Here is a 274,238-nt window from a genome sequence, read left to right as displayed (position 1 = left end):
TTATTTTTTATTATACCCTTTACTTTTGTAAGCATAGTTGTTTTAAGGATTACGACCAATAACTCCAGTATATAAAACCCATGTAAGACAGTTTCTATTGTTCATTAGTTCTGGTGGTTTTTGTGCATGTTGCCATGTTTCTTCCTGAGCGTGGTTTCTTTTGATTGTGTACCAGAAAATGTATTCTTTAAGTTTCTGGTGGAACCAATTTGAAGCTTAGGATGATTTCATTTTCCTCAAAGAAGATTTACTTTTGTTTGACAGCTGCCTAAAGGCACAAGCAAAATAAGATCACCATAATTCAGCTTCAGGGAATGAGATGCCTTGAAGCCGAACTGCAGTCCTTTAGGAGACTAGTCTATTTTCAGTCCTTAATCCTTTTGGTTCCCAATCCAAAATTTTGGTATAAAAGACTATGGACTCCAGCTATTCTTCACACAGCCCTTTAAGACTAAACCACTCAGCTCCTCAGCTTCCTCTTCTGAAAATGGAAAATACTACTAATTGGAAAATGGTACCCAATTGCCTAACTTACCTCTGGATTTTTGTCTTCTCCTGGTTCTCTTACTTCTGGATTTCTGTCTTCTCCTGGTTCTCCTGGTAATTATCTTGTTTGTTCTCTGATGCTGATGCCTTCAAGTAAATGCTGGTTATATTTTATTCAGCTTTTTCATGTTATTCTTCAAGAGAGAATTGAGTTTAATATTAACAGAAGTGGAAATCCAATTTATGCTTTTATCTTTTAATTTTTTTTCCCTATCTGGGTTCATTTTCTTGATATAGTTTAACTTTTCTTAAAAAATGACTGCTTAATGAAATTTTCTTATTTCCTAATAAATGGACTTAATGGTATACATTTTCACATGATACTATGTTGGCCATATCCAGCAAGATTCAGTACACAATTTTTCTCACTATCATTCATTTCCCAATAGTTTGTAATTTCCATTTTAACCTGAGTTGTGCACAAAGGTGTTTTTATTTTATTTTATTTTAATCCTCCATAGCCTTACTTATTTTTGTCTACTTGTTTGTTAATTTCTGGATTTTTAATAATATGGCTTTGTGGATTTGTCTATTTTTCTTGTTGTATTTTCAATAGCTTTTGTTTTATATGTTGAAGATCTGTTATTAGGTTCATAAAGGTTCATAACTATTATAGATTCTTGATGGGTATCACCTTTTATACATTTGAAATATTAAATTGCTTTGAATTTGGTTTGTTTGACTTTAATGTTGTTACTCCTGCTTTATTTTTTATGCATTTGTTTGATGTATCTTTTATTTATCCCTCTATTTTTCTATCATTCTAGATTATTTTGATTTAGAAGTATGTCTCATAAACACCATGTAGCTTGATTTTTTTTTCTTACCTAAAAAGAGAATCTTTAAATAGCAAAAATTATTTTTATAATTTGAATGAAAGTTTAAAAGCAAATAAAGAAATGAAATAAAAACTAAAACATCATTAATGGATAATTCATAGGAGAGGAACTATAAATGGCTCTTTAACACATGCAAAAATGTTCAACTTTACTTATAATAAGAAAGACAAATCAGAAGAAACCATTTTTCACCTTTAAGATTGACAAAGATCAAAAGCTTGGTATCATTATGTATTTGGAATGTAGGGAAACAAACTCTCAATCAAGATTCAAAGGAGTGCAAATTGCTACAGAATTTTCAAAATTAGAAGTGCACTTACTTTTTTACTGAAATATAGTTTATTTTTAATGTTTTGTTAGTTTCTGGTGTACAGCATAGTGATTCAGATATATATATATATATTTTTTTTTCATTATAGGTTGCTACAAGCTATTGAATATAGTTCCCTGTGCTATACAGTAGGACTTTGTTGTTTATCTATACATAGTAGTTTGTATCTGCTGACCCCAACTCCTAATTTTTCCCTCCCCACCGACTCCTCCTTTGGTAACCTTAAGTTTCTTTTCCTTGTCTGTGAGTCTCTGTTTTGTAAATAAGTTCATTTGTGTCATTTTTTAAGATTCCACATATAAGTGATGTCATATGATATTTGTCTTTCTCTCTCTTACCGCACTTAGTATCCTAATCTCTAGGTCTATCCACATTGTTGCAAATGGCAGTATTTCATTCTTTTTATGGCTGAGTAGTATTCCATTGTATATATATATATATATATATATATATATATATATATATATATATACCACATCTTTATCCAACCATCTGTCAATGGATATCTAGGTTGCTTCCATGTTTTTGCTATTGTAAATAATGCTTCTAGGAATATTGGGGTGTGTATATCTTTTCAAATTGGAGTTTTCTCCAAATATATGCCCAGGTGTGGAATTACTGGATCATATGGTAACTATATTTATAGTTTTTTAAGGAATCTCCATACTGTTTTCCATAGTGGCTGCACCAAATTACATTCCCAGCAGAAGTGTGGAAGGGTTCCCTCTTCTCTACACCCTTTCCAGCATTTATTATTTATGGACTTTTTAATGATGGCCATTCTGACTGGCGTGAGGTGATACCTTATTGTAGTTTTGATTTGCCTTTCTCTGATAATTAGCAATATTGAGCATCTTTTTGTCTGTCTATTGGCCATCTGTATGTCTTCACTGGAGAAATGTCTGTTTAGGTCTTCTGCTCATTTTTTGATTGGGTTGTTTGATTTTTTTGTTGTTACTGTTGAGTTGTATGAGCTGTTTGTATATTCTGGAAGTTAAGCCCCTGTCAGTTGCACAATTTGCAAATATTTTCTCCCATTCCACATGTTGTCTTTTTGTTTTGCTTATAGTTTCCTTTGCTGAAAGTGCACTTACTTTTGAACCAGTAGTCCTATTTGTAGGGATTTTTTCCTATGAATATACTTCCACATTTGCAACATCACAAATATACGAGGATATTTACTACAGCATTAAAAGAAAATATTGGAAACAACTTAAACCAATCAGTAGGGGACTAATGAGATAAATTATAGTAAATCCATGCACTGGAATCATTTGCAGCTTTAAAAAACAATGATACAGCTCTAGATGTACTGATATATAACAATTTCCAAGATATATTTTTTTAATTAAAAAAGCAAGATGCAAAACAGTGGTATGGTAGGCTACCATATAAATATGCCAGTGCTTACACATGCATAGAATAATTCTGGAAGGATACACAAGAAACACATAATAGTATTGGCCTCAGGGACAAAGGTGGCAGGGACACAACTTCACAGCATGCTCTTTTGGACTCTTGGAATTGTGTAATATCTTGTTTTTATCAACTGGCTTATTCAAAAGTCACATAGCAAGAACATTTTCTTTTGACATGTCAGAAAACTTGTTTCCCAAAGTGATGTCTTGCTATCTATTGACTTGATCACTTGGGTCCTCACCCAGGGCCAGAAACTTTATTGAAAGCAATAATAATGATTAAAATAATTAAATTCTTATATACATATAATACTTTATTTTTCCTTTCTTTCCTTCTTTTTTTCTTTTCTTTTCTATTTTCAGGAGAAAGAGGATATCTAGAAAGAAGTATGTTGGGGAAAATGTATAATTGAAGATATCCATGAATTAAGTAGAAGGACAAACAGTGTGAATAAAAATTGGTTTAAGGTGTGAGAACAGGTAAAAACTGATCTGATTCTTTTACTTAACTCATATATTTTTGTGGTTTGTTTGTTTGTTTGGGTTTATTTCTTTATGTATTTATTCATGTATTTACTTCTTTATTTAAATGGAAGTACTGGGGATTGAACCCGGGAGCTTGTGCATGCTAAGCATGCACTCTTATCACTGAGCTATGCACCCTCCCCCCTCATTTTTGTAATTTTGAAAATTAAAACAAATAAACAAAAACTTTCCAAACCTTCTGAAAATAAGAGAATTTATGCTTGCATGTCTTTTCAAGGAATTAAATTATACAGGATAACATCCTCAAAGTAAAAATCACCCATAATCCCACCACTTGAAAAATTACATAAAGTAACAAAATTAAAGACTATTGATTTGCTTCCCCAATTATACTCCTTCAAAATGAAGCACTGTTCATAATTTAGTGCATATTCTTTCAAATCTTGTTCTATATTTATATAAACCTTTTTTCACCTGTAGGTGAAAAAAATCATGTTGATACTTTAATGTGAATTCCTTTAAATATTATAAAGGCTCAGGGTTGGTTTTTTTTTTAATGTGTTTATTGACTTTTTATTTATTCTATGAAGTCTTTACTCATGTCCTTTGATCTTTTTTCTATTGGATTTTTTTGTCTTTTCTTATTGGTTTGCTGGTATTCTTTTTCTATCTAGAGAGAGTAATCTTTGTCTGTTATGTACACTTTAAGTATTTTCTCCTTGTCATCTGTTCCCTATATCTTGGCTGTATTTAGAGTATCTTTTGTTAATTTCTGTGTGGTCCAATCTGGAATTTTTCCCTTTTATGAATTCTGGGTTTCATATCTTGCTTGGGGCTACCCCAAGATTATTAGGGGGAAAAAATCCCTCCTATATTTTACCTTGTATTCAATAGTGTCATTTTTTACCTGCTACATTTTTTTTTCCACAGTTAGAAATTCAATCTACCTGGAATTAATTTTTGGTTTTGGTGTGACCTAGAGTCTTAACTTATCTAATTATTCTAGCACCATTTAATTAAATAATATCTAATTATTCCAAAATCATTTATTAAATAGCTCAGGAATTTGCTGGATGCCCCTGTCTCCTATCTGGGAGCAACAATCTTTAAATTACAGGATTCAGCAGAAGATTTGATCTTCCATTTCGCTCTAGAACATTCCTTTGGTGCCATGTAGCTTTCAGTAGCTGCCTCTAGGTCATCCTCTGATACTGCAATGACCACCTGGAGCTCAGAGTTACAGTCCACCCAAGGGTGACCCTTCATCTTCACTGGAGGCCAGGAGGAGATGGGAACAACAGACCCTTCTATCTCATGCCACTCAGCCTCCTTAGTGTTCACAGGACCAACATACCAAACAGCACATCTTCCTTTGGCAAAATGTAAAGATATTTCCAGAGGGGAATAACTATGTAGGAGAATCAAACATGTCAAGTCTCACTTCTTCTTCAGGTTGCATGAAGGGAGGCAGCTGGTGGCCTAGACCTTCCAGACTCTGTGCTTCAAGATGCTTCTAACCAGGTTCTCTGATACTTTGGTTTTATTGTCCCTCTTTCATCCTCTTCTTCAGATCTCAAACTAGAGAAACTCTACCTTCTCTTCCTCAGGAAAATCCTACTTCTTCTCCCAAGGAGCCTGAATCCTTTTCTTCTAGTAAGGTTCTGAGTCTTAGTTTGGTAGTCTCATCCAACCCTGAGTTTCATCCATAGTCCACAGGTGCAGAGTGGGTGGGCACCCTGCTTCTGGGAGATAGCGAAGGAAGAACCACCAGTTCCTGTTTTATTTACAATATTTCCACCCAGGAGCATGACAGCATGGTTGCTGATCTGGTTCCTCTACTGGTTGACCTGTAAAATTAAGATTCTCACTCTGGATAAATTACTTTTCTTCCCTTTAAAGACTGTGCAGTGTAGACCGATGTCAAAGCAAGACAATTTCCTCCTAAAATTAGCAGAACCAGTAAGTATCAATTATTTTGTTGAAAAACATACAAAGCATTTGGTTTCTCTCCTGCTTTTCTTGAGGTCTGGGGGAGACCTTCTGGCATCAGTGAAGGTGTATAGTTCTTAATGGCTGTGCTCTGTGATACCCAGAGAAAGGCACCTGCCTTAGTTAAACTCTTCAAGCATGGGAGACTGAAAATTTAAGGAGAAAAGCCTACCCAAAACAGAATGTTGCTTTCAGCAGCCTTGCAATATATGAAGAATTAAAATGTACATCAGTAATTAAGAGGTTCTGCTCACGCAATTCCAATAGTAGGGGGTGGGGCAGTGGGTGTTTCAACAAGCAATGTTCCCACACTAGCTGTGTGTCCTCCAACTCAATTCTATCTATCCACTTGGAGAGAATATCAGAGTCCACAGGTTAGGGGCTCAGTCCCACTCCAGATGCTAACCACAAGCCCAGGTTGTTATCTGTGCTTCTGACCAACCAGTTAGATTGGAGGTTCTCAATGACCCCCTCCTTGGACTTCAGATGCCAGTCACAAATCCAAGTTATTTGTACTTCTGACCAACTGGCTATAAATCAGAGGTTCCCATGACCCTCTTTTGAGGTTTAATTAATTTGTTAGTGATTCACAGACTCAGAAAACCCATTTGCTCATTAGATTACTGGTTTATTAGAAAGGATATTAAAGGATACAAATCAACAGATGAAGGGGCCAGCTGGAACAAAGTCTGGAACAAAGGAGTTTCTATATCCATGGACTTTGGCCCTGGCATGGTGGCACATGGAAGCATTCTGGTCCCCAACCTGGAAACTCTCTGAAAGCCCTCCTTTTGGGTTTTTATGGAGGCTTCATTACATAGGCATGGTTGACTAAATCATTGGCCATCAGTGATTGATTCAACATCCAGCCCCTCCTTGGAAATCAGGTGGTGGAACTGAAAGTTCCAACCTCTACGCATGATTTGTTCCCCTTTCAACCAGCCCTCATCCTTAGGTGCTTTCCAAAAGCCACCTAACTAACATAAATAGTTGTGGTGGAAAGGAGCTTGTTATGACTAGCAAGACAAGCATTTCACCTTTATGGCTCTAAAGCATTTTCAGGAACTGTGGACAAGAGACCAAATACTATAACAAAAGATTCTCCTATTGCTCTTATCACTCAGGACATTCCAAGAGGCTTGGGACCTGTGAGTCCAGAACCATGGATGAAGACCAAATGTATATGAGAAATTATTTTGGTCATCTGAATGACCAAATGTGTATTTCTTATAAATCACAATATCACAATAATAATGCAAAAGACAGGAAGGGGTAAATGGAGCTAAAGTGTTCTAACATTCTAGTACTATACAGTAAAACCAAAAATTTATGTTAGACTTTTGCTATTGCTGCATGACAAACTGCCCAAATATGTAGCAACTTAAAACAACAATCATTTTATTATGGGTATGGAGGCTGGGGATCAGGAATTTGGAGTGGGCACAGTGGGAATGACTTGTTTTTGTTCTATGTCTGAGACCTCAGCTTGGAAGACACAAAGGCCATGGGTTGGAAGAATCTGGAAGTGCCTGATGACTCAGAGACAAGGATTGTTGCCCAGAGTGTCCTCACATGGCCTTTCCTTGTGGCTTGGCTTCCTCATAGCATGGCAGCCGCAGGGTAGGATTTACCATGTGGCAGCTCAGGGCTGCAAGCATGAAGGTTCCAAAGAATAAGGCAGAAGCTGCATGATCTTTTATGACCCAGCTTCAAAAGTGATGCTACACTCTTTCAGTCAGAGCTGTCGTGTGCTCCCCCAGATTCAAGGCGAAGGAAATTAGACTCCACTTCCTGATGAAAGAGTGGCACGGTCAGTTGTAGAATTGCATGTGTGTTGCAGCTACCTTTGGGGAAAAATAATCTCCCAGATTTAGGCATCAGGGAACTACAAACACTAAATATACCATATACTTCAATGGCTATCATAATTATTCCAGAGAGCTGCAAACTCAGACTGATAACATCATTAACATAGCATTATCAGTAGCTGATCTGACCTAGGAACTCCACTCCTAGGTATATGCTTGCGATGGGTTGAATTGTGTGCCCCCAAATACTATGTTGAAGTACTGATCATACTGTGACCTTTTTAGGGAAGAGCGCAGAGATGTAATTAGTTAAGATGAGGTCATACTGGAGTAGGGTGGGCCCCTATTCCAGTATGACTGGAATTCTCACGAAAAGGGGAAATTTGGACACAGATATGGACATGGGAACATGCCGTGCGAATATGAGGGCAGAAATCAGGGTGATGAGTCTACAAGCCAAGAAATACCAAAGATTGCCAGCAAACCACCAGAAACTAGGAGAGAGGCATGGAACAGATTCGCCCTCATAGTCCTCAGAAGGAACAAACCCTGCTGACACCTTGATCTCAGGTTTCTAATCTCCAGAACTGAGACAATAAATTTCTATTGCTCTAAGCCATCCAATTGTGATGCTTTGTTACAACAGCCCTAGCAAATTAATAGAATATCCAAAAGAACTGAAAACAGGTACTCAAAAACATATATACAACATGAACACATACTCAAAATCATGTTCACAACAGCACTATTCACAATAGCCAAAACACAGAAATAGCCCAAATACTCATCAGTGGATCAATGGATAAACTGTGGTAAATACATACAACGTAATATTATTCAGCCATAAAAAGGAATAAAGTGCTGATAAATACTGCAAAGTGGATGAACCTTGAAAACATGCTAAGTGAAAGAAGTCAGACACCAAGAGATCACATACTGTATGATTCCACTGATATGAAATATCCACAATAGGTAAATCCATAGAAACAGAAAAACAAAAGCAGGGGCTGGGGGTAGGAAAGTAGGGCCCTGGTATCCTTTTAGGTTAATGAAAATGTTTTGAAACTAGATAGAGGTGGTGGTTGCACAACACTGTGAATATACTAAATACCACTCAGTTGTCACTTTAAAATGGCTAATTTTATGTTACCTCAATTTCACCTCTATTTTAAACAATTGCTATCTTTAATGCATAGGTATTAAGGGAACAATTTGATGAGTTTTAACTAGTGTATTATCTACAACATCCCAATCAAGAATAGAGCATTACCATAACTCAAGAAAGTTCCCTTGTGCCCCTTTTCTTACTATACCATTAACTCCCACAGGGAACCATTGTTCTGACTTTAATCCCCATAGGGTAGTGTCCTCTGTTCTTGAATTCCACATAAATAGAACTATACAATATATATTCTTTTGTGTCTGCCCTCTTACACTCAACACATTTTTGAGATTCATTCATGTCACATAAATCAGTGGGTCTGCTTCTTTTTATTGCCTAGCATTCCAAACCATAGTTCATCTGATTTTCTGTTCAGAACATTTGAGTTGTTTCCAATTTTTTGTTATTATTAAAAAGCTACAATACACAATTGGCGGGACATATGATTTGATCAAGCCCAGGAGAGAATATCTAGAAGTGGAATTGCTGAATCACAGGTAAATATGTGTTAACTTATAAGAAACTTCCACAGTGATTGTACCATTTTACACTCACAACAATTATATATGAAAGCCCCAATTGTTGTACATCCTCTCCAACATTTGGTCTTGGCTGCCTTTTAAATGTTAACTATTCTAGAGTTATTTCATTGTGGTTTTAACTTGCATATGCATCATGAAATGCTATCTTGTTGGCCTTTTTAAAGCCAGCTTTACTTCCAATAAAATTCATCCATCTCAAGTGTATAATTCAGAGTTTCAACAAATGTACAATCATATAACCACCATCACAATCAAGATATAGAATATTTCCAATGTGCCCCTCAACAGCCACTCCCCTCCATCATCTATAGTCCCTGGCCACCACTAACATGCTTTCTGTCACTAGTTTGCCTTTCCTAGAATGTTATATAAATGGAATCATAAAGTATGTAGTCTTTTGTTTCTGGCTTCTTTCACTTAGCATAATGCTTTTGAGATTCATCCATGTTGTTGCCTGTGTCAGTTCATTCTTTTTTTATATCTAAGTAGTATTGAACAGACGTATCACAATTGGTTTATTCATTCACCAGTTGCTGAATACTGGGGTTGTTTCCAAGTTTTTGCTATTACAAATAAAGCTGCTGTGAACATTTGCAAGCAGAAGTGAATTGCTGGGTCATATGCTGAGTGTGTTTCACTTTGTAAGAAACTACCAAGCTGTTTTCCAATGTACCACTTTGCATTCCCACCAGCAATGTATGTATGCCACATTCTCAGACACTTGATATTTTCAGTTATTTGAACTAGTCTACTGTGTAAGTGGTGTCTCCTCGTAGTTTTCCTTTTCCTTTTGTTTTTTGGGTTTGTTTTTTTTTTTAATTTAGCCTTTTAATTTTTTCCCAAACTCTTTATGTTGAGGGCTGACTTCTGATAGATCTGTGAGGGAGCTGTTCCATGACACAGCAAACTTGACCCAGAAGCAGATTGTCTACGAATGGTTTAGCACCAGGTTCCCCAGGAATGTGACATGCGAGGGAGCAGCCTCCTCCATCTGGACTAGAGGCTCTCTGCTCAGGCCTCATGGCGGAGGGAGGGCTGCCTGAATCTAGCAGGAACTGTGGGGTCAGCCAAAGGAGGCTTAGCCACACTTGCCCTTATGGTTCTGCCTTTGTGGGATTCTTATTTAGAGGTTCAGTCATAACCCCACAGATGGTAGCTTTACCCCATTGGCTCCTCAGCCTGCATAATTATAGTTTTAATTGCACTTCTCTGACAACTAATGTTAAGGGCTCCAATCTTTCTAATTATCTTGACTAAATTACCTAGTTTGCTGTTCCATGTTCAGAATCAAAGTGTATTTTATCACTGTTTTGTAACAGCAACATGCTATTGTAATAGTCTCATAATACCCCTGTAATAGTAACATGCTGTTACATAGCATGTTATTGTTACTTTATGAAAATGTTTTTGGTGATGTTACTGTTTTGGGTTTTTTCTGTTTTAGAATCTATGTAAAATCTGCACTATATATGTATCAGGCACTTTGCTAGGTGCTTTATGGACACCCCCCTCCCCCACCCCTCACTGAACCCTCGTAACCACCCTACGAAGTAGGCTTTGGTCTCCCCACTTTACTAGTTGAAACTTAGACATTATTTTTTCAAAACTGTGTTAGATTTCTCCATGACAGTCCTTAGCATTCCATGTGTCTTACTCAGTCCATTATAAAAATTAAGGCACAAATGGGTTTTGGTAAACGCTGACCCTGCTATTGATCCTTCATGTATATTCTACCTCTGAGAAATCTGCCAAGAACAACATGAGGCTGCTTCAGCTCTCAATGCTCCAAGGCTGATCAACAGTCAAGTCAAAGGAGCCTGACATTAACGAGGGTGCATACTGCCAAAGGGGGATTTAAAAGGCCAAGTTCGCTAGGGTGACAGGAGGGACAATCACCCTCAACTAAATAGCCTAAAGTCATAAGAACATACCTGTAACAAGTGTCCATTGGCACAGCTGTTTCGTTGGTGCCTCTTTGGCTCCAGTTCAAGGTCTCTCTTTTCTGTACCTGCTCCTCATCTCCAGCCCCCATGCACCTGGTACTCCCCTGCTCTCCCTTTCTTATCAAAACTTCTTGCAGAATAGGACTGAAGAACCCCAATTCGCATACTTTTACTTTGCTTTCTGTCTGTGAAATATTTAACCAAAGAAATAAATCCTCCACAAAGAGTGAAACAGTAGACTGAATAATGGTGATAGGGTTTCTGTGTGCACTGGGGTGAAGGTAGGGGTGAAGGCCCTGTTCTGGCCTTCTTCACTTCTGTAATGTTTCTACAGCTGCTTCATTCCCTCGTGGAAAGGGTTTTACACTTCTTGCCTGCCTTTCCCTACTCAAAGAACTGGACTTGGATAGAAAATGGAGAAAGGAAAAACCGTGTATTAAGTCCTCTCTACGTTCTAGGTGCTTTTACTATGTTTTGCTTAATTTTCACAACCTTGCAATGTAGGTATTAAGTTCTCATTATTTAAAAACTTAGATGACATGCCCAAGTCTACACAGCAGAATTGAGGTCTGTACCCAAGGTCAGACTCCAAGGTCTATGTTCTTTTCCTATCGCCATGCCACCTCTTGATTAAGTATTCATTCTAAGCTCCTTAGTTTCTGATCAACCTTGAGTGAATTTGAAGTGAATAAACAATGACCACTGTCCTTGCCCCAATATCCCAAATCCTTACTCCACTGTCTCAGAAATACCCTGTATACTTCATTCCTTGACTCAGGAGCACTCACTCCCCTTTCTCCAAACAGGGACTGGGTATATTACCAAGTTAGGTAAAAACTGACATGTTCTGGCAAACATTTACTCTACTATACCCTCAAATTTAAACTTTCCCCCAAATCTCATTGCTTCCCCCAAATTCCTTATTTAGCCAAATACCTTACATTGCAGGTATTCATTGCTAAGTGTATTATGCTGGATGCTGAATAAGCAAGATTTAACTTTCTTTCAAGGTTGAAAGGGAAGTATGATACACACACCTCATTCCTTTCTCCTACCCAGCAACACACTCACACCTATTAGATACTCAAAGGTGATGAAAATTTTAAATTATAAGTATGTGCAAACATGTTTTAATCTACTAAGAATATTCTATTTTCATCACTCATTTAATTTCAGAAGCCCTTCCTTGCTGCCCACTGCCCTGCTTCCCATCGTGCTACAATGCTGGTCCCTCTGCAGTTATGGGAATGGAAATGGATTGTTTGTACCATCTGGGGATTCTCAGAAGGCAAAGAATTGAAGCTGGTTGCCAGGGGGTAGCACAGCTCAGTCAGGCCTCCACACCTAACCCCTGGCACCAGAGGATCAGCCACAACAAAACTGCTTAAGCAGGTGGCTAGTTTTCTTAGGAAGGCTGCTTATTACCTTGTCACAAAGTTTGTTTTAATATTTGCACTAAAATATTGCACCCACATAGGGCAAGAGGGAGCTGGCTTCAACTCTATCAGAAGAGCTTTAACAGGACTGTCCAGGACCTCTCTTGCGGGCCTGACTTTGAAGTTCTTACCACTGAGCAGCAATGTCCCTGGACTTTGTGCCATCAAGCTTTCTTCACAACTGTCAACATGACCTTCATACATTAACTGTGCGGCCTTGAACCCAGTCAGGCCTCTCAGTGATTTTTCCAGAGCTCCATCCCAACTCACCACAGAAATCCTGGAGCCATGAAGCAACGTAATTTCCATCTCTGCAAAGCTCAAAAATGAAGGCAGAGAAACCCCAGGATGAGACCATGAGCAGAGCTTCCTGCCTGATACGCAAAAGAGAAAATTTGAGTGTCAGAATTAGGGGACCAGTTGGCTTGTGTTGGGCCCCACTGCTAGAAAAATGAAGTAAAGGGACTGTAGGTCTGGGGAGGGGGGCGAGGGACAACCAGGAAGTGTCCAGTTAAGAAGGATCATATCCCAAGAGAAAACAACCTTTCTGATCTAAACTCTCTCACCTTGGCTTCCCCCGGGGCTCCACTCTAGCCCACGAGAGAAGTAGAGGTTCTGGTTAAGCTGTGCGTGTCCTGTGAGATCTCCGTACGTACAGTTCACGCAGTGGGGGTCAGCATTAATTGAAAACTCACTGTTTACTGAATCTTGGGGACAGAGGCAGATCCAGTTCAGAGCACAAGAGTTTAGTCCAGAGCCTGACTGGAAGCCCATTCCACAGCAGTGACTACCCCTAAAACCCACCTGCCAGGCCACTAGTCTGCCCTAGCAACCTGGGAAATCGGGAAATCAGGGCAAACCACAGCTCCTTCTACCCTCCTCTTGGATTGCACCCTCTGAAATATGGACAAAGGCAACAGCAATTGGGATTATCTGGGCTCCTTTACTAAGGCCATGGGAAATTCACAAAGTTCACAGAAACTCTCATCTCACAGAAAGCCAAGAGCTGAAGAGGTAACATCCATGAGAGAGCAGTCCAGAAGGTTGAACAAGGAGTGATGTAAGGTCAGAGTAGGAAGATCTAGCGCTATTGGCTGGGTGAGTATATGAAGCACAAATGATCTGGAGGTGGTGATGCCCCCAAGACTAGGATGACAGGAGATCGGTTCAGCATGCCATGGCCGCTGCCTATCTACTGAGGAGGTCTGAAGGTTCCTGAAAGTGGCTCCTCAGGACAGGGGGTTGGGGAGGAGGGACGAGGAAACCTTAGGAAATAATGACTTTCAGAGTCATTACAGAGCAAGGGACTTCAGGCCCAAATATGTTCAATATGTTTTCTCCTCTTGAGCTGTAACTCAATCACTGCACCAAGGCCTAAAACAAACCACACATGGCTCTCTGAAGGTAGAAACCAAACCCTGCTTTATAAGGCTGAGTGGCCATCATTGGCTTCTCTGCTGAGATATGAGGTGTCAGCCAGTGAACCTTCCTCACCTTCTCCCCGTCCCCACCACCCCTCCAGCCCACCAGATACCCATTTCTACAATTCAACCACTTCAAAAGATACTCTGAGGAGGGGCAAGGTGGAGGGGGTGGGGGCTCAGGCTGGCCGGCTGGCCGGTTCCCATGAGGTAGCTAATGCTGGTGCGCCTGGGCAGGTTAGGGGAGAGAGGCCAGTCATGGGCTCACAGCAGCCAGGAGGGAGTCACCAGTTGACTGGGAGGTGGGGGAAGCAGAGAGTCTCGAAGTCTGCCCAGAGTACTTGATCACAGGTAACATCTGGGTGGAAAGGCCAGGCTCTTTGCCGGTGTCCTCACTGTTCTTTGAGGAATTGGGTTTCCTGGAGAAAAGGGAAACGCCAGCTTGGATCTTCTTGGGCTTGGGCATGGTCCCATCTTCAGAGAGTGGTATGTTTCCCTCGGAGGAGCCATGTTTTCTGAAGGGAACAGGTTGGGAGAGAAAGGACTGAGACTGCATAGCTGAGACTTTAACCCACAATCTGCTACCTTCAGAGTCTAGACCAGGCATTTACAACATTCATGTCAGTACAACTGAAAGTGCCTGCTTCTGTGGATGATTTTGTGCTCCAGCTCAGCTTCACTGGGCACCAGGAAGAGGATACCGTGGCTCCATAATCTGATATTCCCACCAACCCCTAACTGAAGAATGCTGATCTCATCATAGTCTGGGAAGAGAGGAAGGAAGAAAACTCCCTGAACTCACACCCAACACCCTTCCCTTTCCCGGGCAGCACTCACCCCAGCTTGCCAGTCTCTGATTTGGAGAAAGCACTGAGTGTCACATTGCCCTTTGGGACAGTCAGAATTGATGTTGGGAGAGACCACTAAAAGCAAAGGAAATAATGAGGCCAAAAGGGCTAGGCAGAGGTCAGGGGAGAGTGTTTGGGTCTTAAGACACTTTCCCAGCTCTACCCCTGCAGGAACAAAGGGCTCATCGCTTCCCTACCCTGCAGGCATGGGCCTATATGGGGAAAAATCTTGGTTCTCTCATGATCCAGACAAGAAGTTGAGGCTATAAAGTACTTCTTTTCTTTCTTTCTTTCTTTCTTTTCTTTTCTTTTCTTTCTCTCTTTCTCTCTTTCTCTCTTTCTTTCTTTCTTTCTTTCTTTCTTTCTTTCTTTCTTTCTTTCTTTCTTTTTTGTTTTTACTACCTCACACCGCTTCTATTTTTATTTAGAGTGCATGCCCTCAGTCTGGGTCAGCATGCATATGTAGTTTCTATAATTGATCATTATCAACTGTAGGGGTCTACGAAGTACTTTTGATCCTTGAAAGAAAGGCATCTAGGGAATCCTGGAGGCAATTATTCCTTGAAAGGGAAGGGTCATGAAACACACAGGCCTGCAGGACTTTGGGAAGAAGTGAGAGGGTCTGGACCTACACCCAACTTCCACTGCATTCTTAAGGTGGAAGAGGGAAAAGCCTGAGGTGGAGCTGTCCCCTTGCACCCCAATAGCATCACTCACCACTGGAGCAGATTCAGAGATGGCTCCTGTGTGGAACCCTTTGTAGCACCAACTCCGAAGCAGATCTACTCCTAGGACAAGATTAACAAGGGTGGGACTTAAGAGAGTGGAATCAACTGGTCTATTTTTCTTGCCAGAGAGGCCCATTTCTTGGTCTATTGGGATTTAATCTCTCATTAAACATGGCTTCATGTGGGCAGCGGGGACACATCACCTTTGAGCTTGTTGCCATGGTACTTCTGTTCCCATTGAGTGGTGAGAATGTTGAAATATCGTGGCTGCTCAAAAAAGCGGAGATAGCGAGAAGAGATTCGAGAAGGAAAAATTCGTTCAAATTGTCCACGGCGAGAAAACTCATCCTCCATCTCGACCAGAACCCGAACATCATCTGGTGTTAGGACATCCAGCACAGATGCATAGAAGTCCTATGGCCCAAGGAACAGGGAGGAAAAGGGTGGCAGAGAGTGTAAGCCAGAGGCAGAGAGTCAAGAAGCTGGGGGACCAGGAGTACAGCTCTGGGGTCCTAAGGCTCCATGACTCACTCTCAAAGGACCACCAAGGCAGCCTGATGGGCTAGCTCTGGGCCTCATCCATTCCCAAGCCTACTGAGCTTAGCTGGGAAATTAAGAGACTCTTGGTCAGGGTGAGAAGAGCCATGGGGGCACAGAGACTCAGTGATTTGTTGGATGAAGTCAAGATCAGAATCCAGCAACTCAGATTTGGCCATAGCCTTGTGTCTCCCCCTCTTCCATCTGGCTCCCTCATCTGCTCTGAGAAAATCAAGCCTTCCAAGGGCTCAGTGCCCCTCAGGGAAAGAAACCCAAAGGGTCTATGGCTCTGACAAGAAGGGTAAGCTGGTACAGCATTTAGGTAAGAGCAGTGGTTGCTGAACGCATAATAAAGGCCATCAACTTTCTCTTGGAGTGACATACATGCCAACAAATCCTTGCACATCGGGGGATCATAGGAAGCCCTGCCCCAGAGGGAAAAAAAGCTGCTTGCCTTCGGGTCGCCCAGGTTTGACCAGGGAATATTTCTGCTGCTACTGGGGTGAAGGCAGTCTCCTACCTGATCAGGAATTTTCTGGGTTAGGTAATAGGCTTTCTTCATCTTCTGTGCAGTGAAGTACTCGGGGGCCATTTGACATCTGTCCCTGAGGGAGCTGGGCAGGCTAAGGCAGGGGGTGGAAAGGGGGCAAAGGGCAAGGTCAGCAGCTTCACATCCTGAGGACATGTGGAGAAAGGGTCCAGCCCAGGAAGACAGCTTTCTCAAAAGAAGACAAAGAAGGATGGACAGATGATTGTTACTCGAGTAGATCTGAGTGCAATGCACTCCACTCAAGTAGTCTATCTGAGACTCAAGTACCGTGGAAGAACTAAGAGTACAAAGCACACTCTTTAAATTGCATTTAAATGGTGAAAAAAAAAAAAAAAAAGAGGACCATGGAATAATTGCTGTATACTTCAGTTCAGTTTAATTTAGTGAACACTTACTAAATATCCAGCTTGGCCCTACTGGCTACCCGATTCTGGACAAATTACCTAACCTCCCTGCACCTCAGTTTTGTCATCCACATTACTATAATTACTACTGAGAGAGAAAAAAAGATTGCCTCCCAGGAGCTCACAGAATGGCAAGTGTCAAATGACAGCTATAGCACAGAGCCAAATATAAGTCCATAAGGTATGGTGGGGAAAGCAAGTTTTGTTACCAACAAATTAGGATTTGAAGTCCAACTCTACAACTTTGTAGCTAAATGACCTTGGATAAATTACTTAATCCCACTGATTTTCCATTTCCTCATCTGTAAACCGAGGATGCTAATACCAACTTTATGGGGCTGCTATGGGGATAAGCTATAGGTTTTTCCTTAAACATAGCAAGTACTGACTAAATATTAGCTCCCTTTCCTCAAGAGCAGTTCTGAGTGCTATGCGGATGTAGAGGAGAGCGACCACATTGAGCTGGTTTCATGAAGATGCTGCCTTCAGGTAGTCTTGGAGGATGGGTGAAGTCACAACAGGGAGGCCTGGCTGAAGTGGAATTTCAGAAGGAAGAAACCTCATGAGCAGAGGAGGGGACACTATAGGGGAACAATAAGAGGCAGCGAACCTTCAGGGAGGAGACTGGATTAATGGATCCTTAAGGATCCTTCCAACCTTGAGATTCTATGAGTGATTCAATTTGTCAGAGCACAGGAGCTGGGAAGAGGAGTAAAGAAAGGAATGCCTGGGCCTCAAATGTCTGCTTGAGAAATCTAAAGCTGATTCCCCAGGCCCTAAGGGGACTCCTGAGTAGGGAAGTAATCAACCAAACATGCTTTAAAGAGCACTGAATTGGCAGTGGTCAGTGGGTATACTGCAGGGGCAGACTGAGCAGCAAGGGAGACCAAGCAGGAGGGAACTCCCAGACACCATCCCTTCCCAGAGTCACAACGGAGCCACTCATGCTGACAGCTGAGCCGCAGACAAGCAAGGAGGCTGACCTGGTGGTGGAGCTGCTGGAGCTGCTGGAGCTGAAAGTGACATCCTCTGCATTGGGCAGAACAAAGCCTGCCAGGTTCAGAAGGTCACGGATCATCTGGCCTTTGATGCTGATGTCCAGTGGGGAGTTGGAGTGGAGGCTTCAGGGAAAGGATGCAAAGAGTAATAAAAGCACCCTATTTCCAGTCACGTGTCCAACTCACTGCTAGCCCCATTTACATCCAAACTCATGAGCACCATCATGGGGGTCTTCTTGGCCCACAAATAGTGAATAACCTCACTCAGGGTGGATCCTGCCCATGACCTTGGTTTGAGAGGGGAAAAGTATGCAGTAGGAATCAAGTTCAAAAGAGCAACTTTTAACAGTCTCTCTCCATCCTCAGGGAACCTTGAGATAATGGCAAAGAATAAGGGAATGGGTAAACAAACAAGACCATGAAGAAAAAAAAATTCTAGTGAAGGAAAGGTCTTCCCCAAGTCAGCAAGACTGGAGCAGAAACAGGATCATAAGAATACAAAACAGGTTCTACTGAGAGTGCTCTGAGAATACCACCTACCTTGGGGAGATGTTCACTTCTAGGACCCAGGGCTTGAGGTTCTCATCCAGCATGATGTCAAAACCAAAGAGCTCGTGGCAGCTGTAGGGCCGCCGCACATACATCTTCAGCAGGCTGGTTACGTAGGGTTCTGACCTGGTCACAGGGAGGTGAAAGTATTCAGCTCAGCTCCTCTCAGAGGCCCTACCTAGAGCTGCCCTGCCAAAGGAGTAGCCCAGAGATGGACAGAAGCAACCCTGAAAAAGAAGCTCTCAAGAGATGTCTGTGACCTGGAGCCAGCTTCTGGGGATGAAGTTCAGTAGAAGGGCAGAATTTAAATCTATCCACTTCTTTCTATTCCCTGTCCTCAAAAATAGAAACACAGCATGGTCAAAAGTCTGCAGCACAGCAGTTTGGAGGCCCCAGAAAAAGAGGGTTCAGCGGCAGACCCCACACCCAGGGTGGCAGTGTGACTCACGAGATGATGGTTTTGACAACAACATCCTTTATCTTCTCCCAGATGGCATCACTATTGACTCCCTTCTGGCTCAGATAGCTCCATAAAGCTTTCAGCGCCCTGTAAAGCAGGGAGGGGAGGGAGTATCTGGGGTTATATTCTCTGACTGAGTGATGAAGAAAAGAAAGAAAGCCCTATTCATAGTAGCCAAGACATGGAAGCAACCTAAATGTCCACCAACAGATGAATGGATAAAGATGATGTGATATATACATAATGAAACAACACTCAGCCATAAAAAAGAATGAAATAATGCCATTTGCAACATGGATGGACCTAGAGATTATCATACTAAGTGAAGGAAGTCAGTCAGAGAAAGACAAACATCATATGACATCACTTATATGTGGAATCTAAAACATGATACAAATGAACTTACTTACAATACAGAAGCAGACTCACAGACACAGAAAACAAATTTATGGTTACCAAAGGGGAAAGGGGATGGGAGAGGAATAAATTAGGAGTTTGGGATTAACAAATACAAACTACTACATATAAAATAGATAAACAACAAGGTCCTACTGCATAGCACAGGGAAATACATTCAATATCCTGAAATAAACCACAATGGAAAAGAAAAAAAGAGAGAGAGAAAAGAAAAAGAAAAAGGAGTAAGTAGCCCAAAGGTATTTTCCTTATAAATTTTCTTTTGATGGTTTGAATTAAGTTAGAGATGAGTTTGGATGAAAAGAGACCAATTCTGAATTGCCAAGCGTTTATATAATCTTTGGGCCTTATATTAATCCTCCACTTACCACTCCCCCCACCCACCTCCCCAAACCCCAGAACTCTGTGATCCTCTAGGCCTCCACTTGACAGGGACACTGTCTGGGTACCATTTGTGGCCCTGGCAGGCCGTTTCATCTTCATTGGCCTGGTACTCAGAATTCTTTTTATTGACACTGTAGTTGGTCAGGTGCATGAACTTATTGCCGAGGCTCTTCATGGAAGGGGAATACCTGAAAGTGAGAAGAAAGGCAGAGGTAAGATGGTGAGATAGATGGATAACGGCCCAAACATTTTCCCAAGTCCTGAGGAGGTAAAAGACAAGTGGACCGATCTTCAGATGCACAAGGGCCTGAGAAGCATATCTGCTGAAAGGTTTCTAGAACACCATAGCTAAGCTCATCTCCTAACTGATCTCATCTCAGTCCTGCAGGAAGAGTCTTCCCATTCAGTGAAGTAGAGGACCTCCTTATTTCCCATTCCCCATGTAATACTGTGATTTACAATAAGAAATATATATATTGGTCCTTGTCTCCAGTTTCTGACACAGGAACTCCTGAAACCCTTATAATTTCCTGAGTGATAGGAGTGTCTTTTATTCTAATCAGGTGACTCTGGGTAGGCTTCTGGATGGCTCCTGGATGAGGGCCAGTCACTGGAAAAATCAAGCCATGATTAGAAGCTTGGAATTTTCAGCACCTACCAATCCCCATTCTCTTAAGGGAGAAGAGCTGAGAATGGAGTTCATGATCAATAATTTTTTACATGATTTTTTGCATTCTGTAAGCTGCTCCAGCAAATTAATTAAACTGATACCCCCAACCCTTGGCCCCAAGGAGGGAATCATGGGCACCTCTGATTTACAGCCAACTGGTCAGAAGCAGACTGGCACCTGAAGTGGTGGAGGGAGGGGCAGCCTTGTGAAACTGATCCCTTAACCTGTGGGATCTGACACTGTCTCCAGGTAGTGTCAGAATTGAGTTAAATTGTAGGATACCCATCTGGTGTTGTGTAGAATTGCTTCACGTGGGGGAAAAAACCCCACAGATTTGGTGACCAGAAGTGTCAGAAATGAAGTGCTTGATGTAAAAGCAAAGGAGACATACAGGAGAAAAGGAAGACTAGGTTCTTCCAAAGGCACTCCACATTCTTTGCTAACAAAAACTACCAAAACATTGGTTATTTTCTTGTTTGGTGTCCTCCAGCTTCCCTCCCTGGAGGGAAAGCAAATACCCAAAGCTGTCAAGGTGAGGCCTCACCACTACCACATACTTGCAACTGGCAAAGCGGACGAGTCCATCTGAAAAGAGGTAAATCCGAAGAGGATCGTAGGAGGTGACGTAAACATAGATTCGCAGATCAAACTTGCTGCCGCTGATGAGGTAGGGTTTGTGGAGATACCTATACGGGGAAATGCCAACTTCAAGGACAGGAAAGATAAGCTACAGCTCAGTGGGTAATTGAGCCATGGCAAAAGCCAGCTAACAGTCCCCTGGGGATAAAGACCTTAAAAGGGTTGGCTGAGGAAGGTCTTTGACTGGGAGGACAAAGGACAAAGCATCATGAGAAGGGAACTTCTACGCTGAGAAGATGGGAAGAAGGGGAGCAGGATCTCAGCTGGAGACAGGCTTACCTCTGTACTAGAAGGGGCCTTCGCTTGGGGAGCTGACTCCACTTGTGAATGACCTGGATGCCAATGCCTCGAGCGGATGCTGGCTAGAAGTCAAGTGGAGAGGAGAGAAGATTTGTACCCGGCCTGACACCCCATTGTTCCCACTCTCAGGCCCTGGCCTGAGATCCACTCACTGTGATCCACTCACTGGTTTAACAATCCACTTTTGGCGGCTGCTGCTCTCCCAGGCTTTGCGCAGGAGCTTGGCATCCTGGGGCAGGATGAAGGACTGGGGGAAGAAACTGAACTCCTTCTTGCCAAAGCGGCTCTGCATGCGGGACAGGTTCCGCCACAGTCGGTCCTTTCGCCCAATCTGGAATGAACCTGGGAAGTGGTTTAGCTACAGAAGGGACAAAGGGTGGGAGCAGGGAGAAAGAGGGCCCAGATGAGACCATAAGGAAGACAGTAAGACTATACCATTTGAACTTCCTTAGCAACAATCTAAGCTCTTGTTCCATCTTATTATCACCATCTAAAAGTCCTTAAGTATTCAGCTACTGAGCACTCACCAAAAGATGATTAAAACACAAACAAAACAAAATTTAGTGCTCTTTAGAAGCCAATAGTTCACAACATAAAACAGTAATTAAGACAGACATAATATTCACCTTAAGAGCATAGAAAAAGCTGTTAAGTCTTTTTCTATATCTATGGGACAAAGAGAGGAAAGCACCTGGGGGGATAAGGGACTATTCATTCCAAGAGGAGACCAGAGTTCTCTTTACACATACTAAGCTTGGAGGAACATAGGCAATATGCTGTGGTTATAGGAGAAACATAATAAACTGAAAACAGACACTCCATCTCAAGACACATTAGAGAAAAAAGGGTCTTTTAGAGGCTGTGACAGTCTAAGACACTGCAGCTTAATGACTAGACATGCATGATCTACTGGGGTCTCACACTGCACTCTCCTCCTGTACTTCCCCCACTCCTCTGTAAGCCTTCTTGACTTCTCCGCAGTTATCTTCCTTGTCCCCTACTTCCACTACCAACCTCCTCTTGCCCAGTCCAAAGTCCAGGGGAAGAGCGGCTCAGAAAGGGTCCCTACCTTCTGATGCTCCTGAATGGATCGGAAACTAGAAGACTTCATGTGGTGACCCCAGCAGCCCAGCCAGTCATCATTTCCTACAGAAGGTACATCAGGAAATCAGGCCTACTAGCAGCTCAGTCCCCAGGACAGAGAGAGGATCAGAGGCCCTAGGAATACCTCTGGGCCTGGGCATAGCTCCCATCCCCAGTTTTCTAAGAGTTGCCATGGAGCTGTCCTACAGGAGGCCCTGGGGTCAAGAGAAAAACAATGGCCCTCTGTCTTCCAATTCTGATGATTAGGCTCTGGCCTGGAGGGATTTCAGAACTATGTACTCCTATGAAGTTGGGAACTTCAGGACAGGGTCCCCATATAGCAGGAAGTATCTAGGGCTCTTATCCTGCCCAAAACCCATCCGTTGGGGCAGAAGACAGGCTCGCAATAAGGCAAGTGACTCACTCTTGCTGATCTTGAAGTGGGACCGTCCAATGGTCTGCTTGACAATGTTGGGGGTCACTGTGCTCATCTTCCACCGGAGCAGCTTCCTCTGCTCCCAGGGGAGTTTCTCAACTAGGGGAAAGCGGAGGCGGGGGGTTGCGAAGAGCAGGAGAGTCATGGTGAGAAGAGGAAAAAGACGGCACTGTTATTCAACCTTCCCTAGTTACGCAAGTCACTACATATTGTTCCATATCAGTTTCAAAGGAGCACACTTTGGGGAAGAAAGGGGCTACACAGAAATGAAGAACACTCAGAGGAGAGGAGGTTGAAAGGGGAAAGATACAAGTTTAGAAGGCAAGAATGAAGCATGAGATTATGGCGCTGAGAGGGTTGGCTACAGGATGGACAAGATAAAGATCCCCACATTGGACTGGTGAACCAGGCTGGGAACCAAGCACCAATACAGCCATTCTGAAAAGCTGCTTCCACCCTATTGCCACCTCCTCCCAACTTCACCAGCACCCTTCTCCTGGAGGCTCTTCTAGTCTGACACTTGGCCAGATTTACCTCTCTCATCCTGAGTGCCAAAATAGATGGTAGGGGGCACGTTGGGAAAAAGACTGTAGATGAGGGCTGGTCGGATAACTTTCTCACTGGAAAGGGGTTTGGTCAGAATCTCCATGCAGTTCCTAAGAAGAAAAACAGATACGTGGTAGAGAAAGGGAAAGCCACAGCCCTGGGGGCTATTACTATTACGTATCATTTCTTTCAGGGTGCTATCTTTAAAGTTGTGATTTTACAAAGCCAAGTTCTCAATAATTATTTTGCAAATACTAATCCATAAGGTGCTAGAGCTAACCTAGACACAGCCACACCATTAAATGTCACCTAAAGACAAAGTTTTCCAATACTTCATTCTGTGACACAGCTCCAAAATTTCCTGTGACAAGCCACAGGCTGGGGAGGCCCCTGAAAAGAGTGGCTCTGAGAGCAGGTAATGAGTTTAAGAGGATATTAGTAGAGGAATCTGCTATACCAAGACAAACAGAAATAAATGAGGAGGGGAAAAAAAAAGATATGGATAACTAAAAGGAGGAAAAGCAGAAAAGAGAGAAAAGACCTAAGAAGAGGTATAGAGATTTTTTAAAAGAAAAAGAGAGAAAAGCAACAGAAAGAAAAGGAACAGTGATACTTTTAACTCATTTTATATTTATCTGAAGATATATAGATGATTAATTGCTCTCCTCTCTTTCGGAAATGTTTCATGACATCAGATTTTTATCTAACAGTGCGGTAACGCAGTCTGGGAATCTGGGGCAGTGGGCCATGGGGTCCCTACTGTTATCCTAACAATGTCTCGGTCAAGTCTATCTCAAGGAATCTCAAAATAGTGTAAACTTCAACTATCTATGGGCTACAACCTGACAGACCCAGACCATCTCTTTAAATAGCACTGAGAACAGAGAGAACAGTTATTACTCTCTATAATGAGCTGATATAATTAAAAAATATTACTATTTAAGATTAATTTTTAACTTACAAAGAGCCACTCTAAGTTGTTATTTTGCAGCAAAACAAAAATAGGCACTGTATGTAAAACACTTCAGTGTTTTAAACCTTAGAGATTTTTAATGAATTTTATTGGGTCAAGTTAAATATTAATTCCCAATTAAATAATTCCAACTAATTCAATTCTATTCCTCATTTCCAAAATATTTTACTTCAAAGGCTTTTCATTCACTGAGTAATTAAAATTGTTGAAAATCAAGGAGAATGAGTTAAGATTTTAAAACAAAGATAGGAATGTAAAATGGTACAACCACTCTGGAAAACAGTTTTGGTGGGTTCTTAAAAAACTAAACATGCAATTAACATACAACCCAGCAATTGCACTCCCAGGCATTTATCTCAGAGAGATGAAGATTTATGTTCACACAAAAATATGTACACAATGGTTTAGAGCAGGTTTATTTGTAATGGCCAAAAACTGGTAACAACCAAAATATCCTTCAGCAGGTGACTGATTACACAAATTGTGGTCCATCTACACCATGGACCACTACTCAGCAATATAAAGGAGTGAACAATGGATACACAAAACAACCTGGATCAATCTACAGAGAATGCGCTGTGTGAAAAAAAAAGCCAATCCCAAAAGGTTACATATGGCTATCATTCCATTTGTGTAACATTCTTGGAACAACAAAATTATTGGTTGCCAGGAGTTAAGAAGGGGTAGGGAGTAGGAGGGAATTAGGTGTGGCTATCAGGGCAACAGGAGAGATTCTTGCAGTGATGGAAATATTTGTATCTTCACTAAGGTTAATGTCTTGGTTGTACTATATTGTACTACAGTTTTGCAAGATATTACCACAGGGGGAAACTGAGTAAAGAATTCAGAGGATCTCTGTATTATTTCTTAAAACAGCATGTGAATCTACGATTGTCTAAAAATCAAAAGTTTAACTAAAAACGAAAAGAAAAGAAAATTTGTTAGCTGCCTCTCAAGAGTACTGAACTTAACCTCAAGAGGCCTGGCTTCTGGTCTAGCAGTGCTGGAAACATTGACCTTGCACATAGTTACTTAATTTCTTTGAGCCTCAATTTTCATATCTGAAAAAAAGAGGCTGGACTTGATGATCGTCATCTCTAAATTTACACAATTCTTAGAAAAAGAATATGGAACAGGAAACCTAATAAACAACTGCTAGATAGAGAAATAAATACAGGTAGTGTTTTCAATAATCCTGTGATTACCAAATGTTCTATAATAAATATATAAATCTTTCATAATTGGGAAAAAGTAAGATTTTTAGCAATCCAAAAGTATTTCTCATCTTAGCCAAAATGCAAAGTGGTTTAGCATTCATCAACCTCCATTTGCTTGAAAACTCATGTTTTAAGCTTTGTGTAGATTGTACATTTTGTAGAAGTTAAATTAATTAATGAGAAAATTATTAACAAACACTTTTTGTGAATTTTATCTTATAAATCAGAAAGGTTAAATAAAGGGCTGTGCAGCTATCTTGAATTAGGCCTGAAGACAAACCCAGATCACCCTTAAGTGTGGAAAAGGGAACCCAAGTCAATTACATGTTAAATATATTTCTCTTATGGACAGGAGGCCCTTAGTCAACATCCAACATATGCAACCAGAAGCAGCTTTTCTTTTCTGAAAAGAAAGATGGGTTAGGCTTAAAGTAACAGAATTTATGCAACAGACTGAGGGTACCTATGACAGGATTTCTATCCACCTTCACAGAAAGTCCCAATTCTCTCTCCATCTCCCAAACAAATCTTTCCACCTTGCTGGTTTGGGACTCTAAAATTGGTATGGCTGCTGCCACCATCATATTCAGAGATGCAGCCTGCCTCATCCATACTAACCTTAGATAAAGCTAACTTTTCCTCTTAGCTTCATCTAAGGCATAGCTGACACAAAGAAAAGCAACCAGAGTCTGGCTGCTCCACATGTTAGGCAAGCCTTGACATATATCACCAGATTTTAATTAAATTAGAATAGGAATTTTGTTTTACATTTCAGTAGAAGTTATTTTTAAAGAGAAAAAGACTTTATGTATAGTACTTTGTGAGGATTCTTTTTAATATTGAATAACAATTGATGACAGAGCTTCATATAGAGACAAGGTTGGAAGTGATGAGGGGAACAAGGAAGATTATATTGAAGAATGTTTCTACCCAGAAAGGTAGTCTATATGATCCTTAAGCAAGTTCTAAAAATCTTTAGCACAATGACATGTCCTCATTTACAGGAATTTCCTCATAGTCCTGCATTCCTTCCTCTCCCCAGGCTCCTCAGTTATGCAGCATTCCACAATTATCTGCTTTACAGAAGAAGGGCTTACGTTAAGAGACTGACTTTTTGGTTTCCTAGTTAGAGTTTCTAGTTAGATTCCACTCAGATTTCATCAAGGGCAGTCAATAAAATAATCTAGATTAAAGCTAGAGAATTTTTTATTAAATTTCTTATTAGTAAGGTCAATTTCAGAATATAAAACTGAGAGTGAAAGAGCACTGCAGAAAGCCCCAATGAGTGATATAGCTACCTCAGAACTGTTTCGGGCAGTGGGATACATCTATAGTGAAGGTGGCATCTACATCCATGTGGGCAGCCTAACTAAGAATCTACCTCAAACGTTATGTCTCTTCCTTAATTAGTTATTAATTTTCCAAACACTTCTTTAGATTACTTGAATTTTACTTGAACAATTTCTTGGAGACTAAAGACCAAATTGCAGCCTAAGGAACATAGTACTATTTTTAAGCCCAACTGATGCAATATGCTTCTGGTCCCTTCCATTGCTCCCTGTTTGAAAACTAAAGTCCTAAATGTAAAAATCTGGTAAAAAGAAAAAATGAGTTAGGGTTAATAGGGCCATTGATTAATGACTTGGGTGATTAATCCCTTTATATAATCTTAAAGAGACAGAAAATAGGCATCTACCAACAATCCACACAGCCAACCAGCACTCACCGAGAGATCACTGCTACTGACTCGCTGCGGGAGACAGCACTGAATGAGGAGCACTCTGAGTCTGCTGGGGAAGAAGAGCAGAGAAGTTCCCGCTGGGAGAGGCTGCCATGAAAACTCACCAAGCCCAGGCAGCTCCTCCCCAGACACCTTGGCTCAGCCTTCTTGCAGAACCACAAATATCCACTGCTGCCTCGCACGGCCTTCCCTGAGCACAACAGCAGCACGGAGAAGGCAAGACTGGTGGATGGAGAAGTAGAGAACAAAGTCCCCCAAAAGCCACTACTGCCCAGAGACCCCCAAGCTGAATGATAAATGTAGGTGACAGAGTGAGTCAAGGATCTGGTACACAATTGTTAGCCCCCTTTCCCAGCAGTGGTGACCAATTCTGGGTTGGAGGTGAGAGGGTCCCCTACTCACCCTCCTCCTCTTCATTCTCATCATGGCTACAGCAGTCTTCCAACCCATCTATTAGCTCTTCTTCCAGATCTTCAGCTTCAACCTGGTCTAGCTGGAGGTCAGTAGCTGAACTATAAGAAAGAATCATGTCCCCAGCCCGGCCAACTCCATAAGAGAGGTCACAGTTAGATTCTCCTTCCTCATCATCTCCCACTGCTTGTCTCTTCCCCAGTCACCAATCTGCTGTCTTGTGCCGAGGCCTTACAACTCATTTCTCTTGCCCTCAGAATTTAGGTCTAGTCATGGTTCCTCAACCCTACATCCCCTATTCTGCAGAGAGGCACTATGCTTTCCATCTTTTTTGAAGTTCCTCATAGCATGTAAATACAAAATTGTGCATACAGAACACCATCAATAAATGTGTGAAAATAGACTTCAAAGGTCCCAAGACCTCTCTCTGGGAACTCAGAACAAGGCCCTAGTGGCCAAGGTTCCAGAGAAGTAACCAGGTGCAAGATAAGAGACCAAGGATGTATATGCCTTAACTCTGAAATGACTGTCAAACCACAAATGACTGAGAATCTGATTTGGTTTGGAATTAAGCAGAGAAACCACAGTCCCCAACACATGATATTTGGTATTCTTATTTTTCCCTGGTTATAACCTAAAACAGGAGTCAGAAAACACTTCCTCTAAAGAGCCAGATAATAAATATTTTCAGTGTTGAGGGCCATTCAGTCTATTGCAACTACTCAATCGTACCATTATAACAAGAAAGCAGCCATAGATAGTAGTAAATGAATGAGTATGGCTGCATTTCAATAAAACCTTATCTACAAAAGCAGGCAGAGGGTGGCATTTGGCCTGCAATGTGTAGTTTGCCAACCTCTGCCCTAAAGTGAAAACCAAAATTCTAGGGCAGTTAAAAAAACAAAACCAACCTTCAGGGACATAGGGTCAGTGTCACAAAATGTATATACATTCTACAGCTTTAAATGAACCAAAAACTTTCTCCAACTTACCCAATATCCCTAGCAGGTGAGTCCAGCTCCCTGGCTTCCTTAGGCCCTTCCCTCCCAAGTTTGCCCAGATGGATGGAAGAGAGACGGGTGGCCACCTCAGCTATACCAAGGGACTGAGGAGGAGAAGGCAGAACTGGGGTTTTATCTTCTCTAAGAGGTGGGGAGTCGACAGCAGATCCACAGGCAGGGCTGCAGCTGAGCCCATTGGTGTGTGAGGCAAGGAGGTGAATGCTGATGCGCTTGGTACAGAAGACTGTACTGTCCAACTCCAAGGTGTCCAAGGCTCCAGGGAGGACCCTACTGTCTGCCCCAGCGTCCTTCCGAAGGAGCTGCTGGCCTACCACAGGAGGCTTCCACCGTCTGTTCCTGTTGAGGAGATCCCACTGCAAACGGGGGCTCATGAAATAAGACTGTTCAAAATGATAGCTTTGCCTTGGCTTCTTCTCAAAGCCTCTTGCAGTCAACTTCCTCACAGCCTCAGTGAACTGAACCTCCTTAGTCAGAGCCTGGGGAACAGAATCACCATCCAGGCCATGTGGCTCTGCCCTCGTGGCTGCGTTACTCTGGCTGCAGTGGGAAGAGGCAACACTGGTGGTGGAAGTGTCTAAGGAGCTAGGGGTAGACAGGGTGCTCTGGGAAGAGGCCTCATCCAGGACAGCACCATGGCTCCTGGGTACCTTGTGCTCGACTGGCTGGAGGACACAATCTCCGGTGCCCCCCGAATGATGCCAGGAGACAAGCTGGATCTTGGGTGAGGATACTGGTTTCAGGCCCTCTGTGGCCTGTGATAAAGGCACTTTAGTGCTATTTGGCCGCATGAAGGAGTTGTTACTTAGCATGGGCTTGTAGGAAGAGGAAGAAGAGAAGAGAGGAGATGGGATCTTCCCTGAGATGGCAGAGGCCAGGCTCTTCCCTGGAGGATTTTCCCCAGCTGCTCCCAGTGAGAGGTATGGATCTGTGGATGAGGATGCCATGGGGGAGACCTTGGAAGAAGTGACCTTATTGGCAGTGAGTCTGACAGGGAGGCTCTTTTGAGGGAGAGAAAAAGGTCTTTTTTGTGACAGGCTTGAACGCAAGCACAAAGACTCCAGCTGCTGGTACGGTTGGTGCCCGTAGTTGGAGCGGCGATACAGCAGGGTATTGCTGAATAGGCCCGGGAGAGAGTGCAGGTGACAGGAGTTGCTGTGGCCTGCAATGACAGCTGTGGTCCCAGAGCTACATAAAGTGCTGGGGCAAAAGAAATAAGCTGGCTGTGGTGGGACACCCAAGAGCCCCAGGCCCAGCCCTGAGGAAAGTGTCCCCAAGTGCTTCTTCTCCAGCTTCCAGATTGGCTTCACCTGCTGATGAGCCTGAGCCCAGACTTTGCTCTCAGAGGGTTTCTCAGGTGGTGGGCTAGGCACTGTGCCTGAGGGACCACTCTGCTTAAAGCTGTTTCCCTGGTGGAGGCCAACACTGTAGTGCTCTGTTCCCGCTGAGGCCATGAGGGGTCCACATCACGGCCACATAGCCTCATGGCCCGGCTCAGGTAAGGTGCCATGCACCTCCAGCAGTAGCAGCTGCATCCTTGAAGTCCGTCGGCCTGAAGGGGAGAGAAACAATTGGGGATGTCTCAGTCCCAGGAGGACAGACACAAGGCTACAATGATTCCCCAGGCAAGCAAGAGTCCCACTTCAGCACTTCTTGGGCAACCAGTCCTGGTCATCATTTGGGGCCCTGGGAGAATAACACTAGAGTCATAGGGTGTTTTCAGTGGTCTTCCTGCTGCCCTCAAGCAATCAAAGCCAACTTCATCACGGACTGGGACACTGAGGTGCCACTATTGTGAATCTGCTCACATGTTCCCACCCTCTCACTCAGAGAGCTCTTCCCTCTCTCTCCAAAGAAAAATTTCCCTTTCTGTCTCATCCTCACGACTTTACATGAGTGGCTTCCTTCTCTCACCTGACACCAGTATGGCTAGGAATAAGGCAAGTCTGGGTGTGGCAGAGAAACCAGCCAATACCCTCCTCATCAATCAACACTTAATGGTCAAAGATTGTTTCAAAAGCAATCCCTGCTCCCTGACCAACTCTCAGCTGCCCCTGGTGTGGTCTGCTTTTCACAGTTAAGTGTGACAACTTCAGATAAGAGCAGAGATTTCTCCTGCTGACCTCTGGAGTTCAATCTGGAGCTAAGGCAGTAATTTTACCTCTTTAAGAGCCTTGCTATATAGGCTTAAATACCATCCAATGTGTTGGTGGGAAAGAGAACAAAATGGAACCAAACTCTAACATTATTTTTACTTAAACTGACTGTATTTCCGGCAGCCACAATGAGACAGGAGAGTTCAGGGAGTAGAATACAGAGTTGAGAAGGAGAGGAGAGAAACTTTCTTTATTCCAAATTCCAGTCTGATCTCAGGGAGGGAGAACCCATCTCTCACATTTCCTCATTCAATCTTTCCTCTAACGCAAAACCTCTGAACCAGCCTGTAGTTCTGGGTCCCAAATAGTTTATCATGGTCACTTACTTTCTAAATAAAATTCACAAAATATTCTGCAGTTATCACAATGGTAGGGAAAGGTGGGCCTACTTTCATGACAGTATCCAAGGGGGAAAAAACAAGACCCATCTATAAGAAGTCATTTATCTGGGATAATTCTGAATGGAATCCTAGCATCCTTATCAGGTGTTTTTAGAATGGCTAGAGAGAAGGAATTAGCAGTTTTTTTTTTTTTTTTTTTTTTGCTCAAGTTATATTTAAGACACAAACTTCAATGGGGAGAGGACTTTGTATTTTGATAGGTGAACAACAACCAAAGAAGATCCTCATTCCCGTCTACAGCTACAGGAACTGCTGGTGTCATCCACCACCAAAAAGCCTGCAGAAGGCACTGCCCCCTTTTCCTGCAAAGGTTGACCTACACTGTGCAGGGGACAGTTACACTCTGCACTTATGGAAGAGAAGCATACACAAAAGGAAGAGTCAAATCCTGCCAGTGATCTTAAAAGATCACACACATGAGTGTGTGTCATGTACACTCAACAAATTCAGTTTCAATTCACATTTCAGGAATCCACATATTTCCCCACCGATGCAACACAACAGACACACCAGAAACTTTGTGCAGAGTAGCTTCAAGAACATGAAGTAAACAGTATCACTCATAACAGTATCACATACAAATGCTCTAACCTGGTATCACTGTTTTTGGTTCAGAAGTAGTATCTGGTTTAACAAGGAAATCATGATTGCTAAAGTAACCTTCTTCCTCCTTACAGAGATTCCTGATGAAATCAAAACTCCATGTGATAGGGAAGCAGAGACCTAGCTAGAATATTCAGGCAGCCTGGGTCCCAGGCCCCCGACTGCTGCCACAGGTCTCACCTTTTCCTGCATGTTGCCCTCAATGGCATTGGCACTCACGTGCCAGAGAATGATCCCATCACCTTACGGGAATGCAGAGTGATAACCTTTAAAAAGCTCTCGAAGGGGAGAGAGTATAGCTCAAGTGATAGAGCACCTGCCTAGCATGCCTAAGGTCCTGGTTCAATCCCCTGTATTTTCTCTAAAAATAAACCTAATGACCTTCCCCTCCACCACCAAAATAAAATGAAATAATTAAAGTAATACAATAAATAGAATAGAATAGAATAGAAATAGAATAGGAATAGAATAGAATAGAATAGAATAGAATAGAATAGATAAAATAAAATATAAAATAAAATAAAATAAAATAAAATAAAATAAAATAAAATAAAAATGCTATTGATCTCTCTGAACTTATCTGAGCCACTCTTCACCCTCACCAGACATGTTCCCACCTGTGTTCCCAGGTCTTTATTGTTGCCTCTGAAATACTAAGTTCCCTCACTCAGAATTCAGCTAGTATCACCATCTCAAAGAGCCTGTCTACCCTAATACTGCACCACTCCTAATCATTCCATATCACATTACCTTGGACTAGTCTGTTTCATTCCTCCACTATCTAAAAGTATAGTATATTGACATTTCCTTTTATCTGACAAAAACAATGGAAGGATAAACAAGAACTGATTTTTTTTTAAAGGTTACCAATGGGGTATGAGATTTATCTGTGTATACCTTTTACTATCATTTTAATTTCTGAGATATATAAATTAATCACATGGTCAAAACCCATATTAATTATATTTTAAAATCAAAACTTCAACTATTTATGCATTCCTCTGCTGTCTAGCTTATCTTCCAGAATGAAAGCTCTTTAAAAACTAGGACCTTGTTCACACAGTGTATGCCCAGCCCTGGAAATGTAATCAGGGCTCATTAAATATTTGCTAAAAAACAAATACATCTACAGCAGGTACAACCAGCAAAGCCACAAGTTGAACCTTTTCAAATTAAACCTGTGCTCCCCTCGTATAAACATCTCCTTTTTTTGAAAATTCGAATATAGTTGGCATACAAGATCATGTTAGTTCCAGGTATATACTACATAGTGATTTGACATTTGCATACATCATGAAATTATCATGATAACTCTAGTAATCATCTGTCTCCATATAAAGTTATTACAATATTACTGACTACATTCCTTATGTTATATCTTACATTCCCATGACTTATTTATTTTATAACTGGAAGTTTGTACCTCTTAATCCCTTTCACTTATTTCACTCACCCTCACCTCCCCTCCCCTCTGGCAACCACCCATTTTTTTTCTCTGTAACTATGAGTCTGTTTTCATTTTGATTTTTGTTTTTTAGATTCCACATATAAGTGAGATCACAGGGCATTTGTTTTTCCCTGTCTGACTTATTTCACTTAGCATAATACCCTCTAGATCCACCCATGTTGTTGTAAATGGCAAGATTTCTTTTTTAATGGCTAAGTAATACTCCATTGTGTGTGGAGTGTGTATATACACACACACCCACCCACACACACACACACACCATATCTTCTTTATCCATTCATCTATCAATGGACACTTGGGTTGCTTCCATATCTTGGCTGCTATAAACAATGCTGCAGTGAACACTGGGGTGCTACCACCATCTCCTTGTTGCTACTTCTTTACTCAGTGCAGGAACTCTGCCACAGCCACACCCAACTGCTTCAACAGTGCATTTTCCTCCTGAGGTCCCCTCCAAAATCCTTCACAGCTCCTCTTATCCTCTCTCCCACATCAAACGAATCTGCTCTCACCATTTTAACTATTACATGCAGGAAGACAGTCACTTTTTAGACCTGCCTTCTCTCAAATTCCATGTCCTCATTGCCAACTATCTGCTCCACCTTTTCCACATGCATGTCCAACCACTTCAATCCAGCTTGCCAAATTAGCTCTGTACTCTCAACCTTCCAATTTCTTTCAGTAGGACGTTCTTTCTGTTACCTAATGAGAAAACTTAAGTCACTTCTGATTGCTTCCTCCAAAGCCAGACCAATCACAAACTTAAGAGATTCTTTCTTCATGGCAAGCTTCCTCCTTTCATTTCCATCATCTCAGGTCTGGGCCATTGCAAAAGCATCCAGAATGAAGTCTGTGTCTCCAGAGTCTACCCTTCCTAAGGTTCCTGTAGGAAACCTCCAGATTAAATTTGCTCAAATATTACTTGATCACGTTATTCCCTTTCCAAAAATTTTCCCTGAGTCCTCACTTAATATCACTGTTGCCATTTTTAGACAGCACTCAAAAGCTGTCCATCTCATTCTGCCTTCCACTCTTTGTGGGGTCATTTGCCTCAAGTTTCCTCCTTACGTGAGAGTGAATAACAAGCAGCCTATGCCAGGAAATCTATGGCTATTGTCTCAAACCATCAAGTCTCCAGGGGCCAGGTCCAGACCAACTTGGACAAGGTATCTATGTCTACAGAAAGTAATTATTCATTACACACAGACTGAATTACAGCAGTGTGTGTGGCTCTTGGGATCTGCATTTCCTCTTCCTCCTCTATCTAGGTGTTTCCCTAAGTCACCAGGGGAACTCAGGACATCAGAAACAGGTCAGAGTCTATGATTCACAAGACCTCTGATGAGATTACTTTAATTGCTCAATAGTTCTGTAAAAAGATAGAACTGATTTGTCTGGAATCAAAAAGAATGAGGAGGAGTGTAGGAATCAGACCCATTTTCTATTATGAGATAAATCCCAAACTACGTCTCCCTAAAGGAAGCTGGAGGAGCACAGAACTTCTTTAAAGCCCTATTGAAAAAAGTCATCATCCCAGCCCTAATGAGATGGAGGGTCAGTACCACAAGTTGAGAGAGGTAGCTCTTATAGAACACAGTGCAAAAGTAGTTAGCAAACCTGAGGAAAAATACAGCTGATAGCAGCTAGAGCTGAGAAGTAAATATGCAAATTACTGAAAAGTGAAAACAGCTGAAGCCTTCACATAATTAAGTGACTAGCTCTCACGAAGCCTTGACCTTCACCAGCTTCAGAAAGAAACCTCAGGTGAACTCTAAAGCAGTGGTCCTCAAAGTGTGGTCCACAGACCCTGAGGGAAACCTGAGGCCTTTTCAGGGGTTCCACTAGGTGAAACTATTTTCATAACAAAACTCAGATATGATTTGCCTTTTTTACTGGGCCAGCCTTTCCACTGATGGTACAAAAGCAATGGTGGGTCAAACTGCTGGTTCCTGAGCAGGAGTAGGGACAATGGCACCAAGTAAGACTCTTCACCACCACACACTTCTTCACTGCACAGGGAAAGACGAAATGCTAGCTTTATGAAAGAACATCCTTGTTGAGGCAGAAAAATTATATTCAATCTCAATCGTCAAGTACATCTTTTTAATATTCTCTGTGACAAAATGAGAAGTACATATAAAACAGAAAACAATGGTAGTCTTCCAAGTAAAGCACTCATGTGATTGTTTGAATTGCAAAATTTTTCTGTGGAACATCATGTTTACTTGAAAGAATGAGGAACATGCAGGTGATGGTTATTCAGACTTTGGTACTTGGCAGGCATTCTCTAGAAAATGAAACAGTAAGCCTGTCATTTCAAGGAAAACAACTGACAGTATTTGTTGCCAATGATAAAATTTGAGCTGCCAAGAGAAAATTAGAATTTTGGCAAAATTGTATCTGTCACCATGAGCTTGGCAGCTTCCCAATACTTAACTGTTTTTCTGATGACAGTGCGGTAATATTACTTTTTGACACTGCATAATAAAATGTGGCAACATTTGGAAATTCTATATAATTCAATGAACCAGTATTTTCCAAACACCTATCATACAATGTCACAGAATCATGCATGGGTAAAAGATCCAGTCAAAGTGAGAGAAAACCAATGGATTTTAATGTAACAAAGTATGAAATACTTTGTTACACTGTAGCACTGATAATATTTAGCACTGATAATATTTGTAGCACTGATAATATTTCAGATTCCACATTGCAGCCAACCTTCACAAAACCACCCCTTGTTAACTTCTGTGTAGCACCAAACAAGAATACCCACCATTATCTGAAAAGGCTATAGAAATACTCTTCCCTTTTCCAACTAATTATTTATGTGAGGCTGGATTTTCTTTATAATTCATCAAAAACAACATATTGAACCAACTGAATGCAGAAACAATATGCAATCCAGCTGTCTTCTATTACACCAGATATTAACAAGAGTTCATAAAGCCAACACCATTCTTCCCACTAATCTTTTTGAAACAGCATTTTTCATTTTAAAAAATGCTACTTACGTTTACTTATAATGAATTTATTATTTCTAAATGAATTAATGAACACTTCCATTCCCCACATTAAAAATATACTGACGGTATATACAGTGGACTATGACCCAGCCATAAAAAAGAATAAAATAATGCCACTTGCAGCAACATGGATGGACCTGGAGACCATCATTCTAAGTGAAGTAAGCCAGAAAGGGAAAGAAAAATACCATATGATATCACGTATATGTGGAATCTAAAAAAAAAAAAAAAAAAAAAAAAAGTATAAATGAACGTATTTAGAAAACAGAAACAGACTTCACAGACAGAAAACAAACCAGGGGGTAAAGGGGGTAGGAAGGGATAAACTGGGAGTTTGAGATTTGCAGATACTAACTACTACATATAAAATAGAATTTGTACTGTATAGCACAGGGAACTATATTCAGTATCTTGTAGTAATCTATAATGAAAAAGAATATGAAAAAGAATATGAAAAAGAATATATGCATGTACATATATGACTGAAACATTATGCTGTATACCAGAAATTGCTGTGCTCAGTCTTCTCACCTTGCCTGGCATATAGCAAGTGCTCAATAAATAGCAACTGCACTTATTAACATAAACTCTCCCAGAGCAACATCTTCTATCCCATGACCTCAATCATGTCCAACATTCTCAACTTTCTATCACCAGCTAGACCTACAGAACAAACCTCCAGGCCTTTCTACCTGGATGTGCTGCAGGAACCTCAACTCAGCATGCCCAAAGGGTGACTCCTTTATATTTCTCCTCAAAGCTGCCCTTCCTCCTAATATTTTTTCCTGCATCACCACCCACCTGATCACTAAAATCAGAAACCTAGGATCATTCCAGATGCTCCTTGTCCCACTCTCCCTACATCTACTTTGCCACCAAGTTTTGTCCACTTTGCAATTGTTAACATCTCTCTAAACCCTCTCTGTTCCCACTGCAGCTACACAAAGTCCTCATCATCTCTAGCCTGGTCTCTAGTTTTCTCATTGGCTCCCTGCCTCTAGTCAAACTTTTCTCATTGGCTCCCTGCCTCTAGTCAAACTTTTCTCATCAACCCACACACTGAAAATACAGTAATCTCAAACATATATTTCATGTTACTTTCCTACTAATTATCGTTCCATGGTTTTCCTGCAACATACTCTTCAAATGATTTTACTCATGTATGCCTCTAAGAATTTTTAAAACCATGTATTCCTTGCACATCTTAATGTTGAACTCTAAACTTCTTCACCACAAGTTTAAACAAGTTTATCCTTTTGTTAAGAAGAGGTTGAAAATACTAAACATTTTGTAGAAAGAACTAAGTTAAAGATTGGCTGTAATTGAAATAAACACTTCATGACTTGATTTGATAAAATAAATTTTAACTATCACATTGAATAACACACATCTAAACTAAAAGAAATCTCTTTTTAAAAGTTTTATGCAAGTTTTACCCAATATAGCTTGAAAAATCTGTGGTCCCAAAAACATTTTACTCATATTTAACTGTTGTGTTCTTCTGAATTCAGAATATCCCAACAAAGAACAAGCTTCACCCTAACAGTGTATGAGGCAGGGGAAGACCAGAAGCCTTCTGGATTTTCGAGGTTCCTTGGTCAATCACCAAAGGAGGCCTCCCTATAACTAGTATTTCCAAAATACTCCATTTCCCAACATGGTTTTTACATCTGGAACAATACAGTAGAGTAAAATTTGAGAGTGTGAGGAATATAACACTCCCCATCCTTTTTTTGTAAGATCAGTTTTAGAAGCGTTCATTCATTCGGAGGCTGAGGATCTGGGAATTGATTCTTCTAAAGCTGTATGTGCAGGTGTATCCCCTGGACGTGTCAGGCCCCTGAATACCCTGCTTGAAAACCACTGCTCTGGAAGATACAGTTCTAACTCTGTAGCAAAACATCCAAAGCCCTTTGTGATCTAACCCTTATTAATTTCTTTCTTCCTATTTGTCCCTGGATGGCTCCCTTCAAAGCAACTCAGATCTGTCAGACTGTTTTCAGTTCTTTTTTTCAGAACTTGATGTATCTTCACTAAAGCTACTTTGTACCTGGAATGTCCTCTCACCTCTTTATTCCCAGAAAACACTTGACAATTTCTCAAGGCTCCATTCCCAATCAATAAACACTGGTGACTTTATGGGCACCAAAAGGACGGTTTTTATGCAAATAGTGCCTCAGTATTTATCAGAAGAAACGAAGGATAAGATGAAACACTGTCCCTAAGGGCCTCAGCTACTTGTTGATTGGCTAAATCCACAGGGGATGAAGTTAAGATGTGATCTGAAGTCTATGAGAAAGCAGGGTTAACTCCACAAGGAAGGAAGGATTAAAAGATCTTCTAGATCCAGAATAGAAATCTGAAGACCACGGAATGGGAATAATATAGCTTTCCCAATAAATCTAGGTTAAATATCCTTCTAATCTTCTATCAGAACACACATCACACAATATGGCAAATGCTGTTTACTTGATTAAAATCTCCCTTAGGCTATAATGTCTGTGAAAACACACCTGCCTTGTTCACCACTGTATCCCCTTCAGTGCCTTCCATTGTGCCTTGGTTCATTTAATATTTGCCGATGTTTATTAAACACTGTTGAATGATTAAATGAACTAATAGATGAATGGATACATGAAGAGTTAAATTCCACTGCATCTCAGATTCTGTTTGAATCTCTACGGTTTAGGAAAGTATTTCTCTACATATACTGAAGATGGGGAAGTTAGAAAGTGGGTAGTCATGTTAAATTCAGCCATGAGGCCTGAGAGGAGCTTGGGCTCACGCCTAAGCCAGAATTTAAACTGCAGCGGGGCGGGAAAGAGGAGGCACGGAGGCCCAGGATGAGGGGATGCTGCAGGGTTCGGCCACCCAGAGGAGGGGCCGACTAAATTCACGGGGCGTGGCCGGGGGTGAGGGGTGAAAAGGATTCAGGAGAGGCGCGAAGTCCAGGCGAGGTAGGAGGCTGCGGCCCCCTCGCCTCCTAGGGGATGGAGAGGTGACTGGCGGAAGGCAGGGCCGGGGCAAGAGCGACCAGAGGGCTGGGGGCCGCTTGAAAGGACCCAGGCAGAGGGAGGGGTAGGAAAGTCAGGCCGGCAGAGGGTCGTTCCGCCGGCTCCGAGGCCACACTCACCCAGAAGACTCAGCTTAGCCCCGGCTGGGCGCCGGCTCCGCGTCGCTTCTTCCCTTGGCCTGCTGGGCGAGCCGGCGGCCTCAGGCGCCCCTAGCAACCACGCACCGCCACGCGACCCGCGCTCTCAGCCGCCGGCGCCGCTGCCGCCAGCCACGCACAGCGCGCGCCCCCAGCGGACGGACTGAGGGCCTGAAGGGGCGATAGCGGCGGGAGGGAGACCGGCGCGCGGAATCTCGGGGGTTGTCGAGCCTGGGAGGGCAGGCAGTCACCGGCCTCGCGCACGCGCAGTCGCTTCAATGACGGTGGAACCTACAGAGCGGGATTCTGGGAGATGTAGTCTCGCAATTAAAATCCTAAAAGGCTCCTCTCTGGCATTCCAGGACTGTCTATAGCCTGATTCCACGTAAGCCATATGGACTCTTTCTTTGGCCATACCTTAATTCGCTCCTCTAAAATTAAAGAGCTCAAGTTTTATTAAAGAATTTTCTTAAAGTTCTTTCCAGTAAAGTCCTTTGAGTTTGACTTCAGGAAAGGGGAGATTGCCAGATCCGCTATGTTTCCCTCAACCCACCTTCCTCTAACCCTAACACACCTGGCAGGCTACAATTACAACCACCTGATTTCTGGGCTTCAAGTGGGAATTTTTAGAAACAATGACTCAATTATTTCCCCAGACAAGATAGATAGTGCCCCCTCAGCCTCAGATGTCCCTACACCTAATGGATTTGGAGATCTAAAGAGAGCTGGAGGATGAAAAAAGCTTTTCTAAACAGTTGGCTACAGAAATGAAAGGGACAATAAAAGATGAAACTAACTTAAAGAAAACAATCTTGACCAGAGCAAGGATGCTTACTAAATAATTGATTTAGGCAACAGTCATTAATGGATGTTAAAATCATTAGAGGACTGATGAGAGAATTTTACACTGAAAGGATGTTTGCCATCACTTGTATATTTTACTCAATTTTAGATCATGAAATGTGGGATAGCTATAAATTGTCTCTTGATGTGATGCAACATGAACTACACAGTAATATTTACAAAGTAGTGTATTTTTGTCTAAAAATCTGTTGAATCTGAATCTAATCAAGTTTTGGCTCATGTTTCCAGTTTATAGGAAACAAAGAGAAACACCACCACAAGAAAGCAATCTGACAATTGCAGAATGTGGGCCAGTGTATAGATGAATCACCTTGTTTCTTCAACAATTTCAGAGTATAAAAATATAGTGAGGTGTTCTATATCATAAGAGATTTAAGAGACATAATCACATGCAATGAGTGGAACTTGTTTGGATCCAGAGTCAAACAAATGAACTGTAAAAAGAATTTTTGAGACAACAGACAAATCTGCATATGGACTGAAGACATTAAAAACATAGTTAATGTTAAGAAATAATTATTAATTTTGTTAGTTATTATAGTTTACTGAATGGGAATCCCCCCATATATCCTCAATCCAGGAATGTGTAAATATTCCCTTATATGGCAAAATATGTGATTAAGGATTTTGAGAGGATGATCTTGAAAGGATTAGGGAATTTTCCTGGCTTATTTGGATGGCCCCTAAATCCAATAACCAGTGTTCTTAGTGAGGCAGAGGGAAATGGGACAGACACAGAAAAGACACAGAAAAAAGAAAGAGGCAATATGACCAAGGAGACAGAGATCAGAGTGATATGGAGACAAGCCAAGATGCCTGAGGCTACCAGAAGGTGGAAGAGGCAAGAATGGATTCTCACCTAGAACTTTCTGAGGGAATGGGGTTCTTCAGACAGTCTGATTTTGGAATTCTGGCTTCCAGAACTGTGGGAGAATTTCCATTGTTTGAAGTCACGAAATTTGTGGTAATTTGTTGTGGCAGCCACAGGGTGTTTTGACATCTGAGTTATTTGAAAAGGTATCCTTATTTTTGTACAGACACTTTTAAGGATTAAATGACATAATGCCAGGTGTTTGCTTTTGCTTTAAAAAATTACAGCAAACACCCCAGTAGCATCAAGCACATTTATCACTCAGGTCTTAGTTTCTAATATCATTCTCCATTAGAAGGAACTAGGGCTCCTTGGAGAAATGGCTGATTCTAGGAGTGAGACAGGAAATGAGCAGTCAAAATAAGCCTGAAGCATCAGTAGTTCCTAAAACAAAACAAAAAAACTAGATTGGTGGTAGTATGTCACAGGAGCTAACTGAAAGAACTCCCAATGACCAAATGTGGAACAATTTGAGCAATAAAAGTAACAGTGGTTTCTAACCCAAAGTATAAAACAAATATCCATGAGTCCTTGGTATAAATAAATGGTTGGATATGTTCATAAATGCAATAGAGACAAATTTCCTAGACAGAAAAATTCCAAATAAAGTATGTAGCCCTAAAGGAGGGGGTGCATAACACCCCCACCCCATTCCTTAAGTGTGGACTGTGCAGAGTGACTTCTTTTCAAAAGAACTATGGAGAGGGAGGTGAAGTAAGGCAAAAGGAGTTAACAGTAGAAAAATCTGACAAACACCACTTCAGCCAGGTGATCAAGGTCAACATCAAGTCATAAATCATGTAGGTAATATATGCCCTTGATATGTGATAAAAAATGGCATTTTACTTTTGTGATCTTCCTCTCCAAAACTCGTAACTCCAATCTAGTCATGAGAAACATCAGGCAAATTCCTATAGACGTGCCTCCTACAAAATACCTGACCAGTAATTCTCAAAATTGTCAAAGGCATCAAAAACAAGAATTCTGAGAAACTGTTTCAGTCAGAGGAGCCCAAGGAGACAATTATATGTATGTGTAATGAGGTCTTGAAACAGGAAAAGGACATTAGGTAAGAATTAAGGAAATATTAATAAAATACAGGTTTCAGTTGATAATACAGCTTACACTTGAACAACAGGTTTGAACCACATGGATCCACTTACATGTGAATTTTTTTCAGAAATACCTACAGTAGTACTATACAATCTGCAGTTGGTTGAATCCTTGGATACGGAGGGTTGACTGTAAAGTTATGTTCAGATTTTCAACTGTGCAGCGGTCAGTGTCCTTGAACCCTGCATTTTTCAAGGGTTAACTGTACATCAATACTGGTTCGCTAGTTGTAAAAAATGTATCATAAAAATGTAAGATGTTAGTAATAGGGGAAATTGTGTTTAGGGGTTAGGTGTAATATATGAACTTTCTGTACTATCTGCTCAGTTTTTCTGTAAATCTAAAACTGTTTTAAAATATAAAATCTGTTAAAAAAAAAAAAAAGCAGCAACAGAAATTTGCCTAGTCCACTTTAACTAAGTGCTCAGATAACTTCACCACTAATGAGGAAAAGCAAAATCATCAGTCTCCAGATTTGATATTCTAAGAGGACACATCACCATTTACGCAGTGTTTCTGCCAAAAATGTATATTTGAATCAAATCACACAGAAAATTCCGATATACCCAAACATCAGCTATACTCAAATCACTAAGAAACATCAATTATACCCAAAGTATCAATCAATACTATAAAAGGAAGGAAGGATGAGGAATGGTTCTAGATTGGAGGCTAACAGGACATCGCAACCAAACACAAAGCATGATCTTGGGTTGGATCCTAGACTAGGAGAAAAACTAGTATAAAGAACATTACTAGAACAATTGGCAATATTTGAATATGGGCTGCAGATAAGTTAATAGTATTATATCAATGCTGAATTTCCTGATTTCATTAATCATACTATGGCTACATAATTAAATACCTTTTCTTTCTTAAGAAATTCACACTTCATTACTTAAAGGTAAAAGGGGGATGGTATTTATAATTTACTCTCAAATGGTTCAGAAAAATATTATAAAAGCAGTTGTGGCAAAGTGTTGAATGTGGGTTACAGATACGTGGGAGTTCTTTGTACTGTTCTTACAACTTTAAATTTTAAATTATTTCAAAAAATGCTTATATAGAACTGTATCAATGGCAAAATTTAAAAGGGAACAGGTAGGACCAGTGCAACAAAATGTTGATAACTACTGTACCTGCGGGATCAGGGTACAGGGGTTTAGTATGCCATTCTCTCTACTTTTATATATTTGAAAATTTTATAAGCTCCTTCTCGCCTCCCAAAAAGGTAAAACACATATATGCTCACATGCAAGCAAAACCAAACACAAGCACAAATCCTCAAACCTTCCAGACATTCTCTAAATTCCAGGCACTACTCAGACCGTTCACTTCAAATCCTCTCAACACTTTGTGCAATAATTGTTGTAAAACTGTTTACACATTTCTAATCCCTTAGATTGTATGCTCACAAGGATGGGAACACATTTTCATATAATGCTTCCTCATAAAATGATTAATTATTGTTTGATGCAATACTTGGCCTAAAAATTTGGATGTAAATTTAATTTCTCTAATCAAATTGTTTATGTACCAGATACACAAGATATTTCAAGCTAGTTTTTAACAAATTATTTGCAAGAAATGAATAATTATTTTATAAGGTAATCCCCTTAGTTTATCTTTTAGGAAAAAAATCCAGATTTAAAAATACAATACTGTACATATTTGTCTTAATCCAGACAGGTCTTAGTGAAGTACTGTGGTTTTGTTAAAAACAAAAGTTCTGATTTGTTAGAGATATATTCCAAGGTATTTATGGATAATATTATATGTTGCCCAGGATTTGTTTTAAAATACTTGAGAAGAAAAACAATAGATATGGTAGCTACTGAAGTGGTGATGGGGTTCACTAAACTAATCTATTTTTGTGTACATTTGAAATTTTCCAACTAATAGACTTAATATGTTCAAAACTAAACTCAAATTTTCCCACCCACTACCACTCCACTAATAGCCTTCCCCATTTCAGTCAATGGGAATTCCATCCTTCCAATTGCTCAAAAAACCATGGAGTAACTTGACTTGCTTTTCTTTGTTACACCCTCACATCCAGTCAGGAAAATTTATTTGTTCCATGTTCAAATATATTCAAAATCTGACTTACAAAAAAAAATCTATTTTTCACCACTCCATTGGAACCACCCCAGTCTAGGATATTATTATCTCTTGTGTGGATCATTACAGTAGCCTCCCAACTGCTCACCCTACTTCCCATCCTTCCCTACTCCTCACTGTCCATTCACAACACCACATTGAAGAGCAGTCTTTTAGAACATAAAGCAGATCACGGAACTCTTCTGATCAAAGCTCACCAACAGATCCCTACTCTGTGTAAAGCACAAGGTGTACAAGGCCTACATCTGGTCTCCGTCACCTTCCTGTCCTCATTTCCTACCATTCTCCCCCTTCTTCACTTCTCCCGCCCACATGGCCTCCTCATAGCTCCTCAAACACTCCAGGCATAGTTCCATCTCAGGGCCTTTGAAGATCATTCTACCTGTGTAGCCTTTTCCTTCAGAGAGCTGCACTGCTTTGTTTAAATATCACCTTCTCAGTGAGGCCTACCCTGGCTATCCAACTCAGCACTCCTTATCCCTTTTCTCTGCTTTTATTTCTCCAGAGCTTTTATCACCTAGATACATACTATATAATTCACTCATTTTAATAAGTTCACTGTCTCCCCAACCAGATTGTAAACTCTGTGACAAACAGGCAGCTCCAGTGCCTAGAACAGTATTTGGCATATAGAAAGGACTCAATAAATGTATGTTGAACTGAATTGAAATAATCTGGATAGGAGGTAATTGTTGCCTCTAGAAAAAGTTATTTTTGCCAAAATACAAACACAGACAGTGGGCAATGAAGACGAGGACTAAAAATATTTCCTATAAAAATAAGGACACTTTACTCACCTAAAACAATTGGAATATAAGGAAGGATAAAGTAGTCTCCCTAGTTTTGGATGGAGAAATTAGCTTGTCACAAGCCGTCCAGTGAATGAAGGTTTAAGCTTTCCAGTATGGATTAGGATTCTAACTAATGGGCCTGCCAAACACCCCTTCTGGTAAACTGCACAATCTCCATAAACAGCCGTCCTTCTAAAGCAGCTGGGCTTCCCTATACATTGAAACTCCACCAATTAAAACTAGTCACTAAGCTTGAGATCACAAAGCAATCCAATTTACCCTTCTGTTTAATCTTACTCTTTCCCATTTCAGCTCCACTGGCCTTGGCTTGGAAGTAGGAGACCACATGTAGCTCATCTGGGAGGTAGGATGCTGGAAGGCAGGAAAAGATAAAACCAGCTCTCAAACCAGGATCTTGTTTGAACAGGACACCAGTTCTTTCAGCACACAAAGCAGCTATAAGAGCTGAACCTCCCAACCCTTTACCTTGGCAGCTCCAAGTAGGGTAAGGCATACCTCTTATTACAAGAGTTTACAAACAGAACTACCAAAAAGAAAAGAAGGGAGAGAGGGAGAGAGCGAGACAGGAGAGAGAAATGGAGACAGAGACAGAGAAAGAAAAAGAAAAAAAGAAAGAAACAATGAAACAAAGAAACAAAGAAAAGGAGAGGGAGGGAGGGAAAGAAGGAAGGAAAGAAAGAAAGAAAAAGGTACACTCCCCACCCCACCCCCATGGCCCCATGGATGGGAATGTGGGCTACAGGCTGGGGAGTCCTCCACAACAGGGGCTGATAGCATCTATCTCCACAGCCTAGAGCTGAGGCAGGCTCTGTCTTCATCACTGTCTTGGGGTCAGTGCATCTAAAGCAAGAACCTGCTGGGAAGATTACAGGAGCTCTAGAAAGGAAGAGATCTCTCAGGTAGAAGGTGTCTCCCTAAGGTCTGGGAGCCATGTTCCTGGGGTTAAAGGCACATTGTTGGAAAAAAGACCCCTGGATGTAGAGAAGGAAGGAATCTCCTCTGGCACCAACAACAATGAAGTTTACTGGTTGAAATCATCCTGAATCTGGGGGAAAGAAGGAGCTTTATACATAAATCTCTTCTATGTTCTCCTTCTCAAATCAGTTGATTGGCATCTTATCTCTTTCAGTCTCTTTAGCTCTCGGTTGAGTTGGTGGCTTGTAGAGTAGAAAAAGGAAGAGTTGGCGACAGGAAGGCAATGAAGGTTGGAGGCTGGACCCCGGGAATCTGGGATCACGTGCTGTGGGTTGGCCTCAGGAGGTGAATGAGTTTCCTGCAGTGTTTGGCGGAGGCAGGCCTGGGACTGTTATGCGGCAGTAACTGATTCCCCAGAGAGAGCAAGGCTAATTTCTCACTGGCACCCAGGGACACCAGCAGCTGTGGGAAAGAGAGAGAGATGACAGAACATGACATGCAGAGGACTCTGATTTGGCTGAGCAGTGCCCACTTCAGAAAAGGATGAAAAAGAAAATGGGCTCTTAGGGACTCAAAATAGGTTGTGTGAGAGACTTTGGAGACAGGACTCATCAGGACCAGAGTCTACTTCCATTCTCTTTGGTTACAGACCATGAAACCAAGGCACCAAGGGACCCATGTACTTGTCCCCAGGAAGAGGCAATGAACATAGCAGTGATTGTAAGCCAAAATGTCAGATTCCCAGCCACAGATCCAGACTAGTGGGTCTTAAGCTCATTACCACCAAGAATCCCTTTTATTGTTTCCCACATAGATTGTCAGAAAACTCTGTAACATGTGTCACCATTCTGTCAAAATTTCTCTTCTGCATGAATCACCCAATGCTACCACACTGAACTATTATAATTTGGAGGTTTAACATTGGTAGATGTATGATTTCCATTGGGCAGTTTATATACTGAAAATTGACCAAAATAAGCAGTGGTTAAGAATATGGGCTCTGGACTCAGACTTGAGTTTAAAAGTCCAATCCTACATACTAGCTTTGTAACTTGGACAAGTTATTAAGTTCTTAGTGCCTCAGTTTCATAGTCTGCGAAATGAGGGGCATAACTTAAGCCACATAATAAGGCTAAAATGCTCAGCATGTGCTTTCCACATGATAGGTGCTATAAAAAAGATCATTAACACCTTCATGGACCTTAGAACGAAACCATTCTCTATCTCAACATCTCCTAGTCTTCCCTCACCGCCCTCCTGCATGGTCTCTAGAAAAGAGAAACCCTGGTCTTTGGGATCCCAGGCATTTTCTAGTCCAACAGAGCCCTCTTCTAGGTCCCTGCCCTTCCCCAGGTAGGAGTGGTAGATGGAAAACTCATGTCCAAGACACAGCCCCTGAGTTTCCTGCTCCCAGAGAGGGATACAACTTGGGTTTCTGGATGTCCCAATTTCTTAATGACTAACTCAGAAAAATGCTGTGAAAACCAACCCCACTGTGGTGATTCATAAGTCCCCTGCGGTGTACCTGATGGATGCAGGGCTCCTGTCGGAGGCTCCGGAGGGCAATGAGGGCGGCCTCCTTCACATTTGGCTGGGGGTCTCCACACGCCATCTCTAGGAGCCGCTGGGGTACTTGGCACTGTAACAGCTCCTCCCCCAATCCCTCAGGCCCCAAGTTGCCCAGAGCTGATGCAGCATTGCGCCGGATACCAGCCTGAGGATCTCCAAGCAGTTGGGTCATATGGGGTACCGTGGCTGCCAGGGCAGGTCCTAGGGGACCAGCTTGGTAGGCTGCATTACCCACAGCAAAGCTGGCACTGCGCCGCACAGCAGGGTCCTTGTCTCCAAGCCCCAGCAGCAGAAGGTTGAGCAGTCCAGCCTGACTCTGCAGGGCCCCACGCAGGGCTGCGCTGTGTTGGAGCAAGTGTCCCAGGAGTCCATAAGTACGGGCCCGCACGGAATTCTCTGGGTGGCCCAGGAGGCTGCGCAGGGGCCTATAGGATTCATCAGAGCCAGCCAGGAGTTCTTGGATAAAGGACAAGTGGCTGGGAGACAGTACCCGGGCGGTGTGGGCCAGGAGGGAGAGGAGGTCAGAGGTCAGCAGCGGCTGGTCCCCCAGGAGGGCAACTGAGAGGAATGAGATGGTGGTTCTAGGGGAGGCAGCCACTGTGTTCACAAACTGCTTGAGAGAGGTGGGATCCGTGAGGGCCAGGCGTGTGAGAAGACTGACGGGCAGTTCGACTTGTGTCAATGAAAGATGGTGGCAGCAGACCTGGGAGAAGTGAGGTGGGGTGCAGGCAAAATAGTTCAGGGAGAGGGAGAATACACTGCAGCTAGATAATGAGGAGCCCCAAATCTGGGAGAGAGGAAAGGCAAGCTCTGGTGAGAAATACCACAGAGTTGGAAGACCTGAGCTACAGCACTCCACGTGAGACATGATGTGGAGCCCAGAGGAACAGGTCCTTCCCAAGTTCATTCTTTGCTCTGCAAGGACTTAAGTCTCTGCCTTCACTGCTTAATGCCAACAATTGCCAGAGAAGTGACTCCTGGCTGAGGAGCTGAATTGCCAGTGCCTAGACTAGGATGTCCGCCCCACTGAGCTCCACCGGAATCCAGGTAAGGGACTGATGGAGAGAGAAGGCACCAGCCCAGCTCCAAGCACATGCCTCTGCTAGGGCCCGAATGTCTTCTCCACTCCAACTCTTAGACCTATCCAGATGCTGCCCTCTTACAGGGCCCTAGGAGAGCCCTGGAGCTGTCTGGAAGTAAATTCGAGTACACAAGGTTGGCCATCCTCTTCTCCCACCTTCCTGCCTGGGTAGGTTCCCAAGTACCTGCAGCAGGTGGGCTGTGACTTCTGAGTCTGTGAGGTCAGCCAAGATACCTTCGAGGAGGTCAGCATCCACATCCAGGGCGAAGGGGAAGCAGAGGAGTTGGCAGACAGAGAGCACCACCACGGGGAGAAACTCAGACCCTTGAGACCTAGGGAGGGGAGTATGAAAAGATGTACTCAGCCTGGCTCACCCACCCTTTAGCATTCTTTCTCCACTCCTGTCAAATTCCCTAGTCCAGCTCTCCTTGCCCAACATCAGCAATCCCATTTCTTGCCTCATAGCAGAAGCTGACAATTCTTTCTCTCCTGCCTCCCCCAGCTCCTGCCCCAACTGGCAGGCTAAATTTTCTGGTCTCCCTCCTCTAGCTCCAACTCACGCCTGGCCCAGCTGATGCAGGAAGCTGGGCGAGAGCAGATGCTTCAGGGTGGACATGAGGATACTTCCATGCTGAGACAGGTGGCTCAGGCATAACTGAGGCTCCTGGGTAAAGGTGGCCACGGCCAGGCTCAGCAGGGCTGCCGTGCCTGGAAACACCAAGAATGGGGACCCAGTGGAGCAGGCAAGAGGCCTAGTTGCCCCTGCTTCACCATGGCTCTTAGGGCCACCACCTGTTCAGTCCCTTCCCCATCCTTGAGCAGCTCCAGCGTAGACTCTGCCATCTTCTCCCCAGGCAGCAGCAGCAGCAGCAGCTATCTCTGTGGGCTAACCCAGTCCTAGGCTGTTTCCTCTTGAAGAGGGGTCAATACACTGGCCCCACAAAAGGGGCCATGCAGTTGGAAAGATACCTTGGGGTGAGATCAGTGTCCAGTCTGGCTCTAGGCTTTGTGGACTAGACAGTGACAGTTCCTCTTCCTGTGTAGATGCCTCTTCAGGGAGCCTCAGAGCCATGGAGAAGCGATGCCACAGAACAGTCCACATTTCTGAGCCAGCCACATCTCTTATTGGACTATCCTTCCCCTGCTAGAGACAAAATTGAAAGAAGGTGAATGGGGAGGTTGAAGTCAGGAATCAAAATGCCTTTTTTCATTCTTGTCCCTGACCCTGTGAGGAAGAGGAGTCCCAGAAATAATTCCTTCTGTTTCCCACTTAGGAGTTCCCTGTTGTCCTAGTTTCCTTTCTTATCACATCTTAACCCTCCGACTTCTCAACTCTTGCGTATGTCTACTGGAAACCAGTGAATTAGAGCTTTTAGTCCCACTGAATCCCAAGGGATGAAGCTGAATGGTTCCCTTTAAAGGGCCCATACTGAGGCCAGGTGGGCCCATTCTAAGGCCATCACAGGCAGGGTAGTTTGAGAGGACAGGGGGATTGTGCTGCTTTACTTCCCATCCATTCTAGGATGCAACTGTACCTGGGTGAGGAGCTGAAGCAGCAGGATGAGGAGGCCATCGTAGAATCCACAGCCCCCTGGTGGAGTCAGCCGGACCTGTCAGAGAGGGGCAGGAAGAGGGCAGATCCCTGAGAGGGATGAGATGGCTGCGCAGGCCTGCATACCCAACTCCAAGTCAGGCAGAGAGAGTTCTTCTTCAGCCTGGTGTAGTGGGGAGAGTTCTTTTGGACTTAGGAGTCTTGGTTCCTGCCTATTTTTTCAATGACTAACTCTGTCCTAAAGACACACAGGGTAGGCAGCCACAGAAACAATGATAGTGCAGGAAGAGACTTGCTAAACAAGAGCCTGTGAGGTAGGGGGGTGAGGAGAGGGAAGTAGACAAAGTTGAGTGTGCCTACCTCTGCCTCCTGGACGTAAGAGACTGATGGAATCAAAAGTTCGAAAGGCAGACAAGGAAGGGAGAATGTTCCAAGCTGAGGTCATAGCTTATATAAAGGCAGGTCATGAAAGATCACAGTGAATTTTGGAAATAGTAACTCGTTCGGTAGAGCAGGGTTAGAGAACCCAGAGGCAACAGATGAGCTTTGAATAGCCTGCTTAAAAAATGTGGACTATAGCCTGGAAACAGTGAGAAGCCACTGAGGACTTACACAAGCTGCACGTGGGCAAGACCGCTCGTCTCTTTTCTCACTGCTGTATTCTCAGAGCCTAGACTAGTGCCTGGTACTCAGTGTCTATTTATGTGCGAAGTAATTATTGGTTGAACAAGAGAGCAGGTTTTCTTTTAAGAAAGCTCACCCTGGCAGGAGTGAAGGAAACAGACTGGAGATGAGAGAAGCTGGAGGAGAGATCCTTCGGGAGGCAAGTGCCCGAGTCTGAGAGAGAAGTGAGGCCTCCTCCCTCTTCAGAGGTTCTGCGTGTTAACAACTAATCTACAGCCCAGCAGTCTGGGCTCAGAGGGATCTATTATCTGGAGGCAGAAGCCTAGAACAGGAAAGACTCCTTGATTCGCTCATTCTCACTCCTCAGTTCACTCTAGGCTTACTGGCATTTCAGTCTTTTCTCCATAAATGCAGACCTTATTTGACTCAGAGAAAACACGGCTCTGCATTCCCTGGTGGATCTCACCTCTGCAGGGGCAGACAGGGCATGTGTGGCCGCAGCAATCCACTCCACAGGCTGGAGGTCCAGAGTTACTCCTTGCTGACCAAGCTGTCCCAACAGACAGGCTGCCGCGCTCTGGGGAGAGTTAGACCAGGAGAAGGAATGTCTGAATCTAAATGGTACTCAGGATAGGCAGAGAGGATTTATGTCTCTGTCTTGGTCCAGAAGAATGCCTCACAAACAGCTGCAAATGGGAAGATGACTCTCCTGCTCCCAGAAGGTGGGATGATGGGATGAGAGGGCGAGGAAGATGAAGGTTGAAAACTCACCACAAGCGAGACGACGGGCGAATGGGTAAAGATGGTAGCAACCTCGCTGCCTAGCTTCTCCATTCTGGAATAAGGAGATACATCAAGGGATACAGCAATGTGACAGGAGGCTGCTGAGTGGCCTGCCCTCTCCTTTGGCTGGCACTCTCCACCTAGGCTGCATGTCCACCTCCAGGGCACAAAGTTGGTGGGAATCTAGGTCTGTTCTTTGTAGAGATACCTTCACTCTCTCTGTCCCAATCCTTCCTAAGGACATGCTGAAGGGCGTCACTCCCCATATCCCATGTCAGGTTGAGCTATGTGGGTGGAATATTTCAGAGGAGAGACCCTACTTTATGACTCACCCAGAAGGCAGATCTTGGAGCCGAAGGACAAGAAGGGAGAGGAGGTAGAGCGTCACTTCCGTAGACTCTTCCCAGTCCACTACCTTTGTCTACAAAGGAAACACAAGATACCAGAGCAACCTCTGACTGAGACGGAGAGGCCACCATGAGATGCCCACCTGTGTTGCTGGCCTACCTTGCCCTGCACCAACTTCAACAGTGACTCCAAGGCCAGGGGCTCTTGCCCTAGAAGACGGCACAGGCACTCACTGACGTGGCAGCAGGAGTACAGAACCTAAGGGGCATGGAAAAGAGTGTTGTCAGTGAGGCAGAGCTGCCCCTGGGCTCCTAGATTGGAAGTCTCAGCTGAAAGCAGGCTAGCCTTTCAACAGATTCAATAGTATCAACAACTGGGGCTGTTAGAGAAATTCAGGTCATTTCTGCCTCTTGCTAGAAGATTGTGAGATGTAGCTACTTCTCAGTTCTGGTGAGGACTGGCTAACCATCTCAGCTGAACAGATTTAAAAGCAGAAAGGGGTCCTCCAAGGGGGTCTCTCATCTCTCTCAGTGTTTCTCTCAGTGTCTCTTTCTCTCTCATTCCTGGGGGTTAAAAAGAAATCTGAAGAGCCAAGAGTTATGGGCAGGCAGTACCTTGAGAAGGGGTAGGCACAGGATGGGATGCTTCAGGCCAGAGACAAGGGATGACCTCAGCGGACTGCTGTCTTCGGTGAGTTGATTTGCCAAATGCCGAGAGATCTATAGAGACATTCCTGAAGACTCAATCGCTTGCCCATGATTCCAATCCTGTTCCTCATATACCTCCAACTAACCAGGACTCTCAGTCCCCTGCTAGCCACTCTTCCCCAGGTTCACCAGGAACCTCAGACCCCATTCTATTCCAAGTCTTCATGGCAAACAGAGAACCAGAAGTCAAGGCCTAGTTAAGTCCCACTGTTAAGTAGGTACAGAGGGGAGTGTTGCCAGCCAAAAGGGAGTAGGAAAACTGAATCCTGAGCCTCTGACAAAGCACCACTGGTGGCTTCAGATCAGCTATCCCACCACGTGGGCAGTTTGTCACTGAGCTCTCTAATCAGCTGGCCAAGGGCTCTGGGATTTTGGGTTACACCATGTTCTACAAGTGACCCAAACCCAGTAGGAGCATCTGTTTCTGGAAGTACTGAGTAAAGGGAGGCATAAAAGCTTGTCTTTCTGCCTTTCTGAGAAGCTGGGGCCTGCCACCCCAACAGGGATGACAACAGGCAACAGGGATGACAGGCAACAAAAAACTGTAGCTCAGACCTGCTCCTTGGCTTCCCAACAGCCAGGTAGCCCCACAGGAGCAGTGCATATGGCTGCCAGCGCTAAGGAAATGGCTCCAGGCAGATCCTCACTCTGCTCCCGCAGTGGCTGACTCACTTGGGGGGCTCCTGTGGAGAAAGGCAAAGAATGCAGGGAGAGGTCTGGTGGTTTCTCGCAGATACTCCATTCATTCTCTCAGTTCACAGTTATTTATTTAACACTCATGAAACATCAGGAACCATTCTAGGCAATGGCAGGAGAAAGAGCAGAGCCGGATCTAATCGCAAGTAAGTCAAGAGAACCTCACCTCCCAGCTCTGGTTACCTGGCGGGGTGTGGAACAGGAGCTGTGGAACTGTCAAGCCATGAAGGAGTCCGTCCAGCACAGCCCGCTGCGTCGTCAGGAGGCTGGAGTAGAAGGCTTTGGAGATGGCCTGGCTGTTCCCATCCATGGCTTCACACAGAACAGTAAAGCACTAAGGAAGACAAAGGCAAAGTGACAAAGGCAGGGTTAACATTAGTCAGAAAACTGACTGGGCTTAGGGTAAGGAGCAAGAGTTCCCAGAGAACATGAGAAAAGAGGGACCACCTGGTGAATTCTAACTATTCCATGCACAGAAAATGCATTATAACTGCCTTCATGCTTCAAGAACAGGAATTTTAGGTGTCAGTCCTTCTATTCTGATCAGCTGCTCCCCAGATGATGTTTCTCAAAGTGTGATCTGTGGACCCTGAGTTTAAGAATTCCTGGAGATTCGTGGGTTCTTCCCAACCCAGTCCTACTGATTCAGAATTTCAAGAGGTAGAATATTTATTCCAAACTCCCCATGCTACACTACACAATGACATAGGAGAAGTGCTGACCAATAATGTGAATCACTGCTGGCCAGAATTTAGGTTAGACATTAAAAGCTTCCTGACCAGAAAGAGTGAAGGATGTTAAAATGGGCTCTCAGACTAGAAGAGATTGAATGGACCGAGAGCTAGAGGCAGGACTGTAGCCCAGCTCTGTGTTCCCAATTGCCAGTTTAAATAATGACCAGACAGTTGTTTGCTTCCTTGCACATGTTCCAATCTGTCTCCTCTGAGATATGTCAGAGAACTCAGCTGTTTTCTCATTCAGTCCTCCCTTCCCATCCCTCACCTCCAGAGTCCAGGGGAGAGAACTCACATAGGTTACTTGCCTGTAGGACAAACAAGGTTGGGAAATACTAGCTGATCTCTAAGTCTCTTCAGGAAGAAATATTTCTATTTGTGGTTCCCTAAAATAGGCCACACAGCTTGATGCCTCTGGGACTTAATATATATTGCTCTTTTTGCCTGGAATGTACTCCCGACTTTCCTGCCTCAACCACCTGGCAAACTTCTGTGCATTCTTCAAATCCTAGCAGAGATGATTTCCTTCTCCCTGACTCCTCTACAACCCTCCAAGAAGCATTAGTCTTCTTCAGTGGTGCTTCTATATTTTATACAAAGTTCTAATGTAGTTTTAACACTGTTGTCCTTGATCACATTTCTCCTCTTAAACTAGCCCTGGTCCCTCGAAAATAGGGACTCTCTCTTACTCAAATGGCTTTTGGCACATAGTTGGCATTCAACAAACATTGACCTTGACCTAATCTTTTCCGATAGTCATCAGGAAGAGAATGAGAGAAATACAGGAAAGACAGAGAGAGAAATCTGGAAGGGGACACAGATTACCATAAGGCTGTCCCTCCGCAGAGTCTGCTCGGAGTCATCTGGCTGGGTTAGTAGTTTCCCCAACATGTCCAGAAAGAGGTTGGCGGCCTCCTGAAATACCTGTAGGCTGGGAAAGAAATGAGTCCGTGGTTTCTTCTCATCTCTCTATTAAAAGCCCACACGTGGTAAAAGGGTCAGTTCAGGGCAGGTAGGAGAATCTCTGCAAGGGAACAGATCAGAATGCTCTCTCCCTTTTCCCCTTCAAACGCACACACAGTCTCACATACACACCTCCAAGCCTCCTCTTTGTCATTTTCTCTAGCTTATTCACGCCTTAACCCTTCTATTTAGTGTATGGTGACTGCTAACCCTTAGAACCTGAAATTGTTTGGGTAAACTTGGAGGTGTCTTGGAGGACTAAGAGGACTAGCTGGACTTTGACAGGTCCCTCAGCTGATCCCTAAACCTTTCATAAATCATAGCTTCTCCTAACTTAGCCTCTTCCTGGTGTGAAGGGGAAGAAACAGGGATAAAATTTGAAGCCAAACGATCCAACGGAGCAAAACTGCCTCTCATCCCACCTGTCACCTGTCTGGCTCCTCTCCAGATTGAAGGTACAGGCAAAGTAGGCCTGAATCACAGCCATCAGGTCCCGTAAGAAGGTCCCATACCAATATTGCTGCCAGGGAAGAGGACAGAGAATAAGGGCAATGTAGGGGATGGAAACAAAGATTAAGTAAAAACAGTGTCAGATGTCCAATCAGCCTAACCAAACAGAAAGGAACAGAAGGAAGGGAGCATTTGGACAGAGAGAAAGGAGATCTAGAGGTAACAAAGTGGCAGCCAATGGGCTGTAAACAGCCTGAACATGTACCTTGTTTGTCCTGAACAGCATGTTGGAGTTTAGGAGGTTCTATTTTTCAGAATAGCTCAAATTCTTTTCTAAATTCCTTTAAAACATTCAAGATTAACACTCATCAGCAGAGTGCAGCTTCCAGCTGCCCGAGCCTAGACCCTGTTAAACCTTTCTGTATTCCGCCTCTCAGCTCAGCTGCGGCAGGACACAGCACGGGGATGCGCACACTGAGTCTCAACCCGAGCTCTTCTGCTTATCATCTCCGAGGCTGCTGGCAAGGTAGTGCCTGTGTGAGTCAGTTAACCTCTGGATTTCAATACCCTGCTCTAGAAAACCAGGTCAATAAAGCCTAGGATTTTACATTTCAAAACACAGTGCTGTAAATATTGGGAAACTGCACATAAAAATCTGGATTTGTAGCTCCTCTTAGAAAACTGGAGGATCTGCCAACACTGGGCCTGTATTCCCACTTAGCAACAGTGAGCTGGTGCTGAGGGAAGGATGCCCCGTTCCGACAGGGCACAAGAGCTCCAGTTTCTCACCTTCCCCACTACTCACATAGTCACGTATAGTCTACTTCACTGACTGACATTATCTGCCTGGCCTTGAAAGGGATGAGGATTTACAATTCATAATCTGCTAACTAGAGAGGAAGAAAACAAAATAAAAGCCACTTGGGCCAAGTACAGATGGCGTTTTGGAGACAAGAAATCCGAAGAGAAGAAATTCCAGTAAGTTTTTAGAGGCTCCTGGTGAAGTGCTTACCTGCTGGAGACTGTTGCTCTCCTGGCTGTGTCTGAGCAGGCTGAGCAGCAGCCCAGGGAGCCCTGCCTCACGGCAGAAGGAATACAAGGGAACAGAGTCACTGCAGCTGGACAGAAGACTGCTCAGGACCCGGAGCGCAGGAAGGATGCGGGAAGCACCCTCTAGTACGCCTTTCAGGATCTGGGTGACCCGAGAGAAAGAGACAGGAATCGATATTATGAGAGATAGAAGGAGAGTTACAGATTACCATGTATTGATGAAAGATGAAATATCCTCAGTTCTTACTTTGGGAATCTAAAACCCAGAGATGGAGAACAGAGATAGAGGGGGAATGTACCAGGGAAGGGGAACGTAGATGGCCAGTCACCTGACTTAGAGTCCTCCTCCCAAGGGGCAGGGGACCTCTCTTTAGGATCTCAGTCAGACCCAGTGACATTCCTAACTGCTCCCTCCCTTCTCTAGCCCTTCACCTTAAAAAAGAAAGAAAACACAAACCCACTGCTGAAAATTAAAAACAATGGACACAAAACAAAGTTGTTCAACTCCAGATAGACAAAACAATAGTATTCAACTTGAGATCTAGGGTTGACAAATCATGACCCGCAGGCCAAGTACAATATACCACTTATTTCTATACAGCCTGCAAGCTAAGGACAGCATTATATTTTTAAATGGTTATTATCTTTAAAAAGAAGAATAATATTTACATTGAGTGCTTTACAATATGCCATTCACTGTTCTAAATCTTTTCACTTATTTATTCACTTAATCTTTACAACAACCCTATGGAGTAAATACCATTACCCATTTTATAGATGAGGAGACTGAAGCTTCTAGATTGGGCAAGTAAGTAGTCAACAATCACACAGGGTAGCTCAGCTGGAATTCCAACTCAGGAAGTCTTATCCTGGAGGCAGAGTTGCTAACCTCCTTCCCCACTGAAAAGTTATCCAACACAAGGAGGACATGTAAGGGCCAAAAGAGAGGTATGGAGTGCCAAGGCAATTCAATGGGGAAAGGAGAGTCTTTTCAACAAATGGTGCTGAGGTGATGCTGTATCCACATGCAAAAAGATGAACTTAGATCCCTATCTCACTTAATATCCTTAAGGGATACATACAAAATACATCCCTTTTGTACATAAACAAAAGTTAGCTCAAAGTGGGTCAGAGACCTAAATGTCAGAGGTAAAAGTCTAGAAAACTTTTAGAAAAAAATAGGAGAAAATCTTCAAGGCTTTGGATTTAGAAAAGATTTCTTAGATACAACACCAAAAGCATAATCTACAAAGGAAAAAAATGGTAACTGGACTTCAAAATTCAAAACCTTTGTGTTTCAAAACACATTCTTATGAGAATAAAAAGACAGATTATATAGACTTGAGAAAATACTTGCAAATCACATATTGATAAAGATCTTCTATCCAGAATACTCAGATAACTCTTACAATCCAATTTTAAAATGAGTGAAAGAAATGGCCAATAAGCACATGAAAAAATGCTCAATATTAGTCATTAACAAAATGCAAAGTAAAATAGCAATGAGATACCACTTCACACTCACTAGGATGACTATACTTAAAACAATGGACAATAATACATGTCGGCAAGGACACGGAGAAATGAGGAGCTTCACACACTGCTGGTGAGAATGTAGAATGATGCAGCCACTCTGGAAAATGGTTCAGCGGTTTCTTAAAATCTTAAACATAGATTTATTATTTGACCCAGCAATTCCCTTCCTACCTATACACCCAAGAGAAATGAAAACATATGGCACTCAAAGGCTTTCATGTGGATGTTCAAAGCAGCATCAATCATAAAAGCCAAAAAGTAGAAACAACCCAAACATCCATCAACTAGCGAATGGATAAACAAAATGTGATATATCCACACAATGGAAGACTAGTCAGCGATAGGAATGAAGGAATGAAGTATTGAGACATGCTACAACATGAATGAACCTCAAAAACATGCTAAGAGAAAGGAGCCAGACATAAAGACTGTACATTGTATGATCCCATTTACATGAAATGTCCAGAAAAGGCAAATCTATGAGACAGAAAGTAGATTAGTGGTCGCCTGGTACTGGGGGTGGGAATGATAATTAACTATAAATAATTATAAGCAATCTTATTGGGGTGATTAAAATGTTCTAAAACTGAATATTGGTGATAGTTTCACAACTTGGTAAGTTTACTAGAAATCATTTTTTTAACTTAAAAGAAAAAAAGGGAAAGAGATGCAGGTGACATATTTCAATGAGCCCCCAAGAAGGAAAATCACTGTGTTTCAGAGAAGTAAGGAAAGGCTTTGTGGGAGAGAACACTAATCATAAATGGCAATTAAGCAAAATGTTATCCCCTAAAAAAGAATCTCATTCTCTCAATAGCATACCCGCATATAAAAATAATGAATACTTAAATTGTTACATCTGTATTTTTTATTTTATCAATAAAAACTTTGGGGAAATGTGTTTTCTCTCATTATAGAAATACTTACATAATATCCTCCATTTTTTGCCTCTTGGCCCTCCATGCCTAAAATATTTACCATAGGAACATTTGCTGATCCCTGCTCTAGAATGCTTTTCCCTTCAGAAAGAGAAACCCAAAGTCTGCAATTTGTGTTACTAAAGGTGGTTAGCAAATCTCATTCAATTAAATAGATGCAATGACAGAGAACTGGAAAGGTACAAACTTTCTCTTTCTCCTCTGTCAGTCAATGTTTTTTTAATACCTTGTCTGTGAAAATAGTCTCCAATCCTACCCACGGATCCTTCTGCCCATTACCTGCCCTCCAGCCTCATGCAGCTGACTCTGGATGCGCTGGCAGAAGTCAGGATTGCACAACAGGGTGAGAGGGGCCTTCAGCTGGATGGGTGCGGGCTCAGTGGCCTCCAGCAGGTGTTGCCACTCATCATCACTGTCTGGCTCCTGAGGCATCAAGGAGTGAAAGAGGTCAGGAGGAGTGTGTCAGGTCCAAGGGGAATAGCTCCCAACCTGGGGTATCCTGAAGTAACTGCAAGAAGCCAGTGACTCCTTTGGCATAGATGTATTTTTTTCAGCCACCAGTTTAAAAAGGTATAGCTCGCATTATGTGAGGGGTCTTGAAAAGTCTCTTGGAGAACACTGCTATGTGTGCATAAAGAGATACCTAGGAAGATGTCTGTTGCATGGTTAATACAATAATAAAAAAAAAATGGAATAACAAATAATAATAAAAAATTGGAAATATCATAAAGCCAGTCTGCAATGGAATAATAAATCTTGGCACATCCACATTAGGAAATACCATGAAGTCATTAAAAAGATCGCAGTACTGAGGATACATCACTTATGTAGTTTCTACCCAAAATGCATAACTTGAATCCAATTATGAGGAAATATCAGTCTGAGGAACATTCAACAAAATAACCAACCTGTGCATCTCAAAGCTGTCAGTCATGAAAGACAAAGAAAGAGTAGGAACTGTTCCAGATTAAAGGAGACTAATGAAGTGTAACAACTAAAGGCAATGTGTTATACTGGGCTGGATTGTGGACCAGGGATAAAAATGTTTTTTTATTATAAAGAACATTACTGGAGCAACTGGAAAAATCTGAATGTGGACTATAGACTAAGTAACAGAATTACATCAGTGTTACATTTCTGACTTGTATAACTGTAACATGGCAGTGCGAATGCATCAATCACCTTGCTCTTAGCAAATATACACTAAAGTATTTGGTGATAAAGAAGCAGGTCTGCAACTTATCCTAAAATGATTGAGAAAGATGGTGTGTCCATACATAGAGAAAGAAAATCATAAAGCAAATGTGGCAGAATTTTAACAAGTGGTAAATCTGGGTGAAAGGGTATATAGAAATTCTTCATGCTAGTCTCACAATTATTTTTTAAGTCTGAAATCTTCTCAAAATAAAAAGTTAAAACCCTAAACACAAAAGACTGTAGTAGAACTACTTGTTCAGATGTAGAAAGAGCCCTAAAACAGATCATATGGTAAGCATTAGGCAAAACAGTACATGTAGGGTGGCTCAGTAATGTAAAAATAGCCCAGCTATATATTCTGTGTGCACATACACATATGTGTAAAAGTATAGAACGTTCAGGAGACAGATACCTCTGGAGCCAAGATAAGGCTCAAGAGAGACTTTCCCTTCTTGCTTATATATTACGATTTCTGACAAATGAATGTTCAGGTACTATGCATTTAAAATCTATAAGTTATGGATATATGTATGTATATGCATGACTGGGACATTGTGCTATACACCAGAAATTGACACATTGTAATTGATTGTACTTCAATTAAAAATAAATAAAATAAGATAAAATCTGTAAGTTAATAATAAGAAAGCAATTTTTAAACACAAGGGGAGCTCATACTTGGAGGGTTGCAAATCGCTGTTATGGAAAACATCTATCAAGACCCAACATTCCATGGCAGGGACAAAGCCAAGAGGAGACCCCAGGGCTCACCTCATTTTCCAGGTCCACTGTGTCAAGGCTCCGCCGGCCCACCACCTCTGGCCTCAGCTCTGGGAGTGCTCGTTCATAGTCCTGGATAATCCAGTTTTTCCTGCCAGAGAACACGAGGAGCAGGTTGAGTTCTAGTCCTGGAGGCTTAGGGTTCATTACCTTGTCCCTCACTCTAGGCCCAAGATAGGAAAGAAAAATAAGCCATATTGGATTGATTAGAGGAGACTTCCTTCTGGGATATGGCCAGGACAGGGTATGTCCACTACACACACATCTCTGACTGCCCTCCCACTTTACCTTCCAAATCTACCTTAGTGGTTTTCACCTGTGACTCTCAGCTCAAATAATCTTCCCTTTTGCATGGAGATGATTCTTTCCCTTTCAGTTAATATACAACTGAGGCATAAAGAAAAGAAAGTTCCCACATTTCCTGATTAATCAGGAAAGTATCTGGAATTAGAACCTAGGACTCAGACTCCCAAGGCCCTGTCCATATTTAGGCAGTGGTGAGTGACATGGACCATGTTATATTTGCTTTGGCTAAAGTCAACAACCTGTAAGACGCCTCACCCTATAAATCTTTGGCTATACCCTCCTTACCGAGGTGCAGGGGGAGCCTCCCCAGCCCCCCACTCAGCCCAGCTGCTCTTCATTTCTGAGGTCAAGATCCCAGCCAAGAGGCCTGGTTCCTGAGGAGTGGTCTTTGGTCTGGGCAGAGGAGATGAGCCAGAAGCCACCTTGTTGATCCCATCCTCTTGCTCAAGGGGAGGTCCTGTGTTCTGCTGTTTCTGTAGGAAATGAGCAGGAGACACTGAGTCAGAACTCTTTGGTTGCCATAAGGCAGTATGACTCCTTTTTGTGGCCCTTCTTCAATCCTAGAAAGTCACCCTCCTTCTCCAACTCCCCCAGTCACTAGCCTGATTATGTCACACACTGTCCCCTGTCCCACACACCTTCTGCTTGGCCTCCTCTGCCATGCGTTTACAGGCTTGACGCAAGATGCGAGATCGATTGCCCTTGGGGGCCAGCCGATGTGCCTGTTGGTCCTTTAGGACTTGAAGTTCTGGGGGAAGGCGACTGGTGAACGGGGTACCCAAATCTGGGCCTCCTGGCTCAGTTAATACTGCAGGAAGAGAAGAGGGGGAAGACATGATCATACTGGAGCCATGCCACCATTGCCATTTGGCCAGAGACAACTTCAGTGTCTCCAGGCTTCTGTGGAAGCGGACCCTACTGACAAAGTGACAAAGAGGGAGGGGGGTTGCAAGGGAAATGGCAAGGGTCATGCAAAGGGCTAGGAAGAAAATTCAAGCTGGTGGCGTAAAGAATACATGTTGGATCCCAATACTGGTGTTAACTGGATAGCGTACTAGGGAAGCACAAGAGCCCAGGAACCCTAAGGACTCACTGGTGACACGACCAGCAATAAAGGGGTGATGTAAGAGGTCTGGCCAGGACAGACGCTGCTGGGGATCCTTGGTGAGCAGTCCCTGCAGGAAGTTCTGTGGAGAGAAAGGACACTCCATCAGCCTGCACTTCTCTACCGACTCCTCTAACTCATCAGAACCGGCAAACCAAGACCCGAGTCCATTCTTTCAGCAGACTAGCTGGTCTTGATCAAACCCTCTCTAATCCTATCTTAGGCCTCATTTCCCTGGCCGAAATCATGAACAGATCTCACTGCCTCACTTCCAGGGGAGCCCCAATTCCTGTCCATGGCCCAGGACATTTTAGAACCCCAGAAGTAAAACCAGAAATCTCAATGTCACCAGTATGTGAAGAAGTAAGAAAAAACTAAGAAAGAGGGATGTCACCTTCACAATCATTTTCAGAAAGCAAACATTCATGGGAGTCCCAAACTGCTCACTTTGCCCTCCCTTTGACTGTGGTTTGTTTGCGCCGGGTAGGAACAAATGCATTTATAATTAAAAGCACACTCATATGCACAAGTCATTGTGTAAAGACGGGTTTGGGAGCACTCAAAAACAAATCTTCCAGCAAGTCTTCAGATGGTGGAGGGGTAGGGAGACTGTATCTAAAAAGAGTACATCTGTTATGAGGTATCCTTGGGGACATTCTCAGTTGGGCCTGAAATAGGAATAGAAGGTACTAGTAGATTAATTAGGACCACTGTTCTAAAACAAGGTGATTAGCACATCATGGCTCTTGCTGGAGATACCTGCATATCTGCCCTAAGGAAGAAAGAATATCCTTTGTATAGCATCCACTTAAGTTTCTTCTGTTACACTCTTTTTGATAATTATTTGCGCCTCTCTCAACTAAACAGGTTAGGGAGAAACTTGTCCCTTTTCATCTTGGACAAAGGAAAACTATAATGAGATTTCACTGTGGGAGAAGGTTGCATTTAAATTTTATTGAAGGCCCAAATCTTGCCCTAGAAAAGAAATAAAAAGGGTCTTTTTCCTCCCTTACTCCCTCCTGCTGAGACTTAGCTGCAATGAGCAGGCACCACCTCAATCCTCTGTCCCCAATCACTGAGCTAGTTTGTATATCTGAAGATTCCTTCTTTCAGGAAGAGGACTGACAGCTGTGTTGGTAAATCTACAAATCATATGGATACTCCATCGGACAGGAAATGAGTGGACAGAGATACATATGTAAAGGGACCAGTATCTCTCTGGTGTCTTGAAATTACCTTTCCATTGTGATCAAGATAAGCCTGGCCCAAGGAGGGGCTGTTACTCCCAAGTTTGGCAGACCTTAGAACACCCTTCCAAAACATGCCCCTGGAGTGAAAAAGCAAGGCAGCTTGCCCCAGCTCCTGCATTAATTCAGAAACTACAAAGTACAGCCCTAGCTCTGGAAAAAAATTGTGAAAAAGGGAATGGGGCAGAGGGAGACAGGTTTCTGATGCAAAAGTAACCCTTCAATATTCTGTACCTTGAAGCAAGGACTAATGGTGGGGGGCCAGCGCACAGGGTCCTTGAGAATGAGGCTGATCAGCTGAAAGATGCTTGTGGTATAGAAGGGAGGGGTGCCTACTGCCAACTCATACAGTATGCAGCCCACAGACCAGAGGTCTGCGGTGTGGTCGTATGGTCGTTCTTCCACCAGCTCTGGAGACATGTAGAGTGGTGTGCCTTTAATGGATGTCAGCACCATCGTGTTGGTACTCATAGCCCGGGCAAATCTGCATGAGATGATGGAGTGGGAATGGAAAGAGAGAAATATTCAATAAAAACTAGACCTGGTTGCTGCTATCATTGTATGAAATACTCCCAACCCAAACAGAGAGAGCATCTTCCAAAAGACCCAGCATAAATTCCAGTCTCCAGCCTAGGTTCTAAAATGAGGCCCAAGGAAGTCAAGCATATGGTCTAAGACTTTCTACAGAACTGGAAGTAGAGGCGGAAGGTCAAGCTCCTCACCCAAAGTCACAGAGCTTGATGCCACCACCCTTGGCAAGGAGGATGTTCTGAGGCTTCATGTCTCGGTGGAGGATGCGGTGGGAGTGCAGATAATAGAGGGCAGACACCAACTGGGCAGCAATGGCCTGAACCTAGGGGTCAAACAGTCAGGTAGGAGGAGGAAAGGAGAGGTCAGAGGAAGGAGCCTGATAATGAGCCCCAAGACTCTGCTCTGCTACTATTGCTGATGTGACCTTCTCTTCCTTGTCTTTCTTCCACAGCTTCATATGATACCTTCTTTCATTCTTGCTCCCCTATTCACTCATCCTTTCACTTGTTCATTCATTCATTCATTCATTCAAGGAAAAGGTAATGAGTCTCACTAGCTGCATAACCACAGGCCAACAATCTTGTGCCTGTCAGATTCATCAACTGTCTGTAAGGTGACAATAATGATACCACTTATGGGATTATTGTGAGGATTAAATGAGTTAAAGCATGTAAAGTAATGTAATGCTCAGAATGGTGCCTGGCACTTAATAAGCATTCAATATACATTAGCTGTTATTTAATATGACAAAGTCCTTTTTGCAAGAGAAGTAGTCAGGCAAACAAACAAGACAAAACAAATAAGATTATGACCTACAAATAATGATGAGTGCTCAGAAGAAAACAGAATGCTGTTACAGGAAGTCCTGAGAAAAGCCTACTTGCTAGAGTACAGAGAAATCTCTAGAATGAGTATGCTGGAGAATGTGTTCAACCAAGTCCCAATGCTAACCACTGTGTCTTGGTGGTGAATGCTGCTTTAACCACAGCCCTTATTCCTTCCTGCCTCTCTGGTACCATCACATTGGCCCTTCTTCCCTAAAAGTGCCTAATGTTAACAACAACATTTATAATAGCTAACTATATTGAACACTGCATGTTAAGTATTCTTTTAAAAAACACTTTACATCAATTAACTCACTAATTCTTACAATAGCCTTATGAGGTAGAAATTATTATTACTTTCACTTTAAAATGAGGACACTGAGCAGAGAGAGGTTAAAGTAGCTTGCCCAAGAAGATTCAGCTAGAAAGTAGCAGATCCAGCTTTTGTACTCAAAGATTTGGGTTCCAACATCCACAGACTGTACTGTCATATCATTCTGGTTCTATACACATCTCGACTCATATTTCACTCAGGAGTTTTCAAAATGGACATTCTCAGTGCCCTCAGCTTACCTTACCAGTCATTAATCTGAGGAGAGGCCAGGTATAGGAGAAATTTGAGCCAGGAAACATACCTGGTCTTCAGGAAGTTTTCCATCATCTTCTAGGATCTGAAATAGCTCTCCCTCAGCATAGTCTGTCACCACCACCACCTGCAGGGAGAAGGCAATGGTACTGATTTATGCAGATTTATGCATTTTGAGGCTGGGAAATTCCAGAGACCCTTCTTCTTGGGGAGAGGTGACCCCAAACCGCAGTGTACCTCTTTGTCAGTCTCGAAGCTGTCAAGCATATGCACGATGTTGGGATGCCGCAGACCCCGCATGATTTCAATCTCTCGTTGCAGATTCCTCAGCTCCTTCTCTGAGCGTCCCAATTTTGGAATGAACTTCAGGGCCACCACCTGTCAGTGGTAAGATGAAGAGTCAAGGTCTAACCACACTACTGAAACATTAGCCTCAGAGCTCCAGAACTCAGACTTTAAACTGTTTGAGCAATTCTCATTATATCTGCTAGTCTCCCACTCCACTTATCCCCCTGGCACCCAGGCCTTATCCAGGCTTCCGATACCTCTTGCCCTAGGAGGAAACAGCCTCTGCCAGACAGATACCTTTGGTGGACTCTGGGAGAGGTGTTCTGATCTGGATAAAGAACTCAAGATTTGTGGGAGAGTATAGCTCAGTGGTAGAGTGCATGCTTAGCATGCATGAGGTTCTAGGTTCAATCCTCAGTACCTCCATCAAAATAAATAAATAAATAAATACATCGAATTACCTCCCTCCCATGCAAAAAATAAACAAACAAAAGCCCCCCCCCCCAAAAAAAACCTCAAGATTTAAGGGATTTAGGGGAAAGGGAAGGATGGAAAAATGAAGAGGGAAGAATAGAGTTCAAGTCGTTTATGCCTTCTTGCCTGGTATGATAGAGACCAATAATAAAAATAATAATAATTTGTTGTTTACTAGGTGCCAGGCATTGTACTAAGTGATTCAGTGTGACATTACACTTAATTATCAAACCCCATGAATCAGATACTGTTTTAATTTTCATTCTATAAATGAGGAACCTGAGACATAGAGAGGCTGAGTAATCTGTCCATAGTTCTAAGGTGAGAAAGTGGTGGAGCTGGGATATGAACCCAAGTAATCCAACTTCAGAGCGTACACTCCATAAAAAGTACGAGGAGTCAGTGTCTTAGAAATACAGGTCAGTATTCTGGTCCCATTCTCCACTGGAGTTGAGGGTGTGGAATCCCACCCAAGAAATATCCCTCTTTTTTCACCACCTGAGCACTGTATTTTCTTCGACCCTTGTACACCCTCCCAAAAGAGCCTTCTCCAATCATCTCCAACACGTGGTACTTTTCCATGACAGAGATTTCAGGATCCCTCAGAAGGAAGAAGGTAGAGGTGATGGTGAAGGGCTACAACTCCAGGGACAGTTCCACACATCTGGGAGGCCTGGTTCGGGCATGGAAGAAAGATTTAATGTTAGCCATCTTGCCTTTTCCTCTTTTTCATAACAATCCAGGACTCATAAACAAGGTAGGGTGGAGTGGATGGAGAGATGAGATCCCGGAGCAGAGCGCCTCATGTAGTTCTCCCTCCTTTTCTCCTCCTGCCCCCCAGCCCAACCTGGTTCCCACCCAACCCCGTGTTCCCCGTATCCCTCCACCCAGCCTCGCCCACAGGATCACTGCCCACTTCACTCAGCTTCTCCCCTCCACCCCGCCCTCTCCACCCAGCTTCGCCCACCCGACCCCGCCCTCTCCATCCAACCTCGCCTACCCGACCCCGCCCACCTCCAACCCAGCCTCGCTCACAGACCCCACCCCTTCCAGCCTCCCCAAAGTTCCTGACATTACCAACATCCTCAGCACCCCCGCCCACACGCTCTGCCCTCGCGCTTAGCAGACAGGAGCCCCTCTCTCACCCCTAGTCAAGGAGCTTCAAGCTCCTCAGGCCGCGGGGCGCCAACGCTGGCCTTCAGCCCCGCCTCTTCTAGCTGCCTGCGTACTTTGCCTGACTTACCATTCTTCTCCACCCCCAACTGCGTGCTCTTTAGACTCCCATTGTTACCCATTTTACTCTCTAGAACTGGTCGGAGGTCCGGAGGACAAAGGCATTCAGGCGTGTGGGAGAGACGGTGGATCGCCCATAGACACTTCCTAGGGCACATCCGAACCGTCCCTTGGCCATCAGGACCGTCTAAGGACCCGGAGTCTGCGGTTGCCTAGAAACGGCCGCTAGCCATCCTCCTGGGTTTAACCTACCGCCTCCGACTTCCCCGAGAGTATTTCCGGTTCCGGCTGTGGGCTGCAGAAGACATGGCGGCTTCTGCGTCTGCAACGGCAGGGGAAGAGGACTGGTAACTTTGGGGACCTGGGCTTTGGCTGACCGACTGGATCCGGTCCGGCTACTAGCGGCTGCAGGGAACTGTCCGTATGGCGGGCGTGTAGGGCGGGACGAGGGATGAGGGATGGCAGAGACGCTGACATTTCACCCTAAAAGAGTTCTGGACTGGGGAGCGGGTGGGTGGAGGGGCGCTGATCTGACCGAAAGGAGACCGCATCTGCGCCGGCCTGGCCAGTTCGGGCCACGCCTTATCTAGTTAGATCTCGTCTTCTCCGGCTTTATCGTGTCCCATTCTCTCCTTCTGAGGTAGATTTGCTCAGGGTCCCGGGGGATGCCTGCTTATCAGTTCTCTTCTCTCCCTTTTACTTCCCGGAATCGATGTCCTCCAGTTCCCGTCCCCCTTTCCCCTTGGATCAGTCTGTTTCCGTTGAGGCTTTTCTCAACCTTCCCCCTCCCCGACAGCATTAATGAGGACTGTTGTCTGAATAAAGCTTTACATTCTCACAAAAAGCTCTCCTAGTCCTTCTCTCAAGCATTCTTAACAAGAGATCACAACCTGGAAGGACTCTAGGATTTGGAAATAGATAAATGTGGGTTCACTTAATATTTTATTAGCTGTGATGCTGACCAGGCCACATAGCTTCTGTGTGTCAGTATCAGCTGTAAAAAAAAAAAAAAAAAGTGGGTGTGGCAATACCTCATAGAATAGTTGAGAGGATTACAGATGGATTTGTAACATACATAAGCCTCCTTTTCATTAATAACTCTGAGGTGTAGGTACCTGCAGAGACTAGGTAGGGCCTGAAGAGGTAAAATGATTTGCCAAAAGGTACATATGATTAGGAATCCAAGTTGTCTGACTCTAAATCTCATGTTCTTAGTATCAGGACATTCTACAATCCCACCCATCCCCCCACCTTTTTTTGTCACCACCTTATCACCATCCCATCTCATATCCAGGGCCGAAGTCACAGGTTGGGTGGGTGAAGTATTGAAGGGCCTCATGTGACAGCTTCACCTCAGTGTTCCTTTGGTTCAGGGAGCCTAACCAGTGCTGGCCTTTACTGAGACCATCCAGACTTGTGGTTTTCAACCTGTTCAAGGGGACTTTAAGATTCAGAGGAGACACTTTGTGCTATGGAGAGGGCGTGATTGCACAGCTAGCCCGTGGTGCTCCAGACTCTGACGCTTATGTCAACCAGAACTCCCCTGTTATCTTTGTGATCTATTTTATATTTTGAGGTGTCTGCCTAAGACTTAAAGTTTTGAGACCCACTATATATAATCTATATATACACACGTACACAGATATATGTACATATACATATGTATATGTAAGTACATATATATGTGTGTCATGCTAGGGCAGCCCTGCTCCTGGTGAAGAAGGAACAATATAACTATGAGAAAGCAAACCAAGCATGTTATCTTTCCGTGTATTTGGGTAGACCTGTGGACTCAAGACAGTCACTCATCTTCCATGTCATTACAGCTACTGCTTCTGTGATTAAACGTGTGTCCTCTGATTTATATCAGGACCACTGGATCCTAACTTGGACAGGCTGATCTAGATCAACCAGACAGCAAGGGTCAGAAATACATCAGATATTGACTACATCCTTCCTGCTTTTCTTTTAAGGGAGAAAGTTAAACAAATAGGAAAAAAGATATAAACTAGCTACTATGGCTAAAATACTATAACCAAATTAGATTTCATCACTATAACCCTGGAGAGTAGGTGGTATTATCTATATATGGTGGACAAGGTAATTCAGGCTTATAGATATAAGTAAGTACTCAGATCACATAGCTGGTAAGTGATTGGTACCTATTACTGAATCTGAGGCTAATGGTTCTACCACTACAACACAGCCTTTATACCACACATAGATCTGTTCTGTTCAGATTGGTATCTCCTTTGAGAAGGTTTACCGTGCCTGGTATTGGCAGTGTGTATACACACTGGAATCCACAAATGGTGGTATAGGGAAAGTCAGGAGTGATATTGGTAAACTTAATGCTAATCAATGAACATCATATTTCTGGATCAGAGAGATGGCCACTAAGGAACAGCTAACAGTGCAATGAAACTTATACAGGGTGTCAGGAAGCCTAGCTCTAGACCCGTTTCTGCCCCTGTTAATCCCTGAGATTTGGGCTAGTCATTTTCATCCTCTTGGGAATCCATTTTCTCATCTGATGGCAGAAATGATCTCTAAAATTCTTGACTCCCATGCTTCCTCCCTGGCTACTTGACTACTTAAGGAAACACGTGTCCCTCATTTTTATGGAGATTAGCAAGAGAACACACTCAGGCAGAATGCCATTTTTCTGCAAAGCCTTACTAGCTTTAATAGGGAGAGCTAAAATGGTGAGTCAATCTCCCCCTTCTCTCTAGGGTCCTTCCTTCGGAAGTTGAAGTGTTAGAGTCTATCTATCTGGATGAACTACAGGTGGTTAAAGGAAATGGCAGGTACGTATTCACCTAGAGGTGGGCGGGAGTCCCCTTAGTAATAAGAGAATTCCATGCAGTATCTGTGAGCCTTGATTTAGAGATAATATTTCTGTCTGTAGACAGAATTATTCCTTTAATTCCCCCAAAAGAAAGAGTCCAATACTTACTTCATCTGCTCGCTTGACTGTCTCACCCCCACCCTCCCCAGCCCTCAAGTCCCCGCCCAGTCACATCCCAGGTCTCCACTCCATCCACCTGCAGATCGTCACCATGGGAGATCTACATCACCCTAAACCCTGCCACTGCAGAAGACCAGGATTCACAGTATGTCTGCTTCACTCTGGTGCTTCAGGTCCCAACACAGGTGAGGCCTCTACTTCATGGCAGAGGAAGAGGAGAGGCCTTGGAGTACAGTGCTTCACAGTAACTTGATTATTTTCTCCCTCTAGTATCCGTATGAGGTGCCAGAGATCTCTATCCGTAACCCCCGAGGACTCTCAGATGAACAGATCCACAAGTAAGTGAGGCTGGTCAGAGCAGGGAGTACTTGGGATACAGCTCAGTGAGGTGAGGGAAGGGGGCAGGCCTGATGTATGCTTTGTGCTTTTCCTCCAGGATCTCACAGGCGCTGAGCCACGTGGCTAAGGCTGGGCTAGGTACTGCCATGCTGTATGAACTTATCGAGGTAAGAGGTGTGCTAGCCTGGGGAAATGTCTTCCCTTCCAGCTAGAGCAGTTTCTCCCAAGGGACGCTATGAGCCTAGAATCTTAAATACATCTGGAGACATTCATTTAGTTCTTGTTCGGGTAAGGCCTAAACTGATCCAGGAAGATGAGACTTTCTTATGTTTCAAAAATCTCCCCAAAAGACAATTCTGTAGCTTCCCCAAGTTGCCTGTTCCAGCATCTTGACAGAAAATTACTTGTCCTCCTTAACGTGGATTTGTCTTGCTTCAGTTTGAGTGCATTTCTTGTTCTCCCGGCTCTGGCAACTGAAAGTAGCAAGAGATACGGATCTTGCCTAGAGGGTCTAGCCATGAATGAACATTTAAAGACTAGTCTGCCATTGGAGCTGACTAGAAAAGGTCATGGTTCTTTTACTCAAAGAGTTTCTGCCTAGTGAAGGAAACAACCCACATGAAACAACACCTAGAGCTACAGGTTCATGTACATAGATGACTTTTTTGTTTTGAGATCACAAACACAAATAGTCTTGTTTTTCCATTGAGTTTTCAAGAAAAATGTTCAGAAAAGGTCAAAGGTGGATGGCCTGGAGTCTGAGTGGGCATAGACCACTGTAGCACTCCTGAGTCAGGCCTCCATGATGCAGCTTTGAACTTTGTGGAATTCCAGAGTATTAGCTATTCCAACAGCAGCACAAATGCATATTTCACAGCTCAACCTGATGCCTTTTGAATTCTCTGTCCATTTCGGGTGTCCATGCCTTCACTTCCTTTCTAAAAGGTGACTCCAGAACAGGCTCATTGGGGAGGTGATACTCAAAGAGGGATAACCAAGAAAAGTCCTCCCAAAACGTTTCAATTGAACTTTTTTTTCTCATTTAAGGTATATTTTCATCTCCAAGATGTATTAAAGGTGACTTACTGAGTCAAAAAACAATTAAATTGGATTTTGCAGCTGGACAGATTTGGGGGGAGGGGCAGAGATGTGGAGGAGGAAAGATTCCAAGCCAAGGAAGCATCACCAAGACAGAAATACATGAACACAAGACAAACTGGCTCAGTGGGAGACTGGCCAGCCAGTCACTCCTGGGAGTAATAGACTAGCTTTGCTCACAGTTCTGGCCCATGCATCCCTGTTTGATCAGTGTCCTCTCTCTGCTCAGAAAGGGAAGGAGATTCTCACAGATAACAATATCCCCCATGGCCAGTGCGTCATCTGCCTCTATGGTTTCCAGGTGAGTTTCCCTCCTGGGACCTGGGGTCTGCTTGGGACAGGCAGTGGAGGGCTCGGGAGAGAGATTTGACTTAGTGCCCTCCCTCTAGGAGAAGGAGGCCTTTACCAAAACACCCTGTTACCACTATTTCCACTGCCACTGCCTGGCTCGGTACATCCAGCACATGGAGCATGAGCTGCAGGCTCAAGGACGGGAGCAGGAACAGGAACGGCAGCACGCCGCAGCCAAACAGGTCAACCCGTGGTCCCTGCTCACTTGACACCACCAATTCTCAGCCTCTTCCTTCCCTCCAGTCCAGTGCCTTCTTAGCCTTTCCAGGCTCATATTACCTTTGAGACTAATGAAGGCTTACCTCTGTCCAGGGTAAAGGGCATCCTTATATACATGTAATCTTATTGCATGCGGTTTCAGAAGGTTCCAGATCTCTCACTAGGCAGCCCCTACTCTGTCCCACCTCACTGCTGAACTGGTGTGCCTGTGCCCTTCCGTCCCAGCCCTCTGCAGATGTGGCTGGCCGACTGCATTAGACAGCTGGCGAGCACTGGGCTGGGAAGCAGAGGTGTGATATCTCCTCTCTTTTCAGAAGGCTGTTGGTGTGCAGTGTCCAGTGTGCAGAGAACCCCTCGTGTATGATCTTGCCTCACTGAAAGCAGCCCCTGAACCCCAACAGCCCATGGTGAGGGAACTCTCTGCTAGTCTGAGCCAAGAATAATGTTATTTTCAAGGAGGGAGGAATGGCATCTTGTCTGCCTTGAATGGGATCTCTGGAATTGGGCTCAAGCTTCCTAGGCCATCTCTGCAGAGCTATGGCCCCCACTGGGAGCCCAAAGCTTTGCTCAGCAGTCCAAATCTAAAGGATAAAACCAAGAACCTTGTGCAGATCTCTTGAGGCAGTCCTGGAAGGGCAGGGGTTTCGAGTCTGCCTTCTCCTGTTTATTTACTCCCTGCCATTCTGCTCCCTTCTCTCCAGGAGCTGTACCAGCCTGATGCAGAGAGCTTGCGCCAGCAAGAAGAACGCAAAAGGCTCTACCAGAGACAGCAGGAGAGAGGGGGCATCATTGACCTTGAGGCTGAGCGTAACCGGTACTTCATCAGCCTCCAGCAGGTGAGGGAAGGGTTTCCTTCTTCTCCCCTAATGACCCCAACCTTCCTACCAACACTCCTCTGCCCTGGCCCTCAGGTGAGCTTTGTTCTACCGCGGGGAGGTGATAAGCTGATGGCGTTTGGCTCAGACAGTGGTGAGGGGCCTGCAGTTTCCTGCTTTGAGGAGCTGCATCTCCTTCACTGCATCTGCTCACTTCTTTCTAGCCTCCTGCCCCTTTGGAACCTGAGTCAGCTGTGGATGCCTCTAGAGGATCCCACCCACCCGGTGCCCTTGCCACAGAACCACCCACCTCATCAGCTGCTCAAACCACCCTATCGGCTCCTCTGCCTGTGGCCTCCCAGTACACATGTGAGAAGATTCCAGGGGCTGGGCCAAATCAGCAAAAGCTGGGCGAGACCCAGAAAGCTATGTTAGATCCCCCCCGGGCCAGTCGAGGCCCCTGGAGACAGCCCGAATGGAAGCACCTAAAGGGAGGGGAGTGCAGTGCCCTCAAAGGCACCAGTGACACCCAGGAACTGCCACCTCCTGAGGGGCCCCTCAAGGAGCCCATGGACCTAAAGACAGAGCCTCGTAATCAAGGGGTTGAGGGTCTTCCCCAAGAGAAGGGGCCTGGCAACTGGCAGGGTCCCCCACCCCGCAGGACTCGGGACTGTGCCCGCTGGGAGCGCTCCAAGGGTCGGACACCAGCTTCTTCCTACCCCCGCCTGCCTCGGGGTCGAGGAGCCTACCGGCCTGGTACTCGAAGGGAGCCCCTGAGCCTCGAATCTGAGGATGGTTCCTAGCAGTACTATGGGGGGACAGGGAAGTGGGGGTGGAGTGGGCAATAAAGAGATTTGGCCTTGTTTGGCTTTCCTTACTGAATAGTGCCTAACCTGTGAAGTATGGCTTTCTTTCTAAAGTCCTAGCAAAACTGGAGGATGGCAGAGCAGCCCCCACTTGCTCTCAAGTGTGTTCTCCCAAGAGATTTGGGTCTAGGTAAAGAGGGGTCTGACATCTCAGTCAGCATAATGGGTTTCAAGGAAAACTAGTGGGTGCCAACATTTAAGCAGACGCAGGACACCCTGCCACATAACCCGCTGTGCATATGCCCACAGCTGTGTGTCTAATTTGAATACATTCAGGTGGAGGATGGTACTTTCCTGTTTACTAGTGTCTCTTCTCCCTCCTTTCTCTTAGGTGGGCTATGCTCCCAGTATTTGCGTATGTGGACATCCGATTGCCTCTGTAGGCATCTGCATTACAGCCTCTGCTTTTCACTAAAGTACCAATACAGGGAGGCAGGAAGGGAGATCAGAGACCAGAGTAGAATGGCAGGTGTTTATTGGGGAAAGTTGAGCACAGCCTGGTTGTCACCTCTTCAGAGACTCAGCATTATGAATTGCCCCTGCAGGGTCATTTTTATATAGCATGAAGTAGCCCTGCACCTGGGCAGGACTGATCTGAGTTGTAGCTTGAAGGACACAGTCTGCAAAGGTCTTGGCCAGGGAAGGTGCTTCCCCTGGATAGAACCTCTGGAACATCTGGGTCAGCTGCCAGTGTGAGCAGTGGCCCACATACTCCTTCAGGTCTACTCGCCCAGGGCGTATCAGGGCAGGGTCGAGCCTAAGAGGAGAAGGCAGCAAAAGCAGAGTCACGAGCAGCAGTACTACTGGCACCCCAAAAATGATGGTCCCTCTGAACCTCCTGATCCTCCCAAGGTACTGGGGGGGTGGGGTCTTGCCTCACAGTCTGAGAGTACTTCACTCCTTACCTGTCAACGTGGTTGGTGGTCATGAACACGATGCGTGCCTCAGTGGAAGCCACACCATCCAAGGCGTTGAGCAGTCCACTGAAGGTGAGACGACCTAGACCTTGGTACTTCACAGGGTCTGGAGGAAGGCAGAGAGAAAGAAGCATGGGTGGCCATAGCTCTACTTAAAATCAGCATCCCTTTCTCCTCCCCACCCATGTCCCTCTACTTATCAGTGCCTTTTGTGGGCTCTTGTTGCTAACCCAGGCATCCTCCATCAGCTCTCTGGATTTCTACTTTTTTCCGCTGTTCCTCATTTGGAAACATTCCCCCTTCCCTCGACCCCTCCCACTTACTCTCCGCAGCCAGGTCTCGACTGAGAAAGGCAGCATCCACATCCTCCAGGAGCACCAAGCTCTGCTGTGGGGCCACGCTCAGCAGGTGGTTGAGCCGGTCATCAGAGAGGCTGGAGTCTGTGAGGCTCAGCAGGCAGATGCTGTGCTGCAGTTCCCCAGCCAGGGCTGTGCTATGGAGGAGGGATGACAGGTAATCAGCAACCTGGGAACCGGCCTTGTGCCCAACTGCTTGTTCACTGTACTAGTTGGGTCTCAGAGGCCTAACGCTTCCACCACCCACCCTAATGTTCCACATGTCTCCTGTTTATCCCAATCCCTATTCCCCACGTTTCTTTCCCTTTCCAACACCATTGGCCCAATTTTCTTCCAGTTTGAGGGTTTGAGAAGTTTGACTCTACTCACATGAAACTGCTCTTTCCGCAACCAGGGGGCCCATAAAGCAGGTAGCCACGTCTGTAGGGAATGCCTAGGAATACAGCCAGGATGATCATCAAGACCTAAAATGAATCATGCATTCTGTCCCAGATGTCCACATTGATTCCCAGTCCTGCTCCCTGGAGGCCTGATGACCTTGGCATTGGAAAAAGTCATTCCCGTAGGTAACTTTTCATTCCTCTTCATCTATGGGAATTAGGCTAGAGCTTTATATTCACCCCACCTGGCCACAGAGACCAGCCTGTTTCCTCCTGCTCTGATACCACATCAAAAACAGCCTGGCCAAGACCCCTGCTGTTTCTCACCTCTGTCAGTGTACCACTTGGGGTTGTTGATGAATTCCTGGATGTCTCTGACAATTCGGTCAGCCAGACCCTGTTCTAGAACCACAGAACTCAGTGGACGCCGGCGACGTGGATAGCCAAAGGGACGCCATTCAGAACCCACAGCTGTGTACATCACTGTCTTCCCTTCCTCCTGCTGCAAGGCTAGCTCTCGAGCTGGGAGTAGGGAGATGAAACAAAGCCAATGATTCTTTTTGACATGCAACATGGCAGAGCTGTGCCAAAACAGCTTCCCCCAGCTCCCTGCTCCTATGGGCTCAGATCCTCCTCCACCTCCTCTCCAAGATTCTCTTCTTTTGATGTCAGATACCCCATCCCTGCAACTCCCCTCCCCCATAAAGGCTGCCTGTGCCATCCCACACCTTCCTCCAGGATGTTGAAGAAAACCTTTCGGTCAGTGCCCAGAGCCGTGAAGGTGACAGACTCCCAAGGAGTTCCCGTCTGCAGGTCTATCATCTGCATCTCTCGGCTCCGAACCACTCGGATCCATTTCCCTTGATACCTGAATAAGAATGGTCAAAATGAGGTGAATGAACGGGTCAAACCCACCTCCCCTCATTCTCCTTTTCTACTCTCAGAGCCCTCCCTGGCTCCCATCCTTACCAAATAAAGTGGTTTCCAGGGCTGGGGACAAATTCAAACTTGGTGGAGATGCGGCCACTCTCATGCTGAAGGTATGAAGTCTCCACACTGAGATGCTGAGTACGGGTACTGTGGCGGGTGAGCCAGCTAAGCAACCAGGCATAGCTTCGGTCTCGAGCAGGGACTTCCAATGTGATCATGTAATGGCGCCGGAAGGCCACCAGGCCCAGTTGGAGGCCCTTCCGAGCCAGGGCCAGGGCTGTGCCCACACCCACCAGCCCAAATCCAGCCCCAAAGTAGGGATTGTCCTTCAGGGCCAGAACAAAGTCTGAGAGAGGCATCTTGAAAGGAAAACACTGAACATTACAGGCCTTGAGGCATTTTCAAAACCTGGGGATGGGAGCAGTGGAGATGGGATAAAGCACAAGATTACTTTAGAAACTGTACTCCGAAATTCCTCCCCAACCTGCCCCCTCCCTCCTACAGAAGCTGAGAGCAGGAAGGACAGGTCAGCAACAAAGTGTGCTTTACTATCCTCCCTTTATGGGGTAGGGCTGATGTTGGAATGCAGGGGATGGGACTCCGGACAACTCATCCCATTTCATCTTTCATTATCCTGTTCATACCTGTTTCTGCCAGACAACTATGTCTGGAGATTTCTTAAACCTGAGAGAACAATGTAACCGCCTTCACATCAGCATAGTGGGTGGGCAAAATTATTTTTTGTGGTCGCTGGGACCGGCTGAGATAGAAAGCTGCCCACTGTCCAGAGTTAGCAGGGGATGAAGAAGCTACTCTCTTCTGTCAGTAACCCCATGCCTTGTTAACATGAGTCATGTCCTTCACATATCCTCTACATGCACACTTCTTGATGTCCTGTTTAGCCCTTTATTACCTGCCACCTAAACTATGTCTTCAAAGTTAATTTTGGTTCTTGGAGTGGCATCTTAGTGGGTCTCTACCTCTTGCTTCACCAAAGTGCTCTACAGGGGTCCAGATCTTTCTTCATAAAGATCTGCTTCAATCCAATCACTTTCTCTACTCCAACAACTCCAGTGGCTGGCTCTCAACAGGGCCTTTAGTTAGGTTAAAAAAAAAATCCTCTGCTTCCACAACAGGGCACCCATCTACCTTTAATGGCTTAGCTCCTCATACTGTCTGTTGAACAAATATGCAAACACCTCCCTCTTCCTTGCTCAGGCATTTCTCTTGACTCTGATCAGAATGCTTATTCTAATTTATTCCCTCCATTCTCTCCAACCGAAGTCCTACCTATCTCCTACTTCCACCGTGGAGATTTTCCCAAATTCCACCCTCCAAAAAATGTACCAGGCCTGATTCCAGGCTGTAAGATCCCGAGGGGTAGGAGGTGAAATCGTTCGCAGCACAACTCCCTCGCCCTCTGCCACTTTGCTCTACGACTAGCACGCAGGGTGGTAAACTGACAGCAGTGACCTCCGCTGAGGCTAAATAGGATCCAGAATTTCAAATTTTTCTATCCATGGAAGGCCACAGACAAAGTTCTTCCCGCTCCCGGTCTTTGTTGGATGCCCAGAACCCCTCCCGAACCCCCTCCACAACCCAGCTCGCGCCTCCAGCATCGTGCTTCGGAGTAATCTGTCACTCCGCCCCCTTACCTCCATGACTCTCTGGCCCTCCCTCTCGATGGTTTCACCCTTCCGCTCTTGAGGGAAGCGCCACTCGGCCCTGCCCCGAGTCCTTTCATCTACTTCCCGCCACACCCACCAAGAAGTCCATGCCACTCTGCTCCACAACTCTCGATGGTACTCCTTGGGCTTCGCGGCAGGGGGTGTTGAGGGTTGAGAAGGGAGACGATAAAGAGAACCATAGAGTACACCTCCAGCCTGGTAGAGAAAGAGAGAGCGTCCTCCATGTGCCCACTGTCCTAGAGGCGGCTGGGCCGGAGGCGGTCGCACAAAGGGAGTCCCTGGAGGCCGCTCCAGCTGCTGGTCGACCATAGAGATGCGGCTCCCGCCCGCCGTGGGCCGGGAGGTAAGTGAGCGGCTGCAGTTTGGGAACTGGTAGGGAGTGCGGGTGGAGCAGGCCTGAGGCAAAAGTTTCTCGAGCCCCAGGATGAGGGTGCGCCTGGGCGGTAGGAACGCTTGGGACAAGTGCTGAAGGGAGCACGCCAACGAGCGGGGCCCCGGCGCATCACATCAGCCGCCCGGGTGCCTTAGTCGCGTCACTGCTCTGGACCCCGCCCGCTTATCCGCTGCCTCTCCTCAGGACCATAATCACGATGCTGCTCCATCCCAAGCCTGGCAGGTTACAAAACGGCTTTCCTATTCTTCCGCTCTTGTGATTCCCGCTCCCGCCCAACGATGTGGACGCTGTCATCGCCTCCACTTTACAGATGGGAAAGCTAAGGCCCAGAGAAGCGAGGTGACTTTTATCTGTCCAGGGCCACGCGGTGAGTCAGAGCCCACAGACAGGTTTAAACGCGGGTACCTTGGTCCCCAGGCCGGGTCTCCTTTCCCCAGGCCTTTTCTGCCTAAATGTGTCCTTTCTCTTCCTCAGTGCCCTTGCCCCTAGATAAGCTCATTTCTTCTCTTGGCCCCACTGTCTCCCACTTCACCCCGCCTTCCAGCCGCTGAAGGTTCTCAGTCTAGACATACCTCGCCTTCCTTGGTTCTCACCAAGGCAAATATACTGCCCGAGCTGGAAGATTCCTGAGAGCAGCTATAATATTTAGTAAGTGGAGGCTGCGGTTCCTGGAGAATCCTCTGAGGGCAGAAGGGCACTGCCCTGCCAGCTTCTGAATCCCCGTGTTCTGAGGTTTTGAGTTGCAGAATTCTCACCTGCAACCTAATTTCCTAGCCTGAGGCCCTTAATCGACCTCCGTGACTCAGTTTCAAGAACTGATTACTGTTGTTCTTATTAATTATCAATTTCTCAGCTTAAACTAATTTTAGCCATGTATAACAGAATATGCAATTTAGTTGACATTTGTTTCTCAGTTTTGTTCCAGTGTTCAATGTGAGGCCATAATAAATGAGTTTGAAATTTCTCCAGATGTGATACTTTATGTGTAAGAAACCACGGTTTGATATCTTACTAAAATCCTAGCTTTACTTTGATGCATCTCTGTGTCCATAGTTCTTCACTAGAATTCCCTTGTTTGTCTAACTGGTATAGACCATTGGTGGTTTGTGTTTAGTGAAGTGATAATGTCAACAAACTCAAAAAGCTCCAGGTCTAGGGAGGGAGACTGATAAGTAAACAACAGTGCAGTGTGAAACAGTTTCTGACAGAGCTGTGTACAAGGTGCCGTTAGGAACTCAGAGAGAGAGACTTAGATAAACAGTGTCAGGAAGCCATCATAGTGGAAGTGACATTTGTGCAGGTTCTTAAAGGATAGTTCTAAGTCGGTTAGCCAGACAAGAAAGATGGCAAAGGCAAAAAGGCCCAGCAAGCCGAGAGAGAGGAAGGTGAAAGGATGTGGAAGCCAAAGAGAACGTGGTGAATCTGGGGAGTGGCAAATAATTGGTATGACTGGTTCAGAGATCTGTTGCAGGGAGAAGTGGAAGATGAATCTGGAAGGTCAGCAGGGGCCAGATTATCATGAAGGAAGGGCTTTGAGCTCAGGAATAGAGAGATCATAAAATGTTAAGAGGGAAAGGGACCTCTGAGATCCCTTGACCCTAGCCAGTGTTATTGCAGATAAGAAAACTGAGATCTAGGTTGCTTAATGATTTGACCAAGGTCACTTAGCTTCGAGAAACATAACCTGCAGTCTTTAATATGTTGGCCATATTTCTTGTCTCTTTCCTGTATTGACCCCTAATGTCATTTTTATGCTTTTTGTTCTAAACTTTGCCATAAAAAGAACACTTCTAGGTTAACTAGGTGTGGCATGCTGCCATACAAGGAAATGCTTAACTGGGCAGGCACTGGGCTCTGTACCCACACCAACTAGGAAGAAAGTGAGAGATCTAATTATATTTTGTTTGGTTTTTCTTCTGGTTGGTTTATCAGCACTTCGGAGGCCATAGCACACAAGTTGGTGGTGATGACAGAGCCCGTGTTGGACTCACAGCCAGCCAACAGCACTGGAGAGATGGATGGACTGTGCCCTGAGCTATTGCTGATCCCCCCACCTCTCTCTAACCGTGGACTCCTGGAGCCTGTCCAGAGTCCCTGTCCTTCTGGAAACCCTCCACCTTTGCCTGCTGACCCAGGCTGCCTGCTGGTAGAGACCACAGCAACTGAAGAGGACACAGGGAATATGGAGATCATTGTGGAAGCAGTAGCTGGAAACCTGTCCCCCAGTGCTCCTGGAGAGACCCCAGGTACAAACACAGTTGCTAGCAGGCCAGTGGGACAAGCAGCCCTGAGTTTTTGTCTGTGCTATTTTTGATCCTTGTATATAAATATGATGAAGACACGAGGTAGCATCCTATTTTTATACTTAGAGATGTTGTAATTTGATTTGCAGTTGGTGAATGTTGATTGAAGGCTGACGAGGTGGTGCACAACCTTGTACCAAGCTCTTGGCAGTCTATCCCTGCGAGGGCTTCACGTCTGCTAGGCGGTAATCCAGAAAGGAAGACTTTTCTGACACCTCTGCCCAATTCTTACTCCTATAGTCCTCAGGGATTCTTTCCTCCATATTGACCTCCCACCCAGGAACTACAGCCAGGGATTAGGCAAAAGGCCCAGCCTCTCTCCACCACCCAGGGCTTGGCAGGACTTCCTAGAAGTAATCTTGGTATCCCCTGCTGTAGTTTCTTTTAAATAACGTACTTAACTCATTCAAGGCATGTCGTTGAGAGTAGGAGTTGGACCTTTATATTTATGTTAGAAGAAAGATTCTCCCCTTTCTACACCTTTTTATTTTTAGGTAATGTTCCTATTTTTCAACTGCCATCTTCCAGCTACAGTTGTACCAGCCTTCCTTGGAAGTATACAGAGAATACTGGGAAGATTAGCTAATTTGATCATATGATATTTCTAAGCTTTGATGTGGTGAAAGAAATAATAAATTAAGAAGAAACCTGGAAAAACATTTATAATATATAAGAAAGAGTATCTTTAAAATTCAGAGAACTCCACAATAAAAAAAAAAGTTTTTTTAAAAGAAGGAAAAAGAAATCTACATTCAATTCAATAAAGAAGTAAAAAGTCAACAACCGTAAGGAAGCTTAATCTCACTAATATGCAAATTCCAGTTAAAAGTAACTATGAGATGCCAGTTTTGTTTCTTGACTTTGGCAAAAATTAAGCATTATTTATAAAACTACTGTTGGTGAGGCTGTAGGGGAACAGATACTATCTTACAGTTTATGGAGAGTATAAATTAGTGTAATCTTTTGAAGGTCAGTTTATCTATGTAACAAATTTTAAAATATGTGTTCTCTGACTCAGTAATTCTGCTTCTAGGGATCTGTCATATAGAAAGACTCATACGCATGCACAAGATTACGGGGATAATGCAGCTTTATTTATAATGATTGGAAACAACGCAGTAGTCCATCAGTAAGAGCAAAATTTCATTTTGATTTATCCATACGCGTACCATGAACTGGACAAAAAAAAAAATATGAGGTAGATAAAAATATCTTTGCTGTATAGCAGATGGAAAAAAAGCTAAGTGCAGAAAAATGACCCCCCCAAAGCCTAAAAGGATCTAGACCAAACTATGTGTGTGAGGATTGGGGATGATTATTCTTTATATATGTCTGTATCATTTGAATTGTTGCACTGAATTTTTATTTAAACAAAAAGATAATAAAGAGAAAAAGGACCACCAGAATAAACATGGGGCAAACCTGGGCTCTACCGTTACTAAGCAGATTGGCCTTAACGTCGCAGAATCCTAGGTCCCTCTTCCCAAAGAACAGTTGGAGGACCAGGCTAGAGTGTTTCCTAAGCCTTTCTTTGTCAAGGTCCTCCCTATTGCTTAAGAAATGACAACAATTATTTTGAATGTGATTTGGCCTCCATTGTATGAATTACTATGCCTTTGAAAATCTCTTCACAGAATATAAAAGTAATACTTTGTCATTTATATTGCAAATATTACCCCCAGATTGTCATTTTCTTCTTTTGGAAGTTTCTAAGTTTTTATTTGGACAAAATATATTGTCTTAAAGCTTTCTGGATTTGGTTAATGCTTTTTACGTTTACTTAACAAATAATTATCAAGTACCTACTTGTGCCAAGTATTATGTAAGGTATTGGGAATCCAAACACATGTGCAAGATAGACTGTCCCTGACATTAAGGGGCTTACAGTCCAAGTGTAGAACCAGACTTAAGTCCATCTCCACTCCGTGAATATTAAAAGATTCACCTACATTTTCTACTGGTAACTAACTCCTATGAGTCTCGTTCCATCTGATTCTGTGCCTTTCTCTGTCGGTCCTCTGCCTGCAGGTGTCCTGGTAAAGGTGGTGGAGGTGTACTTCTGTGAGCGCTGTGAGCAGAGCTTCGCAGAGCCCGCTCTGCTGGCCCTGCACCAGTGCGCTGAGACCCTTATACAGCCTGTGCATGGCCTCTCTAGCCCCCCGTGCTCTGTAGAGCTGCCCCCCAGCAACCTCACTCTTCCTGGCCCTCTACAGGGCCAGAGCCCACCAAATAGCCCCCTTCCATGCCCTGTGTGTAGACAGGAGTTTGCCCAACCCCAGGCCCTGAAGAGCCACTTCAAGATTCACCGGGGCACTCCCGACACCTTCTCCTGCCCAGAGTCTGGCTGTGTGTTCTCCGCTCAAGATCGCAAGGGTCTACAGCACCACCTGAGGCAGACCCACAGAGCACTTCCTGTGCCCTGTTCTTTCCGGGGCTGCCCCCTGGTCTTCGGGAGCCAGCAGGGCATGGAGCTGCACCGGCAGGCCCATTACCCTTTCCACTGCAACCATTGCAGCTTCGTGGGCTCCAACATCAAACTCTTCCGGCAGCATCAGCGGAGCCATGGAGCCGGGACACAGGGAGGACTGTCTGCTGTTCAGGGTCTTCCGTCCCAGGAGCTGCTGCCAGGTATGAGGCCAAGGGCCCAGCAGCCTTGAGGAGAGGCAGTTGTTTCTAGTGCTGTGAATATGTGCATGAATACGAGAGAATCCAGAGTAATGGCTCAGAAGGACAGAATTACTGGCTGACACGGAAAGGCTTCTAGAAATCCTGGACTGGTCAGAATATATGAGACAAAGAGGAAGTCTTTTTGACAGTGAATGAAGTTTGGCTTAGACTGCACTGTGGCCTTGAAGTTACTTAACCAATATTTTCCTCTGATCATTTTGTAACTTTCTGAGGGCAGAAGCTAAAATGCCCATCAGTGGCTGTAGCCACTGGTAGAATGCCTATAAACTCCTGTTAGGGCAAGTGGGATTGGGCAGGAGAAGCTGGGGTTATTTTAAAAAGAAACCTTCAAGGAAGATAGTGCTTCAGTGATTCTTACTCTTCTTCATCTCTTAAAAAGGGCATGGGGTAAGCAGAGGAGCAGGGGGAAATAGAAAAAACAGGATTCTGATGAGAGAATTTGGCTTGCTGAGACTCATTTGTGCTCTGATGCAAAGAGAAGATTCCTCTTCTGCAAAAAAAGTCATACGTTTTTGCCTTACTGAAGCAGCTGCCTCTGTTGAGGGATAGAAGGGATGGATTTGAAGGTAGAAGGTGTGCCCCTGAATTGCTGAGTTGGGTTTTTCAGTAAAAGTTTAGAGGTCAGGGTTTGTTCACCTGTACTAAGCCACCAGTCATTGGCTCCGGTGATCTGAGCTAGGAAGTATAGTCTCATCTGTCTAGTCTCTACCTCTCTGCCCCCTCCCCCTCTCCAGTGACCTCAGGGCTCTTACCTTCAGGGGGTCTGAGGTTGGTGTTATCTGAAGTTTGATTTACTTTAGGTTGGAGCATTACTGACCGCTGAGCTCCTGGTCTTCCTGTCTTTGTCTTGAGTGGGAATAAATTTATATACTTTACAACCCAAGATGCCCTTATGCCACCTAGTTGGAAGTGATTCTTCTAGCCAGTAAGAGCAGAAGTACAAGCACTCAGCACTGCATTGGCTCCTCTAGTCATCAAGTTTTATGTGTCTGCAGCTCCCAGACTGTCCCCAGGAGAGGGAGAGCCTTCAGAGGAAGCAGGAACACCCATGCCTGGGCAGGATTCAGCTGAAGAGGAGGACGTAGAGGAAGAAGAGAGTGGCAGCCAGAAGAACTCTCAGAAAGCCCTGGGGAAAGGCCAGGGGGCTCAGCAATTGGAGGGTAATGATATGATGGATAGGGAGGAATGGACTGTGGGGGCCTGGCATCGAGGCACTAAGATTTGGTTTTCTGACCTTTGGTTCAGATCCTTCAGTTCTTAACATTCCACTTCAACATGTCTAGTGGGAAAATGATAAATGGGTACAGTCTCTGGTAACACAGGGTAGGAGTAAATAGAGTCTGCTTTCAGAGCTGGTGTTTCTCAGGCAGGAAGCTGTCTTGTCTGATACTGAGCCCTCTAAGATTGTTTTTCTGAATCTTTGCTTCCCAGTTTTCCATCTCAGTAGAATGACATTTGAATCCCATCCCACGGGGAGCATATTTACTGTCAGGTGACTAGGAAAGATCTGATTGTATTTATTACCAACTCTCTATAAACCCAAACTCAGTGAGACAGTGTTTGGAAGTAGGAGTACTTGACCTTCTCTTCCTTCTCCTCTGCTCACGCCCTGTGGGGTTCTTTTCCTTCCGACCAACCCTACTGATCCTTCTGCCCGTCCCTGTGGTCAAGGGCAGGAAGAACAGATTGCTCCATCTGGATTGCTCTTTTCAGCTTCTCTAGATAAAGCCTCAGGAATAATGGGTGTCTGGGGCAGTACTTCACTCAGACCACAGCAAGTTCTGAGAAGTCCTTGTGACTTTGTTTCTCTAAATACTTGAATGTCTTGTCTCTTCTTTAAGACTATAATGTTTGAGATGCTATTGTTTGGTTTCCTGAAGAGAAAGGAGCAAGGCCATGCAAGTTTTGTCTGGGCTAATCGTGGTTCTCCCATTATCTGGCCAACCCCTGACCTATCAAAGAATCTCACTCTTAGCCCTCTCTGCCTTTTCCTCCCGCAGGGGATGCAGCTTCTGGCACCGAGTCTCTCTTCAAGACCCACATGTGTCCAGAATGCAAGCGCTGCTTCAAGAAGCGGACCCATCTGGTGGAGCACCTACATCTTCACTTCCCAGACCCCAGTCTCCAGTGCCCCAACTGCCAAAAGTTCTTCACTAGTAAGAGCAAGCTCAAGACCCACCTGCTGCGGGAGCTGGGCCAGAAGGCCCACCGCTGCCCACTGTGCCATTACAGCGCAGTGGAGAGGAATGCACTCAACCGCCACATGGCCAGCATGCATGAGGACATTTCCAACTTCTACTCAGATACCTATGCCTGTCCTGTCTGCCGTGAGGAGTTCCGCCTCAGCCAGGCCCTTAAGGAGCACCTCAAGAGCCACACCGCAGCAGCAGCAGCAGAGCCGCTGTCCCTCCACTGCTTTCAGGAGGGCTGCAGCTATGCGGCACCTGACCGGAAGGCCTTCGTAAAGCACCTGAAGGAGACCCACGGGGTGCGGGCCGTGGAGTGCCGCCATCACTCGTGTCCCATGCTCTTCGCCACGGCGGAAGCCATGGAGTCCCACCACAAAAGCCACTATGCCTTCCACTGCCCCCACTGCGACTTCGCCTGCTCCAACAAGCACCTGTTCCGCAAACACAAGAAGCAGGGCCACCCTGGCAGTGAAGAGCTGCGCTGCACCTTCTGCCCCTTTGCCACCTTCAACCCGGTGGCCTACCAGGACCACGTGGGCAAGATGCATGCTCACGAGAAGATCCACCAGTGCCCTGAGTGCAACTTTGCCACTGCCCACAAGAGGGTGCTTATCCGCCACATGCTGCTGCATACCGGTGAGATGTCTTCCCTCCACCCCTGCAGTCATGTAATAATGGTGATGATGGTGATGATGATGGCAAATGGGAGCTTTTACTGTGTACCAGACACAGGGAGGGCTTTGCATACACTACATAGGTCTCATTTGGCCTGCTAGTCCTAGAAGTAAGTCTAGTATTTGCAGTTCACAGATGAACCTTGAGTGTCACTCAGCTCATAAAGGGATCAGGCTACAACTTGAATCCAGGCAGTCTGATCCAGAGCCTGTGCTCTAACCACTGTGCTGTTATGCCTCACCTCTAAGGCCCTGTCCAGTTCTGCCCACCCTTAGGCGGGCTTGGGAGGGTCAACATCCAGCCTATTAAAGCAAAGAAACCCAGACCAGGACAGATACCTTCCTTGGCATTTCAAGTTTTGGGATATGCTGTGAGAGATGGGGTGAGGGGACTGAGCCATCCACATACTTCATAGCCTTGGCAGCCATGACACTGAAACGATCACTTCTGGTGACCAGGAAGTTGCACGTGTTTCAACTCAGACTCTTAATTGGTTACCAGCATCACTGATGCTTCAAATAAAAACCAGACCAGGCTTCCTGCTATAGCGTCATCCCATTTGTGATCGTGATATCAGCATCGGTAGATTGACAAGACAAAAATCTAATCAAAGATTCTTCAGTTTGTGGAAACAGTTTTTAGGCAGCTTTTGACAAAGCCATTGTTGTTGCCGTTAAACAGTTCCTTTCTATACAGACTTTAGTCACAAAGTCTCATTTTTCTGAGGCCTTTCTTGAAACCTCACATCTATACAGACATACTTTCTTTTATTGCACTTCACTTTATTGTGCTTAGCAATTTTATAAATTGAAGGTTTGTGGCAACCGTGTGTTGTCAGATGACGGTTAGCACTTTTTAGCAATAAAGCATTTTTAAATTAAGGTATGTACATTGTTTTGTTAGACATAATGCTTTTTAAAAAAATTTTTGTTTTGGGGGGATAATTAGGTTTATTTATTTATTATTTTTCATTTTTTATTTAATGGATGTGCTGGGGATCAAACCCTTGACCTCGTGCATGCTAGGTGTGCGCTCTACCACTAAGCTATACCCTCCCCCCAGACACAATGCTATTGCACACTTAATAGACTACAGTATAGTGTTTGAACATAACTTTTATGGGTACTGGGAAACCAAAAAATTTGTGTGACTCTGTGTTGTGCTGTTTGCTTTATTGCAGTGGTCTGGAACTGCAGTCTCCAAGGTGTGCTTGTGTAGCACTTTATAATTTACAGTTCTTTCATATGTATTATCTCATTTAATCTATAATAACAATCTTATAAAGAAGGCAGGTAAAGGTGAGAAACCCTGAACATTTAAATGGCCTGTTTCACACAGCTAGTATCAGAACCAGAGCCAGAACACCATGTTGCTTGCCTTTGACGATAGGGAGAGGGGTTGGGAGGGAGGGCAGGGATAACAGGGAAGGGTCCTGAAGGAACATGGCCCCAGCCTCTCTTCTCAGTGCCAGGTCTTGACCAACTACAGGGACAGCTTGTCCTTGAGTCCTTGCTGGGCACCGCTGAGGACTCTGAGACATGTCATAAATGAGTGGGCCAGCACTTCATATCAACCATGTGAGGTCAGTATTTTTGTTTCCCCCTTTTTGGAAACCAGGAAACTGAGACTTAGAGGGGTTAAATGACCTACCCAAGGCCACACAGTAGTAAGCTGGGGTTTGAACCAATGCTTAATAGCTCTCTGGTTTCTCTGTGCCTCAGCTCCTTCCTCTGTAAAATGGGGTAATCATAACCCTTATCTCATAGGGCTGTTGTGAGGATTCAGTAAGAGGTGGCATTTTTATAAAGTGCTCAAGTGCCTGGCACTTAGTACTATATAAATGTTGGCTATTACTACCTTTATTACTGTGTTGGACTTCAGAGTCAGAGTTGTTAACCACTGTGTTGTATTGCCTAATTTTTTCTCCATCTCTTCCACAAAACTGGAAGGAATTGGGCTAAGTGGAGCAGTTAGCCATTAGTGCCAATAAGCTGTGTAACAAATCCAGAATGGACTTTAAAGCTAGTTTTGAAAAGCTAGATCTTCAGTTCCCCACTTCATTGGTGTTGGGGTGGAGGGGCAGACATCTGAGATGGCCATGAAGCAGCATTGACTGTTGTGATCAGCATCTCAGCTTTCACTCCTGCTGGGCACCAGGGTGAGCTTGCTGGGGAAAGTGGTCTGTCCACTCACTCGATCCATGTCTGACCTTTGTTCTCTCCCCTCTCCCCTCCACCCCCACATAAGGCGAGAAACCGCACAAGTGTGAGCTGTGCGACTTCACCTGCCGAGACGTGAGCTACCTATCCAAGCACATGCTGACCCACTCCAACACCAAGGATTACATGTGCACTGAATGTGGTTATGTCACCAAGTGGAAGCACTACCTCAGTGTGCACATGCGGAAACACGCAGGGGACCTCAGGTATGAGCACTCGCATGCCTCCGGCCCTATCCTAAGAACCCAGTGCTAAGCTCGCCTCCTCTCGAAGTCAACTTCTGGCCCCGTTGCTCTTCTAGCCCCGGAGAGACTCTTCGTAACGCCCCTCTCTGCTCCTGTCATCTTGGCTCCACTGCCTGTAGCTGACCTCTGTGCATGTGGCCCAGTCTGCATGGTGAGAGCTCTCTGGGCTCAAGGAAGGGAGTGTAGACCCAGAGTAGAGGCCCAGAGACTAAGGTATCACCTGAGCTCTCAGAGTCCAGTCCTGGTGAAGTAGATGGACTATACTTGTGGCCCGAATCCAGGCCACTGCCAAATCCAGGCAAGTTCCCCTCTGATCTGTGGGCATAGCTGGCTAGGGGGTTTCTTAGCTTTCATGCCTCCACGGGAGGTTGGAAACTAGGCACAGAAACCTGCCCCGTGGGGCTGTAGCCATGTCAGCTCCTCGAAAGTCCACAGAGGGTTGCTGATTCACGATATCTTCCCTTTAAAAAGCAATGTAGAATAGGGGATAGAACACAAGCTCAAGTCTCTGCTTGGCGTTATTAACTTTTGTGCTTTGGTCTCCTCACTTAAGAAATAGAGATACCTATTTCATAGGGTAGTGGAAAAGACAAATTAGATAATGCATGTGCAATATTGAGTGTAGAGCCTGGCCCATAGTATGTATTTATTTAGTGACTGGTAGTTGCTGTGACTGATATACAGTTGTGACCTTCCCTCCTAACCAGATACCAGTGCAACCAGTGCTCTTATCGCTGCCACCGGGCTGATCAGCTGAGTAGCCACAAGCTGCGGCACCAGGGCAAGTCCCTGATGTGTGAAGTGTGTGCCTTTGCTTGCAAGCGGAAGTATGAGCTGCAGAAGCACATGGCTTCCCAGCACCACCCCGGAACGCCAGCCCCGCTCTACCCCTGCCGCTACTGCAGCTACCAGAGCCGCCACAAGCAGGCGCTGCTGAGCCACGAGAACTGTAAGCATACCCGCCTCCGCGAGTTCCGCTGCGCCCTCTGTGACTACCGCACCTTCAGCAACACCACCCTCTTCTTCCACAAGCGCAAGGTCCATGGTTATGTGCCTGGGGACCAGGTCTGGCAGCTCCGCTGTGCCAGCCAGGAGCCAGAGGAGGCCACACAGTGCCCAACACCCTCACCAGACTCAGAGCGGTCAAGACAGCTGTCTGCCCAGCCTGAGGGGCCAGACCATGACCCTGGGACTGTGGTGGACCCCACCTTGGACCAGGCCCTGCCAGAGGTCAGCGAGGAAGACAGTGCCAGGAGACAGGACAGCAATGAGGTTTCCCAAGGGGATGACCTGGTTGGCAGCCCCAGTCCAGCGGCGGTGGATGAAGGCAGCTGCACACTACACTTAGAGGCCCTGGGAGTGGAGCTGGAACCTGTGGCCGACCCACCCCTTGAGGAGATCACTGAAACTGCCCCTGTGGAGTTCAGGCCCCTGGATCCCTCTGGGCCCCTGAGCCTAGAAGGGCCAGATGGAACTTTGACAGAGTTGTCTACCTTTGAAAGTGCTGGAACTTCTGGCATGAGTGTTGAAGAAGAGCCCATTCTGGAAAAGCCAGTCTCTGAGCCCCCTAGAAATCCTCCTTCCTCAGAGGAGCCCCCTAACAGCTGGGTGGGAACCTTGAAGGCAACTCCACCCACTGAGACAGCACCCCTGCCCCAGTTCCCTGAATCAGAGTCATTACTCAAGGCCCTAAGGAGGCAGGACAAAGAACAGGCAGAGGCGCTGGTGTTGGAGGGGCGGGTTCAGATGGTAGTGATACAGGGAGAGGGGCGGGCTTTCCGCTGCCCACACTGCCCTTTCATCACCCGCCGGGAGAAGGCCCTGAATCTGCACTCCAGGACTGGGTGCCAGGGCCGCCGAGAGCCCCTGCTGTGTCCTGAGTGTGGGGCCAACTTCAAGCAACAGCGTGGCCTCAGCACCCACCTGCTGAAGAAGTGCCCTGTTCTGCTCAGAAAGAACAAGGGCTTGCCCAGACCAGATTCACCCATCCCTCTGAATCCTCTGCCCTCAGACACCCAGGCCTCAGAGGATGCAGAAGGTGGGAAGCCTCCACCTGCACCATTAGAAGTAGAGGTTTTGCTCGCAAAAGATTCTCCTTCTGAGCTTCCTGGAGAGCCAGAAAAGACAGAAGAGCCTCGTGCCACTCTCTCTGGCTCCACAGCCCTTCCTGCAGTAAACTCCTCACCCACAGAGGCCCCTGAGAAGTTCCGCTTTGAGCAGGGCAAATTTCACTGCAACTCCTGCATGTTCCTTTGTTCTCGGCTCTCCTCCATTACCTCTCATGTGGCTGAAGGCTGCCGGGGTGGCCGTGGTTGGGGAGGAAAGCAAGGAGCCTCCCAGACCCAGCCTGTTGTGTCCCCGCTAAGCAGCAGGGACTCTGCTCCCCTAAGCAGTGGAGATACAGAGTGTGGCCCTGGTGATGGAGATACAGCTCTGGTTCCAAAGCAGAAGGGGGCTCGCTTCTCCTGCCCCACGTGCCCCTTTAGCTGCCAGCAGGAGCGGGCTCTGAGGACTCACCAGACCCGGGGCTGCCCCCTTGAGCCGTCTGGAGAGCTGCACTGTGGCCTCTGCCCGTTCAGTGCTCCTGCTGCTGCTGCCCTGAGGCTCCACCAGAAGCGGAGGCACCCCACTGCAGCCCCAGCCCGCAGCCCCCGGCCCCCTCTTCAATGTGGGGACTGTGGCTTCACCTGTAAACAGAGCCGGTGCCTACAGCAGCACCGGCGGCTCAAGCATGAGGGAGTGAAGCCACATCAGTGCCCTTTCTGTGACTTTTCCACCACCAGGCGGTACCGGTTGGAAGCTCACCAGTCCCGACACACAGGTGTTGGCCGCATCCCTTGTAGCTCCTGTCCCCAGACATTTGGTACCAACTCAAAACTGCGCTTGCACCGGCTGAGGGTACATGACAAAACACCCACCCACTTCTGTCCTCTCTGTGACTATAGTGGCTACCTTCGCCATGACATCACTCGCCATGTCAACAGCTGCCACCAGGGCACCCCAGCCTTTGCCTGCCCCCAGTGTGAGGCCCAGTTCAGCTCTGAGACGGCACTCAAGCAGCATGCTCTGCGCCGGCATCCCGAGCCGACACCGCAAGCCCCTGGCTCTCCCACAGAGGCCACCGAGGGCCCCCTGCACTGCTCCCGCTGTGGGTTGCTGTGCCCCAGCCCCGCCAGCCTGCGAGGCCACACCCGGAAACAGCACCCACGGCTTGAATGTGGGGCCTGTCAGGAGGCCTTCCCCAGCCGGCCAGCACTGGATGAGCACCGGAGGCAGCAGCATTTCAGCCACCGCTGCCAGCTCTGTGACTTTGCTGCCCGGGAGCGGGCAGGCCTGGTGAAGCACTACTTGGAACAGCATGAGGAGACTTCAGCAGCAGCAGCAGCCTCAGCTGAGGATGGAGATGCTGGCCAGCCCCCCTTGCACTGCCCCTTTTGTGACTTTGCGTGCCGCCATCAGCTGGTGCTGGACCACCACGTGAAAGGGCATGGGGGTACCCGGCTCTACAAGTGCACTGACTGTGCTTACAGCACCAAGAACCGGCAGAAGATCACCTGGCATAGCCGCATCCACACTGGGGAAAAGCCTTACCGTTGTCACCTCTGTCCCTATGCCTGTGCTGACCCTTCTCGCCTCAAGGTAAGGTCAGGGAGCAGGGCCAGAAATGGAAGAAATGCAGGTTGTGGAATTAAACTACCTGGGTTCTCTAATCCTGACTCTTCCAAATATTAGCTTTATGACCTTGGTCAAGTCCCTTAATATCTCCATGCCTCAGCTTCCTCATCTGTAAAAAGGGGATAATACTTCATAGGGTTGTTGCAAAGATAAAATTCCATAATATGTGCTTGGCATGTGATAAAAGTGTATAATAGGTTGGGGATAATCTAGATAACAGCTAGCACTTATTGAGCACTTATGCTGTATGCCAGACACTAATCCTTTCAAAAATACGATATAGTAACTTTTACAGTTTCCCATTTTACAGATTAATAAACTGAGAATTAGGGGTTAGGCACCCAACGACAGCTAATAAGGGCAGAGCTGAGAGAGGACAGACCTGCGGGTAGACCAAATGGGTTAGGGTGGTACCAGAGTAACTGGCCTAGGGGACATGATTGGCAATGGGGGAACATGGGTAGGATCAGAACAGGGAACAGAATTATCTGCCAGCAGTTTCTCTGCCTGCTTGCCCTGTTTCCACATCCAGTGTGTACCAAGGGGTGCGCATTTTTTGGGTATATTCTTTGCTCTTTCAAACTCCTCCAGTACCATATGCGGATTCACAAGGAGGAACGGAAGTATCTCTGCCCTGATTGTGGCTACAAGTGCAAGTGGGTCAACCAGCTCAAGTACCACATGACCAAGCACACAGGTGAGTCTGCGTGGTTTTGACAGGCCCAAGGGCTTCCCCTGTTCCCTGGCACACCCAGCCTCTATGAGGTGGTGTATATCTTTACTCAGATTCGGGCGCACAGCAGTGTTCACCTTAAGGATAGCAGGTAGGCTAAGAAGCCAGAATAGCTTCCCAATCCACTGAAAACCCATCTGAATCAACCTGAGAGTCTGGGCACATGTACTTTGCAAAAGCTTCTGGGGAGATTGTGGCACAAGGCCACCCACCTCTTGTTGAGAACCTCCCAACTCAAACATGAGTGACTGAGCAGGTCTACCTGCACAGGCGGGATGAAACTGTCATGAGTAAGGAGAAAGTAGAGGGGTTCACCTATTTTAACTTATCCTTTTTTTCCCTTCTGGGTACCAAGTCCATGGACCACAGGTTCTCAGAAATGGGTTCATGATGATATGCTGTGATTTTTGCATATGGTCCCGCATGTAAAGGAATTAACCAGATGTATTTCAAGGCCTTCTGTATCTATGAATACTACTTCTTTCACCTTTACCCGTTCCCTCTTAAGCATCTTTTTGTACTTCTTGAGTTGAACAAAGAGTTGTGTTTAAATAGATTCCCATTTCCATGAGTACTCCATGACCAAAAGGGGATCGGAATTCCCCTTGTAGAAACCTCATCATATTTGAGTATTTATCACCATCAGGTGGCTACTTAGGGGTCCAGTTAGTTACCAGCATCCATTGAGCACTCACTGTATACTAAAGGGGCTGTGTTGGGAGAAGGACACACCAGTGTCAGACAGGACTGGAACATTCCAAAGACATAGTCTTCATTCACTTTGCTGCTTATATTCTTCATGTCCCAGGATCACAGTGACTCTTCTGATCCACAGATCCTTGTTCCACCTCCTTCAGTGGTGATTTGTCCCCTGTCCTTGCCCTGTCCTACAGGACTGAAGCCATACCAGTGCCCTGAGTGTGAGTACTGTACCAATCGGGCTGACGCACTGCGAGTGCACCAGGAGACGCGCCACCGGGAAGCTCGGGCCTTCATGTGTGAGCAGTGCGGCAAGGCATTCAAGACGCGCTTCCTACTGCGCACCCACCTCCGCAAGCACAGCGAGGCCAAGCCCTATGTGTGCAACGTGTGCCACCGCGCTTTCCGCTGGGCCGCGGGCCTCCGCCATCACGCCCTCACCCACACCGACCGCCACCCCTTCTTCTGCCGCCTCTGCAGCTACAAGGCCAAGCAGAAATTCCAGGTGGTCAAGCACGTGCGCAGGCACCACCCTGACCAGGCTGACCCAAACCAAGGCGTGGGCAAAGACCCCACCACCCCCACGGTGCACCTGCATGATGTGCAGTTGGAGGACCCCAGCCCTCCTGCTCCTGCTGCTCCCCAAACTGGACCTGAGGGCTGAGAGTGGCTTCCCTGCCCACCCCCCCCCCCCACCATTCCCCAAACTTCCCAGACAAGAAGAGGGTGTGAGCCAAGATGTGCAGACTGGAACCAGAGCTAGCCTGAGGAGCTCAGAGCAGAAGGAAGGGCTGGCGTCAGGGTGTCAGAGAGGCTGGAACCCTCCTGGGACTCTGGATGTAGTACTTGGAAGTTGATATAAAAGACATGGACCACATGTTGATTTCTTGTTGAGGCGCACTGTGTTTTTAACCTCAGTTTAATTTCTCCACCGTCATTCCACCGAAGTCCCTAGCTGTAAGAGCTTGCTTTTACCCGTTTCTTCTCTTTCCTTCCTACTATGTCAAGTCCTGTTTTCTTTCAGCGTTCTCAAAACAGTTGTATCTAACTGCATGTGCTGTTGTGCCCACTGCTCTGTAAAGCATGGTAAAATGACAGTAGCTTGTACAGATTCGTCCAAGTCCCTGACTTAACATTGCCAAACTGTCATTTCAGTCTGCCCTGTGCTCTCTTAGACCTGTCTCTCCTTTGTCTCCTTCCATCTTCACTGAGGGACTGATTCTGAAACAGGCCCAGGTCTGCCTCCTCTCTCCTTGAGCCTCTCTCAGCCCTTGTCCTGCTCCCTATTGCCAAGCCCTTTTGTCTACCTGTAGAGGGAGGATTGCCACCCACTAAGCTTCCTCCTCCTGGAAGCAGCTTTGATTCAACATCCATCCTCCGACTGGCTCAGCAGCAGCACTATAGTTAAAGCACAAGGACAGGGTGAAATACAGACAGTTGGGGAGGTAAATCTCTAACCCAGAATTCTGTCAGGACTTCACAATGACTGTATAATTAATCATCCAAACTGGGACACACTCGGAAAATTGAAGAGGGTACTATTAATAATTATGCTGAGACACCAGACACAAACCAGGATTATTCCAGGCAAACTCTTCAGGAGGACTGGGATCTTATGACTCTCTCCTCCCTTTGCCCTGGCCCTTAGAAGCCATACTCCTTACTCTTCCTATGTAGTGCATGCAGGAGTGCCCCTGGAAACCCTGTCTTTCCACCTTTTCCCTACCCCACCTATCTACCCAAATGTCCCCCAACCCTCCTACCTCCCCTTCTTGCCCAACAATGAGAGACCATACTCAAGCCAGATTGGGAGAGAAGCTCTATTTATACCGGTGGGGCTAAGGAGAAGCAGTCCAGTGGGGACTCTGAGGGGTCTGCAGTGTTCTCTTGAGTCACAGTATAGTCCTGTGTTCAGGTCTCCTTCCCCAGCCTTTGCTTGGGGAGACTTGAGGCTTGATCTGTCCTTCCCTTGGCTCTGGACTTTGAGGAAGTTAGGGGTGGAGGAGATAGTGCCTCTTTGGGTTTCTCTGCCCCAAGCCCCTCTCTGGGTTTCTAGTTGCAATCTGCCTTTGAGCCAGAGTTGGTGGGAATGAGTAGTCCTAGATCTGGGTATGGTACTGAGCCTACAGCAAGAGGAAGGAAGGAACTCCAGTATAGGGTATGTAGAGGGAAAGACAGTAATGATACCAAAGGCTTGTGAAAACGAAGAAAGGGAAGAGAAAAAGGGTGAAAAATCAGGTCCTAGATTTGCATAGCGGGGAAGATGTAGTTTTGTGCCTAGGAATGCCCAAAGCTTGGTTTTCATCACCTCTGTTTGCTTTCTGGAGCATCCTTCCAGGTTTTTCTTACCATCTAAAGCCAACACACCCATCCGTCCTATGAAGGGCCCTCCTTAAGAGTCAGCCCCCTCTAGCTCTTCCTGGGTGCAGATGTGCACGAAGATGGAGGCTGGGTGGAGGCTGATGCCATCCTTGGAGAGCAGGTGTATGTGGCGGTAACCTGGAAGGAGGGGGGAGGGCAGCATTAGGGAGGCAGACAGAGTTGGGGTGTGGGCCAGGGGTGGAGGAACGGGCTCACCTTGTTGCATGCAGTTCCAGGGCAGGGTGTACTGACCAATGAAGTCATTTCGGGACTTCCAGTCATAGTCTTTTACCACAAAACGCAGCAGGGCCAGTTCAGGTACCAGGACCCGGAAGCATAGGGTCTGCCCCCAGTATGGATTAAAACCTGAGCGGAGTAGGGGGAATGAGGGAGGGAATGAAGGAGCAGACATTGTTGGCTATTATCTTTAGGCCCATGCCCAGTTGCTTTCCTTGTGTTCTCTCACTTAATTTTCATAGTATTTTACAGGTGAGGAAATTGAGACTCAGAGTGGGTAAGTAATTTGCCTAAGTCACTGGAGCTTGTAAGTGAGGGGCCAGGATTCAGACCCGAGATGTCCAAGTCCTTGTTCTTTCTGCTGTTTCACACTGCGTCCCATGGAGGTGGCAGGAGGTTGTGATGGACTGTACTTAATGGGGGGCTGGATGGTAGGAAAACAAGTTGTGCTTCTCCCTCCCCCCAGCACTGCCCAGTCTCACCATTGTTCTCCACGTAGCTGGTCTCTTGCCGGGCTGTGTCTGGGCGAACGCCAAAGATCTCCACTCTCACCAGTGGATCCACAATGGACCCTTCTTTGTTCTTGTCCACTTTGGGGAGTTGCTGACCACTGATAACCTGCAACCAGGGCTCTGGAACCTCACTAGTTTCTGCTCAGCCCAGCCCCCCTCCAGCTCTCACACCGAGGGGGAGGAGGAAGGCTGAGGGAAGAGGGAGACACAGGACCTTGCACTATAGCTTTTGGGTTTGCAAAGCTAATTCTCCATGAATAATTTATTTTCTTTGAGTACCTTATCTGCAATTTAAAATGCATCCAAGTAGGAATTTAACAAGGTTTGAAAGTAGGTATGTTAATAACAGCAACCCTTCTATAGCACTTGCACTGTTGTAAGCACTTTGTGTTGACGAACAGCCCTGTGAGGTAGGCAGTATTAATACCCGAGTCTTGCAGGTGAGGAGACTAAGGTTAAGGAGTTTGCCCAACTTTACACAACTAGTAAATGGGGTTAAACCCAGGCAACAGGGTCCAGAGTCCATGCTGCCTCTCCCGAGAAAGTTTTCACCTACTACACTCCTGTCAGGCATAGCCACCACCTCTCCCTCTCCCCTCACCCTCCCCAGCTCCTATCCATTATTTCGGTTTCTTCCCAACAGTTTCATTTCCATTATACCTTGATTAGGAGGACCTGGGCTTTGAAAGGGCTGATGGGCTTCTCAGGGTGGAAGGAGCTCTGGGCATCACGCAGGAAGTCTGGCTTCAGCACATAGCCACAGCCCGCATTCTGGCGGAAGAGCCCATCACAAAGGTCCATCTCAAGCCCCGCAGTCTGCATATTCATAGCCACTGAAGGCCCCAAGAGAAAAGGGAAAAGATTCACCTTGGGGCCATCCAACCCCTCTTTCAGGCAGTGAGACAGACATATTGGGTATAAAAGGGCTGCTGGGAACACCATAGAGAGCATCTTTGTCAGCCTAGCAGTCTTGGAGCACTCACTGGCCCTACTGCCACTCAGGGTCTTACTTCCCACCCGTTGTTCTTCCACTCCCTCTTCCCTGTTCCTACTGCCCTCTCACCCATCTGGCAGCCTGCATTCCAGAATTCCTGGGGGTTATAGTTGGATGAATCTGTCCTCAGGCCACTGGGATACACGCGGCTTAGCTGCCAGGTGTTGTGCTGCACAAACTCATTGCCTGTAAAGAGGATGTGGGTAGGGAGATGGAAGTGGGTGGAATAGATCCTCCCATCTCCCTGGTCCCAAGGACCCTTCCCACCCACTTCACTCTCTCTCTAGCATCTCCTAAGGCTGGCTCTAAGAAGCTTTGCTATGCCTCCCTCTCTGTTCTAGCCAGATCATCTCCCCCAGCTTTGTTTCCTCTAGAGCCTTGAGCCCACTATTTATACTCCTGTCTCCATGTCTGCTCTGAGGAGTTTCTTGGCTCCCCAATCTCTCCTTAGCTCCCTCGTTCTCTGTCTTGAGACTCATCTGCCTGCCCATCAGACCTGACCCTACCCATCCCATTTCCTTCCCTATCCCTCCCTTTTGGTCCTGACCAGCCTCCTTGATGAGACTCTTGGCCTTGGCTTCAGAGAAAGATGACATTTCGTAGAAGCGGTAGTGCTCCCTTGAATGAGCAAAGCTGTAGAATGAGACAGCCTTCAAGTAGACAACCAGGGCAGAGAGGGATGGACACAAGATGGGCTTGGATTTCTGGAAAAGGAGAAAGTAGAGAGGAGAATGGAATTGAACCCTCAGTAATCTGAGAGGGAAGAAGCCAATGGCCAAGATCTGAACTTCCCCACCCAACCTAAGCCTCTGCCCGCTGCCTCCCCACTGTAATCTCCCTCCTGCCTCACCTGCTTGGGAGAGAGAAGGAACCCAGGCTTGGAAATAGGAGCCTGAGCCACAATCTGACAACACATAGGCGAACACAACAGCGGGCACATCACAACCTGAGGATGGGAATGGGAGTAAAGGCAGTCTGCATATACTGATGGGATCGGTTTCAGCCTCTGGGCTTGAAGGGTCTGCTCTATGTTACTTTCTTGGAAGCAGGTTTTTAATAATAATAATAATTATTATTATTATTATTATTATTATTATTATTATTATTATTATTATTATTATTATTATTATTATTATTATTATTAAACAGAGATGTCATCCTCCCTAACTCTCATCTTTTAAAACAAATTAACAATACTTTTTTGTCAAAATGAACATGAGCCCAGACAGATATGTCAAGGTGTGCAAATGGCCATGGAAGTCACACCTAGAAGGATGTGAGAGTCCCAGAGTAGTATCTTAAGATTTTTCTCCTGAATTCCCATTTCCATCCCTGGGCATGGCAGCAGGTTAGGCAACACAGCTCCAGAAAGAACAGGATAAGCTGGGAGTCAGTCAGCTGAGCCAAGCAAGTGCACAAGAGAGAGAAATGCAGACTTCAAAGCAGGATCTTGGTGGTCCCACCAATGGCACCCCTGGCTCAACTCTTCCTGCTACTCCTCTTTGGCTGTTTCTGGCTCCTCCTCAGACTCACCTTTTCCAAGAAGCTTTCTCTATCTAAGCCCACTTTAGTTGAAGTCACAGCAGTCACTCTACTAAGCCCTACTTACCCAGTATAATAATGCCTTATAATAATAAGTGCACATACACACACACATACACATCAGTGGTTTTCAAACTGGCCTTTAAGGAGACTGGGAAGTAATACAAAGAAACCTCAGAAGTCACCTGGGGGATCCAGGAAAGAGCCAGATAGGTGCTTCAACTAGGATGGCTCTGCATTTATCAATTTTGTACACTGATCTTCCACAGAAGATTTCATTAAGGAAAGATTTCACAGCCCACAGAATTTGGAAAGCCACTGCAATATATCTAAATATGACTATGGATAGATAGATAGATAGATAGATAGATAGATAGATAGATAGATAGATAGGCAGACAGACAGACGCTATGTTATATATTTTTAAATGCCTCTTTCACTGGAGGCAAGGAGCATTTTGCTCCTTGGCCCTTCACCCTGCATGGCTCTAGTCTCTTCACACGTGAGCTCTCAGCTTGTGGTGCAGACTATTCAAATGCCAGAGCAGAAAGACCACTCTCCTGGCTTACCTTCTCATTTTTGTCCTTACTGCGAGGGCTCAACTCCTGGGGCTCAGACTCAAACTGGGCCTCCAGCTCCAGCTCAGCCTCCTGCTCCCCTTCCAGTTCAGATTCTGGCTCTTCTTCCTCTTCCTCAAAGTCCTCCTCAAGTGTTTTTAACTTCTTCCCCTTTACCAGAATCTTCCCCCGAAGCTCCTAGGGGACAAAAAGAAGGGACCTGTCTACCTGTTTGCTCCAGAACCCACCTGGGGATCAGGCAGTTCCCACTGCTCTCACAGGGCCACCTCAGAGGCAAAGGAAATGAGTGAGTGGTCAGAAATTCCCACAGGAAAGCTGCTTGATACATACAACAGGGATTTCCTATTGTTAAGCAAACTTGCAACATCTCTAACCATAAAGAGAAAAATAAATGGGAACCCCCTACACCTTACATTTGACAAAATTTAATAAATTTAATAAAGTTTTAACAAATATAATAGAATTTAATAAAAATTCCTCATAGATTAAAGATTTACATGTAAATATAAAGAACATAAGAGTATTAGAAGAAAGTAGAGAATCCTTTTGAATAATCTTAAAGTGGGAAAACCTTTAAAATCATGAGATGAAAACTTAAAAGACATAAAAATAGTTGGCAGATTTGACTACATAAAACTTAAAAACCTCTAAGAGGCAGAAGATGCTATAAAGACAAAAGAAAAATAGACAGCAAGAAATATTTCCCAAAGCATTAATATCTTTAAAATAAAAAATTGTTACATATCAACAAAAATTATAAACCCTAATAAAATTGGGTAAATGATATCAATTCAAAAGAAGAAAACATAGACCTTTTTTAAAAAAAAAACTTTACTTTTTTTCATGTTTGCCATTGAATCATCTCACTACTAGAGTTATTTGTAGTCGCTCTCTTGTTACTGTTGGTTGGAATGCAGTTTGGTATTTTTTCCAGAGGGCAACTTGACAATAACAGCCAAAAATATCAACATGCAAACTTTTCAACCCAGCAATTTTGCTTCTAGGAATCCATTTGAAAGAAAGAGTAAATGGGCAAAGCTGCATGTGTGAAAAATTATAAACAACCTAAATGGTTATCATTTACTCATTTTTACCATCTATAGGTTGAATAAATTATGATCAATAAAAAAATGGAATACCATAGAGTTGCTAAAAAGGAAAAAAATGATACTTGAAAAGACATTCATGATATATATGTGAGATATAAAAAGGATATAAAGGATGATCCCATTCATGTTTTTTAAAATGTGAATATATATACACATACACGTTTACATAAGCATTTAAAAAAGTCTATTGGCAGCTGTTGTGGGAGAGGTTGAGATTATGGTGGGGACATTTCCCTTTCTCTATACTGTTTGTATAGCCTACAACAATTATGAACTATCAGGAAAGTAATTAAGATTTTCCATTGAAAAAGAAATATAAAGTAAATAAATGATTTAAAATTTAGAGAACTATATAAAGAATTCTATGTTGAATTAGATTTTTTAAATTAAAGTTGTCTCCAAGGATATTAAAGAGCAAGATGGTCCACCTGAGGGTGAGAAGAAGGGAACAAGATGGGCATGGAGGAAGGAGCCAAAGTGGGGCAACAGGGAAGCCATAGTGGAGCCTGGGCTGTGGGAGCAGGGTCCCTACCTCAGGGGAGGGCAGCTGAGTGGGAAGCTGCCCATCCAAGGTGGTGCTCAGCAGCTGCTCCCCCAGGATCTCGGTCAGATGGTGTGCTATGACCTCCTGCTGTTCCCAGCTACAGTGGTTCTCCAGGGACAAGATGACTGGATAGTCTGATGTCTGATGGGGAGCAGAGGCATGCCAGGGTCAGAGTTCTGAAGCCTGTAACCTTCCTTCTCCAGGCCCCCCAAATACTCACTCAACTGTGCCTGATTGCCAAGATCTTCCAACCCCATGTCATGCCTCATGGGGGTCTTCCTGGGTCTGGGGCCTACCCCACATCTAGAAGTCACTATTGGGCTCCCAAGTCTCAGATCTGCGTCAGGTCTGGCCCAGGTCCTTCCAGGACCTTTTGAGTTTTCAGGCTCAGAATGGGAAAGTCAGGCTATTCCCCCAGTTATGTGTTCATGTTACACCCTCAGGCTTTCATTTCCAGATTCCTATTGTCTCCCAGCTCTACCCACCACTTTGTCTGTTTCCTCATCCACCCTCTCCCAGATGGGTGATAAGAGTTGTTAGAAGTAATAATTACTAATCTCTAGCAATTACCTCTATGACTAACAATTACTAGTAACACATCCAACGCTTATTCATAACAATCCCTTAATAATTTGCCTGATGCTTCACAGTTAAAATCTTTTACATAAATGCCTTTTCCATAACCTCCCCTGCTTCCCTCCACCCACCTCAGACCGAGACCCTCTTCCTTCACATCCTCTTGCCTCACCAGTATTTCCATCCTGAGGCTCCTACCTGGAAGGCATACTGTGCTATAGCAGTCACAACATCTTTGAATGGGATGCGAGAGGTCAGGGTGTGTCCGTGGTAAACAATAGGTTCCCCGCTAGGTCCATCCCATATATCCACCTCCACGCAGCGGCACCCCCGCTTCAGGGCCCTGCAAGAACCCAACCCCCCAGGGGTTAAGATCTGATCTTCCACCTAGGGAATCTCTCCCCACTTTGGAGAGAACAGTGCTCAGCGGCACTTATCGATTAAGACTCCTTCAAGCTACATCTCCATGGACCCTTCTCTTTCTACTGGGACATTGCTACAGCTCACACTGATCTTGGCTCCACCCCACCCCACCCAACTCACAATCTTTCCTTAGCAAGCCATCACTTACTGCCTTCTGGTGTTTTGGTTGTATGTCACTATATGACACATGAGTTACTCAAATTCTTGGTAAATTTACATTTTGTTTTCTGTACTGGACTTCCTAGGGAAGAAACTACATGTTCCACTCATCTTTGTATCAGCCACTGGCACTACACAGATATCTTGATCTAATCAATGATTAATCACAATAAAAGCAGATACCATTTATTTACTATTGATACATGGATTATCTCATTTAATCCTCACAATAACCTGGACAGAATAGGCATTATAAGCCTCCCTATTTCTCAGATGGGGAAACTGAGGCATATAGAGGTTAAATACTTAGGTCCAGAGTACAAAGTGAGGGAGCTAGTATTTGACCTCAAATAGTCTGACTCCAGAACCTATGTTTTTAACTCTTCGGCTATACTGCCTTCCATTTAACATTTAATTTATTTATTTATTCAAAATAAATCTGTCAGGACCTCTTAGTTCTAAGAGAATTGCATTGCCTGTGAAAGAGAGAGAAGCTGCATTTAGCCATAGGGTTTCAATATCACTCTCCTACTAGTCTTCAATATCTCCTCCAAGTCTCTCAGGTATCCAGGGACCCTCAGCCCCAAATTGCCCAGCAACTTTTCAATCTCTGTTATCTACTGACAGCACCCCTCAACTTCCCAAAGATGTGCCCTTCTCATGAGCTGGACCCCTTCACCCCTCCTCGCCACTGCACCGTATGTATCCCTCCACGCTGCTCTGGCCACAAAACTGGTCCCCCACTAGGTAGGTATTGTGGGATGAGTTGATGTAGTAGTGGTTCAGGGGTTGAGTCATATCCTGGTAGATAGGGAGGCAGATCGGATTGAAGATGTCTCCATCCTTTGAGCAGAGGTAGCTGAGGAAGCCATCCATGCTCAGCACATGCCGCAGTTTGCCTAGGGTATGGAGTAGGGGAATGTTAAAGTGAGAAACTCTCAGCAGAAGTATCCAGCACACCTACAGCCGGTTCTCCACCCCACCCTTCTCCAGGGTTTGGCCTTTCAGATGGTGTCCACTCCCAGCCTCCAGATCCCAAACTTGCCTCATCCAGTGTCTGTCATTTCCAGGGTCAATCACCCCCACCCTGAGGGAATGTTAAAGCTATAAGGGGAATCATTAAGATCATCGTAGTCCAATACTGTCCAATAGAACTTTCTACAATGATGGAGATATTCTATTCTGCATTGTCCAATATGATAGCCTCTAAGTACACAAAACTACCGAGGATTTGAAATATAGCTGTGTGACTGAGGAAGTGAACTTAAATTTTTGATTTTAGTTACAGTCATCTCTCAGTATTCACAGAGAATTGGTTCCAAGACCTCTCCCTTCCCCACAGCAGATACCAAAATCTGCACACTCAAGTGCCTTGCATAAGATGGCATGGTACAGTTGGCCCTCTGTATCCACAAATGTGGAAACTGTGGATACAGAGGGCTGACTGTAATTTAAATTTAAATAGTCATATGCAGCTCATGTTTACCATAATGGACAGAACAGTATTCAGTCCAAAGGGCTAATTTCATAGTTGGGGAAACTGAAGCTCGGAGAGGATCAAAGTCAAAGACTTGTTAGTGACAAGACCAAGGTACCTGTGTTTTACTCCCTGGACTGTGTAGCTGCTGCCAGCTATGGCCTGAAGGTTTCTTCCTATTGTCAATTCCCATATAGTGTTTTGAGGAGTGTTGTCCAACATTCCCTCGGACTACACTCTTCCTGAGGGCAGGGCCCTGTCACTCCTTCCACAGCCCTCGCCCACCTCAGCATGGGCTTCATGTAATAACAATGGTGATGACTAACAGTTCTTGAGCACTTGCTCTGGGCCAAGGATGTTGCATGCAGCAGCTCTCTTAATGCCCTCACCAACATGACAGGAAGGTGTAATATAACCTGCCCTGAGAGGTTAGGTAACTTATCCCAGGTCACGTAAATAATAAGTGAAGGAGCTGGGATTTGAACACAGGCAGTGAGGCATCAGAGCCACGCCCTGCACCACTGGATTGTGCAATCTCACTGAGGGTAACATTGCTGCAGAGGAGGCAGAACAACTTGACACTCATGCCCAGCTTCCTTGTTCTGGGTTTGACAAGGCCTAAGGATGGGTGAGAACAGCAAGAAGTTGGGCACAAAGGGGTTTTCTTGACTGTAATCACTAGGCTAAGTCCACAGTTGCTAGACCCATTTCATGTACATTATTTCTTTTGATCACCAATTTTTTTTACAAATGAAAAAATTGAGTCTCTGATAGGTTAAGCAACTTGCCCATGGTTACTCAGTAAGAAGCAGAGTGGGGACTTGAGCTCCTGTCTCCTGACTGATACCACACTCTGCAGCCAGAGTGAAGTATCCAATAGTCAAGTGCAAAGGGAGAACATCACAGTGACTTGCTCTTCTACTTAGTTTTCTGAAATGCTTGCCCTACAGCCCCTTTCTTTTCTGTGCACTCACATGAATCTGGAATCAGTAACACTTTCTGTTTGACTCCATGACCTCAAGTTCCTTGAGGGCAGTGTCCTTGTCTGACCTACTGCTACATCTCTGGTGCCTGGCTTGAGTCCTGCCACACTACACGTGCTCAGTGAGCATTAGCTGAAGTAGTGAGTGAATGAATGAATGAAACGGAGTGGGGGTCAAGACCCAGACAAACTTGATCACTTGTCCAGCTCTGATTCATCTCCTCTCTAATCCTCATTCTCAAGAGAGGCATCTGGTAAGAGTCAGATGACCTGGGTTTGAAATCCAATTCCTCCTCTCATTATCTGGGGACTTGAAGCAAGTCATTTAATTTTTCTAAACATCAGTTTTTCTCTTTTGCACAACTGACTTAATAATAAAACCCACTTCAACTGATTGTTGGGATGATTAGAAGACAAAAGTCATGTAGAGATATTAGCACATTATGGGATACTTAGCAAAGGCCCATAAAGGTTATTGCTTTTGATTGACAAGGCTATAGTGAGGACTAGATGAAGTAAGAGATGTGGAAATGCCTTGTGAGTCACTTCTTATTAATAATGTAAATTCCTCACATTCTGCAGGGAACTCAGGGGTAGGGGTGGGCAGAAAGGTATCTACCAAAGGGGCAAGGAGAAAGGTTTGAGGGCAGAGGAGGCAGATTTTAGCTGTGATTGTTAAAAGCTAAGTGATTGGTCACCTCATCATCCCCCTCAGCCCAGGGCTAATTTCTTGGTTCAGGGGTTTAGGACTCAAGAACCACTTGCAGAATTTGGAGAAAGCTCAGGAAAGGGCAGAGAGCCAGCACTTAAAGAAACAGTCAACAGAAACCATGAAGGAAACTAGAAGAAAAGGAATACATGCACTAGAGGAGAAAAGGCCAAAAGCAAGAGGACCAAGGATTTTCTGATTCCACTTAGGACAAAGGTTCGTATCAGGAAAGAGAAGGATGTGAAACATGAGCATGGTGGAGGAAAGGGGACTTATGGAATATTCTTCCTCCTGAGAGATCTAACACTACAGAGGAGACTCATGTATTATGTGGGCAGAAAATGACTCTCTCCTTCCAGAGGAGTGTTGAATAAGATGAAAATGATTGGGCAGGGGGCCGGAGTAGGGGTGGATTCAGCCTTCCTTTGGTCAGGCAGAAGGCTGCTTGTCTCTGGACCTTTCTAATCATTGTCCCGCCATCTAGCCCCCATGTCTAGTGCCTCTCCACCCCAGTCCTCTTACCACTATCTGAAGGCTCATGGCGGTCGATGAGTTCCAGAGCAAGGTCAGAAGCACGTTCTCCTTCTTTCTGCCACTCTTGGAGGAAATCCACAAATTCCAGCAGTGTCAGCTTCTGCCCATCAGATGAAAAGTTTTCAAACAGCTCCTGTACCTCAGCACGTTGAGTCAATGACTTATAGAAATTTACAAATTCTTCTCCCTCCAGAGTTCCAGACTGGGATGCGTCTGCTGTCTGCAAGAGAAGGTTTAGAGGAACGTGGACAGACCCTTTAACAGCAAATTTTAGGGCTTTGACTTGCCCTCTAAGGGCAATACTATTGATAGATCCAAACATACTTCTACAAAACCCCTACAGAACTCCTGAGATTTAGTGTTCATAGAGGAAGCCACTTCAATAAGTAAAACACAAACAAAATTTTAGCCATACTATTTGCTACTAGAGAAAATTTTCAACTAGATAGAATTAAATGCCCCAACAGGTTGCTAAAAGATCAGAAGATCTCTCCTCCTATTTACTCACATGCCAGTTGGAGTTTTCCACTGCACCAGGCACTTAGGAAATTCTGACCAAGGACGGAGAGGTCCCTGAGCTCTGATGTAATAACATGTTGTTATTTACCTTTCATAAGATTATGAGTCATCTTTCCAACAACACTGAAATGTAAGAATCATGTCCTACTCTTCCCATTGAGCCTGGCATAGTGCTAGGGCACATAGGAGAGAATGAACAAATGAGTGTTGATAGGGTCAGAGGACCTCTGGCCAAGTAAGAATGCGGCCTTGGCTGGCTTCTGCTAATCCTTCTCCAGAAGACTCACCTGGAAAAGCTGGAAGGCATGTTCTTGGTCCATTTCCACATTCATCAGGTGCAGTAACCGCTGGACCTCTCTGAAACTCATGCGACCATCCTGGTTTTTGTCTCCACGCTGGAACCAATCACTCAGCCATCCAGGTCTGAGTCAAGGCAAAAACACTGTGTGTGTGTGTGCATATTCATCCAACAATATCTGCTCCCCTGTCTTTGCCACCAGTCTCTTCCCCATGCCAGTTCATTTTCCCCATTATCTTCCAGAATAATCTCCCCAGAGCACCAATCTATCTTGTCCCTGCATGGCTCAGGTGCTTGCAGGAACCTCCCTGTTTCCTACAGAAAGAAGCCCAAATTCCTTGCCATAGATGTTAAGATCTCCTTCATTTCCATGCTCTGGTCCCAACCCAGCCTTCTCAACACATTTCTGTCCTCTCTGTACCTCAGCCAGACTCAGCAGCTCCCTGCTTCCTGATGTTCCTCTCTCTGCTCTTCAGGTTCCTATCTCTGAGCCTTTACTCATTCTGTTCCCTCAGGCAGGAGTGCCTTTCCCTCCTCCTCTCTTCATGTTCAGGGGCTGTTCATTTTCAAGGCTCAGCTCAAATGCTACTTCCTCCCTGAAACTTTCTCAGAACCCTCCCAGCTAAAATTAAATATTTCTCCTTCTTTTGAACACCCACAAATAACCTAAGTAACATAACACTTCTATGGTACTTTGCTTATTTACACAATTCCATTCTCTCTACTGACTGAAATAATATCTGAGTCTCATTAATCTTTGTACCTCTTAAGCCTGGCCTAGTGCCCCATACATTCTACTTAACAGATGGTGAATGAATGAATGAACTGGTGTAGAAGGTGAATACAATCTAGGAAACTTGAAGTGAGTTGACACCACTAAGACCTCTAAGGGGTTGCTTCTCATCCCTATGGTAGTTAATGCCACTGGGATCCTCTGTTCAGCTCTCAGGATCAACTCCTAATTTGGTCCTTTGCCTCTCACTGTCCCTTCCCCTAATCCTGTGGGCCCTGATTCCTGCCCAGACTCTGCCTGGCTTTGCCTTTGCAAGCTGTCAATCCTCCCTCAGTATCCTCAGCCTCACATTGGGCTGAGCTGTCCCTTCCCACCCCATCTGGATTCTTGGGCCTCCCTGGCCCTGTACCCCCTCCCACTTGTCCCCAGCCCTGCAGCATCTGGCTCCTTCTGTGATCCCTGGCCCCAGCTCTGACTCCATCCTGTCGATACTGGTCCAGTCGCTCTTGTTGGTCCATGCTAGTGACAAAGTCCACCAACAGTCGGAGCCCCTGCATCCAGACCTGGGCCTCCTCAACACTGTTGGCCACCAGGTCCAGGTTGGAGCGACGGCCGTGGAAGACGATGGTGAAGCCCTGCTCAAGGGGGAGCTCCTCTGCCAAGTTGCGCAGCAACTCAGACTCATGGCCCTCACGCACTGTGTCCACGTCAGAGATTGAGACTGGCAGAGAGGAAGCAAGTGGGGACACTTAGGAAGAGAGTCCACCAAATTACAGCAGCTAAAGGTTAAGGACCAGTATCCCCTTCTTCTCTGGGAAGCCAGAGGAGGAGAGACCCCAGCCTCCACAGGCTGAAACCTCCAAAGTCTTAGTACAGGGAGATGCAGACCCCTGGGATTCAGGATTCCCCATGAGCCATTGCTGTTTTCTTAGGCAGCATGGCAAGGTGTCTATGCTAGGAGTGGCAAGACCTGGCTTCCAGCCACCAGCTGGCAGTGTGACCCAGATCAAAATGACTTAAGTGCTCAGTGTCCTCATCTTAAATAAGGGATGGTCCCTTCCATGGCCAGTCCACATGGTGGTTTCACAGTCCTGAAAGGACTGACAAATAGTAACACACTTGTAGGGGGGAAGCAGTTACACCCAAGCATGAATTCCCAAACTCAATTCTCCCATTCCAGGCTGGAGTGCTTTCTTTTTCCAGATGTCTAGAAGGGAGCCAAAGAAATTCTTCCACCCCTTTTCTTTAGCTGGGGGTGGTGTGGATCATGAACTTTGAAAGTAGATTCTCTTAGATGTGTCCTGTGATCGAATTTTTAGAGGGATCATAAAGTGTTTGGCCAATGGGATGCACAGTTATGATACATTTATGATATTTAAAAATATTTATCATAATGACTAACATTTATTAAATGCATTCTGGTTTTAGGTCTCATGCTAGGTGCTTTATACATTAACTTACTGAGCCTCTGTAACCTACTAGGCAAGTCCTGTTTAATCCCGATTTTATGGATAAGGAAACTAAAACTTAGTTTAAGTAACTTGTCCCGAGCCGCTAAGCTAGAAATTGGCAGAGCCAGGGCTTTAATCCAGGCAGTCTGATGCCTGTGATCATGCTTTTAAAATAATATTAACAACAGGATATAACCTGTGATTTGTTAAGACTTATTATGTGCCAGGACTCGTCTAAGCCCTTTGCATGCAATAACCAATTTGATCCTCGTAACAGACTTAAGAGGCAAGTAGTGTTACAATTTCCATTTTACAGACTCAGACATAGACAAAATGGGACCAGACAGGAGCACAAATAGGACACAGGTCCTTCCCCAGCTCTCAGGCTGCTGGGCTCCTCAGGGTCGTATCCACCCATGTGCCCCCCCCCCCCCCGCCCCAGCTATCCACATCACTCACAGCTGGGCTTGGCCCTGCCTCCGGCCTGCCGGGCATGCCAGACTGTCATGCCATCGTCCTGAAGTCTGAAGTATCTTAGCTTCTTCCAGCTTTTGGACCTCACCTTGCGCATCATCGTGCCTTTCTGCATCAGCAGTAGGTCTTGATTGATGGGCAGCCCTGAGCCAGGAGAAGCAGGGACAGGGTAGCTGGAGGGGAGGGTAGAGGGCTCAGGAGCTCTCCAGCAGGGGTCTAGCCTCCTCCCCAACCCTAGGATGTCTCCCCAAGCCCTCTTCTCCTGCAGAAGTACTCACGGCCTTGCAGCAGGGACGCCATCACCCACTGCTTTACCAACTGATGCCAGAGTCACCTAAAAGAGCAAGGAGGAGCAAGAGGCTTTAGGTTAAACTTGATGGTCTTAAAATAACAGATCAAGGGAGGAAGAGGAGGAAACTAGTGTTTCTTGAAACTAGTGTTCCACTGTATGTCAGCTACTTCATCTACATAGCTTATAGCTCTTTTTACTTCTATTTGAATTTGGTGACTCTGAGCTAAGAGAGGCGGAGAAACCTGCCTCAGTCACATAGGGATTCAGAATTTAAACCCAAATATATCTGATTCCAGAGCCTCTGCTCCTGAAGGGCTAGGGCAGAGCACTTCTTTTGTCTCTTCTACAACACTTAGTGCTGTACTTAGCTAAATAAGCCACCTTTTCTACCTTCGCACAGTAAAGTTTATTATACACTCTTTTTCACAGCAGTTATTCTCACAGTTTTAATGGACCAGATACATTACATAATCTCAGAACTGCATTTTCAAGTCTTCTCTACCTACTAAAAAAGTACTATCTTTAAATATATGCTGTATAATTTAGGTCCTGGTTAAGTTCTCCTAGTAGCTAATAGCAAACTTGCCTTGAAAAGAACGAAGACTTAATTTGTGGCCACTTTGATTCTAGCTCTGCCCCTAGAAGAAATATACTCAATTCTTGACCAAATTATGCTGAAACTAACTAGCCAAGCTCATGAAACATAAAGCTATGTGTTTTTGTATGAGCAAAGGATCTACACTTGAATGGAAATGTGGGTTTTTTAAATCAATAAGTTTAAAATTTTAACAGTGGTAAACATCTGAAAAACAAAGAATCCTTAAAGTAACCAGTTAGTGCTCCATTAAAACATCAGGCAGTTCAACTCCCTACATTTTACAAATGAAAAAGCAGAAGTCCAGAAATGTGATGTGACTTTTTTGAGGTCACACAGCATTTTAGTGCCCTCTCATTATTAGGAAGAGCTTATAAAGTCACCCAGCATGTTAAGTTTTTAGGAATAATGTGGAAGTCATAGAAAATACAGCTTTCCTGACTGCAGGACCCAGAGAAGGTTTTCTAAAGGAGTAGACATGCACAAGTGCCCAGAGGGAGAGGAGAAGGTTAGGAATCAGTCTGAACGTAAGCGGAAGAGATAACTCAAGGCAGCGCTCAGGAGAGCAAGAACCCAGCAACAGTTCTAAGAAGAAAAGATTTTGCTGGTTGAAGCTCAATATGTAAGCCTGGATGAGATCAAAAGAAACCTCTGGATAGAATAAGAATGCCAGAGTGCTTCCTGAAAGACAGAAAAGCATCTCTGCTTTGCTGGGTGGGATGAACAGTTTGGAAACTGAGGTTTGCAAAAGCCGTGTGAAGACTGAAAAGAAACAGATCCCTCTTAGATGTCTTAGGTCCTCAGACTCTACAGTGGAATGTGATTAGCCTGGGACTGAAGTCTAATCCCCCTTGCCAACTTCCTGCCTTATCTCCCCTCTGAACTTCTGGGATGGGTGGGCCATGGCCCTGGAAGAAGACAGAATTACTTTCCCTTATGCTTATGTCCAGGAGCCTCACTACAGTGTCCTGAAACAGGCAAGCCTGAGAACAGAGCCCAAGTGCTGGGACACCAGCTCCCTCTTCTCAAATCAGCCTTAGAAAATTATTTTATCCTCTTTTGTCAAACTCTTCCAACTTCAGGGCTTGGCATGCCCTTCTGATCCTGCTCCCATTCCTGAATCCTTATTTTAAACTTGTATGCAGGTGACATGTAGCCATTAGATGGCCAATTTCAACTCAAGGATCCACCAGAATATTACAGCTGGACTTCATTTTATAGAGAAGGGGACAGAGAACTAGAAAGATTAGCTGAACTGCCAGTCAGATGAATTAAGTGGCAGAACTGGGACTAGAACTGAGGTTTCCATCTGACAAGCTCAGAGATCACACCAAGACTTTGCCCTTAGAAAGGGCTTTCTCTAGGAAGCAGATTAAAGGAGAGCTATCATTGAGGGGCATCAATGTTTTGTCTCTGCCTCCATCATTCCATGTTCCCACAATATCCCACTTAATAGCCTTTCTTTTCTTCCCATTTTCTTTCCTTTCCCCATCTTCTGCCTGACCCTTCCTTTTTCTTTCTTTCCAGCTTACTCTTTTCTCTCCTGATCTGCTCTCTGCCTCCTTATTTGCTCACTTAAGTCAGCCTCCCTTTGCTCTCCTTTTCTGATCCTTCTCCTCTTCTCTTCTCTCCATCACCTCTTCCTCTCTTGTTTCTCCTCTTATTCCCAATAGCTCTGTTTTTCATCCTCTGTGGGGAGTTTGAAACTGTAGTCCAGGAGGAGGAAAACTTGGGTTCAGATACTGAGTGGCACATTCTTCTGCTCAGCCTCATTTTCCCCTGTATCCTAGGAGACTGGCTAAACAAACTGCCCAGAGAATGCAGCTTAGAACCCTGGTGTTGTAGGTCTTAGTGTTGCCTCTGGTGCTTGAAGGTAGGATTGGAAGGATGGTCACAACTGATGCAGGTGCACTTAGGAGAGGAGGGAGAAAGGATCTGGGAGTGGGAGCAAGAGCAAGAGGCAAGGAGCAGAAGATAACGACTGAGAGTAAGAGATTGGATCTTAACTGTTCACTCCTAGACACGTATGTGGAGATCCTCAAAAGTACAGATTATTACCTCTGTAATACAGATGAGAAAATAAAGATACAAAATAAGGTGGGAAGGGGCCAGGGCTGCCGAGCAAGATTCGGTCCTCAACTGCCAGGTGTCTTCATGTCACCTAGAGATGGACTTTGGTAGAGTGGCCAATGGTCCCAGTGGCTTATAGTTGAATTCAAGATATCTAAGGTCTCTCTGAGGGCAGGATGGAAGAGAATCATTCTGTCTACTCTCTTGCTTTGGAGCAGGATTATCACAGACCTGGTTCATAAAAAGAGGACAGAATGGCTTTGATCATAGGTTACAGACCTCAGAATGTTAGAGCTTGAAGACTCTTTTATAACATCAAATCCAGTGGTTCCTGGCTATACCAATATCCCCTGAGAAGTGTCTTAAAATAGAGATTCCTTAGCCCCACTCCAAATCTACCAGATCAGATTTTCCAAGGATGGGACTCAGGAATATTTATTTTTAACAAGCACCTCTGATACACAAGGAAGTCTGGGAAACCTATTACAGATCATTAAGTTGTGGTTCAAAGTCATATAGCTAGTTGATGTCAGAGTCAGGACTAGAAGCAAGTGCTTTTCCCAGCACAGCACTCTGGTACCCCAACAAACTGCCCTGGACCATTGGGCAGGCTAAGAACAAGGTATAGAACTCAAACCCTGGCTCTTTCCAAGGAAGTCTTAGAATTCTCCCTATTACCAGGGGTTTCTATACTCCCCAAGGGTCTTGGCCAACCCTTATTTGATAATCCTCAACAATCTGTTAATGAATTTATGCTAAAGCATGGCTGCTCCAGTTCTCTGTCTTCCCTTATAAGGGTGGGGCTCACCTCTGAGTGGCAGCCCTGAGTTGCTAAGAGGTTCCCATATAAAGAGGTGATTAATTCAGCCAGCAGGAAAACTCTAAGTCAAACAAAATTAAGCTAGAGAGAGCCAAGAGGTCAGAACCCTGCAGGATTGTTCAGGCAAAGGAGTCCAGGGTGTGATTTAGTCAGGGTGGTTAAGCATGTGGAGGGCAGAGTTAGGGACTCAGGCAGGCCAGAGCTTGGAGCAGAGGCTGGTCAGAGCCTCCAGGCCCTTACCGTGGCAGAATAGCAGTCCTGTGTCTGAGCTCTGCGACTCTCTCCACTGTGGGACGAGGAAGCCCGGCCCGGCTCCTTTTCTCCTTTGCTCCTCTTGCACTCGCTGGCTTCCTCCCCTCTTCTACTGCAGTTTGCTGCTGTCACTGGCAGAGTTACAGCCAGATGGAAGGAGTAGGGTGGGGAGAGGTGTGAGCTCTCTCCTCTGTTCAGCCCATCCAACTCTTAAAGGCCCAGGACACTGGTCAGTGTGAGGGAGGAGTGGAGGTGGGGTGGGTAGAAAAGGATTAAGGGGAGGGATTGACCGGCACCACATCTCCAGGGAGGAGGAGCCTGTCTGCCCTTCATCTTGGTGCCAACCCTCACTGACCCCAATCCTGCAGTAGCTCTCAAATGAAACCCAAGGAGTGTCTGAGTTGCAGTGCTCCATGAATCACTGCTTTTCATTCTGGTTGATTTCCCTCTGTTGTACAGCTGTCTTTGCCCTTATTTCATCTGGCTCTTTTCCACGGTGTTTCCACTGCCCTGCTTCTGTGTCTTTGCATCCTGCCTTGCAGGGCACTGTCTAGCTCTGTGGTACTGGGAAAGGAAAGGGAGAAGATGAAAAGGAGGAGAGGAATGATATTAGAGTGTAGAGGGACAGGTTGGTGTCTATGTATGTATTAGGCACTCACTATTGAAGAAATGCAGACATAAATGTATGAAGCAATTTATTTATTCTTCATCTGTGTTCATTCATTCTACAAGCATATGCTCAGCATCTCCAATGTGCAAGGACATACATGTGTATTTATAAAGGTATGTATAGAAATAAAGCAGCCTCATGGTGTATGTGGATCAAAGGCAAAAAGAACAGCAAAAGGCTGGAAAGACACCCAACTGGGAAAGGAAGGTAATGAGCTTCCTACAAACTCATGTATAAATAGGCAGCAGAAACAGAAACCAAGACTGAGGAAAGGGGACCAAGTTAGGAGAGGATTAGGGGATTGTAAAGGGCTTTATTATGGCCCCACTGCTTCTTTCACAATGTGAAACTGAGGCTAGGGAAGTTTAGGCAATGTCCTGGACTCACATGTCAGCAGCAGAGACAGCCAGTCCATTACGCTCTTCTAGGCATTGTGAGCTAAGATCTACTTCTGCTCTGCCTTGGAAAGACTGTGGGGTATGGCTCTTTCTGGATCAGTGAATGACAGTATGAAGCTGAAGGCATAAGACATAGGGCATAGGGCACAGCCCTGTACTTGGACTTCTGTGGGATCAGAAGTGAGGTGTGTCTTAATCATAGGTACAGAGGGAACTAACTGTATGAAATGGTGTGATTTTGAGTGTGCTGAGATCTGGCTGCCTCTGGTGGCTCCCTCAAACATCCCTCAACTACATAATATTCTACCATTAATGATTATTTATAGACAAACCTTTAGTCCCATTAAAATAAAATCCTCCTAAGTGATTACCATAAATGTCAGGACAATGGTTACTTTGGGGAGAAAGGAGGAGTTGTAACGGGATGCAGCACCTAGCTGGCTTCTGAAATAGCTGGCGAAGTTCTGCTTCTGCTCCTGGGTGCTAACAAGGATCTTTATAATGACTAATTAAGCTATACATTTTCTTTATGTAGTTTTCTACATTTGTGTTATATTTTACAATAAAAGGGTTTCACATTTTAGTAACTGGTCATTGCTGAAGCCTTATGGGCTTTTATAATTTATACCTGAGTTGAGTTTACTGTACTCTACTGAGAGCAGGTTTTGATAAAGGAAAAGGAGAATGCAGAGAATAGAGGCAGAAGAGGGAGGGAGAACACTCATGGGGAACAGAAAGATTAGGAGGCACCAAGATTTAAACTGGGCTTATTTTGGATTTTACTTGATAGAGACCCATATCTCACATACTTACTCTCCCATTTCCACTTCTCCAAAATTGTCATGTCCTTATTTTTCCATGCTTCTCCTTCCCCTTCCCACTCCTCTTCTACACTCTAGGATTACGTATGGTTTGCCTCTCTGAGTCACTATTTGCCTCACCTAATTGTGGCCCAACCTCTTTCCCTTCTCAGTGTTGAGGGGTATTATCACCCATCCTGAATTTTCTGGTACAGTTCAGATCTCAAACATTCTGTTTCAGTGTTCTCATAAGCACACTAGTGCTCCCCAGATCATGTATTCTCATTTTGGGGACAGGTGCTTAGAGCCCTTCACAAGGTTAGTATGGCTCCAAAGAGTGGCTTAGAAGACATGCTCACTGTAGGATGCTTTTTAGATCTAGGAAGGGAACAGAGACAGGGCCCCGTGCACAGGAACTGTCCATCTGGCACATCTGGTTTAGTTGTTCCTATTTCCATAATGATCCTGGCCCTTCCCCCACTGTTGTCTATTATTAACAGAGCCAGAAACCTGATCAGGGCAGCAGCAACAGAGGGACTTTCTGGGAACCATGCCCAGGAAAGGCCCAGAAGCCCTAAATTGAAATGAAGGGGCAGCTGGCAAAGAGGGAGACCTAAGCCCTGTACTCTGCTGCCACGCTGGCAAGCCTGGACTCTCCCCCTGACACCCAGGGGAGAGGCTGTAAAATTCCCTGTTTTCAGAAGTCAGGTTGAGGCTTCAGAGACCTGTTCCACAGACTATCCAAGCAACTACTCAAACTTCTGAAATAAAGCCCCCCTTCTTGGTGGTGAAAAAAGCAACTCAAAATATTAAATCCCATCCGAAAAATCATCATTAGATCACCTGTTGAATTAAAAGCCAGGATATATAACTTCAAAAGATAGCCACTCTTTCCAGCAAATACAAAAACAAAAACAAAAACCAAGGGGAAGAAGAACATGGAGGTATAAAATAAGACAGAGAACAAGATGATAGAAGTTAGAATAAAAAATATGAAGGGTGTAATATTCCATAGTAAGAGACGATACTTTCAGAAAATGTTACCAAAAAAAAAAAAAAAAAAAGAAGTATATGCTACTTCTAAGAGTCATGTCTCCAAAATGTGGTACTAAAATGTTTAAAGTTACAGGAGGATATCTGGATGTGGAAGGACTCCAATTTCATTCTTATTCAAGATTGCCTTGCCTATTTTGGCACTGTCCATTTTCATGCAAATTTCAGAATCAGTTTGTCTATTTTCACAATAATAATCTTGCTGGAATTTTACTTAGAATTGAATTTCACCAGCAGATCAATTTGAGAGAATTAGCACCCTCATGGTATTATTTTCCAATTCATGGAGAGGATGTATATATCACCTATGTCGGTCTTTTTTTTTTTTAAACAATTAAGATATTACAGTTTTTTCTTTATTTTCAAAATGTACTCATTTATGTTACTGCCAGATCATAAAGTCATCCGTGAAATTTCATCAGGCTTAAAAATGTTTCTCAACTCATGTTATCTTATATAAAATTTAAAAGAAATAAAACTAAGTTATTGCAAAATTTTCAGTGTGATTTCCAAGTAGCTGAGAACATAAGCAATTTTTCACTTTGCTTCCAAGATAGAAGATAACTTACACCAAAGAAAAATATTAGGTGAATTGACTATTCATGATTTGATCACACACCTATGTTGGTGCTTAAATTTCAAGAATGTTTCATTTTCAACCTTAAGTTTCTGCATATCTTTTGATGTATCTATTTCGAGCTATTTGATTATGCTTTTTTAGACAACATATTTTTGAAATTTCACTATTTACTGTTGTATTTAGAAAAACATAATTGATTTTTTTTTGTAATTGACTGTATTCTGTGACCTTGCTAAATTCACTTAATTCTTAAGAGTTTGTACATCCTTTTGGAAAATCTGCATACACAACCCTGTTGTCAGCACACTTTTTTGTTCTTTTTTTCCTTTATAATCATATTTTCTTGGTTTATCACACTGGCTAGGATCAGTATGATGATAAATGGAGGGATAGTGGCCATCCTTCTCTCATTCCTAATCTCATGGAGAGTGATTTCAATATTTTATCATTGAGAGGTTTACCACAGGGTTTTTATTAGATTAAGGACATACCCTTCTATTCCTTGTTTTCAAAGTTTTCTCTTTATATCATGAACAGGTATTAAATTTTAGTATTCTTTCCCATATCTACCTAGATGATTGTGATTTTTCTTATACATTGGTGAATCACATTCGTTTTCAAATGCTGAATCAGTCTTGTATTTTTGCAGTAAACCCAAAATACATCTGGTTATTTTTATAATTGCTAGCTTTGACTTGTCTTAGAATTTTACATTTACATTTATGGGAGAGGTTAGCCCCTGGTTCTCCTTTTTTGATATCCTTAAAAGGTTTTGGTGGCTGAATTATACTGCTTCAAAAGTAAATTGAGATCTGTTCCTTTTTTTTAAGTCTCTAGAAGTTTATCAGATTGGTGACTATAAGACGAGTGACATCCCTTTTTTTCATTTCTAATGTTGATTTTTTTTTTTCCTGATCAGTCTGCTATGGGTATATCAATTTTACTGATGTTTTTGAGGGAATGACTTTTGCCTTCGTTGATTTTTATTGTACATTTGTTTTCTACTTCCCTGCCTTTTTTCCTGCATTCTTCCTTTTACTTTTTGAACTTGCTATTCTTTCCCAGTTTGACACAAAAACATAGATCACTCACTTCAGCCTTTCTTTTGTAATGTGAATTTAAGGTTATATAGTCTTTTTAAGCAGTGCTTTACCTGTATACCATGGGTTTTGATATGGCATGTCTTCATTACCACTCAATTAAATATTTTTTCTAATTTTCCTTTGTGATTTCTTCTGTGACCAGTGACTTTATAAACTGTACTGCCTGTTTTATAAACTTAAGGACTTTCCCGTTTCCTTTTTCCTAGCTTAATCCCATTGGGTTCAGAGAACATTTTATTATTATTATATTATTATTATTATAAATTTCTTGAGTCCAGCTATGATCAATTTTGGTAAAAGCTTTTGGTGCAACTAAAAATATGTATACTGTTGGTTTAGAGTTACAGTGTTGTATGTATATAAATTAAGCTAAGTTTGTCAATTGTGTTGTTCAATTTACCTGTTATATCTGCTTTTGAAATAAATGCATTAAATATTTTTTAAATTAAATTCTGTAACATTTAGGAAAGAAAAATCTCATTTCATTCTATGGTTTCCTATTTCAAATGTTTTCCTTGGGCTTCGGGTAGCAGTAACTTTGTATATCTCCCTCCCCCTATCCCCTACACTTTCCCAGCCTTTGAGCAATAGTGAGCAAGAGAATCATTTTATAGACAGTAAGGATGTCTCTCCTTGCCCTGTTCCACCACTGAAACAGTCAAAGGCTCCCTGAAGCCTTGGAAAAAAAGAAGCTGGAAGCACAGGTTGGCTCTGTCCCATTGAGAGCCAGGAAGAGGGATGGAAACAACTCTGGAGATGTGCTTTAAGTCTTGAACCCCAAAAGGAAATGAATATTAAAGTCTGTGGTAAGATGTTTCAAGCATTACATCTTCATTTATGTAAGTCTCTCCCACACCAGTACTAAATTCTTGCCACTAAAGCAAGGAGTAAGGTTCTGTCCCAACAAGAGATACTGTATCCAAAAAAAGGCACCATCCCAGCCTCCCAAACAGCTTTTACACATCAGTAAGACTCTCTCAAAGGACCTATCCACAAAGGGACCCATCACTGCCCTCTTGCTAGGGCAGTGTGTGAGTGTAGGTGGACAGAGGTAGAGAGCCAGGGTTGCCAAGGATCATCTGACCAAAGTGCCTAGGTATCTCTATACTTAAACAAAATAAAATCTCCAGTTTAAAGGAAAAATTATTGCTATAAAAACAGAAGCATGTTTTATTTTAATCCTGTCGAGGGAGAGGGATGGAAAACACAAAATGAGGGGAAGGGGTCTCTTTATACACACACAACATTAGGACCAACTACAAGGAACAATACCCATTTCCACTCCTCCCGCCAACTCCTATGTGGGGTCCAAGGCCAGCTGAGAATAGATGGAACAAGAATTAAGACACTATTGGCACAGGAACATGGCCAATACACCAAAAGATGGAGAAGAGAATTTCTCAGGGAGCAAAGCCCTGGGCCTCAGCTGCTTTCCCAGTGGAGGGGGAATGAGAAAACTTTGGCTCAGCAGGAAGGTGGTTGGCAAAAATCAGGGTTACCGTAGCTGGACTCTCCAGATCATAAACTATGGGTTGAAGAGAGTCAAGACGTTTATCCAGTCCATGCTGTTCTCTGCTTTCTCCAAGACCTCTTCTCTTCAGGCTTGAGATTACTGAGAGCTGGTCTGGTTTTCCTCTTCATTTTGGAAAGCAGGGGAGTAAGTGCTTATTCTACCTTTCCTACATCTAGGCTACTTAATTACTACTTTTTTGGCTCTAAAGAGACAGAAGCCAACCAACAAGGCCGGCTCCCTTTGTGAAAGTCGGCTTGAAAGAGCCCTTGGGTTGGCAAAACTGACTCTGCAAGTTTCTCTGAGACTGCCCCTTACAGACCCCAAACATGTTCAGAGACACTTTCAATTGTATACATGAGATATGGACAGAAATACTTGGTTCCTCTCTACTTGGGCTAATAATCCCATCTTTGGTTGGAGATGGGGTTTAGAGAGAGAGAACAGATGATGGCAGAGGGAAGAATTAGGGGAAAGCAAGGCAGTTTACACTGAGTTACAGATTGAAGCCTCTGAATTGTGATAGAGTCATCTAAAGCTCCAGAGAAGGAAGGGGGATTCTCTGACACAATATGAAAAAGTGGAAAATAGTTTAGTGGCAACCCTGTAATTCCCATAGACCAAAAGGGAATGCATCCAAAAAAAAAAAAAAAAAAAAAAAAAAAAAAAAAAAAAAGGGAAAAAGACTGAGTGAATGAGCAGAGTCCAGCCTTCTATCTTAAATCTGAATAAAATTAACCCATTCATCTAATACTGCTTCAAGTACAATCATGAAGACAGATGGAGCTGCAGAAATTTACACTAAAGCAAAGAATGGGATCAAGTAGCCTGTCATTTTAATCTCAGGCACCTCCCTTTTAAAAGTCACCCAGAAAATATCCTTGAGGACTTAAAGATGAGGTCCACTGTCATTTCTCCTCCAATACAATACCCTTCCAGGACAGCCTGATGAATTAAGACCTCTACTGTAAGTTTAATGGGCGGGAAGTGAAGAACAGAAAGGCACTGAGATTTGGAAAAGCTAGCAGCTAAAGCCAGAAACAAGGTTAAGGTCCTTGTGGCATCCAGAACTGGGGGTAGAATGGGAAAGGCAGGGAAATTGGTGGTGGCTTCCTGCTGTCCTTTGGCTTTATATCCTTCCCCTGCCTCCCATTCCTCCCAACAGCTCATGTAGTATTGGCCTGCCAGAGGGGATGTAATGCCCAGACCAACTTTTTATTGAGCTTATGCAGCTAACAGACTTGTAAACAGTGCCAGTTGACAAAGTTTTGCTGAATATTACAGCCTGTGTCCACTAAACACACCTCTCTCTGAGATTAACAACAAAAAGCCAAAGTAAACAAATACTGAGAGAGAGAATGAAGAGATACATCTTGAGTCTTCCAGGAAGGCAAAATAGGAAAACGCCACATGGCTTGGTCCCAGGCATTCACCATGCCTAGAGTGCTGCTGCTGTCACCAGTCTTCCCTCCTGCCAGCGGCTGGGGAGAGGTGAGGGGGAAGGGTCATCTTAGGCATGCTGCAAATACAGCATTTGCTGGTGTTGACATCCTCCTGGGCTGTGGTGGCAGACCGCTGTGTCAGGAGCCATTTCCTGGGAGTAGCAGAGGGAGCCCAGGTCCTCAAGGCAGCCTGAGATGGCAGCTTACACACCTCAGCTGGGGTACCTTGCCCCTTTTCTCCAGTGCAGTTCAGCATTGAGGTTGTCTATTCCCGGTTGGCGATAAAACCTGAGCTGTTTTCCTTGCAGGATCCCCCTCCCTTCCCCAGCTTGGGGGATTAGTGGGAGGGGACAGGGGAGGATCACTGAGGGGGCAGGGGGATACCCCGGGGATCGGTGACCTGGCCCTCTTGCAGGTTCTTCACCAGTTGTGCAAGCCAGCGTTTCGTGGTGGTGTCATCTTTTAGCACCTGGGCGAAGGTAGTGTCCTTCAGCTGGTCAGGGAGGCACTGCCTGAGTGCTTCACGTGCCCTACATCAGAAACAAACACACCAACCAGGGAGACCAACAAATAAACCCACATTTGGGGGGCAGGGAAGAGTCTCTTTCTTAGACATAAATATATAGACCCCTGGGAATCTATGGCCCTGCCAAGATACTTTAAGAAGCCATAAAAATTCCTTAAAGCTTGTATTAAGCACAGGTTCAGAGATCTCCAAGATCTGTTGTCTGCAAACATTTTCAGAATGATGCCCCAATGTAGAATTTCGTGACAAAGCAAATGGAATAAAATGGTGCAACAGTTTACTTCAGTTCAAACTGCTGATTTATAACAGTAAATATTGTCAAAATACTCATGTTAGAAATATATGGGTGATAATAAAGGAAATTTCCAAAATCAGTACATTAACAGGGGATATGACCTGACTCACAGTACAATAAATTAATGAACTTTAATTCTAAACTGATAAAATTTGTGTCTTTCCAAAAATGGCTTCAGTTTAATAGTTAAAATCCTTAATAAAAAAGGGGGGTGGAGGGGAGGGGATAGCTCAGTGGTAGAGTACCTGCCTAGCATGCACAAGGTCCTGGGTTCAATCCCCAGTACCTCTACTTAAAAAACAAGTCAATAAAAAAGGGGGGGGGTGGTGAGGAGGGTACAGCACAGTGGTAGAATGTGTGCTTGGTATACACAAGGTCCTGGGTTCAATCCCCAGAGCCTCTGTTAAGGAAAAAACCAAACCAAACCAAATCAAACCAAAACAAACAAATGAAAAACCCTTAATAAGAGATAAGCAGTAAAAACAAAACTATGGTAGCAATATTATCAGGTGAACTTTGAAATATTTTCTTTAAAAGAGAACCAGTAAAAGCCAAATCTGAAAACTTCAAAAAGGCCATTTATAAGGCGGTTTTTAAAAAAAGCTATGGCTTTTGTACTCAGACTAGTTTTTTTGTACTCAGACTAGCACAAGTTGAGTTTTAAACATAGTTTCAAACTTTGGTGAAACAGAAAACACCAAAGAACAGGACAAAATGGTCAAAGAAACAGTGAGCGCTTAAATAACGTCAGTGGCAGAAGGCGGAGTTCACATTAAACCAAGTTACCCTTATTCCTAGGAACACAGAAATCAACCCATTATGTGGTTTAGCAGAATGAGTAAGTGGCTTTCAGCATGAATTATGGATTTACAAAGCAAAAGGTCAAAAATTTCTAAACTGCGCCGTATCTACAATGTGTAATTTCTGGTAGGAAGATTATGAACACAGGGAGATAAAATAATTAGCTCAAGGACTTTACAGGAATCAAGAAGAGAACTGAAAAAATAATTTAAGAGTGCTCTGGGCCTGTTCCTTTTTAAAGAGATCTTTGAAGATATATTTTTTTTTCTGATCACCTGAAGTAGCAACAGAAAGCTCAAACCACAGGAGTAATGTATCATAAGATTCCCTGGGAACTGCCTGAACTCTCTGGAATTTTACAGTAGGGTACAGAGTCCCAGTGGAAAGATAAAACTCTGACAGAATTTTAAATTCAGCACTTCAGATTTTACAAGGAATTAATCAAGGTCTCAGACAAACTAAATATAGTTTTATCCCTTCCCTGTCCTAAAGATATAAGAGCTATGCCATGAGAGGGGGCAACCACTCACCAGAGTATTTCCCCAAAGTCCTATAAATTCTGTAAATGTTTACCTGGGATTATCTGAGAGTCGAAGGTAACATCTTACTACGTGCTTCAGCAGACGGGCGGAAGGCTCTTTGGATAGCTGCAGGACCATCTTACCCTGTTTCCCCCCAAAGAGGGTGGGGTGGGGAAAAAGACACCAAACACAAAATAATTCTAGTTGACATCAGAGATCAGATATTGCAAAAATCATTATACAAAGTTCCATGGTTGTTACTTCTAGTTGGAAGACTGAAGCCGCTCAGTGTCGACTGCAAAGGGGTTGTGTGATCAGAAGTAGTTACAAAGGGGGTAGATTAAAGAACTCACCAAGATCATGGCAACATGAGAGAAACGCTCATACGTCTGACATATATAAGCCAAACCAGTGTCATCTAAGAGGATCTTCTGAAGGATGAATGTGGCAACCTGGTGTAAAACAAAATTAAGGAGTCTAAAACATTGCTCAGATTTGCCTTCCAGCTGACTACTCATCTCCCAGAAACAACATGAAGCAGAAAACTAAGCAAAGATCCTGGCATTATATATACCTTACTCAATGAGATATGAATAGTACAAAAAAAATTAATAAATATTACCATATTGAACACTTACTATGTGCCAGAATTTTTCCTAAAGCCATAACACACATCTTATTTTCACAACAAACCTATGAGGTAGGTACCATTGTTATTCTCATTTTATATAAAAGGGTAGATAAAATTACCAGATTCTTAAAAACCAGAGACTTTCTCAGTTACTAAATACCTACTGTGTGCCAGGTACCACTGAAAATCAATAATTTGCCAGGTTAAGGTCCCAAGTGACAAAGCCACTAAATCGCAAAGCTACTAAGTCTAAATCTAGTTTGAATACAGAGCCTCTTTTCTTTCCCATGGTCCAAGATGATTTTAGAGATTCAGCTATGCCTCAACTTCTTCCAAATGAGGTTAAGTAAAGCTTTTCCTATTCTTAAAAGATTTTTAAGAAAATAAGATTTTTAAGTCCCCCTTCAAAAATTGTTCCAACAGTAATAAAGTAATAAACTCAATTTAAACTCATTAACTCTTACATAGAAGGGATTTAAAAAATACTAGTTTAACTCAAGTCAAATAATTATTATAATGATTCTCTTCCTTAGCTGCTCATCAGAGCCAACTGTGGGAATTACTTATTTTATTTTACTATTTTACTGGGGTAAAACGTAGTTAGCTAAATAATGGTCCCTAAAGATACCCAGGTCCTAATCACCAAACCCTGGGGATGCTACCTTATGCAGCAAAAGGGACTTTGCAGATGTGATTAAGTTAAGAATTTTGGGGGGTGGGGTAGGGGGCAATAATCATCCTAGATTATCCAGGTGGGCCCTAAATGTAATCATCGTAAGGATCCTTATAAGAAAGCAGTAGAAGGAGATTTGACCACAGAGAAGGTGATGTAGAAGCAGAGAGATTTGAACATGCTAGACTGCTGGCTTTGAAGATGGAGGATGGGGGAATGAACCCAGAAATGGAATTCTAGAAGCTGGAAAAGGCAAGGAAAGGGATTCTCCTCTAGAGCTTCCAGAGGGAACATAGCCTTACTGACACCCTGACTTCAGCTTGGTGAACTGATTAACAGTTTCTGGCTTCCAGAACTGTAAGAGAATAAATCTGTGGTGTTTTAAACCATCAATCTTGTAGCAATCTGCTACAGCAGCAAAAGGAAACTAATACAAACATATACACAGTAAAATGTGCAAAGTATACTAATCTTAAGTTTATCTTGATGAATTTTTACCTGTGTACCCATTTGTGAACCACAACCAAATTAAATATAGAACATTTCCAATACCCCATAAGATTCCCACGTGCATTTCCCCAGTCAATAAATATCCTTCCTACTGGGTCACAGCAGCCTACCCTATGACCCAGTAGTCCTTTTGAATCTTACTTTTGAATACTTTTCTACCCAGCCTGCCAGTCTAGGTTCACTTTTTATGTATAATGCTTAGTCTAACATTTTGCCATAGTAGGCTCCCAGTAAAGTAGTGGTTCTCAATCAGAGCTGTGTGACATGATCACCTGTGAAATGTTTAAAAAATCCTGATGTCCACGTTCTGTCTCTGACCTATTGAACCATTCTCCAGGGTAATGAAGTCTGGACATTTGTAATTTTTAAAATAACTTATTTTGGAAAGCTGTTTGGCAGTATTCACTATAAACATAAAGTGTACAAGATAAGGTGTCTGTTTGTATGGAACAAAAGAAGAAAGACATACCAGGAACTGACTACTAACCATAAAAGGCAGGATAGGAGAAGTATTCTAGTTGAAGTGTGAAGGTCAATGGGAACCTCTACACATCAAGGATGAATCAATTCTAGTAATGGGCAAGGAATGTAAACACAGGAGGGATCATTGGGATGGGGGTTCCTGGAAGATGAAATGTCATAAAAGAGAAAATGAGTCTTTTTCTGCCCCAGCCTTATGGCTTCTTATAAAGCCAAACTTGAAAAACCTATTCATAGCCAACTACTAATAAAAGACGACAGAATACAGTTTGCAACCATTCCAATTCTGTCCCAGAAATCCACTGAAATTAACAAAAAGAACTAAAATTAAGGAGGAAATGAACACAGATCACATGCCACTTATTCTTTTTGTGTTTAAGTAGAAAACTGAAGACCGAGGTATAAACCTTCCCTAGACTGGCAAGCTGGGTGGAAAAGTATTCAAAAGCAAAATACTTGACTTAAAAGCTGCCAACTTCAGTTCATGACATCTCTCCTTCCATCCATTATTTTTAAACAAACAGCGATCTTAGAATGATTCCCACAGGGAAAGTTTTGTAGAGACATACCCTAAGAAGGGGTTACAGTTATCTACATTTTCCAGGGAAATGAAGAATACATGGACTTTAAAAAAACATTTAAAAAAAATCCAAAGATAAAAAATTCAAAGAAGAGCTGAAAAAACATGAGAAGTGAGAGGGCAGAGACTAGAGGAAAAAAATTAATATAAAATTAAACTGCTACATCTATACATAGAATATTTCTACAAAGGTTCTGTAAGAAAGTGGTCATATTGGTCACTACTAGGGAGAAGAACTGAGAGGCTGAGGTAGGAGACTTACATTTATTTGTATACCCATTTATACTAGCATTTGAGTTTTTTATTTGTATTGGGCATTCAAAATAAAAATTTTTATATCATTACATGTGCTTACATCCAACTCAGCAATAAATACTTACTGAATTAAAAATGAAAGTGACTAGTCTAGTTAATGTAACTAGACATACTTTAGAAGCAGAGGTTAGATATTGCTAAAAATAGCAACATGGAAAAGTATCCTTGAGAAAAATCACATGATATGAAATTAAAGATAGAAAGTAATTAGAGACAGAAAAAAGATACATATATAAAAATAGACTATATAGCATTAACTGATGTTGCTGGAGAGGTCAGAACAAATTAAAGGGAAAACTAAAAATTAACAAAAAGGAGACACAAGGAGTAGGCTCTTTCAGAAAAAAACTCTGATACAAGGTTATCAAATGAGGAAGGCAGGGTAGAATGAGTGTCCAGCACGCACAATGTCCTGGGTTCAAACCCCATACCTCCATTAAAAATAAATAAAAATATAAAAACTGAATTACCCCCTCCCCCCAAGAAAAATAATAAAAAAAAATTATCAAATGAACTTAAAAATAATATAAGAAGCTTAAAATATCCATACAGAAAAGGCAAGTTCACCAAGAAAATAAAAAAATTAGGCTGACCCAAGATTTCACTACAACATTCAATACCAGGAGACAACAGGGCTATGGCAACTGAGTTCTGAGAGGAAAAAATGAGATGAGAATTTTATACTCAGCCATGTCATTCATGGTTAAAGCAAGCAAAGTAGGCAGAAGCTCAAGTATATATATACACTTAATTATGCATTAAAATTGTCTGGAATAATACACCTTTGACTGAGAAGTGGGTTCAGAGAAAAGGGAGAAATTTAGTGTTTATTTTGATATTCTTCCAAAGAGTGTGGGTTTTTAAAGCATCATTATATAACAATTTTTATTCAAAAGAGAAAAAAATATTCAACAAAGTTTCAAAAAACTTGAAGGGAAGCAGAAAATGATCCCACAACCATAAAGAAGTAGCCTAAGAGTCAACACAATATAGAATCTAATTAACATATAAAAGCACATACCGTTTTAGAAAGTTCACTGCCAGATTCCATAATGCGCAAACACAAAGGGATAATTTCTGTTGTCAATAAAAAGTTGATTACTTCCTGCTCATCTGTTTTCACCAGGGCCCCTAAAGAAAATATGGACAAACAAAATTATTTGAGTCAGGATTTCCAATTAAACTTGTTCATCCAGCTACGTGTGGAATTTAAATAACATACAACACCAATGGTGGTTTATATGTCAGAGAATCAGATTCATATCTTTCCTTAAAAAAAAAGGGAAGAAGAAAAAAGGCACAGGCTGTTATCTGTAACACTTAAAGATCAGGCACCAAGTTTGGTCCATCATACAGTTAGCATCAGTTAAACTTCTAGTGATGCTATCACTCTTGGTAGACAATTATACAGTAATATCACCATCTATTCTCCAAATATCTTAGGCAAGAGAGAAATCTACATCAGTAGCAGCAAAGAAATGACGTCAATTTGAATCCTACTTCACAATAGGCATAAACAAATATTACTTCCTGGTTATATAATTGCCCCTCTTTCCCCTCAAAGCATCAACATTGTAGGGTATACCTAAACAAGAAACACACACACACCAACACCTGGACTCTAATTCTGGTTCCACAACTAGTTTACCTAATTTGATAAAATTATCTTCCCTTTGCAGGCCTCTGCTTCTTTAAAAAAGATCTGGAACAAATGAATTCTAAAATTTATCCCAGTTCTATTATTCTGTTGGTTTCTGAACTGACACCAGTGACCAGGTGACACAGTCCAGTGATACTGTCTCAATTCTGTATACAGGGAGGCAGAGTCCCATTAAACAAATGACTGTTCCCTGAGCTGTCCAATGTATCACTAGCTTTTATATGAAAGGCCTTGGTTAACTGGACCTATAATAACTAAAGTCAATCATTTCAGGTGAGAGTAAGGAATATCATTTACTTTAACCAGAAATGACAATCTATAAATGCCTTATTGCTAAACCTCACAGCAAACAACACATGCTACACTAATATGGCTTAACAGATGTCAAATTATTACTTTACTTAGGTTTAATTCCCCCTCCCCTCACCACCCGTCTCTAGTAGCCACAAATCTGATCTCTTTGTCTATGCCTCACTTAGATTTTTCACATATATAACCCATTTTGAGTTAATATTTGCATAGAGTACAAGGTATGGATTGTGGTTCATTGTTTTATATATCGATACCCAATTATTCCAGTACCATTTATTGAAAAGACTATCCTTTCTTCATTAAATTCTCTTTGCACCTTTGTCAAAAATCCAACTGACTATATTTGTGTGGGTCTATCTCTGGACTCTCCATTCTGCCCTACTGATCTACAAGTCTGTCTTTCCCCCAGTATCACACTGTCTTGACTACTGTAGTTTTCCAGTAGGTCTAGAAATCAGGTAGTGTGTATCTTCCAACTTTATCCTTCTTTCCAAAAAATGGGTATTCTAGTTCATTTGCTTTTCCAGATAAATTCTAGGGACACCTTTTCAATTTCTATATATTTAAAAAAAAGTCCTGCTGGGGTTTTGTTAGAATTGCTCTAAGTCTACATATCAGTTTGGGGAGAATGACATCAACAATACTGAATCAGTGATATACCAACTGATGACCATGGTATATCTCTGCATTTATTTAGGTCTTCTTTGACTACTTTTATCATTGTTTTAGTTTCCAGCAACAGATTTTGCATGTATTTTATAAGATTTACACTCAAGTTTTTCATATGTTATGGTGAAATTTCAAATTTCTAACTGCTTATTGCTAGCACATAAAAATGATTGATTTTTGTATACTAACTTTATATCCTGCAACCTTGTTAAATTCACTAGTTCTAAGAGTTTTCTGTAGATTCTCCAAGATTTTTCAAGGTAGTTAATCATATTGTCTGTGAATAGACAGTCTTATTTTTTCCTAATTTGTATGCCCTTTATTTTTTTCTCTTGCTGTAATACACCAGCTAGGATATCCAGGATGAGACTGAGTAAGAATGGTGAGAATGAACATCCTTGCCTTGTTCTCAATCTTAGTGGACAATTTACAGTTTTTCATATTAACTATGATCTTAACCATAGGGTTGTTTTTGTTTTCTAATTTACCAGGTTGAGAAAGTTCTCCTCTATTCCTACTTTGCTAGAGTTTCTATCATGAATGGATATTGAATTCTCTCAAAGGCTTTTTTTAAACTACAGAAATAATCATATGATTTTTCTTCTTTAGTCTGTTGATATGGTCAATCACAATGACAGTTTTGAAAACTGAACCAGCGTGCATTCCTGGGATAAACTCCACTTGGTCATGATGATCTTTTTTATATTATTGTTAGGCTTGATTTGTTAGCATTTTGTTGAGAATTTCTGCATCTATGTTCATGAGGGATACTGGCCTACAGTTTTTTTTCCCCCCAATGTCTTTTTCTATTTTTATTACCATTACTCTGGAATGCTGGTCTCACCAAGAGTTAAGAAGTCTCCTCTCTATGGTCTGGAGAAGTTTTATAAAATTGGCATTATTTCTTCTTTAAATTTTTGGTAGTGTTAACCAGTTGAAAATATTTGGGCCTGGAATTTTCTAGGCCGGAAGGTTTTTCACTACACAACTATTCAGCTTATCAATTTTTTCTTGAGTGTACTTTGGCAGACTGTATTTTTGCAAAGAATTTGTCCATTTCACCTAAGTTTTCAAAGTTAAGGGCAAAGAGTTATTAGCAGTATTACTTTTTATTCTTTTAATGTCTGTAGAGTCTTTATGCACCCCCTTTCATTCATGATATTTTGTAATCCATGTCTTCTTTTTTTTCTCCACCTATCTGGCTAGAGGTTTATTAATTTAATCAAATTTTTTGAATAAAAAATTGAGGGTGGATAAAATGCGTGAAGGTGGTCAAAAGGTATAACCTTCTGGTTGTAAGATAAAAAAAAGTCCTGGGGATGCAATGTACATTATGGTGACTATAGTAATAATACGGTATTGTATGTTCGAAAGCGGCTAAGATAAATCTTAAAAGTTCTCATCACGGAAAAAAATGTTATAACCATGTGTGATGAGGGATGTTAACTAAACTTACTGTAGTGATAATTTTGCAATGTATATATACAGTCAAATCATTATGTTGTATACCAAAAACTAATACAATGTTATATGTCAATTATATCTCAATTAAACAAAATCAGCTTTTGGTTTCACTTATTTTATATACTGTTTTTCTGTTCCTACTTTCATTGATATCTATTCTTTACTATTTCCTTCCTTTTTTTTTTTTTTTTTTTTGCTTTGGCTTAATTTGCTCCTTTTCCTAGTTTCTTACATTGAAAGTATAGATCACTGAAGGCCTCTCTTTCTAGAATAAGCATTTAATACTATAAACTTCCCCTAAGCCCCGTTTTAGCTGCATCCTACAAATTTTGATACATTATATTTTTATTTTCATTCAGTTTAAAATATTTTTTGTTTTATGGTATGTATTATTTCATTTATATTCAAACTTGTTTGATAACCCTTGAACTGTAGGAAAAAGTCTAAAACCAAATATTCACCTTCTGCTTGTTCTCTCAAATGACTTGGGAAAAACTGAGTTTCAAAAAATATATGCAAGCGTAGGCAACTGACTTAGTACTGTCCAAGTATTTTTTCACCCCCTCCACTGTCAACTTTTATCCTAACATCACATAAGTGTATCATCCAAATGCAGTAGTCAAGAAACCAGCAGAAGTAGGATGATTTGAATCAGAACTATAAATATAAATGTTTTCTTTTGGCTGGAATCATGTTGATGTTTTAAATCCTACATGAGAATGTATCTTAAAAGTAGAAAAGAATACATTGGAGAAAAGTATCTAATAGAGTATCATTTAGGAGATATAAAAAGAAATAACATTCATTTAGAGAGTATGAGATAACAGTTACTCCTTAAAGGAGACTAAAATGCTTCTGAGAAATGTATCTTAGAAATACCAAACTTTTAAGTTATACTTCCCGATTCACGGTTTATAATCATAGGGATATGACAAAGGTTGAACATAAAAATAATAACCTAACAAAAACAGTTTGTATAATCAATGTTCTTTTGTTTGGTTAGTACTTTCAGCAAAAGCTATCAGAAAAAGACACTAAAAAAAGGAAGGGCAATTTAAGAAAGAAACCTTCTTGAATGTATTTACATTTCACAAATCCAAAGATAGTTCTTTCCCACCCAGGAGTCTGAGATCTGAAATAGCTGATATATTATTTTCTTGAGTAAAAAGTATTTTAGACACATTTCCCACTAGAAACATATATGGAAACATTAACTTGAGCATGCAGAGATTCAACAAGATAAAACAGAAGGCAAACCCTTGGAGTTATGGGAGAATAGCTTAGCAGTGAGAAAGACAAAAAACCAAACCAAAACAACAAATTCAAATTCTTATTCCTGTAATAGTCTTTATTTATTTACTAATGCTCTTGTTCTTTACTTTTCCTAAATTTAGTAAACATTTCTGCATATACACTGAATTTAATGGGCCTCATAGCTTTAGTAACAATACTCAGAATGGTACCTGATAAGAGCAATCATGTTCCTGATGTTCATTTATTAGTGAAAACAGACTCAACCTCAAAGATGAAAACAAACAATCAGTGAACAAAAACTATCAAAAGCCAGACAAAACACCTATGTTAAGAACACTATTTCGAATGATGATTTCAGATTTTCAAACACAATCCTAATAACTTACCAATAACTCCAAGACTTGTTAGCCGAAGATACTCAAAGGGACGCGTTTTACTGACAGTGTGCAAAAAAGGGTACAAAAAAAGTGGGATGTGTGCTGCAAGAAATGCTGACCTGGAAGAGAAAATAATCACATTCAGAGCCCAGAGTTAATTTCTAAGGATTCTGAACATTCAAATTTTCAGGTGGCTAATTCTGTTAGGCCTGTAACATTGCTTGACCAAGGAATCTCTAGGAATGACTGTTGCTGGTTATTAGTCTAGACCAGTGATCCGTAGGTGGGGTAACTGTGCCCCCCAGGGTACATGAGGCAATGTCTGGAGATATTTTTGGTTGTCATAACTGAGGGGATTGTCATCCAATAGGCAGAAGCCAAGGGTGCTCCTAAATATCCTACAATGCATAGTACAGCCCCTTCCTGTCCCCCTCCTACCACAAACAATATCCAGCCCCAAATGCCATTGGTGTCAAGGCTGAAAAGCCCTACCCTAGACCAATGGTTAAGAGAATACATGCTTTTCCCTGTAACCAGCACCAAGTACTTTAAAAACTGATAAAATATCCAACTGCAAGTTTTAAAAAATAGGCCATAAAATGTAATTAATTAAGTGCCTGAGAGATTCTCCTGGATATTCTCTCTCATCTAATTTATAACTGAATAATAATATTCATAAGTACAAGCTGACAAAATCTTATTAACCAAGATAATAAAACAAAGCAGCCAACACCAGGTTTATCTGCTATGTACAAATACACACTTTCTGTTGTTGTTGTTAGAGCTTTTAGATACACTAAACATTCTAAAAACATTTTAATCTGCAGATAATATGTTCAGGCAACTAACACGGAATCAGTCTATTACTTTATATAATTTATAGTGACACCTCAAAGGAGAGTCAAAACCCCCCAAATTTTAACACTCAGAGTACTCTTACATTTTTCTTAAGTGCTTACAAATAATTTTCTTATCAACTTCTTTAAAGCTCTGAAAGGTCAATGCCAACCCAGCACTCAGATTTTACAAGGAAAACTTGACAAAGTAAAGGCTTTAATAAGATGACTATTAAGTGTCTTAGGGCCATAAAAGTCACAAAGTAGGTTCCTGAACAGAATTTCCCTCTTTTCAATTTCTCAGATATAGCAGGAAGGCAAAAATGTCTCAACTTGCATGCCAATTCTCTCATTTATTACAGAGGTTGTCTAGAATCCTGTATTAACAAGAAAGATTCTGAAGCCAAAACTGGCTTACTATGTGAGGAAAAAGTGCTGGGTTCAAATACTTACTGAACTCCTACTAAATGAAATGCACTAATCCTCATAGCATAGTGATGCCTACCATGGATTTAGGAGGGAGAGAATGCCATGTGCCTGATCTTTCCTGAGAGGTGACAACCATTCCTTTAAAGTTCCTTGCTATCAATGGGTAAAAAGTAAATGAGATGGAACAGTACTCAGCCTTAACAAGGAAGCAAATTCTGACATTTGTTATAATATGGATGAACCTTGAAAACATTATGTTAAGTGAAATAAGCCAATCACAAAAAGACAAATACTGTATGATTCCATTCATATGAGGTACTCAGAGCAGTCAAAACCATAGACAGAAAGTAGAATGGTGGATGCCAGGGGCAGGGTGGCAGGCAGAGGGATGGGGAGTTGTTTAATGGGTATAGAGTTTCAGTTTTACAAGATGAATAGAATTATGGAGATGGATGTTAGTGATGGTTGCACATCATGAATGTATTTAATACCACTGAACCAGACAGTTTAAAATGATTCAAATGACACATTTTATGTTATTTATATTTTATCACTATTTTAAAAAGCAAAAAAAAATTAATTACAAAAGAACATGTTAATTATAAAAGAACATAATCCCATGCTGTTACTACACTAAAATTTGGTAAACTAGAGATGAGAAATTCTTCAGAGGGAAAAAAAAAAAAAGTAAACGAGAGCCCTGAAGAGCCACACACACACACATGCACCTCTTCTCATCATTCAGAAGTAGTGTAGGACCACATTCAATACAAACTTCCCCTCCCACACTCATCCAAAGCGCTTACCTGGTTTCTGGGTGTGATGCCACACACTGCAGTAATGCCAGAGCATTGCAAACTCTGTTAGACTGGTGTGCTGTCAAGGTGGGTGGATTGATAGATGGATAAATATTTACAATTTCCTGAAAAATGGAAATCAGCACCAGATGAACAAGGAATAACTTTAATTCCCATGGTATGAAATCAAACAACTTTAATTCCACATATCCTGAAGAACCAAACCATCAAAGAGGGAGCAGAAATAAACCATTTTCCCATCCTTTCATCACAAATGAATTTGACTGAGACTATTTGAGACATTACTACATATATCTCTAGGAAGACTTCTATAGAGGCAACTGTGGTCACCCACACTTCCTCCTACATCCTGCATCATCTGTTGAGGCTTTCACTTGAAGGACTTTTACATTTATAATCCCTCTTTTTGTCAACAATGTACTTTAAGTTATGGTGATGAGACAGCTAGCCAGAAAGTGTTAGTAAATGAACCACAGTGACTCAAAGAAGTTTGTTTGGTCAGGTAGCAACTACAAAAAGGGGGAGGTAAGAACAAGGGTGTATGTGTGGGGATATATACAAACATCAGTGAATGTATGTGTTCTCTGTCAAAAGATGATTTGCTGAGTACAATTCCATTTATCTTAATTGTAAAACTTTTACACAGAAAATAGTCCTATAAGAAGGATTAGTTTTTTGGACACACGTAATAGAGATAGAATGTGAAAAATTAATCTAATTATTAGGAATTGTGAACAATACTTTAAAGGATGATCATTCTATCTTGGTATCTTAGGACTACACCATTTCAACTTACTCCCCACAAATGACCATTCTGGTCAGAACCAAATTTCAGTTATTTATTCTTTAATGTTTAAGTATACCCAACTTTAATTGTAGAGCTGTTATACTTTATCTTAATATTTTCTTTCCCCAGAATATACCTTTCAGTCCTTATACCTTCCTTTCCACCTTCTCTTCCCCTGTCATGTAGAATTATTTTGTAGTACTCCTAAAGCTGTGTTTCTCAAAGTGTAGTTCTTAGACCACCTGCATCAGGTCACCTGGGAGTGGGTGAGTTGCCTGTTAAACATACAAATTTTTCATCTCAGACTAAATAAATCAAACTTCTTGGGTAGGATCCAAGAATCTGCATTTAACAAGTACCTCAGACTTTTCTAAAACAGATTCTTACAAATGCTGACGTTTTAACATTACTAAAGTTTTCAAAATCATTTGGGCAAAGGCAGAGAGGTACAAGAGTGATAAACAGTACTGAACTGCAACTCATGGATATATACCCACCTGTAAAAGTGCTGCAATAGTACCAAATGAATGCCACAGCATGGGTGCAAGGTCAGGAACAGATTCCCGCTTCTTACTTAGCTCCAGCAAAGCATTTTCCCTTGTCTCAGGACTGGACAGCTCGTTGATCCACTGATATATCTTTTCTCTATCCACCTGGGCCAATGCAGTAGGCACAGGCTTCAAGTGAAGACAAGAAAGTAAACATGTGAGTTTCATTAGAGTCAAACCAAGACTTACTCTGCAGTAGTGCTTTAGAGGAAATATATTTTTCATAAATACCAGGAGAGCTTGTCTCAATACATATACTTGATGTAAACTAATTTAATCTATCAAAATCTAAAATGCACAAATCTCTTAATAGTTCCATGTTTATGTACCTCCAATGTTCACAGCAGCACTATTTACAACAGCCAAGACATGGAAGCAACCTAAATGTCCATCAGCAGATGACTGGATAAAGAAGTTGTAATACACATATATATTCCATTATATATACATATGTGTATATATATATATTCACATGCATACGTTTTTTATATATATATTATGTGTATATATATACATATATATACACACACACACACCCCCACAACTTCTTTATCCAATCATCTGTTGACGGACATTTAGGTTGCTTCCATGTCTTGGCTATTGTAAATAGTGCTGCTATGAACATCCAACACTTTCTTGAACTGTATTACACAGCTCCTCACAGTATTTACATGTTACCACTACACTTTAGTGTGACAGAATGATGACCTACCCATTACACAAATATAAAGACGTGGAACAAAAAGGACAACTGTCTTTGTTGAAGAAGAGAATGAAGTCTAAGATGGACTTTGAGGTATAGTAACATTTACTCTATCCAAGCTGAACAGCCTTCTATAAATGGAAGCTTGATTAGAAGCTTTTAGCTTAATGTTTATCATTTCACTTGCTTGACCGAATGAACCACAAAGTGAAGTTCTGCTAAATGGACTGAAATACCGTGCAACTTAAGTCTTCTTTAAGTGCCTCACAGTAATCTGCTAAAAGCTGTTTTGTAATCCTCATCAGTGATGCTCCTCAAGAAAACACAGGCTCCTAAATGATGTAGAAGGAAAAGGGTACTTTTCCCCCACTTCCAACAGCAAAAGCAGTATGGTCTAAGCACTTGCCCTTTCTATGCTGCTACAGATAGGCCTTCAACTTTAAAAAGTATTTTTGGAAATGTAATTCCCACCAGAAGATAGGATATGTTTATTTAGAGTATTACATCACCTTAAAAGCTCAGTGGGAATAACGGCTAAAATTTGAGCTTTGGGTTTCCTGTCCACAGTCTCTTGGATGGCCACAATCCTAAAGAGGGCCCCACAGACAAGGCTCCAGCCATACAGTATCTATACTGTATCTATACAGTATCTATACTGATTAGTCATTACTCACTCCTAGAGGCTTGTCTTCCATACACCACTATAAGTAAACTCCATCACCCTTTCTAGAGCCAATCTGTGACCTGTATCCAGTACCCCTGTACCCATCCTATCCTGGGGAACCCTAGGTGAACAACACCAGGCTGCACTGGTACCCATAGTCAGCAAATCATGGCTTCTGAACACCAGACCCCATCCCCAAATATTCCATTTCCAGAGTGGGCTTGGCTCCAGCAGAGCAGACGGTTCCCTTGGAGTAGTGCTAGCACTCTGGAAGGCCAATGTCTGGTGTCTACTTGGGTCCCTAAGGCCATGACCACCTGTTGCCAGTAATATTCCAAATTTCGAGGCTACTTGTGGGAACTGCAGCCTCCATGGGACTTTGGTTCTAAGAGAACTAGAGATGTCAGGTGGATGGTAGTGTGGTCCTCTCAGGTATACGTTTGGAGATATGAGTTCTGTAGCCATTCTAACAATAATAAGGCAGTGAGGACAGTTTGGTACCAGGAAATATCTGAGGTAGGGACCCTTCTTTTCATCATCTCTGTTGAATTTCACCCCCAACTTAATAAAAGGAGTTAGTTTAAACACTGAATACCTATTTGTTATGGGATAAATAGAATTATTTCTTAAAAATGAGAGCTCACATATATAGTGCTTGCTTTGTCAGGCACTGTCTTACGTTATCACTCTCATTTGATGAGGAAACTGAGAAACAGAGTTGTTATTTAAAAGTTAAGTGGCAAAGCCCAGGATTTCATCCAGGCAATCTGGCAACAGAGTCCATGCTTTAACTGCTTTGCTAATGCTGCTTCTCACTTGCCTGAAATATTAGGTCTGATCTAAAGACAACTGTACAAAAACTATTTCTACACAACAGAGATAGGGAATATATAAAAATCTCAGACAAAATTAAAGTGTTACTGCTGTTAGTTCAGCAGAATCTGAAAAAACAATCAGCACCCATGAACAATATCATTGATACTAAGAGAAAATCTCTACTTATTGAGATTATAAGACCATCATTTTAATGGGAAAAGTCAGTGAAATAGTTTGACATAGTTCTGTATGTCAAATCATGGCTCAGATGGACATAATTGTACTAATGACAGCCACCAACACACCCCCCCAACCTACATCAACAAGTAATTTTATAACATAGGGAAATTCAGTTATTTTGGAAAATAAAAGGGAAAATCTTTTAACATTTTGAGTTATATACTGATTTACATATTAATTTACAGTATCAGACAACTGATAAAATACTTTGGACATCACCCCTGAATAAAACTGCAAAACACAACTCTAGCATCTGACGAGATCTATATACCACATCTTCTTTATCACTGACTAGATCCTAATGGTAATAAAAACCCAAAATGCCTCTCTCTTTCTGAATCCCAAGGATCATTTAGACACAAATTTCACAAAAATATTAGAATCTGAAAATTGATGCCTTCCTAAAAGGGAGTGGGGAGTAAAAGAGTGGGGTGGGGTGGATGAGGGAACTATATTGTACTTTTTGAAACATGGTTTCATTTAATGATCACAGCAGTGTGGTTATCATCCACATTTCACAATTGATGGAACTACGAGTAAACAGTAGGCAGATTTCCTCCTCCTCTCACCTGTATTTATTTATTTTTTTATAATTTTTTGGGGGGGAGGAAGTTAAGTTATTTATTTATTTCTTTATTATTTATTTTAATGGAGGTACTGGGGATTGAACCCAGGACTTGGTGCCTGCTAAGCACACACTCTACCACTGTGCTATAACCTCCCCCTCATTCTGTATTTAAAGATCATCTCCAAAGATTCCTAGTTCACTTGCTGCAATTCTTTTAACTTATAATTTACTAATACATTTCTGAGGTGTAGCTGATATGAATACAACCTACTAGCACACACTGTCCAGCAGCAGAAAAACAAATTCATCTAACTTCTCTTTTGGAGACTACCTAACTTAAACGCACTAACAATAAGAGCAGGACACTACCACAAGAAAAGAGGTTAACATTTCTTGAATCAAATGAAATCTATGGATCTTTTCCTCATGAAAATACACAACTTCAAGTTGTTTTGCACATAATTTATTTTTTCCTGAAATTTACACATTTCAGAGAATTCAGACTCCTCTGTAACCCATTTATGGACTCAGAATTAAAAACTTGTTTATCAAGTTAAAGAATAGGAAAGACCTAGATTTGCAAGTAACTATACTAGTCCATAACTAGAATGCACACTGGAATGGGAACCAGAAATGGTTTCAAAACAGTGTTGCCATTTCTAAAACTGTGTGACCAAAGATAAATCATTTCCTTTTCTAAGCCTCAAATTTATTATTGGTTAAATGAGGAAACTAATATATTAAATCACTACCAAAGTCTCAGTCAGCTCTAAAATATTAGAAATTTCTTCCTTTAGTATAAGAGACTAATCTAAGTGGCTCTTTTAAAAAAAAATCTATTTTATTAAGGTACCATTTGCATACAATAAAATTTTCAAGTGTACTCCTCTTAAGTGTACATTTCAACGACCTTTGAGAAATCTATAAACCCAAGTGACCACCACTACAATCAAGATACAGATCATTTCCACTATCATCCCAAATTACCTAGTATTCCACAGCCAGCCCTCCACTATAGATTTTCTAGGAACTTTTTATAGGAAGCAGCATTTATTGAACATACTATATGCCAGTCACTGTGGATTATCTCAAATTATTCTCAAAATTCTGAGAGGAAACAAGTTCAGGGAAGTTTATCATACTTAAGCTCATACAAGCAAATACAGGGCAGAATTAAACTCATCTACTTCTCTCTAGAATCAGTGAGCCCTACTTGTTCTATAGGATTGAAATCACAAATATCCCTCCAAATTGAAGAAATTATTTAAGAACCCAATATACAGAACTTTAAGTTTGATTTTCTGTTACAGTTGGATTTGGCTAAACAGTAGCCAAACAAAGTCATTTATAAGAAACCTGATTTGGACTATTAGTTATCATCCTCAACACTTCCAAGATCAGAAAGAAGCACTTTTGTTTATAACTATGTATTTTTAGTTATAACCTGCTTAAAGTCAGTGGTCCTTTCCTTGAAACAGATGTGTTAAAAAATGTTTGTACCGTCAAAATTTAGGAGGGAATCGTTATTCTCTTTCCTGTGTCATGGTTTGTATGTGGCAAATGTATTTCAAGTAACTTTTTTCCTTCAGTAAAGCTTAACACAGGCTAAACATATATCAAAGTGAGCCACCAATGGTTAATTAACTCCAAGTGTCACAAACACAGGGTACTAATAGTTGTCCTATTTCTGAAAAATCTTAACACAGTGTGAAAATGAGAAAGATATTTAGAACTTAAAAAAGAAAAATATTTACTCATAAATGGGGAAGAAATATAGTTTCTCCTCCCTCTGAGTAAATTAAAAAATTGTTGTTGATGGCTCTCTTAAACAGAAAATAGACAAATGTATCAATACAACTTTAGTTCAAGGGCCAAACCAACTGTTGGTTTTCTTACCAATGAATATGTGACAGTGTATAAAGAAAAAAAGGAATTAGATTGGAAGAGATTATTTTCCCAAGTCTGATGATGATTCAACATGTGACTTTGGGTGTCTATATAATGACGATATTCCAAGAAAACACACTTTCTTAATAGTGCCAAAGGGAGATGTTAAATTAGTTAATTATCCTCATGTCTTTAAAAAATAAGAGCCAGAATGTTCTTCAAAATAACTTTATAAAAATGGAAGTGAATAAGCAAAGAAGTTAGTTAGTTTGCTTAAATCTTCAGGAGACAAAGGAGGAGACAGTGTCTGAATTAGACCCTTCAGAATGCACAATGTTCTTTTTACTTGCCAAAGAGGAAGGCATCTGGGAGTCAGCGCTGCTCAACAAAAAGGTATAAAATGACTAATGCTGCTGCTGGTTACATGAAAAAAGACGGAATAACAAGAGTTTAAGGATGTTAGAATTACCATGGGAAATTATAAAAAAAACAAAAACAAAAACAAAGAAACCCACACTCAGTGCATCTCCTAAAGGCTTACTTTGGCAGTTTTAAATCACGAGTATAACATTCATTACAGAAGACCAATGCTATGTGAAGATCTGTGGTTCTATTAAGCTGAAGCAACCTCCAAGGTCCATAACAAGTGATGTGTTACTTTGTTGAGGCAGGAATTAGAGTCCCAAGGCTGAAGTCTGGGAGCAAGTCGTTAAACCAATGAGTGAACCTAGCCAACCACTGAACATTTTGTTAGTCTTATTTAATACAATCCTGTGTGCTATTTCTGTCCCTATTTAGTAGATGTAAGAAAGAAATTATATTCTATGATGGCAATAATGAAGATGGTAGGATGTATTCTGTAAAAAAATCACTCCACTATATTACAAATTGCTGGCATAATATTTTTTAAAAAGTCGAAATTTAAGACACATGCCAAATTATCTCAATTCCTCCATCTAGTGAATAACACTCTGCATTCATATGTGATCATATTCTCCTTTGATAGTACTCTCTCTCCAGCTCAAGCGATGATTTACCTGTTATTTTAAAAAACAAATAAAGGTATATGCAAATACAAATTTTCACCATTAGGTATCTTCTTCAGTAAGAATCTTCTCAAGTGGTTTAGATTATTACCAGCACCACTGCATGTATTATTAACTCTTTTCAACTTCTAGTGAGTGATGTACACCATTAGTGTCCTTTACCCAGATCACAATAATACAGGCATTTTAGCCTAATGGAAGGCTTTAAGGATTGGGAAAGAGGGGGTTCAACTTATCTATGCTTCAGACTCCTCAATAACCAAATATTCCAGTGAATGAGTGGTACAAGGGAACTTATCAGAGCTTCTGCGTGGTCCAAACAGCATAACAGGTGAAAGGGTACCTAACAGCTCAACTTCTAAATAAAGGTAAGGCATTGTAAATTAAATTTAGGAAACATGTATTGAGTACTTACTATAAGTAATGAACCACAGCTTTAATGGCTGCTCAAAAATGTATCAGGGAGCAACTGAAAATAAAACGAATCGAATAGGTAGAGTTTGGAGAGGTATAAGGAAAAAAGCAGCTTGATATCAAAGGGTAAAGAAGACACAATCAGATTCTAAGAGATGGACAATCTAATCCTATTAGAATCCTTTGTTTAATTTGCTCCTTCCCTACCAGCAGCAACCTCATCTTCTGACTGGCTTTTCCCCAAATTATATATAAAATTTGGGAGAAGAAACAAAAAAAGGTGGGGAAATTGCAATCACCTAATTGAGAAATATAAAAGGTACCTCTCCACTGTGAACAGTTACAAACATTTAGAAACATGGTGACAGGGGGCAGAGATGCCACTGGCCCTGGAAATGACCATGTTTTTCGTAGCTTAAGGCAATTTTTTTTGGTCCTCTGTTTAGTACTTATGTCATTTTGCCTGGTAATGCAACTTCAGTATATTACTTTCTCCTTAAGTCACTTCATCTTGTTTAAACTGAAAAAGCGAGGTGGGCATTCACAAGAGTGTGCTCAAACTGTATGATCCCATTTGCCCATTATGGTTACTTGCTCTCAGCAGTCACCTCCCTCATCTGTACACCCTCATTCAGCAAAGTCTGTGCCAGGAACTGTCTGGCACTGGGGTAATCATGTAAACAGGACCCATACAATCCCTGTCCTTGACCTCAAAATGGGGACAAAGAAACAAGTAAATAAACACAAAAAATACAAATTTAACAGGAGCCAGACGCCCACGTGTGTGTGTGTGTTGTGTGTGTGTGTGTGTGTGTAAGATGGAGGGTAAGAGCATTACAGGAATAGAGATCAGAAAGTGCAACTTGGACTGGAAAAGCGTAGGTAGAAGAGATGGAACGGCCGCCAGTGTAGCTGGAGCCGGCGTAGCAAGTGACATAAGAGACTGAAAATGTGGGTAAGGACCATTACGTTCAGGGAGGGCCTTGCAGGCCATGGCAAGGAGTCTGGATTTTATCTCAGTGCAATGCGAAGCCATGGGATTATTTCAGACAGGTTAATTTACAGTGTTTTCCTTGGTAAAGGATCACTCTGGTAAAATGAGATGTGTGAAAAAAGGTTTTAAACACAGAGAACCGTAAGTCAGAAGAAATAGTTATTCACTTCTCTGAGTCTTTGATCTTGCATCTGTAAAGCAAGTGGCTTGAGCTAGAAGCCATTTCCTCCCCTCCGCGATGTGCCTAGGCAGGAGGTGGTGAGAGTACGGGCGGTGTCAAATGGACCACGGAATTCCCCTCGCCCCCACCGACGCGCAGCACTCAACCGGCTCCCTGAAACTGTTGGTCAGCGCAATGAATCAATGAATGGCCCGTCCCGGCCGCCAGAGAGGCGCTCCGTCCGCGGGACCAGGCCTGGGAGCTGGAAAAGAACGCGATACGCCGCGCGAGAGGCCAGGGAGCCGACCGGCAAGGAAAGTGGCGGCCGGCTCCGCCACAGACAAGCGCGGCGAAGAGGGAGGCTCGGGCCTTGCTGGTTGAAGAAAGGAGGAGCAGGACTCTCGGCTCCACACAGGGAGCTCGGAGAAAAGGCCGAAACGCAGGGCTGAGGGATTCTGGGCCCAGGCCGGGCGGCCCAACCACTTACCGCAGCCGTCGCCAGGCTGTGCATGTTGGGAGCGGCCGCGGCTCTCCTCCCACCACCCGACGCGTCCGACCCGTCCCAACTTCAGCACCGCTGCCGCCAAGGATGAGCTGCCGCAGCCGCCATCCGCCTCCAGCTCGCTCCGCCCCTTTCGCAGCCCTCTGACCTTTCACCTCTGACCCCTCCCACACAATCTCTTCCCGCCGCTGGGCTCTCGGAGGTGTTAATAGCCCTAGAGTACGTCCTTTGCCCCTTAAGATTCAGGACCAGAAGGACGTCTACCACCTACTAGTCCCTGCATCTCCCAGACTGGAGCAGGTATTCCCGAGAAGGGCGTGAACTCTGACCCTCCTCCGGAGGCCAGTAAAGGGCGGGAAAAGCCGGGCAGTGCCAGGAGGACACGTAGTGCGCATGCCCAGCTGGGCTGAGGAGGCGGGAAATATTGGGAGAACGAAAGTGCGTTAAGTGGAAAGTGCGCATGCGTATTACGGTCAGGGCAGGGGCGGGGCTACCTCGGCGAGACTCCGCTCGCTTCTGGGGCGGGGTGAGGGCGTAGGAGGGGCGGAGTTTCCAGGCTTGCGCTCACACGCCCCGTCTGGTCGCGTCGAATGTGCGTGCGTGCGTGCGTGTTTGCGTGTGGTCACAGTTCCCGCCATCAGCTGCTCTCCCTGACTAGGGGGAGCGAGCGGCCCCTCTCCTTCGTGCTCGGTATCCCTTCCTTCCTTACCCTCGGCTCCTCCCCCTCCGCGCGGACACCGTGCTTCCGGCAGGCCTGTCCGGGGCTCCGGGCTCTCAGGCACAGGTAAGGCGGGCCCAGCCCAGCGAGCGTCTCAACTAAGCCGTTTTACCCCGGCACCCCTCCCCCCGCCCCGTGCGGTCCGCCCACTCGGCGTTCACTCTTCTGGAGTTCGCCCGGCTGCTGTTTAGCTCGCCCCCATCCTAGTGACGCCCCCGAGGCCTCGCAGGTACTCCACTTGGGTCTTCCCCCAAGCTTTTCCTCTCTGACCTGGTCTGTACTGTCACTCGCTACCTCTGCAACCCGAACCTGGCTCCTCTTTGCTGGGGGCTGTCGTCGTCCACCCCTCGCCCTTAGCGAGGCCTGCTGTCTCTTCAGGTGACTTCCGTTGCTGCAAGTCCATCAGGCCTTGGGACATGATACTGTTTCACTCTCTTCACCATTCCTCACCTTCTCTCTTTTAACTGTTTCTCACTAAAAGGCATGAATTATATTTTTGTCGTGCTTTTGCTCCAAAATCCCTAGCCATCAGATCAGGTTGTCAGGGTTTACCTATTTTAGGTTATGATCCATGAAAGGAAATGATAATTGAAAACAAAATCTTGTGTTCTGAACAGTTAGCCTGTAGTGGTTTTGTAATCCTTTCAAAATTTAGGCTCTGTGTAAATGTCCCTTTTTGGGTGGCAGTATTTGACAAGTCTGTTAACTGTAAAAGCTATCAAACAGAGGATATCAAGTAGGCAGTTGGATATACTGGGTTGGAGCTTCGAGGAGAGCTCTGAACTGGGTTTATAGGTAAATGTATATGTATATATATATATATGTATACACGTGTATATATATATACACATATGTACGTTATCTGCCATGTTGACAGTAATTGAAGCTATATATGTGGATGAAGTTGCCCAAAGAGAGTACAGTACTAGAAAAGAAAGGAATCCGCTGAGGGATTCTTGGCATTTAGTAAGTGGATAGAGAAGTACAAGTCTTGTTTAAAAAAAAATGAAAGAAGTTATCGATAATGTTGAAATTCTGCTGAAAGGTAAAGTTGAATGAGGCCTGAAAAGCCTATTGACATCAGAGTAATGGATGATCATAGGGATAGATGTTTGATGGAGGAAAACGAAATATCTGGGTTCAGTCCTAGGGCTTGTTCTCCTTTTACTCTTCCCTTCCGCTTTAAGCTTTAAATTCTACCTGTATATTGATGACTTAATTTTTATTTCCAGCATGTTCCCTTTGTTTTCAGTTCAAGATCTAAATACCAACTGTTTGCTTGACATCCCAAGTTGATTTTTTTCTTAGGAATTTCAAATATAACATGTCTAAAACAAAAGTCTTAGTTTTCTCTAAAGTCAAATGTTTTCTTTTCCAGTTTGCCATTTCATTAAGTGGTGTATCCGTTTATCCATTTACGGAGTCTAGAAACTTGAAAGCCATTCTTGAGTTCTCTCTCATTCCTTGTATACATACCCTTTTCAAGTTGTATTTATTCTGTTTCCATTATATGTCTTGAATCTATTTCTGTAGGTTTTCAGTATCACTTTTCTAGTTCAAGCCACAATCCTCTTTCACCTGGACTTAATGTCACTGGTTCCCTGTATTCTCATCTGTAAAATAGGAATAATAATCACCTTATTGGATTGCTGTGGGGATTAAATGAGATAACCATGGTAAGCACATGGCACACAGTAAACAGCCAGTAAGCATTCATTGTTATTTTAATTGTTGTTATAAGCTGAATCACTTCAGTGCTCTCCTATCTGGTTGTCCTAATTTATTCCATCCTTGCTCCTTTCACTCTCCTTCCCAAATCCAAGCAAACCACATCACTATTCCATTCAGTAGTAATGTGTCATTTCTCTGCTTAAAAACCTTCAGTAGATTTCACATCACTGTTTATTGCATTAAGGGTAAAATTCAAAATCCTTACTGTGATATACAAGATTCTGCATAACCAGATACTTTACTACTTCACCAGCTTCATCTTGCATGATTCTCTTTTCCCTCACTAAACTCTAGCCACATTGCTTTTCATTTCCGTAGTCACACCAAGTTATTTCCCATCACCGGGCCTTTGCACATGCAGCTCTGTATTATTCCAGCATGACCATCCCCCAGTTAACTCATTCTTTAATTTTCAAGTTCAGTGGTACTTCCTCAGAGAAGCTGTCTCTTGATTCTGTCTAATCTCTACCCACCCCTTCCCCAAGTCTTAAATCAGGCACCCTGTTTCAATCTCTCATGTCCTGAGCTTTGTATCATTTTTCAGAACTTGTAATTATATATTTACCTGTGTGATTATTTAGTCTGCTATTGGAATATCAGCTAGGGACTGTTACATTTCTATTTCTCAAGAATTTGTTAAATGGATAAGTAAATTGGACTTTGCTATATGAACCATCATGTCTTTGGGAAACACCAGCTTATTGATATTCTTGTCATCTGATAACAAGACCCTTTTTATTCTGCAGACAAATTAAAGGACACAAAAACCCAAAGGGTTTTCCAGCTTTGGATGATATTACCCATTCTTGTGTCATAGAATCATTCAAATTTTAGACTCTTTAGACTCTTTGAATTGGAGATAAACTTTATCTAGGTCAACTTCTCTCCTTACTTTCAGCTACCACACTAATTTTATCTCTTTGTGCATTTGTTTTATGGATCTTTTTAGGCAACAAAACCCTCAGAAATCAGAGCAGTTGTTATATATTTTAACAATGGGTTAAACTATGAGGCTAGTGAGGATGAGGCTTTCAAAAATAGATAAAGGGAGGGGGGAGGGTATACCTCTGTGGTAGGGTGCATGCCTAGCATGTATGAAGTCCTGGGTTCAATCCGCAGTACCTCCATTAAAAATAAAAAAAATAATTACCCCCCAAAACCCCCAAACAAACAAGCAAACAACAACAAATAAAGGGAAATTCCATATTTAAGTAAGTGGTTAATGGTTGTTATGGAAGAAAATACTAAAATTGAATGATTTGTGTATGTAGAACAGGATTTGTGTTGAGAAATAGAAAATAAAAAATAGGAATGCCAAACACAGAGGCATTAGGATTTATTTTATAGATAGTGATGAGCTGTTAAAAATGTTTGGGAAAAGTTTCAGTTAGGCAAAATGTGTTAAGTTCTAGAGATAAGCTGTACAACATTGTACCTATAGTTAACAATACTGTATTGTATGCTTAAATGTTTCTTAAGAGAGTAGATCTCATGTTAACTATTCTTACCACAATAAAATTTTTTAAGAATTTAAATGTTTGGGAGGGGAATTAGCATCAGAAGCAAGTATTTTAGCACTTACTAAGTACCTATAATTTTTGGGGGGTACAAAAGAAAATAAGTCAGGTCCCCCTCTACCCTCCCCTCTCTTTAGGGAGAAGGTTAAAGAGACAACTAGTGCACACTTTAGTTGGTAAGAAGTAAAAGAGTAGTTTTTTAGAAGGGGTATTATAGGGTAAAGGATTCATTGGCCAGAAAAATCCTGAGAAAATGTAGACTGGAAAGTGATTGCTGCAAATTATTGAGGACGCAATATGGTATTGGTTAAAAATGTGAGTTCTGGTGCTAGACTTAGTTTTGTCTCTTACTGATTCTGTAACCATGGATAAGTTTATCTCTCTGAGCCTCAGTTTCCTCATTTGTAAAATAAAGATAATCTTTGTCATTTAGGATTATTGTGAAAATTATGAGCTGTTGCATGTATGGCACTTAGCACTGTGCTTAGTAAATGTTGCGTAATAAATAAATATTAGGTGGGAAGGATGACAAAATGTTTCCGAATTAAGGTGGTAGCTATGAAAAGAGTGTGTTTTTAGATAAATGAGAATGAAGTTAAAGCTGATGCTAAGATTTTTTTTTTTTTTTTTTGGCTTAAAGGATAGTGGAAGGACAAATGTAGGGAAGTCTGGGTGTCTCTTAAAGAGAGTGCGGACTGTGTCATATTCACATTTGCATCCCTACCACAGTGCCATCAAATTGGAATAGCTCAATAAATGATTTTTCACTAGGTGAACAAAGGAGTTTAAAGTTGATGTTATAGTATTCAAGAAGGCAGTGAAAGATGTTTGATTAGAATTTCAGGGAAAGTTGAGGCTTAGGCCTAAATTTGAGAAACAAGCCCGTGAAGTTAGTTTTGAAAGAAAAGTGCAAAACTAAGTTTACCCACTTTTTGAAATTTGTATCAACACATCATAGAAGTGGTGTTTTTAAGACTTAAGACGTATTATGTAACAATGTCTATAGAGTCAACAAAGGATATACTCTTTTTACCACTGTCTTCTTCGTTTCAAAATGTAGCAGGAATAAAGAAACAAGACACAAATTGATCAACCTGCAGGCTCCTGGAGTCCCTCATTTTGCATAGCAGATATATCCCTAAAATTCTGTTCATTGTGTGTGTGTTTAAGTGTGTATGTGTATATTGAACATTATATTTTAAATGTTTTCAGTAAGGTGGTTTGTGTTTTTTAAATTGTCAAAAGGTTAATCTTTGTTGTATAAATAATAACAATTTTAATTTTATAAATCAGATTTCTTTTAAAAAGGCACACTTATATTTTCTTTAGCTGAGTTGATGGCTTCCGGAGAACTGGCATAGCTGCAGAATATGAGTAGTTCCCCAAGAAGAGTGCATTGCCTTTGGCACAAGGATCAGAATAAAGGTGAATTGTTATTACATAGGGTTTTTCAGTAAAAGTCACTGAAAAGTAAGTAATGTTTTTATTTTGGATATATGTTTCCAAGAGTATGCAAATTGGCAAGAATTTACAGTTTTCTTTTTCTGTTTTGTAGTAATAGTTTTATACTTTAGCATGCTTTCTTAAACCACAGGATGCCCTCTGGATACGTATGTTTTCAAAGCAGTACCTAAAATAAGAACATTTAAATAACTGTAGAGATTGTAGAAACATTTTTGTCAGTGTTGTTTTTTTGAGCTTTGATAGAATGCTCAAAATTGAACAGAATTTTAATAGTGGTGAAGAAATTTAGGGAAAAGGGAATCTCTTTGGATGTACTTAAAGAATAATTGGTTTTTATTGTACTTTGTTTTCCTAATATCGATTTGATAGTGAATTGGTTTTTAACAGGGTTCAAAGAAACCTTGTATTTGTCCTAAGTTCATAGAAAGTTTAACTGTTACTGGATCATGCTAGATACTGAAAAAGAAACTTAGTGGTTTTTTTCTCTTAACCAAATAGGGCAAACCTTGATAATATGATGAATGTATGAAAGTAAATATAGTTAATTCATTTAGTACAAAAACAGATAATGGCTAGATAGCGGCATTAAGAAAAAGTTTTTTATTCTGCTAGTTTTTATTGATTCTGCCAATTCCTGGACCTTTTAGGTTTTTTCCTTAGAAGAAAGAGAGATTGCTAGTGGAAATGATTAAGAAAATGTTTAATATCTGAAATGAAAATTTATACGCTTAACCAAAACTCTGCATCAAAATGTTTGAGAGTTATATGTAGAGAAATCATGTATTACATGTAGAAACAATTGCAGACGGAAACAGAAGTAACTAGTTAAGTTTCTTTTCTCATGAACTTTATTGAGCTTTGAAATCTTCACCTCCAAATTTTGTTAAATAATCTAATTTTTTAAAATATGTTTTTATTGGAGGAATTCAAGGTCAATGTCCTTACTTTTGGTCTGTAAGGAAAATACTAAGATAATGAAGTTTTATATTATTCCCTTTTAATTTAGCACCCTGACCTTAATGACATATAAGGAAAGATGAGGTAATTTGATAAAACTCTTAAAATGGAGTTTGTTTACTGAGCAGTATTTATAAAGCAGTATTTATAATACAATGTGATAAATGCTCTACTAGAGATAAGCATAGGATACAACAGAAGAGAAAAGCATTTAACACTCTTAGTGTGGTTATGGGGTGAGAGAAAAAATGAAAAGTAGCTAGGAAAGGCTTCTTAAAGAAGATAATATTTAAATTGAGCCTTAACTTTATAGCCAGGAAAAGAAAACAGGGGGGTTCATGGGGGAAGGGGAGAGTAGGTAAAAATCTGCCAGACATAGATCATAGTATGTGCAAAGGTATAGTGGCATGAGAACATAGGCCTTTTTGGGGGGAAATTATAAGTAGTTCAAATGGCTGGATTCGAAAGATTTGTTGAGGTAAGCAGATAGAGATAGAGAGGTAAGCAGGGCCTGGATCATGAAGGGTGTTTATATCATTTTAAAGGGTCTAGATTTTATTGTAAGGACATTGGGGAGCTGTTGAATAATATTGATGACAGTACTGTGATTTGATCTGCAGTTAATTATAAAGATTTAACCTGCAGTTAATTATAAAGAAGGTATATAGAGGTAGAATTGACAGGACTTTACCCTGACCTTCCATTTCCAGTTCAGTTCCAATAATCATCAAGAGAGAAATCAAAGATAACTCGTGTTTCTGGCTGGGCAACTGGAGTGGGAGAAGGGCCACATATTCTTTGCAGTGCTGAGAGAGTGGAAAATATTTCAAGGCTATATCCAAACAATGAAGCACCAAATTATTAATTGCAGGAAAAAAAATGTATTACAAACACTAATTACTAGCCCAGAATTTTGTAGTTACTAGTTTGATCAAAATACCATGTTACTGACAGCTCTTTAAATGGTAGTGGACTCTATAACTTTGATGGATTCATATACCCAGCCAATTATACTGTCTAAATCTGGCCACAGTTAGGCACTGAAAAAATTTGATGAGGGGTGGGAAGGGATAAATTGGGAGTTCAAGATTTGCAGGTACTAACTAACTACCATAGAAAAAATAGATAAAACAACAGATTTCTACTGTATAGCATAGGAAACTTTTCAATATCTTGTGGTAATCTGTAATGTAAAAATATGAAAAGGAATATATGTATGTTCATGTGTGACTGAAACATGCTATATGCCAGAAATTGACACAACATTGTAAACTGACTATAATTTTTTAAAAATTTAAAAATTTTGGTGAGATTAATATTATAATTTTGATGCAATTATTATTGAATAATAATAGAGGACTTACAATGCATAATACCTTTAACTATTCAAAATGTTTTCATATCTCTTTAAATTTGTTCCACGCTATTTGATGTACAGTACCTAAAGGCCTCAGACTAGGAGGTCCACAGCCTCATTTTCTCTCCACTGGTGGGTTTTGTTTGATTTGTAGCTTTTAAAGATAACTTTGAATTCACTGCCCACAATTTAAAATGGGCAGTTTGATATAAAAATTTAGATGTCATTTTCTTGAAAAATTAGATGATCTGGCAATGCTAGGTTCACTATTTCTAAATTGGCTAGATCTGAGTAGCAGTTTTCATATCTTGTCTGCCTAAATCATTTGTGTCACCTAACTGGCTTCTATAGGTAGTTGAGTTGGTGATCTTTGTTAACAGCTTCTTTGTCTGGGATCTTTGGAGAAAGTGGTGTTGCAGACAATTCCATTCACCTTAAGGCTGCTGTGTGTTGAGTGCCTAATGTGTGTTATTTCATTTAATTCTCTAAAACTTAACATTTACTATTCCCGTCTTACAGTTGAGAAAACTAATGGTTAGGAAAGGTAAGTTACAAATTAGTAAGTGACAGAGCTGGCTCCTGATATCTAGACCTAGTATGTTTTTCTTTTATACAGATACTACTGTTTTTAGCTTTTCTGGTTCAGCTGTTTAGGCAGAGGAAAAGTTTAATGATTTTTAAATTATTAAATTATAAGCAAGAATCTGTATTGGAGGCATTGTTTTTAGAGATTTGGAGGCTATAGTATAAATTTTGTTTTAATTTTAGTTGATTACATATATGTGTATAACACATATTTTGATAACATTCTCTGCTATTACTATAATTGTATTTACTCGCTGACATTTGGTAAGCTAGTTCAAAGAGTCTTCGACATTCTGTCAGTTCTTTAAGTTGTTTTTAAGTATTAGACTTCTCTCAGGAAATTTGAGTATTTGTCAGATAAAATTGGTGAAGATTCTTCAGGAATATTAAACATAAATGGTAGGTGGATCTTGGGAAAAGGAGTTTTTTGTTTGTTTTCCCAGAGAATAAATGATTTTCTCAAATAATATAATTCTTTAGGTTAAACTAATTTGATTATTCTCACAAGTATTCACTTAATGTCTCCTATACATGTAGCTATGCTTAGACTACCAACTGGTAGACGGTATTATCTGGTGATGATGAAGGAAGGTTAAAAAAATAAAAGTTTGTCATAATCCCATGGGCACTTGCGTTGAGGATGGAATTTTTAGTATTCCTGATCAGCATGCCTTTAGTGGCAGCAGTATGGTTGTTAATGGTGCAAAATGTAAAGTTTAGTCATTAATAGACACAGGTACTGGACATATGGCAAAGGAGAGAACATGTACAGAAGAAATAAAAGGTGGGTAGATTCAGTCACTGAACGACAACTGCTTTGGTTGTCTTTGTTACCTGTGCCATCCAGCTAATGAAGCCCTTTGGAGGATACTTAGTTAAAGGTAGTTTATTGAAATGGAAAGAAGGACATAAGATGGTTCATTAAATGTTCTCTTTCAAACTCTTGTTTTAATCACTAGTAAATTGTAACTTTTTATTTTATTTTATTTTTCTTCCTTAGAATCTGTCAGGTGAAGGTGTATTTTTGCTTTTTAATTTGGCTAGAAGCAATTTATTTTTAAAGAAAGTATGCCTCCTCTGAAGATACATGGTCCTATAAGAATTCGAAGTATGCAGACTGGAATTACAAAATGGAAAGAAGGATCCTTTGAAATTGTGGAAAAAGAGAATAAAGTCAGCCTAGTAGTTCACTACAATACTGGAGGAATTCCAAGGATATTTCAGGTATTACCAGATATTGATTTGGAATAGATCTTTAGTCACATCTTTCAGTGAATAGCTTCTGTGCCATACTAAGAAGAAGCCCTCTTCCTAGATTAATATTTTTATTTCTAGGACACTAATACTATTAGGTGCATACATTACAAATTATTTAGCAGAATTGTTGATGGTGTATAATAAAGAGTAGGAAGTAGTTACCATTATTGAAAAGAAAACTGGAAGCTGAGAGGACCTGAGTTTGGATACTATCTAAGCTTTTTTTTTTTTTTTTTTTTTTTAAGTAAAGGTGAAAGATTTATTCAGTCTGAAGAGAAACCAGAGTGTTATCTAAGATATTTTTAAAACCACATTAGGATAACTAGTTATTCCCCCCTCCCTCCAACGTATATGATAGATTCATCACTATTTAGTGTTAACTTGTAATAGGTCTTTTTAGTGTCTTCTTAATGTCTCCTTCCTAAATGATCCTGCCAAAAGTTGTGGTATTATGGCCGTTCAAGGCTGATTATTCAAGGTCATCCTTAGAGCTGTTTTCTTCTAACTATAAGTTTTTGAAGGGTGTCATTACTTTATCACTGCAAAAAGCAGTTAATATTGTTTTCACTTCTATTACTGTTACCTTCTACAGCCAAGAACTACTTGTGTTGATAAGTTGAATTTAAGAACATGTCTTACATTTTTCTGCACTTTAAAATTCTATATATGTTAATTAATTATATAAAGTATAATATTCATTCTAAAGTACTCTATTGAAGAACAATTTATAAAACTTTATGCTTGAGAACCTGATCTGAAGTAAAATTTCCATTTATCTTTGCTTTTGAACTATGAAAATTAATTGATTATGATTTTATATATCAAAGGTAATCTTAAATAGTTTGGAGGTGGTGACATGGTTAATAGAAATGATAGTTCGACCACATATGTATATCACTAATTGCCCACCTGAGTGAAAGAAAGATTTTTTTCAAGTAAAAAATTCAGTTTTTCAGTCCTTATTCCAAACTAGCACTGAATAAAGATATAAGTATTTAAGCAAACATAGATCTTTAGAATCTACCTGTGATTCTACCTTCATCTCAGTTCTAGATCAGTTTGCATTCAGCATTCATTTGTTAACCACTTACAAATTGCTGTGGTGGGAACTGTGCTAAGAGCTAAGAATATAGAGCTGAATGAGACACTTTTCCTCTCAAACTTAAGAGTAACCAAATCCATTCTTAGCTGTAAAAATATCTCAAAGATACAGAGGTAATACAAAGAAGGGAGTGTTTTGTGCTCTGAGGATTTAGAGTATAAATAGAAATTTGCCAGACACATTGGAGGTTAAGGTAAAGGTGATTTCTATACATGGACAAACACATGCACATGTGAATCAACACTCAAGGAACCAGAAAATTATTTTAAAGAAGATAGCACAGTAGGGTGTGAGTGGCAGAAGTAGAGGCTGAAGAGCTAGATAGGACCCAGATCTTGGAATATCTTGTTATGCTACAGGGAACTTAGATACTAAGGAGCCAAGAATCTTAAGTTTGAATTCTTTTGGCAGCTAGGCAGATGACTTTATTTCATGAGCTAGTGGCAGAATAATGACATGTAAGAGGTTATTGTGGAAGTTTACATGAGAAATGAAAGTCCTGAGCAAAGGAAAAGAGGAAAAGCAAGAGGAGGAAAGGGTAAATTTGAAGAGATCTCAAGAAGATTTAACTCAGATTTGGGGGATGACAGAAAAAGTCTAGGGAGAGTCCTCAATTAAAGTGGTTGGCAGTCCCTTTCATCTTCTCTAGAGGGGAAGAATTGGGTTATGAAGATTGAGAGAGATGAGTTGTTTGAGGTGTTAGGTATTCAGATACTGATTGATATGCACTAGGTGTATGGTAAACAGGACTAGAGCTCCAGCAGAGAGGTCTGGACTTAGAGAAAAAGTTGAGAGGCCTCAGCATGTGGGTAGTTACTAAAATTGGAAGTCTAGCTAGGATTTTTCAGTTGTTGAAGTGATCAAATTCAGGATTATTCCCATCTTGTTAATGAACAAACTTTTCCCCTCACATTTAACTTTCATTTTTAGAAAGTGGTATATTGACTGAAATAATGGTTTTATGCAATCTCTTTTCCTTTTGCATGGTAAACTGCTCATTTAACTATTTTGGGGTTAAAGCATCTGAAACTAGTTATTGTGTATTATGATAGAATTTCTACTCAAGCACAAGCACATGAATTGAATACCTACTTTGAAGCTAAAAAAAATTTAAATTTGAAATACAATTTAGTCTGATTGGTAAAATTGTTTTGTCATTCTTATCTAAAAATTGTCAAGGTCAGTTCTTTCTAATTAAAAACAAGTGAAACACTGTTCTTTATACTGTTCAGAGGGTATGTCTTCAGCAAAAGTCAGCGTTAGAAACCTTTGTGTATGTCTGCTGAGGGAGAATGTTAGAGAATAAGGATGCCTGGTTGGCAGAAATTATTTAATAAACTGCATGATTTCTTAATTTAATCTTGGAAAAATATCAACCAAGAGAAGATAAAAGTTATCACTTGGTAGCACATATCCAGACCCTGGAAGAGTGTAAGACAAGTTATTGAACCAGGTCTGGGGAGTGGGAGAAGCAAGCTAATAGAGTTCCAGGGTACTTATGATCTTTGTGATTGAATGAAAGTTAAATGAGCATGTTTAGACAGTTAAAAAAAAAAAAAGATATTCTTACATTGGTAAAGGTTTATTTTAATGTATTTTTGAGAAGAGGAATTCTTTTGAGGATTATAGTTTGGATCAGTATATCATTTTACATTGTAGCTACTTTAACTAATTGCCAGATGTTTTATAAGCTCTTATTTTAAAAAAGAAGAAGAAGAAGAAAAAAAAATAAAGTCTCTAATCCAATATGGCTTTCTAAACTGGTGATGGATAACCATCTAGGCTCTGAAAATTGTTAACTTGTTTTTATAACTTTATAACTATACCTGAAAATATATAGCTCCCTACCAAAAAATCAGGAGTGCTAGGATTAATCTTTGATTTAAATGTGTCAAGAAATGGAAATTCTTTTTGGTTGGGGGCAAAAGTAAGAAATATAACAAAAATACAAAGGTTACTATTCATTATGTAAGTTATTTTACTTCATTATAATTCATTTTTAATGACAAAATACTTTTCCTTTTGTGTTGATCAGCTAAGTCATAACATTAAAAATGTGGTACTTCGACCCAGTGGAGCAAAACAAAGCCGCCTAATGTTAACTCTACAAGATAACAGCTTCTTGTCTATTGATAAAGTACCAAGTAAGGATGCAGAGGAAATGAGGTTGTTTCTAGATGCAGTCCATCAAAACAGACTTAATGCAGGTGAGCATTAATTGTCCCAGGGTCTGACATTGGCAGTTATGAAAAATATTACTAGATAATAGGTTATTATCCCTGATGAATATTGATAAAAAATTTTCAGCAAAATACTAGCAGACCTAATTCAACAGCACATTAAAAAGACTACACCATGGCCAAGTGGAATTTATCTCTGGAATGCAAGGATGGCTAAAGATAATGAAAAATCTATCAATGTGATACATCAAATTAACAGAGTGAAGGACAAAAACCACATAATCATCTTGATGCAGAAAAAACATTTGATAAAATTTAACATTCTTTCATGATAGAGACACTCAGCAAAGTAAGAATAAAAGGAAACTACCTCAACATAATAAAGGCCTTATATGAAAAGCTCATAGCACAATGATGAAAAACTGAAAGATTTTCCTATAAGATCAGGAACAGGGCAGGGATGCCCTTTCGTCACTTCTATTCAACATAGTATTGGAAGTCCTAGTCAGAGCAAAGCATCCAAATTGAAAAGGAAGAGGTAATTTTATCTCTGCTCGCAGATGATATGATTTTATGTGTAGAGTCCCTAAAGATTCCATGAAAAAGTATGTCTAGAAAAGGAGTAGGATTTAAATTACATTTGGAGAAAGTTGCCTTGTTACGTCAGTCTTACATACTTGCCTTTGTATGAAACTTATTCTGAGGTTTTATTCTTGCTATGAAAACGGCATGTGCTATAGAATATAGAACAGCACACAGTATGATCAGATTTCCCTGCCCCCTTCAATCCCTTTCATTTAAAATGTTTTTTTTTTTTTTTAAATATATTTGAATCTTAACTCTTCATTGAATGTACTTTGGAACTTGGCATGGGGTAAGGGATTTAATATATTTTTTCCTCCAGAAAAAGGCCAATTGTTGCAGGTGCTACTTAATGATAAACTATTTTTGACCTACTGATTTGAAATTCCATATTTATGAAATAATACATTACTGTCTATGCCCGTATATTATCTACTCTTCTGTCCACTAATATACTTACTTATGCCTATGTCATATCCTTTGATTGTATTACTTTTATATTTTGATATTTAGTGGTAAATATACAATGGTGGCTAATGTTTGTTGACTTTACCACACTAGATGCTTCATAGACATTAAATTTATGCTCATAACTACCCAGTGGTGTAGATATGACCATGATTTTCTCTTTTGTTTGTTTCTTGGAACGCCTTTATTGAGATATGATTTTTACACCATGCAATACACTCATTTATGAAACTTACTCTGAGGTTTTATTCTTGCTACAAACACAGCAGGTGATCACACAGTATGATCAGACAGTATGATCAGATTTTCCTGCCCCCTCCAATCCTTTTCATTTAAAATATTTTGTTTTTTTTTTTTTTAAGAAAAATACATACAGGCATCTTTTTAGGAATAATCTGTTGTTTAAAATGAATTTTCTACTGTTGTCATTAATCACCAGCTCTGTCATCAATACTTCATCATTACTGATATTTTATACTTGACAAAATTGAGTTTTTAACTGAAATATAACACATATTAAAACATTGAGAAAGTAAAGATGTAGTAGTGCTACCTTGCTTGTATTTAATTAATGTCTCTACTTGACACATTTCTTTTTCTTGTTAAAAAAAATTTCTTTTTAATGGTTGTTTGCCATTTAGTACCTATTCATTGTCTGGTCTTGTTACCAAATCTGAACTATGTCAGTTTCCTAAATATTAAATTTTAGAATCGAGGAATTGAGTCCTGTTTAAAAGTTTTAGAATATTTCAGGGATTGTGTCTATATTTCTATATTTGTTTTATTTTATCATATTAATTGAATCACTGTTTTAAGAATTGATGTATGTAAGAAAAGCATGTCTTTAAATATATTAGAGTGGAAAGCACAGTAAAATGGGGACCCAAGTTTGAGTCTAAACAATATGGAATAATGGAAAAGCAAGAGCTTTGGACCTAAAAAGTTTTGGATTTGAATCCTAGCTCTGTTATTTCCTGTGAGGTTTTGGGCAACTCACTTAAAAACTTAGTTTCGGTTTCCTCATCTCTAAAATGAAGGTTTTATCACCTTGTTTTCAGTGCTTAATAAAGAATTAGAGCTCATAAATGTAAAACATGACTGGCACATGATAGGCACTCAGTGAGTCATTGCTGCTTTTAGAGTAGCTAGCTATGGACGTAACTTGTTCTGTACTCTTGGGCAGGTTGTTTTAATCTTTAGATTTAAGTTGCCTTAGCTGTCCAAAAGTGATCATACATACTTTGCAGAGAGAGACTAGAGTAAGATAATCAATATAAAAATACTTTGGTTAATTATAAAACATTTAAAGTATCTTGTGTGGTGCTTGAAATCAGTGGGGAAGAGACCAATATTTGATGAACAGCCTTATCTGTAAATAGGAAGACTAGCTAATCACTTCAGAAGACAGTAAAACTAGATTCTTATCTTATTCCTTCATCTAAGTAGATTTTACCTTGATCAAAGTCTTGAATGTAAGAAAATAAAACAATAAAAGTATTAAAAGGGTAGAATGGATTTTAACATAATATGAGTGGAAAAGACCTTTCTGAGAATGATATAAAAACCAGAATCAGTAAAGGAAAAGACTTAATAACTTGGACTGTGTGAAAAGTTTGAATGATCTCTGTGGCAAAAAGGAAAAGACAAAGGAAGAAAATATTAGCCACAGTGACAGAGTTAATTAACATGGCTAATATACAGATACCGACTTTCCAAAACAGTAAGAAAAAGACAATTCAGTGGAAAAATGGACATACAGTTAATTCAAAAAGAAAAAAAATATTATGGTGGCCCATAAACATGAAAAATTCTCAACTTCACCAATAACTAAACAAATTCAGACTCTTACTACATTAACAGTAGTTTGGAGGGAGGCAGAATATTCTCATACACTGATAAGAGCTTTGACAGAGTTTTTTTTTTTTGAGGAATAGTAATATCAATTTAGTTTAAAATTACACATCCTTTACCCCAATGATTCTATGAAGTTTTATCCTACAAAAATCATTTAATTAGTGCAAGAAGATATGTGAAAAAATGTTCAGCACTGTTTAAAATTTTTTAAAATTAAAATATCCCAAATGATAATCAGTGGGAAATTAACAAAATTAAAATGTAAAATACCTTTTAAAGTATATAAAAATTCATATTTATACGTTACCATACATGTTCTTTAAACTAGCACTGATTTCTTTAGAATAGGAACCATTCTGTTTGTTGAACTTACAGAGAATGCTTTGGAGTATACGTTGTTGGAAGTATATCTGTCACTGGTTTTGACACATGTGGCATCCATTATCAGTGTTCTTGCCATAGATACACAGTGACAACTTTTCTATTGTGTTAATTACCAAATATTTATATAGGAGAATTTCTAGCATTTTCTTTTTGCAGTTAAAAATGTGTCATTCTATTACATGTTCTCAAATTTTTGCATTGTTATTCAATTTTTTGCTTCATTTTAGTTCTAAATTTTAACTACTGTATATATAAATTATACTTTTAGAAAGAATTGGTTGATAAGCACTTTGATTTGTTTTATTTTTCCTGTTTTAATTTCCTCATTATATAATGATGATGACGATGATGATGACGACGACAACGACAACAACAAATCTCTTTATATGAAAAGTGAATGATTTGGGAATTTTCTTTTTTTTCACCAGCCATGAAACCTCAGGGTTCTGGTAGTTTTGGAGCTATTCTAGGCAGCAGGACCTCACAGAAGGAAACCAATAGGCAGCTTTCTTACTCAGACAATCAGGTATGTTTGTTTGAATCTTTTTAGCTTTTTTTTTTTTTTTTAAATGATACTCATAGACATTCTGTAAGGTAGTTACAGGAAGTAGAATTTAGACTGTCATGTCTAATAATTCTGGCATTATCACAAGGGTATTTTCCGCATACCTGAAATTTACCATAGTAGAGTGTAGTTTTTAAAAATCATAGCTTTGGAATTAGATGTGGGTTTGAGACTGGGTGCTGCTACTTACTAGCCGTGGGTCATTGGAGAAGTTCCTTAAATATCCTGAGCCTTAGTATCCATCTGTAAAATTGAGACAGCAAGAATATTTTAAGGGTTGCTGTGAGATTATGCACATAAAAGTGCTTAGCCCGTGATACCATTATACTAACGATCCTGTAAATGCTGCTGTTATTTCTTTGATGCTCTTTGGGTCTGTTCTACATTACGAACTTTGCCAGTACACTATCTGATACCAGACTGCTTTGTTGGGTCTTCTGTTTGCTTTTTAAATAGTTTTTCTTTCATAAATACTATTCAGCCAGCTGTGAGATTTACTGTGCACTATTGCAACTTAGCAGTCGTATGTCTCTTTTAATTTGTTTTACAAAGGAAAACCAGGTGTAAAGAGAAACTTTGAAGCTCTCCTGTAAGTAAACTAAAGAGTTCTATTTGGCTATGCAGAGATGGATTGATTTACTTAATCCATTTACTGGACTGAGCAATAAATAAGATTTCATTTTTGTTGGTTTCTTTTTATAGATTGGGGGTTTTTTTTTTACACATTTTAATTGAGATACGATTAGTAGGCAGTGAATCGCACATATTTAAATTGTGCAATTTGATATGTTTTGACTTATGTACATACCCACAAAATCATCACCATAATCAACTTAGTGAACATAGCAAAAACCCTTACAAGCTTCCTCATCCCCTTTGTAATCCTTCCCTACAGCTCCCTCTCTGGCCGGTATCCCTGAGCCACAATTGAGTTGCTGTCACTCTAGAATAGTTTGCATTTTCTACAGTTTTATCAGGGTTTCCAGAGTCTTGTCTGGGTTTTTCACTCATTATAGTTACTTTGAGATTCATAGGTACAAATTTAAACTGTTAGACTATTTAAATGTATAAATGTTAACGTATCTAGCAAAAGCATATACTTACATTTTCCCAAATAATGATTCCCATTAGTGAGATTATAAAATCAATTTGTGGGTTGTGACTAGCATTAAATAAAAAAGGAATAGATTAGAAAACAACAGAGAAGGTATTATTATACATAGTAAGGGTAAGTATTGGTTTCTGAAACTTTGTTTCAGTTTTATTTATGTGAATGTGTAATAGATTGTGAAGTAAAATATTTCTCACTATGGGTTTATGGTCAAAAAAGGTTGAAAAACAGTATGCATATAGTATGCTACCATTCGTTTAACAAAAAGAATTAAATTTTGATTTGCATTTGCATAAAAATCAGTTGAATACTTATAAGATATTGCAGGATAGGAAGTGGAAGAACTGGATGGGTGGCATTGGGGTGATAATGAGACTTCTCAGTATATGGCTTTTATAATAGCATTTTGATTTTTGAGTCTTGAGAATGAATTCTACATTTGAAAATAAATTTAACTTTTTAAGTTGTTCATCCAGATGACCTCAGAGATTTTTTTCCTTTTTTGTCCTAAGATTGTAATCTGTAGAAAGTGATTAGAAATATCTTCCATAGGAGATAATCACATAGCTCTTAATGTACAGTTATAAAATTTACCTAGCAGAATGCTACTCAAAAGCACTTTCCCAACTCATGTGTTTACATTGTTGTATTCTCTCTGAATGTTTTTGCTGTGTCTTTAGCGTAGACTCTTTGATTCATCTTCTGCCAGTGCAATCTATCTCACTTTCATTCTTCCTATCATTATATATATTTGTATCATTACTCCAGACTAGAACCTCCTCAAAAGTCCTGTGATGTACATATGACTTGGCATTTAAATTGTAGCAGCCAAATATCATTGTTGCTCCTTTTTCTCACATCTGTGTCACTTTAATTTACCATAATCGTAATTAAATTTTTTTTTCTGAAGATCTACTCTCATGTTGGTCAGTTGAATCATATCTTGTGTACGTGACTTTTTAAAATCAGTGATTCAAAGCAAATTCCCTTCTGCTTCTAGGTGTGCTGTGGAATTTGTTAAGTTTACAAGAGTGCTATAGGAAAGTAAGCATCAAGCTTGATTTCTGACACTGACCGTACATTAGAATCACATAGGGTGCTTTAAAAAAAGAAATACTGATGAATGGACCTCACTCCAGACCAGTTAGACTAGAATCTCTGGAGATAGGTCTCCAGTTATGGGTTTTGTTTGTTTGTTTGTTTGTTTTAAAGTTCCCCACGTGAGACTCACTGGTCTAAAAGTATACCAATTAATTTGAAGAATTAGCTATGTTAAACTTTATTCTTATAGGTCTCTTCAAAAAGAGGAAGTTTGGAAACTAAAGATGATATTCCATTTCGAAAAGTTCTCAGTAATCCAGGTAGAGGATCGATTAAGACTGCAGCAGGAAGTGGAATAACTGCCACCCGGACGATTCCCTCTTTGACATCTACATCAACACCTCTTAGATCAGGGTTATTAGAAAATAGGTAGGAAAGACTTTTTTTCTTTATTAGTCATTAGCCCTGCCTGTTTATAAATGTCTTTTAGGCCTTTTAGAACGACCAATAATTTGAGAAAAAGAAAGAGATTGTCCAGTTAGAAGAAGAGAGTATATAGAACATATGGGGAGGTAAATAGTATCTGTCTTACGTGGTTTATGTCAGTGACACTTATAGAGCACATAGATACAGTGTATTAATTTAAATGTGGTGACAAGAATTAGAAAGCAGTAGTCATGGCTTTAGTTCTTGAGAGTGTTGGCTTATATTTTTTTAATGGTATGAATTATGATTTTTTAAATAATTTTTTTTTCCTGTTCTCTATAGGACTGAAAAGAGGAAAAGAATGCTATCATCTGGCTCAGAGTTGAATGAAGATTACCCTAAGGAGAATGATTCATCATCGTAAGTTGCTTTAAGGACTTTTGTAGCACTAGATCAGCGTTTCTTATGTTGGTAATTACGACCACTAGGGAAAATTGGGACAGTGTTCAATTTATGGGAATCCCAAAGATAGAAGAGCCACATTTAAAGTATTTTGGTGACAGTAGATTGGACAGTAGCTCAACAGAGAGAGGATTTGACCGTTACTATTGCTTTGGTCATTTATTGCACTTCTCCCATATGAGCTTTTTCTGTCTACAGTACTTAGAAGAATAGAGCTGAAGAACTCTTAAGTGTTTCTTGTTGGCTGCTCTTTTAGTGTGAACCCCTTCCTACCCTCTTCCCTTTACCTATAAAAATTTTTTTTTTTCCTACTTCATGTGAAAAGTTAGCTTAGGGGTAAAAGGATGTGGAAACCCTGCATAGATTCTAGGCAAGGAGCATCAGTCTTTTAGAGCTATTTTTGGAGTTGAACAAAAGGGAATACCTGCAACAGGACAGTCACCAGCTCATAATCCTCTTCCTCATCATGAATTTTGTTTGTCTGTCTGTCTTCTGGGAGAGGAAACTTACTCATAGTTGTCAGATAATACTTCAATTAATACCTTAACAGAAATAAGTTAATAGTCAACTGGTATTCAAGGTCAAAAGGTCACCAGAACGGAGTTGGGAAAAAGCTAAAGAAGCTTTATATATTAATTGGGCTTTTGGTTCTACCGCTATAGCAGATATAGAAATCTGGGTAGGTGATAGAACTGGTGTGTGGTATCTTGAGCTACAATCGCCATGGACTCTGATTCCTTCTATCTTGTTGATCTGTCATTCTTAATAAGTAGCTTCCATTTTGTGAACCAAGATAGCTTCAATTTCCACTCTCATGTCTGTATTCCTCTTGGAGGGAAGGAGGACAGGAGCAAACGGGGGGCATACTGCTTTCCTATAAGCTGAAAATTATACATACCACTTTTGTGCATAACACACCAGCCAGAACTTAGTTGTATGGTTATATCAAGTTATGAGAAAGTCTGAAAAATATGCCTAACCCAAACTCTATTATGGCAGAAGAATACAATGGACAACTAACAGTCTGCCTTAGTTTACCCTTCTAGCCCCTGTTTATATCATCCTTCTGATACATAGAATAATCCTACCTTCACCCTGATGGAGACAACCTCCAAGTTTCAATTTTGTCATTGTATCCAGCTTAGAGTCCAGCATCTCTGGGTGATGTGCAGTCCTCTCCATGATGTGTGTTTTGGACCATGTATCTCATGGTCTGGTACCTAAAAACTAAAAGACAAGTTAATCTGCATCCCCCACTCCCACATATCATTCATTATACATTACTGGAGTGGGCACATGATAACAACCATAATGAAAATTTCCATTTAGAAAAAATGAGAGTAGGAAACTGAGGAGTCACTGGTCTATATCAGCAATAAATACTTCTGGACAGAAATTGTGAAGATAGTGTAGGCAGTGGAGTAAGTTCTTGGTTAGCCCATGTAGCAGTCTTTGTTCTATCCTCTGGGAGAAACCCTTGCTCATTGTACTCCGTATGACTCCTGGCTTTGCTCTCTGGTAGATTTCCTTTGTCTGTTATCTTTCAAGGCCATAGCTGAAGTGAGTTTTGAAGACTATGTTGTTCTTTGGGGTCATGCAGCTTTTGTAGCCTACTTCATGCTGGTGCAGTTCTAGAAGTTTAGAAATGTCCAGAAATCTTAAAGTTTAGAAGTCTAGAAGTTTCTTTAAAGGAACAAGCAGGCTTTTATAGGCTTGAGAAAGAATTGAGGCCAGTATTTTTGCTGTTATTTTGGTTCTTTTGTTTTAATAAACTAAAGTTTTAGAATAATTTTCAATTTACAGAAAAGGTGCAAAGGTACTATGGAATGTACCTGTATACCCATTACCCAGTTTTCCCCAATATTTATGTATGTATGTATGTATTTATTTATTCTTATTGAAGTATAGTTGGTTTACAGTGTTGTGTTAATTTCTGGTGTACAACATAGTGATTCAGTTATACTTATATGTATTTCCCTAATATTAATACCAGTTTTTCACGAAACTACTCCAGTTACCTCTTTATCATTGCCTCAGTTTGAGAATCAGAAGCAATTGTATTTTTTTGGTCCCAGGTGGTCTCACGTTACCACACAATTTCAGTTCTAGGCCATTGGCACAAAGAGATGTATTCCTTTTCATCCTTGATTGCAAGCTGGCTAGTTCTTGGCCAAATTTATCTGTCTTGAATAGGACCTTGCTGAAAGCAGTAAGAAGCACTCACACAGACCAGTGTTAATTGTCTTAATCATTTCATTTTAGGCCTGCTTCCCAAAACATTACAGATAACAGTTCTGTAAACATTTTGCTGAGATGTAACAATAGTCACTAGCTTTCCTATCTGTAATATCTGTGTTCTTACTCTCTGCCTTCCTTCTGAGCTAGTTCTACGTTTTCTAGGTTTGTTATTGGTAGCACCCGACTTTTGGTAACAAAATTTGTATATTCGGGGCCAAGTTGTAGGGAACAGAATTCACTCTAGCTGCTTGTGTACAGAGTATTAAGTGGCTTCCAGAATCGTTAAGAAAGCTGGAAGGGTAGGCTCTAGGTTAAGCTTTCAGGAATGATTTTGTCAGCCATGCCTCAGATCAGGTCATGAAAGATGCTCCTGGCTATCCTGAAGCTAATAGCTGAATTGGAACCTGCCATGAAAGCTGTTATCTCTAGAATCATGCTGCCACTGCCAAATGTGGAAATCTCTACGGAAAAACCAGACAACCCCAAGGTGATGTTTGCCATCAGAAGTAGCAAAACACATGACCTCTGCCTTATTTCCACTTTCTAGATCTTGCACGAGTACATGTAATTGCCTTATCTTAAGTTGTGTCTCAAACACTAACTTGGAAATGTAGTCTTTTAGCTTTCTGGCTTCTGTAGAACAGAGAGTTACACTAAAAGGTGGTTAATCAACTTTGCATGCCTACCATATTCTACCATATTCACCACACTTTGGAGAAGTGTCAGTTGTTCCATTTTGAATTATGTCTGATGAGCCCTGAATTTTTAATACTTGTTCTGGGCTGAGAATACTTTTTACACCATCACAGTTAAATTTTTTGAAGTTTGGGCTTCCTAGAAGCAGGTTTTAGATAAACATACTTTTGCAAGTGACTTATTAAGGAAGTTTTCATAGGAGAGACCAGTGACAGAGTGGGGAAAGAAGAACTGGGAAGGAGGAGGAAGCCAACCAAGGGTGTGATCTTAGATAAACGTCCCACAGAGAGTAGGCCTCATCTTGATCTAGCAGGAGAACTCTGGGCTTGTCCCAACTTGAGGTAAGGAAGATGGGCTTTCATATTCTTATACTACACTGTTTTTGGTTAACAGCTGCCTTGGGGCTTTTGGCTCTGCCCAGATGTGCATAACATTTAAAGTAGCCCAAAGGCAGTCCTCTGAAGAACTGCAGGTGCCAGCTGTTGAAAACACAGTCTAGATGTGTGAGAAGTATAAAAAGGGATCTGAGGGGGCTCTGAATGAGCATCACTATTGGATTCATTCAGTCTTATTACAGATTCTTCACATTGATGCTTCTCAACTTCTGATTGAGAATGTTAAAAAAGGAGGGTTAGTGGGATGAGATACAGTCCTTATTGTCCTTATTGCTACAAATAGCCTTAGGCTATAACTGATACTATTTTCTCCTTCTACCATCCATTCCAAATTGGCTCCATTTTCCACTAACATTTCTGCTGATCATGATGGTTTGCCTGGTGGTATGACTGAGATCTTCTCTAAGGAGTCTGAGTCCCTGGTCACTGTGTACTTACCAGTGTGGTTGCTTTTAACTGTCCATTCATAGTTAAAAGTAAGCATATTCTGAATGTATTCTTCCTGCCCTCATTATACAGCAGCAACCCTTAATCCCCCTTATAATAAAGTCAGTTAACTCCTGGCAGTGTGGTCTTTCCCTATTGATCTGCCAGCATGCGGAGCCCAAAATGAGTAGGTAACAGCCATAGCTTTGGATTAAATGGGATTCTTACTGTGCCCCCTGGTGAAAAGCTCCTCCTTTGGAAAATAGGATCTCTAGACCCACTAAATCTAAATTGAGGGGTCAGGAAGCACAAATTCTCCAGGTGGGTTGTTGAGAGTAATAATGAGTGGGGGGCATTCCTACTTCTATTTCTTGATTTCCAGACTCATGTATTCTCTATAAATGTTGGTTTATGCTATACATTGTGTATTGAAGGGCACCCAATCCCTAATGAGATCACCTCTGAGCTGCACCTTTAAAGGCAATTGGAACACTTTATCAGGCCATCAGCTTTGAGGTGATACCGTATATAGTAGGACCAATGGATCCTTTAATCTTATGCCCTTAATGTACCTCCTTTGCTTTAAAGTGGGTTTCTTGTTTCATGATGATGTTATGTAAGATTTCATGTTAGTAAATCATATACTCTTAAGAGCCCTCAGATAGCAATGCAGCCAAGGCACTGTGGACAGGAAAGGCGAAAGCAAACCAAAAATATATGCCAATTTCAGTCAGAATTAATTGCTGCCCTTTCCAGGATGGAAGGGCTCTGATGTAATCAACTTATCACCAAATGACTGGTTGGTTTCCCTAAGGGATAGTACTCTATCAGGGGCTGGGCATTAGTTTCTGCTGCTGACCAGTTGGACATTAAGCAGCATAGTGGCTAAACCAGCCTTGTTGAAAGGGAGCCCCTGTTGTAGGGTGCATTCATAGCTTTTATCTCTGCCACCGAGGCTGTTATTCATGGACCCTTTGTAGAAGTATTTGGATAGCTGAATACAGAGATGGGCTGGCATCTACTGATTAAGTTACCCTGTGTGATTGTTTAATGTCTCTTTGGTGGAGTTCTCTGGTGAGCATTAACATGTGAAACATCTTCACGCTTTGTCTGTACTTCTGTATGACTGCTCATAAACATCTTCCATAAATCATTTCTCCCTGATCTTCCAGGCTTACTCTTTCCAGGCTCCTGACCATCCATCCAAACCATTTGCCACCATCTATTGATGGTGTCCATTGATCTGCTTTTCTCTCCACACAAAGTGGATAATGAGGTGCACTTCTCAAACTATGCACAGTGGAGGATTTCATCTCACTACTGTCTTTCAGGGCAGTCCCTTAGTGGGGCTACAGTGCAGCAACAGTACATTTTCAGCTTGTACCAATGTACCAAGATGATCCATCCATGAATCAGGGCCAGGTTTTTTCGTCTTCTTTCAACTGGTCACAGGGAATACTCTTAAGGTCTGCTCTTATTATTTGTTGCTTTTTATTTGGCTATACCACTTCTATTTTATGATGGATTACTGCTGTAACTTCCTGATCTTACAACTTCATGGGTATGATAGCTCCTAGCTCATGATGGCTTGCTCTGGTTGCGTAGTTCCCTTGATGACTCATAGTCTTTATTATTATTATTTAACCCATATCACTGTATCAGTTATCTATTGCTATATAACAATATACTTAAAATAATAACCATTATTACTTATGAGTCAGTGGTCACTTGAGTGGTTCTGCTTATCTGGGCTAGGCTTGGCCAGTTGTGGCTGGATTCTTTGATTTTCTCATGCACCCATGGTCAATTGGTAGGTTGGCCAGCAGTTGGCTGGTCCACGGTATCTTACTTGTATGACTAGCCATAGCCTGGCTAGTGGTTAGGGTGATGAGGGTGATCGGCCATGTTTTTTAGTCACCTGGCGGGTTAACCTGGAATTATTCACATAGCAGTGGCAGAGTTCCAAGAAAGTGAGTGAAAATTTGCAAGGTGCCTTTAGCCTTAGGATCAAGGCTTACATACTGTTATGTCTGTTACATTCTTTTGGGGAAAGGAAATCACAAGGCCAGCTCCTTTAAGGGTTGGGAAATGGATTTCATTTCTTGATAGGGAGCTTGGGTAGAAGGAAGGGAATAGTTTGGAATATTTTTAAAACAGTTTTATTGAAATATAGTTTACATACCATAAAATTCACCTGTTTTCAATGCACAATGTATAAATGTATAATTCTGTAATTTTTGGTAAATTTGTTGAATTGTGCAGCCATCACCATAATCCAGCTTTAGAACATTTCTGTAACCCCCAACAAGAGCCATTGTGCAGTCTACTGTATTTCTCAAATGCTAGAAATACTGCATGAGCCATATACTCTTCTGCTTTATCCCATCCTAGCTCACTACAGATGAAAAAAAATCTCAGTGTTGTAACACTCTAGGATACTGGAGATATTACCACTAGCAATGGAATTTCTGTTGTCATTGCCAAACAAGTGATCCAATTCCAGAATCCTGTCCTTAGAGTGTGCTTCTTAGGCCCACTTTTAGTACCAGTTGTTGTAGATTAAGCTTTCTAGAAACAAACCCTCAAATGGAGATTAGCGTGCAAGTGATTTATTTAGGAGTTATTCCCAGGGGATACCGAAAAGCATGTGGGTAAAGCTAGATGCTGAAGTGCAGAAAATGAAGAATGAGTGTGATTTCAGGCAAAAACCTGGTCTCTAACCCAAAAAATTGCAGAAATTAGGCTTCATCCTAATCCCTGAGTGAAAAATCTGTTATATAAATTTCACCTTAAAACTGTTCTAATCCAAGGCAAGGAAGTTGGGCTCCTGCACTCTAGCACCTGACCTTACTTGTGACTCTTAGAGTGTGGGCAAAGTATCTCTAGCAGTATGAGGATAGTCCTGTGAAAGAAAATCCTAGATACTGGCTATCAAAAACATACTTAAATTGGTATGGAAGGGAGGACACAAAAAATGAGGTCAGAGGGAATCTGAGTGGAGCATCTTCGTTTCTACTTACAGGCTTTATTCATGATGGTTCTCCTAAAATTAGCACTTTTAATTAAAGTGTGAGCATTTTTTTGAATGGACTGACTCTACTTAATATAGGTCCAGGTATTTGGGAATAATAGAGGGGGGAAATGCCACTTAAGAAATTTTAAATTGGGAGAAGGGTATAGCTCAAGTGGTAGAGCGCATGCTTTGCACACTCAAGATCCTGGGTTCAATCCCCAGTACCTCCTCCAAATAGAAATAAACAAATAAACCTAATTACCTCCTCCTCATTAAAAAAAAGAAAGAAAGAAAAGAGAAATTTTAACTTAAAATTTTGTGTTCATGAACTTAAAATAATAACTATGAATTGAAATAATGTAAATAGTAAATAGTACTTCAAATTATATAGATTATAGGAACTTTCTGGGTTTTGTTTTACTTTTTAAAGCTTTTCAGTATCAAGTTTTGAATACTTCTTAATTCATTTGGTCTTAGTAGCTGAATCATTTCATCTGGTCTTGCTTTTGGCTAAGAAAAGCTATATAATTTTGCTGTCTCTGGTTTGACTTCTGTATAAAGAAAATACTCCTTCATTTTTTATGTAATTATCAGGATTATGGATTGGATTGGCTTTTGACTTGGTAATGAAAGCTTATTTTTATGATCCTCATTTGCTTGTCACTGACCTCTTAAGGCTTTAACACCTTGTAGCCTAACTTCCAAGTAAATCAATGAAATTTGGCAGTTGAAATGTAAGAATTTTAATGACAATTATTTAAAATTAAGAGTTATATCTTTATACACATGTATTTAATTAAATTCTTAACTGTAGGAACAACAAAGCTATGACAGATCCCTCAAGAAAGTATTTAACCAGCAGTAGAGAGAAGCAGCTGAGTTTGAAACAGTCAGAAGAGAATAGGACATCAGGTAAGTATTTGGTCTTTGTATAAGATATTCATTTATTATATGATATATTGAAGTAGACTAGAAATAGGAACCTAAACTGGGGCATATTTCTCTACATTATTCATACTTTATAATTCAGTACTAGTTATTGGGTACCAATTTATGAAAGTATTAGAAATATAAAGGAATTTTCATTTTACTTACAAGGAATCTAAGCTTTACCTTTTCTCCTGTTTGGCTGCCTAGCTCTTTCATTTGTCAAAACATCCTGAACCATAGCGTGAATCCACAGAGTTAAAGTGGTTGAAATTAAAGTTCATCAGTGTTGTTACTTATTAGAAGTTTTATAAGATCTTGGAATTATTGTCTAAAGCAATTGTTAAAGCTCACCTTGTTTTTATAAAACCTAGAAGTTAGACTGCCCGTGAATTTTTGTTAGTATTTTCTTACACTTAATATATCTGTCTGATCCTCTGAACTCCTTAGAGATTCAGATACCTGGTATTGATTTGAATACTGTGTTCAACTTGAAATTAAATTGAAGCAAGCTAAATATGGCATTATTTTGATAAGTTGAGAGTTTAAGAGAATTTATTTGATCAGGATTCTAGGAATGGTCTCCTTAGTGTAACATTGTAACATTGGACTCCTCCTGAAAGAAGTACCTCTAATACAATTCTTACCTCTGAAATAATAATACGTTATGTGAACTTACTGATTTTCAGCTTTTATAATCAACCTGTATCAGAAAATAATACTTAAAGATATAGTAACCTTAATAATGTTGAAATTAAGATACATCTTATAAAACTTGACGTGAAAGAGGAGGATTGAGAGAAGGTAGTAAGTAGTCAAGTGATAAGGTTCAAGGAACAGAATGTAGAAGGTTTAAGTGTGTTCAAGTTGCAAAGTTAATCAGTAAAACTAAACACAACTAAAATAATTGAAGAGAGGAGAACAAGAGTAGGATGATGTAAATGAGAATTTATTTCTAATTTTTTGTAAGAATGAGCCAGCTGATACTGTTTAAAATTAATAAATCAATAAATTGTAAAAACATTATTTAGTGTTATGAAGGAAATCAGAAAGACTAAGTTTTCAAAAATTGATTAGAAATTAGAAGCAAAATTTGTGGAACTTCGGGGTGGGAGAGTATTCTTTGCTGCTTATAACCTCTTCCACAGTGTTTGCTCTTTTAACATGTATATACATGTATTAATTTGATGAACAGAAAGGGAGAAAAAAAGAGTTAAATATAAACAAGCCCAATACTTAATTTTATTATTAAATGAACTTGAATGGTTGATTTAAGAATTAAATTTTTCTTGTGTTTGTTCATGTTTTAGGGCTTTTACCTTTGCAATCATCATCTTTTTATGGTAGCAGAGCTGCGTCCAAGGACTACTCCCCTGGCAACACTAACCTAGACAGGTATGCATTGGTTATATGCCTTGTGAAGAACTTGAAGAGCTCTCTTCTTCAGAATATTAAATGATGGGCTGGGCTGTGCATAATGCTCTAAAAGATTCTAGAGATTTTAAAATAAGAAAATAGATGAGAAATGACATTTTAGTTAGAAAGTATTCTAGAAATGTTTTAGTTCACATTCTTCTTTTTTACGTTTTCCAACACATGAGTAAACTGATGTCCAGGAAGGTTTGTACTGAGGCCACAGGTTGTGTCTGGCAGTGTGATCAGATTCTAGATAAGTGTATTTTCCGTCATCCTAAGTGATGAACATAATGAGGTCTCTCCTTTGGGGCATTTTAAAATTGTCTTTGTTGCCTGTGTATTTGTTAAACCACCTACCAAAAGGCATTTTCTTTAAAAAGCAGAAGTTTCACATTAGTGAGTATGTTTTACTAGAAAAGGCTAGTCAGAAATATAATTTCTGATTCTAGAGATAACTTCAGATTGAATTTTTTGAGGTTTATTGACTATAAATATGTAAGACAACTGCTGGGCATGATCATGGAATGCTGCACAGAAGGGCAATGTAAAAAGTGAAGGTAATGGTGTATAATAGATATGCTTTATAATAACATATTAAGTCATATTTCGTTTTTTACTGGAATTTAATTCAAAGTGGTGAAAACATCTTTGATAATTTGTGTAAAATGAATAAAGTGAAATAAAGAATTTGATATTGTATATTTAGGTATATTCAGCCTTGGGTGGTATCTGTCTAGCACTTTATGACTGCAGTGGTAACCTTGATATTTGAATTTAAGAGAGAGAAATCTTGACATATTTCTACTTATTAGAAGAATCTTAAGGGAATCTAAGTTTAAAAAAAACTGCGTTTGGTTTACAATGATTTATTAAATACAATACAAATTTCTTCTCAGAATAATAGAATGAAGATACTCAGTGCACATAGGAATGATTAAGCAAGTAAAAAAAATTTTAAATGTAAAGCTGCACTCAAAGAGTGAAATTTTCCAGATTGATGAGAAAACGAATATTGAGTAAAGGCTGAAGCCACAGAGCACACGTGAAATACAGACTGGAGTCAAATATTTAGGGGTGGGTCTTTAAAACCAACATGAGATTGGGAACCAAACATGACCCCAGACCAAACCTTGGTTTCTTACATGAAGTTATATGAAGCTGGGTATCTTGAACTGCTCTCTGTGCTAGTAAGGCAAAAATACTTCTTCTGTATAAGTACCTGAGTTTGAAACCATAAATATGCTGCTTGCCTGATGCTCCCTGAGCAGAAATCAAATACCTCAAAATGTGAATTACAATGATTGGCATCTGCTTTAGTGTTACCCTGCATAAGGGCAAGAATTCTGAACCCCTAACATAAAATCTTCTGCAGATTAGAGGTCCAGACTGAGGCCAGACTGATACCAGAAGTCAGGAATAGCATGATCATAGGGTATAGGACAGAGAGGAGATGGTAAAGGTAAATGAAAATAAGAGACATATGATGGGCCATCCTCCGTGTCTTAATAGCATTTTGGAAAAAAGGACTAAGGAGAATAAAGGTAAGGAATTTATCAAAGGAATAATGGATGAAAATGAAGGAAGTCCACACATTGAAAAGCTTCAACAAATGCCAAACAGCAAATTATATATATGTATATTTATATGTATATATGTGTGTATATATATATATGTATATTTTTTAAACCACATTGTAGAAGGTGATGGGTAAAGAAATTTTAAAAGCTATGAGAAAGAAAAATATCATCTATAAAAGGAAAATAGACTGATCTTTAGTAACAGTAGGACAGAAGACAATGGAGTAATACCATCAAAGAATTCTGTATACAGTTAAATTTTAATTAAAAAATGCAGACAAATAATGTTGTTTTTAGATATATAAAGACAACTTATTCAGCAAGAAGAAAACTGAGCAAAGGAAGGAGTAGAAGAAAGAAAAATCAATGAGCAAAAAAAATTAATAAAATGTTAGACAATAAGAAGAAATACAGGAGTGGAGAAGTGTACAGGGAAATTAAAACATTTTAAGTTCCTTTTTTTGTTTGTTTGAGAGGAGGCCATAGTTAACTTAGACATATTAAAAAGTTAAAGATGACTTTTCAACTTTTGGCCAAGATGGAGTAACAGGGACCAGATTACCCTCCTTCATGAAACAGCTAATAGCCTGGACAAAGTATCTTAAACAGTGAATCTCAAGATGTTGGACATGAGGCAGTGAAGAACGGTGATCCCTGAGAGATGGCAAACAAATAAAATTAGCCTTATGACTGCCTCACCTTGCTTCTTAAAAGTGAGAGTTTCTAGGCTGCCACACAAGGAGGGGGAACCAGGCAGAGCCAGCCCTGTGCTCCTCCTGAGTTGAGGAAGTGGAGCTAGGAGTCTAGGGAAGCCACTGTGGCTAGAATTCACAGAGCAGAGTACCAGAGGGGAAAGCTGCACAGAGAAAGAATTGCAGAGATCTGCAGAGGGTCCCCCTTGAGCTTCATCTGAGTGCTGATCAGCATATGCAGGTAAGGGAACTGGTCAAGGCCAGGAGGAGAACCATCTAGAAGGATCTAAGGAAATAATGCTTGGAGTTCACATAAAGCCAGGCATAGTTCCTTTTTCTATGCAGCAATTTGAATGATAAGAAAGGTCTTGCCTTACTAGTAAGGAAAAACTATCCCTTGATGAATTGCTGCTCTGGTCCAATATAACAAACCTTAAAAGCAAGACCCCAAAAGATCAAACTGTTTCCAGGTAACCTGACTACATCCCAGAACAAAATTTGAGAATGTTTATAGAAATCAAAAATACTTAGCACCCCACAAGATAAAATTCACAATGTCTGGCACCCAAGAAAACATTATTAGACATACAAACAAACAGGGCAGTACATCTCATAAGGAAGAGAAAAATTAATCAGAAATACTGACTCAGAAACATCACAGATGATAGAATTAGTAGACAAGGATATTAAAAGTTATTAACCCAAATCAGTAATGACATTAAATATAAATATATTAAATATTCCAGTTAAAGAGAGAGACTGGATTTTAAAGGAAGAATAAAGATCTATATGCTATTTAAAAGAGAGACAACTAAAATACAAAGATAAAGGTTGGAAGCAAAAGAATGAAAACAGATAAATCTTGCATTGTCCAAACTACAGTGTTTAGGAGTACATAGTAAGGAATAAAACTGATAGAAAGCTAATAATTTTTAGAGTAGAGAAACAGGGTTGTGATTGGGCAGGGGCACTTGTAGGTTTTTGACATTGTTACTTATATGCTTACTTTATAAAAATTTGTTAAGCTCCACACTTGATTTTTACTTAATAAACTTTACTTTTTAGAGTGTTTTAGGTTCACAGCAAAATTGAGCAGAAAATGCAAAGAGTGCCTACTACTCCCATCCTCCCTCACGCACATAGCTTCCCTCACTATTGACATCCTGCACCACGTTTTACACATTTGATTTTTATACACTTTTTTGTGTTCTATTTCACAGTTTTTTTAAAAGTAGAAAACCAAATAGTGGCTAACAGATAGCCTAGCCAGACAATAAGCCATTGGGGATAATTGACTTTTCCTTATAAAAAAGTAAATCATATTTCAGCTTTATAGGATACAAAAAAGTAAACATCCAAGCAGGTTAAAGACCTGAATAAGAGGGAAAACAAATTTTAATCATTTAGTAGAAAATACAGGAAAACATTTCTCTGATCTTACATTACAGGGTGGTTCTTAAACAAGACACAAAACTTGAAACCATGAAGAAAAGATTGTTCATCTTTGGTAATAATCAGGAAAATGCAAACTAAAAGAATGATGAGATCATGTTTCACTCATCAGAGTGATAATAATGTAATGGAGACCATGTGAAGAATGGAAATCCACTGTTGGTGGAAATTTAAATTGGTATAGCCTTTTTGGAAAACAGTTACACTATCCAGAAAAATTTAAAATGAAAATTGAAAAATGCTTCTAACATTTTCACTGCTAAGCATATAAGTTAGACTAAGTTCTTAAGGAGTTTGGGCAAAAATATTTGTTGTGTCATTATTTGTAATAGTGGAAAAAATTCACTGCCTAAATGATTTCAAGACTAGGTAAACTAATGTATGGTAGCCATTAAGTGGATAAAAGTGAATGAAAAGCCATTTTTCTCAAACCATGAACATGGATTATTTTGGTTGGATGTTAAGTAGGGTGCAGTATTATATGTCTCTTCAGCTCTATTAACAGATTTGATAATTTACATTTGTGAAATTTTTCCCCAAATGATCATCATCATTGATATTTCCTCAAATTTAGGTTATTTTTTTTTTTCCTAGGCATTGACTTCTCTGAATCTACTAGGGGAAAAGGTAGTATTCAAAATTGTTTTGCTTTTTCATTATTTACTCTTTTTTATAGGACTAATATTTCAAGCCAAACTCCCTCTGCCAAAAGAAGTTTGGGATTTCTTCCTCAGCCAGCTCCTCTTTCTGTTAAAAAACTGAGGTGTAACCAGGATTACACTGGCTGGAACAAACCAAGAGTGCCCCTTTCCTCTCACCAACAGCAACAACTGCAGGGGTAGGTAAATTCTTTTATTTTGCTTTGTTTTTATAAAATGATTCAACTAAAGTGTGCTTTACCTGGTATTTAAAAAAGGATAAAAGGAGTCATATTAATTATAGTTCTCAAATATTTACTCGCATCCGTAAATACTGTTAAGTATGTTATCTGGTCTCTAATTTTTGAACTTTGAGGAAATATATATATATTATTTTATATATATATATAAATAATATATATATATAAAACATTCATCATAAAGTGGAAAATGCGTATTCTTCAATCCCATATGCTTCATCCATCTCCTGAGATACTTTAGCAGTAAGTATTATTTATATCCTCCCCAGCCCCTTTATGCTTATAGTTTTATTAAACACACAAAAATGAGATTATGGTATAATGACTGAAATAATTATAGCAGTCTTACCTAAAATGTTTATATGCCAGAAACTGAGCTTAAGAGTTTAAATGAAATTTTTTCTTTAAATCCTTTCAACAGTTCTATAAACTAGGTGTATTAAAAATCTGCTTTTATAAAGATGAAGTAACTAAGGCTTAGAGAAGTTAGTTAACTTGCTCAGGGTGTTATAGTCAGTAGTACAGCAATAGTAAATCTAGGCAGTTGGACTCCACTTGTATTTTTTTCTTCAGATTTTATTGAGATATAATTGACTTAATGTACTGTATAAGCTTAAATTGTACAGCATAATGATTTGACTTAAATATATTATGAAATAATTACCACAGTAAGTTTAGTGAATATCCATCATCTGATGTAGATACAAAATAAAAGAAAAAGAAAAAAATATTTGTTCCTTATGATATGAACTCTTAGGATTTACTCTCTTAACAACTTTCATATATAACATAGGGCGGTGTTAATTATTAATTATGTTGTACATTATAGCCCTAGTATTTATTTATCTTATAACTGGAAGTTTGTACCTTTTGACCACACTCATCCAATTTCCCCTCCCCCTACTCTCTGCTTCTGATAACCACAGATCTGATCTCTTTCTTTGAGTTTGTTTTTGAAGTATAATTGACCTACAACATTGTTGGTACTGGTGTACCACATAGTGATTCAGTATTTTTGCACATTGCATATTATTGCCACGTCCACTTGCCTTCTTAATCACTATGCCATGTTACTTGTCTGCTCCCTAATTCTTTCCATCCCACATTAATTATGGGCAGCCTCATATATTAGTACATAACCTTTAGCCATGCTAGTATGCGTTTAGATTTCCCTTTTTTTCAATTACAGTCCAGGCTAGAATCAATATTTATATATATTTTTAATCTTTATTTAAACTTTTCTATGGGATAAATTCCTGAAAGTAGAATTGTTAAGATTAAGGAAGACACTTTGAAATTTTTGATTACTCTTACCAAACTGCTCTCCCCAAACCTCCCAGCTTGCTTGTTTTTAATCTTACTTAAATTACTGGGGTTGGATTGGGTTGGGTTGGGTTGGGTTTTTAACCTCCCTTAATGGAGGCACCAGGAATTGAACCTAGGACCTCATGCATGCCAAGCACACACTCTACTACTGAGCTATATCCCTCACCCCGCTAAATTACTGTTTTTATACTGGCTTTTAGATACCTTTTTACTTGAGTGAGTCATGTCTGCCAATTCGGCTTATCCATAATAGTTTATATGCTTCAGCTTCAGGTTTCAGCAGGAAACAACAGAAAATTTGTAGTGAAAACATATAACTTTCTTCTCTGCTTACCTATTTTTGCTGAGCCTCTTCTTTCCTGTTCTGTCTTCTTAAATGTTTACCTTTCAGTTTAATTCTTAATTTCCTTTGTTTTTCATTCTAATTGTTCTGTCTGAAATTATCTTGCTGCTTCCTTACCAGTCAGCATTCTTATGTTAGTCTATCCTATTTTATAGCCATTTGTCATCCAGCTCTTATTTCTGTCTAACTTAACCTTACTTGTTTCACTTTCTTGGTGCTTCCTGTTGTGTATTTTGTAGTCTACTTTTGTTCTGTGTCATTCATCTCCTTTCGAGTCCTTTGACATCCTTATGAGTTACCCACCCTTGGTGCTCCTGGCTCCCTGTCTACCTCCAGTGTTTCTTTAATTTCTGTATAGTGTCTGTCCCCATCTCTAGAAATGCAGCTTTCCTTTTTTCAGACTTCTTACAGGAATTAGAATGTATTATTTTAAGTGGACCAAGAACTCAGGACTAAGGACTCCTTTAAAAATAAACAAACAAAAATACTGAGTAGGAGACTGCCAGGGCTAGAGGATGATGGAGGCTACCTAATTCAGTGTTCCTCACAGGTCCCTCCAAAAACATAAAATGAATGAGAAGTGAAAAGAAAAGCACATATAAGTTGCATTCTAGGATACAAAGAATACCATCCCCTTTAAACTACTTTCTAAGTAGAGGAGCAAACCAGATTCTAGCAGCATGCCTGTTTCTGACTTCTTTAAGCCTGTGGGTGCTGAGAGTCAGGAACAGGAGGCTTAAGAGATTCCATGAAAAAAGAATATAGGAATATAAGACTAAGATGAAGTACAGAAAAAAAAAATCACTCAGAAAGAGAAATTCAAATACTTAGTAAATACTAAGTATCAAAATACTAAATGTAAGTCTGGATCTTAGTAGTTTGCAGCACTGATCAAGGCAAGGGGCTTGAAAGTAAGTGGTATCTGAAGTAACAGTCTCAAAGAATCATTACTTGTAGGGGAAAGAATCAGCCAAGTCTAGAGACTTGGCTTAGAAGCAAAAGAAAGAAATGAGAGGAAAATTAAGGATTGTGCTGAAATAAAAGGTAACAAGACATGCCAACCCCTCTTCTCTCCTACCATCACCACCCATTAAAGAAACTGCACTTTATTAAGCTAAAAGAAGATGGTGTGCTTAAGAACCCTACCCACAAATTGAGTAGGAATGTTAAAAAGCAGGACACTTCCATAAAAACTAGAAGAAAAGAAAACATGAATCAAAATATTTAGGCTAATAAAAATTCTGCCACCAAAACCAACATGAACTATAAGAAAACTGTTAATATAACACTTAAAACTGAATTAAGTATTTGAAGATATGAAAAGCATTTAAAGACTTGTAAAAAGCACCATGAATCAGGCATTCAAACTAAAAATCAAAATGGATAAGTGAAGAAATGACAGTCGCTTGAACTCAAAAATGCTAGAGAGGAAAAAGACAACATCATATCAAAAATTAAGTCTAAATTAAAGTTCCCAAAGGGGAAATAAATTCAAATGAAAATTTAATAAGGGGCTTTGAAAAAACAACCAAGATAGGAAAATGAGATAAAGAAAGAAGTGTGAATGGTCAGAGAGAGTGGTTGAATTGAAAAACAGGCAAGGAAGATCCCATATTCCATATAACTAGAATCTCTGAAGAAGAAAATCCAAACAATGGAACAGAACTAGTTTTTAAAACCATAACCCAAGAAAACTTTCTGGAAATGAAGTCATTGAATTTTTACATTCAAAGAGCTCTCTAGAGACCTGGAAAATTGAATGAGCAAGACATCTTAGTATAACTGTAAGACTTTATAAAGATAAGGAAAATTCTCAGTGCCTTCAGTCAAAAGATGAAATAGCTTACAAGGGGGAGAGGAATAGATTGACACCAGACTTCTCCAAGTTGTCATTCAAAGCAAGGCACCAAAGAACATTGTTTTCAAGAACTTGATGAAAGAATGAACAAAGATTTTTTGCCAATCCAAGCTGACAAGTATGTGGGCTAGAAAAAAATAAGTTTTGAAGCGGAAGAACTCAGAATACTGTACACATGCGCTCCTTCTGAGGACTCTACAGGGTATGAGCTGTATCAAGCCAAGACGTAGTGGAGACATTGACAAAAGATAGATAGTGAATATTTCATATATTCAGCTGTAGAGCTAAGACTTAAACACTGGTGGGAACACATATATAAGGATGGTATATAGACATTATGTGTTCTGACAAGGAAGTATGATTGCAACTAAAAGAAAATAGAAGGAGAGAGAAAGAGTAGAATAATTTAATTGACTGGGTCATAAGTAATAGGTGTGAGTCAAAGAATACCTTTTAAAATGGATGGACTAGATAGTAAAAAAAAAAAAAAAAAAAAAAAAAAACCACCAAGAAACAAGGATTGTGGGGTGGGTAGAGCTCAGTGGTAGAGTGCATGCTTAGCATGTGTGGAGTACTGGGTTCAATTCCCAGTACCTCCATTAAAAAATAATAAAACATTTAAAAAAGAAAGAAATGAGGGTTAAGGGCACTATTAAAAAAGTATAAATATAGATATAACCACTAAAACAAAAAGCCTTTCTTAAAACCAAAAGAAATATTTCTAAAATATACTAAGTAGATAAGTAAAATTATAACACAGCACGACAGAGTTTGTCCAGATATGTCAGCCACATAAAGAAACATGAATGGGCTAATACATCTAATAAGAGAAAAATATTTTCAGGGGTGAGGGTATAGCTCACTGGTAGAGTGCATGCTTAGCATGTGCAAAAGTAAGTCTCAATAAATTTTTGAAAGTTGAAATCGTGTAAAGTATCTTTTGCAACCACAATCGAATGAAGCTAGAAATCAGTAACAAATGGAAAACTGGAAATATGTGAAAGTTAAACAATACACTCAATCAAATTCTAGGAGATGAACAACATACCGAAGCTAATGGGATGCAGAAAAGGAGTACTAAAAGGGAAATTTCTAGTAATAAATGCCTACATTTTTTAAAAAATGTGTTGATGATGATGTGGAGAAATTAGAATTCTTGTACATTGCTGGTGGGAATGTAAAATGTGCAGCTGCTATGGAAAACAGTATGTCAGTTCTTCAGAGAATTAAGAGTGGAATTACCATATGATCCAGCAAGTCTTGGGTACATATCCGAAAGAATCGAGAGCAGTGACTTAAACAGATATTTGTACATCCATATTTACAGCAGCATTATACACAATAGTCAAAAGGTGGAAGCAGCCTAAGTGTCCACCAATCAATGAGTGGATAAACAAAATGTATTATATACATACAATGGAATACTGTTCAGCCTTAAATAGTAAAGAAATTCAGACAGATGCTGCAGTGTGAATGAACCTCGAAGACATTATGCTAGGTGAAATAAACCAGTCACCAAAGGACAAATAGTATGATGCTGCTTATATGAGTTACCAGCTATAGTCAAATTCATAGAGTCAGAAAGTAAAATGGTGGTAGCCAGGGCAAAGGGAATGGGGAATTATTGTTTAATGTGTACAAAGTTTCAGTTTGGGAAGTTGAAAAAAATTCTGGAGATGGATGATGGTGATAGTTGCACAATAGTATGAATGTACTTAATGTCTTTCCAGCTGTGCACTTAATGGTTATTTGGTAAATTTTATATTAAGTATATTCTGCTATGATTTTTAAAAAATGATCTCAAATCAGTACCCTAACTTTACACCTTAAGGATCTAGAAAAAGAAGAGGGAACTAAACCCAAATCTAGCAGGAGAAAGAGAATAATAAAGATTAGAGCAGAGACAAAGAAAATAGAGAATAGAAAAATGATAGAGAAAATAAACAAAACCAAAAGTTGTTTCTTTGAAAAAGTCCACAAAATTAACAAACCGTTTTGCTAAACTGGCAAGGTAAAAAAGAAAGAAGACTCAAATCACCAAAACAAAAAATGAAAGTGAGTACATTACTACCAACCTGACCAAGATAAAAAGGATTAGAAGAGAATACACCAACAAATTAGATAACTAGATGAAATGGACAAATTCTTAGAAGCAATGGAGAATCGTGCAGCTATGAAAAAGAAAATTTGTAATAAAAGTATGAAGAAGGTATATGAAATTAAAACCAAAGTCAGAGACTGCTTCATACCTACTAGTATGGCTATAATTTAAAAAAAAAACAAAAAACCCTGAAAATAACAAAAGATATATTGGTAAGTAAAAAAACCAAATTGCTAAAGGAGTATATGTAGTATGCTACCTTTTGTGTAAGAAAGAAGGGTAAATAAGAAAAGATACATATATTTGTTTTTATATATACATTAAAATACTTAAAATATTATATAAAGTATAATTATATTTTATAAAATATAGAAATGTATTTTAAGTTATGAAATATGTTTTATATTATATAAAATATGTGGATATTTCTTTTTCCTATTTCATGTTACTTTGTCTTTAGAGTCACTATTTCCTCCTTCAGTGTTTAATCTATTAATCTCATTCTATAAAATTTTCATTTCAAATTTTGTGTTTTTCATCTCATTTTGGGGTTTTTTAATTTTTCCATTTCTTTTCTTAGTATTTTTATGTTTTCCTTTACATCCTTGATCACATGAAGCACATTTATAATGGCTGTTTTAATATCCTTGCCTGCAATTGGGTTTGTTTTGAGACTTCTGTTTTTAAGTTCTTTGGGGTCAAATCTTAAGTTGCCTTTATTCTAATGCTAATTTGATTCCTTTCCTGAAGCAAGGCCCCTCTGTGGTCTATGCTAATGCCCCATGAATTTATCTAGGTCTCTATGACTGATGGGAACTCACAATTTTAGGTCCTGCATAAGCACTGGGAGCTGTTCAGCTAATAGACCCCAGTGATCATTCTTTTCCTTGAAGTTCTTGCCTGGTGTCATGGGGTTTCACCCTAAACTTGCACAGGTTGCTATTCAGCCAAATACTCATGCAGACTCCTGTACAGATTTCTGTAACTCTTCCTTTGCACAGCTCCCTTCTTTTTGGTACTCTGTCCCAGAAACCTTAGCAACTTGAGCCTCTCAAACTCCAGTTTCTTTCAGCTTGACTTAGCAAGGGGCCTATATGGGTACCACGCCCTGGTCTCCACTTCACAAATTGCCTCCAGGCTGAAATCCTTCTCTCAAAGATCGCAGTCCTGCACTGCCTGTTGTCCAGTTGTCCAGTTTTTTGTCATAGGGTATTCCAGACCCTGATACTTTGTCATAGTCTGAAGTGGAAGTTCTTAAGGGTGTTCAGATTTGACGTCACCAATAAGCAGCACAGGGATATCATGTGCTTCTGAATGTGATGCCCTCGGAAGGACACAGTATCACTACGTGGTCTTCAGCCTGAGCTGAATCTTATCATGAGGAAATGGCAAACCCAATATGAGGAACATTCCATTAAAAATAGGGGGTGAGGGCAGCGGGGGTGTGCTTCATTCTTCACAAATGTCAGTGCCGTGAAAGAAAAATCTGAAGAATGATTCCAGATTAAAGAAAACTAATGAGACATGAAAACTAAGAGCATTATGTTATCCTGGACTGAATCTTGTGCTTAAGGAGAAAAAATGTTATAAAGAAACATTGGGTCAATCGATAAAATTGGATTAAAGAAAGTATACTAGGTAGGAGTATTAGTATTAACTTTTATAGTGTTCATAACTGTACTCTGATTATACAAGAGAATGTTCCTTTGAAATACACCCTAAGTATTTAGAGCTAAATGGGTATGGTGCAACTTACTCTCAAATGGTTCAGGAAGAGAAAGAATGAGAGAGGTGTGAAATGATAAATCACATAGTACAAAAGTGTTAACAACTGGTGAATCTAGGGAAAGAATATTAGTCTTGTGCAACTTTTCCGAAAGTTTAAGAATATTTCCAAGTAAAAGTTTTTTAAAAATATGTTCTTTAGGAAAATGTTTGGCAGTACCCATTAAAGCTAAACATACATATATTCTAGATATGTCCCTAGTCCTTCTTAGCATTCGTTTGAAAATGTGTGATTTTCCTTGAGGTAAAACGAAGTTGTAATAATGTTGCAATGCAGTGGTTCTCTAAGTGTGGTCTCCAGACCAGCTGCATCAGCATCAGTTGGGATCCTGTTAGATGTACAAATTTTTGCACCTTCTCTGTCCAGACCTACTGAATCAGAAACTCTGGAGTTGGGGCCCAGCAATATGTATTTTAACAGGCCCTCCAAGTGATTCTGATGCATGCTATAGTGGAGAACCTCTGCTTAAATGAACGTACTTTAGGAACTACTGTTGTCTTCAAAAGTACTATTTCTTTTGTTTTCTTTCAGCTTCTCCAACTTGGGAAATACCTGTTATATGAATGCTATTTTACAGTCTCTATTTTCACTCCAATCATTTGCAAATGACTTGCTCAAGCAAGGTATCCCATGGAAGAAAATTCCACTCAATGCACTTATCAGGTAATTGTTATATACTTACTGAGTCACCTTTTACCATATTGATTATAGAATAATGGAGTTTTAGACTCTTAAACATTTTATGTACCTTTGTTAGCAGTCTTTAAAGTATCATCCATTCAGTGTTTTGTAAAACCTGCTAAACTTGTCTTTTGTTTTACCAGACGCTTTGCACACTTGCTTGTTAAAAAGGATATCTGTAATTCGGAGACTAAAAAAGATTTACTCAAGAAGGTTAAAAATGCCATTTCAGCTACAGCAGAGAGATTCTCTGGTTATATGCAGAATGTGAGTACTAGTTGTTTTTAAACACCTTAGAGATAGGGGAAATTGAAATTACTTTCATGTGTTACCTGATTTTATTTTAAAATGAGATTTGTGTGTGTGTGTTCATCACAGGTTGAAAAACCTGAGGACTTCGGGTAAGGCTCAATATAACTCTTCTGTGTATTTCATCATATTTTAATAATATAGATGTGGTTTGCCAGTGTAGGGCCCTGTGCAATTTTAGCTACAAAGGCCCTACAAAAAAAGATCACCTTTAAAAAAAAGAAGTAAGGAAGTGATTCATTTATTATTCATGCTAATCTAATTATAGTTAAGATTATTTATAAAATATGTACCCTAAAGTCATTATAGTATATTTGACGTTTCCCCACATATGCTTTCATTGCATAAATCACAATGTTAATAAGCTATTATTGTGATAAGAAATGTTTTGATCTGATTGTGGATATTATGCCTTCTTAGGATGCTCATGAATTTTTAAGTCAGTGCTTAGACCAGCTGAAAGAGGATATGGAAAAATTGAATAAAACTTGGAAGACTGAACCTGTTCCTGGAGAAGAAAATTCACCAGATATTTCAGCTACTAGAGTATACACTTGCCCTGTTATTACTAATTTGGAGTTTGAAGTTCAGCACTCCATCATCTGTAAAGCGTAAGTAGTCTCTAAGAAAACTCTTTTCCCCTGTAAGTCTTTATGGCAAGTGACTGAAACTCTTCTAGGTTTTAATTCTTATCTCATCTTTATTCCTGTGTCATGAGGAAATACGAGTACAAATATCTTTTTTCAATGTTTTTATCTTCTATAAAAATATTTGGTAGGGGAGAACTAAGAATGTAAATATTTTGTCATATGCTCTATTGTTGGCTAAACAGTTAATATGATCTACCTTGTGTGTGTGTGTGTCTGTGTGTTTGTTTTTTCTTTTAATCGCTGTGTGGAATATTGAACTTTTTGGGAATACTTGTTTTTCTTTTTCCCTAAAAAGATGCCTTCCTATTAATCAGTTTCTTTTTTTTTTAAACATTTTTTTATTGCATTATAGTCATTTTACAATGTTGTGTCAAATTCCAGTGTAGAGCACAATTTTTCAGTTGTACATGAACTACATGTTTTCATTGTCACATGTTTTTTTCGCTGTGAGCTACCACAAGATCTTGTGTACACTTCCCTGTGCTATACAGTATAATCTTGTTTATCTATATTACATTTTGAAATCCCAGTCTGTCCCTTCCCACCCCCTGCCCCCTTGGCAGCCACGTTTGTATTCTATGTCTATGAGTCTGTTTCTGTTTTGTATTTATGTTTTTTTTTTTTTAGATTCCACATATGAGCAGTCTCACACAGTATTTTTCTTTCTCTTTCTGGCTTAACTTCACTTAGAATGACATTCTCCAGGAACATCCATGTTGCTGCAGATGGCGTTATGTTGTCGGTTTTTATGGCTGAATAGTGTTCCATTGTATAAATACACCACATCTTCTTTATCCAGTCATCTGTTGATGGACATTCAGGCTGTTTCCATGTCTTGGCTATTGTAAATAGTGCTGCTATGAACGTTGGGGTGCAGGTGTCTTTTTGAAGTAGGGTTCCATCTGAATATATGCCCAGGAACAGGATTACTGGGTCATATACTCAGTTTCTTATTTTGTTGAACCAAATTGTTTTTGTTAAAAATGGGGTTTTTTTTCCAAAAAATATTAAAATTTGAATTATTTTTAACTTTTGTAATGCTTTTTAACCATTTTCATATTAATTATTGAGACTTACCTTCTATATTTAATTAATTTCCATGCTCATTATCAGGGCTTCTATCCCAGGCACTTCACATTAAAAGATTCCATTTTGATTAATCTTGCAGTTATAGATAGTACATCTCTGAAAACATTTTTTCAGAGAGAGTGGAATTCTTCAGAGTACCCATATAAATGAGAATTATTTCTGTGGTTTTCATACATGACTTAATACAGAATTACTGAGTCACACACAATCTTTCTTTCCCCCTCAACATATTATATATACTGTCCGATCATATCCTGTTACTCTGACACTTTGGAGAAACCTGATTTTGTTGATAATTTTTTCTTCCTGAAAATCTGTCATACTCTTTATTTTTGAAATTCACAATTTCACTAATTTGCATCTAGGTATTGACACTTTTTTGGTTAATTTTGCCTTTAACATGATGGGTGGGGCTTTTTCATTTGAAGATTTGGGATTTTCTTTAGCTCAAGAAAACTATCCTCTAAACACTGCTTCTCTTCCATTTGTTCTGGAGTTTTCTTTAGAAAAACTCAACACCCATTTATTGGCTCTTCATTCTCTGTCTTCCATATTTATTTTTCTTAGGCTGCTCAAAATGATAGTGCTCACCGAGGTCTCTTTCAGCTATAACATTCCAGTATTTTTGACTAGAATTTTGAACATTCACATGAACACTATAAAGGTAGTACTTTTGCATTATTATTCTGTGACAGTTTTCATCTTCGTGATTTCTTCAGTCTTTTTTATTTTCCCCTATTGGATAAATTATTTTTTAAAGAAAAGGTCTGGGTCTTCCAGATACATTTCATCTCCTTGTAGAGAGCCTATTAGCAGTTAATAATATGATAGACAGCCATCTTTCCCTTTCTTCTAATACACTTTCCAAACAAAATTTGTTAAGTCAGAGAAGCAAAGTTTGACTGTTATTGTATCATTTAATTGTAGGGGGTGCCAAACAAATTTTTTTAATAGGTAACTTTCTGTTGCCTCTGATAGGAAGAGCCATAGGCAGCACAGAAAGAAAGAAGGCCACATCAAAGTAGTTGCTGCCACACTGGGCCAACAGCATCTATCAGACACGTCAGTTATGTAACACCGAGGTGTTGGATGTGCAGTTGAGGTGTATGTACCAGTGCAGAAAGTGACATGGCTCACAGTATGTAGGCATGAGGCTGAACACTAGGTGGCTAGCCTGAATAGTGGCCCAAGGGTTAGCAAATCCTGGAAGCAACAGAGTTCTGTGGGGCCCCAGCAGTGGTCCAACTACTTCCTCGAAAAGCCTCACCTTTCTTGCTTTATTAGTCATTTTCTTTAAGACAAGTCTTTAAACATGAAATAGTTTCTGGCTGAAGGAAGATTCCATACATCTTATTCCCAAATTGTAATTTTCCATGTGTAGCCTCTGTCCCATCTGGCTGTAGGTTTAGTTTGACCAGTTTGTCAAATATACTTAATTTTTTTCAAACTATTACAGTCTAGATTGACTGGTTTTCGATTATTGTAAGGCAATTCAATATATTAATAATGTATTCTTAAATAGGAAAAATTTGTATGAATTCTCCATTTAAAGAACTTAAAATATGTAAAACTGAGTACTTAATACTCTTCCATAAAATCTCCTTCTGTAGTCTTCCTTTTCTCAATAATGATAGTTGCATACATAGCGTTTATCGGTCTAAAAACTGCTTATTGGTGTATTGCTTAACTCTTCTCTTTCTTTTGCATCCCTACGTCTCATATGTCAGTAAATCCTTTGAGCTTTTCTTTCACAATACAACCAGAATCTGACCTCTATTTATCACCTCCACTGCCATCACTCTGGTCCAAACCACTATTATCTCTTGCCTGGATTGTTGGAACACCTTCTAAACTGATCACTGTGTTTCTGCCCTTGCCTCTCTGTAGTCTCTTTTAAATACATTAGCCAAAGAGATCCATTTAAAATAAACGTTAGTTTTTGTCAGCCCTCTGTTCATAACCCTTAAAATAAAAGCTGAAATCCTTGCTATGATCTACAAAACCCCATTTGATCTGCCTTTCAGCAGCCCCTCTCTCCCCGTTAACTCACTGACTTCATCTCCTTCCACTCTTTCCTCTTGCTCATTCTGTTTGTTGTTTTTCAGAAATGCCAGGATCTTGGTACCTCAGGATCTCAGGGCCTTTTCACTTACTGTTTCTTCTGTCTCAAATTCTCTTTCCCCATATTCTCACATAGCTAGTGCCCTCCCTTCTCCGTATTTTATGTAAAGGATACTTTCTCAGTGAGACATTTTCTCACTACCCTCTCTAAAATTCTGGCCATCTACTTTTGCTTTCCTCTTTTCTACTTTGTTTTTCTTCTTTAGCACTTATCTAACACACTATATATATATATATATATATATATATATATATATATTTATTTTAATTGTCTCTTTTCTCTAGTATAATGAAAGCTTCATGAAGGGAGATATTTTTGTCTTGGTTTGTTCTCTGCCACAACCCTGGTACGTAGAACAGTTTCGGCATATAGGAGGCATATTCAGTGATGCATAATAGATTGCCCCAAACTTACCAGCTTAAAACAACATCCACTTAACTCAGTTCTGTAGGTCAGAAGTGTAGATAGAGTATGACTAAGTTCTTTGCTCAGGGTATCAAAAAGCTGAAGTCAAGATATTGGCTGGCGTACAGGGTCCCCTTCTCAGCTCATAAAGGTTGTGAGCAGAATTTAGTTCTTTTCAGTTATAGAACTGAAGTCCCCATTTTTTGTTAGCTGTTGGCTGGGGCAACTCATTTCCTAAAGGCTGCTTGTAGTTTTTTTGCTATGTGGCCTCCATAGGTAGTTCACAGCAGTGCTGTTTGCTTTCTCCCAGGCCAGCAGGACATCACTCTGACTTCTAATCCCTGACTTTCTCTGTCTGAGACCTCTAGACTTAGATTTAGAGAGTTCGTGTGATTAGGCTTAACCCACCCAGGCAGTCTCCTTTTGATCAAACAGTTAATATTAATAACATTCATTATATCTGCAGAATCCCTTTTGCCATGTGGTAACATCATCATGGGAGTGATAGCTCATCACAGTTCTCCAACACTCACAGAGGATGGAGTTAGACAAGGAAGGGCAAGGGTCATCTTAGAATTCTGCCTGTAAAAGAGGCATTCAATAAATGTTTATTGAATGAAGAACAAATATATTCTTATAGTCCCCAGTCTTCAGCTGTGGCAACAGAGAACTGGGATAGGAAAATGAATATTACTAAAAATGCTGATATGCACACAAAATGAAAAACAGTCAACTAAAGCTATGTAAAAGAAATCAGTTTGCCTCCAGGTTAATTGAATATTGTGTTTTGATCTCTGAGCCCAATTTTTGAAATTCAATAAAATGTATCCAATGACCAAACAATTTGGCTGCCTATCAGAAGTGCCTGTACAGTGTTCAAGAATACACAGAATTTTCAACTTAACACATTATTCAAAACCTGGAAACAGTCCAAATGTCCATCAGTAGCTATATGAATAAATTGTAGCATGCTCATTCAGCTTAATGCTAGACAACAGTGAAAATGGGCTACAGCCATTTGCAGCAAGTGTGGTTGAATCTCACACTGATGTTGAACAAAAGAAGCTAGTTAAAAGAAAACATTCTACATAGTTCCCTTTATGTAATGTTCAGAAACAGGTAAAGTTCAACTGTTGTATTGGAAGTCAGGATAATAGTTAACCTTTTGGGAGAAAGAAAGGGATAGTGATTGGGAAGAGGTATGTCAGGGAGCTTCTGGGGAGTTCATGATGTTCTGTTTCTTGATTTGAGTGATGATTTCATGTGTGTTAACTGATAATTCATGAAGTTATACAACTTTAACTGATTCACTTTTCTATATGTATGTTACACTTTAGTGTTTTAAAGTGGGGGGTTTGGAAAATATAAAAATTTTCAAGTTAGCATTTTAAGAAGGTACTTAAACACTTTCAATTAAAGTTTTACCTGTATTGGTTTATTAAGGGTTAGAGTAAGCATGAGAAAAGTCTTAAATGTTGTATGTTTCTCATGCCTAGTCATGGTCTTCCAGTACCTGATAAGTTCTCTGGGGAAAGTGTTTCTGAAGTTTATTTGTATTTATTTTGTACTGCACAGTTAGGCTTCTAAACTCTTATATTTGTCATCTTTTATTCTTACAGATGTGGAGAGACTATTCCCAAAAGAGAACAGTTTAATGACCTCTCCATTGACCTGCCTCGAAGGAAAAAGCCACTCCCTCCTCGTTCAATTCAGGATTCCCTTGATCTTTTCTTTAGGGTAAATAGTATCTTTTGATATTTTCACATAACTAAATTTTATATATCATAGATAATTGTACTTGCAGTTGATTTCTGTAAGGCAGAGTTTCAACAACAAATATTTATAAATAGCATTTATTTTTAAAAACTTGTTAAATCTAGTTATTAACCAATTGTAGAAGAAAATTAGCTTCTCATAGATTACACATCTAACTCAACAGCAAGTGTTTTAGACAACCTTGAAGCAGTTATTTGTAAACAAATATTAATTTGAAGCATATAAAGTGATATATGCTAAAATTTGGTAATGTGAAGCAAAATTGGAGACATTATATAAGTTAGTATACTAAGATCTGAGGACTGAAAAAATACTCTTTGCTTCTCCTTAGGTTATATGTACGCTGTTACAAACAAAAAGGGAGGGGAGACATGTTTATTCAAAGCTATAGAGATATAAATAAATATTGGCATATGTAATACACCATTACAGATACTCAGAAAGTTTCTGGGGCATAATTGAACCTGTTGTATAGCAGTCCTTATAACTAATGGAAACTTGCCAAGATCACTCATTGTCTATATAGTAGTAGTTCTTGTTTTGTTGTAACAAATGGGCAGGATTGTCTTCCTAAGATTGAAAAAAAAAAAGTCTGTTCTTTAAATGATGAACATTCAGCTCCACCCAAAGATAAATATTCTGCTTTTCTTTTTGTTTTAATCATTCCTTACTATTCCTGTTATTATCATAGAATTTGAAGCTTTTCCTATGTATCTTTTACCCCCATTTTTTAAGGATTTCTTGTTTCAGTTTTCTCTAGGTAATGATATCCACCCCAAACTTTGGTCCTTTTAGAGCAGTTGTTCTTAGTGGGCTGTCACCAGAAGATTGAGTTCCATTATAAGAAAGGGGTAGAGTTACACCTAACAGACCAGGAACTCCGCCTAACCTGAAGGTGATCTTATCTCTGCTATGGCCAAATGTTAAAGTCTGGATATACTCTTGGCAGTGGTTCTTGTGTATCCATGGGGAAAAGGTTGAGAATCTGCTACTATAGTTTAGTTACTATCATAAATTGAGATGTTTCCTTGATAAAAAAGGAAATTAGGAATTCTGAAACAGGGCATGGTATTTTAAGATTAACTCTATTTTGAGGATTAGGTCTTAATTTAGTAAGACTTGTGATTCTAGACACAACATTTAAGCTGTCGGAGTTGCCATTCCACTGAACTACTATGACTGGAGAAGATTATTAGCATTTAAATGGGGCAGTGCTAATTCAACTTCATGCTTCTTTATTTTTCCCTCTTGGCTTTTTACAGGCAGAAGAACTTGAGTATTCCTGTGAGAAGTGTGGCGGGAAGTGTGCTCTTGTTAGACACAAATTTAACAGGCTACCAAGGTAAAATTAATTGGTTCTTCAGTTCTTCTTCTTTCAAGTACTTAGAAATATTACTGAATAAGTGAGGCTTATCAGATGGATTATAAAGAAGGTCAGCAAAGCTGAGCTATGAAGAGGGTAGAGAATGGAAAGTTAGAATGCTCTTATATAAGAAAGGAAGAGGATTTGGAATATTAAAGAAGAGAAGGAACTTGAGAGGCCAAAGAAGGTGGCAAGGAGATGATGAGGCTGGTGAGACTTTGAAATAATGTTGGGAACTAACTACTAAGTTTTTAATTCAATAATGTGTAATTCTCAGTTATAATTTGTTGTGCTGTAGTCTGCCTCTCTTATCCCAAACCTTTAGTAAAAATATCTGCTACAGGCACATACACATGTGTGCTTGAAAATAAAGTAGAGTAATTTTTTGCAGTTTGTGTATTTCTCTTTTCAGAGGATTTTGTTAAATTTGTAAGTTTCCTATAGTCGTAAGAATTCTGAATTAGAAATGAAGTTAATTTATATTGGATTCTGTATAAATAAACATAAAACCAAACTAAGTAGAAAAATTATGATGTGATTATAGAATAACTTTTAGTTCTTTCCAAGAATAGGTCTCAACTACAAACAAGGTTATTATTAACATTAAGTATTTATATGGCACTTTGCCTGCAGAGTGCTTTACTTTCTTTCAGTAGCTTCAGTTTTCTATGAGTAAGTGTGGAGTGGAGTTTCTGGAACCTAGCCCCTGGAGACTAGTTCTTTTCCATTCTGTAGTCTGTGCCTTTCCAGAAAATGACTTTCTTTTAAAGAAATGACTTTATAAATCATAGAAGTATAATCATGTTGACCATAGTCTATATTTTTTACTTAAAAGACTTGTTCTTTCATATTTGTGAGTATTTTAAGGCAAGAGTGTAGGGGGAATAAATCTTGAGGAAAAGGATTGATTGTTATCAGCTGTCACTAAGGAAACCAGGGTACAATTAAAAGTACCTGTTTGACCTGGAAAGCTAAATATCCATTCTCTTTCCCATAGTCTAGCTGTTTGGTCTTTAAAGTGGAAAAAAAAAATGCTGAGGGCAGTTTTTCTCCTTGATTTTTTTTTTCCCCTGGTAGGTCACATGTCATAAAGCTTAGTTTATTCCAAACTTACATGAAATAGAAGAAGCCTTTGTATCATAAATCCTAATTACTGGACTTGCTCTGTTTTTGTTCATTTCGGTATTAAACAATCTACTTCTATTCTTGAAGAGCCTGATATCTATCAGATTTGTTCATTTTTAGTTTATCTCATCTTTACAGATCAGTGATTTTGACTATTTCATATTACCTTTTATTTTGGTAATATGATTTTGGTAGGATTTTTTTGTGCAAGTTTTGTGGGATCATTTGAAAATTTAGTCAAAATATTTGACATTTGACATTTATTTTGGTCTCTTCACATTAATTGTATCCTTGTGTTCTCTCAAGTTGTAAATTTGAAGGCTATGAATTCTAGCATATTTTTTTAAAGAGAAATATAATCAATAACTTCAGTTTACAGATTTTTGAGTTTGTGGCTTCTGTGATAAAGGTATATACGGTAAGAAAGGAAACAGCTTTTCCATAAATCAGACATTGTTTTTGCCTAGAATTGAGGTCTCTTCCCGAAAGAGTTCTGAAATTCAATTTTTAGAGTGTAACTAATTGTGGGCTGTGAAAAATATTAGGCCCATCAGACAGAGATTGTGTTCTATATTAGAGGTGAAAAGGTTGCTTACAATAACTAAAAAGAAGTGTTTCTACAAAGCTAAAAGGCTTTTCAGGCCCACAAACCAGATTGTGCATGTACATTTTGTAGAACTTTTTTCTAAGTGGAGAAAATTTTTTTTAGTTCTCACTTACCTTTCTCTAGAGAAAGTGCTACCGAAATAAGAATAGTTCTTGTCAAAAATCATCCTGAAAAAAATTAATATTCACTGTCAAATGTAAGGACTGTTTAATAATTTGATTAAATTACCATTTGTGGTTAAATGGCATCCAGTTTTTTTGTAAACTATATAATGTTGAAATAAATAATTCAAGAATGTGACTCAATGTCAATACCAATATTTTAAAATTTAGTTTTCTTGTCTGATATGTTTTGTCTGATTTTTTTTTCTAGGAACAATATAAGTATTTTACCCAAACTTCCTTAATCCATGCAGTGCCTGTGTTTTATTTTTATCCATATTCTTATTACCTTGCTAGCACAGTGCCTACTGAAAGGCAGGTATTTAGTAAATGTTCTTTGAAGGATCTTTAGTTTGGCATAATGTATTGAGTCAAAAGCTGTCTATTATGGTTAGTTATGGTGATGTCTTTTCACCTGTAAGAGAGCTACCTCTATTTTGTATGAACTAGTGATGTCATCTTCTCTTGTTTTTTAGGATCCTCATTCTTCATTTGAAACGATACAGCTTCAATGTTGCTCTCTCACTTAACAACAAGATTGGGCAGCAAGTCATCATTCCAAGATACCTGACCCTGTCATCTCATTGCACTGAAAATACAAAACCACCCTTCAACCTTGGTTGGAGTGCACAGATGGCAATGTAAGTCTTTGAGAATTTCCTTACTTTCTGTTTTGAAGTAGAAAAGCTATTAGTATCTGATCAAAAGAATGAAAAGGCTTAGAAACAATAATCAGTACATATATGTAAACTAAAAAAAATGGGCAGTATACTGTATATATGTATTTACATGCAATATAATGTGTATGTGCAGTTGAACTGTAATAATTCTACCTAATAAAACTGAAAAAGGAAAAAAAATTAAAAAAAAAAAAAAAAAAGAATGAACTAGGTAACATGACTCCAGGTAGAATCAGACCAGTAAAGAGATTTTAATTTTGCTTTATTTTGGGATTTTGTGCTAAATTACTGCCTGATTTAAGTAATTGAATAAAATGCTTAAAAATTTTCAACATATGTTAGTTGCCTTTCATAATGTTACCTTTTTAGGAAGTGCTTCTTACTCTTTTAGATCAGTGGAAGACAGTTTGATACATTTGGGAAACATAAACCAAATTTGCATGATCTTAAGAGTCACCTGAGCACTAAAAATACTGATTCCTCTATTTTTATTCCTTAGAAGTTCTGTTTTAGCAAATCTGATATATGGCTTGGGAATCAATATTTTTAACAAATGCCTTTGCTGACTCTTTGGGGTATACAAACTTGAGAAACAGTATACTAAATATTATGCTGGGGCCCCCAAAATAGATTGTGTCTTCATAAATGTACCAGTGAAATAGTGAAATGAAGAACTACAGTGGCTCCCAGGAATTCTTCCATGAGAAAAGAAGTAACCTTTACTTTTGATTTTGCTTCATGAATGCTGGGAAAACCTTAAGACTTCTGAATGTTGCTCATTCTTCTGCATACTTGCATAACTTTGAGCCATGTATTATAGTTATTTTTTATACTTGAATACTAGTTTGGTAGAATCATAAAGTTCTAGAACTTCAGAGGTGGAAGGGATTTCAGAGATTTTGTCTAAATTCTTAATTTTATAGAGGAGATCTGAGGAGGTTTTAAGTGATTTTCTTAAGCTCATACAGTTAGTAACTGGAAGAGCCAGGTCTCTTGGCTAAAGTGGAATAATAGATATTTCAGAAAGTAAATGAATATTTGCTAACATGAATTGATGGAGTTTTGTAAAATTATTTCCCCTTGGATTAATAATTGAAAATATATTCTATATTGTATAAGTTTATACTAAAGGCCTCAATGGGTCAATAACAGCGTGTTCCCAGGTTTTCTCTTACAGCCTTTCTTTAGAATAGATGTTTTTGCTTGATGCAAACTGCCCTCTGCTGGTAGAGCTAGTACTCTTTCTGCAGTAGTACTATATCAAACCATCGGCCAAGGCTCTTTATGATCACAGACCTGAAACCAGGCTGTCTGACTCCACAGTTTAATAGCTTTAAGACTTTGGACAAATTCCTTGACCTGTCTGTAGGGAAAATAAAAGGGTGGTTGTAAACGTTAAATGAGATAATACACATGAGTCCTTACTACAGTGCCTAACATCTAGTAAGTCCTCAATAAATGAGAGCTATTGTTATTTTATTGCTTAAAAGTAAAGAACTGAGACGAGAATTTTCTTAAGTAGTTCTTTTCATATGCATTGTATTTGACTTCATTTCAGTGTTGTTTATTTAGATCATTAGATAGGGGAGAGCCTAGAGAAAGTACTTTGTTTTCTCTTTTGCTAGTAAAAGTATTACAGTTGTTTGCTTTTCAAGAGAATATATAAGGGACTGTAATACAAAATAATTCATTTTATAAGTTAAACATTCTTTTAGTAATGTAATTTTTACATTATATATTTTCTAATTTTCTGATAGTTCTAGACCATTGAAAGCCTCTCAGATGGTGAATTCCTGCATCACCAGCCCTTCTACACCTTCAAAGTGAGTTATATTTCTTGTGTACCCAAAATCTGTTTTTAAGGATTTGTCTCACCCCGATTTCCAGGATTATCCCCTCCCCTTTTCTTAATTGTTTGTCTTTTTTTGCATGATAACTGCTCTGCATTACTATACTTCAGAATTTTCCTGAATCTGCTTTAAACTAATCTAGGGTGTAACAAGTTTTTAACAATGGAGCAAGTTCGGGTGATCCTCTCAAAATTTTGCTTCAAAACTTCTTAAATCATCTGTTAATGTGTAGTATTTTCATCCTACAACTCTAGAAATTGATGACAAGGAATTTTAAGGTTTGAAGGATTAAAATAACTCCTAGTGATATAAAGCACCATTTTTCAAATATACACATGGAGATCCCAAAATGTCTTTTCACCTGTTGTTAGCCAGTGTGGGACTTCTTATCTTAGAAATTGAACTGGATCTATTCTGAAAGGGGACAGGAAAACAGGTACACACTGGAATGTAGCTGTTCTCCGAATGTTTTATGTTTTTTGCTTAAGACCAAAAGTTTGTCGAAGAAGGAAGCAAATACTTTTTCTTAATATACCTCCTCTATGATTTGAGTAGAACCCACAATTCAATTCCTGATTAGACATTACTAAATGACTTGGTTGTCATTCGTCTTTGAAATTAGTTTTTCTAAAAATTTGATGTCCCAAAGTACTTTTAGAAAAGAGACACTTTTGTTGTTTAAGGGCTTTTGGGGGGCTTATATAACCACAAAATGACATTTGGGAACTGCTATTTTCTCTTCCTCCTGTTAATTATTTTTCAGTGCAATTAAAACCAGATGACTAACTGACTAGAAATCTGAAATGGTACCGATATGAATACTCTTGCCCGTTCTCAAGATACAAATGAGCAATACCACTTGGCTGCTTAGAAAGTGAGCAAGTGATGCATTTACAGGATGAATATTTTTCCTTACTACAGGCAAGCTGCCTTCTGTGAATATAGTAACTATTAATGGAATGCACTCTTTATGTACCAAATCACTATAGTTTCAAGAAAGAGATGGTTTCATTGGGCATCATTATACTTGGCATGGTCATCTGTTCTCCAGGGTCTACTGGTATGAGAATTTGAGAGTTCTTCAGTAAAGGATGCTTAGGCCCTAGAAGACCTGTCATGCCGATCAAACTTAAAAGAGGCTGAGTTATGAACCAGAATACCATTGGTTCTTCTGTAATGTCCTTTATTGCATTTGACCCTGGTATTAGTAGCCAGGTGTCACCCTCCTTCAGCAAAGTATTTACATAGATAAATAAATCAGTATGTTCAGTTTTGCTTGGTGAGCATGAAATCAGAAGTGAAGAATTAAGATGGCTAATTGGCTACTTCTAAGTTGTACTAAAAACCCTTTTGGACCTATAATGGGAGGTTATTCAATTGTTCATGCTGAAGTGCAGTGATATCCTGGCTGCTCTCAGCCAAAGACTATGGTTGAGCCTATCGCTGACCACTTGCCTCTTTTCTTTGATCTACATTGCTATGCAATCCTCCTGGTTTCCATTGTGGCCTCTTATTTCTTGGTGCCATCATTCTATACGTTTGTTTACAGTTTTTCACATTTAGATTAATTGCATTTTTTCCAATTTCCATTTTACATTTTTTTTTTTTAGTACAACATGAATTTATGTTGATCTTCATCAAAGAAAGTTTGTGCTTTTTGACCTTTACCACTTTTCCTTTAGTTTATTTTCAGCTCACTTAGAAGACAACACAGTAACACCTTACTTATCTGGTATCATTGAAGAATAGTATTTGATAATTCAGATAAATGAATTTTTATATAACTGAAGCTTGCCTTTTTAAGCATTGCCTTTTTAATTTTAATCTTTAAATTTTTAAATAATTTTAATTATATCTTTATAACCTTAGAGAATTCCTTATATTGTTAAATTAAATATACTGAAGATAATTTGAATATATTGTAATGACTTAAAATCAGCATTATGAATACCAGTTATTGCACTGTGTTTTAATATGATAATGGCCTCAGAGGCTCTTAATTCTTACAAGACAGTTTACATTAAATTACTTTATAGTTCTTTATTGCCCTTTTTGTGTGATTATTCTCTCTCATTTCTTAGCTCTCATTTCTTGATGAACTTGCTACATTATTTTATACATCATTTCCTGGGGAAGAAGGTTCCTGTCTAAAGAGTAAAGTGCATGGGCTTTGAAACTACTGCCTTCCTCAGAAGCCTTTTTTCTTACTTTTTAATCCCTGTGTTCTAGAAAGTAGAAGTTGCCAGAAGTCTGGCCTACATGTAATTGGATAAGTGGAATGTTACTGTTGATTTCAGAGTACATGGATCATAATTTAAAGATCAAAAATTAGTCCTCATGCACTCTAAACATATTCATTACAATGTCTGCATGCATTCAGTAGAGTACTTGCTTTATAAAGACAGTAACAAACTTCTATGGAGTTGATCATTAAAAGAAAAAAGGCACAAAGTGATTGGTTTACTGATGATATATAATAGCATAAGAGTTGTCTGATTTTCAAAGCATGGCTCTTTTGGAGCGGGGCAAAGGTAATGCTTAAATATACCTCTTTTGATATGTCTTTTTATCTCTGTTAAATCATTCTCCATAATGGAAAAGCTTTTTGTTTTATTTTGGTATTTATACTTCAGAAGAATAATAAGGACAAATGTTTATCAGATTTATATAGGGTTTTTTTCCTTGAATTACAGGAATTTCACCTTCAAGTCCAAGAGCTCTGTGGCTTTATGCCTTGATTCAGACAGTGAGGATGAGCTAAAACGCTCTGTGGCCCTTAGCCAGAGACTTTGTGAAATTTCAGGCAGTGAACAGCAGCAGGAAGACCTGGAAAAAGTAAGTAATTCCTCATCAAAATAGCTGACTGTCCAAACCAAATGCCTTTCATAACCACCATTAGCAAACTTAATACACAAGATAGATTATAAACTTACTGAATCTGTTCAGATGCTTGTTTTAAAGAATGTGCTTTTTATAACTACAAAACCAGTCTGTTTAAAGGTTTGAGCATTGAGACTTGTTTTTAATTGAGATATAATTGACATACAACATTATATTAGTTTCAAGTGTACAACATAATGGTATATGATATTTGTATATATTGCAAGATGATCACCACAATAAATCTACTCAACATTGTCACCATACATGTTACCAAAAATATTTTTTTTCTTGTGAATGAGGACTTTCAGATAGATGTACTTCTCTTAACAACTTTCAAATATGCTATACAATATTATTAACTATAGTCATCATTATAGTATACATTACATTCCTGTGACTTATTTACTTTATAACTGGAAGTTTGTACTTTTTTGCCCTCTCACCCATTTCACTCACTCCCCAACGTGCACCTCTGGCAACCACTAATCTGTTCTCTGTATCTGTAAGCTTAGTTTTTTTGTTTGTTTTTTAGATTCCACATATAAGTGAGATCATACAGTATTTGTCTTTCAGTAGATAACTTGTTTCCCTCAAGGTCCATTCATGTCATCTCAAATGGAAGATTTCATTCTTTTCTATGACCAAATAATGTTCCTCTGTGTGTGGTGGGGGAGGTATATGTGTGGGTATATATATGCCACATCTTCTTTATCCATTCATCCATCAGTGGACACTTGGGTTGTTTCCAGGATTGAGACATTTAAGAAATGAAAGTTGTTGTAGATAAATTGCTTTCTCTTATTAACCTTCAGAGCTACTTTTGCATATTGGTCCTAAAATAATTTCTTGCTTTACTTTGATACTAATTACTAATATGAGAGAACCATAGTAAACATTTTACATCAACAGGCCAACCAGGTAATCTAAAGGTAAATAAGGGCTGTGAAGGCACAACTACATCATCTTTCCTGACACAAAATGATAATTAATATTTTGAAGATACAAGCATTTTTTAGGAGTTTGTGTCATCTCGTGTGACTGATTTTAAACCTCCCTTTTGTAAGATAACAGTTATTTTAATAGTTATTTTCTTGTTAGACTGTTTCCCTTCTTTAAAGCTAGTTTGGTGGGGGAGGGTATAGCTCAAGTGGTAGAGTGCATGCCTAGTATATACAAGGTCCTGGGTTCAATACCCCCAGTACCTCCTCCAAAAATAAATAAGTAAACCTAACAACCCCTCCAAAGAAATCAAATGTAAAGCTAGTTTGTAGTTGCTCACCTTGAATGAGAAATGACAAAGTAAAATTCTCCCAGAAATGAGAGAAGGTTATTCAGAAAATAACTTCTGAGTACTTACATAATCTTGATACAGCTTTTATTTTTATCATTTATTAAAAAAAAATGATCAAGACCTGGCAACATTTTTAAAAGAATATTAGGTGTAGTGACAGAATATTTACAGTATAATCCACATATATCTGGAAGAAAATATACCAACAAATACTTAATAGTAATTATCTCTGAGTGATGGATTTTGAGTGAATTTATTATTTTTATGTATTTTCCAAATCTCTACAAGGAGTGTATTTAACACTTACTATAATCAAGAATATAAACATAATATAAACATTATTAAAGGAAAATTAGGCTTTCCAGTGAGTTTATATACTGGTTATTTGGTTGTTAAATAACCCACAGCATCAAAGAAAGGAAACCCTTGAGAAATAAACATATCAACTTGAAACTCTAAGATGACTGTACTTGTAGGCATTCTCATTTCCTCTAAAAGCAGCTCTCTTCTTCAGGATTCAAAATTATGCAGAATAGAACCTGATAAGTCTGAATTGGAAAACTCAGGATTTGATGGAATGAGTGAAGAAGAGCTTCTAGCGGCTGTTTTAGAGATAAGTAAAAGAGAGGCATCACCATCTCTGAGTCATGAAGATGATGATAAACCAACTAGCAGCCCTGATACTGGATTTGCAGATGATGATATTCAAGAAATACCTGAAAATCCAGATCCTATGGAAACTGAGAAGCCAAAAACAGTCACAGAGCCTGGTAAGTTTCATGAAGATAAACGTTTGTTAAACAAGGCACAGCTGTGTTCCAAAGCCTTATAGAATGGGGGGTAGATGGATCTGTATAACAGCTAATAATATTTTTATGCTTTTTTTTTAACAGTTAAAATATTAAGAAGTAAATGTTGTGAGTAGTAACCAGAGGCTAGTGGTAAAGTATGTCATATCTCTAGTATACATCTAAAGAAAAGTTAGTATTCTTGTGCATTTAAAAAATGTTTGTGTCAGTTTTGGGTCACCACTGCTGTCTCAGAAATTTGTATAATTCTTTCTTCATTTTTTAGTATCTGAAATTTTACCAAGTTTTAGTATATAAATAACTCAAGTTCCCCTTTCTCCTTTGGGTTCATCCCTTTATAATGGTAGAATGACCACTGAACTAAGAGGGAGGGTCTTGGGCCTCTAGTCTTAGCTATTCCACTTACTAGTTATGAATTTCTTAATAGGTAATTTAACCTCTTTGATACTCAGTTTTCTTATCTCTGTATGGGGATCTACCAGACATACTTCAGGTGGTTGTGAATAGAACGTTAGATAGTATATACGTATTATGTAAAGTGCTATACAGATAAAAAATTACTTTGTGGTAATTATTCATATTTTGTTACTTCTCAAGCTATCACTATGAACAACAGAGCTGAGCCTCCTTGCCTTGCAATATGGATATTTTAAGATTTTTTAAAGTAGAACATTTTCACTGCCCCTTCCCGTGCCCAAGTTTTTTTCTTCTCATATCCTTAGCATCTGTATTTAGGTTGCTAGCTAATGTGTTTCAGTTTATCAAGCCTAGGATTTTGGAGATGAAGAGAATACTAGTGTATCACAAAATAATTTTCTGTATCCTTGAATTATTTTATGTGCAAGTGACGTAAGAATTAGTATATTCTCAATTTAATTTGTAACAAAAGCTAATGATTTTTGTATATAGGTGTTTCTGTTTTTTTCTTCTTGATTCAAGTATCCTTATGAAGTCCCTTTGTCTTACTAAACTTATAATCACTGCCCTTAGATGTCATTGGTTAATGTTAGTGCTTTTGTCCCATGCCGATTAATTTCCTGCTTTCAGCTCTTCCTTTCAGTTCTTTGGTCAGTTCTGCATCTCCCTAAAATCAATAAAGGAAGTTAGTCTTTGTACAATTAGTTCTAGATTATCTATGCCAATGGAGGAGAACACTAAGGTTATCAGATCATTAATAATCATAGGTTATCAAAATATTAATAACTCTAGCAGCTTTAGGAAGAACAAACTTGTGAATAAGGTTTTTATATCATTATATAAGATCCTTTAATTTTTAGTTGCCATCTTCCTCACTTGGATGCAGGCCATTATTATATTTCCTGTTTCTTTAAACTGATCATTCCATTGACCTTCTTACTGTAACTGAAATCTAAAAACATTGCTTATTCTGCAATTTTTTTAACTTATAGAAAATATTGAGCAAAAATAAAAGTAGAGAAATGAGTATAATGAACCTTCCCCCTTGTACCCATTATTGACAGTAAGCCAATCTTGTTTCATCTTTATCCCAGCCTCCTTCTCCATCCTATCCCCTGGGTTGTTTAGAAGTGAATCCCAGGTATTAGATCATTTCATCAGTAAGGATTTCAGTATCACTGAAAGATAAGAACTCTTTAAAAAAAAAATATATATATATATATATATCTCCTCAATCTCATTATCATACTTTAAAAGTTAATCATTCTAAGGAATGATCAAATATGATCAAACCTTCAATAAGGTTTTTATTTTGAAAATTTCAAATCCAAAGATGAGTTGAAGAATAAAACAATAAACAAACTTATACCTTTCACATATATTCATTAATCAACATTTGGTCACATTTGCTTTCTCTCCCTTCTACTCCCCGTGTGTATGTGTATTTGTGCAGCAGTTACCCCAAAATTAGTACCTTAAAATAACAATAATTTTAATATCTCATAATTCTATGGTTTGACTGTCTTAGCTGATAGTTTTTCTGCTCCATGTGATGTTGGCTGGGCCTGCACCATACAGCAAATTGTACCATCATCCATCTAGTTGCTCAAGCGAAAAAAAAAAATCTCCCTTGATATTTTTGTTTTACTTTACACTTCACATTCAATCAGTCCATCACTAAGTCTAGTTTGCTGCACCTCCAAAATATATCCTGAATCCAGTCATTTATGAACATCTTCATAGCTACAACTTTAGTCTTCCATCTCACCTGTGCCACTACAACTGATTTGTAATATTTCTCCCTTCACCCTTGCCCTGCTGTTATGGACCTTCTTTCATGAACAAAGCAGCCAATGTAATCTTTCTGAAGCATAAATCACAGTGTCACTCTTCTGCTTTAAACTTACTATGACTTCCCATTATACTTAATCAAAACTTCTCACCATGGCCTATCTTCACTCTCCCTCTCTTTCACTCTACTGTTTTAGCCATACTAGCTTTCTCTGTGTGTCCCTCAGATATACTAAGCTTATTCTCATCTCAGAGCCTTTGCGCTTAAGCTCCTTGAAGTCAAGGGCCATCTTACCTTAATTATCACTATATCCCCAGCTTCTACAGCAATACCTGGCACATAGTGGATTCTCAATAAATATTTGGGGCCCATCAGACTGACTGTCATGACTCAACTGAGGAGGGGAAGGAAGACAGCTAAGTAAGGTTTCACTGTTAGCCAGAGGAAGGGAAGAGTGTGTGCAAAGGCCCAGACTTGAGAAAGTCCATGGCATGTTAGCAGACCTGAAAAAGTTCAGGATGATCTACATGGTTGGGACATAGTGTTGAGATGGAAAAGCAAAAGATGAGACTAGAGCATTACTCAGTCTCCAGTTTTTTCATGGCCTAAAGCCATGTTTAGGAGTTTGAACTTTTATTTCAAAAGCATTAGGAAGTTATTGAATAATTTTAAACAAAAAAGTATTTGATAAAGATTTATATTTGAAAAAAATCATTCCAGCTGCAGTGTAGTGCATAAATTAAAGAAGAACCAAAGTATCCTGTGAGACCTCTTAGTAAGTTATTGTAATAGTTCAGACCAAAAGTTGATGATGCCCTAAACCAAGGGTTTGGCATTGAAAACCGAAACAATGGATGGATTCAAGAGATAGTTAGGAAATAATAATTCATCTGATATGAGGAGGTAAATGAAAAGAAGTCAAAATGACGCCCAGGTTTCTGTCTTTAAAAAAAAAACTGTGAACAGTGATCCCATTGACTGAAATATAGAATGTAGAAAAGGAGCAGCTTTCATTTGGGGTAGGGGAAGAAGCATATGATATACTTAGTATAACAGTGTTGAGTTTTAACAGTGGTTCCCCTGTGATTGTGCAAGGTCCTTAAAAGTGTGTTTTTATTTTATGATCATATTTGTTCCCGTAGATCTTAAGTATTTTTTGTATCCATCTGAAATTTACGCTGAAGACAGATGTATATTGATTTTTAGCATCTCAAAGTAAACTTTCTTGCATCTGTTTTATATCACATCGATTAATTATTAGTGTAATTCTAGGATTGTGTGAGGTACATTGGTACACTGAGTGCTAAAAATTATTAGTTAAGAAGAACTATACATAGAGGGGAGGGTAGAGTGCATGCCTAGCATGCATGAGGTCCTGGGTTCAATCTCTAGTACCTCCATTTAAATAGATAAGTAAGTAAGTAAGTAAGTAAACCTAATTACCTCCCCCCAGAAAACAAATAAAATAAACATAAAAGAAGAACTATACCTCTGTTACCTTTTTTTATGAGTATGTTTTGATAATAAAAGTAATAAAAACTCACCTTTTGCCCTAAAATAGTAGCTTCAACTTCCGAATTTTTCTTTCACTTGCAATGCTCAACACCAGCTAACTTTGAATGTCTCAGTTCCAAATTTACAGAAGTGATCTGATGGTTGATTGATGGTTGACTCAAGTATCCATTCCTGGCCCCGTAAGCTAAGGCCAAAGGGACAGGCAGGGTCAAATAGGCTTCAGAGCTGCCTGTTTCAGGCTATGGAAATGACTGTTTCTCTAAGAACGGCAGAATGTAATTTTTTTTTAAACTAGGATCATACTGCTTTTTGCACTTAAGATAGCCTGAGTTTTTTTCCCTCTTTTAATGAATATTCAGAATTAGTTTTAATGGTAAATATTCTCTTGGCAATTCAATTAAAGAATAATGCTAGTTGCTAATTTAGAATCTAAAACCAAGATACTGTAAGCTTCAGAGTCGTCTGTGCTATAGAAAAGTGTCTGTCATTTACATAGTTAAAATGCAGTATTAGAGCAGGTAAAGAGCATACTCATTTTAAAACAATCCTTATGGAATGAATCTGTAAAGGTAATTCTTGATGACCAGTTAAATTTTTTTTATGAGAACTTTCTTTATTTGCTAAGATGAAAATTTTTGCTTTGGTAAGTGAGAGGGAGGGAGGGTCCTTCCTCTTCTCCCTAAATTAAAAAGTATAATGATATTTAAATAACTAGAACAAAATTATGCCCCTACTGCTTATTCCAGCTAGCTATATTCTAGAGATTGAGAATGAACAAAAGGAAATGAAAGGTTAGGTGGGGAGATTATAGCTCAGTGGTAGAAGTGCATGCATAGCATGCACAAGGTCCAGTGTTCAATCCCTAGTATGTCAATTAAAAAAATAAATAAATCTAATTATACACCCCCCAAAACAAACAAACAAAAAGTTTAATCTTTTTCTTATCTCCCTGGATGAATGTTTTAAACATGTGTGTTGTCATACGCTTGTATGGTACATGAAGTGTTTATTACATATTTTATGTAACTCTTTTGATTTAGAATATGTATAAGACTCATTTGATTATTAATATGAAAACACACTTCACTTGACATACAGTGTAATAAATGGGAAAATCTCAATAATTAATAATTCTAGCCTAATTTTTACTTCATTTACTCTAAACAATACTTTATTCCTAGTACTAGGTCATGTGACATGACCTGTGAATATGGCTATTTATTCTTCTCTATCCTTAACCATAGTGCCTCTGATGATCAGTTAAACTTCAGAATCATTGCTGTAGATTAGTGGTTCTCAACCAAGGGCAGTTTTGTCCCCCAGGGGACATTTGACAATGTCTGTCACTTTTGGTTGTCACAGCTGGGGAGGGCAGGTTGCTACTGGCATCTGGTAGGTAGAGGCCAGGAATGTTGCTAAACAGTATGCAATGTACAGCTCCTCTTCCCACAAAACCAAAAAATTGTCCCACCCAAAATGTCAACAGTGCTGAGGTTGAGAACCCTGATCTAGAAACAGTAAGATGAGATTGTACATCCCAAGCAAGTTATGTCTGAGGTTACGATACATTACTCTCCAAACAGTAGATGTCACTCTAGTCTAGAGATTTCAGTTTATTAGAGAGGATTTCCCAGTTATGTTATGTTCTGCTTCCTCAGATCCTGCCAGTTTTACGGAGATAACTAAAGATTGTGATGAGAATAAAGAAAATAAAACTCCGGAAGGTTCTCAAGGAGAGGTTGATTGGCTCCAGCAGTATGATATGGAGCGTGAAAGGGAGGAACAAGAGCTTCAGCAGGCATTGGCTCAGAGCCTTCAGGAGCAAGTAAGAGATATTTATATTGCTACTTTCTCCATACCAATCTTTCCTATAGAACAGTAATAATAATCATTTGTTAAGCACTTACTATGAGTCAGGCATTGTTCCCGATGATTTACATAAAGTAAATCATTGACCCACTAAAACAAACAAACAAAAACTTGTTTGGGGCTTCTGCCTTGGGTTTGAAACAGAAACATTGATCGTTTTTCTTTTTTAAAAAATCCAAATGCAACAAAATGTTTTGTTGGTTACCTCCTATTACTGTAATTTATTGCACGCTAAAGCAGGATAGGTTATTAGAGATCATCCCTAGTCCAACTTTATTTTGCAGGCTGTTGAAACAGCCAGTATACTATTATGATTTTATCATCAATATTTTAAGGCAAAGTATTTGTTTGGTCATTTCCTTACAGTATGAATCCTTGCCTGTGAATTATTTAAACATAAAATTCTCAGGAATGTTATCTGAGTATTATCTAAAATTTTAGATTTTAATGGTAGACTAGCATTTATCTGCTCTTTTCTTTGTGTAGTAATCTGTTCTTCAATTTTTAGTTCTTTATGCTCATTTTTGCCAAAACTTGTTGATTTGCATTGTTGCAGTCACCTGTGAAATCTGTCTAAAAGGTGATGTTTTCATGGTTGTCTGATCCTCAGCAATCTCAGTCATGTTAGTAATAAAAATTTACTTCAATATCCAGTACCTCTATTAAAATAAATAAATAAAAACCTAATTACCTCTCCCCAACCCTTCCCCTCAAAAATTTACCAAGACTCCCTAGAATGAATGCTCAGTTTTAATGTTTGCAAATAATCATACTAAGAAATCTAATGTCACTAGAATATTAGGTTTCAATTTTAATGGCACATTAATATTATCTGGGGAGCTTTTAAAAAAATACTGATGCCTGGGTTGTTCTGCCCCTCAGAAATTGACATAATTGATCTGGGGTGTGGTCTGCACATCTAGATTTCTTTTATTCTTTTTTTTTTTTTAATAAGAATTTTGAAAACTTACTGCAGTGATTCTTATGTGCAGCCAAGGTTGAGAATTGCTGCTTTAAAACCATTTCAGAACTAGCTGTTCTATATTCTTTTATTTATGAAAGGACCTCTCTAGCTACCTCGTCATGTATATGTCAAACTACTTTACAAATAATATTACAGTAATCATTTGTTTAAGAAAACCTACTTTTAGTAGAGAAGACCACGGTTTGATTTTTAACAACAGTTCCTTATAGCACAGAAAAAAAAAAAAAAATCCAGCAACCATGCTTTTCATAGACAAAAGACATACTCTTTTTATTGTCAGCTGACCCAGTTAAAACTATCCTATTTTTCTCCAGTATGAGAATAGGATTATAAGATGAAGTTTCTTTAATTTGGTATACCCGAATCATTCTATTAATTACTAAAAGAGAGTTCTTTACCTTCTGGTTTCAGCATAGACTTTATATACTTGGATAAATTTAAGTAATCATATTTCCTTTTAGAGAATACCTCTGTTACTTCCTTGAACACAGTATTATTGCTCCCAGGACTATAATGCAGAATAATTCATTCTAAGCTCTGCTTATATATTTTAGTAACTTTAAAAACAAGTCTAGAATTGAGAAAAGTATAAAGCAATTCTGCTTAAATTATTTTTTCTTGATTTTTGCATCCTTTGTAAACTATCTTTTCTCTGAAGATGAGAGGGAAATTTTTTTATAGTCAACATTTTTCCTAGTCCTTTTTGTAATTAATTAGTCAGTTAATTGAAACATTTTCAGAGGTATTATTTTCTCTAAGAAAACCTCAGCTATATTCAAAAAGCAACAGTCAACAGCATTCAGTTAGTATTTGCCAAGCTTCTAATGTCTTGGTTTCTTTAGCAAGAATAAAAATAGAAATCTATGAATATGTTGTAGAAATGTTTATCTTGCTGTCATAGGGTCAGTGATGTGCTAGAGCCAGCTCCCTGTCAGCTTAGGAGAGCCCACTATACATACCTCTTCCCAACTCTGCATTCAGAATCACTTAGGTAGCTAAAAATTGGCCATGGTGGGAGTATTTATTCCAAGAAACTTGGCAAATCTTGTAATTCAAGGGAAAGGAAAGAGAGCTGTTTGAAGTATCTGCTATGTTCCAAATATTTCATACATGTAAGAAGAAAAGGAATTGCATCATAATGTCACATTCAGTGGCTTTTGGTTGGCAAGCCAAAAGTCACTTACTTAAAGAGAGAGCATTTAAGGCCCAAGTTTGTATTTTAGGAGGAAAGTGTTGGAAAGAGTAAAGAACTCCTCATTCCTCAAAAGGTCATATTCCAAACATCCATAAAGTTACAGAAAACATTATTAGCAAATACTTTCAGAGCAGCTGATTTTATCCTCATTAAATAAGTTTAATCAATACCTCTTTAAATGGTTTAGTTTGTTCTTATCCTTTTAGGAGGCTTGGGAACAGAAAGAAGATGATGACCTCAAAAGAGCTACAGAGTTAAGTCTTCAAGGTATGGAGATTATTTTAATTACCTTTTTTAATACAGTGAGATGTATCACACAGAAGAGCATATAAAATGTGTTAGTTATTTTTAATAACAATAACAAATTTGAACACTTCCCAGGTAAAGAAATAGAACCTTAAAAGTTAACCTGTATACCCCTCCTTTTCCCTCCCTCTCAGAAGAGACCACCTATCTAACATTGGTGTTCATCATTAGCTTGCCTTTTTTAAAAAATAATTTTACCATCTATATTCATATCCATAAACAATATTTTTTTTTATTTTGAAAATTAAATAGCAAGAATAGTGTGTCTGTAATCCATCTGTATGAAAGAGGAGTACTGCCACTGTTAAACTCCTAGGAGAAGATAATATGGCTTCAGTTTCCCTGTGAATTTATAACACTCACTCTGGGAAAGTCAGTGGGCAAAGTCATGAATGAGTATTCAGAAGCATAAGGTTCACCATAATCATGGCATTTAGCAGAACTAATATATGGACCAGGTGCTAGAAGTCCACCAGGACAGGCAGTCATGAGAAGTGGACTAATTCTGTATTTTCTAAGATCACTGTGGTCTTTCTCTGGCCCTCAGTACTAGGTTAAAGCAGAACACTTTGGTATAAAATGAGTGTTCTAGACTGATCTAGACACCAAAGACGTGGTGGAAAGAGCAAGAATTTCACTGGCAAATGGTTGAGACAAATAAGAATTCGAGCTAGGCTCTCCTAAGCATTCTGTCCTCAGGTTTAAAAGATGGTACAATGATGGCGATGATGGCTTTCTCAAGTCATAGTTGCTGCAATCTGGACTGGTTGCCCCTGCATCCATGCACAGATATCCTGAGATCTCCCTAACCGTTCTCCAGAGAATCTCTCTCTGATTCTCTCTTTTGTTTGAATCTCCCATTTCCTCTCTCTTGCTCTTTGTCTACTTACACTTTGATGGAGAACATCCCCAGTAGTTTTCTTGAAAAAGAGATGTGACTTATATTTTTGGGAGACCTTACAAGTTTTATTCTGCCCTGGTATTTCATAATTTGGCTGCATATAGATTCTGGGTTTACGATCATTGTGAAAACATTGTTTCTCCCCAACTTCATGCTGCTGGACAATGACAAAAATCTTGTTTGCTGGGTTGCTGTATGAGAAGTCTAAAGTTCTTTATCCTGATGTGACCTCTATTCCTCGGAAAGTTGTAGGATCTTCTCTGTTTCTATTGTGATGAAGTTTTATAGTGATGTGCCTTGATGTGAGTCTGTTTCATCCATTTTTGCTGGGCATTTAGTGGATCATTTTAATCCAGAAACTTGTGTCCTTCAATTCTAAGAAATTTTCACTGATTGATCTTTTTGAAACTCCTATTATCTAGACATCCTAGTCTGGTCCTCTTAATTTTCTCATCTCTTCTCTCCAGTTTTTTTATTTTACTCTACTGTTTGGGAAGTTTCTCCAACCTTATCTCTAACTCCAAACCTTTTTTTGAGTGTTTTATTTCTATCATATTTCTAATTTTCAAGAACTGGTTTTGTGAATGTTTCTTTTTTATAAGATTTTGTGATGGGGGTGGTTCATGGAAGTAATACCATCTCAACTCTCTGAGAATATTAAATATAGTTCATTTGTTTGTTTATTTGAAGTCTTCTTCTGCCTGAATAGATTCTGTTTTCTCCAGATTGCTCTGTCCTGTGTGTTTATTATAGTCTTTATACTCCTTGTTAAAGGATTTCCTCAGTTATCCAGTAATCCTTGGCTGTCAGCTCATGATTAAGAGTAGGGAACTAAAAAAGATGTTAGGAAGCTCTGAGTACATGAATAGCTAGAGCTTGTCAGCCTTGAGTTTTACAGGTTGGGACTGTTTGGGGGATGATCTTAATATTTTAGGCCTTTCCCTGGGGCTAATATTCCTAAAGAAAGTTTTCTGGTCTCTTGCCTTGCCTAAAAGTAAAAGATGTGGCTACCAGAGTTTTGGGAGCCAAGTGTGCGAATAGGGCTGGGAGTCAGGGTGGGAGTTATACTCATCTTTCAATATGCAAACTGTCGCCTACTCCCCTGTTTTCAGTATGGTACTCTCCCATGCATGGCATCCCCCCAATCCAGAGGCTTTTTTTACTAACTCTCCAGAGACTAAGGCTCTAGACTTCTGTCATTGCCCAGCAGTATGAAGTAGTGGACAGTGGATCTAGGAATCTGTAACTCAGTTTTCACCTAATCCTAATTTTTATCCCCTCCTTTTCCTCCGGTTTGAAAGATATCTGGTACTTCCAAGTTGTATGTTTTTTGAAGACTGATACAAGTTGGATTGGTTATCAACTTTTCCATTACTGGCTTAGGTTTTGGCTTTGGCTTTCTTAGGTCTGCTAACTCAATCACCCATCTACGCTCGAGCTTCCAAAATTTTGATGCTATAATCTCTTCCTGTTCTTCCCAATCTTAAGTGTTCATGTCTTTTAAACAACTCTATAAAGCAAAGAACCATTTATGTAGAAATTCTCTGGGATTCTTTATTTAAAGCCATTTGTAGAGATGGATTCTTCTTCTAATGAAAACACATTATTAAAGAGAAAAATGGATCTTGGATTATTTGTTTAGTGTATTTTAGGTTAAACTTAAGAGTTAAAGATTGTATTTCCATTATTTTTGTTAAATTTCAAAAAATGACTTAATATTGAAGAAAATGAAAGGATACTGACTTTTTAATGGTCTCTTTTCTGTGAGATAATTTATGTTTACTGGTGGTACCTACAATATGCACCAAGTACTTCAAATGTAACATATAGTTTATATAATGTGGAATTTAGCAAAATTGGATTATATGTAAAATTTTTATTCTTTTTCAGTTTTATTCCTTTCTTATGAGAGTATTGTCTCCTTTCATATAAATACATATAAAACAAAAAGCAACATTTCTTTTACAGATACCTAGTGCCTGAATTGTTACTCCCCAGAGTGGGCTGGGTGAATTGAAACTCTAATAATGATATGTTTCACGTTTTCTTAGGATGATAAAATGTGTACCTCAAGCTGTTTTTTTGTTGTTGTTGTTTTTAATTTATTTTTTGAATTTTGTTGGGGGGTGGGTAATTTGGTTCATTTATTTTTTAATGGAGGTACTGAGGATTGAACCCAGGACTTCTTGAGTGCTAGGCATGCACTCTTGCCACTGAACTATACCCTTCCTCCCTCAAGCTGTTTTTTTAATCTTCCCCATTATATTTCTCTGTGTCTGCTCCAAGAACTTTTACAAAACTTTGTCTTTATGTTCTTCAGAGTTTAACAACTCTTTTCTGGATTCATTGGGCTCTGATGAGGACTCTGGAAATGAGGATGTTTTAGATATGGAGTATACAGAAGCTGAAGCTGAGGAACTTAAAAGAAATGCTGAGGTGGGTGATGTTTTATTCCCTTCGTAGAACTGGTCAGATTGTCAGTATTACTCCTCCTGCCCCTTATCTTCAAAGGCCACACTGCCAGTGTCCATTGCAGGTTAATTTCTGCCCCTTTGGCAACTATCAAACGGTCTTCACTTTCTCTTGGCCTTTGCATCTTATGTCTTACACACAGATTCAAAATAAAATGAAATAAAGCCAAATATGTTGTGATCACCTTATGTGCATGCATGTTAGATAATAACTGAGTAATAGCTCTCAAAGTCGTATGTATATTAAGTCACCTTTAGTTCTGCGAAAACCTATATTATCTTTATGGTTAAATACCAAAACTGGTTGACTGTTACTCAGTAAGAACTGTTGAATTAGTGACATTAGCTAGAGCACTTGGAATCCTTCTTTACTGTTTTTCCCCCTAAATAATTGCTTTTCCCATTTTCCAATTTTTTTGTTATTTTAATTACCCAGTATTCCACTGTTCTAACACAACTGCTATTAGCATTTTGATATATTCTTTTGTCATCCCTACCCTCAAAGTACCCCAGGTATGCTTTTACAAAATCATAGATTAAGTACAGTTTTTATCTTGCTTGTTAAAAGACTATAAGCATTTTATTTTTAATGGCTATACTATATTCCATCAATGAGCACACTGTTTATTTTATTTTATTTTTAAATAACATTGAGCATTTAAGTTAACTTCTCTTTTTTCTTTATAATAAATAATATATCACAGCAAGGAAATACTGTATAGCACAGGGAACTATATTCAATATTTTGTAATAACCTATGATGGAAAATAATCTGAAAAAAATATATAAATGTATAACTGAATCACTTTGCTATACACCTGAAACATTGTAATCAACTTTGCTTTAATAATAAATAAAATAAAATAATAAATTATATATCGAGGAACTCTTGTGTGATTGTAATGTTTTCTATATTTAGGATTTTCTTCTTTAAGTAAAGCCCCAGAAATAAGTTACTACATCAAAGTTTCTGAACATTTTAATGGTTTCACACTTACCTGTAGCTATATTTCTTCCAAAATTGTATCTTTTAGTGCTCCCTGCAGTGTATGAGTATCACTTTTGTTTTATTCTTCTATTAACAGTATTTTAATAGCATTTTTTAAAATATTTAAAATGTAAAAGTTCACCCATAATCCCTACAGCAACACAGCAACTCTTCATTTTTTTTCATTGTTTTCCAGTACTTAACTGTTAACATACCTATTTTTGTAGAGCCGTAGTTATGTGTGTTCATGTGGTTTTGAAAAACAAATTAACATGTTGCTGACCCACACATTTTTTAATAACTGAATAATGTATTGAGTTGATATATTAGTAACCATTTAACTATTGGGCCTTTTGTTCCAACTTTTCATTATCATAGAAAATACTACAGTGAATAATTTTATGCATATATAACCTTCTTTTGAATTATTTTCTTAGGAAATTCTTGAATTCTTAGTTAGGAGTAGAACTCAGGTCAAAGGATGTGAACAATACCAACCACTTGGGTTTTTATTGAGTCTGACTACACACACACTGAAACTTAGCCATGTCAATTTTAATAATAAATTTAAATTTAGTGTTTGCTTTTATTCAAATGAAGAGTTAAAACTCATGTCCACTTCTATTTTCCAGACAGGAAATCTTCCTCATTCCTATCGGCTCATCAGTGTTGTCAGTCACATTGGTAGCACTTCTTCTTCAGGTAAATGGACATCAGGATTTCAGCATTTTGTAAATGGAGTAGCCAGTGTTTACTCCTTGTTGGGTTACTCTGAGCCTAGCTTTGTGAGGAATAAGTTGAACGCATCAAGAAAAACTTTGAAATCTTTTTTTTGTACAAACTAAATGTGAATTGTGTTAATGGGTGTTTTGATTTTTCTATTCATAAATGACTCAAAATCCCCTAAACAAAATAATATATTTATCAAAAAAGTTGTCCCAGTATAGTATATCCCTCCCTTAAATTTCTAGGGGTTTTTTGTTGGGTTTTGTTTTGTTTGGGTTGTTTTTTTTTGTTTTTTTTTTTTTGCTAATTTTTTTTCAAGGTAGGGGAAGGAATTACGTTTTTTTTAATGGTGGTACCCAGAATCTCATGCATGCTAAGAACATGCTGCCACTGAGCTATATCCTTGCCCCTAAATTTCTGTAATTTTTTAAATGGGTTTTAAAACCTTGAGTAACATAAAATGGCATGGGTGTATCTCATTCTGAAACTTCCTGTACCTGAGAAAAATCCAATAATGTTTTTTAAAAAGCCTTCATTTTAAGATTTTATTTATTTCAGGTCATTACATTAGTGATGTGTACGACATTAAGAAGCAGGCTTGGTTTACTTATAATGACCTAGAGGTATCTAAAATCCAAGAGGCTTCCGTGCAAAGTGATCGGGATCGGAGTGGTTACATCTTCTTTTATATGCACAAGTAAGAAACTTTGCTGGATCTGAAGTCATAGGCTAAAAATCACATGAACTCTTTCTTTTTCCTTTAAGGATAAAATGTTCCCATCAGTTAATTGGTTTACAATTTTTTATTTTTTTTAATCTTTGCTTAGGGCTAATGTCTTGATACTACCTTGGAAGTCCAAAATATTTGCTTTTAACTCAGCATTAATTACTCATCACACAGTGACATCTAGGTATGGAACTTAAGACTGTTTTATGATGGAAGCTGTCCTATTGTAAATCTTTTTGGTCTTCCAGTGTTACCACCCAGAAGATATAAGTTATATGGATGGGAACTCCATAGCATTTCTATCAAAGCTAGCTATTGCCATCCCCCTCCCCACCCTGCCCCAAGGTGTTCTCAAAAATCAGCACATAGGGATGAGATGGTGATAAAATGAATGAACTGCTTATTTAGTAAAATTTAGGCTCCAAATGGGATTATGCAGACTTTATTATTATCTGGTTTTTGTTTATCTTTTGTTTTTGCTCACTGAATTTCATGGGTTTTTTTGTTTGTTTGTTTGCTTTATTTGAAGGGAGATCTTTGATGAGCTGCTGGAAACAGAAAAGAACTCTCAGGCACTTAGCATGGAAGTGGGGAAGACCACTCGTCAGGCTTCATGAGGAAAAGACTCCTGGGTTGGCAGTGTGCACTGCGATTCTCTTACTGCCACCCACCTCTCTTTCCTCTGCCCGAGGAGAATTTGGAACTCTACTTGATGCGGGAGCAACAAACAGCTCAGGGCCAAACCAAAAGATGAAAATTGCAATTATGCGGAACGCTCCATATTAACTGTTTTATGGAAACCTTGGTCTCACATCTGTAGCTGATTATCCTTTTTTTCTCCTATGAGAGTGGCACTTCCTTTTGTCTTAGGAATACATGTTGTAAATATATATATATGTACATACACACACACATATATATGGAATGAATGGAGCCTTAAAGAGTTAGGATAGGCCACCAGAGTATGCCTACTCAAAATTAACAGCACAGCAACTTGAAGAAGAAATGAAGTTGTTAAAGAGTCCATTCACCTGAGAAATGTCTGAAAATACACGTATCATTTGGCATTTAGCTTTTATGTTCCTTGAGTGGTCTCACTCAAGTCTAATCTTTCATGTGTGTTTCTTATCAGTAAAGTTCACTGGAAAGCCAGCTCTCCATGTTACACTAATGACAGTTTGTCCTCCTTGCAAAGGAGGGGGCATTCTGCCACCTGACTTGAGGAGCTTTTTTTAAAACTATTGGTTCATGGATTTGTGATGCTTTTGCTGTTTACATGCAGTCCCAAGAAATGGATTGTTGGTGCTTTGGAATGTGTTATGGTCCCACATTTGGTATTCATTGTACACTTTGTATTTTCTTTAAAGAAATTCCTTGACACAGTATGTTCACTGTATATCATCTACATTATTATGGTGGTGAAGATAGAATCTTTTATTTTTCTTCTGTGTCATTCTTCCATGGAGCAAGCATTACCCTAACAGATTGCAGCCAAAACTTTAAGAGGTAGGAAAGTGATACTGTCCCAACTGGGAGTCCCCAACAAGGATACTTAGGGAGTATAAAGAATGTTACCATCTCTGTCTCCCAGAGGTAGGTCAGGAGGAGTATTCTTGTGTTAAAGCTAAAGCTCTGGACCACTAAAGCTGAAAGCCTTGCTACAAGGGTGAAATTAAGTACATGAGTTGTAGGATAAAGCTTGAACATTTAACCATTTGCTGTCTGGCTTTTCCCTTAAAACAGAGTGAGAATTAAAATGTGATTGGTTTAGGTAATCCCAAGAACTAACAAAGGTGCATAATTTATTTATCTTACTTTTTAGGTGCTTTGAGTTGAGGTTAAATGGGGATGCAACATTAAGTGCTACATTAGACAGCTGACATAACCAGCCTGGTTAAACAGCTTGTGAAACCATATAAAGAATGAGTTTGAGAGTAGAATTCTGTTTGTAAAATAATTTTGTGAGCCCAGAAATCATTAGGATCACACAGTGTTAAGTATAGCAAAATGAAATCTTTCCTTTTTTTTTTTAAATCTATCATCACAGAAGATTCAACATCTTTTCTGGAAGATTGCCTTAAGAGAGCTCCAGCCCTACTCCTGAAGCTTGGTTATGTTCTGACATAGTAACCTATTCTAAAATATTGAGTCTTTGAATAGTAAATGGCCAGCACTTTTGCATAACTACTGATAAAAGCTTTGCCTTCTACCATTTACCTATGTGTTACTGTAGTGAACGTTCCAAAATGGTACTGGTAGGATTTGCAGGAGTAGTATAGAGCAGAGGAAGATGCTTGTTTAAAAAACCAGCTTTTAAAATTTATTTCTTTACATTGGGTGCCTTTTTTTGTTGTTGAAAATAACTGGTTTTCTCGTGCGTGAAGTGCTAATTGAATTCTTTAACTATTTATTACTTTCCTGTATCTGTATTTGAGAGCTTTGAGAGGCACTGTTAAAAATTTGGGGGAATGATTTGAAGAGAGTGTGAATTCATTTGGGGCATTTGAAAAAGAAATAATGCCATAAGCCTAGGTTGCCCATGAAATACCCTTGTTTGACTTGCTTTTTGTAGCTTGCATGTGTGTATGGTTTAGAAGTGCACTTGATTCGAACCTAATTTGATTTGATCTTCATGTCTTGGGCAGGACTTACTAGTTGAAAAGAGTAGGTGAGTTATCTCACTGTTTGTATACTTGCAGGTTTGGGACTTGAATTTTCCTTGATATCTGTCCGTTGTTTTGGCCTGGTCAGCCTTCATTTCTCCCTTCACTCCTTCAGCTATTTACCCCTTTCACTACAAAGTTACTTTCACATTTTGGTTCAGTGAAAAGTTAAGACTGCAGATAGAGAGTTCCACTGGACTATGTTGATGGGGTGGTTTTTTTGAGCTGACTGTATTTTAAAGTATCAGTAGGTATTTTTTGTGCAGTATGATCAGTTTGCTCAGAATCAGGGGATGGGGTATTTTGCATGTTGGGGCCAGGAAGGGACACATTAAATAATGGCAGGGTGCTTCAGTTCCAGGCAGCCTGCTCATAACTAATATTCCTATTGAAAATACCAAATGTGCTTGCATTATTTTAAATGACTTTGAGTTGGTACTTGACAGTAATTCTGCACACAACTGATCTTAAGTGGAATTTTTTTGGAAGAGAGAACTACAAACTAAAATTCAAACTTCTTGATTCTTATCACCTAATATTATTACAGAGGATTGGAAAGTTGCATATGGCCAGATGCTGTTACCACTTTAGAAGCCCTGACTATAATTTAGGCCTATGAGAAGATAGACTGTTTTGTAGGGAATATATTTATGTGTGTGTGTGTGCACATTCAGAAGTTTTGTCTCAGCAGGATAGAATAAGATGCAAATCCATGAATTGTTGTTCTATTTATATTTTGATTCCAAAAGCTATTTGTTTACTTGCCATGGTCTGTTAATTTCAGGCCTAACTTAATGGCTCAATAACAAATGTAAATGTGTTTACATTTTAGGAAGTATGCAGCGATACTTAAAGATCAGTTCATTAACTCTGGGAGGCAAATATTAGACTAGACATTTCATTATATCTCTCCTTGATTAAGTGTAAAATTTTTCTAAAAGAGCTTTAAAAATTAAAACCCTAGCAAGTGAATTCATGAATTTACTTATTCTTCCATACTGCAGTTACCATTATGTAACTATATAAATATAGCTCTACACATGTACAGCTACATATATAGTTGTATAATGAAAATTATTTGGAAACAGATTCTTGGCAGTGTGTCATACAGTTGGCTATTATGAGTGTAGAGAGAGCATGGGGGTGGGGTTGGAAACATGGAAGAAAGGTAGTTTGTAAACTCATTTGTGGTCTATTGAAAAGATTATATTAAAACAAATTAAAATATTACCCTTCTCACTCTTTCTTCTCTGTCCTCTGAATTGACTATGGTGGATACTCTTAATCATTCAAATTTTTTTGCCGTGTTTGATTTAATTGACCCCCTAAAGTGGTCTTTTGTTTTAAATCAGGGAAACAGCTAGATCTCCCAAGTACATGTGGATCTTGTGTATATACAGAGGGTTTTAGAAAAACCAACAACCCAGTACTAGATGGAAGTCTCTTAAAATTGTCCGCCCCGAAAACAAATGTCTATTTCCTCCTCCCCATCTTGCTTTACACCTAGTAATGCTCTTCAAGTGTATATGAAAACTAAACAGATTTCTGCCCTCTACCATCTTTCTAATGCATTACTTCAGAATTCAGACTTTGTCTCTATCGATGTTAACATCGGAAAGAATATATATTTATTTTATTGGAAAACTCTAGTTTGCTAGGCCCTGAGAGTTTCATGACAGATTTCTTTTGCTGTGTCTCATCACAACCACTGACTCCTTGATGGCATGCTTTGATTACTAGATTTCAGGCAGTCTCTTTTGTTGTATCATATTTATGCACAATTAGTAAATTTTCCTTTCCACGTGTGCTATGTGTCTGAGGTTTTGAACTTTATAATAAACGGTGTGCCAGTATGAATACGGGCAGTTGGTTTTAGTAATTTGGACTTGAAGTGCAGAGGTTTGAAGTACAGGCATGTCCACTGGCATCAGATGGATCAGGGTCTGAATCAGGACTCAAGTTCGCTAGGTCCAATGCCAAAATAAAGACAAGCAATCAACTGAACTGGGCTGTTTCAAGAACAGAGGGGTGAAAGAATGAGACACAGTGGTTGTACACACCTCTCGTCCTAAGGTTTCCCTCCCTCTCTTTTCCTTCTATCCCCAACATCTCTGGCCTCTTGTCAGTGTTGTTTATTTATGCTACAGAGAGGAGAACAGAAGTAAGCTTCCTACACTTTGCCTAATTGAGCCACTACCAGGTTTGCTGGCAGCTTTGGCCACATTTGTGCGATGATTTTCTTTCCTTGTGTTCAGAGTGACTTTTGATTCTGATTCTTTATGTTGTTTTGTATGGAGCGGCACTTTATCTGTGTTTTAGCAGAACTGTTCCTCTGTACCCTTTACGGTTTTTCCTTGGTTTTGTTTCCTTTTTAAATTATGCATAGAGTTTTTTGTGTGTGAAATTAAAGCCTTTATTAACCTGGTCTCGGTTTGACTTATTTCTGAAAAGGACCTATTCTTGCAGACACTTAACCAGTTGTTGAAGTTGTGAAAATCATCTGTTGGCCTTCTGACTTGAACTTCAAGCAGCACTGTTACACCTTAAAGGAAATGGGGTGGGAAACCAAGTATGGCTCTAGTCAGTGCCAACCTCCAGTGGTTTTTATCTGAGGAGCCTGTGAAGCTTTGCAGATGCTCTAGATAAGAGTTTGTAAACCTAGCGTTGGCCTTATTAAAAGTACCAGAGAGGGTGAAATAATGTTTGCATTTCATACTTGCTATTAGGCCTCAAGCCTAGACCCAGTTGTGTATGTTGCTCTCTCTGGGTCCTGGTTAGTGAGTATTGTGAAACCTCTATTAGGGCCATCGCCTGGGCCATTCAGCTCTTTCAAAGGATTCCCTTTTAACTTATCACCTGAGGAAGTCAGTAAGGAAAGTGCATGTGAAAAGAAAAAGCCATTACTCTGGGAAAGATGTAAACCTGCAAAATGCTTCAGCCCACCCACTGTAATTAAAGATGAGTCATGATAAAAGCCCATGGAAGGCTCTTAAGAACTAACGTTCTGTTGAGTATTTGGCTGCTTTTAAGGGGAAGCTCTAGAACAAGATGGTTAAAAAGTAATGTGACATGCTAGGATAGAAACAATGCAACCACCTTCTTGAGAGCTGAAACTGGGACCACAAGCTCCTTTTGGAGGCATCCTGTTTCTGAAGGAACAGGCAGTTTACTAAATAAAAGTGTCATTGCCACAGACTGCTGCACACAGGTTCAACTGTAAAATTTCACTTCAATTAGTACAGGACCGATACCAGTAAATAAAATGAAGCTCTGCAAGCAGGATAGGGTACTGCTTTCCAGCTACTTTTGCTTCTTAAAACAGTCCTTTTTCTTTCTTGAGGTTTTGTTGCTTCCATCGAGGCAGGGCAGAGAAGGCAGCAGGAGTCATCCCCAAGGCCTTGGTGAAATCCTCAACGGACAGGTGCACCTAGAAGAGGGCAGGGGCCAGCAGGCAAAGGTCACATTCTTGCCAGAGTTTGCTTTGATGAGTCATATAGGTGTGGTACAGAAATCAAATGAAGAGCAAAAACAGGCAATGTTGTGAGAGCCAGGAAAGGGATGGGAAGGGGGCAGGAGTAGCATTTTGAAGTCCAAGAGATTTGATCCCTGAATTTGGAACATAATGAAAAGGACAGTGACAACACGAGGTAGACTGAGCTGCTTTTCTTTTGAACAGGGTCAGTTTCACACTAGCCCTGAAATAAGAATGAGGACACCTGACTTGTCTTGATTAAGGAGTTGCTTCCATTTCCAGGTCTTAGTTTTCTTCTCTATAAGCTTGGGAGAAATTGCTTTTATAGGGATGAAAATAATTTTACATATAAAAGGGCCTTGGAAACAAGGTATCTTGTTCATCTATCTTATCAGACAGTGAATAGATAGCTAGGAGATGCCTAGAATAAGCAGGTGAACCCTAGAAGGAGGCTGCCCAAGTCTGAATGTATAAGACTAAGTTGTTATAGGAGACACACAGCTCTTTGAGCAAGAGCCTGTCACCCTCTCCTCTGGAGGCGCTTGCCCTCCTGGGCCCTACCCTGCTTTGGATCAAGTTAGCACCCTGACCACAAAGAGAGCAGGGCCTGCCCCAGCCCTAAAGGACAGAGTAAGCAGTCTAACTTACACACGCTACTGTAACACTAACAAAGACACCGAGACAGATTTGAACAGTCCCATTTTCAGGTGATGAAGCTAAAGCTCAAGAAAGTGAGGTCATCTGATCCCAACACATTTTCCACTGTACCACAGTGACCCTCTTCCCTGAGTGATTTCAGGAATCCTGTAAAGGCCTTTTGTCGTCTTTCCCTCCCAGACCTACAAAGTATATATACTACTGTGCTCACAGGTGACCATTATATGGTATAGTTTTACCATAATAGATATCTTTGTCCGTCTTGGTTTCTGGGTTTGTTCCTGGTTAAAAGGTAACATGTTAAACGTCATCAGGCTTTTATATTCCACTGTGAATGTATCAGCCATTATTTTGTAGGAGAAGGTTTTGCTGAGAGATGGTGGCAGGTGGCAGCAGAGGTGCAAGTGAGGTGAGGGGCAAGGTTCTAAGAGGAGAACCTGGGAAAGCCACAGAACGATTCAGAGCCACATTTTGCCTAGCCATCTTGAGTGGAAAACAAAATATTTGGATAAATGACTTGCACTGGCTTCTCCCATCCTATGAATGATCTAGAAGATTACACAGCACAGTTCTAACTTTTCCCTCTTGGCTTGGAAATCATGACTGGGAGTTACCTTTCTAGGTCTTGGGTCTCTTCAGCCATAAGACTGAAATGACCTCTGCTCCCAGCTCTACCATGATATGATACTGAAACTGTTCAGAGCAAGCCAGGTATCCTCAAGGCACACTCAGGTAAGAACCCCAAATTAAAGTTGTCATCAAACAGCATCTCCCAGCCTCCATCTCTGCTCCCCCAGGCACCAGGAGAGGGCGGGATCCCGGTGAGAGCAGCTGGTTTCTTTTCAATCTTGGGCTGCTCTGCTATGTAAGGATGCTCTGGGGAATTTTTTTTTTTTTTTTTTGACTCCTGCAGAGAACCCTGAACCGAACAGCTTCTTGGTAAACATCTGTAGATGGATTTCAAGCTCAGGTGGGTCTGATGCCCCAGTTCTCAAACCTGTCATCATTTGCCTCCTGCCTCTGGGCATTCTTTGCTCAAGGCTCCTAGGAGCCGCCCTCACTCTCCCAGGCAGGGCAGTGGAGCGCCTTGTTTTGGAAAAAGGTCTCTCGCCGCTGTGGCTACTGTATCCTCAGTCTGCAAGTGTCTCAGGTGTCCTCTCTGGCCCAGCCAGGCTGGCTCTGCAGTTTGGTTGAAACTTCTGGACTATGACCCCTGGGCTAGATAGCAAGGACTGCCCATCCCAGTGGACTTGTATCTTTCCACTGGTCCTGCTCTTGAACCCTGCAGTCCTGCCAGCTGATTACTGGCCTCACCCATGCCCACATCCGCCTCTCTGTGGTTTACTCATTGGTACTCAAACACTTAAGATTATCTTGCTACTGCCTGCAGCCAGACCCACCACTCCACTGTTCACTGTCATTGGCTACCCTTCTGAGTTTACAGTAGCCAAAGAGATCTGAAGTCCTCTTCCACTCTGCACTCAACATGGAATATCCAGCTCTTCTGCAAGGATGCAAAATACTCCCATGATTAAAAAAAAAAAAATCAATGACAACTGATTTTTAAAAAAGAATCTAAGAATTTTTAGACTGCTTCTACCATGGTGAGGTTGTCTTGATTCTGTTCATTCATTCAAAATCAGCGATCTGTTTAGCCTCCTTTCAATCACCTGGTTCAATAATATTGGCTGCCCCTCCCCTTTAGAAATACTTTTTTCTGGGCTATGTGGTATGATAGTAACAGTGGGACTCAGAAGACCTGGTTCTCACTAGTTATATCACATTGGGCAAGTCACTTCCCCTCGCTGGATCTGAGTTTTTAGGTGTAGAACAGGCAATGATAATAACAGCTTACACTTACAGAGCACTTTCTATGCACCAGGGGCTGCGCAGATAATATTTGTAATGTTACAAAATAATATATTGGGATCATCCCAATATTACAGTGAGGACACAGATGGGCCGATCTGGGAGAGAATGCATGAAAGAGGTCTCCAGGGTGAAGGGAAGAATGCAAATGTTCTGAAAACAATACATTTATGCATATATTGGGCCCAAACCCCTAACAGACATATGTTCCTGGAGAAATTAGGCATCTTTCTGTAGATTCCTTAATTCATTTGTAAGACTTCTTTATAGTTTATTATACACAGTAAGTTTTCTCTCAATACCCTCTCAAGCTAGATTTGCAATCTATTTTGGATCTTCATGAAGTGGGAATGAATATGAAAAATGTGTTTTCAACAAGCCCTTCTTGTCCAACTCTCTCCCCTAAGTGGTCCACACAGACAGCAGCTGTGGCAACCAATACTCCCTGTGCCGATCAGTCTCCTCCCTGTGCTCCTCTGAATTGCCTGCCCACCAAACATGTATTTCAACCTGGATGTCTCCTGGGTGCCTCAAACAACACAGCTGCCACTGATGATTGTCCCCCTCTAAGCTCAGTCTGAGCAGGATTTTTTATCTCAGAAAATTACACAATTTTCCCCTCTCACGCCCTTTATCTACTCATTACCAAGTGTCATTGATTTTACCTCCTGAATATTTCTCTAAACCATCTCCTTCCCTCCACCTCCCCTGCCACCACCTAGTCTAGAATCCCATCTACCTCTCAGCCTGAACTGTGGCTGCTGCTTTTGCCACCTTCCAGTCCATTCTTCACTGAGCAGCTAGAGTGATCTTTTAAGAGTATAAACCTGACTTCTACTTCCCTGCTTCACCCACAATGGCCCCCCTCCTCTTTTAGAATAGACAGCACCATCCCTAGCCTGGTGTAGAAGGCTCTGCGCAGCCCAGCCCCTTCCCCCCAACCAGCTGCCCCTCCCCAGGTCCACACACCCCAACCACTCTGGCCACCTTACTGTTTCACCCACGCTGTGCTTTTTCCCTACTTACTTCTGAGCTTTGTGTATTCTGTTCCCCTCTCCAAGAGCAACCCACTCTGCCTGAATAATTCCTGTTCACCTTTCAGAGGAAATCTCTAAGTCAAGGTCATCCTCCTTCTGGAGTCTGACCTACCTCCTTCCTGCTGGGATCCACACCCTCAGGAAGCTCCTCCGCAGGCTTGTTCACCAGCTGCTCCAGGGGAAAGATGGGTAGAGGCCCAGAAATGAGGTTGCTGTTAGCCTTGAAAACGTCCAGTTTAGGGTTTGTGATCTCCTAGGGAAGAGAAGAAAAACACTGTTACTTTAGCTGATCTGTGGCTGTCTCCCAGGCTGCCTTTTTCTCTGAAGTCAAAATTGACCCTAGGGGTTGTCCTTCAAGAAAATTTCCATGATCGCTACCTTCCACCTGTCCACATACACACTACTCCTCATAAGAACCAGGCACGCTGGGCTGGACCTATGAGCTAAAGTTTCGTGATCCGTATCCAAACAAAGCTGGTTGGTGTAAGATGACTATTTTGTTCTATGACTTAAGAACTTCTCCATGGCTACCCCAGAGATTTGAGGTCTACCTTGGACATTTCTGACCCTCTTTGTCTTATCTGCTGTGAAACTGTCATCTGTAAACTCCCTTAGCCTTGACCTATCTATGCTTTCCTGCCTGCATCATTAGTGACCAAGGAGGGTTTATTGAGCACCACCGGGTTCCCAGCCTGTGGGTGGGGCCGAGGAGCATACGTGTTATTCTGCTAATAACCCCGCTGTGCTTGGAAAATTGCTCTCATGTTCTGGACACACTTCTGCAGAGTCTACTTGGTCTTGTTTCCCCTGTAAGCCTGTGAACGTCTTTGATTTCATATTTCCACATCCTAAGACTGCAGGCTGAATATAGTTTTAAGAACTAACTGAAAGCTCGAAGAAGGTTATTCCACCTGGAGAAGGGATCTCCAGGGTGATGATAGTAGAGGAATCATTATTTCTCCAAGTGAAGTCCATGGACTAACTGCATCAAAGTACCTGGGCCCTTTGTTAAAAACATACATATTACTGGGTCTCAATTCAATTCTATAAACCAGAATTTTGGGGAGTGGGACCTTGGAATCTGCATTTTAATAAGCCCTCCACCCAGTCCCAGCTCCCCATCACCCAGATTCTGGTGCATGATAATGGGAACCATTTCACTAGGGAGTGGAGGAGACAAAACAGCTAGAGGCCTTGAAGTTAAACAGCAAGAACTTGTACGAGAAGTGGGAGGAAACGGTGGAAAGGAAAGCAGAGACCCTGGCATCTTCTCCAGAGATTTCTCAGCTCCCAGGTGTCTGCCCATCATCAGTGGCCACCGCAGAGCCCAGCCACCTGCCCTGTACTCACAGCAGCGATCTGGCTCCAGTCCCCAGAGTTTTCGAGCTCTGCCTTCAGGTCCTCGTAGGATTTGGTGTTCTGCATATAAAGTTCAAGTAATGAATTAGATCTGGGTCTCAGCAGAAGAGACAAAGATCATTTTCCTTCAGGCATTGAAACAAGGCTGGCCTAGGGCTCCGAGGTGAGAAGGGGAAGAGGGAACTCAGGGGGAGGCTGGAGGATGCTCCTGATAAAGGAGGTTGGATGGTGAGAATGAGCATGAGGAGCTGACGGGTAACAGGCTGCGGCAGGGGACTATTTGCCTGGCTCAGCCCAACACAGGGATGGAGAGCAGTATGAACTTTTCCCACCCCCAGGGTACAAGCAGCCACACGCAACCTTGGGAACCCTGCCCACACTGTGTAGGCTCTGAGGGACCCAGGGGTCCTAAAGAACTGGGGGGCTCCTCTCAGACCCTGGAGGGGACACTGCTGCAGAGGAGTGAAGGGAGTAGAGGGGACACTGGCTCCATGGGGAGCCCCATTTCGACATCCCCAAAGCCTGGCAGCAAGCATGGCACATCGTGAGTTCCAGTTCTGCCGAATGAATGAAAAACTGAATGAATGAATGAGTGAGTGAGTGAGTGAGTGAATGAGTCTGAGAGAGAAGCCAGCACAGACATGAGGTGGGGGAAGGCCTGCCAGAGTTGTTGACTTGGGACCCTGACCTGGACTGGAGAAGCTCTGGCATCTAGATGTGCAGCTTTGAGATTTGTTTGAATCCGTCATCAAGACGGACCTCAGCTCATCAAACACTGGATGTTTTTTTTAATGCATTTGAGGAAATCAGTCTAAGCTCTCTGGTTCCCTAATCTCATCTGTTGTGCCAGTTTAGTGTACCCAAAGCCACCAGGCAAACATGCATCCTACCTTAGCCTTCCTCCTGCAGAAAACCTCCACAGGTTCCATTTTGAGGACCTGCCGTCTGCTTCTATCCGAGGCCAGTTTAGGAGAATCCTGTCGAACTCTGATTCACTGTCCCTCAGGTAAGGATCACACATAGGACCCATTTTGCCTAGAATTTAGTGCCAGGAGACATCTGTCGGGTCCTTAAAGAACTGACATGTTTCCTTTCATCTGGTGTGAGGACCTACCAATGTCATCCTATAGAGGTTTCTGCGATGATGATGGAAATGTTCTTTTTCTGTGCTTTCCAATATGGTTGCCACTAGCCACACATGGCTGGTAAGAAATTGAATCTTTAATATTGTTTAACCCAGGACCTCGTGCATGTTAAGCATGCACTCTACCACTGAGCTATTACTCTCCCCACAGCCTTACTTTCTATTCTAAGTCCCCTCAAATGCTTTTACAGATATATCACAGGTCATCTGTCACAACGAACAGGAAAGCCTAGGAGTCCCCCCTGCCTCTGGGTGTGCCATGAAAGAGCTGCCTAGAGAAGGATGTGTCAGGCTGGCAGGACCAGGTGGGCTGGGGCCACTTACACTCCATTTGAAGGGATCCCAAGCCAGGAACCAGCCCGTGAAGATGGGGGGCTCATGTCCTTGCTTCACCACAATGATGGGGGTCTCGGGGTCCCGGCCGCTGGGGTGAGTCTTGAGGTACTCCTGCACCGTGGTGGCTGCATTTTTCTTCTCATTCTCATTGGCATACTTTCCCACCCAGAAAAAGACCTGTGGAGCATCCCAGAGCTTGGTCAGTTCTTCCTGTCCTCCCTCGGCTCACCCAGACTCACTGGCCAGCAGTGGACCCTGACCTTGGGCAAGTCTCATCTGGCCTTGACTTTGCATCTGCGAATTGAGGAGGTTGGACAAATGCCCTCTACTTAGATATTCTGCAGATGTGTGACTCCCAGCCTCTCCAGAGCCAAAGACCCTCAAAAACACTCCTCTGTCACATGAAATAAAGTGGACTTTGGGAGAAGAATACATTCTGCCCTGCAGCCCCTCTGGGCATATTCCCCTCTACCTGCCTTCTTCTTTCTTAGGCTTCTGGTTCATAACACCACTCCCAGAGAGAACGTGTACAGCAGCCAAGACAATGTCAAATGTTACCTATCCCTGAAGCCACTATTTCTTGGCCCTGAGGATTGAGGTGGTGGGAAGGGAGGTCCTCACGCCTCAATCCTACCTGGTCCCAGACGTCTAACAGGAACACATCATCCTCTTCCAAGTCATCCTGATTGAAGTCAGGGATTTCTGTGGCCAGGAAGCGCCCAGTCTGGTTGGAACATTCAAAGAGCCGGGGAGAGATGACCAGGGTTTCCTCCTGCAGTCTGCAAGGTAGAAAGAAGATCGTGTTGGCAGGAAGAAGGTTGGGGAAAAGAAGAATCAAGAACACAGAACTCAGAGGGACTCTGATGTGGAAAGCCTGCCTCCTAGGAAAATGCTCTTTATTCTGATTATACAAAAGGTACCCCCATCTCCCAAGAGTCCAGGAGTGCCCCCAAGGGAGAAATTCCCACTAAGAAATTCCCACATGCATTCCACTGGCTCTTCTATTGTCCTGTTAGGAAGTTCTTTCTGGTATCTTCCCTCTATCCCTCCTGCTGCTACTGTAGTACATGCCCTTTTGCTTCTGAACTGGGGAATAGTGGATCACGGACCTTCTTTAGAAAAAGAGGGTTTACAGCTTGTGCTCCTCAGCATCAGGGTCCTGTGGCAGTGTGGCAGGACAGGGGCAGATGGGACTCTGGCATCTTCTTCCCAGAGGGCAGACTTATAGCCCCTTTCCTTGAGCTGCCTCCTCTGGCTGTGAACTACCTTTGCAGGGAAATGCCCCCTCCAGGCCCCAGGTAAGCCTCACAGACACAGCCCCTGTGCCCAAGAGGCTCCCAGGGCATGAGTTGCCCCTTACTCTTCTTACAGCCCTCAGGGCCTGGCACACATGATCCTCAATCCACGCCTGCTGCAGGCTCTGGCCAATGGGGGTTGAGGTGCTGGGAGGTTCTCCAGCCTCAGAAGGTGAGCTGGAGGTAGAGGGAGCTAGTGGTTACCTCTTGGTGCTGGCATAGGGGGCCTTCCCGCCCAGGGCCATCCAGAAGTTGGCCGGCTCCTGCCCTTCCACCACCACTTGCTTCTCGGTCCGGGAGATGGTGTCAGCAACCATCTTGGCCATCTCCCGTTCGTCCCCACTACAGCCCTGGGAAAAGAGGGGGCAGCTGTGCTGGGGGAGAACATCTTGAGTGCCACGCCTCCCCCACCCTTCCACCACATTCACTGGCCCAGAGCTCCAGGGTCTGGGAGGCTCTCCTGGAACAGGGTGCCCCACACACCGCCCACATGGGGATAGTTCTCCCAACCTCTCCTCTGTCCTTGGATGAGGACACTCCAAAGGATGGCAGAGGAGACAGGAGAGTCTGCACTCTCCCCACCTGGCAGGAGAAGGCCTCTAAGAGACTGAGAGTCCTCATGTCAGAGATAAATGGGAAGGTAGTGAGAGTCACAGGGAGAGTGGGAGAGAGCCCAAGACACAAAGACAGACCAACACTGGGACAGGCAGGGGTGGCCAGAGACAAACAGAATGAGAGAGACCTACTCAGACACAGAGCAGAAAATCTAAGGATGGCCAGACCCAGAGCCGCGGAGGAGAGAGGCGGGGCTAGATATAGCTGGGAAACTAGCGAGTGGGACCTATTTTGAGGCTTGGGGACCCCCAAGACCCATGTGGGGAAGAGGAGGCTGTTGGACCCTGCACACACCTTCCCACACCACAGGTAGCAGCAGGACTGGGTCTTGAGGATGAAGATGTCATTGGAGTTGAGGGAGGCTGCCCAGGCTGGGACCTCAAAGGCCTTGGTGTTGTTGGCACTGGTTCCCCGGACTTGGAACAGCCGTGTGGTTGGTATGGGCTCCAGATTGTTAGCCCGGGAGGTGCCCCCCTGCAGGGAGAGAGAAGCGGAAGTAAATGAGTAAAGATGATGGGGAATAGGAGGGGCAAGGGATGTTGGGGCAGGTCTGCTGCCCCTGCTGGTCCTCTGATACATCATCACCAGACTAGTCCTTCCAAAACATTGCTTTGGTTGCGGCACTCCCCTGCTGAAAAACTTCAGCGGCTCCCTACTTTCAGTGAGCTCCCTGTGATGAAGGTGAAAACTGCCTTTCCAGACTCGCTTTCACCTCTCTCCAAAGCCTCCACTGAATGTGGCCAGGCTTCTTTCTCACTGTTTCCCAAGGGACGCTTCCTCTGTGCCTTCATCCCTTCTGTGGCCCCTGCATCACTGGCCCTCATTTCACCTCTGCTGAGCTCTTCAACTCTGACCCCAATATCAAGACATCCTCCAAACCCCCTTCCACCGTGGACTCTATGCCTGTTTGCAGATTACTGTAGTCATGCTCCCCTTGGAAGGCAACTTTAATTTCTGGCATTTAACCACATGGTGCCTGGGGCTGTCGGCTCACTGTTCTCCCAACAAGATGGTAGACAGCATTAGCACGGCATTCTTCTTGCCCTTGGTGCTTTGCAGAGAGCGGTGTACTCAGAAAGTGCTCAATAAATAGATTATTGCTTAAAGGAATGCAGGCTCTGGCTATTTCATTATGTCAGAAGGCACCAGTGCAGTTTGGACAGGTCCATCAGGCAAATCTAAACCAAAATAACTTCTTTTTTCATGTAGAGGATCTAAGGAGTTGGGGTGTAGAAAGAAGCGGTGCTCGCACATGCTAAGAGTTTATTAAACATATTTTTAAAAACACTGAATAGTTGTTTCTATTACCAGTTCCACATTGGTGATGGAGCCTCAGACAGTCCTCTTCTATGAAGAACAAGCTTTCCCCACTCCACACCCTCTTCCCCGTCTCCTGGACACCCACCCTGCCTCAGTTGCTGGTATTGCCAGACCTCAGTCCAGCAGCCACACCTGGTAGACCACCATGCGTCCCTTGAAGATGGACATGAGGTGAGGCGGCTCCTTGCCCATCGGGACCCGGATCTGGACCGGTTCATTGTTGTACTTCTCATCCAGGATGACTGCTTGATAGGCCGAGGCTGCAATTTCATCCTGGCTGGCCTGGCTGCCCTGGGGATGAGCAGGACAGAAGGGATGGGATGGGGCCAGCCTCGATTCTGACCGGCCCCAAGCCCACTGCCTTCCTTACCAAACTCCACCCCGGACACAGTTAAAATCCCCAGCTGACTCAGACCTCACTGCTGATCCCAGCCCCACACCTAATCTTTTCACAGCTCCAGCCCACTCCTGACCCACCTGCAGCGCCAGCCTTGACGCTACTCCTCCTCTCCCCCTTACTGCACCTTCTCGAGGAAACACCACGGCTACCACACCACTCACCCCCAGCACCCAAGCACCTCCCTGCTCCCTCACATCTAGGCACAGAAACCCACAGTCAGAGCAGATGAAGAGAATGTGCAGGAGGCCACGAAAGTTGGAAGGGAGACTTGGAGAACCAAAATAGAAGGGTTGGGAGTGGGTACTCAGTGTCAGTGGGACCTCATAGCCAAAACAGTCCCAGGATGGAAAGGGGGTGAGCTCCCCATCACTGGAGGTATTCAATTCAAGGGCAACAGCCACTTGGCAGGGGTATAGTGGAGTGGAAGCTGGCTGCACTCTGGACAGGGTCAGGTGGGGCCTGACCTGCCAGATGTAGAGCAGGTAGTGCTGCTTCTCGCCGATGAGGTAGGTGTAGAGCAGCAAGTAGCAGTCTCCGCCATAGAAGTGGCCTAGCCACTTAGACTCCACAGGCACCAGCTCTAGGTCCTCGATGCGCCACACCTGGGGTGGGTAGCCGGCTAGTGTGAGGTCCAGGAAGGCTCAGATAACCCACCCAGCCTGGGGCTCCCTCTCCTCACCATACCTGCACCTCCCCACTCCCGTCGTCCACCATCTTCTGCTGGGCAGCCACCTGAGGCTGCATGTGCATGGATGTGGCATCGAACTTCACCTGCTCCACCTTGGCTGGAGTTAGGGGGAATCGTGACATCACATATCACCAGCTGAGTTCCCCCAGGTTCTCACAACAGCCCTGAGTAGGAGCTACTCTTCTTAGACCCATTTTACAAATGAGGAAGCCGAGGCTAGAGAGATTCAGTAGCTTGCCCAAGGTCACACAGCTAGAGGGCGGCAGAGTCATAACATAGAACTGTATCTCCCTGCCCCTAAGACTAGTGCTTCGCCAGGGCCTCCCAGAGGAGCCAGGGGAGGGACAATCCTTTTCTCTTCCCCCAGGTACCTGGCTAGGAGCTCACCCCCAGCAAATACTGTCTGGTGAGAGACTGAAGCTGTTTGGTTTCCAGGGAGACCCCACATCATTCCAAATGAAAGGCAGGTCGGTCTCAGCTCCCTTTTTGTGACAACTCTTGAGTTTATCCATGTCCCCTCATGTCCCCACCCCACCTGGAGAGCCCAGAGCCAGGGTAAAAGTGCACATGGAAGAGGCATGTCCAGGGAGGACGGCAGAAAGCAGGAAGGCAGGTCAGTGCTCTCCTGGCCCCACTCCCGGCTCCCAGCCCTGCCCTGCCTCGGGCGAGCCCTCACCCACGGAGCCCACGGTGTGCGTTTTGCCCAGGCCTGAGGTTCGGTTGGGCACTGTCCACTTCTGGAAGAGCTGCTGAAAAACGGCTGACTCAGCTCCATCATTTTGCACCTCCACCTGTGTGCTCGGTGGGTACTGCTTTGCTTTGATAAAGTTCTGGGAAGAGAAGAGGGTGGCTGAGGCTGTGTCCCTTCCCCAGGTGCCCCTCCCCAGTGCAAGCCAAAGCCTGGCTCCAACCCCAACCAGACCCAGCCACAAACCTACCCCCTTCCCAAGCCCAAACCTGAACCCAACTTCAGTCCCAATGCTAACCCCAAACCCAACCCTGCTCTGACCTCCACCCCCAAGGTCAAACTGGACTCCAAACCTGACACCACCTCAAATCTACCTCTGACCTCAACCCTGAATCTAACCCCCACTCCAAGGCCAAATCTGACCCAAACTTGACCCTAGCCCCCATCTCTAACCTTGAACCAACCCCCAATCCAATGCCAGCCCCAAGCCAGTTAGGGTTACTGACTCCAGCTCCTACAATGACCCCAAACTCAAACTTGGCCTCGGCCCCATGCTGACCCAATACCCTCTCATAAAAAAGCCAGCCTCCATTTTCTCCCTCCCTTTTCTGTGCCAAGCTCAAGGTGGGAGCCCACATCCCGAGGAAGCCCCCAGGTTGCCCAGTAGTTGGCTCCCCAGGGTGCAGAAAACCTTCAAGATGGCTACAGTAGACCCTCAGATCTTCCCGAGCTGGTTGGAGCCCTGAGCCTTCCCTAGCCTCTGCCTGGTCTGACCCTGCTGCCCTCTCCTCCTCCAGGCCTACCAGTGCCTGGCTCATGGCTTCCTTCTTCTCCTGGGCATTGGCATTCTTTCCCCTCCACACGTAGATTTTCAGGCCCCCCTGGTCCAGGATGTAACAGTCCTAGAGGTGGAAGAGAAAGATGCAGAGTGACAGCCTGAGGGTGCTGGTCGTGCTGAGCTGGGGGAGCTGCACAAAAAGTTGCCTTCCCTCCCGCACCTGCCACAAGCCCTGGCGCTAGTCCTACTTGGGGGAGGGTGATCAGAGTGCAGGGGTGGTGTGGTGGGAGTTGGCACTGGTGAGCCTCAGACCCTCTCACCTCGTGACTCAGCAGGTCTTGTGTGAGTGGCCGCGTGGCAACTTCTCTAACCACCACCTTCCCCTCTGAGTCAGACACGCTGTGGGACAAAGGCGCGGCATAGATGACATGGTCCCCACCCTTCACTGGGGCATCCTCCCCCAGGAAGTCCTCCATCCCCAGAGCCAGGAGAAAGGCATCCGGCTGCGCACTCACTGGTACAACTTGAGGGCAGCCTTGAGCGCTGGTTCCACCACGGTGTCTGGCACGGCGGCCTTCAGCTCCCTCCGCTGGCCCAGCACGTAGTTCATGATCTCCATCAGCTGTGGCGTTGCCTTCTCATTCTCCCCGTCCACCACGCCCACGTAGGTGCGCCCACCCCGCTCCTGGTCGCGAATCTCCTTGGCCAGGGTCATGCCCTGCAGGGAGGCCCATGGCCCATGAAGGCTGAAGTGGGGGCGGGGAACAGGGGACACCAGGAGAGCCCAGTCCCTCACAGCAGCCCCAAGGGGCAGGGGCCTGCCCTGCGTTTCCTTTTTGTTTTTTTATTTTTCGGAGGGGAGGAAGTAATTAGGTTTATTTATTTAATAATTTTTTTAATGGAGACACTGGGGATTGAACCCAGGACCTCCTGCATGATATGCGCTCTACCACTGGAGCTGTACTCTCCCCACCTGTGCATCCCTTTCGAGGGGGGACCAGGCTTCTAAGGTGCCCGTGAGGAAACCTGATGAAAGCCCACAGGAAGAGCAGGTTTCCTCATGGGTGGGGGGGTGGGTCTAGGTGGTACTTACTGGGCCTTGGCTTTTGACATTGTTTGAAATTTGTGATTTTACTTGGCAGCTTTGGATAAGAAGTGAGCCCTGAAGATCACAGTCCTAAGTCTCTGCCCTAAAGCTGTGCACGTGCACACACACACACACACACACACACACACACACACACACACCCAGAGTATATTGTCTCATGTCCTCATACACATAGATCCTGGCTTACTGTTTATTACTGGCCTTTTCACCCCAGGCTCCTTCTCTCTCCACTCCCTCCCAGGCCATCTCATCCAGTCTCAAGGCTTCTGCAGACAGCTCAGGCCCATGTTTCTGTCTCCAGCCCAGCTCTCTGCTCTCATCTTATTCACCCAACTTCCACGATAACCCCATTTTAAGATGTCCAAAACCCAACTCTTGATTTTCCCCTTCCTGACCTTTCTGTCTCAGGAAATGGGATTCCATCCATCCCCACGGCCACTCAAGTACCACCTTTGATTTCTGCCTCGCCCCTCTCCAAGCTCCCTGAAGTCCCCATCTCGTGCTCCAGCTGAGCTGGAAGGTCCCCTGCCAGCCACTTCTCTCCTGCCTTGGGGCGTTCTCCTCCCCACCCCACCTCCTCCCAGAACCTTCTTAGAACCCTCAGAACCCCCAGTGCCAAACTCCCCACCCCTCACTCCTCCATTATTCCCTTCATGTCTTTCCCCCACACTGGATGGCCAGCTGGAGGCCAGAACCAGGGCAGAGCTCTGCCCTTTTCATTCACTGCTAGATTGCCAGCGCTTGGCACTGTGTCTGCTGCACAGCAGGGACTCATTACACCTTAGTGGATTAGCCGCTGGACACACACAAGTCAGCTCCGCCATGCATACCTCTCCCCATACAAATGGAGACACAGAGCCACCTTCAAACACACCGCCCACACAGTCAGGAGAGAGACGCCTGGGGACATAGAGGCTGGTTGGGGTGAGGCAGAAGTCTGGCAAGTTTCACTGGTGGGGAGGTCGGGTGCTGAGTGCAGGAGCAGATGGGGGCAGGTTGGGGCTCGGGGGTAGGGGTGGTGGTTGGGCAGATTTACCTTGAGTCTCTCCATGCGGTTACTCTCTGGGCCATTCCACTGGATGATAAGCTTTCCAAGGTCCAGGAGGAAAACATCGCCACGATTGAAACTCTTCCAGGACATCTCCACCTGAGATGCCATGGAGGCGGCTCAGACCCCATCCTTCACCCATCATCCCTTCCCCACCCCTTCCCTGCCCCTCACCCCTCCTCAGTCTCTACCTGCCACCCAGGCTGGGAAGAGGGACAGGAAGCCGTGCCCCAGGGCCCTGGCTAATGCCCACCTCTCCAGCCACCACGTTCCTTTTGCCCTTGACGTGTAGCAGCCGCTGGATATCATAGGAGTTGGTCTCCACTTGCTTCAAGCCGGAAGCCACACCCCCTTTCTGGATCCTATGAAGAGAGGTGAGCTGACTCAAGGAAGTGGACTGAGAGGTGTGACAGGTCCCCATCTTCCCATCTCCTGGTTACCTGGCTGCCATGGAGGCCATCTGAAGGCGAGGGCTGGAACTTGGGACGTGCATGAGGCACTTTGGGCACAGACTCCAAGGAGGCACTCACTCTCAGGGCCATGCAAGTGCAAGGTCAGTCTATTGCCTCTATTTGCATGACCCTGCAGTGAGTACCTCCTTGGAGTTTGCACCCTACATACCTCACTCACCTCACCCTAGTCTCTGCCCTGCTGAGAGGCTGGCAAAGATGGGTGCATGAACAGGACAGGACTCTGAGGACAGGGGACTGAAGCAAAGGAAAGAAGGGAGATGCTATGGACTGAATTGTGACCCTCCCAAACTTATACGTTGAAGCCCTACCCTTCCGTGTGATAGTATTTGGAGTTGGGGCTTTTGGAAGGTAATAGATTTAGATAAGGCATAGATGAGGTCATGAGGGTGGGACCCTCATAATGGGATTAGCACCCTTAGAAGAAGTAACACCAGAGAGGTTGCTCATTCTTCACCATATAAGGACACAGTGAGAGGGTGGCTGTCTGCAAGCCAGACAGAAAGCCCTCACCAGCAACCAAATCAGCTGACACATTGGTCTTGGACTTCCTAACCTCCAGAACTGTGGGAAAATTAATTTCTGTTGTTTAAGCTAACCAGTCTATTTTTTGGTTTTTATATTTTTTGTATTTTGTTATGGCAGCCCAGGCAGACTAAGCGAGGTGCGGTGCCAGCTCAAACCCAAAGAAGTGGTTGCTGCTGTGAGTGTAGAAACAAGGAGAGCAAGACAAAAGGGAGGGTGAGGACTGTGGCTAACTGGAGAGCTCCTAGCCTATCCTATAGGTCAGTGGCTACTTAGCTCCTGACCATGTGTTTCCACAGGAAAAGCATGGAGGCCAGAACTTCAGACTTTTCAAGAAAAGCTGGAAATCTGAGCTTTTCATGTGAAAGGCCTCTATAGAGAAAGAAGGAGCAGTCGTATGCCGATTGGTCAGAGGAGAGACTTGATATGATGCCTCCTTTGGTGCTGAGCTCTCCCGGACATTCAAATAGGTGTTGACTTACAAAAATTCATAGTACGCAGAGTTACAGAATTGCAGAATGGCCTCTGGGGCAGCCAAAGACACGCTTAGAGGGATGAAGACCAAGGGCTGGGCAGCAGCAGAAATGGGGTGGGGAAGGGGAAATGTGAACAAAAATTACCCTCATGGCTCCCCCTACAGCCTCAGGCTCCCTCCCCAGCCCTGGGTCCTCCTCCCAACCCCCTGCCTGCAGCATGCCCCTCCGTACATAATGCCCTTCTTGAAGTAGCCTCGGAATGTCTCGCTCTCATTGCCCTGGACCTCGCGATGCTGGACGGCCCGGCCCTTCAGAAAGTCGTCCATCTGCGTGGTGTAGATAGCAGCTGCCCCTTGCTCATCCTGGGACGAGGCCTGCCCGATCCAGTAGTGAATGTCATAGGACAGGTTGCTGCCCGTCTTGTGGATCTAGGGAGAGGGCATGGCTGGTGTACCCGAGGCCCTGGGCTCCCATAGCCTCTCCCCACCTCCCTGCTTTGCATGGTCTCCCACACATGCAGGGCCTGGGCCACAGGGGAACTTGGCACAGGGAAAGCTCACAGGACTGGTGGTCAGGAGTCCCGAGTCATGGCCCCAGCTCTGGCACAGACTCTCTGAGACATGGGGCAAGTGGCTCTCCCCCCGAGGGCCTTGCTCATCTTGTCTTGGAAATAATTTGGTTGGATGTTGGCAGCGTTTCCCAAAGTGATGTGCATATAACATCAGCGGTCTGGGAGGTGATTAGTGGGTATACAACCAAATATATCTATGAAATGACTAGGGAAGTACTGCAGCTACTTTCTGTTTGTGACACAGGACACTGCTTTCCACTTGTGATAATGATATCGAGTTATGTTTTTAATAAATTGATTTAACTTTTATTAATATTAATATAAATAAAAATTAATATAAGGAAGAAATACAAATATATTAATTACACAAGATGTGGAAGAAACCAAGAAGGTAACATGAAGCTGATTATGGATTTTGGGAACATGGACTCAATGTAGGGTGACATCCCACCAGCTCAGAAGATCCCCCAAGACTGTAAATCTGCAGATAGTTGCCCCAGCTGGGAGCTCAGTGGCCCAAGGGCAGAGAGAGCCTCTTACATCTCTGACCCTGTGGAGCTACCACTGGGCTGGGCACCCGGGCACACCCAGTGAATGCTGTCTTGGGGTGAAGCTAGGCCAGCAGTCCCCATTGCCCCCAGCCTCAAGTGTCCTCCCTGATGCTACCGTGAGCTTTGCTCTGTGCTCAGTTCCCTCCCTAGCTCATCCCCTACTCACAGCCAGGACTACGTAGCAGTCACCATCGAAGAAACTGCCGAAGGTGCTAGAAGGAACAGGCACCATCTGCATGGACTGGGGAGAAAAGGGAGGTCAGAGGGGTCAACCACCCAGGACCCCCAGCCTCCTTGCCTCCCTTAACCAAAGGGAGAGTTGGGAGAAGTGAAGAGCCAGGAAGAGCAGGGCATGAGAAAACCAACAGGGAGAATGGATGTGATGGGGGAAGAGGAAGAGGAGCAGGAAGACTTGGCCAATGCCTGGGGTGGGGGGGGACTTGGGGGCAGGCACTAGGGGCTCACAGGCCAGCAGGGCAGGATGGAAGACAGTCGAGTAATCCCAGGGCTCTTCCTTCCCTTGGTCCATCCCAGGCCAACAGAGCCAGCCTCATGCCCAGGCAGGTCCTTACCTCAATCCTCCATATCTGCACTCCGGGCGTGTTGGTGTTGAGGGAGCCTTTGACCTGGGCGCTCAGTTTGGTCATGGCGGATAAGCCTAGGGGAGAAGCGATGTGGTAGCAAGAAGAGGAGCTGGATGCGCCCTGGGTTTCAGGAGCTGCTTTTCCAGCCCAGCCCTGGAGAGCTCCCAACAGTGCCAGGAGGCCAGGGCTCAGGGACAGTGGGGAGGCTTCTCAACCTGAGCCCTGACTGACAAGGGGCCCAGCCTCCATCTTCCCATCCAAGCTCTGATTTTGTCACTGTCTTGTTCAAAAACCTACCCTGACTGTCTACCACCAACTGAAAAAAGCCACCACCTCTTAACCTGGCATTCTGGCACTAGGCCCTTCTTGATCTAGCCCCAAACAATTTTTCTTCCTGAAAGTTTTTGATCAAAGCCATGCTTGATTAAAAAATATATATCACACAGAGTTCAAAAAAAAAAAGGAAGCAAAGAATAAATAAGGATGAAAATGCAAGCACCCAGAAGAATTGAAAAAAGCAGGTGTTCAAACAAAAACTTGTACATGAAGCTCATAGCAGCTCTATTCACAATAGCCAAAAGGTGGAAACAACCCAGATGTCCATCAACAGATGAATGGATCAATGAAAGGATCCACACAATGGAATAGTATTTAGCCATAAAAAGGAATGAAGCATGAGACATGCTACAACGTGGATGAACCTGAAATACATTATGCTGAGTGCAAGAAGCCAGACACAAAGGACCACACTGTATGACTGTATTTATATGAAATATCCAGAACAGGAAAATCCATAGAGATAGCAAGCAATTAATGGTTATTGGCAGCTGGGGGAGGTTGGGAGGGGGGAGGAGGAAATATGGAGTGACTCCTAGTGGGTATGGAGTTTCCATATGGGGAGGTAAAAAAATTCTGTAACTAGATAGTTGTGCTCCCTTGAATGACATTGTAAATGTATTCAATGCCACTGAATCGTACCCTTTAAAGTGGTTAAGATGGTAAATCTTATGTGTATTTTGCCACAGTTTTAAAAAGTATATGCAGTAGTTGCCTGTTTCTTGCTACCCACAAACACCCCTCAACCACTGTTCTGGTGGCCCACAAGTTGTGGACCCCACCAGGCAGGGCTGTATTGTTTATTCAGTACTGAATCCCCAGCATCTAACACTGTTAGCACTTTGCTAAGCTGGTGCGTGAGTGGATGGATGGATGAATGGATGGGTGGATGGAAGGATGGATGTGAGTGGATAGGTAGATGGAGGAATGGGTGGGTAGTTGGGTGGTTGGGTGGGTGTGTGGGTGAAAGTGATTGAGTGGATGGATGGATAGATGAGTGAATGAATGAATGAGTGAATCGTTCCATAGTGAACCACCCTCCACCCACTGAGCTGGAAGAAACCTCCTCTCCCCAGGTTTCTTTTATGGTATCTTCTATGGCTATTTCTGTTTGACTTGTAGCTGTGTTCTCCACTCCAACTGCTCATCAGAATCACCTAGGGAGCTTTCAAACAATACCGATGCTCTGATGCTCAGCTGCTGGAGCCATTTCCCCAGGGATTCTGGTTTAATTAGGTCAGGGTGGGGCCCGGGCTTGAATACTTTATATTTTGTCTTTTGGGAGGCAGGGCATAGGTGCTTTCAAAACTCTCCAGCAGCTCTGATGAGCTAGAGAAGAGAGCCATTTGTCCCCAGTTATTCTGGTCCCTGGTTTCCTGCCCCATTTACCAGGCTGAAGGCCATGCCATTCCCCACCAAGCCTACCGCCCAGCCCAGCAGAGAGGCCCCCTCCACAAATGCTCCTTGAACCCATGAATAATGAATGATAGGTCATGCAGTCCCCACCTCTGTGCACTGACAGCTGGACTCTATCTAATCTCTCTTTGCACCTTGACTCTGAGTCAACTCTTGGAACAATGACATGGCCTTTAACTACAGGTAAACTCCCTCTCCCTGGCATTCTGGAATTTAGGGGCAAGATCTCCCTGCCCAGCCTCTCATTAGTGACCTCTCCAGCATATCAGAGCCACCTGCCAATCGCAGCGCCGTGCTTGTAGGAGCCCTTTGTGCCTGGGTCCTGTCTGATGCCCCTATAGGCCAAGGCCTGTTCCATGAGCTATTTCTCAACCCACAGAGACCCCAGGGCTCCCAAAACTCCCGGTTTAGTAGAAATGATTTGGGTACAAAGGAGGAAAATATTTTCTTTTTTATTTCAATCACTACCTTTGTCTACAGCCTCTTTTCACCAAGACAGACTGACCCTCACTGGTGGTACAAATATAGGCCCCATTTCTTCATCTATGAGGTGAGCAGGTGACTAGGTGGTCTCTAAAGTCCCACCTGGTATAAGATCTGAGTCTGGGAGGGAGCAACAAGAGAAATAGAGGGTAGATAAGATGAGGCCCTTCTTGTCCATCCAAGCATTGAAGATTCAGGGGAGCAGGGGCTTGGAAAAGCTGGTGCTCCCCCTACCTAAAGACAAGTCAGGATTTGGGACCTCCAGCAGCATGAACAGGGAAGGTGGTGGGCAAGGAGACCCTGGGGAGGTCAGTCCTGAGAGGTAGAGTCATATTCCAAGGGTGTCCCCATGGATACCCACCAACAGCTCCTACCCCATCGATGTTGGTCAGAGTGGAAGCCTCTGCCCCGGCCCCTGGTGGGTCTTCCCCTGAACTGCTGGGAGGAATTTGGGTCCCATACTGTCCCCACTGCTGACAGTACAGCCCTGGGCTTGGATATGTGATGTCTTCTCTCTCAACCTGAATTAACCGGCTCCCCCCTCACTCCTGGTCCCCATTCTTCTCTGTCCCATCTCGAGAAAGGGCACCATCACCCCTAGACCCCAAAGTCAGCCAACTGTGCAACACCCTGGACCCCTCCTCTCGGGCCCTTCTGTCCACCTGAATGCCTCTCCATTCTGTCCCCACCACACCCCCACCTCTCTCTGCTTCTAGTACCACCAAACTGCTCACTGGCCCTAGCCCCCCCAGACATGCTGCTTCTCACCCTCCTCCCTTGTCCTTTCATTTTCATTTCCAATGCCCTCCCCACCTTTCTCCTTTGGACTAACACTCACATGGTCTTCTTGACTCAATTTAGGTCTCATTTCTTCCGGGAGACCATCTCAGAATGCTCAAGCTACTCTAAGGACCCCTCCTCAGGGGGCCCAAGGCATACTGGACAGATGGCCCTGTTGGCCCCCTGCCCACATGGTGATTAAAGGATTTGTAAGTCTGAGGTCTCTGAGGTCAAGGACCTAGGCATTTTTGTCTGTGTAGCCCCCAACCCCTAGCACTCAGGACGTGCTTAATAAATATTCTTGAAGCTGGAAAACTGAACTACAGAATAAAAGGGATGAACCTTCTTGGGGGCCCTTGAGGAAGTTAGGGCTCACACTGTCCCCAGGTCCCATCTTTCTTTTCTTAACCACTGCCTTGTTGTCCTCAGATTTCAGGCTCCAGAGATCCCTGGGTGCTGTCACTGCTCAGTCCCCAGTCATGCCGTTCTGAGCGGGCCCAGGATGTGGCAGTCCCGAAACAAAGGACACCTTCCTGTTCCCCAGGTCCATGAGAGCAGGGGTCGTGGACACGCCCCAGCCCCTTAGCCTGCAGACTCTGCCTCTCCCCGACCTGAGAAGGCCTAAACAGGCTTCCTGGGAAGTGGGTGGTCGGTATGTCCTAAGACCCAAGTCTGGACTTGGCTCCCCCCTCCCCTAGCCACACCCACATTGCCCCTGAATGAGGCCACAGTGCCTGGTGAGGCTGAGGGGACCAGTCCTGCTGGAGGGGGGCACTGGTGCACACTAGAGTGGCTGAGCATGGACCAGCCCCTGTCCCCCGCCTCTGCCTTTGTCCATCCAACTCCTGATGGCTGCTGCTCACACCCTAGGATCCAGGAGCTGAGAGCCCTGAGATCCCAGGAGTGTCAGGGGAATGGAGACACGGAGAAAGGACCCAGTTCAGATGAAGAAGAAATGGGCAAAGAGACGGTAGGGGCTGAGGGCAAGAAGGAGAGTGAGGTCAGGGTGACTAACTAGTCCCAGTTTGCCCACGACTGGTGGGTTTTAAATCTAGAAGTTCCAAGTCTGCAGGGTTTCCTCAGTCCAGGGCAGTCAGGGTGGGGTCTGGTGGCGGGTGGGGGTCTGAAAGGGCAGTCGTCTGGGGGGTTGGGTGGAGCCTGCACTGCCTTCCCTCGGAGGCCCAGGAACCCACACAGGGCTCCCGCCCTTTCCAGACTCTCCAGCGTGCCAAGCTTCTCCCTCACCCCGCTCCAAGGAGCTGCAGGAGGCTCCAGGCTGCCAGCAAGAAGCAGGGGACCCTGTCCTGTCCTCTCCCACCACCTATGGTCCCCATGTGTCACCGCGGTGTTGCCTTACCTGTCTGGGGGAGGCAGCTGCCACCTGGGAGATCTCAGGGAGTTGTGGCAAGCTGGCGGGAGGAGAGCGACCTTTGTCCCCACCCCCCCTCCTAGGAACTGCCTTCACCATATAAGGGAAGATAGGGCCCCAGAGAGAGAGAGAGAGAATAGGTGAGGGGGTGGGGAGGCAGGTGTCCGCCAGGTCCCTGGGAGCCAGGAGCCCAGTGACAGCCTGACAGCCAGAGCCCATGTGTCCCACCCTTGGCTCCCCGGCAAATGCCCAGGGATGGGATGCATTTCTGCCCAGGACCCAGGCCTTCGCAGCAGGTGAACAGCACCTGGAGCCTACCAACTCAGAGGAGCTGGCTCCACGGTCCTCCCTTCTCCCCTAGAGGAATGGCTCCCGGGGTGGGGGACCATTGGACCCAGGGATGCAGGGCCAGGGGTTCAGACTTAGGGCTCCTCCAGGACAGATGGGACTCTGGTGTCCCTAGAGGTCACTCGCTCAGAGAGGGCACAGTGCTTTTCTTGTCCCTTCACTTCAGAGGCGCTGCCTCCACCTGGAGTTTTTATGAGCTGCCATAAACCGGTGCCTTTGGACCCTGCTCTGCGCTCTCTCCCAAGCCAAGGCTTCCACCACTGAACCCTGATCCTAGGGGGTTTCTCATTCAGGACCAGAAAGGAGCGCAGCCCTCTTAGGTGTGGGTCTCATCCAGAAGTCGGCTTTGCCCACAAACTCAGCACCCTGGGCAGCTGCCCCTCAACCTTCACCTCTGCAGAAATTCTCCTGTCACTTCTGAACTGTGGTCCTTAGGTAGATGAGATGAAGGGTGCTGGGTGAGGCTAGCCGCTTCTCCTTCCCAAGAGTTCTAGAGAAAAAAATGTACATATGTGTGCATACGTATGCATGTATGTGCAGATGCTTTATGAGTGAGCTTGAGCACAGTCTGGTAGGAGGAGTAAAAACACTGCAGGTGCTATTTGGTTTTTTTAAAAAAACATGCTTTTTGTGAATAAAAAGTATATGTTTGTTCAATTATACAGGCAGGCAAAAAGGAAAGAAAAAACTCATCTGTAATTCCACCATGGAGATAAATCTGAGTAATTTATCCTGAAGTATTTCTTTCAAGTTATTGTTCAGTACATATGCTGTGTGTTCTGTATGTGTATAGTACCTACCTACCTATCATCTATCTATCCACATACATATACTTTTGGGGGGGAGGTAATTAGGTTTATTCATTTATTTTTTAATGGAGGTACTGGGGATTGAACCCAGGACCTCGTGCATGCATGCACTCTACCATACCATACTGAGCTATACCCTCCCCCAACATATATATCGTTTCTACTGTGACATGTTGTATGCTATTTTGCAACTTCATTTTTTGTTATTTTTTTGTCTTTTGGGGGGGGAGTGGTAATTAGGTTTTATTTGTTTGTTTATTTATTTTAATGGAAGTACTGGGGTTTGAACCCTGTACCTCATGCATGCTAAGCACGCACTCTACCACTGAGCTATTACACTCATGGTAATCCATTAGATAGATAGCATAGTTTATGTAACCAATAGCTCATTATTGGACTTTCAACTTACATCCGATTATTTGATGCTATAAAGAATGTTGTGGTAAGTATTCCTACTGCTAAATCTTTGCCACTGGATTGCATTCATTTTTATTTCTTTAGGATAAACTTCTAAAAGTCAGATTGCTGGATCAAAGATGTGAATAGGCAAATTGCCTTCCAGAAAAGTCGCATTAATTTATAATCCCGCCTACAGTACAGGAGTCTGCCTCTTTCTCCACACTCTCCCTAGCACTGGAATGCAGCTTTTAAAAAAATTTCTGTCAGTTTGAATGTTCAAAAGAAAATTGTCATTGTGTTGGTTTATATTTCTTTGATTACCAGTGAGACAGACCATTTTAAAATAAACTTATGGGATATGTCTTCCTTTGTGAATTTTTAATTAATTTGTTGGGGTTGTTTATTTAATGTATCAAGGTTGGTAGACTGCCCATCATTTACGGTGCACTTTTCTTCAGCTTGCTGCTTGCCTTTTAACTTAGCCTCAGGATTTTAGGGGAGAACATGTTTTTAAAGTTTATTTCCAATTTCTTTATTATGATAAATGTCAAACATATAAAAAAGTATAAATAATAGTACAGTAGTATACTAATAAACATCTATGGACTCAAGAATTAGCATTTGCCATATATACCTATTTGGAAGTTAGTTGCAGATCATGACACTTCAGCTGAAAATAATTTGTCACATAGCTCCTAAGTATAAGAACAGTCTCCTTCATAACTGTAATACGATTTTCACACCTGACAGTGTTAACAATTATTTCTGGTATCACCTTCTATCCAGGCCAAGGTCAAATTTCTTCAGTTGTCCCCAGGAGGGAGGATTGTTAACGGCTGGCTTCATTGATTCTTGATCAAATCAAGATAATGCATTTTCTTTGATTGTTATGTCTTCAGTATCTTTTAAATCTAGAATAGTCCTCCAAATTTTTTCTATGATGTTGACTTACCTGAGTCAAGGGCAGTGTCTTGTAGACTATATTTAGAAAACTGACTGTTTATACTTTAAGCTGATTTTTATTCTAAAAAATTAATAAATGTACCTGGTAAAATAATTCAATATATAAACAGATATATAATGTGTCCCTGCCATCTTAGATGAATCCCACGCAGTCCCCCAGCCCTGCTCCCCACAATTAGCCACAATTCCCATTTCTTGTGTACCCTACTGGAGCATACAAAAGTACATATTGTGTTTATTTTTAGTGGGAATTCTCCTTAGTGGGAATATACTACCACTATTGTTATGAATCTTGCTTTGCTTCATTGACTGGTTTTTTTTTTGGAGATCATTCTATATCTGCTTGGATATTTCCACCTCATTGTTTTTCATCACTGCATAGTATTCCCTGGTATAAATACAGCAACATTTATTTAACCAGTCCCTTATGGATGGACACTGAGGTTACTTCAGTGCTTTGCTAGTACCAACAAGTTAATACCCATGTGCATACAAGGTTATATGCATATACATTTTATCTACCACATAAATTCCTAAAACTGCAACTGCAGGGGTTGGGGATAGCTCAAGCGGTAGAGTGCATGCTTAGCATGCATGAGGTCCTGGGTTCAAATTTAAAAATACTTTCGATAGATGTTGTCAAATCATTCTCGGAAGAGGTTGCACCAGTTTACACTCCTGCCAGCGGCACTGTATCAGGTGTTCTGTGTGTGTAACAAGCAAATAGTGAACATCTGCCCACACCAGGCTCAGAGACCTGGGCACAGCTGACATCTCCAAAGCCAGAAGTTAGGTCCCCTTCCTTCCTTCCTTCCTCCACCCCTGCTCTGGGAGCCAACCAGCCACAGCTTCCCGTCCAGTTTATCTCCTATGTCACTTCCATTGCTTTAACCTTCTCTCTTCACTCTGCCTCTGCCCCAGTTCAGATCTTCATCCGCTGTCTTAGGGACCATGGTTACAGCCTCTTCATAGGGAGGGTCTTATGTCCCCATACCCCTGATTTGGCTTTCAGTGTGCGGTTGCCAGGTTTGAGTACGCTCCTCCTGCTCAGCGTCCCCTAGTGTCACTCAGTGGCACCCACTCCCTTCGTCTGGCTACAGATCTGCCTTATCTCGCTCCAGCTTTCTGCAGCGTCATTTCCCATCCTTCCCCACTCCCGCACAATTCCCAGACTGTCACTTCCCACACTCCCTACAGTGGTCCCCAGAGGCTCTGGCTTCCTTTCCTGGTGTACCTCCTCACACAGACCACTTTCACCTGAACCTCGCCTCCTTCTCAAACTCCTCTGAGCTTCACTCCTACAGGAAGCATTTCTAATCTCTGCCATGGCAGTCCCTCGGGAGTAGGGGGGTTAGGTGTCTTCTTCCCTCCTCCACCTCCAACCCCGTGTTATCTTTTGCATTGCATTTGCAGCATTTCAGGTTTTAGATAGTCTGCTCAAGTGTCTTTCTCCACACTAGAGTGTGAGTTCCTTGAGAGCAGAAGCCTGGCCTAGTCACGGCGTGTCCCTAGGTCCTGGCACCGTGCCTAGCACACAGTAAGCACTGATACATGTGGTTGCATTGAACTCTGTGGGTGAAGTGGGTTTGTGTGGGTAGGGGACGCTGGCTACAGTCTCACTCAAAGTTGGGAGCCCTGGTGACTCCCTGGTGTGTCTGGGCCTCTGGGATGCAAATCTGCGGGGACTAGTATTTGCATGGAGAGCAGGAAATCCAGCAGGACCCTTAGGAGGGCGAGGGCAGAGGCTGGGAGGGCTGGGTATTTACCCTGCCAAAGGCTCTCGGCTTCAGCTCAGACTGGAACTGGAACTGACAGCATCCAGCGAGGTACTGCGGGTTCTCCCAGGCGGATGCTTCCCCGCACTCTTCTACCAGGGAAAAGTAGTGGGGAGGGGGAGGGGGGGTAGAATCACACACACTGCAGATCCACTCAGAGTCTTGGGGGGCAGATCAGCATCGGGGACACCAGGAGGCAGCCTTGAGGCTGGATTCATAAGGTACAGGGATGAGGGGATGGGAGGGATAGGGGACGTGGAGCTGGGGTGACAGGGATCAGTCTTTAGGAGGGGCAGATCTCCCTTCTCCGCGGTGTGTTTATTAGGGGGAGCCAGAAGCTGCTCACCGCAGGAGGGGTGAAGGAAGCTGGCCCTCATCTTTCCCTCCCCCGGGGGTGGAGGAGGGGGAAAAGTGTGTGCGCCCAGGGTGCGGGCTGGGGAGGCCCGGTTCTGGGGAGCCCAGGCGACTGAGAGGACAGAGAGGCCTCTAGCGGCCACCGTGGGAAGCAGGGGAGGGAGGTCGGGCCAGGAGGGCACTTCCTGCCAGGGCCTGGGGCTGCCCAGTTTTGCAAAGGAAGTGCTGCCAGGGTCGGCGGGGCGGGGGCAGGAAGTGGGCCGGAGGCTCGTGCAAGGGCGCGGCCGGCGGACAGTGAGAGGCCGCTGTCTGGGCGGGCGGGGGTAGGCGGTGCAGAGGTGAACTAGACCGAGGCCGCGTCCCCACCCATCCTCCCCGGAACCCCTGAAGCCTCAGCTTGCTGGCCGGCCCAGACACAAAGCAGCCCGCGACGCCTTGGCGGTCCGGGACAGCCTTGTCCAAAGTTCTTCCGTTAAGAGCTGAACTTGACTTCCCCCTCACTCGCCCCGCTCCGCACCTCCACCCTCCGGGGCCTCCCGAGCGCCCCAGCCTCTCCGGGGCGGAGACCACGCCCCTCCCGTCTCCAAATACCTTCCAGGGGCCTCTCCTAGGGACGCCTGGCTTTGAGCTAATATTACTGAGTCCTCCCTGTGCAGGGATTTAATCAATTCTGCAAAGAGAGCCTGTCTCCATTTTGCAGATCAGATAACTGAGGCTAAGAGCGGTAAAAGAATTTAAATAGTAAAGCCGGATGCACTCAGATCCATCCAAAGCTGTGCTGTTAAACTTGAACTTTCACAATTGAAGCCCCAGGGGAGTTAGGGCAGCCCCTCACTCCACAACGATCCCCGAATGGTTTGCTGAAGGAGGGTATGTGGTTTCATGGAACTCCTCGCACTTCAACACCACCCTCAAATAATCACAGAGTCAGGATAAAGGGGGGGTCTGGCTTTCTCTTTAGTTATCACACTGTGGGGCTCTCCGTAACAGAGAAGGCACTTAAATGGGAGGGTCACCCGATTCAGACCAACCTTGTCCTCCCTCACACCCCCAGCTCTCCTGGAGGAAGGGGCAATGGCATCTCTACTTGACATCCCCCTTGGCACTGGTACGTGGGTCCCCTTAACCTTTAGGCCCTGGGGAGAGCCCAAGGCCTTAACCTCCAGACTCTACATTTGGGGGAGGGGTTCCAGATAAAGGAGTCAGAGCTGGAAGGCAGATGTCCTGGGAGCTAACCCCCAGCCAGCAGGGGGCAAGGCAGAGGATTGCAGGGGTGGGTTGGCACAGGGGAGGGGGACAGCTTGGTCAGGCTTCCTGGAGACCCCCAAACCCCACAAGAAGGGTCCACCTCCTACAGATCCCCTAAAGGCACCGGTGAAGTATGGGGTGGGTCAGAGAGGCACCAGTCAGGTGGTGTAGAGACTCCCACACACCTATGCTGGAGGGCCTCGCATAGCACTGGGCACAGAGAAGGTGCTCAAGAAATGTTTTTTTAAATGAATGAATGAACGGAGCAAAGAGGGTGTGAGGGACAGAGGACAGGGCCTGGGGCCCCTTGGCCCAGCCTGTTTCATTCAGAAAATAGAAGTTTAAAAAATGTAAAAATCCTTTCCCTCCCTCCCCACAATTAATGGGCCCAGGAAAGAGGTGTGGGAGGGGTGTCTCTACCACAACCCTTCCCTCTCCCCTTCCCCTAAAAATCTATATACACATATACATATTTATATGGCACCGCAAAGGGATCCTGCCTCTGCCCCCATGCTGGGAGCTGGGGGCCGAACCCCAGGGCCTCGGGACAGTCAAAGTGGACGTGAGCGGTTGGAGCTCAGGTGATGTGGGAAGCAGCCTTCAGGTACTGACAAGCCCAGAGAAGCTTGATGCTGGGGCCCTACTCCCTTCATAAGTAGTAACAGATCTTCTCCCTTCTTGCCCTCCTAGGCAGATTGGTGGGGGGCTGTATCAGTCCCAAGAAAGGAGGTGAAGAGACTGGGTCCTCCCCCACCAGCCTAGATTGCAGCAACCTGAAGGTTGTTCCAAGCAGTAGCTGACCCGGATTGTGGCCCTGGGAAAACCAGGCAGGGAAGAGGGCACTATGCAAGGCACTTGGTGTCCACTGTTCCCAGGCTGGGGGGCTAAGGCGTGGGGCAGCAAGACCCCTGCCCCTCCCCCAGGCAGAACCGTAAGGGGCCAAGGGGCCCAATTTGGCAGCAGAGAAACATGGCGGTGCAGAGAGAAAGAGAGAGAGAAAGGGGGAGCAGCACGCAGGGCCCCACAGGTCCCCCAGGAAGGAGGAGGTCGTAAGGCACTGACACAGGGACCCAGGGGCTTATTGCCCTCGGTGCAGCCTGCTGCCCCGCTTCACAGCCTGGCCAGGCTGGTGGGGGGACCCCCACTTCCCTATGGCGCTGAGTTTTCTTAAGGAAGAGTCCATGTGTGAGGGGTGCGGGTATGGTCAGGGGCAGGTCCTGGCCCCATGGCGCCTCACTAGCTGCCGGGCCGAGGCTGCCTGAGCACTGAGTACACGTCATCCACGCGGCTGAGCTGCTCGAAGAAAGGCAGGAGGTCGTGGAGCTCCGTGTCACTCATGTTGTCAAACCACGAGGCCACGGGTACCTGGACAGATGGGTGTAAAGGTCGTTAGGAGGGTAGGCAGCCTTGGGCACAGAATGACCAGACCAGCCCTGAGCACCCACTTCTTGGTAGATCACCTCCTGGAAGCCCTTTACCCACAGTTTTCAAACATTTTGACAGCAGTAAGTTGCAGTTACACAAATGACAGAACAAAAGTTTTACGGAACAAGACTTAACCTTACTGTGTGCAAAGCACTCGAACTTTTCTATTCTATTTCATTAAAAAAAAAAAACCCAACTAGGATCCAGTAAATTATTTCAGTGATCCACTGTCAGCTCACAACTGGCAGGATGAAAAATGGAAACTGCCCAGTGCCCAGTAGGGACCCGCGCCCATGGCAGGCGCCCTATAGATGCAGGCAGAACAGGCTGAGTGATTAATAAGGGACAAGAGGCAGCGGTGGGTGGATAAGGTGAGTGGGAAGCAGGCCACTGAGGAGAGGAAAGGAGGAGAGAAGGGAGGGCACTAGACCCCAGACACTGCCTGGGCAGCTCGGGAGTGGGACCCCTATCCCCATCCTGCCCGACACTCACGGCGTTATCTGGATGGAAGACGTAGGAGGCGGGTGAGTTGTCTAGGATGAGCACCCGCCGAAGGTCTCGGCCCAGCCGGCTCAGGTCTTTCACGTAGTTCCCCCGGTGGAAGACGCATGACTCACGAAACAGCCGCGCCCGGAAGGCCCCCCACTTGTCCAGCAGGTCAGCTACTGGGTCTGCGTACTAAGGGGCAGGAGGTGGGTCATCTGGGGCCGCGGGTGACCCAGAGGTCACTGCCCAGAGGTCGCACACTGGAGGCAGACAGGAAGCAGAGTTGCCCCAGGAGTCCTTCAGAGGGTGGGGGCGCTCACCTTGGCAAGGCTGGCGGTGAACAGCACGCATTCAAAGAGCTCTCCCATCCGCTGCAGGAATTCATCGACGTGGGGCCGCTTCAGCACATAGACCTGGGGGATGGGCCAGTGAGGGGACTGGTGGCCCACAGACTGGGGTGGGGTGGGGTGGGGAGGGGTGAGAGGGCTGGGGGCTGGGAGGGAGCGGGAAGAGGAGGCAGAGGAGCACAGGAGGGAGGCTGGTCCCAGGGCCTGTGGGCTCCACTTGGCCAGCCACCCCAACCACCCATAGGGAAAACACCCACCCTCCCAGAAGAGGATCGAATGAACCTCTGACTCCTGGTTTCCCTACCTCAGAGGGAATCACTAATTCCCAGTCCCTTCCTCCACCATGGCCTCAGCCAGATGTAGGGGCCTGGAGACAGCCCCCTCACCCCAAGGCTGCAGGGCACCGGCCCCCGAGCCAAGTAATGGAGAACAGGCTGGACAGCACACAACCTATCCTGAATTACTTGAACTGGGTCCCGGGCAGGGTGGGGCGAGGGGGTGCCGAGGAGGAACCCCACTCCCTGCAGGCCTTGGAGTCAGGCCAAGTCCCTGAGGGTCTGTGTGACCTTGGGCAAGTCTCACACCCTCTCTGGGTTTCTGACATGCCACATCTATCAGAGTCTAATCTGGGGCTCTCAGGATTGGTGGGAGGAGCCTGGGGTCTGGAAGGTAGATGCCAAGCCTGTCACCTCCCCCCATACCTGGCCCCTCACCTGGTGAACCACCCCATCAATCTCCACAGGGATGATGAAGTCGGCATTGTTCACTGGCTGTGGGAGGAAAAGAGCTGCTGGAGCTGGGGGCAGGCCCGCAGAGACCGCCCTCCCAGGCCAGGGCAGGCTCCCTCAGAGACCCGGGGCTGAGGGCTGCTGGGCAGGGCCCACCTTGAAGGAGCTGTGCACCAGGGTCTCATCCAGGTCGATGACCACGCAGATCTTGTCCGAGTCCTGGGCCTTGGCCTCGGGGAGCAGGTACTGGACTGGGGTCTGCTGTGGGGATGGGTGGGGCTGGCTGCGGGCACCTCTCTCAAGTCCCAGTCATTTCTCCTCCAGAGGTCCTCCCTCCCCCAGCCCTCTACCTGGTGAGCCACAGGGACAGTGGGGAGAGACCACCCCTTCCCAGCCTTGCCCCTGCCAATTCTAGAGGCTGGGGCAGGCCGCTTGGCTCTCTGGGCCTCACTTCCCCACCTGGGAAACCAAGGAAGAGAACAGCTTCTGCCTTTGAAGGGGGAATCCAGAATTCCCTTTGCTGAGGGGCCCCCTTTGAACAGCAGTGTTGCAGCAGGCAGGCTGGAAGGGCATGGGGGGGAGGTGGAGGGCTTGGTGGTAGTGGGTGGGGGGCTCCACCGTTCTTCCAGGGCCTGAGAGTGGGTCATGAAGAGTCCCTTCCCTTAAACTCCCTGAGGGCTTAGCCCAGGTGCTCCTGTAGTCCCCACCTGGCCACCACGCACCTTGGGGACGGCACCGTTCTCCTCCACGAGCAGGGGAGCCCCACTGTGGGTAGGCAGGGCCTCCCCATCTTCCCGGCAGACACAGCAGAAAAGGGAGTGGAAGATGCCCCGGTTCCGGGGCTTCTGAGAAGCCGCTGACTTCTGGTCACCTGAAGCAGGGAGGCTAAGGTGGGGGTGTGCACGCTGATTGGCGTGCAGAGGTGTACAACGTGCCCAGGTGCGAACTCCTGGGCCGAGGGGGTCTGGCCGTGCCCTTCCATTGAGGGAGACACACTAGGGTGGCAAACTAACATCCTGGCTCCAGGCCATCCCTCAGCTCCCCACAAGTTCTTCTAGTGTGGGTACAAAGTTACCCAAGTTAGGGAGTGGGCTGGCTGAAGGCGGGGACTGAGGGTGCTTTCTCTACCTAAAAGACCCCATCACTGCTGGGAGACAAGCCCACTGGGGGCACCTGCTGACACCTATTGTACCTGAGCAGCCCCTGCTTAGTTGGGCCCCTGCCAAAGAGGGCTGGGGCCTGGGCCCACTCCTGCCTCCAACCTCTCTGCCTCCAGAGGTCCAAAGTCCTCTCTGAGGCTGGGCCCAGAGGTAGGGAGTTGGGGGCCTGCGGCCAGTGTCCCTCGGCCATCTGCTGGCCCCACTTCCTCAGCCCCTGCCCGGACTTCCAGTCTAGAGCCCAGCTGATTGACTAACCCATCCTCCAACTGCCCTTCCACCCGGCAGAGCGAGGCCCAGGCCAGAGGTGGGCAGACCTGGAGAGACTAGCCGCTGAAGTCGACACTGGGACAGGGAGGGTCAAACCCCCACCCCAGACCCGTAAGCCCAGAGCGGCCCGACCAAGGCGGGCGGCTTCCCGGGTCCATGCTTGTGTGCACAGGCCAGGCGACCACGGGCCCGCAGCCAGGGCGCCGAGTGCCCGGTCCGACGCACGGATCTTCCCGCGGGCGCGGTGTACACCCTTAGAGGGGTTGCCCATTTCGGTGCCTCTGAGAAGCTCCGCACCTCCAAGCGGGACGTGGAAGTTTGTGGGGAGTGTGGCTGTGTTGGCGGGAGATCTTTCCAACCCTCCCCAGCCCGCTGTCACCTCTGCACCCCCTCCCGCGACCCGACCAGACCGCGGCCCAGAGGGGGCGGAGTCTCAGTTGGTGGCCTGAAGGCGCCCTCTTCAACCCCCCCAACTCCCAGCCCTATTGGCGCCAATGGGGGCGGGGAGGGGGGCGACTCTTGGGCAACGCGCACAGCCTATCCAGGAGACCCAGAGCGCGCCCCCGTCTACACCTGCCTCAGTTTCCCCACCTTCAGCAGACAGGAGCGCCCAAAAGGCGCCAGGCCCCGCCCCGCGTCTCTGAGACTCTGGGAGTTCAAACTCTCACCCCGCTCCCCTCCGGTTGAAAGCTTCGGGCCCCGCCGAGGCGGGAGCCCGGGGTGGCGGCGGCGGCTACCCCGGGGAGGGTCCCGGCCCCCTCCTCTCTCCCACGGGGCCGCGGCTGCAGCCCACTCCGCTCGGCCCCTGTACCTTTGCCCCGTAGCGGGCTCCGCGCTTCCTCCTTGCTGATCTGAGTAATGACGGCCGAGCTGTCCATGGGGCCGGGCGCGCTCCGCTCCGGCCGGACTCTGGCCCGGGCGCCCGGCCTCCCCCCCGGCTCGGGCCGGAATCGGGGCGCGGGGGGGAGGGGAGGGGTGGGAGGGAGGGATCCCCGCGAGCTTTGGAGGGGAGGGGAGCCAGGTTCTAAGGGGGAGGGGGAGGGAGGGGGCGCGGAGGAAACTTTGTTACAACATGGAGTTTCCTCCCCGCGAGGCGGATGCAAACATGGAACCCGGGCGCTGTTTCAAGGCTCCCCCTTAAAAGGGCAACGGCTTCGGCGTGACCTGGACTCGGCCGGGGCTTTCATCACTTCGGGGGCCGGCGCGGCTCGGCTGGCTGGGAGGCGGGCCCGGCCGAGTTCCTGCCGCGCTCCAGGGGGCGTCGCCTCCCTTCCTGCTGCCTGCCCGCTGGACCAAGCCTCTGCGGCTGCGTGGCAGGACCAGCACCCAGCCCACGGAGCTCGCCGGCTGGAGGCCAGGGCCTACCCAACCCCACCCGCTCGGAGCGCCTACGCCCCGGAGTACGCGAGGGTGGCGCGGCTCCACCTCTGCACATTCCGAAGGTTGGGGACTAGCTGCTTCTCGGTTTTCTCATCTAGGAAATGGAGATAACATTATCTGGTCTGTAAAATGGATCCTCTCCCCGATGGTCACATGAACCATCCGCAGTGAGTGAAGTCGTGAGCATGCAAAGGTTCTTTGCTACCTCCAAACGGCTGTGCAGATCCACACAACTACGCTCTTAAATGAAGTGTGACTGTCACCGCCCACCTCTGTCTCGGACCCCTTCGCCTAAACCTGGAGCTGAGGGTTGCGAAAATTAAACTGCCTGCCCCGGGATGCCCCTTGCTGACCTCTCCCAACCGCCCCACCTGGCTCCCCATACGTCCACTTCCCTTGCCCATTCCAGCCACCTGGCTTTCCCGCCAGGGGACAGGGGCCTCCACAACTCAGGGCCTTCGTACATGCTGTTCCCCTGCCTGGAAAGCGCTTCCTCCCCCTTCGCATAGCCAAATCCCACCAACATGGAAGAAATAACACTCCAAGAAGCCTTTCTAGACCCCGTCCTCTAGCTCCCCAAGCCCGCTACCCTGTGACTATTCGGGAGGGAGGATGAGGTGGCGCGTGCCAATCTCTGCCGGTTCAGTGCCCGACCATGGGGACCACAACTGTTTGGAGGACCTTAAACACCGTTCCACCTGGGTATTTGTAGACACACCCGCGGGCCCGAAGCCAGCATTTCCACGCGGATTCTTCACGAGGGAAACTCTCGTGTTGTGCGCGGTAACGTCTGCAGGTGGGACTTTTTAATTTTTCCCTGTTATGAAATTCCTTCCATTTGTCGTTACTATTTTGTGCTCACTCTTAAAAAATATTAATAACGCCAAGCCTTGACAAACACGCCTCAGCATTTCCTTCCCCTGCAGGCCGCGGGGCGGGGCGGGGCGGGCGCGTCCTGTCCCGTCTGGCCGCTGGGTGCGAGCGCGGCGCACGTCCACCAGCCCCGGAGGAGGCGGGAGCCAGAGGGGGAGAGGTCCGGCGCCGAGAGCGGGGAGGAGATGGGGGGGGGCGGTCTGTGAAACCCGCCCCCTCACCGCTGGACCCCACGACCCCCCTCCTGCTCTACGCCTCCTGCACGGCTGCCATCATTGCATCACAGTAATCGTCAACGTGTAGCGAGCGCTTAGTCTGGGTTCCGCTCCGCTGTGCCCCCTCATCTCATTTACTCCTCAGAAAGAGCTCTTCCTTAACCCATTTTACAGACAAGGAAACTGAGCTCCGGTAAATCAAACGAGTTGACCAACTCTCCAACAGGGGTAGAGGCGGGATTCCGGCTGCCAAGCGGAGCCCCTTTCCCTTCGGTCCGGCTCCGGGGTGGGGCCTCGGCTTTATCTCTGGATGCTCAGCGGGCGCTGACCCCAAAAGGAAATGTGCCACGGAGGACTGAGTGAACAACTGGCCTCGCCCCTAGCCTGAGCAACGCGGCTTGCCTTCCTCTCCTTCCGTTTCTCTCCCTGTGAAGGCTGGAACCTGGCGGGCTGTCCCCTTAAGGGTCAGAGGAGCTGACTCGGGGATAGGGCACTGGCGACCGCTGCCCACCTCCACTTGCCATTCCCTTCACGTCGCTCCCTTAACACACACACACATACACACGCATTCATCGTCCCCTCCGCGCCTTGACTAGTGCGCGCCTCCTCCCCTGGAGACCTTCCCTCCTCCATGCCACAGTGCACCTTCTGCCAGGATGGGGTGGATGCGGAATTAGTCAGGACAACTGTGCAGGACAACTATGGGAGTCTGTGGGACACAGTTGCTAATGGAAGCGTTCTGTAGGGTTGGGCGGGTTCTTTGGGTTTCCTCGGGAAGAGGGTGAGCCCACACCCTATTGTTGTTCCTCTACCCTCTCTACCACAGCAGCAGGGGGTCTCTGTACCTGCACAATTTACTTTTATCTGTTTCATCAGTTAGCACCCCAGGAGAAATAAAGTCATGTGGGCTGTGAATTGAGAAACATCAGGACTTGGCCAGGTTCTGTCTGGTAACCATGGGCAAGTGTCTTCTCTCCAGCACCTCATCTTCCCCATCTGGTTGGTCAAAGTCTAACCCAGGCAAGTGGGAAGGGGGGCTGCAGAGCTGAAAGGCAGAATGCCCTCCTCCCAGCTTCCAAGGCTCAGCATGGTGCACCTTCTGCCAGGGTGGTGTGGCTGCAGAGTCAATCAGGATGCCCGGTGCGGTGCAGGGTCTGGGGGTCTGTGGAGACGAAGTTGCTGGTGAAAGCTTTTGGGGAGAGTCAAGATGTCAGGCCACTCCCAGCCTGAGGGGTTGATGAAGCCTCTGGTTTGATCTGAGCCTGGGGAAAGCACTTTGAGTGGTCCCTTGCCGGGAAATAACTCACTGTAGCCTGAATTAAATCACGAACCCCTTACCCAGGCCCAGGGCAGCCTCTTTGGTCTCTTACCCTCTTCACGTTCCCTTCCCCCCAAGTTCTAAGTTCCAAGCTTGACCATGCATATGATCAGCCTGCCCATTATTCCTGCCCCCACCCCGCCCTGTTCCCCAGGATCTAAGAACTCCCAACAAGGTTGAATGTTTCTAGGTTTTGCACACACAGACCGGCCCCCAACCCCCAACTCCTGGCATGCTCATCTACCCCTTGACTGCTCACCCTCTTCCAATTTTTCAAAATTTTGTCCAGGAGTTACCTACTCTGGACCTTGCCCCTCACTCTTTGCAGGTCGTTCCCTTATCGCACTGTTTAGTGATTTTATTGTCCTTTACTTAGTTCTCCCACCCTTCCCACCCCCACAGGAGTGTGAGCTTCTAGAGAATAGACATCTTTAATTCAGGATTTTGTCGCCTTCTCCCACGTCTAGCACAGGGCGGGCACCCAACTAATGCCTACAGAATTGATCGAAGGGGTGGGCAGGGGGTACAGCTGGGGGCATCTCTGGGAGAGAGTTCTGGGAGATGCCTTTCTCTGCTACTTGGCCCCCATTCATCCCCTTTCAGTTCGCATGGACCCTCATCTTCTCTAGGGCCAGGCCCTGAGAAGGAGATTGGGCGGCCTTCTACCCGTTGCTCTACACCGTTGCTCGAGTGGGCCAGACCTGTCCCATCCCGTCCCTCCCTGAGGGCCCCACTCGCTTCGTTGCCCTTTTAAGAAAGAGGAAATTCTTCTCATAAACAAGCGCTTCAACCGGAGCGCGGAACCCAGCTCCGTGCCCTGCCGCATAACCGGGAAATCGCGGGTGCTTCTAAACACAGCGCCCACTCCAGGCTCAACCCAAGGGAAAGGGCTGGGGGCCAGTCCTCGCCGCCCGCCACAGCTCAGGGGCTGGGGTCCGAGGAAGAGGTTGGAGCAGAGACTTGGGGGAGCCTAGAAACAGCCCAGGGAGCGTCTATAAAGTGCAGTCCTTTCACGGAGCGAAGGGGCACCGGGCCGCTCCCAGCGGCGAAGGGGGTTCCCCGCCCACAGAGCTCACCGCCACCCACCCCCTTCCCGCCTGGGCGGATTCCGAGGCCCCAGGGCCCGAGGCCCGAGCGACAGCCTCCTCCTCTTTGGAGGCGGGGAGTACCGGCGCTCGGGACGGTCCCTGCCCCTAGGGGGAGCTGGAAATCAGCGTTTAGGGAGCGTTAACTTCGCGGCGTGGGAGTCCTGGCTGTCTGGTCCCCTGGAGAGATAGCAAATGAATTGGACCTCGGAGGCAGGCACTCTTGGGTTCCTTATGACCTGGCCCCTGAAGGGAGGAAGACACCGCGCCTCCGTTTTACTGCCTGGAGAATGGGTTTCGGGTGGAACAGAGAGGCGGAGGCCACTCCAGCGAGAGTAGGAGCTAGGCAGACATTCGATGAGGGGGAGTCGTCTTGATGGCTCAGGGATTTTGTGCTTTCCCGGTTTCCGTTCCCTTGCTCTTTTGGATAGGAAGTGAATTAGCATTTATTTAACATTCATCAGACTATTTTAAGTACCAGTTTGGAGCCTGTGTCCCACCCCCAGCTGGGTCGGTCTGTCAGGCCACTTCTATAGGTGCTCAATAAAAACTTCTGGAATTTCTTCTTCTTTTTTTAGTCTCAAGTGCCAGACTCTGTGTTAAAGTGCTTTATATCCGTTGCAAGGTTGGTGTTGTCCTCATGTTACAGACCAGGACACTGAGATCTGGAGGTTAATTACTTATCCAAGCTAGGAGACAGCAGGTCTCTATGGAACCCAGGTTGATCTGCTTCCAAAACTACGCCTCCCCCATCTTGCTGCCTCCACACGTCTCCCCCTCCACCTCCACCCTCCAAAACAGCAAGCCAGTCTGCTCCACTCATTCCACTCCTGGCCAGGCCTTGGAAAGAAGCTCATTCAGAGGTCTTCCCCTTTCCCTGATCCTCTTCAGGAAGCCCATACAGAAAGTGTTGGTGGGAACTGTGAGCCAGAAGAGTGGCTCCATGGGCGATGAGACACGTCCAGACCTGGGGGAGGGGCGACTATGAGTAGGGGAAAGGACAAGACCTTTGGGGAAGCCCCAGTACATCCCCCTGAGCCTTCCATCTGTTGCCTCCTTTCCATGCCTCCCCCATCCCCAAGGCACCCGCTGACCCAACAGTACCAGGTAGGTGGTAAGGCCCAGGTAAACTGCAGCCAGCAGTGCTACGAGGATGAAGTAGGCAGGGTGGGGAAGGCTGGGCAGGTAGCTGACCACGAAGTAAAGGTTGATGGCACAGAGCAGCACCATAATGGAGGAAGTGATGGCCTTGCTCACCCTTGGGGACAGGATAGAGACTCAGGACTGGCTGCATCTCCTCCAGTTCCCACAGCCAGCCTGGAGCTAAGGTAGGAGGCAGACACACAAAGCCGGCTTCCGTGGGCTATGGGGCCTGGAGCAGACCCCTGGCCGATTTCTGCCTCCTGGAATTTCCAGGCACCACACTGGCAGGATTTGGCAAGAGGAGAGTCTGGGGTGAGGGTGAGGAGATCAGGCTCTAGAAACAGCCCTGCTCCAGGATTCCAGTCCTGGCTTCTCCACTTGCGAGCTGTGTGACCCTGGGCAAGTTCCTTCACTTCTCTGATCTCATCTGGATAATGAGAACAATGGGAATTCCTACCTCTCCTGAGGTTGTGAGGATCAAATGTGGTAATTTCAGTCTTGCGCCAGCCTTGGGCCGTTGGGGCATACTCACCGGCCACTGGCAAACTCCTGCATGAGGGCTGGCATGCTGGTGAACGTGAGGATGGGCAGCACAGCGAAAGGAAGCTGAGGAGAAGCGGGAGAAGGGGCTAAGGGACCCTGCCCTCGGAATACGTTGAGGAGAGGAGGAGCAGGCCACGGCTCCAGTCACCCTCTGCCTGGCTGTGCACCCTTAGGAAAGTCCCCTAACGGCTCTGAGCCTCAGTTTCTCCACCTCTGTGCCTTCCAAGGTTGTGGGACTCCAAAGCAGGAGAAAGCGTTTGGGGACTCTGGGCCAGGGCTGCCTGAGTTGTTTGTATCCCAGCTCTGCCACTTGGCACTTAACTGCATGTATCAGTTTTCCCATCAGCAAAATGGGGATAATGGTGGTTCCTACTCCTTGGGGTGGCTGTGGAAAGTACAGGAGCTTTGCAGGTAAGATGTGTTTAGAATAGTGCCTGGGGTGAGGGGGTTCATTTGGGGGATTGCTGTGGTTCCTGTTTGGCTCCTCAGGGGGAGGGGTGGCGGGCCCGCTGGCTCACCAGCAAGCTCTGCAGCACGTTGAGCAGGTCGTTGAGGCCTGACAGGTCCCTCACGTCCCTGAAGATGGCCACCAGCACGGTGGGCAGGATGGCGCAGGAGCGAGTAAGCAGGACCCGGGCAAAGCGTGACCACCGCAGCTTCAGGAAGCCCTGGGGTGTGGTGGGTACCTTAGTGGCGGTGTGCAGGACTGGGGGTTCCAGGGGAGGGGCCCTCAGTCCTCCCTCAGCCCATGTCACGCCTGGGGAGACCCTCTGTTTTTTCCATCTTTGAAATGGGGGCAGCTCTGTCCATAGTTGGCGGTGAGGGGATAGATGGGGAGAAATTAGGGGGTGTTCCTCTCCCACAGCTGATTGCTGAAAATCAGTTTTGAGGAAAAGGCTCTTATTAGTCCTGGGTCTGCAGCCTTGGGTCAGTCGCCTCACCTCCCTGAATCTCAGTTTTCTCATCTGTAAATTGGGGCTTATCATGGAACCCGCTGGGCTGCCGTAAGAATCAAGGAGGTCGGTGTCCAAGTCCCCAGGAGTGTGCCTGTTGTCGTTGGACCCCTGTCCACCCCTGCCCGCCCACCTCCATCACAAACTGTCCCGCGTAGGTGCCGGTCATGGTGGAGCTCTGTCCAGCGGCCAGAAGACCCACCGCCCAGATGTAGAGCGCTGCAGGGCCGAAGAGGCAACCGAGGATCACGCCCTGGAGGGAGGGATGTGGTCAGACCCAGGGACTCGCCCCTTCTCTCAAGGTTCCGCCCCTGAGGTGGGCGTGGCAAGGAGCCCCGCGGGATCCAGTATTTCCAAGCCCACCCCTGCTGCGCTCACGCTTACTCCTTGGTATATGTCCACCGCCACTGTAAGGTTGTTCATGGGGAAGATCTTGGCATAGTCATGGAGGCTGCTGTTGGCACAGATGTTGTACTGCGGACACCAGGCCGTAGGAGGGAAATGGAAGCGCACACTTAGTCCTGGAAAATCAGACCTTCAGGCCTTGACAGGGGTCTGAAACTGGTGGCCCGCGGGCTGAATCCAGCCAGATATATTTTGTTTGTCTAACAAAGATTTTTTTTTCTTTAATGTGAATTTGTCGATAACATTCAAAATTGAGAAGAATTAACATGAGAACCCACCTTCCAGCTTCTCTTGGATTTGCAAGAGCAGGCATTACCACAAACAATTGGCTGGCAGTGACTCAAGCTACCCCACAGTCCCTTCTTCCTTACCTGAGACCCACTTCCCACAGCCCTGCGACTGGGCTGGTCACGAAGACAAAGTTTTGCCATTCCTATTTAGACCTCTCTCCTTGTGCTAAGGAGCAGAGACCCAGGGAGGAGTGTGACTTCATAAGGTTACACAGCAAGGCAATGGCATCTCCCATGTCCCCAGAGGCCTGACCAGTCTGTCCCCACCCCCACCTCCACTCCCCAGCAATCGGTAAGCGCCCAACACTGGCTAGCAATTGTTAGAGCCTCAGGACAGAGACCCACTCAGAAATCGAGACAGGTGCAGGTCCCAAATCCCAGAGTGCCTGAGAGGAGCTGGCCAGCTCCTTCTCCTTCATATTCAGCTCAAATGTCACCCCCTACAAGAGGCCTCTCCTGACCACCTGGGCTAATGTAGTAGCCCCTCCATCACCACACCCCCGATTATGTTTCATCACCCACTTTACTTCCTTCACAACACAGTTCATATTTTCCTTTTTGTACTGATTGGTTGATTTGTTTCCTGTTTGCTCACGCCTCCAAATTTAATCTGCAGGTGGGCAAGGTCTTTGTATCGTTGATTGCTGTATCCCCAGGGTCTAAGACACTGGCTGCTACATAACAAATGCTCAGTAAATATTTGTCAGATGACTGACAGTTTATCTACTAATGATGAAGATTATCAGGAGAGACTCAAGAGAAGAAATTGACTGCCTGCATATTCCCAACCCCATGCTCATGCTTAGGCAGGCACCTCCTCCCAGCACGCCCTCCCTGCAGTTTGCTGGGCAAATCCTGCCCATCCTTCAAGGTGCAGTCGGAATTCTGGGTCCTCCAAGATTCAGCTACTCCTCCCAACCACCTCTGCTGGACGCCTGTGCCTTGCAGCCCCTGATGTGGGGAATGACCCTCTACAAGCCTGTGAGGTGGGGGAGCTGTGTCTCCCCAGTGGGATGAGAAAGGGGCTCCCAGTCAGAAGCCAGGGTCACAGATTCCCTCTCCTACCAGTGCCTGGAGTGCAGGACAGAGACTCAAAGGGCTTCGCTGCATTGCTTGGCATTCCCAGCAAAGCCTGCAAGGCATGTGTGTATGTGGTGTGCCTCACCGCAGCCTGGTTGGTTTGCTGGTAGAAGGCTTGCCCAAAGACAGCCACAACAAAGAGGTTGATGAAGAAGGAGACAGACAGGGCAATGGTGGCTTCGATCAGGAAGTACATATTGGCTTCTCGGATGTCTGCCCGATGGGTCCGATCTACCTCTCGAGACTGTGAAGGTCAAAAGAGAGGGAAGCACCAAGTCCCTCAGAGTTGCCCAAACATTCTTTACCCTCACACATCTACCTATGTTCCCCCAAACCCCAGTTCTTTCTAAAATCCCCTATATGGCAGTCTGTGATAGGCCTTTGTTTCTGCCTCAGGGCCTTTACACTTGCTAGTCCCTCTGCTTAGAATATTTTCTCCCCTGATCTTTCTTCCTGTCCTTCATGTTTCAAAGGTCACTGCCTTAGAAAGGCCTTTCCTGACTACCTTTTCTAAAGGACCATCTCCCTTCAGTCATTCTCTATCATACTCCTCTGTTTAGTTTCCTTCAGAGCACCTTTCACAATAATTCTTTCCTTGTTTACTTGTCTGTCTCCCCTGCTGGAATGCATGCTCTAAGAAGGCAGAGGGCTTCTTAGTCCTCACTACCCGCCGCCCGGCCTTCCCAGTTATCACTGACTCCCAGCTACCGCTCACAGATGCTCTATTATTATATATTGGATAAAGAATGATTCACTCCCCACCTAAAATGACGAAGGAAGGCAGGAGCCAAGGGGGCGGGGATCCAGCCTTGGAGACGGGCCAGCGTGGCTCTAAGGGAGGGGGCCTCTCTCCTCCAGTCGGCTCACCTTGACCAGGGCCGAGTGCAGGTAGATGTTGTGGGGCATGATGATGGCGCCAACGATGCCCACGGCCTGCAGCAGCTCGGGCCGGCCGCAACCAGGGCACGAAGGCAGGAACAGGCCCCGAAGAACTGCTACCTGATCAGGTCTCGCCACCACGTACTGCAGAGAGGAACCTCATCAGGCCCCGCCCCGTCCCTGAGCAGCCATTCTCGCCCTCCACCCCGTCCTGGCCGCCAGGGGGCGTGACTAAGGTCTGCTAACCCCGCCCCTCAGGCTCTTCAGCGGGCAGAGTGGGTAGCCCCTTGACGTTTGTGCAGGGAGGTTGGTGTTTGGGCTCTGGCTTCCCACCTCATAGCCGAAGGTCAAGGCCATAATGGTAATAAGGAATCCAAAAAAGGCTTCCAGCTTCCGCAACCCTAGGAAGAGAGCAAAGGGACAGAACCCATAAAACCAAAAAACAAAACGAAACAAAATCAAAATTGTAACATAAGCAACTATTAATGGCTGATATCTTGAGCAATTTATTCTGGGCACTGTGCCAAGGGCTTAACATACATTACCTCAGTGGATCCTCACCACAGCCCTGTGAAGCCTGTACTATTATTATCTCCATATTATAGTTGAAGAAACAGAAGTCTAACTTGCTCACGGCCATACAGAGTGAGGCTGCTCAGAGTCCTTCTCCCAGTACAGCTGAGCATCAGTTGGCTCCTACGTTCATTTGCCAGTCCCTTGTCCCCAAGTCCCCTATGAGAATGAGAGGAAACCCACCATAGTTATCGAGGAAGAGGAAGAAGAAAGTGTCCACGATGGTGATGAGGACGCCACCCCAGAGTGGGATTCTGAAACCAGAATGGCCTGGCTCAGCCCAGCCTGGTCCACGAGTCTGGATTGCCCACCCCCAGGGCTAAAGACTGTTGAATCTGGTATTTTGGGAGCAGGCATTCAAGTGGCTCCAGACAGCTAAGGGAGAGGGGAGTGGGAGAGTTCTGGAGACAGGGACACGGCACATACACGCTAGGAAGGGCCAAGCTGCGTGGGGGAACAGCATGGCAGTGAGCTCGAGGCTGTGGCCCTAAAGGCTGCATGGTGACTGACGTCTGTTTGACTTGAGACACACTTTACATATCTGGGTCTCCATTTCCCCAACTGGCAAATTGGGCAATAGCTCTGAGTCAGAGGGGACTGCAGGATGAAGTGGATGCAGGGAAATAGAAGGCCCAGGGAGAAAGAAGCAGCTGTTTCCAGCCCTGGACAGAAGAGCTGGGGCCCCTGCTGAGTACCGTCCAGCTGAGAGCAGACTGAATGCAATCGCTGTGCCGATGACTTCCTGCATGTCCGAGCCCACGATGGCTACCTCGATGGTCAGCCAGAGGAGGGTGCGGGGCACCTAGTGGGTAGAGGTAACCCTTCATCAAGGCTAGGCCAGGTACTTGTCTCTTGTCTTGGCCCTACACTCACCTTGCTATACCCGGTTCTATATCGCTGGGCTGGAAGCCTGCAAACTACATATACAAGACAGCTTTGCCAGCCGGCTTCCAATTAGGTTTCATGGTGTAAAATTAATCAACAGAAACCTCAATTAAATTGAGTTGGGAGACCAGAACCGGAAGCTTCCATGCCTTGTGAAAATAGCGGAGCCCAACAAGAAGAAGAAAGACTGCTCTTCTTTCCTGGCAAGGACTCAGCCACTGAAGCACTGTGAACTCTTTATTAACTTTCACCCTCTCCCACTTCCCTTTCCCCTCCATAAAAGTGTTCTTCCGTTATCGTGCGGAGACCTTGTTACAGGCCCCCTAATTCTCTGCTCATCCTGAATAAACCCATCTTTGCTGGAGAAATATCTGGCAGTCTATTTGTTTTAGGTCAATGGTAGGAAATAGTTCAGGGAAACTAAAAGGCAGGGAGAGTGTTTTTACCCCTGCTTCTGGAGGTGTTTCTGACAGTGGCACCAGCAGAATGTCTGGGCTCCAGCAGCACTGGCAGCTATTTGGGCAGTGGCAGCAATATTTCTAGAAACTTGGCAGCAACTTATGGCCCTTGGGCTCCCACCCAGCAGCTTACTGACCTCTGGGTAACACCTCTTTCCCTGGTTTCTCCAGCCCTTTCAACACCTTTGGGACTACATCCCTGCATTAGGTACCTTTGAAATCTCTAGTGCTATAATTTGTTTGCCTGCCTGGATACTGACAATAGCCAAGTCCCCAGTGTCCACCCCAGCCAGTGCTTATCTCGAGCCAATGCCCACCTGTTTTTCACCTTGGGCAAGTCCCTCCCCCAGGTTTCAATTTCCCCTTCTGCAAAATGAGCAAGATATCTCTAACGTCCCTCTCAAACTGTGTTCTAGTAGTTTGAGCCTCAGTCTTACCTATCAAATGGACTTGTGATGCCCCATTTGAGATGATGTATTTATTTGATCTTGGAAGATTTAAATGGCTGTCTGAGCCCACGGATGCTTCCTGGCCAGGCGCACGAAGCTCACCTTAGGGTAGTAGAGATGGCAGACCTCGCCCAAGTCCTTGCCTGTCACCACACCCAGCCGGGCAGCAAGTCGCTGGCAGAGCAAGCCCAACACCGTGGCCCACAACAGTACCCAGAGCAGCTGTGAGAAGCCAGGGAGAGGCCTTCAGCCAGTGGGGCCAGTCTCTGATAACCCCCAAGCTGCTGGTACCTTCTAACCAGGGACACTCCCCAGGGAGAGAGTGGGGGAGATGAAGCTAGAAGACTACCAGCCCTACACCCCACACTCGGGCAGGGCTGCCCAGGGGACCCTTTTTTGGCCGATTTGAACTTAACACCTTCTCCCAGGAACATCACTCATGCAGTCCACTCCGGGGAACTGCAGCAAGCTGGGGGTCTCCACCCACTTAGCCTGGTCAAACCCCTCCCCACAGTGCCCAGGCTCAATCACTTTGAATCCAGCCACAGCGCCAGCCTGAAGATCTGACTCAATGTTTCCTGGGTCCAGGAAAGCGATGCTCATGAGGAAGCCGGGCCCCGTGAAGGCCCACAGCTTCCGCAGGCTGAACACACCCTGTGGGGAAGAGCAGATTCAGGGGTCCTGGGTGCAGGTGTCGGGGCAGCTAGCCTTGGCCAGCCCCCAGCCAAGACCCCCTGGACTCATCCACCCAGGCTGGCTAGCTCTGCCCTCCATTCTCCATTCCTGAAGGTGCCACCCCAGTGGGTAGTGGAGCACATGGGAGGAACTCAGGATTTGCTGAGTCACAGCAGTCAGCTCTCTGGATGGGTTTGCTTCTGTGGTCTACACCACGCCGGCCCTGACTCGGCAGATCCTCAGAGCCGGAAGGGCAGCTTTTCTGGGTCAGGCCTCCCTGGTCCAGCTCCTCCCTCTCTGGCCCCTTCTCAGACCACAGGAGAGAGCCCACAAAGCCTAGGGTCTCCCTACCCCCATTCCAGGGCTTCCCTGGCAGCCTGGGCATCAGCTAAAGAGTCTAGAAATGCAGGGTGGCGGGGTCCTAGAAGCCAGCCTGCAGGCTCTGCTGCTCCTGATGCCCTTGCTGGGTCCTCTTCTTAAATGTTACAACAAATCCTCGAGGCACCGACCTGAATTCACTCCAGGTCCCTTTCCCTTCCTAGGAAAGCTGAGATTCATCCAGAAAGCCACTTGATAATTTTTAGACAAATATTAAGCACTCCAGCCAAGCACTGGGGACTGAAGCAGGAAGGTAGCAGTTACCGCTGTCCGTCACTGCTGCTCAGAGCTGAAAGGGACTTGCCATGGTCTTCAGGAGACTACCTTCCCCCAGCCTATGAGATCCTATATGATCCTGTCCATCCTGAAAGCCCCCAGGAAGTTTCCAGCATTCCCACCGGTTTGGCGTCCGGGATAGGGATCTTCTCATTCAGGTTGGTCCCTCCGGGAGGTGCTTGCTGTGGCCCCAGGCTGGGCGGGCTGGAGATGGAGCCATAGTTGGGCCTACTCAGCCTTTGGGGGCTTGTGTCACCTGCGAGGGGTCCCATAAGCCTTGGTGAGTGACCTGCCTCTTTCTGGCCCAGGGTTAAAGCCATCTGTCCTCCTCCCTCACCTCCTCCTGGCAAAGTGGAGAAACCCTTGACTCCCATTGTGGGTCCATCACACCTCCACCCCTGGCCCAAACATTCCAGAAGACGTGTGAGAAGCAGAGTCTCCAGAATTACTCTCCTTCCACGTGAGTGCAGGGATTCCCAAATCTGGATCTCTCTTGCTACAGAGAATGCGGAGAGGAACACCAGCAATGAGGAGGTCAAACTGACACCAGCATGAATGCCTCTTGGCCTCACCTCTGCCTCCTCTAGCAGCCAAGGAAGCTCCAGGGGCTCCAAATCCACAGAGATGAGGCAAGGGGATGCTCTGCCTTTGGGAGCATGAAGAGCTCAACCAAGGCTGGGTCTCGAATTTTGGTTGAGACCAGGACTCCCATGGGGAACAGGGACTTCCTTTGCTACTGCCACCCACCCACCACCCATTCAGGCTGTGTCCCTGGAGGGGGCTACTCACCTGTCATGAGGACCACAGACTCAGGTGCTTTCTGAGTGAGTGGTGTGCTGGGAGGTTGGTTCTTCAGACTATGTGGCCTCTCTGGGTGCTGGTGAGTGAGCGCGTCCACACCCTTTTACCCATCCTCAGCGGAGCTCAGCTGTCCTCACACACACAGGGAGTTGTGAAACACTTTCCAAAGGCAGAAGTGGGCAGCTCTGGCGGAAGGCTCTGCTGGGCCACAGTCTGGACTTTCGTTTCCCTCCAAACCTGAGCTTCACAACACTTCTGGCTCCCTTCCAGGGCACCCTGAACTCTATGCCTCCCAGCTTAGTTCTGATCGGAGGCTTCCTGACACTTGGGGATTCATGTATAGATCATAGGACTGCCACCCCCCACCCCCGACCCCTTCTCCTTTTCAATCTTGGGTCCTACGGCCACTGGTTGGCCTAATGGGAGAGAGGGAGTTCTAATGGCCTAGGTAGGTCACAGTTTCCTGTTGAGTGCCTCAGAGGAAAAGACTTTCTAGGACCTGCCACAGGGGACATGCATTGAAGATGCAGGTCAAGGAGATCCTCAGAACAAAAGGGCATTGGAATTCTGGTCCTGGTTCTGCCACTGATCCACTTGACATTGTCAACAGATCATGTCCTGTCTCTGAGCTTGGGTCTTCTGTTAAATAAAGGACTCAGACTGGCTAACAGGTCAAAAATTTAAGTGCATAAGGAGGCCAGGCAAGTAAGATAAACTATGAGACAGGATAGGAATGAGAAAACCAGGGCCAGCTCAGGGGAGAATGACAAATGTTGCCAAGCCTCAGGGTCGGGGGTGGGGGGGGGGCGCGGTGGTAATAGGGAATGGTGGAGACTGTAGCAAAACAAAGGTCCTATACTCTGTTTAAAGAGGATTGTGCTTACAGAGTTCCAGGCAATTGTCATGTGGGAATGTGGGCCCCCTGTCACCGTGTGACCTGACTTGTCAAGGATGCTGAAAAATTTGGAATTTTATGCAACATATGCTTTTTGAATACTAGTCTCAATTTTTTTTTGAAAATATTGTATAATCTAAACAGACATTTCTATGGGCTGAATTCTACTTGAGGGTTACCAGTCTCTAACATCTGCATAAGTGTTGGACAAGACCCTTCTAGCTCCCAGTTTCTTCTCCTTGCCAGCTCCTGTACTCCCCCACTTACCTCCTCAGAGTTTTCTCACTGCCATGCCCACTCACATCCTCTATCCTGGAGCTTTTATTTTCTGCCAAGAATATTCAAAACCTTAACTGTCATGCGGTTTCCAACTCCAAAGTCTGCAACCTCAGGACCCAGAGAAAACAGGGGCAGTTTCTCACACCTAGACCTGATCTGGGATATGATGTATCCCCACACTGAGTCAAAACCTTTAGCCAAAGCTTGGAGGGAGCAGCCAGTTTCCTGGCTCCCCATGAATAGGGGAAGATGGAGAGATTGGAGAGGTAAGGATGTGGGAAGAGGGGTGAATGGTGGGTCAGAGAGGAGAGAGCAGCATCAGTGTGCAATCCTATTGCTCAAGGTACCCGCGTCATCCCTGACCTCTAGAGTTTGCACATATTCGCAGTCATTAACTTGGACTCATGTGGGGATGACTGGAGGGTAGGGCTGGGGCAGGATGTGATGGTTAAAGTTTTTGCATCAACCATGGGGTGCCCAGTTATTTGGTCAAACATTCTGGGTGTGTCTGTGAGGGTGTTTTTGGAGGAGATTAACATTTGAATCAGTAGACCAGTGGAGGGGTGGGCAAAACTTAGTGGTAGAGTGCATGCTTAGCATGCATGAGGTCCTGGGTTCAATCCTTAGTACCTCCATTGAGAAAAAAAGAAAAAAGAAATGGTAGACTGAGGAAAGTAGATTTCCCTTCCTGATGTCGATGGGCCTCATCCAACCAAATGAAGACCTAAAGAGAGCAAAAGGCTGAGTAAGGGAGAATTCTCTCTCCCTCTCTGCTGCCTTTGAACTGGGACATTTTTCATCTCCTGTCTTCAGACTTGGCTTGGACTAGAACTTACAACTGTTGGCCCTCCTGGGTCTCAGGCCTTCAGACTCGGACTGGAATTATATATACTATTGGCTGTCCTGGGTCTCCAGCTAGCAATTCTTGAGACTTCTCAGACCCTATATGGCATGAGCCAATTCCTTATAATCTATCTGTTTATCTATCCATCCATCCATCCATCTGTATTTCCTATTGGTTCTGTTTCTCTGGAGAACTCTGACTAAAACAGATGCCTTCTTCTTTGCATCTTTTGTGGGGCCTTACCTATAGATAGAAACTTGGTGAGTGTAATTGATTAATGACTGATCGATACCCTACATAGCCTCTAACTTACAGACAAGTATGTGTCTCTGAGTTTGAAAGAATGTGTCAAGGGTTCTGGGCAGAGTGTCTACATGAACCAGAGTTCCAGAAATCTGCCTAGTGATCCCCTTGGATCTGGAGCTGCTGCTGAATAGTAAACCCTGCATGTGTAGGGTGAAATTTCATGAAACTCAATTCCCTCAAGATGGATCACAGTCTTAAATGTAAATATAAAACTCAAAAACTTTTAGAAAAAAAATGGGAGAAAATCTTCAGAATCTAGGACCAGACAAAGACTTGTTAGACTTGATACCAAAAGCATGATTTATAAAGGGAAAAACTGATAAATTGGACCTCATCAAAATTAAAAACTTATGCACTGTGAAGGACCCTGTTAAGAAGATGAAAAGACAAACTAAAGACTCAGAGAAAATATTTGCAAACAATACATCTGACCAAAGACCAGTACCTAGAAGTAAGAAAATCTGTTAAAACTTGAGTGAAAAACCAAACAATCCAATGAGAAATGGGCAAAAATCACAAACACTCATTTCACCAGACAGGATGTACAGATGGCAGACAAACATATGAAAAGATGTTCAGCATTATTAAACATTAGGGACAGGCAAATTAAATCATAATGAGATATCATTGCACCCCTATCAGAACTGCTAAAATAAAAAATAGTCACAATGCCAAATGTTGGTGGGGATGTAGGGGAGCTAGATCCCTCATATGTTTCTGGTGAGAATGTAAAATGGTACAGACACTCTGGAGACAGTTTGGAAATTTCTTTAAAATTAAAATGCAACTACTATATGATTCACTCTAGGCACTTCGTATGCATTTTTCCCCAGAGAAATGATGATTTATGTTCACACAAAAATGTGTACACAAACTTTTATAGCGGCTTTATTCATAATAGCCCAAACCGGAAACAACCCATACTGTCCTTCAACAGATGAATGGTTAACCAAAGTATGGTATATCCATACCATAGAATATACTATGGTACTCACACCATATATATATGTATAGTATAGTGTACATTTATCCCAGAGAAATTAAAACTTATGTTCACACAAAACCCTGTATATAAGTGTTTATAACAGCTTTATTTGTAATAGTCAAAATCTAGATTCAGCGATGTCCTTCAACAGGAGAACGGTTAAACTCACTGCAATACAAACCACCGATTACTACTCAGCAGTGAAAGGAACAAACTAATAACATACAGTAACTTGGATAAATCTCCAGGTAATCATGCTAAATAAAAAAAGTCAACCTGAAAAGGTTACATATTGTACTGTTCCATTGTATAACATTTTTGCAATGGCAGAATTTTGGAAATGAAGGTTAGATTAGTGGTTGCA

The 274,238-nt window shown here is 42.8% G+C and overlaps 11 protein-coding genes across 36 annotated transcripts; 3 read left to right on the top strand and 8 right to left on the bottom strand.

Moving 5' to 3' along the window:
- Positions 1 to 6,216: 6,216 nt before the first annotated feature.
- Positions 6,217 to 40,000, bottom strand: TTLL4 (tubulin tyrosine ligase like 4). Of its 3 annotated transcripts, none has more exons than XM_010948783.3 (19): positions 39,622 to 39,984; positions 28,805 to 30,383; positions 27,804 to 27,913; positions 27,387 to 27,450; positions 23,459 to 23,580; positions 22,913 to 23,023; positions 22,475 to 22,551; positions 21,572 to 21,763; positions 21,385 to 21,467; positions 21,024 to 21,152; positions 19,862 to 19,984; positions 18,984 to 19,082; positions 18,527 to 18,661; positions 17,972 to 18,109; positions 16,555 to 16,657; positions 15,701 to 15,911; positions 15,487 to 15,557; positions 14,759 to 14,844; positions 6,217 to 14,436 (listed from the first exon to the last, which is right to left on the bottom strand). In XM_010948783.3, the coding sequence occupies exons 2-19, from the start codon at positions 30,283 to 30,285 to the stop codon at positions 14,178 to 14,180; spliced, it is 3,594 nt and encodes a 1,197-aa protein (XP_010947085.1). In that variant the 5' UTR covers positions 30,286 to 30,383; positions 39,622 to 39,984; the 3' UTR covers positions 6,217 to 14,177. The 3 variants fall into 3 exon arrangements, with proteins under 3 accessions (XP_010947085.1, XP_045368016.1, XP_074220403.1); XM_045512060.2 differs by having other exon boundaries at positions 27,387 to 27,447; positions 39,622 to 39,981; XM_074364302.1 differs by lacking the exons at positions 6,217 to 14,436; positions 14,759 to 14,844; positions 15,487 to 15,557 and having other exon boundaries at positions 15,773 to 15,911; positions 16,555 to 16,749; positions 39,622 to 40,000.
- A 4,082-nt stretch (positions 40,001 to 44,082) lies between these two features.
- Positions 44,083 to 68,144, bottom strand: STK36 (serine/threonine kinase 36). 9 transcript variants are annotated; one of them, XM_045512048.2, is made up of 27 exons: positions 67,996 to 68,144; positions 67,203 to 67,377; positions 66,180 to 66,320; positions 65,992 to 66,069; positions 64,724 to 64,854; positions 64,236 to 64,485; positions 62,743 to 62,836; positions 62,288 to 62,457; positions 61,935 to 62,122; positions 61,335 to 61,434; positions 59,646 to 59,789; positions 56,855 to 57,034; positions 55,815 to 55,912; positions 55,255 to 55,360; positions 53,879 to 54,029; positions 53,555 to 53,682; positions 52,907 to 53,011; positions 52,452 to 52,550; positions 52,277 to 52,365; positions 51,933 to 51,996; positions 51,628 to 51,738; positions 50,521 to 50,595; positions 49,955 to 50,129; positions 49,546 to 49,693; positions 49,170 to 49,317; positions 47,861 to 48,607; positions 44,083 to 46,797 (listed from the first exon to the last, which is right to left on the bottom strand). In XM_045512048.2, the coding sequence occupies exons 2-27, from the start codon at positions 67,284 to 67,286 to the stop codon at positions 46,654 to 46,656; spliced, it is 3,948 nt and encodes a 1,315-aa protein (XP_045368004.1). In that variant the 5' UTR covers positions 67,287 to 67,377; positions 67,996 to 68,144; the 3' UTR covers positions 44,083 to 46,653. The 9 variants fall into 9 exon arrangements, with proteins under 9 accessions (XP_045368004.1, XP_045368002.1, XP_045368003.1 ...); XM_045512046.2 differs by having other exon boundaries at positions 67,948 to 68,071; XM_045512047.2 differs by lacking the exon at positions 67,996 to 68,144 and adding an exon at positions 67,850 to 67,957.
- A 27-nt stretch (positions 68,145 to 68,171) lies between these two features.
- Positions 68,172 to 74,590, top strand: RNF25 (ring finger protein 25). Of its 3 annotated transcripts, none has more exons than XM_010948782.2 (10): positions 68,172 to 68,284; positions 70,670 to 70,744; positions 70,988 to 71,090; positions 71,176 to 71,243; positions 71,342 to 71,411; positions 72,572 to 72,643; positions 72,732 to 72,875; positions 73,230 to 73,319; positions 73,614 to 73,748; positions 73,952 to 74,590. In XM_010948782.2, exons 1-10 carry the CDS (start codon positions 68,244 to 68,246, stop codon positions 74,528 to 74,530), a joined length of 1,377 nt encoding a protein of 458 aa, XP_010947084.1. In that variant the 5' UTR covers positions 68,172 to 68,243; the 3' UTR covers positions 74,531 to 74,590. The 3 variants fall into 3 exon arrangements, with proteins under 3 accessions (XP_010947084.1, XP_010947083.1, XP_045368014.1); XM_010948781.2 differs by having other exon boundaries at positions 73,227 to 73,319; XM_045512058.1 differs by lacking the exon at positions 73,230 to 73,319.
- A 461-nt stretch (positions 74,591 to 75,051) lies between these two features.
- BCS1L (BCS1 homolog, ubiquinol-cytochrome c reductase complex chaperone) lies at positions 75,052 to 78,964 on the bottom strand. 2 transcript variants are annotated; one of them, XM_010948773.3, is made up of 8 exons: positions 78,832 to 78,964; positions 77,216 to 77,584; positions 76,975 to 77,114; positions 76,574 to 76,768; positions 76,236 to 76,299; positions 75,834 to 76,003; positions 75,499 to 75,616; positions 75,052 to 75,350 (listed from the first exon to the last, which is right to left on the bottom strand). In XM_010948773.3, the coding sequence occupies exons 2-8, from the start codon at positions 77,533 to 77,535 to the stop codon at positions 75,098 to 75,100; spliced, it is 1,260 nt and encodes a 419-aa protein (XP_010947075.1). In that variant the 5' UTR covers positions 77,536 to 77,584; positions 78,832 to 78,964; the 3' UTR covers positions 75,052 to 75,097. The 2 variants fall into 2 exon arrangements, with proteins under 2 accessions (XP_010947075.1, XP_045368015.1); XM_045512059.2 differs by lacking the exon at positions 78,832 to 78,964 and adding an exon at positions 78,524 to 78,750.
- Positions 78,965 to 79,010: 46 nt separating this feature from the next.
- ZNF142 (zinc finger protein 142) lies at positions 79,011 to 95,817 on the top strand. 3 transcript variants are annotated; one of them, XM_010948776.3, is made up of 10 exons: positions 79,011 to 79,207; positions 79,442 to 79,625; positions 81,191 to 81,504; positions 83,590 to 84,189; positions 85,245 to 85,409; positions 86,250 to 87,074; positions 89,361 to 89,538; positions 90,285 to 93,216; positions 93,844 to 93,949; positions 94,879 to 95,817. In XM_010948776.3, exons 3-10 carry the CDS (start codon positions 81,225 to 81,227, stop codon positions 95,346 to 95,348), a joined length of 5,556 nt encoding a protein of 1,851 aa, XP_010947078.2. In that variant the 5' UTR covers positions 79,011 to 79,207; positions 79,442 to 79,625; positions 81,191 to 81,224; the 3' UTR covers positions 95,349 to 95,817. The 3 variants fall into 3 exon arrangements, with proteins under 3 accessions (XP_010947078.2, XP_010947079.2, XP_045367996.2); XM_010948777.3 differs by lacking the exon at positions 79,442 to 79,625; XM_045512040.2 differs by lacking the exon at positions 85,245 to 85,409.
- Positions 95,818 to 96,490: 673 nt separating this feature from the next.
- Positions 96,491 to 115,671, bottom strand: PLCD4 (phospholipase C delta 4). The gene is made up of 16 exons (XM_045512054.2): positions 114,914 to 115,671; positions 111,175 to 111,230; positions 110,882 to 111,040; positions 109,464 to 109,692; positions 108,228 to 108,357; positions 107,410 to 107,641; positions 104,417 to 104,618; positions 103,336 to 103,480; positions 102,550 to 102,702; positions 100,900 to 101,085; positions 99,336 to 99,492; positions 98,858 to 98,974; positions 98,455 to 98,627; positions 97,765 to 97,900; positions 97,262 to 97,411; positions 96,491 to 97,183 (listed from the first exon to the last, which is right to left on the bottom strand). Exons 2-16 carry the CDS (start codon positions 111,194 to 111,196, stop codon positions 97,077 to 97,079), a joined length of 2,298 nt encoding a protein of 765 aa, XP_045368010.1. The 5' UTR covers positions 111,197 to 111,230; positions 114,914 to 115,671; the 3' UTR covers positions 96,491 to 97,076.
- A 6,562-nt stretch (positions 115,672 to 122,233) lies between these two features.
- CNOT9 (CCR4-NOT transcription complex subunit 9) lies at positions 122,234 to 145,332 on the bottom strand. The gene is made up of 8 exons (XM_010948771.3): positions 144,947 to 145,332; positions 136,917 to 137,096; positions 135,621 to 135,736; positions 133,559 to 133,668; positions 128,835 to 128,944; positions 124,978 to 125,076; positions 124,677 to 124,768; positions 122,234 to 123,011 (listed from the first exon to the last, which is right to left on the bottom strand). Exons 1-8 carry the CDS (start codon positions 144,968 to 144,970, stop codon positions 122,843 to 122,845), a joined length of 900 nt encoding a protein of 299 aa, XP_010947073.1. The 5' UTR covers positions 144,971 to 145,332; the 3' UTR covers positions 122,234 to 122,842.
- A 144-nt stretch (positions 145,333 to 145,476) lies between these two features.
- On the top strand, positions 145,477 to 222,647 carry USP37 (ubiquitin specific peptidase 37). 7 transcript variants are annotated; one of them, XM_045512052.2, is made up of 25 exons: positions 145,477 to 145,745; positions 150,257 to 150,352; positions 154,291 to 154,514; positions 157,685 to 157,856; positions 161,546 to 161,643; positions 164,085 to 164,263; positions 164,603 to 164,680; positions 172,305 to 172,402; positions 173,728 to 173,812; positions 178,231 to 178,392; positions 186,398 to 186,529; positions 186,691 to 186,814; positions 187,277 to 187,467; positions 192,742 to 192,859; positions 194,161 to 194,240; positions 196,631 to 196,795; positions 198,592 to 198,657; positions 201,378 to 201,519; positions 203,373 to 203,628; positions 209,050 to 209,216; positions 211,647 to 211,707; positions 214,968 to 215,083; positions 216,739 to 216,808; positions 217,391 to 217,529; positions 218,089 to 222,647. In XM_045512052.2, the coding sequence occupies exons 3-25, from the start codon at positions 154,359 to 154,361 to the stop codon at positions 218,174 to 218,176; spliced, it is 2,943 nt and encodes a 980-aa protein (XP_045368008.1). In that variant the 5' UTR covers positions 145,477 to 145,745; positions 150,257 to 150,352; positions 154,291 to 154,358; the 3' UTR covers positions 218,177 to 222,647. The 7 variants fall into 7 exon arrangements, 6 of the variants coding, with proteins under 6 accessions (XP_045368008.1, XP_045368007.1, XP_010947072.1 ...); XM_045512051.2 differs by having other exon boundaries at positions 150,257 to 150,397; XM_074364303.1 differs by lacking the exon at positions 145,477 to 145,745 and adding an exon at positions 145,891 to 145,908 and having other exon boundaries at positions 150,257 to 150,397.
- A 784-nt stretch (positions 222,648 to 223,431) lies between these two features.
- VIL1 (villin 1) lies at positions 223,432 to 245,657 on the bottom strand. Its single transcript, XM_010948769.3, has 20 exons — positions 245,586 to 245,657; positions 241,202 to 241,287; positions 240,796 to 240,870; positions 239,739 to 239,935; positions 238,290 to 238,398; positions 238,025 to 238,135; positions 236,396 to 236,598; positions 236,201 to 236,279; positions 235,906 to 236,004; positions 235,091 to 235,244; positions 234,411 to 234,511; positions 234,191 to 234,328; positions 233,459 to 233,617; positions 232,301 to 232,480; positions 231,596 to 231,741; positions 230,731 to 230,875; positions 230,085 to 230,273; positions 228,608 to 228,676; positions 227,370 to 227,510; positions 223,432 to 223,649 (listed from the first exon to the last, which is right to left on the bottom strand). The coding sequence occupies exons 2-20, from the start codon at positions 241,274 to 241,276 to the stop codon at positions 223,536 to 223,538; spliced, it is 2,484 nt and encodes an 827-aa protein (XP_010947071.1). The 5' UTR covers positions 241,277 to 241,287; positions 245,586 to 245,657; the 3' UTR covers positions 223,432 to 223,535.
- Positions 245,658 to 252,493: 6,836 nt separating this feature from the next.
- On the bottom strand, positions 252,494 to 256,992 carry CTDSP1 (CTD small phosphatase 1). Of its 3 annotated transcripts, none has more exons than XM_074364294.1 (7): positions 256,718 to 256,983; positions 255,202 to 255,350; positions 254,636 to 254,740; positions 254,465 to 254,521; positions 253,725 to 253,817; positions 253,411 to 253,596; positions 252,494 to 252,858 (listed from the first exon to the last, which is right to left on the bottom strand). In XM_074364294.1, exons 1-7 carry the CDS (start codon positions 256,782 to 256,784, stop codon positions 252,730 to 252,732), a joined length of 786 nt encoding a protein of 261 aa, XP_074220395.1. In that variant the 5' UTR covers positions 256,785 to 256,983; the 3' UTR covers positions 252,494 to 252,729. The 3 variants fall into 3 exon arrangements, with proteins under 3 accessions (XP_074220395.1, XP_074220396.1, XP_074220397.1); XM_074364295.1 differs by having other exon boundaries at positions 254,636 to 254,737; positions 256,718 to 256,979; XM_074364296.1 differs by lacking the exon at positions 254,636 to 254,740 and having other exon boundaries at positions 256,718 to 256,992.
- A 3,186-nt stretch (positions 256,993 to 260,178) lies between these two features.
- On the bottom strand, positions 260,179 to 270,697 carry SLC11A1 (solute carrier family 11 member 1). Of its 3 annotated transcripts, XM_010948766.3 has the most exons (15): positions 270,554 to 270,575; positions 269,887 to 270,020; positions 268,967 to 269,089; positions 268,538 to 268,657; positions 267,339 to 267,445; positions 266,827 to 266,897; positions 266,404 to 266,471; positions 266,059 to 266,214; positions 265,277 to 265,435; positions 263,801 to 263,890; positions 263,550 to 263,669; positions 262,982 to 263,131; positions 262,453 to 262,526; positions 261,882 to 262,035; positions 260,186 to 261,744 (listed from the first exon to the last, which is right to left on the bottom strand). In XM_010948766.3, the coding sequence occupies exons 1-15, from the start codon at positions 270,558 to 270,560 to the stop codon at positions 261,631 to 261,633; spliced, it is 1,647 nt and encodes a 548-aa protein (XP_010947068.1). In that variant the 5' UTR covers positions 270,561 to 270,575; the 3' UTR covers positions 260,186 to 261,630. The 3 variants fall into 3 exon arrangements, with proteins under 3 accessions (XP_045367989.1, XP_010947068.1, XP_045367990.1); XM_045512033.2 differs by lacking the exon at positions 261,882 to 262,035 and having other exon boundaries at positions 260,179 to 261,744; positions 270,554 to 270,697; XM_045512034.2 differs by lacking the exons at positions 268,538 to 268,657; positions 268,967 to 269,089 and having other exon boundaries at positions 270,554 to 270,697.
- Between the last annotated feature and the right edge of the window lie 3,541 nt (positions 270,698 to 274,238).

Source organism: Camelus bactrianus, chromosome 5 (genome assembly GCF_048773025.1).
Source record: "Camelus bactrianus isolate YW-2024 breed Bactrian camel chromosome 5, ASM4877302v1, whole genome shotgun sequence".
Lineage (NCBI taxonomy): Eukaryota > Metazoa > Chordata > Mammalia > Artiodactyla > Camelidae > Camelus > Camelus bactrianus.
Note: the sequence above shows the minus strand (reverse complement) of the source record. Positions and strands in the feature narration are given on the sequence as shown.

Bases quoted from the DNA above. Each gene is read 5' to 3' on its own strand.
- TTLL4 (XM_010948783.3), bottom strand. From the start codon at position 30,285: ATGGCCTCAGCGGGAACAGAGCACTACAGTGTTGGCCTCCACCAGGGA. The intron at 19,985-21,023 runs GTATGTGGTAGT...TCTCACTTTCAG, and splicing joins GTCCGCTTTGCCAGTTGCAA to GTATTCCCCTTCCATGAAGA. The intron at 19,083-19,861 runs GTACCCAGACAG...CCTGCTTTACAG, and splicing joins GCCTGCCAGGGCCACAAATG to GGCGCTGAAAGCTTTATGGA.
- STK36 (XM_045512048.2), bottom strand. From the start codon at position 67,286: ATGGAAAAGTACCACGTGTTGGAGATGATTGGAGAAGGCTCTTTTGGG. The intron at 62,123-62,287 runs GTGTGTGGGACA...CATTTCCTACAG, and splicing joins CAGAGGAGGCCAAGCAGAAG to AAACAGCAGAACACAGGACC. The intron at 46,798-47,860 runs GTACACCGCAGG...TCTTTCCCACAG, and splicing joins AGGAGCCCTGCATCCATCAG to CTGCTGGTGTCCCTGGGTGC.
- RNF25 (XM_010948781.2), top strand. From the start codon at position 68,244: ATGGCGGCTTCTGCGTCTGCAACGGCAGGGGAAGAGGACTG. The intron at 71,412-72,571 runs GTAAGAGGTGTG...CTCTCTGCTCAG, and splicing joins TGCTGTATGAACTTATCGAG to AAAGGGAAGGAGATTCTCAC. The intron at 73,749-73,951 runs GTGAGGGAAGGG...ACTTCTTTCTAG, and splicing joins ACTTCATCAGCCTCCAGCAG to CCTCCTGCCCCTTTGGAACC.
- BCS1L (XM_010948773.3), bottom strand. From the start codon at position 77,535: ATGCCTCTCTCAGACTTTGTTCTGGCCCTGAAGGACAATCCCTACTTT. The intron at 76,300-76,573 runs GTGAGAAACAGC...CTGTATTCCTAG, and splicing joins CAAGTGGTACACTGACAGAG to GCATTCCCTACAGACGTGGC. The intron at 75,617-75,833 runs GTAAGTGGGAGG...GCCTTCCTCCAG, and splicing joins TCGAGACCTGGCTGCGGAGA to ACCCTGTGAAGTACCAAGGT.
- ZNF142 (XM_010948777.3), top strand. From the start codon at position 81,225: ATGACAGAGCCCGTGTTGGACTCACAGCCAGCCAACAGCACTGGAGAG. The intron at 85,410-86,249 runs GTAATGATATGA...TTCCTCCCGCAG, and splicing joins GGGGGCTCAGCAATTGGAGG to GGGATGCAGCTTCTGGCACC. The intron at 93,950-94,878 runs GTGAGTCTGCGT...CCTGTCCTACAG, and splicing joins CCACATGACCAAGCACACAG to GACTGAAGCCATACCAGTGC.
- PLCD4 (XM_045512054.2), bottom strand. From the start codon at position 111,196: ATGGCGTCCCTGCTGCAAGGCC. The intron at 102,703-103,335 runs GTAGGAGCCTCA...GCTCCCCATCAG, and splicing joins TAGCACAGTATGCCTTCCAG to ACATCAGACTATCCAGTCAT. The intron at 97,184-97,261 runs GTGAGCCCGTTC...CCCTCCTTCCAG, and splicing joins CTGGAACTGCATGCAACAAG to GTTACCGCCACATACACCTG.
- CNOT9 (XM_010948771.3), bottom strand. From the start codon at position 144,970: ATGCACAGCCTGGCGACGGCTGCG. The intron at 128,945-133,558 runs GTAAGTTATTAG...TATTTTCTTTAG, and splicing joins AACAAGTCTTGGAGTTATTG to GGGCCCTGGTGAAAACAGAT. The intron at 123,012-124,676 runs GTAAACATTTAC...TTTCTGATGTAG, and splicing joins CGACTCTCAGATAATCCCAG to GGCACGTGAAGCACTCAGGC.
- USP37 (XM_010948770.3), top strand. From the start codon at position 154,359: ATGCCTCCTCTGAAGATACATGGTCCTATAAGAATTCGAAGTATGCAG. The intron at 187,468-192,741 runs GTAAGTAGTCTC...TTATTCTTACAG, and splicing joins CACTCCATCATCTGTAAAGC to ATGTGGAGAGACTATTCCCA. The intron at 209,217-211,646 runs GTAAGAGATATT...TTATCCTTTTAG, and splicing joins CTCAGAGCCTTCAGGAGCAA to GAGGCTTGGGAACAGAAAGA.
- VIL1 (XM_010948769.3), bottom strand. From the start codon at position 241,276: ATGACCAAACTGAGCGCCCAGGTCAAAGGCTCCCTCAACACCAACACG. The intron at 238,399-239,738 runs GTACGGAGGGGC...CTCTCTTCATAG, and splicing joins TACTTCAAGAAGGGCATTAT to GATCCAGAAAGGGGGTGTGG. The intron at 231,742-232,300 runs GTGTGTGCAGGG...CTCTTTTCCCAG, and splicing joins GCTACCTGTGGTGTGGGAAG to GGCTGTAGTGGGGACGAACG.
- CTDSP1 (XM_074364294.1), bottom strand. From the start codon at position 256,784: ATGGACAGCTCGGCCGTCATTACTCAGATCAGCAAGGAGGAAGCGCGG. The intron at 254,522-254,635 runs GTGGGCCCTGCC...TTCCTCCCACAG, and splicing joins TGGTGCACAGCTCCTTCAAG to CCAGTGAACAATGCCGACTT. The intron at 253,818-254,464 runs GTGAGGGGCCAG...CCCATCCCCCAG, and splicing joins TTGATGGGGTGGTTCACCAG to GTCTATGTGCTGAAGCGGCC.
- SLC11A1 (XM_010948766.3), bottom strand. The intron at 266,215-266,403 runs GTGGGAAGCCAG...TCCTCTCTGCAG, and splicing joins CCTTGACCTTCGGCTATGAG to TACGTGGTGGCGAGACCTGA. The intron at 261,745-261,881 runs GTACTGTTGGGT...CCCCTCCCCCAG, and splicing joins TGGGCCTTACCACCTACCTG to GTCTGGACGTGTCTCATCGC.